Here is a 248370-nt window from a genome sequence, read left to right as displayed (position 1 = left end):
ACTGCAGCTTCAACTTCCCAGGCTCAAGCGATCCTCCCACTACGGCCTCCTGAGTAGTTGGGACTACAGATGTGTGCCACCATGCCTGGCTAATTTTTGTTTTTTGTTTGTTTGTTTGTTTTGGTTCAGAGGTGAGGTTTCTCCACATTGCCCAGGCTTTAAAGCTTATTTTCTATGTCAAGTACTCGGAAGTCAGAACATCTTGATCCACAGGAACCAGGCAACAGCCTGTATGGCTCGACCTGTAGGGCAGCCGCAATAGCCACCCACCACACAGGACAACAGCAGCAGCACCCCAGAGCCACGGGTACAAAATAATGCACCTGGAGTCCCAATCTGGGGTTCTCATTTTCTGCCCCAGCAGCAGGAGTGAGGAGAACTGGAGGCGCCAGGTGACTGGCAGATCTGTGAGACAGAAGTGGAGTTGAGACCCCCAGACAGGACTGGCTGTCTTCCCATCTGCTCTGCCCACAGGCTGACCAGTTGGCCTCTAAGCCACCTGTCATTCCATCCTGTGTCTCTCCCTTCTGGCCTCTGAGCCCAACACAATGAGGCTCGAGAATGTATTTCCAAGGGTTTTCCCAGCTAGAAAAGAGAGAGAAAAAAAGCAGAAGGAAAAGGTCTATCCATGGTACTCAGGGCAGATGAGTCAATCCCCACAGAAATTACAAGGTTCCCTAAGCTTCCCCACCTGTCTCCACCAGCCACCTAGACAAGCCCCAAATTAGCTGTAGGTAATGAGTTTTTCAACCACTGAGGACCTGCCGAGCACAGAGTGGCCCTCTAAGGCTAGATGAGAACAAAGACCTCTGAGCACTATGCCAAAATCCAATCCAGCACAATCCAGAAATGTCACTGTGTGACCGACCATACAAACTCCGCACAAGACATAGGGTGGGGCATTTGCACAAGACAGAGGGTATGTGCATTAGTGACAAACAGGAGAACGAAACCCAGTCTCTTTCAGGGTGCAAACCTCTCACTAGCATTTCAGATGGGAAGCTCCCAGGGCACACCAGCCTACCCACCAGATTATAGCTATGCCCCTTTCTCCTTTGGACACAGGGCACCTCAGGCCATACCCCAGGAGTGCAGGTTAGGATGGGCTGCTGACTTCTAGGTACTGGGTGCTTGGTGAGCCTTTTGTTTCTACTGAGTGAGAAGAAATACAAAGAATAACATTACAGACAGTCTTATTCCAGTACACCCCAAATTAATTATTATCATTATATCATATTTGCTTCAATTTTCCTAAAGAAAAAAAAAAACAAGGACTAGAGCTAAAAGTACAGTTCCCCAACATCCTCAGGCCCAGCCCTACCCCTGTCTTCCACTCTGCATCCCCTGCAATGATCAGGGCCCTGATGGACATGCTTAGTCCATTTTAAATATTTTTCCAGGCATGAATATGAACCCAAGAACAATATAAGGATTGTTTTTGTGCCTTTAAAATTTAGAAAAAATACATACATTTTATACGTTCTGCAATTTTGTTTTTCTTTTTTGAGACAAGGTCTTTCTCTGTTGCCCAGAGAGGAACAGAGTAAGAGAGAGAGAGTGGTACAATCACAGTTTACTGCAGCCTCAACGTCCTGGGCTCAAGTGATCCTCCTGCCTCAGTATCCCGAGTAGCTGGGACTACAGGCTTGTGCCACCACATCCAGCTAAATGTTTTAATCTTTATGTTTCATAGACAGAGATCTCACTATGTTGTCCAGGCTTGTCTCAAATTCCTGGGCTCAAGCAATGCTTCTGCCTCGGCCCCCCAAAGTATTGGGTTTACGAGCATGAAGCACCGTGCCCGGCCTGTGTTCTGCAGTTTTGCTTGGATTGTCTCTGAGACTTGTCTAGTTAATTTCCTTTAATGCTATTGTGTTATTCAATTATAATGAAATGATTATATAAATATAGATGTTAAATGAAATGCTGTGTTTTACTTCTGAACTGCTCATGTGCAGGTTTCTCTCAGGCACGAACTGCCAAGGGAAATCTTGGGATCCTGGATGCCTTCTGTCCCAGGATTTGCCATGGGACCTCAGTGCTTGTTCCAGTCCAAACACACCAGCAGCAGCCAGGATTGTCCTACCACCTGGTCTCTGCCACCTGTTGACTTAGAAAGACTAGTCACTTTTTGCCAAGCTTAGGGTAAAATGGTATTTCATTTTTGTTTTAATCCAGCAATATAAATTTTGAATGCTTAACATATTTTCCTGATAAAAAGTTTACCACATACAATCTTTTCATGTTGGGAAGAAACACTAATATTTCTATTACAAAATGTTATGTTATGACATGGCCTAGATACCCATTCACTAGAAATAATATTGTTTAAACTGTAAACTGTACTGCAAAGCCTTTTCAAATAAACTATATAACAAAATATTTTCAAATACAATGTTATGAATAGGGAATTCCTTTCTGGCAAGCAAATTAGTTAAGAATATATTTGGTCTGCCAGGTGCAGTGGCTCATGCCTGTAATCCCAGCACTTTGAGAGGCCAAGGTGGGCAGATCACGAGGTCAGGGGATCGAGACCATCCTGGCTAACACGGTGAAACTCCATCTCTACTAAAAATACAAAAAATTAGCCGGGCATGATGGTGGGTGTCTGTAGTCACAGTCACTCAGGAGGCTGAGGTAGGAGGATGGCATGAACCCAGGAGGCAGAGCTTGCAGTGAGCTGAGATCATGCCACTGCACTCCAGCCTGGGCAAAAGAGTGAGACTCCATCTCAAAAAAAAAAAAAAAAAAAAAAAAAAGAATATATTTGGTCTAAATTGCTACAATTCATTGACAGAAAAAAGGATTCTAACAATATTACATTCACATTTTTATACATATTAATGATGTGTCTAATCACACACCATTAATATATATACATTTTAAGATATATTTTAAATTATGAAAGCATAACGTCTAGGGTTGTCTCAAAAGTAATTTTAACTAAACATGTTTACATTTTCAACACCTAATGTTTCAAGAATTATTATTTTGCCCATCGTGCTAGAAATATTTTGTTTGTTAATATGACTAAAAGAATCACTAGAATGTAACCATGTTGCAAACCTGTGCCTTTACAGTTCTGCCCTGCAGGTGGCATTGGTGGACACTAGAACAGCTAAAACAGAACTTCTCGGGTTCCAAGATGGCCGAATAGGAACAGCTCCAGTCTACAGCTCCCAGCGTGAGCGACACAGAAGACTGGTGATTTCTGCATTTCCAACTGAGATACCAGGTTCATCTCACTGGGGCGTGTCAGATAGTGGTTGCAGGACAGTGAGTACAGCCCACCGAGCAAGAGCTGAAGCAGGGCGAGGCATTGCCTCACCTGGGAAGTGTAAGGGGTAAGGGAATTCCCTTTCCTAGCCAAGGGAAACTGTGACACACAGCACCTGGAAAATCGGGTCAATCCCACCCTAATATGGTGCTTTTCCAAGGGTCTTAGCAAACGGCACACTGGGAGATTATATCCCACACCTGGTTCCGAGGGTCCCAAGCCCACAGAGCCTCCCTCATTGCTAGCACAGCAGTCTGAGATCTAACTGCAAGGTGGCAGCGAGGCTGGGGAAGGGGTGCTTGCCATGGCTGAGGCTTTAGTAGGTAAACAAAGAGGCCAGGAAGCTGGAACTGGGTGGAGTCCACCGCAGCTCAAGGAGGCCTGCCTGCCTCTGTAGACTCTACCTCTGGGGACAGAGCATAGCCAAACAAAAGGCAGCAGAAACCTCTGCAGATGTAAATGTCCCTGTCTGACAGCTTTGAAGAGAGTAGTGCTTCTCCTAGCACGGAGTTTGAGATCTGAGAATGGACAGACTGACTCCTCAAGTGGGTCCCTGACCCCCGAGTAGCCTAATTGGGAGGCATCCCCCAGTAGGGGCAGACTGACACCTCCCACTGCCAGGTACCCCTCTGAGACGAAGCTTCCAGAGGAATGATCAGGCAGCAACATTTGCTGTTCAGCAATATTCACTCTTCTGCAGCCTCCGCTGCTGATACCCAGGCAAACAGGATCTGGAGTGGACCTCCAGCAAACTCCAACAGACCTGCAGCTGAGGGTCCTGACTGTTAGAAGGAAAACTAACAAACAGAAAGGACATCCACACCAAAACCCCATCTGAACGTCACCATCAACAAACCACAAAGATGGGGAAAAAATCAGATAGAAAAGCTGAAAATTCTAAAAATCAGAGCACCTCTCCCCCTCCAAAGGAACGCAGCTCCTCACCAGCAATGGAACAAAGCTGGACGGAGAATGACTTTGACAAGTTGACAGAAGAAGGCTTCAGATGATCAAACTTCTCTGAGCTAAAGGAGGAAGTTGGAACCCATTGCAAAGAAGCTAAAAATATTGAAAAAAGATTAGACGAATGGATAACTAGAATAACCAGTGTAGAGAAGTCCTTAAATGACCTGGTAGAGCTGAAAACCATGTCACAAGAACTACGTGACAAATGCACAAGCTTCAGTAACCAATTCGATCAACAGGAAGAAAGGGTATCAGTGATTGAAGATCAAATTAATGAAATGAAGCCAGAAGAGAAGTTTAGAGAAAAAAGGGTGAAAAGAAACAAACAAAGCCTCAAAGAAATATGGGACTGTGTGAAAAGACCAAATCTACATCTGATTGGTGTACCTGAAAGTGATGGGAAGAATGGAACCAAATTGGAAAACATTCTGCAGAATATTATCCAGGAGAACTTCCCCAACCTAGCATGGCAGGTCAACATTCAAATTCAGGAAATACAGAGAATGCCACAAAGATACTCCTTGAGAAGAGCAACTCCAAGACACATAATTGTCAGATTCACCAAAGTTGAAATGAAGGAAAAAATGGTAAGGGCAGCCAGAGAGAAAGGTCAGGTTATCCACAAAGGGAAACCCATCAGATTAACAGCAGATCTCTTGGCAGAAACCCTACAAACCAGAAAAGAGTGAAGGCCAATATTCAACATTCTTAAAGAAAAGAAGTTTCAAACCAGAATTTCACATCCAGCCAAACTAAGTTTCATAAGTGAAGGAGAAATAAAATCCTTTACAGACAAGCAAATGCTGAGAGATTTTGTCACCACCAGACCTGCCCTACAAGAGCTCCTGAAGAAAGCACTAAACATGGAAAGGAATAACCAGTACCAGCCACTGCAAAAACATGCCAAAATGTAAAGACCATCGATGGTAGGAAGAAACTGCATCAACTAACAAGCAAAATAACCAGCTAACATCATAATGACAGGATTGAATTCACACATAACAATATTAACCTTACATGTAAATGGGCTAAATGCTCCAATTAAAAGACACAGACTGGCAAATTGGATAAAGAGTCAAGACCCATCAGTGTGCTGTATTCAGGAGACCCATCTCACATGCAGAGACACACATAGGCTCAAAATAAAGGGATGGAGGAAGATCTACCAAGCAAATGGAAAACAAAAAAAGGCAGGGGTTGCAATCCTAGTCTCTGATAAAACAGACTTTAAACCAACAAAGATCAAAAGAGACAAAGAAGGCCATTACATGGTAAAGGGATCAATTCAACAAGAAGAGCTAACTATCCTAAATATATATGCACCCAATACAGGAGCACCCAGGTTCATAAAGCAAGTCCTTAGAGACTTACAAAGAGAGTTAGACTCCATACAATAATAATGGGAGACTTTAACACCCCACTGTCAACATTAGACAGATCAACGAGACAGAAAGTTAACAAGGATATCCAGGAATTGAGCTTAGCTCTGCACCAAATGGACCTAATAGATATCTACAGAACTCTCCACCCCAAATCAACAGAATATACATTCTTCTCAGCACCACATTGCACTTATTCCAAAATTGACCACATAGTTGGAAGTAAAGCACTCCTCAGCAAATGTAAAAGAACAGAAATTATAACAAACTGTCTCTCAGACCACAGTGCAAGCAAACTAGAACTCAGGATTAAGAAACTCACTCAAAACTGCTCAGCTACATGGAAACTGAACAACCTGCTCCTGAATGACTACTGGGTAAATAACGAAATGAAAACAGAAATAAAGATGTTCTTTGAAACCAATGAGAACAAAGATACAACATACCAGAATCTCTGGGACACATTTAAAGCAGTGTGTAGAGGGAAATTTATAGCATTAAATGCCCACAAGAGAAAGCAGGAAAGATCTAAACTTGACACCCTAACATCACAATTAAAAGAACTAGAGAAGTAAGAGCAAACACATTCAAAAGTTAGCAGAAGGCAAGAAATAACTAAGATCAGAGCAGAACTGAAGAAGATAGAGATACAAAAAAACCCTTCAAAAAAATCAGTGAATCCAGGAGCTGGTTTTTGAAAAGATCAACAAAATTGATAGACCACTAGCAAGACTAATAAAGAAGAAAAGAGAGAAGAATCAAATAGATGCAATAAAAAATGATAAAGGGGATATCACCACCGACCCCACAGAAATACAAACTACCATCAGAGAATACTATAAACACCTCTATGCAAATAAACTAGAAAACCTAGAAGAAATGGATAAATTCCTGGACACATACATTCTCCCAAGACTAAACCAGGAAGAAGTTGAATCCCTGAATAGACCAATAACAGGCTCTGAAATTGAGGCAATAATTAATAGCCTACCAACCAAAAAAAGTCCAGGACCAGACGAATTCACAGCTGAATTCTACCAGAGGTACAAGGAGGAACTGGTACCATTCCTTCTGAAACTATTCCAATCAATAGAAAAAGTGGGAATCCTCTCTAACTCATTTGATAAGGCTAACATCATCCTGATTCCAAAGCCTGGCAGAGACACAACAAAAAAAGATAATTTCAGACCAATATCCCTGATGAACATCAATGCAAAAATCCTCAATAAAATACTGGCAAACCAAATCCGGCAGCACATCAAAAAGCTTATCCACCATGATCAAGTGGGCTTCATCCCTGGGATGCAAGGCTGGTTCAACATACACAAATCAATAAATGTAATCCAGCATATAAACAGAACCAAAGACAAAAACCACATGATTATCTCAATAGATGCAGAAAAGGCTTTTGACAAAATTCAGCAGCCCTTCATGCTAAAAACTCTCAATAATTCGGTGTTGATGGAATGTATCTCAAAACAATAAGAACTATTTATGACAAACCCACAGCCAATATCACACTGAATGGGCAAAAACTGGAAGCATCCCCTTTGAAAACTGGCACAAGACAGGGATGCCCTCTCTCACCATTCCTATTCCACATAGTGTTGGAAGTTCTGGCCTGGGCAATCAGGCAGGAGACGGAAATAAAGTGTATTGAATTAGGAAAAGAGGAAGTCAAATTGTCCCTGTTTGCAGATGACATGATTATATATTTAGAAAACCCCATCTTCTCAGCCCAAAATCTCCTTAAGCTGATAAGCAACTTCAGCAAAGTCTCAGGATACAAAATCAATGTGCAAAACTCACAAGCATTCTTATACACCAATAACAGAAAAACAGAGAACCAAATCAGGAGTGAACTCCCATTCACAATTGCTTCAAATAGAACAAAATACCTAGGAATCCAACTTACAAGGGATGTGAAGGACCTCTTCAAGGACAACTACAAACCACTGCTCAGTGAAATAAAAGAGGGCACAAACAAATGGAAGAACATTCCATGCTCATGGATAGGAAGAATAAATATTGTGAAAATGGCCATACTGCCCAAGGTAATTTATAGATTCAATGCCATCCCAATTAAGCTACCAATGACTTTCTTCAAAGAATTAGAAAAAACTGCTTTAAAGCTCATATGGAACCAAAAAAGAGCCCACATTGCCAAGACAATCCTAAGACAAAAGAACAAAACTGGAGGCATCATGCTACCTGACTTCAAACTATACTACAAGGCTACAGTAACCAAAACAGCACAGTACTGGCACCAAAACAGAGATATAGACCAATGGAACAGAACAGAGCCCTCAGAAATAATACCACACATCTACAACCATCTGATCTTTGACAAACCTGAGAGAAACAAGAAATGGGGAAATAATTCCCTATTTAATAAATGGTGCTGGGAAAACTGGCTAGCCATATGAAGAAAGCTGAAACTGGATCCCTTCCTTATTCCTTATACAAAATTAATTCAAGATGGATTAGAGACTTAAATGTTAGACCTAAAACCATAAAATCCCTAGAAGAAAACCTAGGCAATACCATTCAGGACATAGGCATGGGCAAGGACTTCATGTCTAAAATACCAAAAGCAATGGCAACAAAAGCCAAAATTGACAAATGGGATCTAACTAAACTAAAGAGCTTCTGTGCAGCAAAAGAAACTACCATCAGAGTGAACAGGCAACCTACAGAATGGGAGAAAATTTTTGCAATCTACTCATCTGACAAAGGGCTAATATCTAGAACCTACAAAGAACTCAAACAAATTTACAAGAAAAAAACAACCCCATCAAAAAGTGGGCAAAGTATATGGACAGACACTTCTCTAAAGAAGACATTTATGCAGCTAACAGACACATGAAAAAATGCTCATCATCACTTGCCATCAGATAAGCGCAAATCAAAACCACAATGAGACACCATCTCACACCAGTTAGAATGGCGATCATTAAAAAGTCAGGAAACAACAGGTGCTGAAGAGAATGTGGAGAAATAGGAACAATTTTACACTGTTGGTGGGACTGGAAACTAGTTCAACCATTGGTGAAGACAGTGTGGTGATTCCTCAAGGATCTAGAACTAGAAATACCATTTGACCCAACCATCCCATTACTGGGTATATACCCAAAGGATTATAAGTCATGCTGCTATAAAGACGCAGGCACACCTATGTTTATTGAGGCACTATTCACAATAGCAAAGACTTGGAACCAACCCAAATGTCCACCAGTAACAGACTGGATTAAGAAAATGTGGCACATGTACACCATGATATACTATGCAGCCATAAAAAAGGACGAGTTCATGTCCTTTGTAGGGACATGGATGCAGCTGGAAACCATCATTCTCAGCAAACTATCACAAGGACAGAAAACCAAACACCACATGTTCTCACTCATAGGTGGGAATTGAACAATGAGAACACTTGGACACAGGAAGGGGAGCATCACACACCGGAGCCTGTTGTGGGGTGGGGGGAGAGGGGAGGATAGCATTAGGAGATACCCCTAATATAAATGATGAGTTAATGGGTGCAGCACACCAACATGGCACATGTACACATATGTAACAAACCTGCACATTGTGCACATGTACCCTAGAACTTAAAGTATAATAATAAAAAAAAAAGGCAGTACAGAACCCCCCCCCAAAAGAATAAATAAATAAAATAAAAACAAATCAAGTTTTAAAATTAAAAAAAAAAAAAAAAAAAAAAGAACTTCTCAGTTCTCAGCACTGAGGAAGAATCTCCTGCCTGAGCTGTCATGGCAAAAATGCTTGCCTGACACAGACAAGCTCTCCAACCCGCTCTCGCTAAACACCATGTCTATTAGTCTAGGTTCTCTAGAGGGACAGAACTAATAGACAGATATATAAAGGGTAGTTTATTAAGTAGTATTAACTCACACAATCACAAGGTCCCACAATAGGCCATCTGCAAGCTGAGGAGCAAGGAAGCCAGTCCAAGCCCCAAAGCTAAAGAACTTGGAGTCTGATGTTCAAGGGCAGGAAACATCCAGCACAGGAGAAACATATAAGCTGGGAGGCTAAACCAGTCTAGCCTTTTCATGTTTTTCTGCCTACTTTATATTCTGACCATGCCAGCAGCTGTAATCAGCTGGGTACCCACCCAGATTAAGGGTGAGTCTGCTGTTCCCAGCCCACTGACTCAAATGTTAATCTCCGTTGGCAGCACCCTTACAGACATACCCAGGATCAGTATTTTGCATTATTTAATCCAATCAAGTTGACAGTATTAATCATCACCCTATGTTACAACCCAATGGGTTCTTCTTGCCCCCATCCTGAAAAAACCAATACACTGAGAACCACAGGTGTTGCAGAAAAAAAAAAAAAAAAAGAAAAGAAAAGTTTAATTATCGCAGAGTCAGCCAAGAAGGACAGGAGAATTTGGGAGCTAGGTTTTTAAAGGTACTTTGGTGGACAGGAGGCTAGGGAACTGAAACAATGGACTGGCTGGGGATGAAATCACAGGGGTATCAAAATTGTCTTTCTGCAGCTGACTCAGTTCCCAGGAGGGGGACTCAGGACCAGGTGATATCTCTTGGTCTGCCAAAATGCTAAATCTGAAAAACATCTCAAAACTGGCTCTTCTTTTCATTTTATTATTTCATCAGAAAAAAAAAAAATGAGACAGCCCATTGTCCAGGCTGGAGTACAGTGGCACAGTCTTGGCTCACTGCAACCTCCACCTCCTGGGCTCAAGTGATCCTCCCACCTCAGCCTCCCGAGTAGCTGGGACTACAGGCAAGGACCACCACAGCCAGCTAATTTTTGTATTTTTTATAGAGACAGATGTATTAGTCCTTTTTCATACTGCTATGAAGAAATACCCAAGACTGAGTAATTTATAAAGAAAAAGAGGTTTAATTGATTGATATGGTTTGGCTGTGTCCCCACCCAAATCTCATCTCAAATTGTAACTCCCACAATTCCCACATGTCCTGGGAGGAACCTGGGGGGAGGTAATTGAATCATGAGGGCAGGTCTTTCCCATGCTGCTCTTGTGATAGTGAATAAGTCTCATGAGATCTGATGCTTTTAAAAATGGGAGTTTCTCTGCACAAGCTCTCTCTTTGCCTGCTGCCATCCATGTAAAATGTGACTTGCTCCTCCTTGCCTTCCACCATGATTGTGAGGCCTTCCCAACCGTGTGGAACTGTGAGTCCAGTAAACCTCTCTCTTGTAAATTGCCCAGTCTCAGGTATGTCTTTATCAGCAGCATGAAAATGAATACAGTAAATTGGTACCAGTAGAGTGGGGCATTACTGTAAAGATACCCAAAAATGTGGAAGCAACTTTGGAACTGGGTAACAGGAAGAGATGGGAACAGTTTGGAGGACTCAGAAGAAGACAGGAAAATGTGGGACAGTTTGAAACTTTCTAGAGACTTGTTGAATGGCTTTGCCCAAAACGCTGATAGTGATATGGACAATAAAGTACAGGCTGAGGTGGTCTCAGATGGCAATGAGGAACTTGTTGGGAACTGGAGTAAAGGTGACTCTTGTTTTAGGAAAGAGACTGGTGGCATTTTGCCCCTGCCCTAGAGATTTGTCGACCTTTGAATTTGAGAGAGATGATTTAGGGTATCTGGCAGAAGAAATTTCTAAGCAGTAAAGCATTCAAGAGGTGACTTGGGTGCTGTTAAAGGCATTCAGTTTTGAAAGGGAAACAAATCATAAAAGTTAAGAAAACTTGCAGCCTGACAATGTGATAGAAAAGAAAATCCCATTTTCTGAGGAGAAATTCAAGCTGGCTGCAGAAATTTACATAAGTAATAAAGAGCTGAATGTTAATATCCAAGACAACGGGGAAAATGTCTCCAAGACATGTCAGAGGTCTTGATAGGCCCAGAGGTTTAGGAGAAACAAAATGGTTTTGTGGGCCAGGCCCAGGGTCCCTTTGCTGTGTACAATCTAGGGACTTGGTGCCCTGCATCCCAGCTGCTCCAGCTGACAAAAAGGGGCCAAGGTATGGCTCAGGCTGTTGCTTTCAAGGGTGGAAGTCCAAGCCTTGGCAGCTTCCATGTGGTGTTGAGCCTGCAGGTGCACAGAAGTCAAGAATTGAGGTTTGGGAACCTCTGCCTAAATTTCAGAGGATATATGGAAACACCTGGATGCCCAGGAGCAGGGCTCTCATGGAGAACCTCTGCTAGGGCAGTGCAGAAGGGAAATGCGCGGTGGGAACCCCCACACAGAGTCCCTACTGGGCCACTGCCTAGTACAGCTGTGAGAAGAGGTCCACCATCCTCCAGACCCTAGAATGGTAGATCCATTAACGGCTTGCACCGTGCACCTGGAAAAGTCATAGACACTCAATGCCAGCCCATGAAAGCAGCCAGAAGGGGCTGTACCCTGCAAAGCCACAGAAGTGTAGTTGCCCAAGACTATGGGAACCCACCTCTTGCATCAGTGTGACCTGGATGTGAGACATGGAGTCAAAGGAGATCATTTTGGAGCTTTAAGACTTGACTGCCCCACTGGATTTCAGACTTGCATGGGGCCTGTAGCTCCTTTGTTTTGGCCCATTTCTCCCATTTGGAATGGCTGTATTTGCCCAGTGCCTATACCCCCATTGTATCTAGAAAGTAACTAACTTGCTTTTGATTTTACATGCTTATAGGCGGAAGGGACTTGCCTTGTCTCCGATGAGTCTTTGGACTGTGGACTTTTGAGTTAATGCCAAAATAAGTTGAGACTTTGGGGGACTGTTGGGAGGGCATTATCAGTTTTGAAATGTGAAGACATGAGATTTGGGAGGGCCCAGGGGCAGAATGATATGGTTTGACTGTGTCCCCACCCAAATCTAATCTCGAATTGTAACTCCCACAATTCCCACATGTCCTGGGAGGAACCTAGTGGGAGGTAATTGAATCATGGGGGTAGATCTTTCCTGTGCTGTTCTTGTGATAGTGAATAAGTCTCATGAGATCTGATACTTTTAAAAATGGCAGTTTCTCTGCACAAGCTCTCTCTTTGCCTATTTCCATCCATATAAGACATGACTTCCTCCTCTTCGCCTTCCACCATGATTGTGAGGCCTCCCCAGCCACGTGGAACTGTAAGTCCAATAAACCTCTTTCTTTTTTAAATTACCCAGTCTCGTGTATGTCTTTATCAGCATGAAAACAGACTAATGCATTGACTCACAGTTCCACATGGCTGGGGAGGCCTCACAATTACAGTGGAAAGCAAAGGAGAAGCAAAGGCATATCTTACATGGCAGCAGGCAAGTAAGCATGTACAGGGGAGTTCTCCTTTATAAAACCATTAGATCTCAGGAGACTTATTCACTATCATGAGGAAAACACAAGGAAAACCCACCCTCATGATTCAATTACCTGTCGCTGGGTCCCTCCCATGACACATGGGAGCTACAATTCAAGATGAGATTTGAGTGGGGACGAGTATTAACCATATCAATGGGGTTTTGCTATGTTGCCCAGGCTGGTCTCAAACTCTTGGCCTCAAGTGATCCTCCTACCTCAGCCTCCCAAAGTGCTGGGATCACAGGCATAAGCCACTGTGCCTGGCCCTAGTTCTTTAGGTTTCACAATAGCAATGTTGTCTACAGGAGTAATTGGGGGTTATAAATCTTGTGACTGCTTACTTGACTCAGGGCAGTAAGCAACTTATAGAAAAGTAAGTGAAGCCATGGCAGGTTATTGTTTATGCCTATATTTTAGTGAAGTTCGAGCCCCTCCCATAATTCTAACCTTGTGACCTTCTGTTAGTCTTTACAAATATGGTTTCAATTTTTGAACAAGGAAGGGATCCATTCAAGGAAAGAACTAGTATGGCCTCTGTGCAAGAATGAGCAAAAGCAATTTAGCCTGCTAGCAGCAAGATGGAGTCAGTTATGTCAGATTTACCTTACTACTATAGTTTTTGCAAAGGTGATTTCAGCTGCTTAGACTTACGAAAAAATGGGCTTCACAGATAATTCTCAATTGAATTCAAGCTGAGGCAATCATGATCTAATAGCTGTCCCCTGGCAGCATCAGAATTCAACTGCATAAACCATATCTCCACTATGCCCAGGTGCAGCTGGGCTCCACTGGTAGGCTATCCTCCTGAGAACCTCCATGTGCTTATCCAAGTTCACAGCACATCTCGGGCCACTTCCACAAACCTCTGCAGGTGAACTCTGCAGAGCTCTGTTTGCAGCCCTTTACCTCCTTGGAACAGCATTTCATCAAAGAGTCATCATGTCATGCCTAGGAACAAGGTTTACAGCTACATAAATGTCATTACTCAGCTAAAAACTACACTGAATTTTTAAAAGATTTAAGGTTAAAAACAGAAGGATAGGAAGAGAGAAAAAGTTAATGGCCACACCTGAAAGTTCCCTAGGTGGTTAGCCACTTGAAGGGGTCAACCAAAAGTTATGCCCCTTCCTCCTGCAACAGGGGTGCCTCTTCCTAACTGTTGCAGAAAGGCCAGATTGAATTCACCCACAATCCATGAGGTGTGTGTTTTGTTTTGTTCATTTTTTTGAGACAGGGTCTTGTTCTGTCACCCAGGCTGGAGTGCAGTGGTGCAATCACAGCTCACCGCAGGCTCAAACTCCTGGTTAAAACTCAACCTCAGCCTCCTGAGTAGCTGGGAGTGTCAGATTTCCCTTGCTATGATAGTTTTTGCAAAGGCAATTTCAGCTGCTCGGAAAAAGATGTCCAAAAACAAAAGGTAGCAAATAGCATCATACAGCCATTAGGAGACTTAGGAGAAAAGGACTTCATAGGTAATTCTCAATCAAATTCAGGTGCACGCCACTTTGCCTGGCTAATTTTTTGAAAAATTTTGTGTAGTGATGATGTCTCACTATGTTGCCCAGGCTGTGTGTGTATATGTGTGTTTGGGAGGGTGCAGTTCACAAGGAGCAGTTACCACATGTCAAGAATTATGTAAACAACACTAAGTTTTCTATGATACATCATTGCTAAATTTTCCTCTCTTTTTCCTTAGAATCCTATTCTGAAGGTGAAGCAGAAGGAAAATAAAAACATAACAAAGGAGGATGCTCTTTCATAAGTTAGATGAGAATGACATAGGAAACGATTCTGGGTTAAATCAATAGCGCATGGAGAAAATAAAATCAAGTGCCCACATGTGCAGGGCCCTCCTAGAGTTAGTGGAGAACCGCAGAATGGACCCAAGCTCTGCCCTCTAGCAGACTGGGCAACCCACACTACACAACTCACAACCCCCGGCCTGGGTGCCTTAGAGCTTTCCGGGAAAAAGACAGATTTATATTAATAATCAACCAAGAGAAATTAGAGATCTACAGACACATGTCAAATAACAAAAGGTAGTAAATAACATCATATAGCCATTAAAAACTAGGACAGGAAGGACCCCAACGACTGGAAAACTGAAGTCACCATACATTAGGGAAGTGGTTATTGCATGTCACAAGCACATTACACGTACACGCACTTATGTTAGAAAAAAGTTCACCAAAATACTGAATTCACATTAAAATAAGTGTCCATACTTCTTTTTTGTTTGTTTGTTTGTTTTGTTTTTTTTTCTTGAGACGGAGTCTTGCTCTGTCGCCCAGGCTGGAGTGCAGTGGTGCGATCTCGGCTCACTGCAAGCTCCGCCACCTGAGTTTACGCCATTCTCCTGCCTCAGCCTTCTGAGTAGCTGGGACTACAGGCGCCCGCCACCTCGCCCGGCTAGTTTTTTGTGTTTTTAGTAGAGACGGGGTTTCACCGTGTTAGCCAGGATGGTCTCGATCTCCTGACCTTGTGATCCGCCCGCCTCAGCCTCCCAAAGTGCTGGGATTACAGGCTTGAGCCACCGCGCCCGGCCGTGTCCATACTTCTATTTGTATTCTTAGGTACAGTTCGGATTGTTTTTCAGCGAGCATGTATTATTTTTAAGTATCATTAAGTGCTGACAGAGAGATACCACTGAGATCAGAGAAAGATGAGCACACTTCCAGCTGTGGTCTCCAAGGCTGGTGTCCTTGGGGACATGGGGCCAAGGGATAGGAAGGAATAGACCTATCAGGAAGGATGGGAGAGCACTCTGAGCAGGTAGGAGAAGGTAGCATGGGACAAGGAGATCACCCTGGAATGGGGGATGTGGGAGTGGGCCAGGCAGGAACTTCAATGATAGGCAAAGCAATCTGCACAGAATCCTATCAATACTGCAGGGCCACAGAAGTTATATGAGTAAGAGAAAGGGAACAATTGAGGCACAGAAAGGAAGAAAATCTAAAAAACTGACAATACCAAGCATTGGTGAAAATGTGGAGCAACTAGAACTCTCATATGTTGCTGGATAGGAATGTGAAATTGTACAGCCACTGATGTTGGCTGTATGACCCGGCAATTCCAAACCTAAGTATCTGCCCCAAAGCAACAAACAAACATGCCCACACACAAATGTGTATGTAAATATTTATACCAGCATTTTATACTAGTAAAAAAAAAAATCAGAAGCAATCCAAATGACTACCACAACTAAAATGACCCATGGGGAAATTTACTGTCTAAAACTCTACATCATGGGCTCTTGTCCCTGGGGTGTCTGTGGATGCGAAATATTAGGTTTGGTGCATTTTTCTGGGGAACAAGGAGCTTTTTGAGTCTCAAAGTATATGGTGGTCAGTTTTATGTGTCAATTTGATGAGGCTCTATTACCTAATTATTCAACTAAACATTAGTCTTGGAGTGGCTACGGAGCTCTTTTGTAGATGAGGTTAATACCTATAGTTAGCTGACTTTAAGTAAGTAAAGGAGATTACTCTTGATAGTGAGTGAGCCTCATCTAACCAGCTGAAGACTCTAAGAGCAAAAACTGATGTTTCCTGATAAAGGAATTCTGCTTCAAGACTTCAGCATCAATTCCTACCTGTTTCCAGCCTGTCCTACAGATTTCAGACTTGCCAGCTTTCACAATCATGTAGGCCAATTACTTGAAATGAATCTCTTTGACAAGCATTACATATCTCCCACTGGCTCTGCTTCTCTGGAGAACTCTGACGGATACAGTGAAATCTGGAAATGGACTATCCACAGTAGCAGGAGGAGAAGGAGGAGGAGAAGGTGAAACAAGTGGCCCAGAGCCATCTGCAGTGCTGGGAGGCATGAGGTGGAACAGAATTAGGAGGATCAGGACCAGGACCCTGATGGGGCAACAGCAGCCCAGGCTCATGGCAGGAGCACAGGAAGACCGAATTTCACAGGAACGCTAGAGGACGGATGAGGTGGGAATCCAATCCTGGGCCTGGCTTAGTCTCAGGAGCAATGCAGAGCATCGTCTCAGACAGAGGCAGCAACATGCCCGTCATTCTGGTTACTCATGCACTGAACCCACCAGGGAGGGCACGACGGGGAGAGGTGGTGATACAGCTTGCAGGGGGGATATGGCCAGGAGAGTTATGGTGGCGGTTAGGGGGTAACATACCAAAAGTTAAGGCCAGGAGGTTAATTCCAGATGAGTAAAATCAGGTGAATGTGACCAGGTGGAGAAAAACATGAAGTTAAGACTGAGGTCAGGAGATTAAGGCCAGCTGAATAAAGCTAGGTAGTCAACATCAGGTGAGTAAGGTCAAAAGGTTAAGGCTAGGTGAGTAAGACCAGCTGGATAAGCTAATTGGGTAAGGACAAATGAGTAAGGCCAGAAGGTTACAGCCAGTGTGATAAGGCCTGGTGAATAAAGCCACATAGATAACATTGGGTGGGTGAACCCAAGAGGTTCAGGCCAAGAGTTTAATAAGTCCAGGTAAGTAAAGCCAAGGAATTAAGGCCAGGTGGGTAAACCAGGTTGGTAATGCCAGGATATTAAAAACAGAAGTTTAATGCCAGATGAGTGAGGCCAGGTAGGTAAGGCCTACTTGATATTTGCCCCTTAGTCATCCTCTCCTCACTGAACTGACATCTGTAGCCCTTTGGAGACTGGAAGTGATGGAGTGTGGCTTCTGAAGCTAGGATAGTTGCTGTTCTCTTGGATCACTCACTCCATGGAAAGCTGGCAGCCATGTTGTGAGGACACTCAAGCAGCCCTGTGGAGAGGCCCTGATAGTGAGAAACAGAAGCCTCCTGACCACGGCCACGTGGGTGAGTCGTCTTGGAAGCAGACCCTCCAGCCCCCTTCAAGCTTTCTGATGACTGCAGATCTGGGCGACATCCTGACTGCAACCACATGAGACATCCTGGGACAGACATACCCAAACCAAGCCACTTCCAAATTCCTGAGCCATGGAAACTGTGTGGGATAATATACATGTTTACTGTCATTGTAAGCCACTAAGTTTTGAGGTTGTTTAATTCATAGCAATAGATAGCTAATACAGTAGTTAGAATTTTTTCTAGAACATTAAAATAATTGCCTCTTTTCATGAACCAGGTTAGTCATGAATATGTTTTTGAAGGGATCATGAATCCTACATAAACTAATTTAGTTCCATATGGAAAGATCATTGGCATTGTCACCTATGATCCTACCCTCCACCCCTAAAACAGTGCCCCTCCAGCCTCCTTGTAACTGTGCTCACTTTCCTAAAATTCTCCCCACCTCCTGGAAGCTAATCCTAAAGGACAATTAAATACTTTAATAAATACCTCACTGGCTTACAATGGTGAAGTACAGCAAGAACCAACTAAGTTAGCAGGAAGTTATTTTAGTCTTCCTTGAAAAAGAAAATCACTATGTTGCTGAGTTAATTTCAATTTGTGGTCAACCGTAACACCCCACTGAAGTTCTGTACAATCACAGTGTAGTTTAGTCAGCCTTGCCCCAATTTAAAAGCTAGCATTTGCTTGTCATTCCGTGCTTGCTGCTGTCCACCTTTGAAAAGAACCACTAACTGCTCCACCTCCTTCCCAGGGTGGAGCCCAAGCAGAGCAGTACCATGGAGACCCTAGGCTTCCATTGCCGCCTGAAGAATGGGATAGCACACTAGCCCCCGCCCTGTGAAATTAAGGTGCAATATTTGAACATTTAAAACCCTGTACATGGGGTGACCAACCATCTGAGTCGGGTCTTCTGGGGACAAAGAAGGGCTCCTAGGTTGCTAAAATTCCAGGGCTCAAATCAGGCAAGTCCCAGGCCACCTGTAAAGTGCAGGTTGGTCAATGGGAGCTGTTAATAGTAACACCATCCAGGATCTGTCTGCTAATGCAAGCGTCAGTGTCAACACTGTGTACAAGGGGTGCATATTGGCCCGCTGGGAACCACCTCCTACCTGTGTTCAAGCTTCCTGCAGCAAAGCCTCAGGATCCAAGTCTCTGCTCTTCCAGGCAGAGGGCCAACATGCCAGTCTTCACTCGAGGGACCTTGCTAGTTCTCATCTCAAAAACCACCCCGTCTGTATCCTCTCCCACATCCTGGGTCTCCTCTAACACTTAAGACGTTAAGGCAGTCCAAGGTCATGCAACAAATTACATCATCAAACACAATTATCTGTACAATAGTGTACAAAAACAGATTCAGTTATAACCTCTAAAAATCTTGTGTTTTTTAATATAAAGACATTCTTAAAGGTTAATATTTAGTGAATAGTATAAAACCTCAGCCAGGCACAGTGGCTCACGCCTATAATCCCAGCACCTTGAGAGGCTGAGGCTGGGAGAATCACTTGAGGCCAAGAGTTCAAGACCAGCCTGGGCAACATAGTGAGACCTTGTCTATGCTAAAAGAATTAAAAAAAAAAATTAGCCAGGCATGGTGGCACATGCTTGGTCCCAGCTACCTGGAAGGCTGAGGTAAGCAGATTTCTTGGGCCTGGGAGGTCAAGGCTGCAATAAGCCATGATCATGCCACTGCACTCCAGCCTGGGTAACAGAGCGAGACCCTGTCTCAAAAACAAACACAAAACCTCAATCATACAAACACAAATATTGACTTGAAAAAATTCTTACAGTTATACCGCCTGAAACACGCCATTCACGAGTCTTTCTTTTTTATATTTCATAACATGTAGACTCTAACCTAGAGGAACCTGATGACAAGCATTAAAATGCAAACTGCTTTATTTTTTCAAATGTATTAATTACTGAAGTTGCTATTAATTTTAAAATAAGTGCACTGGACTTATTTACCTGTGAAGTCTTTATACTCAAGATAGAAACTTACCTCCCAGTAAGGAAATGTCAAATTGCTAAGTACATTGACATATAAACCAATAGCAAACGTACTCCTTGCTACAGCTAAACTTAATTTTTCTTGGAAAAACTATATCCAACCATTTGGCTTTCTAGTTAATGGAAACAAAAGTTGATTATTCTTTTCCATCTCATATTAGATAAAACTGTACTATTAGTAGCAGCAATAACAGTAAAACATGTTTCCAAAACACATCGTGCTGCTAGAGAAAGCTGAACTAATTAAAAATGAGGACTATAAAATTGAACAGAATGATATTACTTCATTTAGCAATTCTTACTAGTGCTCACCATGTACCAGGTTTTACAAATACAACTGATTTAAGTTCCATAACAGCTCTAAGAGGGGTCCTATTACTGCCATCTTTTTTTTTTTCTTTTTTAGACAAGGTCTTGCTGTGTCAGCCAGGCTGGAGTGCAGTGGCAGGATCATAGCTCACTGCAGCCTCAACTTCCTGGACTCAAGCAATCCTCCCAAGCAGCTAGGACTACAGGTGCATGCCACCACGCTTGGCTATTTTGTTTGTTTGTTTAGAGATAGGGTTTCACTATGTTGCCCAGGATGATCTTGGACTCCTGGGCTCAAGTGATCCTCCCCCCTTCCCCCCTCAGCCTCCCAAAGTGCTGGCATTACAGGTGTGAGCCACCACATCCAGCCCATCATTTTTTAAAATGCACAAGTGACCACGATTCTCAGGATTCTGCAGTTGTCTGCATCACCCAAGGATCAAGTGCCAACTCCTAGACTAGACAGAGATGGTTCAGGAAGGAGACATCACCCCCTGGCCCACCTCACACCACTTTCCTTCCAGCTTCCCGTCCCAGCCCCTCAACACCCCCAGTCACACAGCCCTGTCCCACCTCCAGCTGCACCTCCTAGGACTCAGTCCAGGTTGACTCTTCACCTGGAGCCCCCGGGGTAATAGGGACCAAGTCAGGTACCAGCTCTGGCTAGGGAGACAAAGGAAGGAGGGGCGCAGAGAGTCCAGTCCCCCGTAAGGAAGGGATAGGGACCAGCATACAGGAGGAGGAGCCGCCAGGCTGGGCACAAACCCAGAGGAACCTCAGTGAGACCTGTACACCCTCCTGCCTCCTCTCAGCCCTCCTTGCTGGACTCTTCTCTCCCCACTTCTCATTTACTGTACAGTTTACTAACTTGTTTTCCATTGTCTTTCTCTCCCCACTAGAGTGCACACCCTGTAAGGGCAAGAATTTTGCCTGTTAAGAAAACTGCTGAAGCAAGGGTCCTGCCGTTGAGATTGAACAGGTTAACAGGCCAGGCCCAGAAGAGAGGGGGCAGGGGGGCAGTCAAAGAGAAGAATGCAGGGGCCCACCCAGTACATACTTCAGGCTTAAGGGTCATCCAGTCTGTCACAATTACTCAACTCTGCCACTGGAGCAAGAAAGCAGCCACAGATGATCTGTAACCAAATGATCGGGCCTATATCCCAGAACAACTTTATTACAAAAGCAAGCAGTGGATGGGATTTGGCCCAAAGGCAATTGTTTGCCCACTGAAATGCGGGTGACATTCAAGTAGAAAAGTAAGAAAACACCAGGAGATGGGGCCGAATAAAAGGATGGAGGAGTAGAGACTTTTTAAAGTACACACAAAAACCTGAAAACGATGCCACAGAATAAGAAAACTACAATCCATCTCCCTTGTGGATATTTAACAGACATGCAAAAATAGTTCACATTGGCCAATAGGAGACAAGGCCACAGTGTAAACCTTAGAAATCTGCATGTACAACTGACCTCAGTGCCTCAGGACCACACTTAATGAAGTCAACATCCACTTCAACTGAACAAGAGACACACACACATGCATCTCAGCTCTATAACCAGCATCGTGACTATGAGTTAAAGGCCGGATGCACTCTGCGGACCAGACAGGGGTGCTGAAGAGTGTTAATGCTAGCGGATGGGACCTGCATTAGACAAGGTAACAAAAAGACATAAATTCATTCTTATTTGCCTTCATGAAAATTATTAGAAAAACTATTATGATATCAAATAGCTTCCCTTTATATCAATAACTGGACAGAAAAGATAAAAACTAAGTCCCTTTCACAGGAGCCATAGAAACATAAAATACCCAGGAACAATCTTAATCTAAAAAGTATGTAGAGCCAAGAAGAAAGTGACCTAACTTCACAGAGGGATACATATGATGACTGGAATAAATGCATGCCATGTTATGGGGCAGAAACAATTAACACTGCAAATTAAACTGCATCATAAATGCAATTTTAATCAGTCACAAGTTTTGGTCATGATCTTTAGGAGCTGAAAAACAAGAGCATTTTGAAGAGGCCTGGGGAAGAAAGAGACCAGTCCTACAAACAACAGCCCTGACCGATAGGAACCTGGTGGAAATGGCTGGGTTGTTTCTGCATGTCCGGAACCCATGGCCCGCCTGGCAATGAGATTCTCCTTCTGAGAACTCTCCTTACTTGTTCCATCCTCTCGGCTTCTGGATAGCCCTCCCTCAGACTCCAGGATGGGTGAGGACCACAGGCTACTGGCAGCTTCCTCCCACCTGGCCACAGGATGAGCACTGAACCTAAGCTGACCCAGTGAGAGGTACCTTGGGACAGAGTTGCTGTGGGTGCTGGGCTGTGCGGCCCCAGCCTGGAGTTGCCAGTTGCCCTCTTGGCACCTCAAGAGAGCATGCTTGAAAACAAGGCCAGCCTCCAGAGGTAAGGTGGGCCGACCTCCAAAATGGCCCCAAGCATCCCACCTTCAGGAGCTCATGGCCTTGCCTGACCCCTCCTTGTGCCCTACTGACTTGTGACTAACCACCAGAGTCTGCTAAAGGTGAGATTAAGTCATGAGACTGTGACTTCTATTTTCCTCTCTCTCTCTCTCACCCCCACCCCCGACCCCTGGTTCTCACAAGCTGCCCTTGCAGCGAGGGCCTGGGGCAGCTCCAGCCAACAGCCCATGAGAGACCAAATACCCCCAGGAACCAGGCCAGTGAGAAAAAGGGGCCCTGCCTGGTGGTATCTGGGGTGACCACATGACAGCTGACACCCTCCCTGCAGCCTGACAGGCTCCTGGCTGGGGACCCAGCCTTCTAACCCACAGAATCTGAAGTGACAAATATTGTTTCAAATCACTAAATTGTAGGGTAGAGAGATGCTGGGTGACCTGCCAGCCCAGCCCTTCTCAGGGACAAGCTCCAACACAGCCCCCACTTTAAGGAAGAGTCCACGTGCTATTATGAAGCAATAAGATATGGCTGGACTGTGCAAAAACGTCATGCCTGAAGAGGGCTTGAAGTAGAGCAAAGATTCATCACATAAACATATTCCAAGTGGATAAAAGAATAAAGTGGAAAAAATATGGCTAGCAATGCCATGTCTGGCAATGGTAGACCAGTGAGCTTTAGATAAAGGCTGCTGCTGAAAACAATTACAAAATAAATTAATAAATATATATATACAGTAAATCTGCACTTAACATTGTCAATAGGTTCTTGGAAACTACAACTGTCCACTGTATAACAAAACCAATTTTGCTATAGGCTAATGGTTGTAAACTACAGTTAAGTTCCTGTGGCCTATTTCTGGTCACAAAAACATCACCAAACTTCTAAATAAAGACCAAAACACTTCGAATATTAAACACTGAAATAAATGGGAGCTACACATCCATTTAAGAGAGATTAATAAAAACAAATAAGAGAATTGTTGACCACTTGTTTCAGTTCAGGGCCTCAGGCAGCGAGCCCAGCAGGTATGATTTGGCTATGTTTTGCCCCCACCAAGTCTCATGTTAGAATTTGATCCCCAGTGCTGGAGGTGGGGCCTGGTGGGAGGTGTCTGGTCATGGTGGTAGATCCCTCATGAATGGCTTCGTGCTGTCCTCACGGTAATGAGTGAATTCTCACTCTATTAGTTCCCACAATAATTCCACCCCCCACCCGCACCACCACCAAAAGCTGGTTGTTAAAAAGAGCCTGGCGCCTCCCCTACTTGCTTTCTCTCCACGTAATCTGCACACACCAGCTCCCGTTCTGCCATAAGTGAAAGCCGCCTGAAGCCCTCACTAGAAGCAGAAGCTGGTATCACCACACTTCTTGTACAGTTTGCAGAACCATGCGCCAATTAACCCTTTCTTTATAAATTATCCAGCCTCAGGCATTTCTTTATAGCAACACGGACTAAGACACCATCCCAGCCGCTCAGGGTGCAAGATGAGAACCAGCCCTGGACCAGATACCAACCCATCACAGGGCACACTCGCCCACACCCCCACACTCACTCAGGCGGGGACCATGTGGACATGTCCATCTTTGGGATGTGAGAAGAAGCTGATGTATGCAGAGAAAACCCACACAGACAAGGGGAACATGCAAACTCCACACAGACAGTGGCCCCCATCAGAAATCAATTAGTTTTTTCTCATCAATGTTATAGCAAGACGATGTTATTCAAGTATCTGCTGTACATTTAAATCTGTGTAAGGGGATCAGGGCACTCCTAAGGTAGGGAGAAGTAAAAGGCCAAGACCCACTTCTAGTAAGGAACGGAGGCTTGTGAGCTTGTCTGCTCTTCCACCCCCAGAGGTCACCAACTCCAAACCAGCAGCTGAGGGGCTGATAAACAGAGATTAGACTCTCTGGGCTGGGAAAACCAGACCTCCAATGGCTGAAAAATGCCTGACAGTTCTCACAGGGGCCCAGGCCTGTGATGAGCTCCCTCTTTTTTTTTTTTTTTTTTTTTTTTTTGGCAGAGTCTTGCTCTGTTACCCAGGCTGATCTCAACTCTCTGTGACCTCCACCTCCCAAGTTCAAGCAATTCTCCTGACTCAGCCTCCTGAGTAGCTGGGATTACAGGCACGGGCCACCATGCCTGGCTAATCTGTGTGTTTTTACTAGAGATGGGGTTTGGCCATGTTGGCCAGGCTGGTCTCGAACTCCTAGCTTCAAGTGATCCACCTGCCTTGGCTTCCCAGAGTGCTAGGATTACAGGCGTGAGCCATCGCACCTGGCCGCAATTTCTTCAAAGTCCTCTATTTCACTCTTCTGAATCCAACGAAGTTTAGCCAGGGATAAGGCCAAGCATCTAAGGCAATACTTCCTTTAACCTTTACTACCCCATGCAGAAGGTAGTCTTGTTACCCTCACTTTACAGATGAGTAACTGAGTCACAGAAGTCTTTGCCTAAGGTCATAGCCCTGGGACATGGCAGAGCTGAGACTTAAACCTGGGCCCTGAAATACTACTTGGAATCCCATGCCCAATGCAGCCTCCTCCTCCACAAACAAGCTGTGTTTCTACTAATATGAAAATCGTTCTTCCAGGAAAATGGCACACGCTGCCCCAGTGGCATGAAGGAGGAGCCCAGGCCTAGGGATATTGGAGAAAAACTGTCCCCATAAGGAGGGGAGAAGATAATATTACTTTTAATATTGCAGAAGATGTACACCCCCCTTATGATATTTTTCCTAATATCTGGGGGAAGGGGGAAGAGGATGATATCACCCCTAATACTGCAGTGGGTGTACACCCCTTCTGTGATATTGTTTCAAATATCCAAGCACAGGGAAGGTGACATTACTCCCAATATCACAGGGAGTGAAAGGATGATATTACTCCTAATATCGCAGTGGGGGTTCACCCACCCTATGATATTGTTCCTAATATCCGGGAATGACAGGATGATATTACTCCCAATATCATAGGGGCTGTATACCCCTCCTGTGAAATTGTTCCTAATATCCATGGGGGGAGAGGATGATATTACTACCAATAGTGCAGAGGATGTACACCCCTGCTGTGATATTGTTCCTAATATTGAGAGAGGGAGAGGATGATAGTACTCTCAATATCACTGAAGGTGTACACCTCCCCTGTGACATTGTTCCTAATATCCAGAGGGAAGAGGATGATATCACTCCCAATATCGTAGGAGCTGTACAACCCCCTGTGATATTGTTTTAAAATCCAGGGGGTGAGAAGATGATGTTACTCCCAATATTGCAGGGGGTGTACACCCCCACTGTGATATTGTTCCTAATATCCAGGGGGGAGAGGATGATTTTGTTCCCAATATCACAGGGGGTGTAACCCCTACGGTGATACTGTTTCTAATATCCAGGTGAATAGGATGATATTACTCCCAGTATCACGGGATATTTACACTCCCACTGTGATATTGTTCCTAATTTCTTCTTTTTTTAATTGTTCCTAATTTCAAGGCGGGGAGAGGATGATATTACTCCCACTACTGCAGCAGGAGTACATCCGCCATATATATTGCTTCTAAATCCGGGGGGTGAGAAGATGATATTACTCCCAGTATTGCACAGGGTGTACACCCCCACCATGATATTGTTCCTAATATTTAGTGAGGGAAAGGATGATATTACTCCCAATATCGCATGAGGTGTGTACATCCACTGTGGTATTGTTCCTAACATCCAGGTGGAAAGAGGATCATATTGCTCCCAATATTGCAGAGGGTGTACAACCCCTGGTGATATTGTTTCTAATATCCAGAAGGGGAAAGGATGATATTACTTTCAATATTGGATGGGGTGTACACTCCATGCCCGTATTATTCTTCCTGATATCCAGGTACAAAAAGCATGATATTACTTGCACTGTTGTAGGGGCTGTACACCCCCCCTGTGATATTTTTCCTTATATCCAAAAAGGGAGAGGCTGATATTACTCCCAATATGGCAGGGGGTGTGCACCCCCGTGTGATATTGTTGCTAATATCCAAAAAAGGGAGAGGATGGTATTACTCCCAATATAGAAGGGTGTGTACGTACCCCATATAATATTGTTCATAATATCCAGGGGGAAAGAGGATAATATTGCTCCGAATATCGCAGTTGGTGTACATCCTCCCTGTGATATTGTTCCCAATATCCAGGGAGAGGGAAGAATATATTACTTCCAGTATCGCTGGGAGTATACACTTTCTCTGTAATATTGTTCCTAGTATTCAGGGGGAGAAAAGGATATTACCCCAATATTGCAAGGGGTGTATACTCACCCTATGATATTGTTGCTAATATCCAGGAGGCAAAAGGATGATATTACTCCCAATACCGCAGGACGTGTACACCCATCCTGTGATATTGTTTCTAATATCCAGGTGAAGAGAAGATGATATTACTGTCAATATTGCAGGGGGTTTACACCTTACCTGTGATATTGTTCCTAATATCCAGGGGAAGAAAGGACGACATTACTTTCAATATTGCAAGAAGTGTACACCCTAACTCTGATTTGTTTTTGTATCCAGGGAAGGAGAGGATAATATTACTCCCAATATCGCAGAGTGTGTACACCCCCCCGTTATATTGTTCCTAATATCAAGGGAGGGAGAGGATGATATTACTCTCAATATCCCAGTGTACACGCCCCTCTGTGTACACCCCCTGTGATACTGTGATAAGTGTACACCCCCCATGATATTGTTTTTAATATCCAGAAGAAGAGAGGTTGATATTACTTCCAGTATCACAGTGAGTGTATACCTACCCTGTGATATTATTCCTAATATCCAGAAGGGGAGAGGATGATGTTACTCCCAATATCGTGGGAAGTGTACATTCCCCTGTGATATTGTTCCTAATATCCAGTGGAAGAGAGGATAATATTACTCCCAAAATCGCAGGGGGTGTACACTCCCTCTGTGATATTGTTATTAATATCAAGGGGGCAAAAGGATGATATTACTCCCAATATCACAAGGAATGTACACCTCCCCTGTGATATTGTTGCTAATATCAAGTTGGGGAGAGGATGATATAAAAGCAATATTACAGGAGGTGTACACCCCCCATGTGATATTATTTCTAATATCTAGAAGCAAAGAGCATATTACTCCCAAAATCGCAGGGGGTGTACACACCACGTGTAATATTGTTCTTGATATCATAAGGTGGACAGGATGTTATACTTCCAATATCATAAAAGATGTACACGCCCCCTCTAATAATGTTTTTATTATACAGAGAGGGAGAGGATGATATTACTCCCAAAATCACAGAAGGTGTACACCCCCTTGTGATATTGTTTGTAATATCCAGGAAGGGAGATAATATTACTCCCAATAGAGTGAATACACTGTATGTACACGCCCCTGTGATATGGTTCATAATATAATATCCAAGGGGGGAGAAGATGATGTTACTCCTCATATGGCAGGGGGTGTACAACCTCCTGTGATTTGGCTTATAATATCCAGGGAGGGAGAGGGTGACATTACTCCCCATATCGCGGGGGGTGTACATCCCCCTGTGATACGGTTTGTAATATCCGGAGGGGAGAGGGTGATATTACGAACCATATCACAGGGGGGTGTACACTTCCTGCGGTATGGTTCATAATATCCAGGAGGGGAGAGGGTGATATTACTTCTCCATGGTACCCCCCGATATGGGGAGTAAAACAGGGTGTACAATCCCTTGTAATATGTACCTTGGAATTAGGTGTAACATTTTCCTAGAATATTTCGAATAATTTCACAGGGTGTACGCCTATTGTGACATTAGGAATAACATCTCCCTACGATAATTCGAATAATATCACAAGGTGTACACCCACTGTGATATTAGGAGTAACATCTCAGTAGGATAGTATGAATAATATCACTGGTTGTACACCCACTGTGACATTAGGAGTAACATCTCAATAGGATATAACGAATAATATAATTGGTAGTATACCCCTTGTGATATTAGGAGTAACATCTCCCTTAAATATTATTAATTATATCAATTAATAATTATTATAACAATTATTAATTGTTATACATAATAATTATCATAATTCTTAATATGAAATCATTTGTAATATCCTAGAAGGATGTTTTTCCTAATGTCACAGTGTATGTACACCATACATTTACACCCTGTGGTATTTTTCATAGTATCCTGGAAAAATGTTCCTCCTAATGTCACAGTGGGTGTAATCATGTGTGTACACTCTGTGATGTTATTCATAATATCCTAGGAGGATGTTCCAGGGGAGTACACTCTGTAATATTATCTGTAATATCCTAGGGGATGTTACTCTTAATGTCACATGGGGTGTACATGATGTTTGTACATCCTGTGTTATTATTCATAATATCATAGGGGGATGTTATTCCTAGTGGCACAGTGAGTGTACACAACATGTGGGCACTCCCAGTGATACTAATCGTAATATCCTGGGGGGTTGTTACTTCTTCTTCTTCTTTTTTTTTTTTTTTTTTTGAGCAGCAGCAAGATTGATTGCAGAAAAGAGCAAAAGAACAAAGCTTCCACAGTATGGAAGGGGACCAGAGCAGGTTGCCCGGGGATGTTACTTCTAATGTCACAGTGGGTGTACACCATGTACGTACATCCTCTGATATTAGTCATAATATTCTAGGAGGATGGTACTCCTCACATCGTATAAGTGTACACTATGTGTGTATGCCCTGTGATATTAATCGTAATATTCTAGGGGGATGTTAGTTCTAACATGACAGTGGGTGTACACCATGTGTGTACATCCTGTGATACTATTCGTATTATCATGGGGGGATATTACTTCTAATGTCACAATGGGTTTACTCCCTGTGATATTATTTGTAATATCCTGGGGAGATATTGCCCCTAATATCACCATGGGTGTACACACTGTGTCTACACCCTGAAATATTATTAATAATATCTTAGGCAGATATTACTCCTAATGTAACAGTGGGCGTCAACCCTGGGATATTATTTGTAATATACTGTGGAGACATTACTCTTAACATTACAGTGAGTGTTAACCTTGGGATATTATTTGTAATATCTTGTGGAGAAATTACTACTGATATCACAGTGAATGTACACCCTGGGATATTATTTGTAATATACTGTGGAGACATTACTCTTAACATTACAGTGAGTGTTAACCTTGGGATATTATTCATAATATCTTGTGGAGAAATTACTACTGATATCACAGTGAATGTACACCCTGGGATATTATTTGTAATATCCTGGGGAGATATTACTCCTTATATCACAGTGGGTGTACACCATGTGGGTACACCCTGGGGTATTATTTCTAATATCCGGGGGAGATATTATTCTCCTAATATAACAGTAAATGTACATGGTGTGTGTAAACCCTGGGATATCATTTGTAATATCCTGGGGAGATATTATTCTCTTAATATTACATTGGATGTACACCATGTGCGGACACCTTGGATATTATTGTAATATCCTGGGGAGATATTACTTTCCTAATACCACAGTGGATGTACAACATTTGTGTACAACCTGGGATATTATTCATAATATCCTGCAGAGATGTTACTCTCCTAATATCATAGAGGGTGTACACCATGTGTGTACACCCTGGGATATTCTTTGTAATATTTTCAGAGATATTACTCTTCTAATATCACAGTGCATTTACACCTTTTTTGTACATCCTGGGATATTATTCGTAATACCCTGGGGAGATATTACTCTCCTAACGTCACAGCAGCTGTTCACCATGTTTGTACACCCTGGAATATTATTCATCATATGCTGGGGAGATGTTACTCTCCTAACATCACAGTGGGTTCACACCATGTGTGTACACTCTGGGATATTATTCGTAATATCCGGGAAGATATTACTCCTAATATCACAGTGGATGTACATCCAAATATATTATTGGTAATATCCTGGGGATATATTACTTCTAATACCACAGTGGGTGCACACCCTGGGATATTGTTCCTAACATCCAAGGGTTGAGAGGATGACATTATTAACAATATCACAGTGAATGCACACCTTTTCTGTGATATTGTTCCTAATATCCAGGGGGACAGAGGATGATATTTACTCCCAATATTGCAGGGTTTTACACCTCCCCTGGGATATTGTTCCTAATATCCACTGAGGGAGAGGATGGTATTACATTCAATATCATAGCGGGTGTACACCCCTGCTGTGATATTGTTCCTAATATCCAAGGGGGAGAGAATAATATTACTCCCAATATCACAGGGGGTGTACATTCTCCAGTGATGTAGTTCCTAATATCCAGGGAACAAGAGGATGATATTACTCCCAATATTGCAGCAGGTGTACATCCCCTGTAATTTTTTTTTAATATCCAAGGAGGGAGATGATGATGTTACTCCCAATATGGCTAAGTATGTGCACCCCCTCTGTCACATTGTTCCTAATATTCAGAATGCAAGAGGATGATATTACTCCCAATATCGCAGGGGGTGCACACCTTCCTGAGATATTGTTCCTAATACGCAGAGGGGGAAAAGATTTTGTTACATCCAATATAGGAGGGGGTGGACACCCCACCTGTGATATCATTCCTAATATCCAGTGGGGTACAGGATGACATTACTCCCAATATCGCAGGGACTGTACACCCCACCTGGTATATTGGTTCTTATATCCAGGAAGGGAGAGAATGATATTACTTCCAATATCTCAGGGGGTGTACACCCCTCCTGTGAGATTGTTCTGAATATTCATGAGGGAGAGGATGATGTTACTCCCAATATCGCAGGTGGTGTACAGTTTTTCTGTGATATTTTTTCTAATGTTCAGGGGATGGGGAGAGGATAATAACACTTTCAAAATCACAGGGATTTACACACCCCTGTGATATCGTTCCTAATATCCAAAAGGGTCAGGCTGATATTACTCCCAATATTGGAGAAGGTGCACACCAATCCTGTGATATTGTTCCTAATAACTAGCGAGGGAGGGGATGATATTAATCCCAATATTACAGGGAGTGTACACCCTTCCTGTGATATTGTTTCTAATATTCAGGCAGGGAGAGGATATTACTTCAAATATCTTAGGGTTGTACATGTCCTGTGTAATATTGTTTCTAATATCCAGAAGTGGAGAGGATGATATTACTCCCAATATCGAAGTGGGTGTACACCCACACAGTAATATTGTTTTTAATATCCAGGGGTGGAAAAGATGATATTACTCCCAATACCACAGGGGGTCTACACCCCCTTTGTGATATTGGTCCTAATATCCAACTGGGAAGAGGATGATATTGATCCCAATATCTCAAGGAGTGTACACCTTCCCTGTGATATTGTTGGTAATATCCGGCAGGGGGAGGTATAGTACTCCCAATGTCGCAGGGATGTACATCCTGCCCCATAATATTGCTCCTAATATCCAGGTGGAGTAAAGATAATATTACTCCCAAATTCGCAGGGAGTGTACACACCACCCCGTAAGATTGTTTTTAATATCCTGGTAGATAGAGGATTATATTACTTCAAATATCTCAGGAGGGGTACACCACCCCCTGTGATGTTGCTCCTAATTTACAGGGGAAAAGAGAATGACATTACTCCCAATATTGCAGGGGGTGTAAACCCAGACCATGATATTGTTTCTTACATCCAGGTGGGGAGAGGATGATATTGCTGATATTGTTCCTAATATCCTGGGGGGAGAGGATGATATCACAGGGGGTGTACACCCACCTTGTGATATTGTTCCTAATATCCAGGGGAGGACAGAAATACATTACCCCAATATTTCAGGGGGTGTACACCTCCCCTGTGATATTGTTCCTAATATCCAAAAGGGAGAGGATGATATTACTCTCAATATCGCAGGGGGTGTATACCCGCTCTGTGATATTGTTCCTAATATTTAGGGGGAGGAGATGATGATATTACTCCCAATGTCACAAAAGGTGTACAGCCCCCCGCCACCGTGTTATTGTTCCTGATATCCAGGGAGGAGAGGGTGGTATTATTCCCAAAATCACGGGGGATGTACACACCCTCTGTGATATTTTTCCTAATATCCGGGGGGAAGAAGATGATATTACTCCCAATATTGCAGAGGGTGTAGACCTCCCCTGTGACATTGTTTCTAATACCCAAGGAGGACAAGGATAATATTACTCCCAATATCCCAGAAAGTGTACACCCCCCCAAATGTTGTTTTTAATATTCAGAATAAGATAGGATATTACCTCAAATATCTCAGGGGTGTACATTCCCCCTGTATATTGTTCCTAATATCCTGGGAATGATATTACTTGCAATATCCCAGGGGGTGTACATCCCCCTGTGATATTGTTCCTAATATTCAGTGGAGAAGAGGATGATATTACTCTCAATATCACAGGAAGTGTACACCCCTTCTGTGATATTGTTCCTAATATTTAGGGGAGGAGAGTGTAACATAATTCCCATTATTGCAGAGGGTGTTCACCTCCCATGTGATATTGTTCCTAATAACCAGTGGTGGAGGGGAGAATAATATTACTCCCAATATCACAGGGCACCACCAACCCTTCAGAGGTAGAGACAGTCTCTATTCATCTACCCTATTTATTAGCTAACTTAAAAAATAACAATATAGTAATCTAATGTCTCTTTCAATAAAGTTGTTACTGGATAGGATGCTTTTTTTCCTTTTTAGAAATAATTTGAATTTCCACTTTAACAAAAACCAAGTGATCCAAGGATGGGCACTTTGACAGAATGACCAAGCAGTGCTCCTCCAAAACCCTCCTCCAGGGGCCTCCTGAAGCTAGGTGGTCTGGGGCCAGTGCAGAACAGCAATCCTGGCCAGGTGTGGGTGGTGTCCGGTGAACCATGGGAACTCGGGTGGGCTGCAGAGATACAGTGAGCTCTTGGCAGTGGACTCTGTAGTGGGACCTTACGACAATCTAAGATGATGTGCCATGTGGAAGCTTAGGAAAGGACAATGTGAAGGAATGAACAATATCCTCCCCATTCACCTTTCAGACTGAACAGTGCACAAAAACAGGGGCCCAAGGGAAGGAATGCTCAAATGATACAGACAAAGTAGAGTTTCTAGGATTGTGGCCCACATATGATCAATGTCACTCAAATGATCTATAAGTCTGGGAAAACAGAACTGCCACCACCATATATGAGCTAACGATGCTAAACACAGAGGTTGAAGATACAGACTGGTATCATTCTGCGGGTTAAAAACATCAAACTCTACTCTAATGCTTCCTTATCTCTTTCTTTCCACTCCCCAAAATAAGATTTGATCTTGCAGCTTCAATGGGAGCCACATTTTCATTTGTTAACAAAAGAAAAGGTCACATCCATGTGAAGTTATCCCAGGTGGACTCCACTGCCAGCCTGCAAGAGCTCTGCTACCACTGTAAGTCTACAGACCAGGATTTCAAAGCTCTCTGGAGTTGCAAAACTCTGTGAGATTGTTTAATTTTGCAATTTCCCTTCTACCCAAGCTGTGTGTATGTTGGGGGAAGATGGAACATCCAAGATATCACAAAACAAGGTTGAATCCATAATCCATAGCCATCTTAATTCTTAGGCTACTTACTTGGACAATGTTAAGGCAAACATTTGCGTTTTATGTTACACAGTGTTTCAAGCAAGGAGTGTAAATTTTTTTAATGACAGAGTTTCAAAAGAAGCTGTAAAATAATAACCTCCAAGAGCAAATAACTGGATTAATAAATATTTGAAATAATCTAAAAGTACACTAGACAAAGACATGTATCACTTTATAACTGATCCCCAAATTCAGCCATGAAGACAAATTTAGAGGTTAAACTCTCACCATAAATATCTCACTCTTCATCCTTCTTTCTTGCAAAATACGATTTAGGGTCTATTAATAGACGTGACATAAGACATTTAAATTCAACCCTCATTTTTCCAAAAGGCAAAAGAAACAGCAGAGTGTGAAAATAAGACCCATAGAAGGTGCTCCAAGTCATTAACGCTTTTAAACAGAGGAAGTAAACTATTATACAATCGCTGAAAAGATCTGATGGGTTATACCTTATGCTATGCTGTAATCATTTACCCAGGAACTTCCAAGAATATACAAACTACTATTGTGAACTTGTATATCATACTAATTTACCAAATGAAGATAAAAAACACTCAAACTATCTAAAAAGTATCTGTATTTAATGTTAAAATTCAAGGTATGTTTTCTGTAGGCTTATATTTAAATGAGCTTATATTTCCAACCCTTGCTGAATGACAGAAGTAAACATAATGTTACCATTTTGCTGTAAATGATGGAGAAAGGTTTAATATCCTTAATTTATAAAGAGTGGATACAAATCAACAAGAAACAGACAAACATCTGAACCGAAAAATGAGCACAGTATATGTTCATCAATTCATGAAGAAAGATAATGTTGTAAATGGAAAATATTCATATCTAATTTAAAAATGCAAACCAAAACAAGACGCAATTTAAAATTTCACTTATCACACTGAACAAGTTTTGTGGGTTTTTAAATCATATTATAGAACTCAATGCTGAAAAGGGAGCATTAAAATGGCACTTTCCTACAATCTGATGGCAATAAGTATAAACTGGCACAATCTTTTGGGAACGTAATCTGACAATATGTCTCAAAGACATAACATGTGTGTGCATGCACATTTATGCACATACAAGCACCATTACACCTCCAGGGATTCATCCCAAGATCATCATGGATTTGCACAAAATTGAGAAGACTTAACTGGAAGCCACCGGAATCCCCAACCACAAGGGACTATGTAATGACTTATTTCACATCCATTAAGTGGAAAGGGCAGATGCTCTCCCAGCCCCACTAAATGAATTAACCGACATTCTCCACTCTCCCATGAAACACTAGTAACTGACACGACTCTTTTGGACAATCTGCATATTTGTTCTCTGAAAAGTTCAGCAGCATATCTGAGCTTTGTCTGCCCAAGACTTAGATACATTCATTCCAAGCATCTATTTATGCCAGTTGTATTTGTTAGCAAGAGCCTGGAAAACTTTGCAAACAATCTAGGAGGTTGCATTGAGTGTCTTTAAATATTTTGTACATTCTCCATCCATTCTACAGAGATCAAAACTGGATATTATGGATATGGTTTATGTAAGAAACTTGAATCTGTGAACCTACCCACCAAGAAAGGGCTTTCAGTCTATAGCCAAAGAACTGGGGAATGGATGTACCTTTGAGTTTAAAATGAAGCATGTAAGTATGTGTCATTTTTATTATTTCCCATATTAACTCACTTTTTCAATAACTGATCATTTACAATCCCCCTTGTCAAATAAACATACAGCTGCTAGAAACACGCTAGAAAAAAATGACCGATATGAGGAAATACTGACAGTACGCCGAAATGAAAAGAAAGATTTGAAATGGAATGTACACCTATAATCCCAGCATTTTGGGAGGCAAAGGTGGGAGTATTGCTCGAGCCCAGGAGTTTGAGACCAGCCCTGGCAACGTAGTGAGACTCTGTCTCTACAAAACAAACAAATAAACAAAAAAGGAGCCAGGTGCGGTGGTGCACGCCTGTAGACCTAGCTTCTTGGGAGGCTGAGGTGGGAGGATCCCTTGAACCTGGGAGGTCGTGGCTTCAGTGAGCCATGGTTGTGCCACTGCATGCCAACCTGGGTGAGAGTGAGACCTTGTCTCAGAAAAAAAAAATAATAATAATAGTAGAAAAGAAAAAAGAGGCTGGGCACGGTGGCTCACGCCTGTAATCATAGCACTTTGGGAGGCTGAGGCGGGCAGATCACCTGAAGTCAGGAGTTCCAGACCAGCCTGGTCAACATGGTGAAACCCCATCTCTACTAAAAATACAAAAATTAGCTGGACGTGGTGGCAAGCACCTGTAATCCCAGCTACTCGGGAGGCTGAGGTAGGAGAATTGCTTGAACTCAGGAGGTGGAGGTTGCAGTGAGCCGAGATCGTGCCATTGCACTTTAGCCTAGGTGACAGAGCAAGACACTGTCTCAAAAAAAAAAAAAAAAGAAAGAAAAAGAAAAAAGAAATGGCAGGTACAGTATATTCCCTTCTTTGTAAAGTGTGTCTTTATTATTTGTGATTAAAGAGGAAGTCAACAAAATTACACTACAAAGTCCTAACAATTTCTTTCACATATGAATTAATAGATGATTTTATTTTCTTCCTTTTGCTTCCCTAGAATTTTCTAAATTTTCTACAAATGATTACTTTTATAATCAGAAGAAATATTACTTGAATTGTTTTTAATACTTCAAACTATTTTCTTGTGAAAATTCTACTAAATGGGGCCTGACCCAGTGGCTCACACCTGTAATCCCAACACTTTGGGAGGCCAAGGCGGGTGGATCACCTGAGATCGGGAGTTCGAGACCAGCCTGAACAACATGGAGAAACCCCGTCTCTACTAAAAATACAGAACTAGCTGGGCATGGTGGCTCATGCCTATAATCCCAGCTACTCAGGAGGCTGAGGAAGGAGAACTGCTTGAACCTGGGAGGCAGAGGCTGCAGTGAGCCGAGATCGTACCACTGCACTCCAGCCTGGGTGACAGAGCCAGACTCCGTCTCCAAAAAAAAAAAGAATAAAATTCTACTAAATGGTTAATCAGAAAGTGATTGTGACAGAAAAGCCTGGTGGAGTAACAGACCAGCATATGGAGACCATTCAAAAAGACAAAAACAGGCTGGGTGCAGTGGCAAACACCTGTAATACCAGCACTTTGGTAGGCCAGGGCAGGCAGATCACTTAAAGTCGGGAGTTCAAGACCAGCGTGACCAACATAGTGAAACCCCGTCTCTACACAAAATACAAAAATTAGCCAGGTGTGATGGCGCGCGCCTGTAATCCCAGCTACTTGGGAGGCTGAGTGAGTACAATCACTTGAATCCCAGAGGCAGAAGTTGCAGTGAGCTGACATCACACCACTGCACTCCAGTGGGCTGGGGCAACAGAGAAAGACTATCTCAAAAAAAAAAAAAAAAAAAAAAGGTGAAAACAGTTTTCACTGAGAATAGACTGCAGGCCCACAGAGTAAACCTGGGAGTGACTGAATTTCCTCTGCAGGACAAACCATGGAGGAGTGCACAGCACGCCTGTCACCTAGGTGGGAGAGACACCCAGACACACATCAAGAGCGGAAGGCAGGCAGGGCAGAGCTCGGAGGAAGGTCTGGAAACATCTCTGGGGTTTCCCTGTTTGAGTTTCTAGCTACCTTCCTGTTCATCCTCTAGCAGGGCTGCTCACATGACCTCTTCTAAGACCCCAGGTGATATAATGTTATTTATTCATTATTTATTTATTTCCAACTTTTATTTTAAGTTCAGGAGTCCATGTATAGGATGTGCAGGTTTGTTACACTGGTAACTGTGTGTCATGCTGGTTTGCTGCACAGATCATCCCATCACCCAGATATTAAGCCCAATGATATTTAAAGGGAGACAAGGGTGCAGAGTGCAAGCACCTGTGTGAAAAGCTGCTGTGTCTCAGATCTTACAACCACAGGGGACACACAGTGGTTTCATCCCATCAAACCAGAATTCCCCTTGAAACTGGATCACATAAAAACAGGATTTTGATGAACAGAGTTCTTTTTGTGTGTGTGTGGGGGGAGTTTTTTGTTTTTTTTGAGACAGAGTTTCGCTCATTACCCAGGCTGGAATGCAATGGTGCGATCTCTGCTCACCGCAACCTCCGCCTCCCAGGTTCAAGCAATTGTCCTGCCTCAGCCTCCCACGTAGCTGGGATTACAGGCATGTGCCACCATGCCTGGCTAATCTTGTATTTTTAAGTAGACACGGGGTTTCTTCATATTGGTCAGGCTGGTCTCGGACTCCCAACGTCAGGTGATCCACCCGCCTTGGCCTCCCAAAGTGCTGGGATTACAGGCGTGAGCTACCACTCCCGGCCAGAACAGAGTTCTGAGTTCCAATAATAGACTGTCACGGAAAGAAGTAGATACAACTCTTTATGCTGGAGGCTCAACATTTTCTGTAGCACATCTGAGTGGAGTCTGTGAACTGTGCAACAACCAGAAAGCCATTCTGAGCATCAGCACACGAACCCTAAAGCAGAGTCAGGATTCTGCAGGAATCTCAGCCAGTCAGTGCAGATTTACCAAAGGCTGACGCTTTTCCAGGCCCTATGCTGGGTACATAGATACAGAATCAGTGGTAGTTTATGGCCAATACCTTAGTAATTATAATCATTTGAGTAGAAGGTGCCTGGGGGTGAGGGGTCATCTAACCCAACCTCTAATCCAGCCAGTACCAACCTCTTCACCTTATTCTGAACCATCTCCACGTGCAATCTAAGCCATTGTTGCCCATTCTCTGAGCAAAACTTGAGAAATCTAGATCCTTATAACAAACACCATCAAACTATGCTGCAAGTCAAGCTAAGTATCAATTCCAAATATGAATTTTCTAACTGTTCTACAATGAAAAATAATATAATTTTTTAAATACCCAGAGTGAGGAGTTTTAAAAACAGTGATTTATGTGAGAAAAGGCTCAGCTGAAGAGCATCTAGCAGTCACATTGCAAGTTAAGCTGCACATCAACACCAAAGGTGAAGTTTCTAAATGTTTTACAGTAGGGATCATTTTTTCAAATACCAAAAGTATTTGAGCTAAAAAGCTAAAAAACAGCTGATTATGAGAGAAAAAAAGTATTTTTTAATCTTTTGCATTTTATACTAGATGCCCATATCATATTTCTTTTAAAGCAAGAAGTTGTAGGGGTAAACACTTAATTAAGCTGTAATTTTCTGATTTTTAAGATCATCTCAGAGATTCTCCAATTTCATCCCATGTAGAAAAAAAATTCATTCTGAAATATAAAGAGCCTATTGCATAAGCAAGTATGCCATCATATATTTTCAATATTGAAACCTGAGTGGACTAAATTTAGTACCCTCTTAATCTCAAACGTAAAACTGTGTCTTTTTGAGGACAAGCAATAGAAAAGCCTGCACCAAATCCCCAAATTAGTATTTGTTCCCAAAACTCACTTCTTCAAAGCCTGAAGGAAAATGCAGGTTATTGCTATACCAGGTTTATTTCTTCAGCCCTGAGTTTCATCACCTAGGTCTGTAAAATGATATTTGGAGCATATATATACACACACACACACACACACACACACACATATATATATATATTTTTTTAAGACAGAGTCTCACTCTGTTACCTAGGCTGGAGTGCAATGGTGCAATCTCAGCTCACTGCAACCTCTGCCTCCCAGTTTCAAGCCATTCTCCTGCCTCAGCCTCCCACATAGCTGGGATTACAGGCGCCTGCCACCATGCCCAGCTAATTTTTGTACTTTTAGTAGAGATGGGATTTCACCAACTTGACCAAGCTGGTTTCGAACTCCTGACCTCAAGTGATCTGCCCGCCTTGGCCTCCCAAAGTGCTGGGATTACAGGCGTGAGTCACCGCGCCCAGCCTGGTGCATATACTTTTAGATAAACTTGTTAGTCTCCTATTGGTGTTAAACTCAGCTTCATTGTAGTATCATTCAAAAGGTTAGATGACGAGATACACTTCTCTTTGTTCTCCAGCTTTCAATAATACAATTTAGGGATTTTTCCATGAATTCACAGGACACAAATTGGCATCATGAAACAGCTTTCAAAACCAAGGAAGATGAATGCTGAGCAAACTTACAAAGCATGTGTCCCTGCACAGTCCAGGAGCATGCTCAGATGTGCTGTGTCTGTCTCCCATGCACAGCACAAGGAGCCTGGAGCGGTGGGGCAGGACCCCAGGAATAGCCCTCACAGTGGGCTACACCCCAACATCTCTCCGCAGAAGCATCCCCGCAACCTTCTATGAATTCACTATCTACCTCCCTTTCTACTTACAAACCTTTATGATATTGGACAAGCATGAGGACAGGATCCTCCAAAGGGGACAGAAGGGAAGAGATGCTACCATGCCTGACCACACCAGGCTCACTTGTTCCTGGACAGTGGGGAACTCCAGCTGGAAGTTGGAGACATGGGTGCCAGGCCATACTCTTTCACCCAAGGCTCCTTCCAGCCCCAGCTCTAGAAGAACTCGGTTTGCTGCAGTGGGAGTGACACGGTACCTTTGACCTCTTAGACTTTCTTTACAGTAATTGTTGATAAACATTTCAAGATGTATGTCTAAGCATGGACCCTGAGCCCCAGCTGTATCAGCAGTGGGCAGCCAGCAGGCTCTGTAAGTCACAGCCGCCCTGTTGATGAACATAGAAGACATCCTCTGTGGACACTGGCAGGAAGACCCCTTAGAAAGTTTCAGTGACAGTTTGGAAACTCCACCAGGCTATACAGAGCACCCCTGACAAAAGTGTCTGCAAACGTCAGGAGGGGGCTGCATCCCAGGTTGTCCTAGACAGCCTGGGGAAGGAGGCACCACTGTCACTATGTCAGGATGGGCTAAGCATGAAGATAGACAGTCCCCACAGCAAGAAAATTCTTGCTCAAAATATGAATCTCAGGGGGTAATTCTCTTATATTAAATTTCTGGAAGTAACCCCAAAACTGCTGCTGATGGTCACTGTGGGGTGTAATCAGGCATGGGGTCTCCACAACTTTGGCTGTATGGGCTTCTGAGTTGGTTGACTCTTGCTCTTTCTCTCTTCCCCTCCACACAGCATATGAATAGGGATATTGCATTTGGATTTTTTTTTTTTACCTTGAGCATTTACCAATTAAATTCAAATAAACCTCTTTCAACTCAAAGTTAAGAACTCTTCCCAACTCTTCTGCAATTGCCCTTGGAGAGGGTGTGGAGAAATTGGAACCCTTGCTGTTGCTGGTGGGAATGTAAAATGGTGCAGCAGCTGTGGAAAAGTCTGGCAGTTCCCCAAGAAGCTAAATATAGAATTACCATACGATCCAGCAATTCCATTCCTAGGTATATACCCAAAGGAATTGGAAGCAGGGACTTGAACAGATACTTGTATGCCTATGTTCACAATTGCAGCATTATTCACAATCGTCGGAAGATGGAAACAGCCCAAGAAGATGCATGCATGAACAAAAGGTGGTAGATACATAAGTGTGGAATATCCCTCTGACTTAAAAAGGAGTGAAATTCTGAAACATAGCTGAACCTGAAAAACATTCAGCTAAGTGAAATACGGTGTGATTCCACTCATACGCAGTACCTCAAATAGGCAGGTTCATAGAAACAGAAAGTAGAATAGAGGTTATCAGGGTTTGGAGGTGGGGATGAGTTATTGCTGAATGGGTGCAGAATTTCAATTTGTGATGACGGGAAAGGTTCTGGAGATGGATAGTGGTGTTGGTTACACACCATTGTGAATATATGTAATGCCACTGAAATACACCTAAAAATTGTTAAAATGGTAAGTTTTACGTTATGTGCATTTTACACAATAAAAAGGTTTTTTTCTTTTTAATTACAAACTGTTTTCTTATCTTTTAAACTGGTTGTTGGGTGAGAATTGGGTCAAAATGGAGCACTGATGGAGAAACTAATTTCCTCTTAGGGGAAATCCATCATCTCTCTCTGTCTCTACGGATGTCCTTAAAGAAGTCCGGCTTCCTCCTCAAACCCCGACACATCTTCTCTCTGGAAGCCTGCTTGGAAGTGTAGAACAGGGAAGTCATCCCACTTCAAATTTCAACCCACTTTTAAGCAAGTGGCTCACCCACCACCCAGAGAGCCTATAACGAGGGGGAAGGGGGGACAGAATGTTTCCTTGTCCCTTCCCTAATTCTTTCTTCCTCTTCTGTCAGCCAGTGAAGTTGCTGCTAAGTGAGTCTAAAGTACTTTGTAAGAGCATTTTTTTTTTAGCCAGAAAAATAAAACTCTTGAATAATCTTAATTTTTGAACATCAATCTAAGGTAGTGTTTTCAAGCCTGGGTTTCCCCTCTCCCTTCTATTGCCCTTTGCTATACCAATGATCACTTTATAGTATTTTTATGTATCTGATTTCAGCTCCTAGCTTGGAATCTTCCTGAAGCACGGAAACTGCATTTCATTATATTTATATTATCAGGTACTAGTGAGGTAGGTGCTAAAAAAAAAAAAGTTTGTTGAGACTGGGTGCTGTGTGGCTCACGCCTGTAATCCCAGCACTTTGGGAGGCTGAGGCAGGTGGATCCCACAAGGTCCGGAGTTCAAGACCAGCCTGGACAATATGGTAAACCCTGTCTCTATCAAAAATACAAAAATTAGCCAGGCATGGTGGCACGCGCCTATAGTCCGAGCTACCTGGGAGGCTGACGCAGAAGAATCATTTGAACCCGGAAGGCGGAGGTTGCAATGAGCCGAGATTGCGCCACTGCATCCTAGCCTGGGCAACAGGGCGATACTCTGTCTCAAAAAAAAAAAAAAAAAAGTTTGTTGAATAAATGAAGAGACAAGTGAATGGGTGGTTAAGCAACCTAGTTGTCTTTAGAGTGCTCTCATTCTCTCATTAACATCCTACCTTGTATAATTGGTCAAAACAAATGCCTATGGCTTCAGCTTCAAACTCAGTTGATAGGAGTTCCTGATATGAATATGAAATTCATAATCTATGTTTGTTAATATGGTCAGTGTGAGAATTTTCAACCTGATAATATGCATGATCCTAGGAAAAGCAGTTTTGCAAGCACTTCTTACACATCTCTAAAGACAGCTACTCTCACTGCAACTGACCTGCAGAGCTAAAACCTGACTAATCTGTAAAAGTCCCTTTCTGAGGTCACCACCTCCAGAAAGCCTTCCCCAACCACCGGCTGCTCGGAGCCTGCACTCTTCTTGTTCTTCCTTACCACACATACTGGCCCTAAAAGCCTCCTGAGCTGTGTACTTCGCTAATTGCTTTATAGATGTAAATTCTCTGTCCTCAACAAAACTGTCCCTACCAGAAGAAGGTAGTTTGGTGGAACCAGCTGGCTGGCTCCTGCTACCCACGCTTCCTGTGGGACCTTAGAATGCTTCTAAGTCTCAGAGTAAAAAATGCGGATAGCAGCACCTTCCCCAGTGAGCTGGGAAAAGTGACTCACACTCTCCTCTCCAGGTGCTCCTTAAATAACACCGTTCAAAGCATACATGACCTTCTAAGCTTTTTTTTATATCCAGGAGAGGACTGAATCCCTATTATGAGTCCACAAATATTTGTTGAATTGAATCTTCCTCTATCACATTTTTATTGTGATATAATTCACATAAAATTCACCATTAAAAAATGTACAGTTCAGTGGTTTGTAGTATATCCACAAGGCTGCATAACCATCACCACTATGTAATTCCAGAACATTTTTATCATCTCATCTCCATTACATTTTTTAAAGATTTATTTGGCTTTTTTTTTTGAGAAGAAGTCTTGCTCTGTCGCCCAGGCTGGAGTGCGTGGCACGATCTCGGCTCACTGCAAGCTCCCCAAACCGGGTTCAAACGATTCTCCTGCCTCAGCCTCCTGAGTAGCTGGGATTACAGGCGCCCGCCACCACGCCCGGCTAATTTTTGTATTTTTAGTAGAGACGGGGTTTCACCATGTTGACCACGCTGGTCTCAAGCTCCTGACCTCAGGTGATCCACTGCCTGGGCCTCCCAAAGTGCTGGGATTATAGGCATGAGCCACCGCGCCCGGCCTATTTGGCTTTTAATGAATCAAAGTACACTTGACTACATCCCACTAAATATAATTATTCTGTTTTATAAACACTAATAGTATTAACTTTGTGTCAGACACTGTTCTGAGTACTTTATAAATTACAAACCCCACGTAGAAAGTCTTAGCAGCAGCACAGCTTCATGTTATTGATGAAGAAACTGAGACATGGCAAAGACAAGAATCTTGCCCAAGACTACACAGCTAGATGTGGCAGAGCTGGGATTTGAACCCAAGACGTCTGAGTCCACACTCCTCACCACTCTCTGCTACCTCTTGAGCAGAGAATTAAAATGTAACAACCAAACAACAGAAACAAACAAAAACACACAAACTTTAAGTACGAGTATGAAATGTCCCATTTTCTTCATTCTTTATTTATCAGTCCCTCTCCCCTCGGCTGTGTGTGTGTGTCTTTTTTTTTCCCAGACAGAGTCCTGCTCTGTCACCCAGGCTGGAGTGCAATGGTGCAATCTCGGCTCACTGCAACCTCCTCCTCCTGGGTTCAAGCAATTCTTCTGCCTCAGCCTCCTAAGTAGCTGGGATTACAGGCACATGCTGCCACACCCAGCTAATTTTTGTATTTTTAGTAGAGACAGGGTCTCACCATGTTGGTCAGGCTGATGTTGAACTCCTGACCTCAGGTGATCCACCGCCTTGGCCTCCCAAAGTGCTGAGATTACAAGCGTGAGCCACCACGCCTGGCCTAGCTGTGATTTTTTTTCTAAACATGAATGAACTGCTTACCACCAGCCTGGACTAGGCTCATGTTGGTAACATAGAAGTAAAGAAGGCATGATCTTTGCCCCCAGGAAGTGAAGAGTATAAGGCATTAATACAAGGGAGAGAAGGTGATGCACAAACATGGACATCCAGACATGGGAGGGTCTGTCTGGCCAATGGGGATCGTAGGCAGCTGTGACTTATTCCAAAAAGAAACATTAATAATGATACCATTCTAGGGAGATCAAAGAAATTGTTTTCGTTCTTTAAGATGAAAAATAGATTTCTTTGCAAAGACTGAATTTGGTTGTGAATTGGGAAAACGTTCTCTCACTTTACGCTCTTTCTTTTCTTGATTTCATTCTCAGCTCACTAAAGACCCATTGATCCCTGTTTACTTAATAATGCGACCTCCCACATTTGAATGAACTATACACCGGCATTTATAGTGGGCTGTTTTTAGATGGTAACAGCACACTTTATTTGCTAGAAATGGTGACTCTGAAGAATAGTATGCAGATTCGATTTTGGTAATTGAAGTTTTTTTAAAATGTACAATACTATGGAGTTTGCTATGGAAGAAATTCTGAAGACAATCTTTTAGTAAAGCAAGAAATTTTCAAAAAACATGAGTATAATTTGCTTATTTTTTCCCCTAAGTTCTCATATGTATGTCAGATGATCTTGATTTAAGGCACACCTGCATTTTGGCTACTTCATAGTCTATTCTTTGCAGCTCTTTGCAAAATAAATTTCACTAGCTATGTTTGAGGCCTGGACTTAGCCAATATCTCAGGGAGACTTTGACCCTCATGAAAACCTGGGCACTTAGAAATGTCTCTTATATCGGCTTGCTGCCCTCATATGAGGTCCCAAGACATTTTTATAAGCATAGCTTTCATCACTGGAAAATCCTAGGTTTATTTAAGGATCTGAAGAACACTCCAGACTGGCCTCGGCTATCTGTTCCTAAGACATTTAAAATACTATCTTTTTTCCCCTACTAATCATATAATTTAGGAGAAATTCATTTTGGAAAATAATGTACTGCTGGTAATACTTTTGTTGAGTTGTGATGGGAATTTTTGGTTGGTGGGCTATATTTGGGGAGGGTGGTTAGATAGCACAGTATACTATACACTACTGTAGTTTGAGAAGAAATGGAGCAAACATACAAAAAAATTTTAGTTGAATAAACTAGGCAGCAGCTCCCTCTTGTGTTGAACAGTAAGTACTACAGACACTTAATTAAAGTATGGGAAAGCATCCCTTCATGCACATAACACTCCGCAACCGAGAATTTTCCCAGTAGTTTTAAGTCCAAGAAAAGCATAGTGATCAGTAACTCTTTTTTATTTTATTTTATTTTATTTTATTTTATTTTATTTTATTTTATTTTATTTTATTTTATTTTATTTTATTTTATTTTATTTTATTTTATGTTAATCTTTTTGAGACAAGGTCTTGTTCTGTCGCCCAGGCTGGAGTGCCTTGGCGTGATCACGGCTCACTCCAGCCTCAACCTCCTGGGCTCAAGCAGATCCTCCCACCTCAGCCTCCTGAGTAGCTGGGGCTACAAGTATGCGCCACCATGCCTGGTTAATTTTTGTATTTTTTGTAGAGACAGGGTCTCCCTAGGTTGCCCAGGCTGGTCTTGAACTCCTCAGCTGAAGGGGTCCGCATTCCTCAGCCCTGCAATGTGTGGAATTCCAGGTGTGAGCCACTGCACTCGGCCAATTCTTGATTCTAATAGCACATCCACTGCCATAAATTTTTATTTAATTAAGTTTTCCAACATTTGTTGAGCATTCACTGGCTGCTAGGAACTAGGGACATTAGGGTGATGACACAGCTATATGCCCCAAATTGCTCACACGGTCTGGTCCATCTAATGCCACCTTCTCTCATAATGCTGGTCCCCTGTCAACAGTGACCTGTGCCTCCTCGAACTGCCCCCTTCCTCTTCTCACCTCCCACCCCCACCCTACAACTGAGTCCAGCTCAGGCTTGTTCCCCATGTCTCCCCTTGGTTGCAGCCAGTTGTTTTCTTGTCTTGTAACCCTTCCTGGATAATAACTCCTTTGAGGGCAGCAGCCCAGGGTCATCCAGTGTCAGTTTCCCTGCAGCCCCTCGTTCAGCATTAGTCCAGTTTGTATTCAAATGCATATTTATTCCATTTAATTTAATTCAAACAAATAAAAAAGCAACAGATTCCCTCAGCTATTAATAGCTTAAAAAGGATTCTAATGAAGAACTGTATTTGACCTCTTTGTACACATAACCATCAAAAGTGGAGTATGTAGCTATTGTTTTGTTTCTGCTGTGAACCCAAAATATCTGAGACAGGACTCAACCAATTTAGAAAGTTTATTTGGCCAAGGTTAAGGATGCACCCGTGACACAGCCTCAGGGGTCCTGATGATATGTGCCCAAGGTGGTTGGGTACAGCTTGCTTTTATACATTTTAGGGAGACGTGAGACATCAATCAATATGTGTAAGATGTATATTGGTTCAGTCCAGTAAAGCAGGACAACTAGAAGGAGGGGCAGGCTGGGGTGGGAGCGGTGTCTTCCAGGTCATAGGTAGATAAGAGACAAAAGGTTGCATTCTTTTGAGTCCTTGATCACCTTTCACTGAGTCTGGCTCAGTGAATCTGCATTTTTACATAGACATCAGGACAGAGGAAGCAATCAGATATGCATTTGCCTCCGGTAAGCGGAGGGATGACTTTCCGTCTAGCAGCTGTGAAGATGAGCTATTATATTAGTCTACATCACCGGGGTGAAATTCAACAGAACTCTTAGAAGGTAAAAATCTTGAGGCCCACATGGAATTTCCTCGTGGGCAAATTGTGAGGGAGGTAGGTAGTTCTTTAATCTCGGTAGCTATCTTATTTAGAAATTAAAATGGGAGGCAGGTTTGTTTGACATAGTTTCCAGCTTGACTTTTCCCTTAGCTTAGTGATTTTGGGGTCCCAAGATTTATTTTCCTTTCACATCACCAAAATGCATGTTGAATTTTTCTCATGCATTTCAGTGATAACATAATGACCTCAATGGAAGGTTAAGATTTATTTTGTCCTAGAAACCATGGTGTTGGAGAAATCCTGCCTGTCATAAAAGGATGCTGGATTCCAAAGGTGGATGCCATGCCAGGCATCAGAATGCGAATGTGTACTCTGGCCGAGCCACTGTCCCACACATTCCACATCTGGGATGGTCAAGCTTCTCATCAGTGATTCCCAGACATGGAGATTTTATGTAAAATATTTAAAATAATTTTTTCAGGTACAAACATGAGGTTTCCAATGTCTTACTTTGCTAAGTATTAACAGTTTCTTAAATCATCATTTATTACGATCATCGTTTTAAGGAAAAACTGAAATTTTAATACCGAAAAGTAGAAAGAACATAATATCTAATAAAAAAGTTCTTTTGATTGAATGCATGTTAACTAATCTTAGATCACTTATAGAATCTCAGAGATTTTTCCAAATCAGACCCCTCATTTTGCAGAAGAGAGACTGGGGCTGAAACGTGTAAACCAAGGCAATCTAATTATCTCTGCAGGTAGGTAAGTGGCTTGTCCTGAATCATTCTAACAACCAACCAGAGCACAGCCAAGAACCCCAGCAAGCACCTGTAGCCTCTTGCCTACCACTGCCCACAGTCAGGCCACACGCAGAGCCTCTTTGGGCATGGTAATGCACCTCCTCCCCTTAGAAGAAAACAGTAACTGGCCTTACTGGACTTCCCTGTCTATCTGAGGGCAAGCTTTACTTTTACAGGATTCTGTGTAGGTCCTGGCTCAGCAAAGATGATATATATTCGGCATTGTGAATACATGTCACAGAATTCTGAATAACCAAGCACAAAATTCTGTGCTTGGTTAGGGGAATGAGCAAAACACTAGAAAATAACGCTGCTTAGAGATCAACTGGGAGATGTTAGAGCCTTTTGGAGCCATCATTGAGCTTCAAAGTCCGCTGTGACCAACCCCTAGACCAGAGGTCCTCCACTCGGAGCGATTTGGTTGTCACAACCTAATGGGGGCTGGGAGTGTTACTGACATCTAGTGGGCAGAGGCCAGGGATGCTGCTAAACATCCTACAATGCACAGGACAGAGCCACAACCAAGCATTGTCCTGCCCAAAATATTAAAATGCCCTTGAACAAGTAATTTTTTTTTTTTTTTTTGCCTTGTAGTATGTGAGAATGATCAAGAAATCAGGTCCCCGGGGTCAGGGGCCAGAGTGGAAACTGGCTGATGCCCAAACCTGTGGGAGGGAATTATGGGGTGAAAAGAAACTCTAGCATCCAGCAGAGGGAAAAGGTAGACAGAAGAGAGGTGTCCGGTGCGTGCCTCATGGCCACCATCCTTTACTCTCTTTCTCCCACTTCTGGACCCAGCCACGTGGCTTGGTTGTTTGGGGAGTAGGGGAGTTTGTGGCATTGGCCTTGTGGTGTTCAAGGGAGGAAGAGGAAAGAGGGATCAGGGAATGGACCCTCCTTGCTGGGAGCAGCACTTCTCTTCTCTCCTGGCCACAAGGTGGACAGCACAGAACAAGAGCTTGCAGTTGTCTCATGATTGACTTTTTCCAAAGGCTTTCCAACTGCCTCTTTCACATAGTCATCTCCATACAACCAAGCCCTCTGATTTCCAGAAGAGGCCAAGGTTGTAATTTGCTTCCTCCTGCTCCAGGACTAATATTAGAAAGGATATGAGTCCTCCTTTGCCTATAAGGGTTTGGGCCCTGTCCTCCGTGGTACCCAAGTTCTAGACCCAGGGAGTTCTTGCAGCTGTCAGTCAGGCAGCAAGAGGCATTGAGTCTCTGTGGAGCAGGGACTCACTCGGCTCACAGCGTGGACTCTGCTCAACACAGCCTACTGATGAGGCTAAAATGTGCTGTGAGCACAGCCTTGGCCTGACCCTTTGCGGCACATTTCACTCCACGCTTCAGCATCCCCAGGGTATAGCCATTGTTCCAGTTTTAACAGATGAGAAATTAAGGCTTGGAACAGTAAGGTATCTGTGCAGGTCGCACAGCCACACCTTGCTGCAGGTGAGGGATCCAGGGTGTGAACTCGGCAGTCTGGCTCCTGCTGAACTATGGCCCCAAGGTGTGAGGCTGTGAGGGGCCCACAGTGGCCCAAGCCTGGGCTGGAGAGCACAGATAGCAAGGGCTGAATAGTACTTACCACCCAAGGCACTTAAGCACGCCATGACCCTAACAAGGTAAGGGTTTATAGATGACAAAATAAGCATAAGGAGTGACAAAGTGCCCGGAGTGACAAAGTGCCCAAAGTGACACAGTTAGTAATGCCAGAGATGTCAGTGCTTTTTCATCAGCGTTTCTTGACCTTTAATGTGCATGCGTGTGATCACCTAGGGATCTTGTTAAAATGCAGATCTAGGCTCAGCCAGTCTGGGGTATCGCCCAAGACCCTGCATTTCCAGCAAGCTTCCCTGTGATGCCGATGCTGCTGGCCTGTGGGCCATGAGTCAAGCAGCCAGGCTTTGTGCTATCTTTGCCTCTTGATAGTTCAGCTGCCTTTTTGTAATCAATTAGGCTTTCCCAAATAGCTCCATGTGTTAGCAGGAATAATTTTAGCTAATATCTATTGAGTGCTTACTGAATATCAGGCCCTGTATTAAGAGCTTTATATGGATTATCTCTTTGATTAAATGAGGTAGGATACAGTTATTGTCTCCATTTTATTTTTTCCCATTTTTCATTTACTAAAAATGTTGGTTATAGAACAGCAGCATTGCAGTTAGTCATGATATCAAGTAGTCAGCTTATTTAATATAGCAGTATGATATTATCCTAAGACTAGCTATTACTCAGTGAATACTGGTATTGTCTCCATTTTGCACTTGAAGAAACTGAGGCTTAGAGAATTCACAGAAATTGCTCAAGGTCACGAAGCCAACAAGTGGCAGAATGGATCCCATTTGTCTTTGCAGGGAATAGGGCAATGATAGCTCATTGTGTATATGGATAATAACTAGGTGGAGAGATTATTCAATGTTTAAAAGCAAGGCCTAGAATCCATCTGGTTCTCAAAACACAAAACCTTTTCTATCTCTCCCTCCCTAACCATTAGCTAATGATTCCAGTAAGAGATGTCTTCCCAAGCTACCAGTCTCAGACAGATCTGACAGAGTCCTTAGCCAGTCCATCATCATCCCCAGGGACTTGAACTAACTTTCTTAGCAAAGCTGTCGCCCTTTTCAAAGTCCATTATGCTGGTTAGAATCCCTGGAGGCCTGCAGCATCTCAGCGACGTAATCAGAAGACTGCCCTGCTCCTAGAAAGATGCCTCTATTGCAGACAGGGAGTGCATCTCCCCAGAGATACTTATCACTAACTTAATCAGTGGCAGTAGTGCCAGGTACGTCAAGTCCGAGACCTGATTTGAACTCTCAGTAATTCTATGCAAAAATCCACAAGGCATGACTTGTTTTCCTGTCCCCAGCCCCTTATTCCTCTCTTCCCCCCAACTCCTCTCAGGTACTGTGCCACTCCCTCTTTATCGCAGGCTCTTCTCTTAATTTCTCAAACCTGCTTTCCAGAAAGGATCTCTTGTATACTAAGCCCAAGCAAGAGCATCAATTAACAAGAGCTTCAGTTAACAAGAACATCAGTTAAGCCAGGTACTCTGAATGGGATTGGATGACTCAGTCTAAAAAATTTCTGGCCTTGGAGAGTTTATGGTTTAGTGGGGGTAATAGATGTGGAAAGAATTTCAGTAGAAGGAGGTAGCTTCTCAGGTGTAGGCACATCAGTAGTACTACGGGAGCCCAGAGGGCTTCTCAGAAGAGATGACGTCACTGGTGAATTCTCAAGACTAGGTCAGAGGCAGCCAGTAGGAAAGGCATTCCAAGCAGAAGGAACAGCATGAGCAAAAGCACAGAGGCATGAAAACAGCTTTGGATGTGTGGAAGCAGTTCTATACTTGGAGGCGTAAGTATAGTTCTATACTTGGCTGAGGACAAGCTGAGAGAACAAAATACGGTCAAGGAAGGCTGTGAATGCCACGTCAAGGAACATGGGCTTGCTTCTCCAGGCAGTTGTTCTCAAACCATGCCTCAGGGTCCACTGTGGAAGGCCAGGCATTTGAGCTTCTATCTCCAGCCCACCCTGCCCAGCTCTGCCTTCATCTGCTTTAGGTATTCGGTGCTCTACATCATATTGTGTTAACAAAGTTTCCTGTGGCCAAAAGACATGTGGAACCACTGTTGTACCTGATGGGACACCATGTCAAAGGAACTCAGGATTTCAGGGATCAGGCAGAGTTTGCATTGGCGGTTTTTCTCCCTCTAGGTGGGTACCATGTGAAGCTTTCTCTCTCTACAGGCCCAGAAGTGGCCGTTTAATTTCCCAGTTCCAGTCTGTGATGAGTGAGAAGGCAGGAACCGCTTCCTTCCTCCCAGGAAGTCAGTCCCTCTGGCCCACCTGGTCCCTCCAGCCCCTCTGGGTCCATTCTCTCCAGTTTAGCCCTCAGGTCTTATCACTCCGGTGATCCTTAACAAGAACCTGGGCTTATAGGTACCGACAGCCCACACTGCGCTGTAGAACTGACCTTGCTGTTGACATCTATTGTTTTAAAGCTTGCTGGGCTTTCCCATTTGCCCACCACTCCTTACCTCATTTACTAATTGCCTGTTTAAGCCATTCTTTTCTTCCTCTCCTGCAAGAGGACCTTGCTCCCAGCATTCCACACCTGCCTCCCTGGCCTGCCTGTCACTTGATCAAGTCACGAAATGTCCAGTTCATATAAGCCCTCCACAGAAACCAAGTCCCTCAGCCCCCATTCATCAGGATGCTGCTCTGCCCAACCCCTTCCTCTCACGCCACCTGACTGGTGCTGCCCGGGTCCAGGGAGGCAGCCTCAGTAACTATTCCTCCAGCACCACCTTCCAAGGGCACTCATCACTACAACGCCTGGAATCACCAAGCCATAGGAAGTATACTTTTTTTTCCTCCATAGGAAAGCACCAGTTCAGAGAGCTCCAAACATTTTGAATGTGCATAGTATCACCGTGGAGGGCTGTGCTTGGCTCTTACTACTGGCCCAGATCCCACGCCTGCCAGGGGCAAGCCAGGTGCGGAGCAGCGAGGGGGATGTGCATGAGCAAGTGCAGGATCCAGCTACTGCAGTGGGGCAGGCAGCTCCAGGTGCTGGCATGGGCACTGTCTCCCTGCAAGGCTGTGGCTGGACGAGGCGTCCTGCAAGTGGCTTCCACTGCGGGCACCAGGGAATGCAGTGCTGCCTGGAAGCTTGGAGATGCCAGGACCTGCTGAGCCCCAAAGAGGGCATCACAACCCTGGCTCGGGTAGCTCCTAGGTCTGGGCTCCCTGAAGGGCTGCAGCTCTTCTCTCCTTCTATCTTCTCTCCTTCTCATTGTCTGCAACGTGGTGAGGGAGGGTCATGTTTTAGCCCTGTTTGTGTTACAGCTCTTTCAGTTCCACCATTTGGCAGGTCCCAAGTTCTTGTCCCACATCCAGGAAGAATGAGGTAAGTGGACAACTGAGGGTGAGCAAGATGAAGACTTGCTTTATGGAGTTAAGTTCCACAAGAATGGAACCCATTTTGCCTGCCACCATGCAGATGAGCACTCTCCAACAAGTTAATGACAGAGCTGGGTTCCACCCAGAGTGGCTGGCACTCTCCTCACACTGCTTTGCAATGGCTCTGCTATGGAGAAGGATGCTTTGTGTGAGGAGAGTGCCAGAACGGGTGGAACTCAGTTCTGTCATTAGCTTGTTGGGGAGTGCTCATCTGCATGGTGGCTGGCAAAATGGGTTCCATTCTTGTGGAAACAGCATCTCTGATTTCCTTTGGTACTCCTTCTGCCCCCACCTCAATGCATATGTTTTCAGTGGGGCAGACACTCCCCCATAGTTCTAGGGGGCACATGACTGAGCTGGCCAGTCAGCCTATTGCATTCTTCCTGGCTCGGGGATGAGTTCTGGAATGGACATAAGGTCCAGTGTGACTCAGTCCAGGACTGGGGCCAGGAAAGAGAAGCTCTCTCTACTGAGACAACAGGATAATGTAAGTCTGAGTTGCTGAGGCCCCCACAAGGAAAGGGCCTGTCTGACAGTGGGGCCCATTCAGAGACAAGCATAATGGAGAATGGGGACCAGTGAGCTGGAGTGAGCAAATCCTGATGAGGCCACATAAGCGAGGGGTCCAGCCCCATCTGACCTTTGCCTCTGGACTCTTCATGTACTTGAGCCAATACTTGCCACCTTTTGCTTAAGCTGATTTGAAATCCGCGGCCCACTCCCTCAGGGCCTCAGTTTCTTCATCTGGCAAGTGAGAGGAGAAAAGCAGATGGCACCCACAAGTTTTTTCTAGTTCCTTCCTATTTGAGGCTCAAGTGTATACTTTCTTCCTTCTTACTTGGTCTTTGAAGACCATCTTCTGTCCATACTTATTTCCATCTCTGTATTGTTTATATTTTTAATTTTCTGTACATTATGATGCTTTGACATCTTAAAAACCTTTCTGGCTGAGGACAGCCTGCTCCTCCTCCTGCGGATAGCCAAATCTTACAGATAGCAAAAGCGCTTAGCTAGGAACAACCCTGCGATATGCAAACTAACTAATCCAGAACAATGCCTCTTCTATCTGGCCATATATGCAAAAGGCAATATTCCTCTGCCTTTGTCATCCCAGGGACAGGTACCTGGCAAGGAGGAACCATCCCTATAGCTCGGAGCCCTTGGAAATTATTCAAACTAGCCAGGCTTAAACTGTTTCCCCTGCCCTGTCTTGCCTTTCCCACCAAACTCCAAAAAAGGTCATAGCCTAGGCTCTCCCACCCCTCCAGTCCCTTCTGCCCCTGACCCATGCTGGTGTTTCCCACATAGCCCTGCTGTGCCTCCTGTTTCTAGGATGTGAGATCATGGTAAACTTTTCCCCTGAACCTCTTCTGATCTCCTCTTGTGGCCACACCTGACTGACCATTACCTAAAAGAACACAAAATGGTCTCCTTCTTAGGCTTTCCCGGGGCTGGTGCAGTGGGCAATTTGCCCTAAAAATGAGAAAAGGAAGTTACCAGAAGGAAGAAGCAGGACAAGGGGCTTTCTGTCGTTGGACTATTGAGTGTTAACTGCAACAAAAATAAACCAATACTGTTTGCTTCTTAAGAGGTGCTAGTCCTGTGCGTGCATTTGCATTGCAACAAGTAATTTTTAACAGAGGATTTGTCCTGTGTTTCTTTACTGATGGATTTTAATTTTTTATCTTCTAAACATCCACCATAAGGGATCTATTAATATTTATGTTGAGAATCTTCCTCAGGATGAGTTCATCTAAGTCAATGTTAATTGATAGTCTTCTTTGTGTGTGTGTGTATATCTTTTATCCTATTCCATTCCCCATCCCTCAATTTCCTATTATCCCTGGCTCTTCAAAATACTCTTGGAATGTTTTAATTAGTGCCCCCATTACCTTTTAAAGAGTTGTCTCACCAGCCGGGCATGGTGGCTCATGCCTGTAATCCCAAAACTTTGGGAGGCCAAGGCGGGCGGATCACCTGAGGTCAGGACTTCAAGACCAGCCTGGCCAACATGTTAAAAGCTCATCTCTACTAAAAATACAAAAATTAGCTGGACGCAGTGGCGCACGCCTGTAGTCCCAGCTACTCAGGAGGCTGACGCTAGAGGTTCTCTTGAACCTGGGAGGTAGAGGTTGCAGTAAGCCGAGATCATGCCGCTGCACTCCAGCCTGGGCAACAGAGTGAGATTCCATTTCAAAAAAAAAAAAGAGTTGTCCCCAGATCACTCATATTTTAACTACATCTTCACACAGCATTTAAAAAGATCAATATCCATTAGCACAGTAAAGTAAATGCAACCTTTCCTGACCTCTCCCATGTCTTCCCCTCCAGCAGGGTTAAAGCATGAAAGCAACTGCTCAAAAACATTCCAATTTGCACACGGAGTCCCTGCGAATGTAGCCATCAGGAGGGAAAGGCCCGCCTCGAGCCCACTGGGTTCACCCATTTATTGGCTATTGTACTGTTTCCACTTCTCCTTGGGCTCTCCAGCTACACTGCATTCTCTCCCGAAGTGAGGCTCCTGGATCCTTGTTATGGGTGGAGAACGACCTCTGGAAAACCTTGTGCCTTCGCAGCCCCTCAGGTCTTCAGCGGGCGCCTTCATCCATACCTGAGCAGTGAGCAATGACAGGCGTCAGAAGACAGGAGCAAAGCAGACACCTTCAAGTCGTTAAGTCCATTCTCCAGGTAAAATAAAACCTGCAGCCCACATGGGCTTCCTGACACACCTACCCTGGATCTGCCAGTTATGAGTTTAAACCCCTGTACCTTTCTCACTGGCCCAAAGGTAAGGAGGACCAAGAACCAACAATTGGATCAATCACCTCTGGAGGCAGGCTTCCTGCCACCACTCCTCCCTGCCCACAATCCTGGAAACTCAGGATTAACTGCCTTTCAGTTCCTCTTTTATATGAAGGAACCATGGTGTCCTGTTCCTAGGAAAGCCCCATTAGGGAGAAGCTGTGCCTGCCCATGCCAGATGTTTTCCATTCACCCCTCCAGGCCACTGTCATCATTCTCCACCTGTTCCAGGCCAGGGAGGCTGATCTGCATGGACAGCATTGTGGGTTTCCTGTCCTCTGGCTTCTGAGTGAGCTCACATGATGGGTGAGCTGGCCAGGAGAGGAGTAAAGTCAGGGTATTTACCTCTTTTTAACTCGTCCCACTGGGTCACCATGACTTGTCATCATTCTTGCATCATCTAGGGTTGCAATTCCTAGAGCTGAAGCCACCCTCCCCAGGTTCTGGTTCACATCCCCTCCTCTTCAGGCCCAGGGTGGCAATGGCCCCCTGCTGTTCTAGCTCTGCAGCATGGCACCATCCCTTGTTCCTTTCCCTAAACTCCGTTGTAAACAATTCTTTTACTAAGCTTTCCTATAGCACCTCATTTGAGAAGCTGTTTCCTGATGGGCACTGTCTGCTAAACAATCCAAACAGTAGCTTTAGTTAGCCACTTTTTGGTTCCTAATGTGATGCTAACAGGAAAATGGGTGAGAGTACTGGACAATGATGATGATAGTGACAGTAGCAACAAAAACAATGAACTTTTCTTGAGTCCTTATTAAAGTCAGACACTATTTATATTATTTGACGTGCATTAACTTACTTTAAGCCCATGATCACTTAGTGAAGAGCAAGGAAGGAAGCCTCTAAGATGACCTCAATGACCAGGGCCAGCTGATATTCATATTCATGTGCCACACTCTTACCTTAAGTGTGGGTTGTATTTAGAGACTTGCTTCTAATGAGCAGAATACAGTACAGTGATGTGATGTCACTTTCAAGTTAGGTTACAAAAAGACTGTGGCTTCCATCTCACGTGTCCCCTCTTGCTCAGTCACTCTGAGGGAAAACAGTTGCCATGTTGTGAGCTGCCTCAGGGAGACACCCACATGGCAAGGAACTGCTGTCTCCAGCCAACAGCCAGTGAAGACCTGAATCTTGAAACAGCCATGCAAGTGAACTGGAAAGTAGCTCGTCCTCCAGTCAAGCCTTGAGACTCGGCTGGCACCTTGACTGCAGCCTTGTGCGAGAGCCTGAACCAAAAACACCCAGCTTAGTTACCAGATTCCTAACCCACAGACACTAGGAGACAATAAGTGTGTAAGTCACAAGTTTTAGAGTATTTTGTTACACAGCAACAAAAAATGATTACAAAAGGGGTGCCATTATTATTGTCATCATTTTACAGATATAGAAACTAAGGCTTAGATACCTGCCCGAGGTCACACTGGAAATCAAAAAGGCAAGATTGGTAGCCAAACAACCTCACTGAGCGCTGATGCACTTACCCATTGCACATGAAACAGTCTATGAGGGAGTTTCTTTATAAGAATTAGCTACTTCCGTTTTTATATATTGTCATTGGAAGTACAGACTGATACCAACGTTTTGGAGAGCAATTTAGTATTATCCATCAAAAAGTGCAAACACTTCCATCTTGCAATTCCAACTAGCTAATGGAAGTTACTTTTGTGAGTCAGGATACTAAGAAGAATGTAGATGCATGAGCATTTAAGAGCATGAATATTTATTACGCATTTTTAAAAGGCAAATAACTGGAATTAACAGAAATATCCACTAAGAGGGGCTTTGGTTGAATTATGACACATTATACAGTAAAAGACTATGTAGTTCTTAAAAAAGAATGAGGTTGATTTATATTTAGAGAAATGGAAAGACAACCCTTGTTACCTATGGTAGGCAGAATTCTAAGATTTTCATCCCCTGGTGTACACACACTTTCTCTCACCTGTTCAATCAAACACTGATCTAGATGCCGCTGTAAAGGGATTTTGTAGATGTGATTAGGGCTGCATTTAAGACAGCGAGATTGTCCTCAATGGGCCTAGCGTGATCACCTGAGACCTTAAAAGGGACTAGGCTCTTCCAGGCAAAAGAGACTAGAAGTGTGAGAGGGATTCAACATGAGGGAGATTCTCTGTTGCTGGCTTTGAAGAAGAAAGCCACGTTGCAAGGAATGCAGGTGGCTTCCAGGAGCTGAGAGCAGTCCCACAGGTGACAGCCAACAAGGTAACAAGGTCCTCAGTCCCACTACCATAAGGAATTGAATTCACAGGGGCCAGTGACCTGAATGAGCTTGGAAGTGGATTATTTTCTCCAGCACCTCCACATAAGAACTCAGGCCACCTGTGCTACCTGTGAACCGAATCACACCATGTCCTGACTTCTACAGAGCCATGAAATAATAAATGGCTGTTGTCTTGAGCTGCTAAATTTATGGTAATTTGTTACACAGCAACAGGAAATGAATGTGGATTATTTAGTGGAAAAAGAAAAATAAATTAGAAGAAGAAGATTTACAATATGATCCCATTCACCTGGCTTTCATTAAATATTTGTTGATTAAGAAAAACAAAAATACATAGAAAAAAAGACACAGGGAATAATATATATCCTACTATTAGTGGCTATCTCTGGTGAATGGGATTGCAGGAGACTCACTTTCTATATTTTATGCTTATGGAATATTTGAATTGTTTAGAATAAGAACTATTTTTAGTAAGGAAAGAAAATAATAAAGTCAAAATATGTACTAAATTTGCTATCTCAGACTAAAGCTTAAATTTCATCTTGTTCAACTCTTACTGTCTTAAGTCTTTTTTGGAATAAGGTATAGTGTAAATAGGTAAAATATTTAGCTCTCAAGAGCTCAGTCCTTTCAGTTTTGGATGTATCTATTAAATATATGCTGAGCATTTTTTAGGTGCAAAGCAGCTTCCTTCCTTCCTTCCTCCCCAACACATCCTGATTCTTCACAGTATCCCTGGCCTAGCATGGTGCTGTCGTCCCTCGTAGCATTCCGTTTCCTCCCTGCATTGATGCAGAAGAGAAAACTGAAGCTAGTAAACAGCCTTTAGCTAGATCTACCTGAATCTCAACAATTCTTTCCAACAATAGAAACAGTATTTTCTTATTTTGCTATTTGGCACCAAGGAATTTGGATGCCAGTCAATTCAGGTCATTCACACCAGCAAAAGCTCAAAAGAGGCAACAAAAAAAGGAAGTAAAGCCAAGAGACGGTATTAAATAGTGGTTAAAACAAGGGTGTTAGCATCAAAATAATCTGGATTTGGAAGGCCGCAAGCTAAGTGGTCTTGGGCAGGTTACCTAAGCTCTCTGAGTCACAGTTTTCTCATCGGTAAAATGAGGACAAATATCTAAATCACAAAGTTACTGTAAGAATTCAGTGAGGTACTCTGTAAAAGCATCTCACTTATTTATCAAGTGGTAATGAATACTGAGAATGTGCTGGTGCTGGGAAGACTGTGGTGAGCCAGGCAGGCAGGTCCCTTTGCCTACTCTCTCCCCCTAGACTGGGGCTACTATCTACTGGGGAAGAAGTAATTAGAATAAACAAACGCTTGTTATAAGAGGGGAAGTTCTAAGGCACTACTAAGCTAATTTAGAGGTCAAAGTAAGTCCCCAGATGGTAGTTATGAAATGGTAAGCAAATATATGTATTTAATGATATTGTGCCCTGCTTAGTTTGTCCTAGTTTTGCATCTCAACATCCTTCTATCTACCTCACTTCTCCCTTTTTCCCAAGATCACTGTAACATTTCTAGCCTAGCTTAGTCTTCAAGCAGCATCCAAGTCATTTTTTCTTATTAACTCATTCATATCAAAGTGTACATGACCACAAAGGTTTAGCATAATACCTTTGCATGCTACTAACTTCAATGTCTTCATTTTAAGCCGAAAGTTGGCATCACCTAAGGGAACAAGGTGTCTGTTGAAGAATTTTAGGGTTTGATATTTTTTATCTTTAATTTTTTAACTTTTTAAAATAATTTCAGACTTACAATTAAGTTGCAAAAACAGTAAAAATGTTTCCATATACACTTCACCCAGCTTCCTCAAATATTGACATCTTGCATAACCATAGGCAACTTATTGAAACTGTCAGAGGCATGTGAACCAGAGCAACTCCACCTCAAATAGGAGCTGGGTAAAATGAGGCTGAGACCTACTGGGCTGCATTCCCAGACAGTTAAGGCATTCTAACTCACAGAATGCGATAGGAGTTCAGCACAAGATACAGGTCATAAAGACCTTGTTAATAAAACAGGTTGCAGTAAAGAAACCAGCTAAAACCCACCAAAACCAAGATGGCCACCTCTGGTGGTCCTCACTGCTACACTCCCACCATCACCATGACAGTTTACAAATGCCATGGCAACATCAGGAGGTTACCCTATATGGCCTAAAAAGGGGAGGCATGAATAATCCACTCCTTGTCTAGCATATAATCACGAAATAACCATAAAAATGGACAACCAGCAGCCCTCAGTGCTGCTCTGTCTATGAAGTAGCCATTCTTTTATTCCTTTACCCTCTTAATAAACTTGCTTTCACTTTACCCTATGAACCTGCCCTGAATTCTTTCTTGCGGGAGATCCAAGAAACCTCTCTTAGAGTCTGGATTGGATCCCTTTTCCTGTAACAAAACCAGAAAACTACCACTGATAAAGTACTATTTAGGTTTTGATCTAATTGAGAGAAGTGTTAAAAATTTGAAGAGAGAGAACCAGGGCCATTTTGGACAACTGATTACTGGCCTTATGAGTGATTTAAAACAATGGACAATTCAGAACACAATTTATTTTTGGCTTTCAGTGATGAAATGAAGGGGGAGGTATTTTAACTTCCCAATTTTCTTTGTATATATCAATGTTGAAATTCCCACAGATTCCTGAGAAACATAAACTCAAGGGTCCTTATCTCAACAAACATTTAATCAATTCCATACAAGATACTAGGAGCTCTACTGAACACTAGGGAACCAAAGGTAAGATTTCCTATTCACTTGTGTGCCACTACTCTGCTCATCTTTAGGGAAATTATCCCGTTTAATCCTTACAACAATCCCAGGAGGTAGGAAATATTGTTATCCCTATTTTACTGGAGCAAAAAATTGAGGTTTGGAGAACCCTTATTAGTTCCCTCCAAACCCAGGGACGAGGCAGCTCCTGGGTTTAATTTCCTTGCTACACTGTGGTTAGTGCTACTGATATGTTTTCAAGTCTGGAGCAATATATTTATATGTTAAACTGCTTGTCTTCATTTTATATAAAACATAATATATGCGTATTACCATAGAAAAGGTTTAAAAAGAAAGGCAAATAGTTAATGGACCTTAAAAAGATGGATGCATTTAGACAAAAATTTGCCAATGGGAAGAGTTTCCCATGTTACTAAATGTCTTTCCCAGAGGGGTCATTGTATCTGTTAAAAGCATATCAAGATACACGTGTGCACACTGGAGTGGTACAGAAGCAGAGAAAGCCAGGAGTTAAGGTCCCTCAGCACGGTGTAACAATTCCGAAGTCCACCTATTTGTAACCGCCCAATGGGTTCATCTTGCCCACTGCCTAGACAGAGCCGATTTATCAGGACTGGGAAATTGCAATGGAGAAAGACGGGTTTACAGGTTTACGCAGAGCCAGCTCTGCGGGACACCAGAGTTTTATTATTACTAAAATCAGTCTCCCCGAGCACTCAGGGATGAGTTTTTAAGGATAATTTGGCAGATAGGGGGCTTGAGAAGTGGGGAGTGCTGATTGGCCAGGTTGGAGATGGAATCACAGGGAGTCAAAGTGAGTTTTTCTTGCTCTTTTCTGTTCCTGGGTAGAATGGGAGAACTGGTTAATCCAGATTACCCGTCTGGGTGGTGTCGTAGTGTGATCCACTGAGTTCAGGGTCTGCAAAATATCTCAACCACAGATCCTAGGTTTTACAATAGTAATGTTATCCCCAGGAGCAATTTGGGGGAGGTTCAGACTCTTGGAGCCAGAGGCAGCATGACCCCTAAACTGTAATTTCTAATCTTAAAGGTAATTTGTTAGTCCTGCAAAGGCAGACTACTGGTCCCCAGGCAAGAAACGGATCTTTTCGGGAAAGGGCTATTATCAATTTTGTTTCAGAGTCAAACCAAAAACTGAATTCTTTTCCAACGGCTACGCCCAGGAGTGAACAAGGACACTTTAAAGGTTAGAAGGAAGATAGAGCCGGTTGTACATATGATTTCTTTCACTGTCACAATTTCCTCAGTTATAATTTTGCAAAGGTAGCTTTATATTCTCACCTTTCTTTTATTCAAAGGGATACACAGCCTTTATATTTTAACAATATGATCCAATGGTTATTACATTGAGCAGAACTTTTTGTTGTTATTCCTTTCAAATGCACACTCTCGGTAGCTATATCGTCTTAGTGAGTGAATGTTAACTTTTCTTTGGGGCCTGGAGGTGGCAGCTCTCAGAGCTGGTCAGAACCCCCTGATGAGCAGGAGTTAGCTTGGGCAATGGAGTAGAGCTTCAGTTTTCTCCACGTTTGCTGTGGATCCTACCGTATTTAAGGATGTGGGTGGCTGATGATAAATCCATCCCCACTGGCAGCAAAACAATTCAATTCCACCCGACTGGTGAGGAGAGGCAGCATCTTTCCCAGCACGTTGTTCCCACACAGTGGGCAGGAGTCAGATGCGTGTGGACCTTGGGCCTCTGTGGGGTTCACCCAAATTTGAAATCCATTTTTAAAAATGAATTTGAATTTCAGATATATGAAAGTTTGGACCCTCTTTATTTGAGAGCAGACGGGAAAGCGTGGGAAAAGGCGTTCCTTCCGGCTCGGAGAGAGGGGACGCCCCCACCCGATCCCCCTGCCAGGAGCCGCAAGAAGGTGGAGAGGATTCAAGAGTTGGGGGAAAAGGCCCTGGGCTAGACTCCCCTTCCAGTTCCCGCTCCTCTGCAAACTCCTGTCCCGGGCGCCCTGGCCTCGGTCCCCTCGCCGCGCAGGGGAGCGGGACGGAGGAAACTGTGAACTCCAGCCCCGACCATCCGCCCCGCCGCGCTCCTCCGCGGGAAACTGCGGGCGCGGAGCCCCATTGCCGGCGGGGCAGGCGGGCGCGCGGAGGGCAGGGCGCGGGCCGGCGGGGCCTCGCGGCGCGTCCACATGTGGCGGGGCGGCGGGGGGGCCGCGGCGCCGAGGGGGAGGGCCCACATCTCGGCGAAGTTCCCGGATGGTCGCAGCCTCCGGGCGCTGAGCGCTTTTCCTGCCCGCGCGGCTCAGCCCTGCGGACCCCGGGAGAAGTTTCCCAGAAAAAATGCCCAGCGCGGCGCGGGGCTGTGGAGTCGTCCGGAGCCGCTGCGCGGTAAGGGACGCGTCGCCTCTGGCGCGACCCGGGTTCCAGGCTCCCGGGCGGGGGCGGGGGGGAACGCCGGGAGGGGCTGGGCTCGACGGCGGGGCTTGGAAGCGCCGCTTGGCACCGGTGACGCGGGTGGGGCGACTGGGGACGTCGAGGCCGCGTCCCCTGCGAACGGTGGGCGCGGGCGCGCGGAGGCCTGCGGCCCGCGCGTCCTGCTCCCCGCTGATGGCCCGGGGAGGAAGCGGCGGTGGACGGCCGGGGGTCCCGCGCCTAGGGCTGGGCTCACCGCTGGGCTCCGCGGACCCGGGCCGCCCCGTGGGGCTTGGGACCCACTATCTCCGTAGGTCTCGAGCAAGGGCTTCGCGGCGATGCCTTGGGGCCGCACCTACACCCCAGCTAGGACGGAGGAGGACGCTCGGGCATCCCCCGGGGCCGGCTCAAGCTCTGGCACCGCCCGCCTGCCTCTGTGGGAACCGTGCCCCTCCCGCGCTCCAGCCCGCCTCCCTCCGGGCACTCCCGGGCGGCCAGCTCGCTCCAGGTCGGCGTAGACCTTGGAGACACTTCCAGTCCCCGTCAGTGCTTTTCGCCCGGAGTGGGAACGGGGGTTGGGGGGGTGCTTCCCTCGAACTCTCCAGACAGCTTCACTTCAGTCTCGCGTCCCCTACCTTTTTCTACTATACACACTTTTCTTTTTAAAGAAAGAACTGTTAGCGTTGCGAGTGTAAGGGAAAGCAGCTGACCCAGTCGCTGTGAGCCTTTGTTAATCGCAGAGAGCTCTAACTCAGACCACTGGTGGGTGGTTAGACTTTGAGCTCTTCGCGATTAACAAAGGGTGTGGCTGTGTGAGGAACTGAGCCTGGCGAGGTCTTCTGGTCCTGCTTAAATCCCGATGGAATATTCCTTCTTCAGCCACGGTCTCCTGGCCTTATTGAGTTCTCTGGGAAACTCTCAAGTTGGCTTAGTGACCAAGTGGACTTGGTCCATTTTACTGAAAAGCGGGTGTCCGTCCTGCCCCCTGGCTCGTCTCTGGACCCCACCCTACTCCCATTCCTCCATCCCTGGCTGCGTGTAGCCCCAGACTCCAGTCTGGTGCAGCCGCAGAGCCCGTGAACAGATTCCACGCTGGGTGGGTTTTCTTTTGCCAGCTTCCCAAAGCAATGTCAAAACAATACTGTAGCTTGATCTTGAGTCGTTGGTAGATTTTTCCATCTTCAAAAATGCTAATTTTTGTAATGGATAAAATAACTCCAAGAAATGTTCTACTACAGTTTGTAAATCACCTTTTAAGTTCTTGAGGTGAGAAAACCCTTGATAGGCTATCAGCACTCTGCCTATTAATCCCTTTCCACTGCACACAACACTGCCTTCTACTGTGACTATGTATGTCTACCTGCCTGTCATCCCCACAAGGCTGAGTTTCTCAGGGACCTGGAGGTGCTATAGTCTGCATATCCCCAGCCACCCGTGAGAGCCCATTACCTGTTGAATGGAAATATTCAAACTAAACTCTGCAGATGTTATGAAACCAGTTCAGAAATATTGTCTTCCTCCCTGGGACTTACCCAACCCCTGCCATAACTTTGGCTCCATGAAAACACGTCAACTCTTTTAGGTTGTGTGAGGTAGTGCAAAGAGATTTGTAAGCAAGATAAGATCAAATTCTGGGATATTTAAAGAGAATGAGATTATTTCCACCTGGGGGGATTCATGCCTCCTTCTATTTGTTCATTTTACAGATTGTGGTGTATTCAGCCACTTTCTGGTGCCCTTAGGCATATCATTGCAGTTTGGGCCTCACTTGTCTCATCCAAGAAATGGGCTTGATGATCTTTGCTCTATGTCCACTACAGGGTATGAGGATCAAGTAGGATAATGGGGTGTGAAGGAAGCAGCAAAAAGCAGTATGATACAAGGGCCATCCAGATACCATGCGGTGTGTAGCACTAAGACATGAAATCTATAATGAGCAGAAGGGTGGGTGGTGAAGAGAGGGTAGTATGCCCTGACCTTGTACATTTACTGTCTCAGGTGCTATGACCAGACATGAGACCCTTTTAGGAGACAGTATTCATCACTGGGTCTGTATCATTGTCTTTGCTATTTCAAGGTGTTCCTAACTATGGTTGTAATTTTAGGAACATAGGTGATTTCCACAACACATACTGAGAGAATAAATGAAACAAAAGTGCCTTTTATTTGTTGCTGTAACCCCTTTACTTTTAAGCATCTGATATTTGGCATTTTACCTCCCAGGGCTGTGGTCTTCCTGAAGCCTTCCCTTCAGTGTGGTCTACTGAATTCTTAATGGTTTCCACACAGAGCTCTCTCTGCTGCTGTTTCCCAGCAATCCACAATTATACCATGGTTCTTGAAGGCTTGGTAGGCTTATTTATCCTTTGTGGCTAGCAGGGACCCACATCGAATCAGGTCACAGTTGGAATCAAGCCAGATACTCATTGAGCATTGTGGTTCCCTGCTAGAGGTGGTAGTTATACTCTATGCTAGGTAAGGGTAGAAAGGAATATGTAGCTCAGAAAGAGACGAAGTCTGCGCCTGAATGCTTACTTTCTGGTAGATATGAGACACGGTTTCAAACAGCAGGTATGCAGGCAGAATTTGGTAAATAAGGTGGAAAAGGTACAGACCAAATACAGGGAATTCAGAGGAGTCTAGCTGGATGGAGGCAGTCCTTCATTTGTTTGTCCACTTAACAAATATTTGTTTACTGTGTGTTTACTGTGTGCCAGGCATCGGAAGATTAATAAGCACATTCACGTAATGTCCCACCATCTCTGCTCCAATTGAGGAACAGTTTAGGCTTCATCTCCCTGTGACAGATGAGTACTTCTTCACTCAGCTCTAACTTTTGTTTGCTAGGGCAGACATTTGTCATTTGTTCCTCACTCTGTAGGTATTATGGTCAGGTCAAAATGACTTAAGTCTGTCCCTTGTATAGTTTTGAGTAATGAAAACTCTAGGTGTACCAAAGCCCCCAGAATATCTTCAGTTAGTTGAGTGATGCTATTCTGCTTAATACACTTTAACTAGTGTGCTAATCCTTAGCCATGGGTATGACAAGAAGCTTATAAAGGTGTGATTCTATAAGTCTGTGATACATGTTCTCACTCATAGGTGGGAATTGAACAATGAGAACACTTGGACACAGGTTGGGGAACATCACACACTGGGGACTGTCGTGGGGTGTGGGAAGGGGGAAGGGATAGCATTAGGAGATATACTTAATGTAAATGACAAGTTAATGGGTGCAGCATACCAACATGGCAGATGTATACATATGTAACAAACCTGCATGTTGTGCACATGTACCCTAGAACTTAAAGTATAATAATAAAAGAAAAAGAAAAAAAAAAAAGAACCTAGTAAAATCACACACACATCACACACACGCGCACACACACAAATAAGTCTGCGGTAAGGCCCAGGAATCCGTTTTTTGAAAGCTTCCCCAGGTGATATTGACGTGCTACTGGAGGGCAGAGTTTCCTAATGGGTAAAGCATGGGCCAGTCCCAACACTGTCTTTTACAAATTCTATCTTCACTTTTTTTTTTTTTTTTTTGGAGACAAATTCTTGCTCTGTCGCCCAGGCTGGAGTGCAGTGGCGTGATCTTGGCTCACAGCAACCTTTTCCTTCCAGGTTCAAGTGATTCTTCTGCTTCAGCCTCCTGAGTAGCCGGGATTACAGGAGTGCGCCACCACCCCCAGCTGATTTTTGTATTTTTAGTAGAGATGGTGTTTCACCATGTTGGTCAGGCTGGTCTCAAACTCCAGACCTCATGATCGGCCCACCTTGGCCTCCCAAAGTGCTGGGATTACAGCCATGAGCCACCACGCCTGGCCCTGTATCTTCAATTTTGAATTGAGAGTAACAACGCTTCTGTAAAAGGATTGTTCTAAGGGTCAGATGAGGTGATGCATGTGAATTACTTAGCAGATTGTCTGGGACAGTGTCGCTGCTCAGTATTTGTGGGCTATTGTTATTATTAGCATTAGCATTACTTTTATCAGTGTTAGCCTGAACAAAATACTGTTGGTATTCCTTTCTCCATAGGTAAATACCAAAAAACCCTAAACACAGGAACTGCTTTTGGTGTAAATTAACATAGAACAATAACCCCTTAGCTGTCTGTAGTTTACCAAGTGTTTCATGTCAGCCATCTCATATAAAACGAACCCCCAAGGAGAGATCTCACTGAAAAGAATCTTAGTATTGAGGGAGTGCCAGCCTGCAGTATCTGCTTACCCAGTAAAACCTACTCTGTTGAGGTTGTCCGGACAGATAAAGGATGAGGAAGCAAAAACAGGACGTCACTTTCCTGGCCCTTTGACACTGGGAAATACCAGGTTAACGTGTTGTGGCAGTCACACAGTGGCCATCATCAGTGTAGATATGACAGTGGATTAGATTGCATGAGATGCCTGATGTAAAACACCTAATAACACTTGGCCCCAGGCCAAGCTGCTTTGGTCACAATTGCAGCACCTAAGCCATGGGGTGAGGGTACCACTGCTGCTTCTTGTGGCTGGGGATCAGAAACTTTTGAGTCCTAGGAAGCATGCTCAGCATTACAGAGACTGCAGGTCACAAATACTGGTTGAGAAGTAAAAAATAATAGACTATGCTAATAGTCAATAAAATAAAAATTTAGCTAAACGGGAGATACAATTAGCTACAATTTTTGGTAAACAGGGTTCACATTGAAGGAACATGTTGCTATGTAACATTTTAGCATCGCTTACTATGGGTATATGTATTTTTCTTCTAATAATAATCCATCTTTCCAGCATAACTAAATTTCTTCTTTTAATTTCCTTTTCTGTCTCTATTATATTAAGTGAGGGAAATTCTTCAAAACTTTCTATGATCTGGCCCAAACATTTAAAAATATCTTTCTTTCCTTTCTTTCTTCCTTTTATTCTCTCTCCCTCTTTCCCTTTCTTTAATATTATCACTTACTATATATTATTTGAGTCATTTGATGTTCACTTACCCTGAGAGGTAAGTTCTGTTTGTTTATGTGGAACCTGAGACTTAGAGAAGTTAGGTAATTTGCCCAAGGTCCCACAGTTAGTGACAGAGCTATTATTCAAACGTGGAATAGTCTGATTCCAAGCATCGCACCTTTAACCTTGAATTTCACCATCAGCCTTATTATGCACTACTTTTCATGTACTGGGGGTTCCAGCTAAACTGCACTTTCCTGTCATATGCTGTTGCATTGCCCCTTCTCTTCATTTGTATGTTGAAGCCTATAAGAATCTTCAGATTGGTCATGATTACTTGCTGAAAAGTCGAAATAATAGACTTTGCTAATAGTCAGTAAAAGAAGAATGTTGCTAAAATTAACGGGAGACACAATTACCTACAAATTTCACTAGTTTAGGAGCTTCGATAAGCGTGGTTCACGTTGTAAGAACATGCTTCTTGACAAGAGCCAAAATATTCTCTTCTCCATTTGCTGATTCTGCCTTCTCTTAGTTTCCGTCGCCATTGTTCTGGGCTTCACCTGTGGCTTGAAATTCACCCTATCTTGTATTGCAGTCACTTGCAGGCATCTCCCTTGTTGGATTGTAAGCTCTTTCAAGACAATCACTTTTTTAAAAATCCTTTTTGTATTTTCTCAAAACAGTAGATTCTTGTATAGTAGGTTGTCAATGTTTGTTAAAGGATGGTTTATTGCTTCCATTCTGTAAGATTTGAGTGGATTTTTCATGAAAGCCAAACAGATCTTTGTTTTGCAGAAGGGTATCTGGTTTCTGAAGATGCTAGGAAACAAATTTGATCCTAAGAGTGTCCTTCACGGTAAGTGATGTATATAAGATGAATTCCTTTTTTTTTTGAGACAGGTTCTCACTCTGTCACCTAGTCTGGAGTACAGTGGTGCCATCCGTTTGCTGCAGCTTTGACTTCCCAGGCCCAAATGATCCTCTTATGTTAGCCTCCCAAGTAAGCTGGGATTACAGTGTGCACCACCATGCCTTGTTTTGTTTTGTTTTTTGTGGAGATGGGGTCTCCCTTTGGTCTCAAATTCCTGGACTCAAGCGATCCTCTCGCCTCGCCTCCCAAAGGGCTGAGATTACAGGTGTGAACCATCATGCCTGGCCACAATGTGACATTTTAAAATTCATACACATAATTAGCTTTTTATGTCTTCAAAATTAAAAAAAAATGATTCTTATAATTAAGAAGTGGGAGGTTTTGTTCTTGTGGGGAAAGTAGAAGTTATTATTGTAGAACCTAAGAAGTGTTATTTCCTGGTCTAATACCTCCATCTGGTTCACTTCCACATAAATGAAGTTGGAACTCTTTTGCCCAGTAGTTTTGCATCCCTTGCTTTGGCTGAGAAGAGGATAAAACCTAGAAAGAAGTCTAAGCAAGACCGGGTGTGGTGGCTCACTCCTGTAACCCCAGCACTTTGGGAGGCCAAGGTGAGAGGATGGCTTGAGCCCAGGAGTTCAAGAACAGCCTGGGCAGTATAAAAACCCTGTCCGTACACAAAATACAAAAAGTAGCTGGACGTCGTGGTGCACGCTTGTAGTCCCAGCTACTCTGGAGACTGAGGTGGATCCCTCAAGCCTAGGGAAGTAGAACTGTGATTACACCACTGCACTCCATCCTGGGCAACAGAGTGAGACCCTGTCAAAAGAAAAGAGAAAGGAAAAGGAAGGGGAACAAGGAAAGGAAGAAAGGGAGGGAGGGAGGAAGGGAAATACCAAACTGTATCCCATAAATATGTACAATTATTGTATGTTCCTTAAAAATAATAAAAGCAGCTAGGTGCTATGGCTCATGACTCATGCCTATAATCCCAGCACTTCAGAAGGCTGAGAATTGCTTGAGCCCAGGAGTTTGAGACTAGCCTGGGCAACATAGTGGGACCCAATCTCTATAAAAAATACCAAAAAAAAAAAAAAAAAAAAAAAGCCAGGCATTGTGGTATGTGCCTGTAGCCCAGCTACTCAGGAGGCTGAGGTGGGAGGATTGCTTGTGCCTGGGAGGTTGAGGCTACAAGTGAGCCATGATCATGATACTGCACTCCAGCCTGGGTGATAGAGTGAGACTCTGTCTCTAAAATAAAAGAAAATAAAAGCAAACAAAAACAAGAAAAAAAGAGAAAGAAATTAGGTAACATCTCTTCCCCACGCCTTCATGCCCTTCCTCCCAAGTCTTAAGGCCCACCCTCGCACTCCTCCCCTCACATCCCCACTTCCCCCACATACAGAGGAAACAAACAAAAACAACATATTGTCTCTTAGAACCTGGAAAAGGTTTTTGTTAACCACAAGTCCAGGTGCTCAGTATGTGTAATTTGTAGTCATTTCTTCTATGTTTTTGCTGAAAATGTGACTCGTTATCACTCTTTAAAAATTACATTGTACTGTTGACCAAGCACGGTGGCTCACACCTGTAATCCCAGCACTTTGAGAAGCTGAGGCAGAAGGATCACTTGAACCCAGGAGGTCAAGACCAGCTTGGGCAACATAGCAGACTCTGTCTCTACGAAAAACAAAAGTTAGAAAATTAGCCAGGCATGGTAGCATATGCCTGTAGTCCTTGCTACTTGGGAAGCTGAGGCGGGAGAATCACTTGAGCCCTGGAGTTTAAGATTACAGTAAGCTATGATCATGCCACTGCACTCCAGCATGGATGACAGAGCGAGACCTGTCTCTAAAAAAAAAAGTAGATAAAAATAAAAATTATATTGTAGTTGTAAATTTGTTCAGATTACAAAAGTATATGTACTTGCTATAAAGAAGACAAGCAAAATGGAAATATATAAAGATAAGTCAATAAATTTTCTATCTCCCTTAAATTCTAACCCTTTGAAGTGATCAATATTATCAATTCCTGAACTTTCTCCTTGCTTATATAACTATGTATAAGTATATATGCACATATATAGCTTTTTCTCCTAAAAATAGAATTATATTACATATTAATACATTATGCCACAATTGTGTTTAATATAATAAAGCATCATAGACATTCTCTCCAGAATAAAAAACTCACTTATGGCATGGCTGCTTAATATTCCACAATTTTAACTTTCATATTGTTTCAAGTTTTCTTCTACTACAACAGTTCTTGGAACATCCGTGTGTGTGTGTGTGTGTGTGTGTGTGTGTGTGTGTGTGTATTTGAACCTGCCAACTTACAGAAGCTTTTTTATTTCTGTCTGTCAGAGTCTCTAAAGTAGTATTACTTTCCAAAAGCTGTAGTAATTCACAGTCTCACTGACACTATTTGAAAATATCTGTTTCCCCGTATCTTTGCCAGCATAATTCATTTTAGAAGTATAACTTATAATCCTTTTTTTGATGTTTTGTTTCAAGTTTTCTTTAGGGAGCATTTGTCACTATCTCTACATTTTAAAAATTCACTTATTTGAATTATTCATGCCTGTCTTTTCCTTAATTTTCTAATTTCTTAATCATAATACATATGATTTGTCTTCTAGAACTGAAAAAGAAAAGTTCATGGCTAGACTTACAGAGCTTAATTGTTCTGTGGTGAAATAAAACAAAACACTTGATTTCTGTTTATAGTAAAGTAAATGTATACCTTTCAGTTCCAATTTTCCTCTTCTAAAAGTGCATTATTTAAGAAATTGTCTCAGGAAATATAAATGTTTTAATGGGAAAAACAGAAACTTACAAAATACAAAGATGGGAAATTTTAAAGGAGTTTTAAGACTGCAAAGCTGAGTTTCTCTCTTGAATCCAAAAATCTGAAGACAAAGTTTCTTTGAGACCATTAGTTATAAGTTGTGCTGAATTACATAAAGAGGAAAAAGTGAATCATAGCAGATAGGAATTTAAACCTGGACTGTTGTTGAAAGTCCTTGCGCTCATTGCTCCTGCTTGTTTTTCTGGGAGGTGAGTTTAGATTCTGCTTCTCATGTCCTTGCCGTTGCTGAGCTCATTATAAAATTATTTGTATATAACTCCAGCAGTACATTGGTTAATCAGAAACAGCTGTACAACTGGATTCATTTATAGGAACGGAATAACTAAATCAATCAGCAAAATTTCTTGTATTTGGGTAGGTTGGGCCAACATTGTGCAGCCCAGAATAATAGTGCTTTGTAACTAACCTGACACAGATGTCAGAAAGATTGCATTTGGGCAACAGAAGTTGGAACTGAAAATTAAGAAACCCTGTGAATCCTTGATGTCTGCCGTAATAAAGTGTTACTCTTTTTTGTTGTTGTTGTTAGTGTTTTCAAACTTAGGAAGATTCACAGAAGGAAGTCCTGTTTTAAAAAGAACGTATCAGAGTTTTACCCTCCAAGGGCTGGGTCCTTTGAATGAGGGTGAATTGTCCAGATCAGTGTCCCCTGAAGGATAAAGTGTGTACGTTCTGCCAAACATCCAGGATCGAAACAAGCCGAGGGCCCCATGCCGGGAAGAGCGCCACAGACCAGGCAGGCAAATGGATGTCTCTGACTAGAGGGCGCCGTGCTGAATCAGGGAGAAGACAGAAGTTCCCAAGCAAGACTGAGGCTGAAGTTCTGACACAGCATGGTCAGAGGAGTTCCTTGAGATAATGCGTCCTTATGCAGAACCCAGAGGTCCATGGGAGCTGAATGAGTTTACGGAATGAAGCCATGTGTGTATAGCTCTAAGCAGGCAGTGTTATGGAGACTTTGGTATGATGCGACAGGAGGTCTGATGAGAAAAGGAAAATCTCTAAACCCTGAGTCCCCATATGGGACCCAATCCTAAGGGACCCTGAGCTCTCCACCACTTGAAAATATAGGTGGATTACCTTCAAGGCCAGAAATCTGCCTGCCTCAACTAGCAGGTCCAAGTGCCTGGCTTGCTGTGAAGTGGAGCTAACCTTGGTAGGGAGCTGCATTACGTTTTAGCCAGTGAGGGGCATAGAGAGGAACCAGGGCCAGTTGGCACCTTTTCTTTTGCTGCATACCATGGTTTTGGCACTGGAATTTGTAAGAACTTGCATCTTTTTGAGGCCCCCGTATGCTGATGCGTGAAGGCTGATGTCCTCTTGCCCACCTTCACACTGTCCCTAGTTTGGGATGTCCATCAATCCTAAGAGACAGTGAAACCATCTTAAAAAATTAAGTTACTTTCAGGTTAAGACCTGATACTGACCAGCTCATTTACTGGATTTCTTGTGCATTGCGTCCCCTGTTAAGGCAGAAAGGTAACATGAAAAGGGCAGTAAACGAGGAGTTCACCAGTTGTAGTCTAAACCCAGCTTCGTTGCCGAGTAGTCAGATGGTCTTGACAACAACACTATGCAGAAGTAGAGTAGAGAATCTACAGGAACAGGGAGAAGATGGAGACCAGCATGTCTGTGATGCCTCTGATGGGACACACCATTAACATCTCCACATAAAGTCCATCCTAACAATGCAGTCAACGTTGTAACTTGTCATTCAGAGGTCTGAAGAGCTGGAGCCTGATATTTTACTATGCCTGTTTTTGACTAAGTATTTAATAAGGGAAAGACATATATATCCATCACATTTCTCATTTAGCTAAAATACTGTATGTGTAATATATAAAGATCAATTTATATTTTAGTGAACTCATGGAGTTCTTCGTTTAAACTTGAATCTCATTGTACACTTGCTAAAGAAGGAATATTAGCTGAAACACTGAATTCTTTCTTTGCACCAAGGTTGTTTTGTGTAACTGTATTTGTGGAAATGGGATTTGAGCCAGATGCTGTCCAGGTACACTGGGTAGATTTTATTTACTCCAATAAAAATCACACTACCTCACTATATGTAAGCACACATTTATAGTCATCGTTATTCTGTATTAGTGCATAACCTGGCAACCAGCTGTCCTCACCATCTATCACACACAGTTGCATCTGCACACATGTACACATATCTCATTGACTTACCCCTTTTAAGGAGCACTTCGGATATAACCAGGAAGCACCAATTCCAGACTTCCTTGGAAAAGTCAATATATTGCTGTCCATTTTATGTGTCAGTATGTGTCAGCCTTTGTAGCTTCATAGAAGGCAGAGGTCATCACTCACTAATGAATTCTGTGTACAGTCTCAGACAAAATACCCTATGCCTAACCAGGTGACTGTAAGTGCGTTGGAGGGCATTCACTATGATGGCAGTGATTCCTAAGAGTGGGTACAAATACTTAATGTGGGGCATTGCCATTGAGAATTCTGACCTGACTGTTAGTTGGTGGCTGTGGCCATTGCTGGTTGAGCCTCCTGTTTGTAATTCTTAGCCCTGGTCTAAGGAACAACGCATTGCTGTTTTGGCTCAGCAGCAGACCATGCTAGATGGCAGCCAGCCAGCACTGCTCTTGCTCCTCAAGATTAGTGCTAACATTACAGGCCTCTATTTATGCATGGCAAGATCCTGGACCAGCACACTGGTCAATGGTTCCGCTGTGGACTTTCTTCCTTGCAGAGAGGTTAAACCAACTTGTCTACTTGGGAAGCTGAACCTTAGGACAAGTGCCGTGGACAACCCAGTTACCCTTTGTAGATAGGGTTGTGACAAGGGTTTTCTGAATTCTAACTTAGATGCCCAACAGAGCATAGCAGAATCCTAATAGAAACTTTCCCTGTGCTCTCTGTCAGCTCTGGTCCTAGGAACACAGACAGGGAGAGGAAAAGGGAGGAGGTTCCTGGTGATGGGGGAGCGTGCAGAGGCCAGCAGTGAAATAAGAAAAAGAATCTGGTGGTTCTGAGCTGCTGGGAGAGACCCCATCAGTGGGATGGGGGGGCAGGGAGTGAAGAGCCAGGGATCCTAATCTTCCTCTGTGAGGCTGCTGGGTTGGACTCCTGGCGGTGCCAGGAACTCAGTGAGCTGGACTAAGCTGGGGTCTGCCTTTAGGAAAACCCGTTAGGAAACAGAGATTAGAGGAGGTCCATCTCAGGCTTACTCTTGCAAGAGTGCCCTCCCCTCCTCACCCTGAAAACTCCTTATCATGTCTTACATCTTAGTTCATGTCACCTTTTTTGAAACCCTTCCACGCTCCTCTCCAGCATAACAGTTCATTTCTTTTTAAAATTATTTTTAAATCGTACTTGTTTTTGAAGTAGTGTTTCATGCTGTCACGCAGGCTGGAGTGCAGGGGCACAACCATAACTCATTGTAGCCTCAAACTCTTGGGCTCAAATGATTTTCCTGCCTCAGCTTCCTGAGTAGCTGGGACTGCAGGCACTCACCACCATGCTTGGCTAACATTTTTTCACTTTTGTAGAGACGGAGTATTGCTATGTTGGCCAGGCTGGTCATGAACACCTGGCCTCAAGCAGTCCTCAGCCTCCCAAGTAGCTGGGACTACAGGTGTGCGCCCCTGCATCCAGCTCCGACAGTTAATTTCTTTAATGGTGTGTTGAGTATCTATCTCCCCATTAAATTGTGAACTGCTTGATAGCAGAGAATTGCAGCAGTTTACCCTCTTTATTGCCAGTGACAAGTATAATGTGTGGCATATACCTGGTGCCTAATAAATACCAGCTGAATGAAATCTTGTGTCCTTCTAGAGCAGTTATCTCAGTTTAGTGTTAATGGTTTATTAACTAAGAATTCTGGAACACTGAAATGTTAGAAACTATTGACCACAATTAAACAGGTCTAGAAATAGAGCACTTCTTCACTTATATTGGAGGCCAATTTGGTAAATTAATTATGAAATTAATTTATCAAAATTTTACTTATTTCTCAGGAATGCATGGAAACATAAGGCGTCTTCATCTGGATTCACTGTCTGGGTGCTGTTTCCTAATTTCTTGCCTGCATGGGTACCACTCAGCAGTACTTTGCCATGGCCACAGAAGTCAGGGATGAATTATTCCTATTTAGATTGCCAGTAATCATTTTTGGAGAAGTAATGATAAAATAACATTGTTTACTATTTACCAGGTAAAATTCTAAATGCTCTGAATGAACTGATTGAACCCATGTAACCACCCTCTAAGGCGGGCACCATTATTGTTTCCATTTACAGGTGAGGAAGTTGAGGGTAATCGGCTGGCCTAGTTTCACACAGCTAACCTGGCAAGGTCAAGATTCAGTCAAGGCAGTGTGGCTTCAGCCCACTCTGAACCATGAGGCCCTCCTGCCTCTTTGGTCAAGGATGTTAAGGTAAAAGGACCTAGGTGGCCCCAGCTTTGTTCCGGCAGCTGATTGACCACTGACCCAGTGTTGTTCATGTCCCTCTGTTGCATACGTGCTTCTGGATTAGGGCCACCAACCCGCTGTGGAAAGGGCAGCAAGAAGCAGTAAAGGCAGACTGCTGGTCCACCCCTCAGCTCTTTGTGTGGTGTTTTGGGTCCAGCATTAACTTTGCTCTGAATCATCCACACTGCCCTGATACTCATCATAGACATACATTCTAAATGTCCCCTAAGACTTCAGTGGTCTTTAATGTGCAGGAAAATCTTCCTAGAGTGTCACAAATGCTGCCTAAAACTGGTGGCACCGACTAGTGTCACATTATGTTATCAAGAATAATAAGTTACATTCACCTGGTAGAGAAGGAATATAATACTCAACTGAAAAATGCACACCCTTTTTTCTTTTAACTAAAAAAAAAAAAAAAAAAGTAACATCCCAGAGCGTTAGAGAAGGGAAGCAAAGTGAAGATCATTTTGCCCAACCTTGCCTTTCGCAGGTAAAGAGACAGAGCCCCCGAGAAGTCAGGTGGCTTGCCCAAGGCTAATGGCCAGTTGGTAGCAGAGATGAGATAAGAATGCAGGCCAGCTGGGTTCCAGTTCGGTTCTCTTCCCCCACCTGAGATTGCATAAAATGTTCCATAGATGATTTTCTTATTAAATTACAGGCAAAACATAGAACAATTTGTTTCTTTACTGGGCAGGACCAACGTTAACAGTGCCTTAAAGAGGTGAGAGATGCAGCTGGAAACCTTCAGGTACAAAATGCAACAAGACGGAGAGCTGGGGAGGGTGCTTTGCAAGGTGGTATTCAAAGGGCAGCTGTCCTGTAGGGTTTGCACTGCACAGCCCCTGCCTTCTGAACAGTCCCAGGTAAAAAAGCAGATACCTGTCTCCAGTAACTTCTGGCTTAAATAGTTTTGGGGGTGAGAGAATCAAACTAGCTGAGTTTATAGCAGAGTTCAGCAGGAGGAGGGCAGGAAGAGGAGGGAAATGGCTACTTCCTTTCCATAAAGAAAAATGTATCTCAAAACCTGCTGCGGAGAGCAATTGTGGGGCAACTTAGCCTCAGCCTGGAGGCCGGCAAGCTGCAGGGCTCTTGCTAGGCTGCTGGGAGGAAGAGCTTTAAGCCTCTCCCAGAAAGGCTGAGGCAGCCTGCAGAGGCCTCTCCTCCTGGTGCTCTGCATCACCAGCAACCTGGGCAGGATTTGCTGCTCCTGGGATCAGAGCCACAGGTTGACCACAGGTTACCTTTGTACCTGCAAAACAATGACCAGGGATCCTCACAGGCAAGATAGGTCAGCTCTTTATCAGATAGCGACAGAAACCTAGGACTGGAAGGGGTCCAGAGCTGTGTTCCCACCTCTGAGTTAGATGCTTCAAAACAGCCCAGGAACGGGGGTGGAGGTGGGAAGGGTTGTAAAGTGTCATTGGCCTGGGACTGATTTCAGCCCTGATCTTGCATGATCCCACCCACAGGAAGAGCGTTTGGGAGAATTGAAACTGTAAGGTCAGAGAAAAAACTTGAGGGGAATTCTTTACAACTCCTGCAGAGACCGCGACCAGTCCCAGAAAGAGTGTGCCATACTTGGTAGACTATTCGAGGGTGGGAAATGCTTTATTCCTTCCCTCCCTTCGGGCCTCGCTCACTGTCAGCTCCAGTGGTGAGCTCTGTGCTGGTCTTCTTTTCAAGTCCAGAGAAGGACAAAATAAAAAGCTTAGAGGAGCAGAAGCTAAAACAAAACCAACTGCATTCTTAAACCCGATCTGATACAGCAAGGTTTTCAGGGAGTGCAGCTGCTCACAAGCCCATGGGGCCCTTCCATCCTCAAATCCATGGGACTTTGTTCTTGGTCAGAGGGCAAAGGGATCTCTTTGTGTTTTTCTGATGTGAGCCTGGACCCTTCTAGAATTAAACAAGAAACTAGAGGCAGAGCTAGGATTCAAATTGAGAAGTTTCTGATTCCCATGTCTGTGGTCTCCCTGCCTTGTCCTTGATTAAAATGGCAGTTTTAGAGGCACATCCCACCATTGAGCATTCTGTGTCAGCAATAGCCAGCTTCCTGCAAAGCCAGGCCCCTGGGCATGTGCAGGCTATTGCCTTAAACCTGGATGGTGCAGAAAGTGGCTTGCAGCTCTCCTTCTTAGTGGTCAAGGAATGTGGAGGGGCCTGTGGCAGGTAGGCCAGGCACTGAGCTGGGTACAGAATGGGCTTTACCTTCTGAACTTACTGTCCCAGCTCCAGGGTAAACTAATGAACTCTCATGAAACCAGTAATGGCTTGCTTGCTTGAGGAACTAGAGGGCAGGGTGTGCTGTAATTGACCCTGGTTGCATAAGACAGCCCAATGAGTTCCTCCTTTTTTACCCCCTGAGGTATATCAAAAGGGCCCAAGACAGAAAAACTGTAGGAATAGACTCAGTCCTAATTTGGAGGCCACAGGCAAAGAACCTTACATTGTATAGATTCCTGGGGCTGGTAAAACAGACAGTGGTGGATACCTTCAACTCTTGCCAGAGTAAATTTTTGTTTGTTTGTTTTGAGATGAGATGTCACTGTATCACCCAGGCTGGAGTGCAGTGGCACAACCATGGCTCACTTGCAGCCAAGGAATCCTCCTGCCTCAGCTTCCCAAGTAGCTGGGACTACAGGCACATGCCACCATGCCCGGCTAAGTTTTTAAGTTTTGTAGAGATGAGGTCTCACTGTGTTGCCCAGGCTGGTCTCATAAACTCGTGAGTTCAAGTGATCCTCTTGCCTCAGCCTCCCAAAGTGCTGGGATTCAGGCATGAGCCACCGCACCTGGCCCAAAATATTTTTAAGAGAGAAAATTTAAGAGATTTAAAAGGCTACAAGTGGTATGGGGTAGAGTTTAAACAACAACAAAAAGAAGCATGCTCAGAGTAGAGCCCCATTCCTCCACTCGAATGACAGACATGAAGGGGGATGGTGTCTGCATGTAGTATCTACAAATGAGCCTCTCTGAGCAGAGTCTGTTGTAGAAAGACACATTGTCTAAACCAGGGTTCTGAAACCTTTTTTGGTCATGACCTACAGTAAGAAATACATTTTTCATTGAGACCCACTGCATACAAGATAGATAAACAGAAACAAAAACTAAAGTTTTATAAAACAATTTCCATGTTTACCAAATGCAGCACATTTTCTTTTCTATTAAAAAAGAAAAAGCTGGTTGCAACCCACTAAAGTGATTTGATGGCCAAAGAATGGGTAGCAATTTGCATTTTGAAAAATACTTATTTAAATAGAAATTTGTCAGGCATGTAGAAACCAGTCACATTGTAACTCTGGCAGGTTGCTGCAGGAGATCCAGTGACACAGGTTTCATGGTCCTAGAAATGGTTTTCCTTACTCTTTCAGTCTCTCACAGTTGATGAGGTGGTGATGGTGATGAAGGCCAAGGAAGAGAGTGGAGAAGATGGTGATGGAGGAATTAGGAGGCCGAGTCTTAATTCTGCTCAGGCAGAAAACAGTTGAGTGTTTGTGATGCATTGTCCAGACATGAATGAGACACAGACCCTGGTCTATGACTGCTTATAGTCAAGGTGTTTGCTTCATAGTAAAATAGAAGCAAAAAACCAAAAAGAGCCCGCATCTCCAAGACAATCCTAAGTCAAAAGAACAAAGCTGGAGGCATCGCGCTACCTGACTTCAAACTATACTACAAGGCTACAGTAACCAAAACAGCATGGTACTGGTACCAAAACAGAGATATAGACCAATGGAACAGAACAGAGTCCTCAGAAATAATACCACACATCTACAGCCATCTGATCTTTGACAAACCTGAGAGAAACAAGAAATGGGGAAAGGATTCCCTATTTAATAAATGGTGCTGGGAAAATTGGCTAGCCATAAGTAGAAAGCTGAAACTGGATCCTTTCCTTACTCCTTATACAAAAATTAATTCAAGATGGATTAGAGACTTAAATGTTAGACCTAATACCATAAAAATCCTAGAGGAAAACCTAGGTAGAACCATTCAGGACATAGGCATGGGCAAAGACTTCATGTCTAAAACACCAAAAGCAACAGCAGCAAAAGCCAAAATTGACAAATGGGATCTAACTAAACTAAAGAGCTTCTGCACAGCAAAAGAAACTACCATCAGAGTGAACAGGCAACCTACAGAATGGGAGAAAATTTTTGCAATCTACTTATCTGACAAAGGGCTAATATCCAGAACCTACAAAGAACTCAAACAAATTTACAAGAAAAAAACAACCCCATCAAAAAGTGGGCAAAGGATATGAACAAACATTTCTCAAAAGAAGACATTCATACAGCCAACAGACACATGAAAAAATGCTCATCATCACTGGCCATCAGAGAAATGCAAATCAAAACCACAATGAGATACCATCTCACACCAGTTAGAATGGCGATCATTAAAAAGTCAGGAAACAACAGGTGCTGGAGAGGATGTGGAGAAATAGGAACACTTTTACACTGTTGGTGGGATTGTAAACTAGTTCAACCATTATGGAAAACAGTATGGCGATTCCTCAAGGATCTAGAACTAGATGTACCATATGACCCAGCCATCCCATTACTGGGTATATACCCAAAGGATTATAAATTATGCTGCTATAAAGACACATGCACACGTATGTTTATTGCGGCACTATTCACAATAGCAAAGACTTGGAATCAACCCAAATGTCCATCAGTGACAGATTGGATTAAGAAAATGTGGCACATATACACCATGGAATACTATGCAGCCATAAAAAAGGATGTGTTTGTGTCCTTTGTAGGGACCTGGATGCAGCTGGAAACCATCATTCTTAGCAAACTATCACAAGAACAGAAAACCAAACACCGCATGTTCTCACTCATAGGTGGGAACTGAACAATGAGATCACTTGGACTCAGGAAGGGGAACATCACACACCGGGGCCTATCATGGGGAGGGGGGAGGGGGGAGGGGGGAGGGATTGCATTGGGAGTTATACCTGATGTAAATGACGAGTTGATGGGTGCAGCTCACCAACAAGGCACAAGTATACATATGTAACAAACCTGCACGTTATGCACATGTACCCTACAACTTAAAGTATAATAATAATAAATAAATTAAAAAAAATAAATAAAAATAAAAATAAGCAGAATAGATATAGCTTTTTGTATCATAATGTTAGCCACTATGATAGATACTTTACAAATGTTATTAATTCAACTCTTGCTTGAGAAGATAATTTTGTGCAATAAATGATTAGTGAGATAAGTAATAAAGGACTGGTTGGATTTGAAAAAAAAAAAAAAAAAAAAAAAAACCAGAATGATACAGGGAACCTGAGGCCCCTTCATTCTGAGTTTTCTTTTCTTTTTCTTTTTCTTTTCTTTTTTTTTTGGAGGCGGAGTCTTGCTCTTGCCCAGGCTGGAGTGCAGTGGCACGATCTCGGCTCACTGCAAGCTATGCCTCCTGGGTTCATGCCATTCTCCTGCCTCAGCCTCCCGAGTAGCTGGGACCACAGGTGCCCGCCACCACGCCTGGCTAATTTTTTTGTGTGTGTGTATTTTTAGTAGAGATGGGGTTTCACCGTGTTAGCCAGAATGGTCTCCATCTCCTGACCTCGTGATCTGCCCACCTCAGCCTCCCAAAGTGCTGGGATTACCAGCGTGAGCCACTGTGCCCAGCCTCATTCTGAGTTTTCTAAAAGGAGAAACCATATTATAGGGATGTATGCAGTGTTATATGCTAGGTCTGTCTCTCCTCTGTAAAAAGTATTCAGTGAATCTGTATTGAAAGACAGTGTTACCTGAGAATACTCATACTTGCAACTAGACTGGTAATAATCCAATTATCTATAGTGGTATTGTTAATAAAATATTATTAATGTTAATAAAACATTAATGTAATGTGGGATAGGACGGGATAGATAAGAAAGATCCAGGCCTGGCGTGGTGGCTCATGCCTGTAATCCCAGCACTTTGGGAGGCTGAGGCGAAAGGATCACTTGAGCCCAGGAGTTTGAGACCAGCCTGGGCAACATAGCAAGACCTTGTCTCTATTTAAAAATTAAAAATGAGAAAAAGGAAGACCCAGAAGAGTTCAGGTTATGCAGCAGAACTGCAGACCCCCTCTAGGTTTCAGGTCTTCCTAGAGCAAGCTTTTAAAGGTTGAGATTTGTCTGGTTTGAGTTGTAAGTGGGCCCTGGGACAGCTCGCACTGGCTCTTGGCCTAGAAACAAGAAGTCAAAGTGGTGTGGGCCGAGCCGGACACTGGCCACCATGGAACACAAGAGAGGGCATTCTGGCTTTCCCCTACTGCTCATTTGAAACTGCACTGAGTTTTCCCACTTGGGTCAGCAGTTCAAGATGGTGTGATTCAGGCTTAAATCACCCCAAGTTTCTGTATGGTAGGTTTCTGTAGAGATGATGGTGCTGGCAGACCACTCTCTGTTGGATCCTAAATGGAGTCTTTGTTTCAAGTCCTGGACCAACCCAGCACTAAGGGGGCATTGAGGCTGAGGAGTGGTCTTGGGGCCCTGGAGACCCTGGCACAGGTCCCAGTGCAGAGAGTGGATGAGCTCCTCCACACCCCCTGAGCTGACTTTCGCAAAAGCAAGCTCTGTTCTGATTGCCCTGCCCCAAGGCCTGGCGCTTCAGACCCAGACCAGTTGTACTGCTACACTAAATTAGATTGAGGCCCTTCACTGAAGCAGTTGGGGTGTGTGTGTGTGTGTGTGTGTGTGTGTGTGTGTGAGAGAGAGAGAGAGAGAGAGACAGAGGGACAGAGAGGAGAGAACAGTGTGCTGGCTGGCGAGGGAGGCAGGGATTTGCAGGGAGGAGAGGGAGACAGTACCTGACTTAGGGATAGAGCCAGAGAGCCCCAGTTTCTACCGCCAGCTCTGTCGCTGTCTGTGTGACCTTGGGCCTCAGTTTCCTCATCCATAAATTGGGGAGGTTAGAGCTGCTTCCTCTGATCTCCTTTGGCTCCAACGCCCTGTGGCTCTCAGGCCTGAGCAACTTTTCTGGCAGGAAAGAGAGGCTGCCCAGAGCTTCCTTCTCAGGCAGTCAGTGCACACATTCTTTCCTGTGCCCGCATATGGAAGTAATTTCTAGATTATCCAAGACACTTGTGTTGCTGAGCTCACCCGAAACAGAAGAGCTGGGTGGTGGTAAATGGAAAAAGATTTTAAAAACCTGCATGCGTGTTCCTCTGTTTTCCTCCCACGGTGACTTTCATATGTGGAATCCCTCATGCAATTTGCTTTTCCATGCTATGTCAGGGGCGTGTCAGTGGGTTTGGGGAACTTCACAGAAAAGTCCTGATAAAAGCAAAGTGAACTGCTTCTCTCCTGAGGCCAAAGGCCACTTTGCCATTTTCCCCAGGAAACTTCAGGCCTGAGGAAACTTGTGGTGTAGGGGAAGGGAGGTACGTGGAGGGGACCATAATGTTCCCACATTTATTGTAATCTTTCTCTCTGGTCTGTTAAAATGAAAGCTATTAATGGCTGGCTGAAACGTCAGCCAAGAGCTTTGAAGGGGAAAATGTTTTATTCATTCCTTCTCTGCCAAGTGAAACCTTTACCTGTGTTTCTCCTCTGCACCCCTTGGAGGTCTGGGTCTCAAGTTATCTGGTAACTTGTAAACTGGAGGCATGGGGCATTTACTCCTAAATTCAGGTCAGGAAAGTGACTTTTTCTAGAGCACGACCTTGCTCACAAAGCCTCAGCTGTGGCCCTGATCCCCATAGATGGTCTTCCGGACCTTATTTTCTCCCACCCTCTCTTCACTCCTGACCTTAATTATTGGCAAAGGAGATTATTGAAAAGGGCATGTTTATAGAGAAGTGGTTTTTGTTCCCCTTTCAGTCTGTCTCTAACTTCTCTACTGCCTAATCTCCCACTGATGTTAAAATTTAAACATTAATTTTGTAAAGTGGAGGTATTTTTCGTAGAAATGAAATCTGAGTAATTAGAAATCCGTAAATGTTTTACCAACACTTGTTAAAGGTGTTGCATTCGTGTTCTCATATAGACCCAGGATATCCCTTCCGAATATTTCCGGAAAAATCTCTCAAGACAGTAGGCTGATGGATGCCAAAAGACTCTTAGCAGGGACCACATTCTTTATTTGTTTTGCTTCTGGGTCTCCTGTGCAGAAGCTTCTGGTCCAAGCAGCCCTCTTATTCCCTTTGGAGAGAGCATGTTTACGACTCTGGTTTGACTCATCTGGGGTTGCTGCCGCGATGGGCTGGAAATCAAACATGATGTGAAGATAGAAACACTTACTAGAAACTCATGTGTCTGGCTATCCTATTTCAGGGTGCTCAGATTAGCTCTACTTGGTTGTAATTCTGTATATAGTAAACTAAACTGTGTATATGATTAGGACTAGGACTCTGCTAGATTCTCTTCAGCACTAATCAGAGGTCCAGCTGACCTGTATCCTGTCCTTTAGAGGCTGTCTAGACCACCAATCCAGGGGAAGAGTTACAAATTCAGGCCACACTGATGTATGGGGGACAGTTGACCCTCTACATCCACAGTCCAACCAAGCGAGGATAGAAAATGTCATTATGCCTGTGATGGTTGCCTGTACTGAACATGTATGGACATTCTCTAGTCATTATTCCCTAAACAATACAGTATAACAACCATTTACATAGCATTTACATTAGGTGTTATAAGTAATCTAGCAATGATTTAAAATATACTGAAGGTTATGCATAGGTTTTATGCAAATACTGTACCATTTCATGTAAGGGACTTGAACATCCAAGGATTTTGATATCTGCAGGGGTCCTGGAACCAACCCCACATATGTATGGAGGGATGACTCTCAACTTGGGGCAAGGGTAGGTGCTCTGCAACCATGGAAATACAGTCCTCTGCTGTCCCAAGAGGACGAAGGAAGAGTCATTTCATCTGTTCTTTTCTTCCAGGGATTTTCCTCTTCAGGGTAAGCACCACGTCCTGCCTCTGGTCTTTAAGGCAGCCACACCCACCCAGACACCGCACACCCAGTGACCCATGGAGTTGAACCCACCTCTCCAAGGTGGTCACCCTTGCTCCTCCTCACTCCTCTGCAGCCTGGTTTTGCTTGATCTATTCATTCGTCAAACACTTATTAGGTGCTCACTGTTGAGGTGTGCTTAAGGCAAGGTCCCTGTCTCAGTGGAGTTTATATTCTGCAAGGGAAAAACACGCAGGAAACAAACAGATGCTTACACAGGTAAATTAAGATAGTGATGAGGGCTGTGAAAAAAGCAGACAGACTGATGGAATGAAGAATGACAGGGATACGCTCAAGACATGGCGGTCAAGGGAGGGCAGTGCTTCTAGAGTTGAGATGTGAAGGACAAGGAGACAGATGCGTGATACCTGGGGAAGTGCACGTCAGGCCGAGGGCATGTCTGATGCAAAGGCCATGAGAAGAGTACACTGGACAAGTCCAGAAAAGAGAGAGGGGGTGTGTGGCTGTGGGGAGAGGGGTGGGGGCCACGCCAGAGGTGTAGGCAAGGGCAGGTGCTCCTGAGGTCTCTGAGGACCTTAATGTAATAGGCTTTTTGCCAGTGGGGTGATAGAATGTAATTTATGTTTTTAATAAAATCACCATTGCCTCAATCCCATCTCCACCCAGCTCTGAGCTCATGGACTCACACTGTAAGTCACACCTGCCTGCCCCGTCAGGCTGCCCCTCAGGCAGGTCTGCCTGCTGCACGCTGGCCTCCCTGTTGCAGCTGTCCTAGTTCAGGTCACTTCTGCAGCCCCAGGACCAACTGATCAGCTATGCCTTGGGATTCAAAGAATGGATGAATCAGTCTGCTGTGAGCCAGACTGCAGTGCAATGCAGGGAAAACAGTGAGATGCCTTCTAGGCTGTGAGGCCCTGGACATGCCCCTCGTCCCTCTTGACTTCAGTTCCAGCCTCCGTCAGGTGCTTTCCAGCCCCAGCCCTAGGCATCAGTGGTTGTTGCGTGATTATAGTAACAGTATTTATCATGCACTTGTTCTGTCCCAGGTTTTATATGTATTGCACTCAGTCCTCTTGACAATGCTGTGAGAGTGTGACTGCTGGTAACCTTCTTTTAGAGTGGGGGAAATTTAGGCACAGAGTGAGTAAGCAACTCCAGTCCATAGCTAGAACGTGGTTGAGCCAAGATTCAAGTCAGACGGTCTGATCCAGTCCACCCTCATACACTTACATCAACCACTGTACTGCCATCAGTGCAGTGGGAATGGCTTTCCTGTCCCATCCCGGACAGTCATGAACTAGATTCCTTTTTCTGATTGCTCAGCCAGCCTGCTGCCCTCACCAGGAACATCAGACCCTCCCTGCTGACACACTGTGCCTCAAGCAGTGAGCAGACAGGGTGGAACTGTTTGCCCCCAGACCCAACACATTCTCCATTAGGCTGGTGTCTCCAGCACCAGCTGAGCCAGTGCTCCCCGTTCCCCCGCCCCTAGGGTGAACCCAGCTCTCCTGTGCTGGTGCAGATGTGAAAATCTCCACCCTGGAGATTGACTACCTGCCAAATAAGAGTCAGTAATAATAGTAGCAGCAAATGTTTACAGAGCACCTACTATGTATCTTGCTGCCTTTTATTATTATTATTATTTTACAGATGGAGAAACTGAAGCACAAAAAGTTTAGGCAACCTGCTTAGGGTCACGAAGCTAGTAAATGGCAGGACCAGGGTTTGGACTCAGGCAGTCTGGCCCTGTAGACTGTTTAGAATACACTTCTTTATAGTGAAGAAGAATTCCACCCACTATGGTTTCCACATGGTAGTCTGTGTTTTAATCCTGTTAGCCACAGAACGGCCTAATTTTACTAACATAGGATAGACCTGTAAATATTTGAAGACAGTTATCACATCTCTCCTGGTTCCAAACCACCTTGCCAAGCTCTCAGGGAGCAGTTCTACCCTGGATCTCTCTGTTTCTCCCAGAAAAGCACAAAGAGTAGTTTATAAATTACCATCCACATCCAGGTACTTGTGAGAGGCAAGGGTGCACTGTTAATAATTACACTGGAGCAACAAGCATAAATGAGGACTGTCCTGGGCAAACCAGGATGTACTTGACCCTACCCCCAGGCCACGGTGGAAAGGCACTGCTTGGAATGCCTTCTGAAGATATGTTCAAGTGGAATATGGGAAAGTTGAGCTTACTATACGCAGATACATTGTGGATGGGAAATCGTTAGGTTTTAGGAGTCTGTCTGCTTTTAGTCAGCCTTAGTGCAGTGGAAAGGTGCTCAATGAACGATTGAGTTCTACAATCACTGATGTGATCCTGGATGAGTCACCTCCCACCCCAAGTTCTCAGTTTCCTCATCAGCAAAGTAGTGTTGATAATCTGGAGTCCCTTTCCAGTCCTGAAACTCTGATCCTCTGTCAGCCTTCCCTACACAAGCAGTGGTCTGCATCCTCATCTGGAAGCCACCAACATGGAACTTGGAGTTTTTGATCTGTTTCCTGTGTGAGTTGAGCACTCATATACCATTACTCGCTAAACCCTAGAGGTAGATTTTTAGAGTCCCACCTGAATCCCCCCATCTAGCTTGCTTTTGGAGTGTCGATGAAATTGTCCATGCACTGTATTCTTTAAATAATGCTTTTCCTTGAGACACCCATGGACTTTGTTAATACACAAACAGGAAACAGAAAACTAAGCCTCCGTTGAAAGTAACTGTTGAGAGCTGAGTGTGGTGGCTCATGTCTGTAGTCCTTGCTGCTCACACTCAGGAGGCTGAGGCAGGAGGATTGCTTGAGACCAGGAATTCAAGACCAGCCTAAGCAACATAGCAAGACCTCATCTATGAAAAAGAGAAACTACCTGTTGACTTACTGAGGAATGTCTTTATTAAAAGATTTACATTTTATATTTCCTAAAACCTGAATCTGCAAATAATTTCAGTGTCTTACATAATTTATCTCATTAGATCCTCAGAATGGCTGTGTATAGTAGTAGTATCTCCATTTTCCAGGTATTGAAACAGAGACTCAGGGGCTGAAATGACTTGTCTAAGGACATCTGCTAGGTGGTGGTGGGACTGCAGTTCACATTCATGTCTGCAGGATCCTTATAAGTCATCTTTCTACTATTCCCACAGTTTTCATTTTGTGTGTGTTTTTTTGTAAGTGTAGAATTCATTTTTTTCAAACAGAAACAGGGCTTTGCTGGATGCTGTGGGGTGTACCTGCCTTCTGTGGGGGGCTCCTTCAGACCATCCTGCTATAGAACATGGTTTGAACAACCCTGCACTTTTTCTAAGCTGCCTCACACTGTTTTACCCATTTCAAGGAAATGGGATGCTCATGGGATTCTGCACAATTTCATTCTACGTGAGCTTGTTGCATTTAATTAACTTCAACATGATTCCAAGTCACGTGGGCAAATCATCACAGGGCTTGGGGCAGTGGCATGAACTCAGTCTTTCATGAGTTCAAGAAAGGAAACCTTGTTTCCCTTCTCCCTAAGGCTCAGCCATGACCCTCTCCATCCTGTTTCTCACCTTGCCCTGCTGAATCCCAGACCCACCTCTATCAGTAACGGACTTGTGTCTTCTCTAGACGTTACTGGCTCACTTTTATCATTCATCTACTCACCCAATTAAATATCTACTAAATAAAATTATGTGAAAGGGCTCAGCCTAGTGGCTGGCGTATAAGGAGAATAAGTGTTCATCTGTACTACAGACAAAGCATAGCTCTCTTTTTTTGTGTGTGTATGAGGTTATTGGGGTGTCCATGATAATCTCTCAGGTTCCTTCTGTTGCAAAAACCCACTGCTCCTATGCCAGCTTCTTCTCTGTCCTAGAAGGTGAGAATTGGGTGCTTGGCTCATTTTCCCTGCCTGTGCATCCTATCCTCTCCCACAGCCTAATTCCTCCACCAGAAGTTACTCCATAGAAGAAGAAAAGTTAAAGAATAAGTTTTTCATTCTCTAGGGTTTCTGGGTCCCAGGGAACATCCGAGGGGGCATCTGTTCAAAGAGCACTCTTATCTAGGGAGAAAAAAAGAATAGGAAATATTTCTCTCTCTCCCTTTTTTTTTTTTTTTTTTTTTTTTTTTTGAGACAGAGTTTCTCTCTTGCTCCCCAGGCTGTAGTGCAATGGCAAAATCTTGGCTCACTGCAACCTCCACCTCCAAGGTTCAGGCAATTCTCCTGCCCCAGCCTCCGGAGTAGCTGGGATTACAGGCATGCGCCACCATGCTGGGCTAATTTTGTATTTTTTTGTATTTTTTATTTTTTTTAGTAGAGATGGGGTTTCACCATGTTGGTCAGGCTGGTGTCAAATTCCCGACCTCAGGTGATCCACCTGCCTTGGCCTTCCAAAGTGCTGGGATTACAGGTGTGAGCCACTGCCCTCGGCCTTCTGATTTTTTAAGTCTAGCTTTTATTCTCAGCCATGTTTGAAAGGAGTTCATGTTCAGTTTCACTAGTGGACAGAACATCGACATTTATGCTGTAGGCCCTTTTTCCCTCAATTAGTGTCTGGACCTTTGAAAACCCTGGGAATTGATTTTTCCCTTCCCAAGCATGCAGCATTCAAACTGCTGGCTTGTTCCTGAATTCACTTCTTTACTTTAAATATCTATCACATAAAATTTATTAATTAGAAGTAGTTTTAAGAGGCATGCTATTCTAAAAATACATTGATAATTTTACCTACTAAATGTCATTCAGAAATTTCAAAGCACTAGTCCAGTATAATATGTTAGAAAATATTCTTGGCATTTTGTTTTATGGTTTTTTACAAAAGACAGATACTTCGCTTAGGCCATATTTCTTACATAATGATTTTTTTCTTTCCGGAAGAAAAGCAATTATTAGAAGTAGCAATCCAAGATTCCATCAAGCCAGTATAAATCTAACAGTCTTTCTCCTCATTCTGAGATGTGCATGCTAATGTTGATAGCTAATATTTAGGATTCAAAATAATAGTCTAGCCAGAAAATATTCTGGATTATGTAACAGTGTGTATCAGCTGTCTCTAGGGGGTGTATGTGAATATCTATATAGTGTAACTGATTGGATGCCTGGGTTAAAGGCACTGAGCAGCTGTCTATTTTATTTTTAGTAGTTCACTGACAAGTCATTAACTGTCTGTATAAAAATTAGCCATTCTGATCTTTGGATGCTGATGGATTTTTCACACTGAACTGAACATTTGGTGCCCAGTTAAGCCAGGAGTCTCCATAGTTTTCCAGTTCCCCCTGAGCACAACAGCCTCTGCACCCTTATCCACAGCTGTAGATCTGCTCTGCTGGCAAGTAAGAGGAAATGGAATAGCAGGGATAGGTTGGCCATGGGATTCTAAGCAGTTTCCATTTGTGTGTTAATGTTCACATCCCCTCCTTGGTTGGACTTCTTAACTTTAATGTCAAACCTAGAATCTCTTTTTCACAAAAGAGTAGGAATATCTTTTCATTGGAGAATATCTTAAAACCAAAGAAAATGACAGAGGAAAAATGTGATGTAATGTAAATGGAAGCTGGTGGTATGAGTTCCTCTATTTCCTTTTAGTTCTGTTACTATTTTCTTGACTCCGCGATTTCTTAGAAATGTTTCTGAGAGACATTGATATGTCTTTGCATGAAACTTATTCTGTGAAGTAATTCTTTATTCCCTTTTATTCATTTATTTAGTTTATCACAGTTACATATTGCTATGTAAGAACCACCCTAGAATTTTAGTGGCTTACAACCTTAGTCATTTTACTTGCTTGAAATTCTGCAATCTTAGATGGGCTCAGCTGGGCAGCTCTTCTGCTGTTGTTGCCTGTGGTCAGTCTTGTGGCAAGTTATCTGGTCAGGACTCCGCTGGGAAACAGGGATGGCTGGGCTTCTCTCTCCATGTAGAGTCAGGACCCCTTCAAGTGGCCACTCCATGTGGTCTCTTCAGGGTCCCAGCAAGGTCACAGGGCTTCTTACTGGTGGCTAGGATCACAAAAGCACAAGTGACAGAGTGTCACTTCTGCAGCATTCTACTGGTTAAAGCCCAAGTTTAATGGAGGAGACCACACAAGATATAAATACCAGAAGACATGTTTCATTGGAGGCACCAATGGAACAGATTACCACGTAGTCGTTCTTCAATCAACTAATATTTGCCAGGTACTGAGCATATAGTAGTGAACAAGCAAACTGTGGCCCCTGCCCTCATGGAGCTTATAGTCTGTGGGGAGCACAACTGAGTGATCAGGAAATTACCACACAGCGTGGTGAGTCTGGGCTGGAAGAACTGTTGGGTGTCTGGGGTGCACTTTGGGATGGGTACATAACCCAGGCCTGGACTTTTCATGGAAGGATAGAGGAGTCATCCTGTGGAGATGGTTGAAGGTTGCTGGCAGAAGAACAGCGTGCTCCTAGGCCAAGAGACAAGAAAAACATGGCCCTTTCATGGAACTGAAAGAAGTTTTGTGGTGGTAGAGAGTAGATGTAGAAAGTACTGCTGTCGGGATAGGAGCTGTCATACCTAGGGTTTGCAAAATAAAAGGCATGGGACTTAATGAGAATTAAGCAGGGGCCTCATCACGTTATGAGATGGGTAAGCCATGTCAAGAACATTGGACTTGATCCCAGTCGTGATGGGAAGAGGATTTTAAGCAGATCTACCTCTCAGAGTGGTCATAATATTAGCTAGAGCAGACTGAGAATGGAGGGAGGTGGGCCTGGGACCCCAAGGAAAATGCTGCAGAACGCAGGGCAAGGGAGGGAGGTGGATGGCCAATGGTATGGATCTCAGGGCATGGATTCCAGAGATACTGAGGAGTAGATCTACAAGTGTTGGGGATTATGGGGATGAATACGAGGGAAGGGGCAAGAGTGATCCTCAGATTTCTGGCTTGGGCAGCCAGTGATGGGCTCATCCTGCAGTAGGGAACCCTGGAAGTGGAACAGGGTTGGACCCCATGGAAATGGGCTGGAATATGGAGGAGAGCCAACGTGGACATACCGAGTTAGATGCCTTTGAATTCAGTGGTCTGCCACAAACCTTTTTCAGGACTAACATGTTGTGAGCCCCTTAGGTGCTTCTTAGCTCTGCTTAGCTTCCATGCCTCTCACATACTTTGCTCCTTTTTGCGTCTCCCCTGTCCTCTGGCAGAGAAGAGTACAATGACCAGGTCTGTGGCAGTGGGTTAGAGACCCTGGTGATGCACAGTTCAGGATTGGGGTTGGTGGGTTGCAGAGAACAGTTCAGGACACAGGGTTGAGAAGTGCAAAGGTCAGAGGAATTGGGGAGCAACTGGAAGATAGAGAAGGGAAAAAACCAAACTAGTCAGAAGAGAGTTGAGAACTGACTGCAGACATAATAAGGGCAAGGAAAGCATGAATCATCTGAGGAGAAAAAAAAAAAAAAGAAATAAAGTAGAAAAGGCAAAGAGAAAGGGTTGATTCCACAAGCTATGGCTTGTATCACAGAAGACTCTAGAATCTTGTTATTTTGTGCCTCCTTTTTACAATTGCATTCAAAAATTAGAAAAGTAAAATAAGGCTTTTTTCTGAAAGCTTTAATGAATAGAAAAGGGGCCTTCAGATAAGCTTTCTCCTTATATAAAAAAGAAACTGAGCAGTTAATACACAAAGATAAACTCTAGTTTTTTGTGGAAGAAAAGGACTCCTAAGAAAAGAAAGGGATATACAAACAGTTAAAGTGAATGAAGAAGAAGTTCAGTAGAATAGTTTGTTGTCTATTCCCAAGTGATTTGACAAAGAAATATCTGTAGCCTCAGAGAATGGAGAGAGAGCATGTCTCCATTATCAATTTTTAATAAACATAAATGGTACAATAAATTATGCATGGAGGAATGATATAAAGCATTAAACAATAAAGGATAAATAATTCAAATGATTAAAAACTGCTTCTGTCATATGTTTGATGTATGAGAGCTCTATTTGAATTTTCTCTTCAGGGAAGCAGAGGAGGATTTTTACAGGGGCTTTTTAAAAATAGATTTACCAGGGGGAGAATCTGTGGTGGTCTACCAGGAGAGGTTGTTGAGTACAGAAATGCCTGACAACTCCATGACTTGTGCTTTCTCTGATAAATATGTGAGTAGCACCTTGCTGGTGGATGGTTTTATGTCAGGTGATCAATGGCAAAGCACTGCCCATCTTCTAGAGGACTGAGACCTGAACTTTCAGGTATCCAGAGAAACTTTGTCAGGGGTCAGAAGTACGGTGAACTCTGTTTCTTTTTTTTCTTTCTTTCTTTCTTTTTTTTCTTTCTTTCTTTCTTTTTTTTTTTTTTTTTTTTGAGATGTAGTCTTGCTGTGTTGCCCAGGCTGGAGTGCAGTAGCGCGATCTTGGCTCACTGCAAGCTCCGCCTCCCGGGTTCACGCCATTCTTCTGCCTCAGCCTCCTGAATAGGTGGGACTACAGGCACACGCCACCACAGCCGGCTAATTTTTTTTTTTTTTTAGTATTTTTAGTAGAGATGGGGGTTTCACCGTGTTGGCCAGGATGGTGTCTCAATCTCCTGACCTCGTGATCCGCCCGCCCTGGCCTCCCAAAGTGCTGGGATTACAGGCATGAGCCACTGCGCCCGGTCTGAACTCTGTTTCTTATGCAGTCTTAGACTTCCAGGACAGGATTCCTAGGTAAAAGGTACTATCCCCGTATATTCACTGACGCAGGTAAACTCCATTTCTATCCCAAAATTAGAGTAGCTGGGTGGGTTACACCCGAAGAAGTGTCAGCAAAGATAGGCCCCCTGCTTGTTGGCCACTCACCTTAGGGGAGCCACATTCATCCAAAGCACCGTATTCTAACATGGAGTGGTTAACAGCATAGGTGCTGGGGGCAAACATAGCTCAGTATGAACCTAATCTCTGCCACTTACTAGCTTTAGGACCTTTTTCAGGTTAATTTAACCTTCCTGAAGCCCAGTTTCCTTATTTCTAAAATGGACCCAGTAATACCCACCCCAAAGGACTACTGGTCATTAAATAAAATACTTAGCTCAACACTTGGACATAGTACATTCTCATTATATGTTTGTTATTAGCTGCAGAATTATATATTGAATTTTATTTTCTCTTAGAGATGTGGAAAACAGACCAATCTCATAGAGGAGTGGAAAACAGACCAATAGAAGCAGGGCAAAGAACCATAAATCTAGGAAATACCCACCACCTAATCTAAATTAAGGATCATAAGCTGTGATTCAAAGGCCAGTTTTGGAAAATGAAGTTTTGTTTTTTTTTTTAATGGAATTTACATACCTTAAGGCAAAGTCATGTGTTTCCAGTGAACTTCAGTCCCCAGTACTTCCACTAACTTACCCCAGCCACACTTACTCCTCTACCAGCCTGGTTGTGGTAGGAGTTTGAGTTTGCCACCTCAAGCCTAATGGTTAGCTCTATAAATTTAAATTATTTCCGCCTAAGGTTCCTAGCTCCTTAAATGCTTTAATTTAACCTCGGGCATCTGATTGCTATATAGCCTTAATGGAGATGGGAAAAATCACCAAAGGAAAAAACTAAAGTTTGGCCAAAGATAGACAACAGATTTTCCACCAGTTGTATCCTTTGTTGTTATTCCAAATTAATATTTATGTAACGCCCATGTAGGCATTATATTGCCTGGGACTGTGGCCTCCCACAATTCAGAAGCTGATTTTCTGGAAATATAATCGCAGACACTTAATGGCTCATATTCTGTAAGCACACAGGCTTATCATTAAAAATTTCAAGTTCAAAATGTTAGTGCACCAGACAACAAGAGGCTGAAGATTTACTGTAGGTATTTTAAAACATGATTGTAAATACGTTGACTCTCCTCACAATGAGAGGTGGGCCTGTGGCCCTTCCCGTTGAATCTGATGGGGGAGAGGTTGTGACTACTTTGACCAATGGAGTATGGCAGAGATGACCCTGTGTCACTTCCAAGGCTAAGATGTAAAAAGCCATACTTCTGCCTTGTTCATTGGAAACACTTGCATTTTAAGACTTGAGCCACCACGTAAGAAGTTCAGCTACATGCCATAAAGGCTTCATGTAAATGCTCTGGATGACAGTCTTGGTTGAGTCTATCCCTTATCCTTCCTAGCCTTATACCAGGCATATACATAAGAAGCCTTCTTGGAAGTGGATTATTCAGCCCCAGTGTTCTAGCCCCCAGTTCATCAAGTGATCCCAGCTAAGACCACAGATGTTATGGAACAGAGAATAGCAGTCTCCACTGTGCCATTTCAGAATTCCTGAGCCAGGAATCCATGAGGATAATGAAATGGTAGTGGTTTTATCTAGCTGAGTTTTGGGGTCATTTGGTTATGCAGCAATAGATAACTGGAGCACTCATCCAACAAAGTTGTTTGGCTTTATAGCTTGGGTCGTTACCATATAACACATCATTGTGTTTGTAAGATCTTGATTGTGAGAACCACTTGGTTGCATCAAAGTGTGCTCTATTACTGCTAGTTTTTTTCCATACAAGATAAACACTGGGGAGTTCGCTGATCAGTTAACAGATATTTATTGAACTGGGACCCAGAGTGAAAGGCAACAAAACCAAGCTCTGCTGCAATTTTATATCGTGCTTGAAAAGGTATGTTACTATTGTTTTTCATGTAGTGGTAACTCAGTGTTATCATTCTGAAGCAGAAACAACTTTTCTCAGTGATGATGAATTAGTGCATTAAAAAGTACTTTTTTTTTTTAAAAAAAGATAATAGTGTTGATTCATGTAAATACTTAAGGTAATAATTATCTTAGGTTGATGGATAATGCTAGTAGTTTGTGCTACAAAGAGCATTTGCAAAGTAGTCTGAGCATATACAGGAAGATGAGACTCTTGGGGTCTTAGGTAGCTGGTGCTTAAGAAGCAGCTGACCTGAAATGACAGTCTTAGTACTTCCACTTGGAATCAGTTGAACGGTCTCCACAGATGATTGAGTTAGAAGTTTGAACGTCAGGACATTGCAGATCACAGGGCAGATCTCTTCCGAGAAGTTGCATGGAGAAAACTTTTTATTCTTTCCGTTCACTGGTTTAAAAGCCCAACAAGCAATGTGGAAGCCAATTCCCTGTGAATCAAAAGTTGTGTTCCTAGATTAGGGGTGGCAAATCCACAGCACATGTGATGCCAGTCTTTAGGGCTGTCTCTGTAGACATAAGTTCACCATGGTATTGGTCTCATCCAAGCTATGCAGTGATCACATGCAGGTTCTCATGGCAGGCACCTGCCTGGGCATTCCTCACTGCCCAGCCTTCTGAAAGAGCTCATGTGCACATTGAATCAGAGCAAGGGTCCGTAGCATAGGGATGAAGAAATATAGATGGGATGCTTTCTGTTTGTCAAATACTTTCTATCTTGTTTAGATACCTGTTTTTCTGTTTAAAATATTGTCGGAGATGTACTGTTTAATACTAAAAAGAAAACTGAAAAGCTAAAGAGAGTCCATCATCATGAAGAGGAACAGTCAGGATGGTCTTAAGATTCAGTGAAAGTAGAAGGTCCAGGAAACAACTCCATATACAGGAGCTTATAGGAGGAGTAACAAAGGTGGCTTCATATCCCAGTGTTTGCCTTATAACTGTAAATTACCAAACAGGTTAATTTAGACTGAATCAGCATTTTAAAATTTTGAAGCTCTTACATGTTGTGTGTACACAGAGTGAACTGATCATTTATAAAACTGGTGAACTAAACTGCAGATTTTGAGAATGAGGGATTCCTCTGTTCTCAGTTGCTGGGAGGCAGTCATCTTTCATTCATTCAGGAAACACCTGCAAGGTGCCAGACCATTTTCCCCACCCAGAATGAGACAGACATGTAGAGGAGGATGTCTAGTGGACCATACTGGCACAGTGGTAGAGTAAGGGGGCACAGCTCTACCTGGGAGGGTCTAGGAGGAGGAGGTCCCCTGAACCAAGGCCAAGGGACAGAACACCTCTTTCTGAGGTGCTCACTGCCATAAGTGCTAACAAAACCCCAAATACTCACCTTTACTTCATCAGTTTGGCATAAGGAGGACTGACACATTGGAAGGGCTACTCAGAAAGAAGGATGATTTAGAACTTACTTAGCCTTAAGATCACTGCAACAGCACAGGTTCTGGTCTGTTATTGTCAGGACTGGAGGAACCATGTGGAGATAAAGTCTTACTTCATCTAGTTCAGTGAAGTTAAGGTTTACAGTCATGCATAAAGTAGAAATTACATCTATACAGAATTATTCTTGATTACTATTTCCTTGGTTGACTTTCAGATAGTTCTATATTCTTTTTTGTGATGGTCAGTCAGGAGTAGCCCTGGGAAAAGACACAGGAGAGGCTCAGGAAAACAACTTTTATTGTACTTACGAGTCCTACATATAAAGGCACAGCACATCACGTAGGGCCACATGGGAAAGACACCAGGGTGGTCAGGAGACAAAAAATGGGAACAAGGGGAACATTTAGGCCAGAGCTTTTATTGGGGTTTCCTTGGGAAAGGCAAGGCAGGGCAGGATGAAAACAGTTTAAGGTTGGCTAGTTTGAATAACTTCAGCAGGCTCTAAACTATAGGGATGACACCTAGCCCTGGGATTACCAAGGCAGAGGAATATTGTCTCCTGGGGTATATGGGCCAGATAGGGGAGAGCTGACTCTGGATTGATTAGTTTGCATATCAAAAGCATTTTCCTGACTGAGCCCTTGTTATTTCTGAGAGTTGACTAGCCCCAGAAGGAGCAATCTCTCCCCAGCCAGAAAGGTTTTAAAGTTGTCTCAAACATAATAAAACACAGGAAATGTATATGTGTGTGTACCCAATAGACAGATGAAGTAGTTAGCTGCCATTTATGAGCTCAGTATGTGAAACACATGTATTTTTAAAGGCTGGAATCACCCCTAGTATGGCCTGATGATGACACTGAGAGTCTTGAAGAAGAACCTGCAGATTCATGTCTGTCATCTCAGGATACTCTGGGACACAGTCACTGTGAGGAGTGGTGGGGGAAATGGCCATCACTGTTTAAATTACTTTCTTTCTCCTTCTCCCTCAAGCATTAAAAGTTGGATTTATGTAAGTTAAATGTGCCTGTTATGCAAGCTGCACAAATGTGAAATGTAATCTTGACATTGGTTGGGAATTCCTAACCAAATTCATTTTTAATAATTTGGATAGCCCAAGGCAGTTTGTCATTAATGACAAGGGGGGAGGGTTTGCTTTGCTTTGTTTGTTTTTGTTTTTATAACCCTAACTCCTTGTTTTTAATCAGGCTAGATGCATTTTTTAAAAGCCAAATTCTTGCATCTAATTGTACATTCCATAGCACACTGGACTTGGTCACAACCTATTTTCCCCCTGTATATTCTTTGTTGCTTTGGGAGAGTTTCATGCCTATAAAACCTAGTTACTAGAAATCTCAGCATGCTTTGATGAATATTACGGTTCATGTTGCTAATTTGTCAATAATAAAAGAAGTAGTTTATTAAAAACCATTATCAACTCACTGCAATATTCCATTAACTCCTATTCTCCCTCCACTTACGTCAGTGTTATTAATGCTCCACAGTACACCAAAGGTTAAAATGCAGTTTACACAAAATGTTCAGGAGACATATTTCAGTAAACACACTTATGTTATTAAGACACAGAGATGGCTCATCATTTCTGTATGCAGATTTGTCTTTGGAAGTTAATTGGTGGATATTATGTTACCTTGCTTATATCATTAAGAAGTATGCGATAGTAATTTAGTAAATAGCACCCTTGTTCTACTTTAGGCACCACCCAGAGCACCAACCTTATTTCTGGAAGTTGATTGAAGGCAAAGAAAATAATAGATATTGCTATACAACATATAATGTTCCCCATTCATTAGGACTGTCACTAATTAATAAAATCTCGAGAGAGGTTTCTGTTTTGTAAGTCTGCTTCCTTCACAGAATCATGTAAGTCAGCCTGTCTGCGGCCATTTCAAAATCCGAATCATAATCCAGAAACAATGTGACTAACACATGGTTAGATTTGATGTTGCTTAGCTGGATGTAACCCACCCTCTAATTGTAACCTGAATGAATCCTGAGACCCCACATGGTCCAGATTCTGCCTGGACCAGATTCTGCCTGGAGTCTCTTTCAAACAAAACATATCCCAATCCCAGAAGTATTGAAGAATAACCTATCTCTTTAGGTTTTTCTGAAAGGCATGGCTTAAGGGTTTTATGCTTTATGCTACATAAACAGTTTCTCCAAAATTCTTTGTAGCCACCTTTTCCTCTACCTACCTTCATGGCTTCTGCTGAAACCTCTCTTTATCTCTCTTATCTACATATTTTCTCATTAGCCATAAGGCTTTCCTCATTTTTTTTTTTAATTTTGGAGATGTAATTCACATGCTGTTTTCCTGCCTTTTTTGTGTTTTTTTTTAGATGGGGTCCATTTTGGGAGGCCAAGGCGGGTGGATAATGAGGTCAGGAGTTTGAGACCAGTCTGACCAACATGGTGAAACCCCGTCTCTACTAAAAATACAAAAATTAGCTGGGCGTGGTAGTGCTCGCCTGTAATCCCAGCTACTCAGGAGGCTGAAGCAGGAGAATCACTTGATACGGGAGGCCGAGGTTGCCATGAGCTGAGATCGCGCCATTGTATTCCAGCCTAGGTGACAGAGCGAGACTCAGTCTCAAAAAAAAAAAAAAAAAAAAAAAAAAGACAGTGTCTCACTCTGTCACCCAGGCTGGAGTGCAGTGGTGCAATCATAGCTCACTGCAGCCTCGGACTCCTGGCCTGAAGGGTCCAGCCTCAGCCTCCCAGATAGCTAGGACTACAAGTGTGTGCTACTGTGTACGGCTAATTTATTAAAGAAATGTTTTGGAGACAACATGTTGCTATGTTGCCCAGGCCAGTCTGAACTCCTGGTTTCAAGCAATCCTCCCGCCTCAGCTTTCCTCCTTATTTTTGATCAGACACAAATATTCTCACTCTTCCAAATTTAAGAAAGTATGTGCTTTACCAAATTTAGGAAAGTATGTACTCCAGGCTCAAAGTACCCTTAATGGATTTCCAATCCTGCTTTCTGACTACACTGTACCTCTCTGGGATAATCTGCAGCTTTGTTCCATTTGATTCCTGAATATCCTTTATTTCCTACATGCAAAACACCCTCAGAAATAAAGTTCATGGCTCGGTGTGGTGGCTCACGCCTGTAGTTTCAGCACTTTGGGAGGCCGAGGTGGGCAGACTGCTTGAGCCCAGGAGTTCAAGACCCGCCTGGGCAACATGACAAAACCCCGTCTCTACTAAAAATACAAAAAATTAGCTGGGTACCGTGGTGGGCGCCTGTGGTCCCAGCTACTCAGGAGGCTGAGGTGGGAGGATTGCTTGAGCCTGGGAGATGGAGGTTGCAATGAGCCGAGATAGCACCATTGCACTCCAGCCTGGGCGACAGAATGAGACTCCATCTCAAAAAAAAAAAAAAAAGAAAGAAAAAAAGTTATTTGTTTGACTCTGGTTGTCTTTCTTGTGGGAAATTCCAATATAGATTTCCGGAGAATAAAATTTTCTACCTACAATAGTAACAGTACCCACTGTTTATGCACTGCAGTGGCTAAACTCTTTGCAGCATCACTTTTAATACTCACATTGAATACACATTGAATAATTCTAAAGTTATCTCCATATTATAGATGAGAAAACTGTGACCTAGAAGAATCACATCACAACGGTATGAACAATGTACCAGTGTATAGTCTACCAGCAAGAGAACTTTCTTTCAACTTCAACTTCCTTTAGCTGTTCCAAGGGTCAGAAACAGTGTTTGCTGGCTTTTTGCATGATTGTTAATGAGGAGAGGCTTCGCATGACATAATACTCCAAAAATCCCCCAGGGTCATTTTAGAAACAATTGCCCTGGGGTCTGGCTAGACCATTTGACGTACATTGTAAAGCACAGACCATGCCTTGCCACAATTACCTGCTGCACAACTCACATGTGGTGTGCATGGGTTTAAATTTTTCTCAGAGATAGGACAACAAGAAGGCAGTTATGGTATGTACTGGAAATGACACTTGACTTATAGTCAGAAACGGGTTCAAATTCCAGTTATATCACTTGTTTACTTACTTGAGCAAATCTCTTCGATTCTTGGAACCTTAATCTCCCCATTTGTAATATAATGATGATTACATATAATAGTTAACTCAAAGGGTTGTTTAGGCTAAATTGATTTCTTTAAAAATGTACTGTTAAACAGAAACACTCTTTTAAGGTATTTTACCACATTTTCTCGTGGTCCAAACCAAGATTTCATTTCAGTAAATCGAGTGATTGACAGGTCTTACTTGCTATACCTTTATCTCTATTCCTTCCCCTCTCTACTCTAGGCTTCTCTATGAAAAATCAAATAAGGAATTTTAATGTTAACTTTCATTCAAACACATACACATATAAAAAACCACACAAACAATACTTGTATTTTATGGCCAAAATTTCCCTATTTCCCTCATGCCCTTCCAGCGATATCAAAGCTTTAAAAATTGAAAACTACTTCATTTTTTAAAAGAGGAGAAAAAAAGATTGTGAATTCTCATTTATTACTGTGCCTTCTGAATTAGACATTAGGAAACTCAGAATTCTAGCCATTCTGAGGCTAGCAACTCAGGTCTAGCAACATTATTTTCTCAATTGAGTTCCTCAACTCTTTAGCAATAATGTTTACATTTTTTGTGACATCACCTAATCTAGAACAGATTCCTTAGTTATGATGGCTTTTAGTGACCGGAAATGAGGTGGTAGGAAACCCACCCTGACAGGCTGTCTTCTACAGATACCTCTGTAGATCCACAGATTGCCTGCATGTCTCAGAGTCCAAAATTTTCTGAAACAGTCCCCAGGATGTTTTTGGTTACGTCACAGCCAGTGGGTTTCTTGCTGCCTCTACCCCACACTTACCCACATTATTTGTGAAAGCTGTAGCTAGTCCTCCATATAGGGAGGGGGTGGGGAGTGTATATGGATACCTGACAGCGTACCCTTTTAGAAAGATTTCTGATGCCTATGTAATATTAAACGCCCTTATATAATTATTGTTATTAACATGAACCTACCACTACATTTCCCCAAACAACAGAATGACTTTACCTATTAATAGAGTCCTACTGTGTAGTTCTCTGATGTTTATGAAGAAGGATCACATGTATTTGATCTCTTTAAAAAAGTATTAAATAGGATTTCTAAACCATTACATATTAAAACACATACACAGCTGGGGTGGAGGGTACTATACTAATTAAGAGCATGATCAGTCAGAAGAAGTCAAGAAAAGAGGGGAAAGACCGGAAGAAAATAATATAACCAAACACATGATAAAATTGGAGGAATAAGGTAAACAAAAATAAATGTGACTAGGTTAAATTCTAATAAAAATCAGTAACTCTCAGATTATTTAAAAAAATAATCTAGCTATATACCGTATTTAGGAGCCATATGTATAGCAAAATAACACAGAAAGGATGAAAAGAGGGGATAGATTAGTGAATGCTAACAAAACAAAAATCAGGACAGTAATGTTAATATTTATAAATGTAGGATAGAATGTAAAAAAAAATACTAAATGAGACATAGAATAAGAAATACAAATCCAACAAGAGGATTTAACATTAATGAACCTTTATGCACTGAGTATCCTAGCACTGAAAAATCTGTTAAAAATACAAATAAAAATACAGGCCAGGCATGATGGCTCACGCCTGTAATCCCAGCATTTTGGGAGGCCAAGGTGGGTGGATCACTTGAGGTCAGAAGTTCGAGACCAGCATAGCCAACATGCAAAACCCGACTCTACTAAAAATACAAAAATTAGCCAGGCTTGGTGTTGCGTGCCTTTAATTCCAGCTACTTGGGAGGCTGAGGCTCAAGAATCGCCTGAACCCAGGAGGCGGAGGTTGCAGTGAGCTGAGATTGCACCACTGCGTTCCACCTTAGGTAATGGAGTGAGACTGTGTGTCACACACACAAAATACATATAAATAAAATAAAATAAAATAAAATAAAAAAGTTTAAAATACAAATGAAGTTTTTCATCATGATCGTGGGAGACTAACAAAATGTTTTCAGTATTTCATCAAGTAGACAAAATAAATAGGAACAGAATGTTTGAATAGCATCATTATCATTATTGACTTAACCCAACAACTAGAACATCCACACAATTTTTTTAAAAGACCATGGAGCATTTACAAAAATTGATTAAATACTCAACTACAAAGAAGATGTTCAGTTAACAAAAAATAGACGTGTATTGGCCACATATAATAGTATAGTAGCCTTGAAAATTAACACAAGATGGTTACTGCTCCCACCTCCATCTAATCACTTAGAAATTAAGATATGATCCTTCTAAATAATCCTTGGGTCAAGAAAACCAATACTAAAACTATGGACTATTTAAAAATTAACAATGAGAATATAATGCATCAAAATGTGTGGAATAGGACTAAAAATACACTTAATTAAAGCTAAGGCTTTTATTTAAAAGGACTGGAAAAAATAAGATGGTGACTTAAGAAGCTAGTAAAATAAAATAAAGCAAAACAAAGTGAGAAGAAGGAAATAATAAACGTGGAGGAGGTGCCAGGTGCAGTGGCTCACACCTATAATCCCAGTGCTTTGGGAGGCTGAGGTAGGAGGATTATTTGAGGGCAGGAGTTCAAGGTTTCCACAAGATATGATCATGTTTCTGCACTCCAGCCTGGGTGACAGAGGGAGACCCAGTCTCAACAACAACAACAACAAAAAGGCCGGGCACGGTGGTTCACGCCTGTAATCCCAGTACTTTGGGAGGCCGAGATGGGCAGATCACGAGGTCAGGAGATCGAGACCATCCTGGCTAACACAGTGAAACCCTGTCTCTACTAAAAATACAAAAAATTAGCCGGGCGTGGTGGTGGGTGCCTGTAGTCCCAGCTACTCGGGAGGCTGAGGCAGGAGAATGGCGTGAACCCAGAAGACGGAGCTTGCAGTGAGCCGAGATGGCACCACTGCACTCCAGCCTGGACGACAGAGCAAGACTCCATCTCAAAAAAATAAAAAGTGAAGGAGGGAAATAATGAAGATAAAGCAGAAGAAAATTAGAGTTGACAGTAAAGCAAGAATGCAGGGTCCCCAGGAGAGCTGCTGCAGTGAGAATGGAAAGCTGAGATAACGGGGTATTAGACACTATCCTTGCCCTCCTTGCATCTTAGGTTTGGTTGAGGTGAAAGGCATGTGCAGAAAATAGAGAATAGGACTGTATTCAATAAAGTGGTCATTTATGAGTATAGCAGTTAGTATTCTATCTATAGCATGGTAAATCTCTCTATAGCAAAGAGTAGCAGTTAGGCTCTGAGTCTCTGCACAGATAGAACTGAACCTGTATGTTGGCTTCAGACTTATCAAGAGACCCCGGAGAGGTTAGTTAACCACATAAAGCTTGATTACTCTGTCTGTAAAGGGGAGATCACAATACCTACCTCACAAGATTATAATGAGAGTTAAATGAAAATATGTATATAAAGCACTTAGCTCAATGTCAAAGCATGGGATACAGGCTTGGTAAATGGTTGCTGAAAAAAGTCAGTGCAGCATTTCTTCCAGTCCTTTCTGGGTACTGGTGAGATGATTAAGGCACTATCAGTTTTTGGTACACTTTATACAGGAGTGGGACAGTAAATAGTATTTAGAGTAGCCAAGTTCTGCCTTCCTGGATGAAAAGATTGGGCATTTTGTCTGTGACCATTTGTAAGATATGCCAGTGGGAAATGGTTGAATTAGTCTCTGTCCTTTAAAAGAAAAAAAAATCTATAAAACATCATGCTCCCAAAATAACAGTGGTTCATTAGCTGGAGAGAAAATCCTGGCCACAGCGAGGGGACTCCTGGCCAGTCCTACCACTGTGCACTTACTTGTCTGTCTCAGTAGGAAAACAGAAGCAAGGAGAGCTTTGGATCTGCCTGCTGACCAGTCAGCACATTTGCTCCTCATCAGCCATACTGAAACTCCATCTCGCAACCCCTCAGCATCAATATTAGGTTGCTCAGGCATGATAATGGACTCATGAGATCTTGGAAAAGTAATAAACACAAAAGGAGTCAGTAAACCCAGAAAAGAATTGAACACCTTCCTTCTTCCTTCTGCATATGGATATCCAATGTTCCCAGCACCATTTATTGAAGAGAGTTTCTCTTTCCCAGTATGTGTTCTTGGCACTTTTGTTGAATGGCAGTTGAGTGTAAGTGCATGAATTTATTTCTGGGCTCTATTCTGTTCCATTGGTCTATGTGTCTGTTTTTATTCTAGTACATGCAGTTGGATATGTCCAACAAATAAAACGTGGTGTATATATACATGCAGGCATAAAAATGAATAAAGTCCTGTCATTTGTGACAACATGGATGAACCTGAAGACATCATATTAAGTGAAATAAGCCAGACACAGAAAGACAAATACCACATGCTCTCACCCATATATGGAATCTTAAAAAAAAAAAAAAAGTTGATATCACAGAAGCAGAGAATAGAACAGATGGTTACCAGAGACTGGGGAGGGAGGGGAAGATGGGGTCAACAGGTACAAAGTTACAATTAGATAGGAGGAGTGAATTCTGGTGCACTCTTGCACAGTAGGGAGACTATGGTTAATGGTAAAATATTGTATTTTATAAAATAGCCAGGAGAGAGGTGTTTGAATATTCTCATCATAAATAAATGATAAATGCATGAGTTAATGGATATGCTAACTACCCTGATTGGATCATTATACAATATACATATGTATCAAAGTATCATATTATACTCCATAAATATGTACAGTTACAATGTCAATTTTAAAAATGAAATTAAATAGACTCCCCCGTTTTAATTTATATCAATATCTGTATTTTATCTATATTTAGGACTTGATGAGAATTTGTAGCTTGAGGTAAAGTTAGAATGTGTTTGTAGTAGAATGTACCTTGGAATTTTTTAATGTCTCCACATGCTATACATCAAACTACTTTAGTCAAAATATTTGTTCAGTGGGAAAAAACTCAGTGAAAATAAATTATATATCTTAGTCCAAACAAAAAGTAATTGACTGATCTATTTCCTCCATTCTCAGAACACCATCAACTATAAGGTGTAACATCAATTAATAACAGGTAAGGAGGAAAAAAAGACATGACATTAAACGCACACTTCGATTCCAGGAATGTTAAAATATGTGGGGAAAAAACAGTACCAGCACAGCCATGTATCTTGGGATTAAGCCAGTGCAGAATTCCACTCACTTGGTATTATGGTGTTTTGCAGCTGGTAGACACGGCCAGGTAGGACTAATTTTATGAAAGTAATTAAACAAAATTTTTTATTAGTACACATGAGCAGAACTAATTAAAATTGAAGACATGTTTTTTCAGGCCCATCAGTTTATTTTTGTATTCTTTTATCAAAACAAAACAAAAAAAGAAACCAAAATCATGAACAGTTAGGGAGGTACTGTACACGGTGAGCCTGGAGCATCTTGTAGTGCTGGAAAGTGAGGAAGTACTTAAAAACAAAACAGAAAAAAATATTGATAGGAGTATGTCAAAGGAGCACAGAAACCAATGGTTAGAGCTCCCAGTGGCCAAAGCTGGAACAGTTTGAGCAACAGAATAAAGTACTGTTGAATTAAAATGCAAAGCATAAAATAAATACCTGTGCAGCCGTACTGGTATAAATAAATGATTGAATACATTAATAAATGTGTATAAGAGACAAATCTTCCATGCAGAAGGATCCCAAATAATTTATATAGACACTCTACCCCGAAGGACTTTCTTCCAAAGAGTATGATATGGAAAGGTGGGGAGAAGCAACGAGCAACTTTACAGTGGAGAAACCCGACATGCACTGCCTCAGCCAGGTGATCAAGGCCAACACCAGCAGTATTAAATCATGTGGATAGTACATATAACTGATGCGATGTGACTAAAATGACACTTTACCTCCTCCAAATAACCCATAGCCCCAGTCTTATCAAGAGAAAAAACAAATCGCAATTGTGGCACATTCTACAAAATACCAGAGCAGTATTTCTCAAAACTGTGATGGTTGTCAAAAACAAGGAAAGCCTGAAAAGTGGAGCATAAGAAGACACGATGACTAAATGTAATGTGGAGTCCTGGATGGGATCCTGGAACAGATAAAGGACAGTAGGTAAGAACTAAGGATATCTGAATAAACCGTGGACTTTAGTTAATAATTATGTATCACTATTGGTTTATTAATTGGTACTTAGGTATCATACTAAATTTAAGAAGTTAATAATACGGGAGACTGGGCGTAGGATATATGGGAACTCTGTACTGTCTTCTCAGTTTTTCTATAAATCTGTAACTGTTCTGAAATATAAAGTGTATTAAAAATTTTAAATGCCTAACCAGGAAAAAAAAAAAAAAAAAACATGGACAGAAAGCCAGGTTAGGGATTTTAATGGAAAATTATAAAGCATTTTATTAAGGCCTTTAAAAATTCCACACAGAACACGGCTTAAGCAGAACATATGCGGCTGCTTAGTTGAAAAATGGAACTGGCAGCTTAACCCAGAATGTGAGACTTCTAAATACATTCAAATTGAGTCATCATCATTTTTCATCTATGTAGTATTTTGTTTTTCCAAAGTTCTTGCAATTTCTGACTCCAAGATGGCAAAATTTTACCATTATTCCTGTTTTAAAGCTAATGCCATGTCTATAGCTCGGACAGCCATTTTGACTCAATTGTCTAATCTAAATGTCAATTCAATCAGAAAACCAGCCATCAGCTGTCAAAATGGTAAAAACAGATATGTGTGTTTTCAAAGCCAGAAGTGCAATCATGTGGTGAGACTTCAGGGTTTTACTGTTGTCCACAGTTCTGAGTCCCAGGACTGGTTTCCTTACTCAGTATTCTCCCATGGAAAACTTCATCAGGGAATTGTAGGGTAATATTTTCAAGACTTGGAGTATGTCTACAGTTACCTTTCTAAAAAACAAAAAAGATCCCTTTAAAAACATTTTTTAAAAAACAATCATGCCAAGGTAGCCAAATAGAAACAACTTTGGGGTTTTTGCAGTCAAGTCTTACAAATTGTGGAATATTCCCCTTGGTCCAGGAGATCATTTGACTGCCACACACAACTTCCTATATCCACAAATTCCAGTATGTTTGGACCCTCCTGATGGCTAGGGGAATCACAAAAAGAAACAGAAGGCACCAGTGAGCAGAACAAGAAATGGTGCCCTTGGGCTTGTTGCTTAGTCCCTGCGCCAGCTCTCCTCCAGCCTCTCCAGCTGTACAGGGCAGAGAGGGTCACAGCTGGCACTCTCCTGGTGCTCTTGTCAGGCCAACATCAGAGCCCCCATGGCCAGGACTCACACACTGCCAGGAACCCAGCTCCATTCCGGAGGAAGATGATACCCCGCTCTTTCAAGGGAAACCAAAAGGCTGGTGTATTTTGGAGGTCAGCAAGAGGGAAATGTCTCCCAGTTATTTAGCCCTGGAAGGCTGAGAATACATTGGTTTTGTTTTCTGAACCAACAGTTGGGGCACACTGTCTGACAGCATGACCACATGTGAACTTGAGAGAGTCCCAGGAAATTCAGGGTGTGTAGCCATGGTTGATGCAGGATCCAGAAATATGAACCAAGGCCTGAGTGTGCTCCCTTGATGGTGGTGCCCTCCAGAGAGGAGTGTGGGGACATCCTGGGTGCAGCACCATCAAGGGCCCTTCCTCAGCTGCCCTGAGGGTGGCATTCCCATGGGCTGACCTAATGACAGCAGAGCACCCAAGCCCCAGGCTCCTCTGTGAGCGCTCTGCCCCTTCTCAGCTGCTCAACTCCAGCCTCAAGAGCCCTTGAGCCCTGGGGCTCAAGACTATCTCTCCCTTCCCCCTTCACTTTCCTCTGGAGTCAGGAGTGCCTGGAGTCCAGGCATGACTTCCCCCTGGCTTATCTCCTCTTTACCTGTGTCCTGGGAACACTCAAAACAAGCTGGGGGAGACAATCATTTCCGCAGACACAGGGTTACCCCCATGTGAAGCAAGCAGCAAATTGATCTTATCACATGCCTCTGACCAGTTAGGGAGGCGAGTCAAAGAAGGTGCAGTGAGGAAGTATAATGTCACATGCAACATTTACAGGAAACTGGCTAGAAGACAGAAGGGGAACTTGAGAACTTGGTTGTTTTCAGCAGATTAAAACAACACAGGTTAGTGCTTTTTCCCCCCTGGAAAACTTTTCATAGCCACTCTAAAATACCTAATTCTCTTTCCTTGAACTGTCTTTAATGATTTCTCTAATGTGAAGAACTTGCTTTTTGGCTTTGAATGTAAGAGCCAGCGCACAGCTGTTAACTGCACATTGTTAGAGGAACAAACATTGAGCCATTATGGTGAAAATGAAATTCTCAGAATCTCTTGCTTCCGTGTTTTAGAACTTCTCTGCTTCTGAAAGAACAAAACTTCAGATGTTCTTTAAATAACTTATTTCGTGGAATTCAGCTAGGCCTCTTGTCATTTTTACCTGTTAGTGTAAATGTGCAATGGGACAGATCAGCCTGTGTTTGCAGACGTGTGGTGCATTCAAAGGGTGTTAGAAAATACAGAAAAACTGTGCATAAAAACGTGCTTGCAAGGTTATATGCAAAAGTTTGTTGTTTTGTGGAATTTTCATCTCATAAAACTCATCTTTTGGCTTGTATTTAATGTTAATATAATATCTCATGTCATTATAAACTCTTAAGTTTCCTTTTTTTATTTTTTCTACTGTCCTCCTTCCCCCTTTTCTTTCCTTCCTTCTTTTACTAACACAAAACAGGAGTAGAGAAGCAGCAGTAGGGACAGCTTAAACATGAGACGAGGAAATCCTTTGCCCGGCACCAGAGTTTAAGAAGCAGGCACAGCCCAGAGCAAAAGCTAAGCAGGCCCTGAAGAGGCCGTGAGGTGTGATGGTTGCGAGAGCTTTATGTCTTCAGCCTTGTGCTTCCTAGAGAAGAGTCTGCAAAAGAGCCAGAAAGATGGCTAGTGGGTTGGGAAGCAGCAGTCCAGAAACAGAAAGGGCCCAAGATTATTCCTCCTGAGGCCAGTGAGGGATAGTTTCATTACGCAGTGGCCTGCTGCTTTCAGACCTGTATGTGGAAAAAGAAAACGTCTCAAATCCGAGTTAAGAAAAGGAGGTTCCTACATTATTGGACTGCTGTGCGGCTCTAGGACGGGTTAGCCAGAGAGGCTGCGGAGCTCTTTCTGGGTGTTTTTGGGAAACATACTAGACGGCTTCTTTGATTGTGTTAATGTGTTAACTGAGACAGGGAGGATAAGGAGGAGAGGACAGCAAGATCAGGAACTTCCTGTTTCATGTCTTCATTCCAGCCCAAAGTGTTGTAAAATGTATCTGTATGATAAACAACGAAGGAGTGAGGGGCTCCTGGACTCACTTGTTTATATTCCAGTAATGCCAAATAACTAGAACAGCGATGAAAGAGAAAAATCATGGTTGATTCTGTCTTCCAATTGCCACATTTTTTTCACATTTTACTACCAAGTTGTGCAAGAAAATGGAGAGGAAGCTGACAGAGAATAAGGGAAGATTCTAAGCTAGACATATCAGCCCTAGTGTTTTCAGAAACCCTGTGCTAGCTCTGACAGAGCCAGCCCACATTGTCGACGGGTGTGGGGGGATGGAGGGAAGATTAGATTTATCGCTGGTTGGAGCACTTTGCACAAGTGCTTGTAAGAGACATGCACATGGGAACTGCAGTAGGAAGGCCTCTTGTACCTGGTACTGCCCTTGAGTACCAGGAAGAGGCTTACAACTTCGCAGTGGCTGGACATTCCTCAAAGGAACTCTTCTTTCAGTTTTGTTTTGCTTTGTTAGTTGGCTGTACAGCCTTGCTGTTCCAGAAGTCTTATGTTCTGAAAATCTGCTGCTCAGAGTGGAAAGGGACTTTTTATCTTTTTATTTTGTTAGAATACTTTCCAGATGGGCCTGATGACTTTTTTTTTTTTTTTTTTTTTTTGAGACAGAGTTTTGCTCTTGTCGCCTAGGCTGGAGTGCAATGGCACCATCTCACCTCACTGCAACCCCTGCCTCCCCAGTTCAAGCGATTCTCCTGCCTCAGCCTCCCAAGCAGCTGGGATTACAGGCATGCATCACCACACGTGGCTAGTATTGTATTTTTAGTAGAGATGGAGTTTCACCATGTTGGTCAGGCTGGTCTCAAACTCCTGACCTCAGGTGATCCACCCGCCTCATCCTCCCAAAGTGCTGGGATTATAGGCGTGAGCCACTGCACCCAGCTGCCTGATGTCATTTTTGTAAATGCATCCTTCCAAAAGCTGTTTGTATTTCTTCTGTGGGTCCTTATTCTTTCCTATTTCTCAGCCCCTTCCCCATCTTTCCACTTTCTCTGCACTGTGTTCCTTTGTGTTTGAGATGCAAAAAATGGTTTATAAAGTGCCATCATTATATAAAACCTCTGATCCCCAGGTTCTGACAGAACGAGTGGAGACCCAGAATGGCAGAAGGTAACAGATCCTGTTGGGTGGTAGAGAGCACCTGGAGTATTAATCTTTTGTGTAATTTTTAGATAGGAATGACTGCCAAGTTGAATACTGAGTTGAGTTTAAACGTCAAAGTGGAAAGAGGTGAAGTCACCTTTAATCTGGAGAAAAAATCGTGAATTTTGTAGGGAGGAACAGTATGGACACATTCCTTAACTCTCTAAGTAGAAGATGAATGAGGCTGACTTCACAAATCTCTCTTTTTCCTCAACATAGGCAGGCCTCTCCTCCCTGAATCCCAGATAATACCAGAGTGGCACTGCGGGTCGACATCCACAGACAGATGTCTGGGTGACCCTGGTTTCAGAGGGATAAATGGTGATATATACCAAACATTCATGCTAGTGGGGAAAAGAAAGTTAAACTCTGATAAGTACAACTTTTACAACTGAACTCATCCTTGGTATCGTTTTGAGTTGGCATGAACAAACCTGGAGGCCCAGCTCTCTGGATTTCTCTGAAAGAAGTTCCCGGGCATTTGTAAGGTATTATTGTTATCACCATCATATTGGGAAATACTAAGAACTATAGGTTTTTTTTTTTGGGGGGGGGGTTAATTGTGATAAAGGACACATAACAAAATTTACCATCTTAACCATTAAGTGTACAGTTCAGTAGCGTTAAGTATATTCATATTGTGCAACCAATCTCCAGAACGCTTTATTTTGCAAAACTGAAACTTACACCCATTAAACAATAATTCCCCATTCCCTTTCCCCCAGCTCTTGGTAGCCACCATTCTACTTTCTGTGTTTATGAATTTGACTTCTCTAGGTACCTCATATAAGTAGAATTATACAGTATTTGTCTTTCTGTTTCTGCTTTATTTCACTTAGCATAATGTCCTTAAGGTCTATCCATGTTGTTAGCACGTGTCAAACATTCCTTCCTTTTTAAGGCCAAACATATTTGTATGTATATATCAAATTTTTGTATCCCTTCATTCATCAGTGGACAGTTAGGCTGCTTCTCCTTTTTCGCTGTTGTGACTAGTGCTGCTGTGAAGATGGGTTTGCACATATCTCTTTGAGGTCCTGCATTCAGTTCCATTGGTATGTCCCCAGAAGTGGAATTGCTGGATCATAGGTAATTCTATGTTTGGCTTCTGAGAATTATCCAGCAATTGTGTCTTCTTATACCACTCTCCCTCCCAAAACACAAACTTGGAGATACCTCATATTACAAGATTATCATCCTTTTTCTTCAAGAATGCCTCAAACAAAATGTTCATGTCTTGCTTCTGAGCAGTAAGGATGCAGAGGGGACTTGGGCTGTTGTCCCAGGAAAAGGAGCAAGACCAGTGGGGCCATTCTGGAGAGGTGGCCATGGTAGGTGTTTGGATTACAGATTCTATGCAAGGAAGTGGTAGGAAAGATGTGATAGACAGCCTGACACAGTGTTGTGTGGTGATTCTTTTGCTGGAGATTTTGTCTCCTAACTAAAATATCATGAATACTAATGTATACTCTGTAACATTACCAGGGAAGGGATTGCCTATATGCCTGATTTTTTACTCTCCCATTTCAATTTCCCTCTATTTCTTCATCAGTCAGAAGGTTGGTGCTGTTTAAATTTTTAAAAAAAGCTCTAAGTGTCCCTTTCTCCCAAAAAAAGGAACTAGAAAATGACAAGAAGAGTTGCATTTGTTTATGCAAGTGCATAGAAAGCTTTTCCTGGAAAAGAATAAACTGGGAAAAGATGAGTCATTAAAGTAGAACCCTGTCATAGTGCAACAAACTGAATTTAAGAGGCATCTGTTCCCAGCTTATACAACATCCAGTACCAGTTCCACAGTAGGTATTCACATACCACTCAGATTGTTATTTCTCAATGCTAATGAGAAGCTACTGCTTTGAGACTGTCTAACTAGCTAGATACTTACCAGACTTTGTTTTGATATTTTCTGGTATGAATTAGGCTTCCTTTCTAGTTGTGTTCATGCCCAGATTTTAATATGACATAGTTTAAGTTAACTCATTGTATTGTTTTGTAACCTAGTGTGGCTTTAAAACAGTCGTTTATTATGTAGGATATATGTTTGCACATACAAATATACATGTGTGTATGTGTGTGTGTATAATGGGAGGAATTCTCTAGGGCATATGTTTCCTAAATTAGAAGTCACTAAGTGATATCTTGGAGCCTACAATTATGTGGAATACTGCTATCTTCAGACTAGGAGGTTAAGCATGTATTAAACATAGAGATTCATTTGGGGGGTTTGCTAGTAAACTGTAATTCTTTCAGTAAGTCACTGCTTTATTGAATGGTGATGATTTGGAGTATCTTCTTTGATTTCCAGGCCAACAATGGAAAGATTTGGTTTTCCTTGAAGCCTTTAGAGACCTGTAGAATGTACTTAACTTCTGAAAACTGGGTGTGGGGCCAATAGAGGGGCTGCTCAATACCTCACCAGCCTGCTATGCGGAAGGCTGGATGGAGGGGCTGCTAAAGGAAGAGAACTGCAGTTCCAACTCCCTCTCCTCCCTGCAGTGTGGCTTCTTAGGCAAGTTTCAGTTTAGAAGTCATCTAACTAAGTGAACATTCTTGAACTGCCACCAGGCCTCCCCTAAAATTCTTTTTTCTAAGCGAACAATATATGCTTTCAGTCTTTTTCTTCTTCCCTCTGCTTTTCCTCTTCTCTCCACTCGCCACTTTAACCTCTACCATTTCATGCCCATCACCTTCTGAAAGCTCAGGGCAGAATTTACCTACATGGACAGCATGCTTCCTTCCCTGGCCCTGGCTCTGAGCTTTTTATTCCTCTTCCCCAGAGCATTTAGTAACCTTACCTGCAAAACAGAGGAAAGTCAAGGCTGATAAGCATAGTTATCAGAATAAAACTGTTTAAGAGGTTTTATGTAAGAAAAATAATTTGGAAAATAACAATGTTTTTTATAAGATCCTGATGAATCAGGAAGGATAGTTTACTTTTTTTTGATAGAGACTCACTATGTTGCCCAACTCCAGTTGGAGTGCAGTTGATATTCACAGATACAATCATGGCACACTACAGTCTTGAACCCCTGGGCTCAAGCGATTCTCCTGCCTCAGCCTCTCTCTGTTTTAAAGACTTCTTTTGAGGGTCCATAAGGAGGTAGCTGTAAGGGAAGGGGAACTAAAAAGGCCAGAGGATAATTTCCTCTAAAAGGCAAAAATGTTAGATTATTCAAAAACTATTTTTTTCCTCTACTTCAGTGCCAGGAACATCTGGCCTCAGGAAAAGTTTAGGAAAGATGCTGTTGTCATCATTTAAAACTTAAAGAGGTAGGTAAAAAATAATCTTGGATTTTTTCGAACTAGAAGGGACCTTAGAGAGTTATATCCTTTTATTTTTAGATTTGGAAACTAAGGCCCAGAGAGGTTAGGTGATTTGTCTGTGGTCACCGTAGCTCGTTAATGATGGTAGAGGGTGTGGAACAAGGCCCCTGGCTACACACTGGTGACATAAGGGGGAAATGTTGAAGGGCCCCAAGGACTTTGGAATCTGAAAGTAGGTGCCCCTCTGGGATCTACAGAGGCCCTATCTTTGCCTAATGGGGGTGGAGTAACAGATTGAAGATTTGAGGAACTTCCAGAACTCCAGCAAAGTGAACTCTATGTAATTCCTGGAAGACAGCACAGCCATATGGCTGGAATTTTGTGGGTAGAAAGCTAATCCATCCTACCTGGAGAAAGGTTGTGGGCAATGAACTGGTCCTCATGGAGCAGAAAGGAAAATTTCCAATGGTTACCCAGTATTGGCTAGGAAAAGAGGTCCTGAATCTTGTGGACATGAATGTGGATGGTAAGTATGGATGAAGATCTTTGTGAAGTATCTATTGGGATGCATTATCAGGGCTCACCATGACATGGATTAAGCAGTCCTCAGAAGGGTTAACCATCCTTAGCACTGATTCTATCACCCCTGAACCACATTCTGAATGCTAAGTCAACTGCCTGGGTACCATTATCTCAGAAAGGTATATTCTGGACAATGGACATGGTCACTGGAAAGAAATGCCGGTTTTTGTAGATTCTGGGGTGTCCAGCAGCCTCTTGTGAATTTTTACTCAGCCATTCTGAGTCTGATGCCTCTGGCTCCCAGATAAAAGGGAGATTTGGGGACCTCTATGATAGCGCTCTGTGCTTGATGTAGTGTTCTGTAGTGTTCTACCCGTCCCCAAGAATGCCAATCGTAGGGGTCTTTTCAGGGTAAACAGCGGCATCTCCTAAGTGTCAGGCCTACTTCGTTGTTGTTCCTCTTCAAAATGCCACAAACAGTATTAAAATTAAAAAATGAGATATAATACATGGGTCCTGCTATTAGAAATCACAAGGTGGCCAGGTGTGGTGTCTCATGTGTGTAATCCCAGGACGCCTTGAGGATTGCTTGAGCCAGGAGTTCAAGACCAGCCTGGACAACATAGGAAGACCCCATCTCTACAAAAGATTAAAAATTAGCCAGGTTTGGTGGCATTCACCTGTGGTTCCAGCTGCTCAGGAGGCTGAGGCAGGGGGATCACTTGAGCCCAGCAGGTCAAGGTCAAGGCTGCAGTGAGCCATGATCACACCACTGCACTCCAGACTGGGTAACGGAGCAAGACCCTGTCTCAAAAAAAAAAAAAAAGAAAAGAAAGAAAGAGAAATAAAGAGAGGGAGGAAAGGAGGGAGGGAAAGAGGGAGGGAGGGAAAAAGAAAGAGAAAGGAAGGAAGAAAAGAGGAAAAAAAGGAAGGAAGGAAGGAGAAAAAAGAAAATCATAAGGCCTTTTTTTGGACACTGGATGTTTTCAGAGTTTTTTCTCTGTTTTTCTTGTTTGGCATTTTCCCTTAATTCAGATCTATTTATTAAGTATCTTCCATGTGGATCTTATATTCAAGTTAAGGGATGTGGACAAAAAACAATAAACCTAAAAAATATTAGGTGATGTGTATTAGGAATTTAGAAGGGATACGTGCTGTGGAGAAAGTCTAGTGGAGTAAGGAGGAGCAGAGCACAGTGGTGGAGGATAGGTGTAGGTGAGCTGGTAAGGGCAGCTGTCATAGAGAAAATGGTGAGAGAATTCACCATGCAGAGACTGGGGAAAGCCTGAGGACGCAGAAGCAGAACATACCTGGCGTATTCAAGGAGTAACAAGGAGCCAGTAATTTAGAGGTGAGATCCTGGAGGGCCATGTTGGTCATGGTAGGACTCTGGCTTTCCCCCCAGAGTCTGGGAGGGAGGGGAGGACTTTGATCCAAAAAGAGACAATGATCTGACTTTAAATTTAACAGCTCCCTCTGGCCACTGTAGTGAGAGTAGACTGTGGGAGCACAAGAGTGGAAGAGAGGGACCAGTTAGGAGGCTATTGCAATACTCCAGTGAGACATGCTGGTGCCATGGACGAGGGTTAGCAGTAAAGATGGTGAGGAGTAATTAGAGTCTGGCTATTTTCAAGGTAGAACCAGCAAGACTGGCAGTTGGATTGAAAAATAGCAGAAGAGAGGAGTTAAGGAAGATAGGAAGTGCAGGAAGTGGCCTAAGTGCAGTAAGAATAGAAATGCCATCAGACTGAGATGGGGAGGGCTGTGAGTACAGCATTTTGGTGTGGAGGGGAGATACTAGGACTTTTGTTTGGGATGTAGTGAGTTTGAAATGTCTGTGAGACAGACAGCCACATGGAGATGTCAAGTGGGCAGTTGGATATACGTGTCTGAATATAGGAGTTAGAATCCTAGAAAAAAGTCATCTTTCTTAATGGTCTTGGTTTATATCACTCCTGAATTCATCTGTAGCCTCTAAAACTTCCATTAAAAACATGGAATGTGACTCTGCGTAGTGATACGTTCAGTGGTTGATTTCTGGGACTGAAATCTCAGAGAGAATGTTCGTTTGGGTAAACAGAAATGGAAGAATCAGGATTCTTGTTTCAAACTTTGTTTCTTATTGCTTAAAACCTAGTGATTCCATAATTCTTATTTTAAGAAAAGAAGACCTTTTTTTAAACAAAATGGGCAAAAGCAATACCTTAACAAATCAAGCTTTCTTCTGCTTTTATGTCAAGGTAGTTGAGAGTATTGTGAGATGGTTATAATTTTTATGTTTATGTAAATGTCATCTTAAATGTAATTGAAATTGCTTTTTGTCATTGAAACAGACATTATATAGTTTTACAAATTTTAATGAATTAATCTATGCCGTCTTCCTGTGGAAAAGCAGATACTGCTGGCCCTCCATATTCACAAGCTCTGCATCTGTGGGTTCAGCCAACTATGGATCGAAATATGCAACTTCATATTATCTTCATTCAGGAGGGAGAACCCTGAGTTCTTATGGGTTGGATCTAAGCATGCAAGACTATTGAGTTACATTTGACTCTGAAGTCACTTTTTTGTCTTCACTTTTTAGTCAGCTTGTGAAAGCAAAAAGCGTCTTATTTTTAAACCTATGTTAGTACCCTGGAATAACACTGGCATTTCCTAGCCCAAACTGAGACTAAAAGTTTTGAATTAATCTTTCCCTCAACTTAGAAGAAAACAGTTATCAAATTTGTCTTTAAATTATCTCATTAGACCCTCCACCAGCCTATAAGGCAGGCACTCCCATGAGCCCCACTGACAAAGGTGGAAATTGCCTCAGACAGGTGAAGTGAAGTGGTGATGCATTCCGCAGAGCGGGAATTCAGACCCAGATCTGTGTGCGTCCAGAGCCCCCCTAGCCTGCTTTCCAGAAGCATGGAGCAAAGTAAAACAAACCTGGGCATTTCAGTGAAATAATGCAGACCAAGAGGTCATGCAGAATGATCTCCTTTGTGATAAGCCCTTGAGGTCTCATTCAGAAAGCTCAGGAAGTTGCTAAACCAATCCTTGAAGTGGGAGGATTCATGAACCAAGTCTTTTCTTCGGCCTGTATCCTGTACAGTGGTGAGGCTACTCGGGTGCTGTGACCCCTGTGGACTGAGAACATGCCCTCCATCAAACCCACAAGGAAACTTCCACTCAACCCTCAGTTGCACAGAAGTCCATTGGTGCCAGCCGGCAGCAGCTGTCCCTGGCTGCTCCCAGAAGGCGCCTGGTAACTGGGAGACTGCCAACCAGCCGCCCCGAGGAGACCTGAGTGAGGGGTTCTGCAAGCCTTGGAAGTAGTCCAGGACCTTAAGGCTCTGGCCTGAGCTCAGGGCTCAGAAAAATGGGCAGGGCTCTGTCCCCATAGTGCCAGTTGTCAGAACGCTGTAGGGCAATGGGGTCAGCTTCCACACCAGTAGCCTTCCATGGGGGCCCTTGGGAGGAGCAGCCCCAACCCCCCTCCACAGTGAATATTCAATCTTATGTGCACTGGTGCAGATATCCTGGTTATTAAAATAATGAGATGCCTAAAAACCAGTTGGCGAATTGTCATCACCCTCAGCCCCCTGAGCACACCCCCAGAACCCCTACGACTTCTCCCATAATTCAACAACTAAAGGATGAATGCCAGCACAGTGCAGGGTGCCCCTGGACCCTGCTCCAGCATCTTATATTGTCCTAATCGGTTAGTGCCTGTGCCTCATTGGTTGTTAAATATTTTGAATATCACCCCATTTCCACTCAAGTAAGATGAAACACGGAAGGCATTTCTGTGAACAGGTGATGACAAATTTAGATTGGGGTCTACGAGGGGAAAATTGAAACCTATAATTGTGTCCCTAGTTCACTGATTCTCTGATAGGGGCATGTGGATAGCATCCCAGGCTGTTTTTCACTAGTGAGAAGAAAAATACCTGCAGTGGTTATGACTGGAAAGGTAATAAGCAGAGGTCAGCCCAGCCCCTAGAAACACAATTTTGATTAATGTTTTCAGAGGGCCCCAAGTTTAAGAAGATTTGAATTTTGCAGGAAGACTTCTCCTGCACTCACTTTCCGCTCTAGTCCTACTTGTCGTTAGAAATGTGGTTATTACATCTAACCATGACTTGTTTGCTCCCATAGTTCAGTTGGTGACCACCTGCCCAGAGGAGATGAAAGGTTCATTATTAGTCGAGCTCCACTAATCCTGATTTATTAGTGCCAAACACTTGCCTTTTGCAGCTGTGAGGGAAGTTTTCAAAGTTGGTCTATTTCAGAGCTGCACTAGCAGTACCACATTTTTTTGTTTGTTTGTTTTGTTTTGTTTTTAAGAATCTTTCAGTAACACAGTAAATGCCCACAGATGGTAGATTCCAGGGGTATGTGAGGAAACCCTGTGCCCATCCACAAAGCACCAGGCTGACTTTTAGATGGCGCAAGATAGACTGCATCCTTTAACACAGGGGTTTTTTCACCTGAAGTCTATGAACTAGATGGGAAAAATAGTACCTCTTTTTCACTAACCTCTAGCTAAAATTTTGCATTTCTTTGATTATGAATGTAGCCAGCGAACTGCAGTAGCATTAACAGCACTGTGACACCATCACCAATAGAGCTCATAGATATTTTATTTCATTTTGTGGCAGGCAGCTTGTAAGATGGTCCCCAATGATCCCCACCTCCTGAAATTCATGCCTTGGCATAAGTCCCTCCTCCTGAATATATAATCACTTTTGGTGGATGAAATGTGGCAGAGAGGATGGGATGTCACTTCTGAATTTGGTTATAAAAAGACGGTGGCTTCTTTCTTGGGAGTTTTCTTTCACTCTATTCCTCACTCTTAGGGAAGCCAGCAACCATGTTAAGAGCTGCCTTATAGAGAGATGCATGTGCAGAGAACTGAGGAAACCTGTAACTAACAGTCAGTGAGGAAATGAATCCTGCCAACATGTGAGTGAACTTGGAAGCAGGTTCTCCCCCAAAACTTTCAGATGGGAACACAGCCCCAGCTGACACCTTGAGTGCAGTCTTGTGATAGACCTTGAATCAGAGGTACCCAGCCAAGCTGTGCCCAAATCTCTGACCCACAGAAACTGTGATAAAGTAAATGTTTATTGGTTTCAGCTACTTAGTTCTGGGGTAATTTGTTACACAACAGTAGACTAATACACACTACAATTTCAGATATCTTTAAATATTGTTTATATGCATTACCATTTGAAAATATAGTAATTATTAGACTAGCCACTAGATCTTGTTATTTAATACACTAAGAAGCACTTAGGTAATATATAACACATTTGTTTTAAACAATTTTGGTACTGTGCATCCCCATCATTGAAATTTACCAGTTCTTATTTCTCAAAGTCTTTGGGCTTTAAGATAATTCATAATTGGAAATCATTCTGTTAACAACAAGAGATAGAACACCTCTTAGGAGGGCGCTGTGTTAGGTGTTGTAGTTGCCTCTGCCTTGTGATGTTTATAGTTAAAAGCTCAAATCCCAGACTTGCTAGCTGTGTAACCTCTGGAAAATCAAAACAAAGACCATATACCCACAAAAGTTAAAAACAAAAATAAAAATTGTTAAGAATTTCCTTATAGTTAATACAGGTTGCCATATAAAAGGTCTGACCTTGGGCAGACACAAGTGGTAATCAGCCAGAATAAATGCCTGAAAGACAACCGGTGGGTAGCAGTGACCACCAGCCCGCGCATAGGAGAGTGGGGATTCGGTGAGTTAGGATGGGCGCACCCCACTGAGCACTGTCGGCATGGAGAGGGGATCCTATAGTGTTACTTTCCTTTCCTTTCCTTTCCTTTCGCCAAGGACAGTGTTTTCAAAGTTTGATAATCATACCACAGGAGGTTTGTGAGATGATTTTAGGAGACATGGATAAATGTTCTTTATTTAAATATTTATTTGTTTTAATGTGTATCAGAAAAAATGTACAGCAACATATGAAATTCATGATTTCATGGATATAGTTACTTAGGATGACACTAAATATGTCTTTAGATTTTTTTAGGTTAGTTGAGTTAAATAAAAATATTAAACAAATCATATAGTTTTGGTGGTATGCAGGCATGACAAAATTATGAAGTTAGTTTGCAAATATTTGAAGTTTAAGAACAGCACCTCAGGAAATTTATCAGGAGACCAGCTATATATCCACATTGAGAGATAACAAATTCATGGCTGTAAATTCAGTCAAGTTGTTGTCAGGGTATTTAATAACCTAAAGGGCAATGTTTAGAGGAAATGATTTTCTATGCTTCATGTCTCCCAAACTTCAAACAGCGTGTAACACTGCCGCTTTGCACTCCTTCCCAGAGCATGAGGAAGGAGGGTGGGGTGGGCAGTGATCTGGAGGGCCCAGCAGGCTTCCCCATTGTTCTCTCATCAGTAAAATTAAATTCCATTTACTTTAATTCCACAAATTTCAAGGGCTAAAGAAGTTCGTGTTGGTGCCTAATCACCCTTGTAAGTTACTGTGTAGTCCTGCACAGTCCAAAGCAGGGGCCATTTGAAATGTGGCTAGTCCAAATTGAGATGGCCTGGGTCATGAGTGGAAAATTCACACTGGATTTTAAACAATTAGTATGAAAGGACAATATAAACTATCTCATTAGTAATTTTTATATTAATGTTGAAATTATATTGTAAATACATTAGGTTAAATAAAATATATTCTTAAAATTAATCTCACCTGTTTTCCACATCACTTTTTTAATGTGGCTATTAGAGAATTGCAAAATATGCATGGGGCTTGCATTGTATTTTTAGTGGACAGGGCTGCTATACCTATATACAGACAAGAGGAAGTACCCAAGTGTGTGGGTGATGCGGGTGGGAGGGAGGGGGAGATTGGGAGGAGAGTTGTAACTGTATACTAATTATTCAGATCTATGACTCTGCTTATACCTCCCCTGATCTCCAGAGTTGTATTTTCATTCACTTTCTGGATATTTCATTCACTTTCTACTGGATCTCAAGCTCAATGTGTACAAATCCCTTTCATCCAAAACCTGGCCTTCCTCCTTCCTTGCCTATCTCATTAATGACACCCACACATCTAATTAGTCTCTATGTCTTATTATTTCTTTCTAATATATATTACTCAAACTCATCTCCTCTTTCATATTTCTTCTGCCTCTCTCTGATTTAAGCCTGCAACCTGGTTGTCTGTACCAACATAGATAAAGCTCTTGCCTTCAGAGTCTCCAGTCCTTCCCCGTACTGCCATTAGAATGAGCTTGGTAATGCACCACTTTGACCATGACATCGCTACTTAAACAGCTTACATGAGTCCTAACACCTCTAGGCGAAGTCCAAACTCCTGAACACTGTCTGACCCCAGACCACCTTTCCAGCCTCATCTCCCACCAGCACTCATTTTCCCAGGCCACTGTGTTTAGCCACGTGTGACAGCAGCCTTCTACAGTGGGCCCTGCCCCTCCACTCTGGGGCTGCTCTTCTTCCCCTGCTTAGAGGCTGCTTTCAAGCATGGGCACAGCTCACGTGCCCCCTCCTCTGTGAAGCCTTCCATGTTCATTGCTCTGGCACCCCTATGTCATCGTGTGCACCCCGTTACTGCCCAGTCACACTCACTGTGATAATTTGCTTACGTATCCCCAAAATGAATCCCTCATTTCTTACCTTGGTACTCTTCCCCCTTTTACTCCAGCATCTAGCACAGGGTCTGGCCATAATACAGACCTAGTAAATGTTGGCTGGATGAGAGGATAATGGGTACGTGCTGAATATTTTAATGATCACAGGAAAAAATTTATTTTAGATTTTAGCAGGGATCTTGAGAATAAAGTAGTAACTAGGTGTGAATGTTTACTTTTGCCTGTAAAATAACTTTTTCTAACTTGGTACTATGAAGATAAAATAGAGTTTAGAACAACTGTAGTTTCTTTTTTAAATATATTCTTGTGCAGTTTTTTTCCTTATACTTTCACCCTGGTAACAATGGCTTGTTGCTTCCATTAGGTTAATGAAGGAATCTGTTCTAAAGACATGAATCACAGGGCAAGACACCTAGATTCTAGTTGCAAGTCAAATATATTACCCAGGTCACTGAACTTCTCTGAGCTTTGGTTACCTTATATATTCACTGAGGCTGTTTACTTAGTGATCTCTGATTTCTATTTCTGAAATTCTAAAGCATTTTAAGGCTTCAGTGGTCTTAACATTGGAGACTGTAGGTCATAGGCTTGTTTTGCTCTTAATAAATATGCAAATGGCCCTTTGAAATTTTACTAAGGAGCATAGAGTTTAAATGTATGCATTATTCTGACCCATTCAAGAAACCAAATTAAGATAAAGATTTTCTAAACTGCAGCATTCAGTGTTGTCAAGGGTATGGTGAATGGAGCTTTCTTTTTTTTTTTTTCCCCTTGAGACAGAGTCTTGCCCCATGGCCCAGGCTGGAGTGTAGTGGCACAGTCATGGCTTCCTACAGCCTCGACCTCATGGGCTCAAGCGGTCCTCCTGCCTCAGCTTCCCAAGTAACTGGGACTACAGGTGGACACCACTACACCTGGCTAATTATTTAATTTATTGTAGAGACAGGGTCTTACTGTACTGTCAGGCTGGTCTCAAGCTCCTGAGCTCAAGTGATCCTCTCACCTTGGCCACGCAAAGTGCTGGGATTATAGCTGTGAGCTGCCATGCCCAGACCCTGGAGCTTTTATGTAGCCAAAGGGAGTCTAGGCCTTCCCTGAAGGCCATTTACACTGTGTTTGAAGTAAACTTAAATTGTTCAAACTCTTTGATCCGATACTTCTGTTTCTATAATGTATTCTATAGCATAATCCTACCTGTGCACAAGGATTTGTATATAAGGATATTGGCATTAGCACAATTATAAAAGCAAAGTAAGAGATAGCTAGATGACTATTTTTGAGAAAGGGTCTCACTGTGACACACGGGCTGGCGTGCAGTGGTGCAATCACTGCAACCTCGACCTCCTGGACTCAAGTGATCACTTAATGTTAAGTGTTAAATAAATAAGTTATTAAGTAAGCATTTTTAAAAAATGAATGTACTGCAGTCATTAAAAGTCATGTTTTCAAAGAATACTTAGTGGCATGAAAGGATAGCAAAAACTGGATTCAAAACTACATTCATGCTTTGGAGGCTGAGGTGGGAGGATTGCTTGAGCCCAAGAGTCGGAGACCAGCCTGGGCAACATAGTGTGACCCCGTATCTAAAAAAAAAAAAACAGCTGGGCATGGTGGCACGCGTCTGTGGTCCCAGCTACTCAGGAGGCTGAGGTAGGAAGATCACTTGAGTCCAGGAGGTCAAGGTTGCAGTGATTCTACCACTGCCCACCAGCCTGTGTGTCACAGTGAGACCCTTTCTCAAAAACTGTGTGTATGTGTGTATGTGTGTATGTGTGTGTGTGTGTGTGTGTGTGTGTGTCAGTTAATAAGATTCATAATGAGTGGAGCCAAAGAAAATGCTAATCGTGAGACAATGAAAGAGTAAAAGACCCTCTGCAGGGCCTCTTTAATAGGAGGGACTTTATTGTAAAGATGGGCAATAAAGGAGACAGGAAACTCAGGACTAGCCCCACAGGGAGGCACAGACTGAGCAGAAGCATGAAGCCAGACCACTTGAGCTCAAATTATGTCTCTGCCACTTGTAAGTTCAGTGGGCTTGGTTAAGTAACTTAACTTATATGTTTCATCAGCATCAGCAGCACCCAGATGTATCTTACAGGGTTGTGAGAATTGAATGAGTTGATAATACTTATAAAAGCACCTAGAACCCTCCTTAGCACATAATAACAGCTCAATACATGTTCATTGTTACTGTTATTATTGTTAGTACTAATATTATTAGAATTATTGGGACTAGGATGTGGTTCAGGTACCTGAAAAGCCATGCTGCACCCTCAGTCCCAGGAGATGGCAGATCTCCCCTCTTCCTCTCTTAAGTCCACTGATTGACTGGCTCGGCTGTCCGTTTTTGCCTGCTCTTGTTTCCCTGGTGCTAACTGCCTGCCCCTCCTTGATCCTCAGTTCATACTTCTGAGACAAGGAGCGACCTGAGTTGCCTCGTGCATTACCTTTTCCTTGCCTGTGCCGAGCTTTTCAGGACAGACCAGCCCACAGCATGCTCTCCAGCCTGAGGCCTAGCTGGCCTGGTCCAGTTGACCATGGTTGGGGTGAGCCCAGCTCTAGTTGATCTCAGAAGGGGAATGTGGGCACAAAGGAAGGTCTTTTAATTATGGGATTTTCAATTATTCTGGAAAGAGGACTTGAAGAGTATAAAAGAAAAGTTAAAATAATAACCCTACTGAAGTGGCAAGATGACCTTTGGCATTTCACACCTAGCATACCAAGTCGATTCCTTTTCAAAGCCTTATTAGTTACCGTTAAAATCCACAAAGGAAATTGTGTGACTAAGAACTGTGGAAATGAAAGGAAACCTCGAAGGCCTTTATTGAACCTCTGCCTTTCCAGGCCACGCCCTTTCCACCTCTGCATCAGGTCACACTGCAATTTGTCTACTTTCTGATATCTTTATTCACTTCTTTCCATTCATGGACTGGCCAAGAAAATACAATACGATATTTAAACTACACAGAGAGATGCTGAGGGCCTCCGAATAATTTCCTACGGCTGGGTGAGACCTTTGGGAAACGCTAGTGGGGAACATCACCACCACAGGGTGCGCCCCCAACCAACCGCACTTCCTTCTTTCTCTGATGCTGCCATGGACTCAACTTTTCACCACTCCCTGTGTCCACAAGGTGATCAGAACAATAACACTTCACTCCCTGGAAGTCAACCCATTGCTACTTGAAGACCACACCGGCTCTAGTCATGACTGATAGAAATTACCATTTGCTCCAATGCCTATAGCTCAGTATGAAGCAGACAGCAGGTAGATGAATGTGTACAAGGAGCCTGTGCTCACAGGCTTTGTAACACCATCATTCTTTCTGGGCTGTCTCTCTTTTCCAGATGCCTATGATTTGGTATTTCTCCTGGCCAGAGAGTAGCACTGGAAACATTGAACACAAAGTATTCTAACCCTTATTGCTCAATGTGTTTTTCCAGAGCAGCCCAAAAGGTTATGCTGGGTTTCTTGGGCTGCAGAGGATAACTGGTGCCACCTAGAAAGACAAACAGCAGAAACTGCAGAGCTTGGACTGAGCTCAGACAAAAATCTCTGCTTCTTGTACCCAGCTTGAATATTATGGTCAACACTTGAAGAAGAGAAAGCATCACTTAAAACATTTTAATTATCCCCACATGTGATATGGGCCCTAAAAGTTCTGAAATGAAAACGTCACCATCTAGTTGAAGGTCAGTGACACAAGTTTCAGTTATTAAAGGTTTATCACTCTTTCCTGTCTTCCTCTTAAAAAAAAGAAAAAAAAAAGTCAAATAAGTCATCAGTTGTGAGACGAACTTCCTTGATGACCAAAACCAGAAGACTCTTTGGGCTTCCTTAACCCAGTTAGCAAGAAACACCTCAAAATAGCAATACAAAGCCAGGACTGAAAAGAATTTAAAGACCATTGCTGACAAAGTTCTTGTCAAATAAAAGTTATTTGAAAATAAAAATAAGGATCTTTTTGAAATTTTGGTAGCAGTTGCCACCTGTTCTCTTAGAAAAGTAACTGCTTTTACAGAAAACTAAATGATTTTTAAAACCTAGTAAAACATGGTCTTTATTGCTTATGTATTCCCTTAATTTGAAGAATATTTTTAAATGCTTAAAAATGGAAAATTCAGTATTGGTCACCTTAAAGATTCTAGATGTATTTCAGCCCAAGCTTGACAAACAAGTGCTTTAGGTATCCGCTCAGCTCCTTAAGGACAACACTGTGGAAGAAAGACTGTGGAAAGGCCTCAGCAGGGGAGAAACCATGTGGTGGAGGCTCAGAGTGAGCTTCTGATCTAGTAGTGGCTTCAGGAATGGACGCCAGACTTGCCATTCCAGCAGGGGTCAAGGCCCCCTGTCTCATGAAGAGGAAGGTGTGAAATCCTCTTATAGACACATGACTCTCTTTCAGTGTATTTTCTTTATTCCATCTTGACCTCAGGATGGATAACTCATCATCCCTTTTGGCACAGATCAAAACCCCTGGATAAATGCCAACCTTCAGTTTGCCTGCATGTGTGCAACCATGGCCAAGGTAAACTGGTCTTTTGGGTTTCTTTTGAGTTGAAATGAGCTGAGCTGTTTGTTCCTCTGAGCCATATACAGATGCTTTTTGAACTATCTTTGTGTTTGAGGGAATTTTTTTTTCATGGTATCAGCACACCACTTCCTCCAAGTCATTACTTTGAAACAGTTTTGTAGAGGGAGATATTCCTGCTGGCCACCAGCCTAGCCAAGCAAAGTGATGACTGAGGGATGGCAGTAAAGCTTTATTAGTGCATTTCATGTTTTTGGATGAATTCATGAAATGATTTCTCATCCACTAATTTTGGCAAATAGGGGGTGGGCTGTCATCTGAGCTCAGCAGTAGAAAACAGCACTTTGTTAATACCAAGCATTGGCTCCCCTGTTTGAATGATACTCAGAATTTCAGCTAAAATAACGTCCTCCGATGACCTTTGCCTGCTCTTCTCTTTATGAGAATTCCACAGAACTCTTTTGAATATGGATTTCCACTTAATCTTTGATACTTCCAGGCTTTTGGGTCCTGATAAATTTTAGAAACTACAAGTTTGAGTGAAGCCATTTTTAACTTCCCTTTTATTTTGCTTTAAATATTTTTAGCAATGAATGACCTTTGAATACTTTTAAATGTTGCTATACAAACATAAAGTGCTTTTACTAACATTTTATAAATATTCCCTTTTCCATAAATTCATAAATTCATAAATTGCTTTTGTCATGAAAATAGTAATATTTTATAGTATTTTAAGAGTAAATTCTAAGCCTTTAAGAACTTTTATGCCTACACTAAGGAAAATAGAACTAGAGATTTAAAATATATAACCATACTACATTTATAGTGATTTTTAGGTTCTCTGATTCATGCATTAAAAACCGATGTGATTCCATAAAATTCTGACTATATTTTTAATGTAATTGCTTATTTTGTGTAGGAAGTGGGAGGAGTTATCCTTGAGGCAAATCATCACTGAATTGACCCAATCCTTTTATCAACTTTATTTTTTTTAAACCCAAATTCTAGCAAAGCGATAACAGGTATCAATTTCTTCCCTAAGTAATATATTGTACACTGTCTTTATTATGGTTTGGGGGCATTTTAGAATAAAGTCATAACTTTAAAACTTGTTTAAAGCTGCACTTTTAAGACTGATTATGTACATGTCACAGAATCCAGAGTAGGATGAATATATATTGCTATTCTTCTCCATTGCTTGAACTTCTCCATGTTACTTATGCTATAAATATTTTTGAGATACTCTCATCTTTGTGTATCTTAGCACTTCTGAGAAACTCTCATCTATATTCTCAAGATACGGGGCAGAGGAAGCAATAGGAGAAAACTCTATCTCAACATTGGTGCAAATAGAGGTTGGAAAGCATTGCAGTGAACAATGCTAGTGAAGAGTAAGATGTGCCTCCACAAGGTGTTTTGCAGCAGGTTAAGAGTATAGCTTGGATAGTAGGAAGTTCTGTATACAGAAGCCTTTGTACTTTGGAAAATAAGATTTCACATTGATCTTCATACTTGTTTTCCATGAATGCCCTGCCAGTGAGAATTGGATACTCTGTTTTCTGTGTGGTGTTCAGTTTTGCCAAAGCTTTATTTGACTTTTGGCACTAGTACCTTTCACGTCAGAGTGCCATCAGCTTGTGGTGGCAGAACTTGGGAATAATGATAGGAATTGTGGCATGTTTTTTTTTTTTCTCACTTGCGTAGTTAAATCAGATCTTGCCTCAAGGCCTATTTTCTCCCTGTTTGTTAGGTGTCACCTCTGAAAACATTCCCAGACATTTACTGTTCTCTTTGTTTACTCCTCAACCACTAGAATAAAGCAGCCTTGAAAATAAGCAGTCTTCCATTCCCTGGTTGTTTGAGACTATCTGAAAAGCCTTTGAACATTTTCTTAGTGAAATGAAGAGGAGTCCTGTTCTCTGCAGTGGAGGATTTGGGGACAAGTGGCTCCACATTCTGCTCTTGGAACTTTAACTTAACTACTGATTAGCAATGGTGCTCTCCAGGTGAAATGAAAACAAGTCAGTGAACATAAAACCAACTTATTCATCCCCGTTTCTTAACTTTTAGGAGCAACTGTGTTTTTAGGAAATTTGTAGGGCATTTTTTTTTTTGTTCTGAATTTGTGTTCATTGAGTCTAGTGATGTTTGGAATTACACAAAAATACAGAGGCATTAGTGAATGAGAATGGCCAGCACAAATTGAATGGATCAACGTCAGCTTTTTGAAATAGGGCTAAGTATATTTGAAAATGAGTTTTAAATAAATGACATAAATGGAGACTCAAGTGATTAGCACCTACTTTTTTCAAATATCAAATAGAGTAAATTATTCTTTTTTGTTTAATATAAATTTTTTAAAATAACTCATAACTCAGCATTATAAAAGTCTTCATTCTTACATTGCATTGAATTATCCCTCTGTAAACAAAAGGAGACACTTTCCCAGCTGTGTTCCCACCTTTGCCGTCTTAGTTGTCAATCTTTTCCTCCCTGCCCAACCTACCCTTGTTTCCTCTTTTACCAAGTAGCACGAACTGGGGAGAAGTTCTGCTCACTTATTAATCGTAATAATAGCTAATATTGTTGAGTATTTAGTATGTGCCAGGCACTTCACCTCAAAGCATCTGCTTGTCTAATTTAGAAGTATCAAATATCTCCTAAGTGCAGGATGAAGAACTGTGCAAAGTGAGGAACATCCTGTCACAAGTCTTCACTTGGGAAGAGCCAAGTGGAAAGGAGATCAGTTGTCCTTCTAGCCCAGGACAGCTGGAAATTCCACCCCACCAAGTAGATTGCTAGAGTTGCTTTGAAGGACCTATGCTCAAAAGAGGTTTTTATCATCAAGTTTGCAGTCATAAAAAAATTCTAAACTAGATTTTACCTTTTGTAAAATATTTGCATAATAGCTAATGAAGATGGTAAAAATGAGGGAAGCTTGAGTATTCATTAGGTCAGCCTAAATTACTCCTTGGTTTCTGGGAAGTTTGGTCTTGTGAACACTAAAATAAGGTGACTCAGGGTCACAACTGCTGTTTTCTGTACCTTAGACTTTAGAAGTTTACACATGTCTGCATGTGCATAACATAAACCAAGGCATTCCTACTTTTGCCTTTGAGGCAGGAAGAGCTATGGTAAGATGTGCCTAGAGGTCTTCCCCTCTCCTCCCAACATGGGATAGAAACATTTCTTAGAGTGCTGAAAATTCTCATAGACTGCACAAAATTAGTCACAGCTAATAAAATAAAGGTAGTCCTTGGTTTATGAACATTTGTTTTATAAACACACAGAAATGGTCACTGCCTTCCACCCAGTCTACAAATGGTTAGAATATTTTATTTTGTTTATGAAGAATCATGGAGTTTTTAGGTGATCTGTAGGTTCAAATAGGAGGAAATAAGAGTAGAGTCACACACTATCTAGGGTTAACTTCCTTAAGTTTCTCTAAAAAAATACAAAAAATTAGCCGGGCGTGGTGGTGGGCGCCTGTAGTCCCAGCTACTTGGGAGGCTGAGGCAGGAGAATGGCGTGAACCCCGGGGGCGGAGCTTGCAGTGAGCCGAGATTGCGCCACGGCACTCCAGCCTGGGGCACAGAGCAAGACTCTGTCTCAAAAAAAAAAAAAAAAAAAAAAAAAAAGGAAAGAAAATAGGTCCCACCTTCTTTCTTCTGCTTCTGCCTTACCTGTTCCTCAAAGTGATGTCTCTTCATGGTTCCCATTCAATGTAATATTTCTTCAGTTCTCGAGCTAATCTTGACTAGGGCAGAAAGTTAATAATTCCTTGAGCCTACTATTCCTTAAGCTCCAGAGAAGGACAACTCTTCCTCCTCCTCCTCCTCCTCCTCCTCCTCCTGATACCACCTTTAAGTCTTTCCTTTGAGGACTCAGAACTGAAGTTTTAGTTTAGTGACATTATGAACTAAATATACTTTTGGGGACTGGCCTAGCAGTATATCATCAAGTTTGTTTTTTATGGAAATGGTCCTTGGATTGAAATGACTAACCCCTAAAGGACTTTGGAGCCCTGCACATTTGCATCCTAGTTTGCCTGGATTAGCCCTGCTCTGACAGTGATCTTGGTGAGGCTTCACTTCGTAAGATAATATGAGCTGTGCCGAAATGAACACCTGCACCGCACAAAACAGAGGGTAAATTTCCTTCCACACATCATCAACACAGATAGGAGTGTAAGCTCCATGAGGGTGGACAATTTTGTCTGTTTAATCTTTGTATTATCCCCTAAAGCAACCTTGGAACGTGAAGATACTGAGTATTTGTCGAATGACTGCTGTGCATGGAGCCCTAGCACAGCTGCTCGCTAGTTAACATTAGAGAGGCACAGATAGGGTGAGCGGATACAAAGCAGATACAAAGATTATAAAACACTTCTATTTCTAGAAAGTAATTTACAGTTTTATGCATTTTTCTTTTGGTTGGAGAAGAGGGCGGGGAGGTTGAGTGTGGGGCCAGATCTAGGGGAAAAAGTCAGTGACTGCAGGGACCTAGAGGTTGGAGAAGCTCATCTGGAAGGAGGAAGTGCTGGTGACAGAGAGAAGCCATGGTCAGGAGCTGGGTGGGCAGTTGACCAAGGCAGAGGTTATGTCGGGCTATTCTGACACGTTGACCTTAGCCACAGTGCCCAGACCACTACTTATTTGCCTTGCCAGGACACAACTGCCATCCAAAGCCAGCAGTAGCACTCAGCTTGATTTTTGTTTAATCATTGTTTCATTTTATTTTTGTGTGTTTTTTGTTTTTATTTAATGGTGGTGGGGTTGAGGCAGGGAGAGACCATGTAGATTTTTTTTTTCTACTGTGTCCATTTATATTCCTGAGGGTGTCCTACAAAACATAAACCACATGTGGTTTTTATACCCCAAATTTTTGTGGTTTGTTATTCCCACACTAGTCAATATTTAAATGTAGTCATGGAGCTGCTTTTTACATAAGCCACCAACTGATCATTTTGTCGGAATGGATCTGAAACAGAGTGAAATGGTCCAAGTCTTTGGATTAAGCAGCTTCCGTGTTGTGGGGAAATGAGTCAATACGAAACAGAAAAAAATAAAACCCACTCAAAATGGTGGGGAGCTGGTCACTTTCTGATCACACCTTTTCTGATCCTACCATCACCCCTGCATACATATTTGGAGTTAAAGGAACAACATATGTGCACATGCTCCAGCAGGAAGCACTTTCCTTTGTCTTTCCTGTGGCCTGATAGGGTATTGACCCCATTGAGACAACCTGAAAGTGTTTTTCCAACAATCTGTTTCCCCAGTCAGTCATTTGGAGAATCCAGAGAAGCTAAATGAGAGGAGGGAAGTTCTTGAAGGGAAGCTGGGTTCATTCTAGTAGAACAAATTCTGTTCTGGCCAAGCCACTGAGAAAAGCAGGATCTGCTGAGAAACAGGAGAAAGAATCACCCATGCCTCTGTGATATGTTTGGTAACAAAATGTGAAGCCCCTTCCCAGGATCAGAGGTGAGCAGCTGTGGTGGTCTCCACTGCCCAGGCTGGATGAGCAGAATCATCTGATTGGCCTTTCATGACTTTAAACGGAGCTCAGGCACATGTAGACATCCCAGGACCACCAGAAGCAGTAGCTTCCAGCCTCAAGTGACCCCATGCCCACTTGTAATAAGAGTATTTTCTAATGCCCTCTTCACAATCTTCAGTGAACCTTCACAAATAAAATAATCTGACTTCACACACAGTTTCCTCCCAAATCAATGTAGTCTTAATTTAAAAGAGAAATAAATGGAAAGTAATTTATTATAAATAACTTCAGTTTGTAAGTAATCAGGTGAAACTCATCAGAAAACGAAAGTACGTGGTCAGGTGTTTGCATGCATGGTAGGATCACAGTGGGTGTGGCAGCTGCCATTGCAGGCTCTCTTGAGTTAAAGACTTCAATAACACCATTGACACTGTACTTGGGCTCATGATTTTCCAAAGGGGCAACCAACTCTTGGTAAATATCTGAACAAAACAAAGTATTTCATTTGTATGACATTTGCATTACTGGAAAATACAGGGAATAAATGCAACAGTGCCATAACTACTTTGAGTTTATATATAAATTAGAATTAAGGTCTAGGCTCAGATAACTAGAAATAGCTTTTTTCAACCACATCAATGTCTAACAGGACCTTTGAAGGGCATGTGGGACAGTTCTTTACTGAGTGAGATAGTGTGGTACATTGCAGATCATCTGAATCCCAGGAAGGCCCCCCATTCTCATGGCACTCACAAATGCCCACTGTTTCCTGTCCACCTGTGGAGTAGTTGGGTCTGCCTCTCCCAGGCAGCTGCACTAGCCAGGCCTGGCTTATGTGCAGTTAGAGGGCCCCTAGGGGAGTCTTAGGTCACTGAGCCCTTCCCACAGTGTTCAGATGGGTGATGTCAGGCCCAGAGGTGCAGAGCTGTTTACCCTTGTTTCCTGAGAATCCAAGGGAGGGGCCTTTAGGGTCCATATAGTTCTGTCCTCCAGCAGGTGACACCAAGTAGCCATTTAGCTATAGAGAAGTCTGAATAAGGAACAATATGGCTACTTTCACCAGCCCAGAAGTAATTGTAAAGGCCCATCCTGGCCTTTATACCTAATGATTAGCAACCAAAAGGAATGCACAGCTATCTTCATGCTGGTAGCTTCTGTCAGTGTGTGTGCACAAGTATGTACCTGGCAGGATGTGAAAATGGGGCTTTCCACCAGTTTGTCTCTTGGGTTGTAAGAAGCCTCTTTCTATAATTCACATGGGTTTTCCCCTTGGGGCCACTTGTATTGGATGTTGGTAACTGGGAAATGTTTGCATTTTAATTAAATTACCTAAGACAAGATAGTGCTTAGAAAAAAAAAAAACATGAATGGTCTTTCCACATGTGAAATCGTTTTCTCTTCAAAGAAATAAGGCAAGTGATGTTCCAACCTCAGCATTTGTATTTGTTTGCTTTTTGTTTCTTGGTTTTTGCTGAGCACAAAACTGCCAAACTCAGCGTGGAGAGGTGAACTTCCGCGCTGTGCCCTCAGCATCTAGGGTACTGGATCAGGCACACAGGAGGCATAGAATACAGATTTGTTGGATACGAGTATGTGAAGCCGTTATGGGAATGTCCTTTCTAGATAGTCCTGGACCTCTTTTTTCCCACCCTAGTTTGGTTCTCCTGCCTCTTTCCAAGTCAGTCATCTCGCTATTTTCTAACTCATTCTCTCCCTGACACTGGCAAACAGCCCTGCTTTAGAAAGAGTTGTTAAATCTGTTGGCAGGGCCCCCATATTGTCTTTTTAAATGGCTGTCTTGTGTCCACCTGTTGGGAGAAGCAAAAGCCTCCCCAGGTCTTTTTGGAGGAGCAAATCTAACACATTTCCACTTTATCCTGGTACCTTCTTGCCTAGAGCCAAACATGGAGCAGCATAATCACAGCCCCAGGTTAAGTGAAAGTTAAAACTAAACTTAGAACTGAAAGCTTATAAAATTCACTTACAAACATTTTCAAGCACCTGCATTATGCCAGATACTGTTCTAAGTTGTTGGGGCAGCAGCAGTGAGCAAGACTGCCCTCGTGGAGCTGCGTCTCTGGTGGGAAGAGCAGATCAGGCACAAATACTGCAGAACATAAGTGGAGTGAGGGGAGCAGCCAAGAGAACAGTCCTCAGAAGAGGGGACAGCAAGCACAAAAGCCCTAAGGCAAAGAGATGTGGGGAGGAGGTAGGGAAAGAGGTCAAGGAAGGAGAGGAGAAGTGGGGGAGTGTCAAATCCTTGAGGACCTTGCTAGTCATGGCAAGGACTTTAGATTTTACTTGGTATAAAATGGAAAGCCAGTGAAGTTTTTGAGTCCGTGAATGCTGTGGTTTGTATGTGTCCCCTGAAGTTCATTTGTCAGAAGCTTCATCCTGAATGCAACCATGTTGAGAGGTGGGTTCTTTAAGAGATGATTAGGTCCTGAGTGCTCTGCCCTTATAAATGAATTAATGTCCTTATTATGGGAATAGGTTATCGCAAGAGTGGATTCCTGATAAAAGGATGAGTTCTGTTTCCTTCTTTCCCTGCCTCTCATTGTGCATGCTCTCTTGCCTTCAGCCATGGTAATGACACAGCAAGAAGGCCCTCACCAGAGGTGGCCCCTCCACCTTGGACTTCCCAGCATCCAGAACCATATCTGGCCTTTTCATAAATTACTCAGTCACCAGTATTCAGTTACAGCAGCACAAAACAGACTAAGGCAATGAATTTTTTCTGAGCCCTCCATTTAAAACCATTCTATACTGCAGTATCTCTTCATATGTGGTACTAGAAGTGTTAGCACTAAGACTCCGGGAAAGAGAAGCCAATTTAGCTCTTCTACTGGCCACAAATCCAACAATACCTAGTCAATTCCCTGTTTTAAGAGATGGCTTCAAGCAGAATAAACTCTTCCTAAGAATTTACAACTGTAAAACCTAGAGTTGGCTCTAGGTGGACCAAGACTTTTCCGGGACTGACATTGATTGAACATCTGTTAAGTGCCATTCAGGCATCCTGCCAGCATAAAAGATGAGTAAGATGGGACCTGCGTGTCAGGCCCTCACTGTCTAGAGTTGTGTTACCTGGTGTGGTAGTGACTGTGGAGCACTTGGAGTTCTGCCGGTAGTAAAGTACACACCAGTTTCTGAAGACTTCATGTGCAAAAAAGAGTGTAAAATACCTAATTCATAATTCTTTTAAAATGTTTAGTACATATTATAATGATACTATTTTGGGGGATTTTTATTGGTTTTTTTTTGATACTATTTTTGAAGTAGTGTGTTAAAATATATTATTACAATCTCGCCTATTTCTTTTTAACTATTTCTAATATAGCTAGTAGAAAATATAAAATTGCACACATGGCTCAAATTATATTTCTACTGAACAGTGCTAATCTAGAAAACAGGATCTGTTCTTTTGTAGGTTGGACTTTTTATTTTTGCTTTTTTGTTGCCACTAATAATGGTGTTCAGGTTTTGAGAGTTTACTCCTTTTCTGGGAAGAACCACTTGTTCTTTGACCATTGTAGGGGAGCCCTCATTCTATCCAGTTTCATCCAAGAGCAAAAGAAATTATTTTGAGAAGTAAAAGGTAACTTCTGTAACTCTATAACCTCTACAAGTCTGAGCATTTTTACACTAGATTAAACAAACCTCTTTAACAGCCTCTAGTGGATGAGGAAGGGAATGAGCCACAAGTCTTTTTTTTAAAATGCATTTTGTTATGGAAACATTTTAAATATGTATGAAAAGAAGACAGAACTGTGTAACAAACTGCTGTGTACTCCGCACCCAGCTTCAAGAATGGCTATTTCCTGATCAATTTTGTTTCATTTGTACCCCTACCCACTTTCCCTCCTTTTCCACATTACTTTGGAAACAAACCCAGGCATCATGTTTCATCCACAAATATGTCAGTATATATCTCTAAAAATTAGGGATTCTTTCTTTGTAAAATACAACATAACCGAAGTAACATTGTCACACCTAACAATTATCAATATGTTAATATCATTAAATATCTGAACAATATCCAAATTTCCAATTGCCTTTTTTTTTTAGTTTTTTTTTTGACTTAGGATCCAAGAGTAACATCTACACGTTGCTTTTTTTTTTTTTTTTTGAGAGTCTTTGCTGTGTCACCCAGGCTGGAATGCAGTGGTGTAATCTCGGCTCATTGCAACTTCCGCCTCCCGGGTTCAAGCGATTCTCTTGCCTTAGCCTCCTGAGTAGCTGGGATTACAGGTGCACGCCACCACGCCCAGCTAATTTTTGTATTTTTAATAGAGACAGGGTTTTACCATGTTGGTCAGGTTGGTCTTGAACTCCTGTCATCGTGATCCGCCTGCCTCAGTCTCCCAAAGTGCTGGGATTACAGGTGCGAGCCCCCATGCCGGCCCACACGTTGCTTTTAATTGCTGTACCTCTCGAGTCTCAGGCTCCCCTCGCTCTTACTGCATTGGCTTCATGCTCAGTCTCCATGTCTATGATGTGGATATAATACTGCCATTCCAGCCCCACACCTCTAATGTGGATAAAATACTACCAATTCAGCCCCACATGCCATAGAATAAGTCTCACTGCATCTCCTTGGTTCAAGAGTAGTCACATGGGCATCTCTGAACCAGTCACTGCAGCCAGGGAACCCCAAGGCTCTAATTAGCCAGGGCTGGTCACTTTCCATTCCTGGAGTCAGAGTAGAGTTACTCCAGATCTGGATCATAATCCCAAAAGACACAGTCTAGAACACTATAATCCTGAATGTTGAAATTTCCAAAGATGAAAATTCCTAAAGTATAAATCTCTGAAGTCTAAAATCCCTAACATCTAAAATCCCCAAAATCACAGTCACGGAATAGCTGCATCATGTTAGGCCAGCTTTTTGGACTATCTCCGTGCAATTGCCCGTAATCTATCCCCATAATACCCTTTTCATATGTCGAATTTTCTTTTTAGTTCTTTTTCTTATTTTAGTTTTTTTTCCACTATTTTAAATTTTCAGCATGATTTTTTATGTATTTCATCTTTTCATCATTTCCAATACTGGACATACACATTGTGTAGAGACTTTTGGAAAATTCTGATTCATTAAATGCATTTTTTGCAAATTTAACTCCATAAAAATGCATCAGCACAGCATTGACTTTGTGTGTAAGCCTTGCACATATACATAAAAATGTTGAAACATCCTCAATAAATGAAGAGATGGCCTTTTATACAAATCTGAGTTTATGAAAGAAAATTTCTTGAGATAACAGCTCTTTGGGCAACTGCCTATATGGTAACTGCATGTCACAGTTTTTGATCTCATCAAAAGATTATTTGTTACAGTATTTCAGATGACCAAATTTATAAAGCTGAGCACACACAATACCAACTGTAGTGATATGCCTTTATACACTTCCCTTCTTGCCCTATTTCTTTGTGAATACAGATGTCTGCTTATAACTTCTATACCTGTGCTGCTGTTGTTAGAGTACCTGAGTGTTTATGCTTGCAAAAATATATGTGTTATTATTGTCTATTTTATTGTGTAAAATGGCCTATGAAGTGTTGTCATGTTTTTATATGTTTCTTAAATAAATTCTCCTTTAAAAATGTAAATAAATGTCTTTCAAAGAATTCTCTATTATTTCTTCCAGAATTATATTTTCAGGATTTTGATATTTTGGGATTTCAATATTCAGGATTCTGGTGTTTGGAATTGTGTCTCTCCGGATTATGACTGAGTCCCTCCCCACTCTATCTAATGTTAGCATGCCGTAGAGAATTTGGGTTTTCCAACCCACAAGTCTCCAAATTATTTGACTCTCACCCATCTTGGTTGCAGATCACAGCCAAAAAAAGGCCTCTCTTAACAAAGCTGTATTTTTTCCCTCTGTGCCTCTAGTCAGTTTTCAGCCTACATTTATCTCTCTCCTGTGGATCTTAGTAAAGGACACAAGAAACAGCCAACACACTGCACCATTCTAAATGTTTTTCTAGTGAATCCTTTAATGGTGTACCATGAGTAGGCCCCTGTCTTAGACCGAGGAGTCAATAGGTGGCAGCATAACTAGCTATTTTGTTGTCAGTTAACAAGGACTGCCAACTTTCCAGTCCAGGCCAGCCTGTGCTAGCCTTCCCCAACCTTCAATCAGCCAGTTGCACATTTTAGACTTAGTCACATTCAACACTCACTTCTAGTACCAATTCCTATATCACTTAAGAGTCTTTATATTGCTAATAATAGAAAACGTGACCATACCAGCTTAAATAAAACAGAATTTATTTGCTAACATAAATTAAAGGTCTAGAAAAAGGCCATCTTCAGTTATAGATAGATTCAGGGCTCAACCAACAACACCAGCACTTGGTTTTTCTCCGTCTTCTAATTCCCATTTTGTTGGTCTTGGTTTTAGACCCCATGTGGTCAAAGGATGAGTGCAACAGGCCTATTCCCTACATCCTCACAGATCTGGTTCCAGCCTCATCCCTCAGGGATAGAGCTCGCCTCAGGCTACAAGTTTCCTTGATTCTGATGATCACAAGCCATCACCAGAAGTCTCTAGGGCCAAATGAATGCAAGGCTCTGATGAGCCAGTCTTGAATCACATGCTTTTCCTCTGTCTGGAGTGGGAGTGAATGCCTGTGGATGCACATGTTTTGAGAGTGAGCGGGGGATGATTCTCCACACAAACAAATGGACATGATTATAAGTAGGGGGAATGGTTGCTGAGCTGCCGAAACACAACGGAATACACTGCAGACTTTTCCCCAAGTAAAATTATGTCAATTTATATTAACAGGGCACAGAATACTAAAAGGTTTGTTTTTAATTTCTCTATGTTTCTGAGATGATTTTTAAATGATCAACCCTCTGCGTAGCTATACTGATAATTATATGGTGGAGAGGATTATTCCTTTGTTTCTGCTCTTTTAAATCAAATAATTCCCATATTTTAACATTTTGAAAATAGATTCTTACAGCTAATGCATATCTTTAATCTGGTAGTGTTTCTTTATCACCCTAAAAATCTATTAAGGTGTCATTCTGCAGTCTAAGAAGGAATAATGTAAGTTTTAGAACTGAGGAATGCAGTATTATAAAACAGCTTTCCACTACTGGGGCAAATACTGCACCATAACAGGTAGTCATGGAAACGCAACTTGAAAAACCAGAATTATTAAAAACTTATGTTGTCATATTTTACACACGCCACTGTTGCACTGATTCAGTCCATGATTGGGGGCCACCGCAGGAGAGTTGTTGGCTGTGATTCTTCAGCACTTTTTCCACACTGGTGAGACCTACATTATTGTTTTATAATCTTCTGCCTGCTCTTGACTTTTTATTTCTATAGATTAATATGGAGGATTCTTTATGTGATTGGTCTGCAAGCCTATTGGTTATTGTTTTACTCTGTCATTAAGCTCAAACTGATGTATATTAAATGAGAAAGAGATATGCATTTAGAATTCTCTTTAAGTCCAGAATTGTGATTGTCCTTATTCATCCAGGCTTTCAATCTACTTATCTCAGGCCTTTGGTTATAGTATAACAACCTCTCCCATCCACATCACAGACTTTCTTTCCACTCTCTTCCTTCTGCCTCTTCTTATACTTACAGAAAGGAGGTAGGTGGTATCACCTGAACCTGAAATGAGGCTGAAGACATTAATGGCACTGGACAGTGGAGTGGAGCCCAGGCTTTGGCCACTGCTCTGCTGCTGCTAGCTGTGTGACATGGGCAGGATGCCTAACTTCTCTGTAACCCTGTTTCTTCCTCTGTAAGTGGTGATGTAGACTTTGATCTCTACAAGTCTCCTGCAGCCTTAAAGTTCTTTTCTTTTTAAAGAATGTGACTGCTGGAAAAGCTGGCACTGATCTGAGAACTCCACTTCACTGAGGAAGACCAGACAGCACTGTTACACCCAGCACCTGTGGGTCATCCACTGGAGAAGTGGTTTCCAAAGCCTCTGAGGTCAGCAGTGTGGTTAGAGCTCTCCCCTACCCACCACATGATCTCTCCCCATCTCCAGCTTTTCTTGCCTTATTTCCTTTACCTTTTTATTTCCTCCCCTTCCTTTCTGATTGGTTGTTCTATTTGTTTTCAATTTTCTTAATACATTTTTCTCTTCGCATTGCCCAATGGCATAAGCCACCTGCACTGCATAAGACTCTGCCTGCATTGCCAAGCCCACTGATGGGCCAAGGGTTTTACCTACTGACCCTTTCTCTGGAAATTTTCCCTTTAACAGCTTCTCCCAAGAAGGCTTAAGTCTAGTCTTGGCATTTGTTTTTTACCATTTCAGGGGGAACAGTCTTAAGCTTTTAAAGGAATATTATGCTGGGCAGCGTGGTGGTTCACGCCTATAATCCCATTACTTTGGGAGGCTGAAGTGGATGGATCACTTGAGGCCAGGAGTTCAAGACCAGCCTGGCCAACATGGCGAAACCCTGTCTCTACTAAAAATACAAAAAGATTAGCCAGGTGTGGTGGTGCACACCTGTAGTCCCAGCTAGAGAGGCCAAGACATGAGAATCACTTGAACCTGGGAGGTGAAGATTGCAGTGAACCAAGGTCATGCCACTGAACTCCAGCCTAGGCAACAGAGTAAGACTCTGTCTCAAAAAAAAAAAAAAAAAAAAAAAAAAGGAACATTATGCTATAGTAGAATTTGTAAGAAACATTGATTTTCTTTTTCATTCAACAAACACTTATTTTCAAACACCTACCAGGTGTGAGGTGCAGCATTAGATGCTAAAGCAACAGCAGAAACAAGATAGGACAAGGTCCCTGCTCTCATAGACAAGGTCCCTGCTCTCATAGAGCTTGGATTCTAGTAGGGAGAGACATACAAGTAAATAAACATAAATAAGACAGTGTCAAGTGGTGATGTGTGCTATGCATAAAAGAAAACGGGAGCAGAAATGGGTCATGAGGGAGAGCATTTTTGCTGACATTTGAAGAGTAAAAAGGAACCAAAAGATGAGTGTACCAGGGGAGAGTACCAGGCTTGCAAGTAAAAGGCCCCAAGATGCAAATGAGCTTGGTGCATTTAAGGAACAGAAAGGTGTGGAAGGTAAATTAGCAAGGCAGAGTATTACTTGAGATGAAGGCAGAGAGTTAAGGAGGGGCCAGATCTTGTGGGTCCCTGTGGACCTAAGGGTTTGGACTTTTTAAATGAAATGAGAAGTCATTGGAGGGTTTTAAGTAGGGGAGGAACATTATCTAATTTATGTCCTATTGTGCATAGTAGACACCTGATAAATGTGTCCAAAGTTGATTGTAGGAATAGACTCAAACTACACAACTACTCCCTTGCGTGTCTTGGGAACTGCAGCCTTCTAGGTGACATACTCCCTTCTAAGTGAGCTTTTCCTAAGGCAGGGGTCCCCAACCAGTCTATGGCCCATTAGGAACCAGGCCACACAGCAGGAAGTGAGCAGCTGGTGAGCCAGCGTTCCCTCCTGAGCTCCGCCTCCTGTCAGATCAGCTGCGGCGTTAGATTCTCAGAGGAGCAAGAACCCTAAAGTGAACTGTGCATGCGAGCTCCTTCTGAGAATCTAACGCCTGATGATCTGAGGTGGAGCAGTTTCATCCCAAAACCGTCCCCACCCCCTGCCTCCACTCCGTGGAAAAATTGTCTTCCACAAAACCGGTCCCTGGTGCCAAAAAGGTTAGGGACCACTCCCCTAAGGGATGGAAATAGCCATGAATGGTATGTGTACTGAGAGAGAGAGAGAGATAGATAGCTAGAGAGAGAGTGTGTGTGTGTGTGTGTGTGTGTGTGTGTGTGTGTGTGTGTGTGTTTGGGGTGTCTTACTTAGAGAACTTCAAAATAATTCTGTAAATATATAGAGAAATTGTCATATTGCCTGTGTTCTCTTTTTAGACCCGACTATAATTAGACTTCTTCAAAGATTCACTCAGGCGTTTACTTAATAGTTGATCAAGTTTTCTGTTTGCCTGAGGGTTTGTATCAGGGGAAGTGCTGATTGCTGCAGGCCTCCACCTCTGTCCAGTCCCATGCCTGCAGGTATTTATTCGTGTGTTAAGTCACAGGTGGACACCAGGCCAGAGTTAGACAAGAGGCAGTCTCTGCCTTCAAGGGGCTCCAGGCAAAGCAGAGGACTCTCAGTCACTTATTCTTGGAGATACCACTCCAGGAACTGTGCCCACAGCCTGGCATCATGAATCTGCTCATGCAGTTAGACTCCTATCTCAGGGAATTTTGAGTTTAAAAGATCCTTAGACATCATCTATCCCAGTACTCTCCAGTAGGAGCACTTCTGGTATTTTGGGTGGGACTGTCATAAGGACCATAGGAAATTTCACATTCCGGGCCCCACCCACTGAGTGCTACAGACCCCTGCCCCCACCATTCCCACTCACTGCTCTCCACCCCCAACAGCTACCTGAGTTGAAAATTACTCATCTAGCCCAGTTCTATCACTTTACAGGTAAGGCAGTGTTAGACAATGTGTGTTCTTTTCATGCCTCTGGCCTCTGATCCCAGCAGAATCAGGACCCAACATTCAGATTTTACAGTGAAGCTAGTTTCTGAAATATGCCTCTCTTTTTAATTCTTCCACTGTTACTGTTTTTTCAGAGTTATATGCTACGTGTTGCAAATGTAAGTCTGAACCTTTAAGATGGGTTAAGAAAAAATTATGAGCATTTTCAGATCGTTCTATACATAACTGAAGGTTTCGATAAAATGATTTCTACATGTATTCCATTGCCATTCACCTCTTGAGTTCTTTAATAATGAGAAATCTGACTTTCTTCCTTCTGCCCTCTTTATCTCTATGCTTTTGTCAAGCATCTTCTAGGAGAGTTACTGTTACCCCATTAAGTGTGGGGGACAGAAACATTTTGGCATAGAAAGCTATGGATCTGCAGCTGAATTAAGCTGTATATTATTTACCCTGACTTGGGCACCAAAATCACGTTTCAAAACTCATTTGCTGCCAGGTATGGTAGCTCAAGCCTGTAATCCCAGCAATTTGGGAAGCTAAGATGGAAGGATCACTTTGAAGCTAGGAGTGTAAGACCAGGTTGGGCAACAAAGCAAGATCCCATCTCTACCAAATATAAAAATAAAATAAATTAGCCAGGTGCAGTAGCATATGCCTGTAGTGTCAACTACTCAGGAGGCTGAGGCTGGAGGATCACTTGAACCCAGGAGGGGCCACAGGGAGCTATGATTATGCCACTGCACTCCAGCCTAAGTGACAGCAAGACTCTGTCTCTAAAAAAAAAAAGAAAGAAAGAAAGAAATAAAACAAAACCAAAAAAAGAACCTCATTTGCCTTCATACACCTGACCTGCTCTCTTCACCTGCATTTGTAACTTTCTCCCCACACACTTGAATGCCCTGTAAATGAGAGAAGCCCTTAGCCTAATTAACAGATAAGGTAAGGTAGGTAAGAGCTTTTCTTTCTTGAGTGACTCTTTTCCCTATTACTTAATGGAATAGTCAGTATTTACAGTGATACTTTCAAATATAATTTTCCTCAAGTTCCTGAACAGTTATTTTTGTGGGAATATCTGGAATACAGTTGGACTCTCTACGGAGTGGAGGTGCTCATCCCCTCTTGTCACTGTACCAATAGCTGTGTATTACACCTTGTGGGGAGGAGAAACATTTAATTTTTTTAAATTTAGGGTTTTTTTCTTGCTTGCTTCTTAAGCAAAACCAATCTAGTTTCTTTTTCTGCAGCAAAGGAGGAAGGAACAAACAACAAATTAATCAGACAGGAAGCGAATAACCGCAGAAGGACGTCTGCCTCTGACTCAGTATGTCACATTTAACAAGAGGCCAGAGCTTGTCCAAAATGGCTGTCCAAAAATGACCTCACACTTGCGTTAGAAGATGATACCTTTTTCAGGGACAGTATTCTCTCTTGGCTTCTGTCCTGCTGGCCCTCTGTCTGCCTGTGTCCCTGACCATGGCTCCCTGCAGTACCCTTTAACGGTAAGAAAAATTATATTCAAACTAAGTTTATTTCCTTTATCAGCTACAGGGAAGAACTAAATGGCTTTTAATGGACCATAGTATGTCAAGATAAAGTTGTTTAATTTTTCTGTGGAACACCATGTGAGCTATTCCTGTTGCTCAGAATGCTAGTTTCACCACTATGGTGATTGTGAATGATTCATAACTTATGCTTTGAGCCAAAATGTAAGCAAGATTTTCAATAGAATTTTTCTTGACCACTGGACAAGTTTGGATCCACAGGAATTTATTTTCCCATTTAAATTGGGGACTTATGTCAGTAAATATATCCTTTTGGTATATGATACAGTTGTCCACACAACTGCCTTTGAATCTTTGGTGTGGCCAGTAACAATAAGTGCTTTAAAGTTCAAGGAGCCATTGGAAGCTTCAAACGAAAATACCATAGAACTAAGCTGTTGGCAGTTCTCTTGCTGCCGATGTGCTATTTAAGTTCAAAACTCAAACTAAACCATTTCTTAGCAGAGTCTTTTAGAATATGATTTGTCTTTTAGAATAAGTCTATTCCTGTTATAACAGTGCGTGTACAATTACTATCGCAAATCAAATTCTATAGCATTAATTATAACTTTATGTTAAATATGATTAATGTTTTGGCATAAAATATTGTGATTTTTAAAATTTCAAGCCATATACTCAGAGACTTACAGAGCGGAACTAAGGAAACTTTTTAGGTTAAAAAAACTTTTTTTCTAGAATATGTAGGAAAAAACAACTTGACTTATGTTCCTTTCTCCCCGTGGAGAAATATAAAATAAAGCTTTGCAAAACTCAGAAGGCACATACAACTTTAGTCACTAAGTACAAGGTTTTTGGTTTTTTTGTTTTGTATTTTTAGTAGAGACGGGGTTTCACCATGTTGGTCAGGCTGGTCTCGAACTCCTGACCTCAAGTGATCCGCCCACCTCAGCCTCCCAAAGTGATGGGATTACAAGCATACAAGTTCTTTTAAATAATTTAATGGCATACCTAGTATATGTAGTAGAGAATGGAGAGGTGGTAAATGAAAAGGCTCCTGAAAGATTCTTACTAAGCAAACTAAGACAACTTGGTAGAGAGAAAGTTGAAAGACTGGGGAAAGAATAGGACAGGATAGTGAGAGAGGAAGATGAGAAACTGGGGAAAGGTTTTGAGGTTGATCTGTGTAGAAATCATACTCTTACAATTCACTTGGACTACAGTGCTATGTGTTAACTTTATCAAGCTTTGTTGCTTCTGAACTGGAATATCATCATGTCAAAACTCTTCCTTTTATAGGTCTAAGGTCGTTAAATGACTTACCTAAAAGTCATTTTTCACGAAGTCAGGTTTTCTATTGCTCTTTGAAAAGTTTATTCATGGGCTATTTGCTCATAGCGCTTCAACTACTCTAATATCTAACCTTTTAAGGGTTACACATACTCTGGGTGGACTGAAATATTCAGAGAACTCCCTGTGGTGAAAATTAGTTCCTGGGGTCAAGCAGCAACTTCAGATCTGATCAGATTCTAAATCTGGCCTGTAGGCTGGAAGTTCCCCAACCTACCTAAAATGTAAGATGAAGTGATACCGAATTCCTGGACCCTTTAAGTTTTATGACCTTTTGAAGCCTTCTTAACATTTTATGAACACACATCATTTACTTTGGAAGTTTCTGGCTATTTAAATTGTGATACATTTCTGCTTTAAGGTTTGACTCATTTTGTTCAAATTGTTAAACATGTGCTTGTTGTTGAAAAAAGCATTTCTCCTGGACTGCCATAAATACCTCTGTCTGTCCTGAAAATTAAAACTGTAAAAAAATACTAGAATAAGGAATGCCTTAATCAGTATGCTTTTCTGAGAAATTTGAAATGCACTTTATACACATCTTCCTTCACCATTCACTTGTAATACAGAAGTTTGCATGGGTGTACACACGTAGGCTGATTTAAATCACTCACGGTTTCTCTTTCTCGTGGTTAAATAGGGGGAAAGACTGTAATATTTACTGACCACTTGTTCTGTGTTAGGTTCTTCACCTTTGCTTATTTTGTTTTTTGAAAATGGCTAATACTTATTAAGCACTCCCTCATTTAACTCTTGAATAACCCTATTAAATAAGTGCTATTATTTTGAAAACCGGACTTAGATAAGCTAAGTAATTTATCCAAGGCCACCTAACAACTAAATGTGGAGGAAGTTATCTGAATTGTAAGAGCTTTTTTTCGCAAGTGCAGCTTGGAAGCAACATTATAAATAATTGTATGATTTTTCTTTTCTGGTTTTTTTTTTTTTTTTTTTTTGAGACAGGGTTTTACTCTGTCATCCACACTGGAGTGCAATGGCATAATCAGAGCTCACTGCACCCTCAAACTCCTGGACTCAAGTAGTCCTCCCACCTCAGCCTCCCAAGTAGCTGGAACTAAGATGTGTACCACCATGCCCAGTTAATTTTAGATTTGTTTTTTTTGTAGAGATGAGGGTCCCAGTATGTTTGCCCAGGGTGGTCTCAAACTCTTAGGCTCAAGCGATCTTCCTACCCTGGCCTCCCAAAGTGCTGGGATTCTAGGCATTAGCTACAACACCCAGCCAGTATGATTTCTTGAGGTGCTTTTCCGGCCTTGGGAATCTGAGAGTACAAATGTTTTGCTTTAAATGTCACAGCAACAGTAAATATCTTTGAAACTAATAATCTCAAGTAAGATATTTTCCTTTCTAAGTCTTTTCACTTCTTCAGAGGTAAACTTGGTGACACTTCTGCTTGTATCATAAAGCTGTACTATGATAAAATGAATACACTATATCAAGTGTGCTAACATATATGCCATGTGTATATGTGTGTGAGAGAGAAAGAGAAACAGTGGCACATCTTAATCCTCTGGTAGAACTAAATGTGGTAATAGCAATTTAGGAAGACTTTAGCTTGGAGATTTGAACCCCTTAAAGAGATGGGAAGTATGGGAGAAAACCTGCTACTCTTTAATTATATGGATAAAGTAAAAAAGTTTCCTTTCCCTTTCCTTCAGTTAAATAATGACAGGTAGGCAGGTCATTCAGCTTACCTTCATTTTCTCACTATTAAAAGGGTCTTGGATGTCTATGAATTTGTATTAATTTTAAAATTAAATGTGCATAATAGTGGATTAAAAAATAATTTTATTTCATAGCAACCTTTATTTCCCTAGCAGTACTCTTGCAGTAAAAATTGTGTCCAAGCTCCTAGCCAGTCTTAATGACGTTAGAGATGCTTCAAAATGTCTTCTTTGAAAAGCACCTTTCCTACTCCCTGCCAAAATAAATCACCTCCTTATCTAAAATAACTATAAAAGAAACATTTCTAGGTTCAGCAGAGACTTAAACTGACATTTACCATTAAGAAGACAACCTAATCAGACGTCGCTGAAGTAAATTGTTTTCAATGATGATTGAGAAAAGAGCAGTACATTCTGAGAAATGAGGGATTCTGTATATGGCAAGCGTGTGCTCTACATTCAGCGCAAATGGAGACTAACAATGCATAAGAACCAACTGGGTGAGGCTGCTGATTTGCTAATCAAGCTGTTTTCCTCTTCTCTGCCTTTTGCTTCCTCTGGAGTCCAGCTGCCTTTTCTGTTTCCCCTCTTGTATCCATGGCCTCATTGCTCTGAGTGAGGCCCTTCAGCTTGGAGAGAGGAAGAGTAGCAATAATAGAAACGAACCTTTCTGCAAAGGTATTGAAAGTTTCTAAAATGGCCAGACCACATGGTGGGGGGAAGGGACGGTAGAGCTGTTGCACAGTGACTCGCGACATAAAATAGAAACTCCAGGCAACTGCAGCTGTGAAAAGATTGTGTTAAAGAAACAGGATGACTGTGGTTTACTGTGAACATCAATTTTCCTGTTGAGCATTTTTTACAGGAAGTTGAAGAACAAAGCCAAATTCATCTTAATTAGTTCTAATGGTTTTCAGATCTTAAATACATCCAGCTAAGTTTGCATCATGGAGGAGTCTCTAAAGAATAGAATCAAGAATAGTTGAGTAGGAATCCCAAAACGACATGCTTTTTAAAATTCACCATCTTAGCAGCAATTTGAGTTTGCTCGATGATTTTATTTTTGCAGGGTGACTTGGAGTGGATTCACTGTCTTTGTAATGAATGCCCTTGCAGTTATTTTTTATGGTTGTAATAACTCAATATGAATTTAAAAACCTTTTCTCAGGAAAACACTTTTGCGTTACATGTATTATCAATTTTGTTCTGTTAATATTTTTTGGTCAAACAATTGTGTGTATATGTATATGTGTGACACAGAGAGAGAAAGGGAAGGGGAGAGAGAGCTGTACATGTACTTATAAGCTGGAAGGACATGTATCAAAATAACAAAGAGTTACCTCTGGTTATGACCCCCAACCCTTTTTCACCTAAAAATTAATTATTATTCAGTGCTTCCTTTAGTGGTTAAATACAACTTCAGTACTTTTTTTTCATCTTTGTATATTTTTGTATTCTCTACAATACAAAAGGAGAAAAAGAAATCTTGAAGAAAACAACAACAAACAAAAAACTAACCTGAAGAAGCCAAAAGCACTCAAGAAATACATAGATGAAAATGAGTTAAGAGCATTATATATAAAGTAAAATATAAATGAATCCAGGCATGGTGGCTCATGCCTGTTATCATAACACTTTGGGAGGCTGATGTGGGTGGATCACTTGAGGCCAGGAGTTCCAGACCAGCCTGGCCAACATGGTGAAACCCCATCTCTACCAAAAATTAGCCAAGTGTGGTGGCACAAGCCTGTAGTCCCAGCTACTTGGGAGGCTGAGGCAGGAGAATTGTTGGAACCCAGGAGGTGGAGGTTGCAGTGAGCCAAGACCGCACCACTGCACTCCAGCCTGGGCAACAGAGCCAGATTCTGTCTCAAAAAATAAATAAATAAATAAATAAATAAATAAATAAATAAATGTAAATAAAAATAGAAAATAATGAGGGCAAGAGAGCAGTTGGATTTTTTAATCTGTCCAGTTATATTATTTCTGATACCCTCCCCCACCCCCAGCAAATAAAATATTCCTCTATCGATTCAATCTTTTGGGAGAAAAAAGCTTAATTTTCCACCATTCATTTTAGGTATGATAGTATTTAAGGGTTACTTTTAGCAACATTTATAGAGCAAAATGCTTTATATTTTTGAATAGTCCAAATTAATGATAAACGTAATTGGATAAAGCTGCTTCTCATCTTCTCTAATGGAACCCCTGCCCACGTGGGATTAGAGACCAGCCTTTGGAGGACTGTCAACTGTGTTCACTGCGGGACTATTAGGAATCACTCCCTACCTCATGTCATTCTGTAGTGTGGGCCCTAGGCAGTGCAATCTAGAATGAATTTTAAGTTGGCTATGAAACTAAGAAACAGTTTATTTAAATAACTACCCCATTTTCTTGATCCCAAGGAAGGCAATTATTTTACATTCAGGGATGATTCTGCTTTCCTAGATGAGCACATTGAAGAAGAAACCATGAGTTTCCTGGGGCACATCTGGACTGAACTGTGAGCTGTGGTTGACCTCTAGTTGGCCATGCCATTGGGGAGAATGTGTCCCCTGTACTGGTGGGGAGTGGGCCAAGCAGTTCTCTTTCTCTCACAGTGCTCCTTGCATGTTTAACAAGTGGGTCCAGGCTGCAAGATGCCCTGGCTGATCTGGGATCAGTGAATGTTGTCTAAATGTGAGTGTTAAATATTAATTTGCTAGGACTGCCATAATAAAATACCACAGCTTCAGTAGATCAAATAACAGAAATTTGTTTTCTCCCAGCTCTGGAAGCTGGAAGTCCAAGATCAAGATGTAGGCAGGTATGGTGTCTTCAGAAGCCTCTCTCCTTGGTTTGCAGATGGCCACCTTCTCACTGCGTCTTTACTTGAAGACTTTCCTCTGTGTGAGCACATGCCTGATGTCTTTTCCTCTTTGTATGAGGACACCAGTCAAACTGGATTAAGATCTCACCCGTTTTAGCCTAATCACCTCTTTAAAGACCCTATCTCCAAATACAGTTGCCTTCTGAGGTCCTGAGGGTTGGAAATTCAGCATATCAGTTTGCAGGGGACATAGTTCAGACCATAATACTGTATGTGAAAACAAAAGCCTTTTCTATCCTTTGGGTTTTCTTTGTGTACGTAGGAGTCAACACACCAAGTAAAGATTTTAGAAAGTCTGGCTTTTCTCTCTATCATGAAAGTTACTTAAACATTGAAATTATTCTTAAAAAGAAATTAATTGTGAAAAGTGTGTCTTCTTTAAAGTTCATTGCCTGGGTTGGGTTGGGAGGGCAAGGCCCAGCAAGTGGGGAGGCATGTGATCCGACACTGCCGAGACTCCAACTAGTTTGGGAAGCCGGACACGGGCACAGCAGATTCTGATGCAGGAGATGACTGACCACACTGGGGAAACTGCTGCTGAGTCCTTTCCCTTCTTCTCAGGCCTCTCCTGCACCCGAGTCAGCTGCCTTTCCTGCCATGCTCCCATCTCCAAGGGAAGAACCAAATGCTGGGAAGCCCAGTCATCAGTCGGCCTCATTCCCACCCAGGCAGATCCACCCACAGCCACTGAGCAAAGCTGCGGCCCCTCAGACTAGCCTCCAGGTCCATCCCTCCTCTGCCAGGCACTCAGCAGCTTGTACCAGCAGGACCCATCCTCACCCTCCAAAAGACAGATCTCAGCCCTGTCCACTGACAGCTTTGCTCCCCCAGGCCACGCTGAAAGCCTTGCACACACCATTTCATTTAATCTGCTCAGCAACTTCCCATTTAACAGATGAGAAAAACGGATTCCCATCTGAATCTGCCAGGTGGCAGAGCAAGGATTCAGAATCAAATTTGCCTGACTAAGGTCTCATGTTCTCCCTTTTTCATTCTATAAACCCACTGGTGAAGCCCAAAAGACTCCTTTTTTAAATTTAATTAAATTTATTTAATTTAATTTAATTTTAGAGATAAAGGGCTCGTTTTGTAGCCCAAGCTGGTCTTAAACTCCTGGGCTGAAGCAGTCCTTCCACCTTGACCTCCCAAAGTGTTGGGATTACAGGTATAAGTCACCACTCACAGTCCCAAAGGGCCCCTTTTGTGTCTGTGTTTAAATGCATAAAATAAAATACAGAGAATTACAAAGGAAACTACTTTATTAAAATATGTACTTCTTTATTAATGGTTTAAACAACAAGATATAGCAACAGATTTAAACGTTGCCAGAATGTTGAAAATTCTTGATGTGTAGTTGTAATATGATGTGAAAATATCATGTGAAAACTATTGGTGAAAGAATATCAGATACTGTGGTTTGTGGCCTACATTCATAATCAAAGGAAATGCTACATTTCAGTTAGTGCTTAGTAGAAATAATATGTGCTTTTTTTTCATCCAAGTTTATGAACCCTTGAATTCTATCTACAGACTCTGGGTGTGAGGATCCAGGCAGGAATGCCTGGTCTGTTAAGATCCGTGCTCTAGGGCCAAGGCCTTCAGTAAGATCTGGCTCTGGCTCTGATGTGGGCTGTCAAGTCCATGAGAGGAGGGAAGCCCTCCTATCCCAACGCCTTGGGGTTCTACTTCTCTGGGGAAGTTGGAGGCTGCCAGGAAAGTAAGTCCCAGTATGTAACACTAGCAAGCCCCTCTGAAATAGTGCTGACTCTTTTACCTGGATCTCACAGTGCACTGGGGTGATGCTGGGAGCCCTTCCAGTGGCAAGCACTCAGCTTGTGTGATACACAGTTCTTTCACTGCATATATATTTAGTAAGAACCCTACTTTGTGCCAGGTATTGGCAAGACCCCGTGAAGTCCATAGGCTGGTGGAAAGACAGCCAAGAAGTGGGCCTGGCGTGGCCGGTGGGCCCAGTGTTGGGGCACATGAGCTTAGTCTTCTTTGATCTAGGGGCTGAGTGAGGTGGCAGTACTGGAGTCGGGTTTCTCACACACTTCCCTTGAGGCCCCAGCCTGGAGAAGTCCAGACCATGCCCAGCAGATGTTCAGCTAAAAAGGAGGAGAGAGGACATGGCAGCCTCCCTCTTCTGTGTTACCACTGAGATTGGAAAGGGACAGTTAATCTGGAGGGGACTGAGAGATGGGGCCAGGGAAAGAAGCCATGCAAACAGAAGTCTACAGAGGAGAAGAAAGAGCACTTAGTTCTGCACCACCCTCTAAAAAGTGAGAGCGCTCACTCATAGACCCTCTCCCCACTGTCCGTCTGAAGTGGCCAGGAAGGAAAGACTGCAATACCCCAGACCCTTTAATAGCATCTTGCTCCCTGAACCTTGGTTTTGCCGCTAATTTCTGCAGTCTGGCCTTGGCCCTGGCCCCAGCCATGACTGTTGCTGTTTCTCCCACACCAGCCCTCTGGACCATGAAGTTAGCACAGCCCTCCCTGAAGTTGTCATCCAGAAGTTAATATACAAGTCAGTTAGTGCACAGACATTACTAAAACAGCAGCAACAGAGAATTGTAAAATAATTAAGGAGGTCTTTCAGGGTGGCAGCCCCTGAAAGGGTCCCCCATTCCAGTCTGGCCCCTAAGCTGTGCAGGACAGAAGTTCAATTTGATCTCTGCTATGAGAGCCGAACTCATGACAACCACACCCCTAAGAGGTTCCTGTTAGTTGACCAGAATATCCACTCCTTCCTAGATAGTAGGATCACAGGATGACGGAAAGTTAGTTAGTGAACATGGAATCAGACAAAATAGGCTTGAGGGATTTTTCATCGACCAAGCACATGGATGCACTGTTCCCAGAGCCCATCTCTTGGGCCCACCAGGCAGACCAGGCTATCCCCCTTCCTTGGTAAGCCTTTCCCAGCTCTGGTTATACCATTGATTTGGCTCCAGCTTTTTTTGCAGTAGTCAGGCCTAAATTCAGTTTCAGATCCCCGTCATTCCTCCTGGAGGAGACGTCTGACTCCAAGGCCTCTGAATGTGCCGCTGGAGATGCCCCTTGACAGAGGACGCCCTAACACAGGCACCCAGTCCTGCTCACAGTGCCCATGTGGCCCTATGGGTGACTAATTGGTGTCATGCCAGAAAGAGCAATTTAAGAAACATACTTTAAAAGAATCCTTGCCTGAGACAGTCTCTTACTGAAAACAGATTCCAGCCTAGTTAACAGGTGAGCTGTGGCACTAATTTGCCCGCCTGAAAGTGCTTATTAGATCATTAAAATGGCAGTGAGTGAGGCAGTGTTATCCAGCAGAAGAGCAGGAACCAAAAGGACATGACTGAATGAATTGCTTCAGGGTATTTTAGGGAGTGACTTAATTTCTCTGAGTCTATCAAATGAGCACAGCTATGCTGGCTTCTGGTGTCTTAGGAGTCAGAGACCATGCAAGGATAGAGCCCTGGATCCAGCGGATTCTCCATATATGACAGCTGCTGTTGCTGCTGTGGAATTTAAAATTTTCATTTTCTAGACAGCCCACTTTGAATGGGACTTTTGCGAACTGTCTTAATTCTTGTTTCCCGGCGGCTGTGACAAGTCCAGCAGTGTCTGTTTTAGCTTCTCCAGTCCATTTCTGTTCGCAGAAAGCAAGCCATCTAGCATTATCTCAATAGAAAGTATTTGTTTAGGTTTCAGTTTTCCACATTAACTTGTAGTGGTGGAACTAAATGAATATTTTAAATTCTAAGAAATTGTTTTCTGCAATTAAGAGACTATTGAGAGTTTAAAAAGCCTGGCACAGTGGCTCACACCTGTAATCCCAGCACTATGGGAAGCTAAGGCAAGAGGATCGCATGAGGCCAGGAGTTCAAGACTAGCCTGAGCAACATAGCAAGACCCCATCACAACAGAAATAAAAGATAAAAATAAATACTGGGCACGGTGGCATATGCCTGCAGTCCTAGCTAAGCTACTCAGGAGGTTGAGGCAGGAGGATTGCTTAGGCCCATCAGTTTGAGGCATAGTAAGCTATGATTTTGCCACTGCACTCCAGCCTGGGTGACAGAGCAAGACCTCATCTCAAAAAAATAAGTAAATAAAATTTAAAAATTTTTAAAAAGAAACATAATTCTGCAGTTTAAAATTTGGGACACATGTCCTGTGGAAATAATGTTATTCAGGTGGCTGGTGTCCCAGACTGCCCACTGGTTTCAGGCTCGAACTCTACAGTTGGGCTTTAGTGCATATGAATCACCCAGGGATCTTGTTAAAATGCTGAAACGAATTCAGTTGGGGGCAAAAGGGACTGGGAATTGACATTTCTAACAGCTCCTGGGTGATGCCCACGATGCCCATCCAGGACCAGTTTGTGTAGCAAGGATGGAGCGGGAGAAGCTGGCATTACTTAGGGATGAGAACAGTGAGTGAGGCGTTGTCCTAGACAGGGCAGAGGGAGCAGGGGTTCTAGTGAGGTGAAGGAACAGGACTGGAAGGATTGGAGGAAATGGGGAGAGGGTTCCTGACTGGTGTAACTTCCCAGGCACTTCCTGGCCATCGTCTCTCCTGGCCCTGGTGTTTGCCAGGCTGCCCTCTCCTCCCTGCCCCCTAACCCACCTGGGGTCCCTAAACTCTCCTACCCAGCTGCGGAATCTGGCCTTCCCTTTGTTCTCAGAGCAAGCACACTCTGCAGAAAGGCTCTTCTTTCTTATTTTCTTTGTATATAATTTTTTTACCCAAACAAAGGTAAGACAGTCTCTTGTAAATGAAGTGCATTTCTAGTAAACGGCCTGGGAGTCCTAGGTCTGACTTCTCGTTCCCCCTGTTTGTGCTTAGATCCTCTGAGGAAATGCTAAGGAGCACAGAGATAGGGATGGCTGGTCTTTGAGTGCTCCAAACATAAGGTTGACCCCCACACGTCCACCCCGATTTACCTGCTGCTCCCCGCTTTCCACTTTACATTCTCCGTGTCCTCTCCCTGGAGGACTAGGAACTTTGAGGGCAGGACTAGAAGTAGATTCATCTTCATATTCCTGCAGTACACACACAGACTTGGGCGAATGTCAGGAAGAATGGGAGGAGAAAGCCAGAGGGGTGGGAGAGCAAGAAAGGATTGTCATGGAAATTAGCGAGCAGGAGAAGCCACTTGAAGTGAATTTGTTTTCAGTCAAACTTGGCCAGGATATATCCACATCCGAGCAGTTGTGTGAGACTTTCCTGCTTAACCAGGCCCACCTGGGTGGGTCATGGCCTGCTGTGGTGGGTGGGGGAATGGAGCCAAGTAAGGCACTGGATGTGGCCTCCATTCTCTCCGAGCACCTCGGCTCGGAAGCCCCTCTGCCGGGATCCTTCCAGAACAGTAACGTTTTAGCAGTGAGGTGTAAAGGTAAGCCCATCTCTTTTAAGAGTTGAGCTAGGTGGAGCTGTCACTTTGGTGGGAAAGTGAAGGCAGATTAGGACAGTATTACTAAGATTACATCTAATACATGATCGCATTCTTGTTTTTCCAGATTTATCAGCAAGACTGTTGAACGCATAACTGCCCAAGATGCCCGTCCCTCCCCCTCCAGCACCCCCGCCGCCCCCGACGTTTGCACTGGTGAGTGTCTCCTCGCTTTCTATGCAATCACTTTCTATGCATAAAGCAAGCCAAATGAAGCCAAAACCTGGCACGCATGTGTTTGTATTAAATGTGTTTGCATTCTGGCTTACATGTGATACAACAGGCTTTCCTTGTGCCCAGAGTAAGCCAAACCCTGAAACCCAGCAAATACAAACAACACGAAGGGTTTTGTTTGTTTAAGGTCTCATGTGATGGATAGTACAAGGGTGGAATGTGGCTGATTAGGTGTTTTCTGCCGCATCTGTGCAGGGAAATGTGCTGGCCTGAGATAGGGTTTGCAGGAGCAATTCTGAGTGTGCACTGTTCTCATTCAGATGAACTCAATGTCTGGCCTTTAACTTCTGGGCTGGACAGTCTAGAAACCCAGGTCTCTGCCTGCGGTGCATTCCATTAAAGTGTCTTCCAGTCTCACTCCTTTCTTTTTTTCTGCCTTTTCCCCTCTTTTTCCCAATCTGTTTTTGACAAATATCTCACCCCACCACCTCTCCCACACACATTCACATCCTCCTTTAAATCTATACTTGCATTTAGGCATTTAGATGTTTATTTCCCGAAAGAATTTCTTCACTGGATTAATCCTGGTCTTTTTTTTTTTTTTTTTTTTTTTTTGAGTCTCGCTCTTTCGCCCAGGCTGGAGTGCAGTGGCATGATCTCGGCTCACCGCAACCTCCACCTCCCATTCAAGTGATTCTCCTGCCTCAGCTTCCCAAGTAGCTGGGACTACAGGCACGCACCACCATGCCCAGCCAATTTTTGTATTTTTAGTGTAGACAGGGTTTCACCATGTTGGCCAGGCTTGTCTTGAACTCCTGACCTCAGTTGATCCACCTACCTCAGCCTCCCAAAGTGCTGGGATTACAGGTGTGAGCCACTGTGCCTGGCTCATCCTGCTCCTTTGATAGACCTCTTTGGGGAAGTTAGTGTGCCCTCTTCCAGGAATTTGGCAACCCTCCACTTGGTCATATGGAAAGGCCCCAAGATAAACTCTGTTACAAAGCCCTCTCCAGCTTGTGAAGCCTTCACTGAGGAGGAGCCTCACACTGATGGTTCCTTCATTTTCACCATTTTCACATGGGGAAACTGAGGCTTGGAGAGAAAGTTTCTTGCCCCAGGTTTCCATGAGACGCATTTATATAACTCATCTGAGGATGATACCTACTGAGAAGAACTGCCCATTAATTAGCTTATTGTTACTCAGAGTGTGGCCTTCCAACTACTTTTTAAGAGTCCCCAAAGTGATGAGGACAAAAATTGAAAGTAAGCATTTAGAAGCATTTCTAGCAATTTGACAGTAGTTTTCTGTCTGTTTCTAAGATTGGATGTTGTGTGTCTTTTTTAAAAAACTAATTCGTTTTTCTAATAATTCATTGTTATTTTACAAAAGTGTCAGTTGCTGATGAAAATATTTTTCAAAAGACTGGTCCTCGGCCAGGCGTGCACTGTGGAAGGATAACTTGAGCCCAGGAGTTCGAAACCAGCCTGGGCAACATGGCAAGACCCCCATATCTACAAAAAAAAATTTTTTTAATTAGCCAGCCAGACATTGTGGTGCATGCTTGTAGTCCCAGCTACGCTGGAGGCAGAGATGGGAGGATTGTTTGAGCCCAGGAGGTCAAGACTGCAGTGAGCTGTCATTGCACTACTGTACTCCAGCCTGGGTGATAGAGCAAGACTGTGTCTCAAAAACAAAACAAAACAAAAACAAAACACTGGTCCTTCACATGGATAAGTTTGAGAACCTCTAATCTGGCTAACATAGCAGGATTCATTTATCCATATTTCCCCAAAAGTATGGGTTATAGTGAACTGACTTAATAAAAAATATTAAATAAATAACACAGGTGGTATGAGAAGATGACAAAAATCATGAATCTTATACCAGAATGCTTGAAGTTTGGAAAACCTTGTTTATCTTATCAACTCATTTCTATCTGTTATTACCTAATTCAAAGCAAGACTGTGGATAAATAGAATATAGAGATGAAGAAAGGGAAAAGGTGGGTTGGTGGCCATCATAGACCACTGCCTTTGTGAAACAACATAATTAAGGGCCCTGAACACGAGAGAAGTTAGCACCCAGGGAGGTCAGCTGTCAAAATAAATTTTAAGGCAGAACAGGAGGCTACTGAAGGTTGCTAACCCAAAACTGTTCAGAGATCCACTGTGACACATCACTTAACCTCTCTAGGCCTCAGAGTTTTTTCATCCTTAAAATGAAGACAGCAGGTAATGTTAAGAGCTCTTTCCAGGACATCCAAAGTATGTTAAGTTGAAAACAAACAAGTTTCAGAACAATAGAGGAGAATCCCATTAGCAAAAGCAAACTGTGTTTGCAGAGAGCATTTCTGGAAGGACAGCAGAGAAACTTTTGACAGGCTTGCTTCAGCGGTATGTTGGGGCTGATGGGGATGAGCTTTTTGGAGCCCATATTTACCCTTCTGTCAGCTTGTAGGGAAGGCTCTTGACTGCCAGGGTTTAAATCCCAGCTCCTCCTCAACTAACTAGGTGACCGGGGCAAATGATTTAAACTCCCTGTACTTCAGTTTCCTTGTCTGTAAAATTGAAATAACTCACAGGGTTGATAAGGGCTAAATGAAGTAATACACATAAGGTGCTGAAAACAGTGCCTGGCACAGAGTAAAAGCTATATATGTTAATGATTATTATCATAAGCAAGTAATACTTTATCATTTAGTTATTTCAGGATGCTTCCAACTTTACCGTATTTTACAGTAATTCTGTTTACACAGTATAATTCCAGTTACACAGTAATTCTGGTTAGCCCACTTCAGGGTTTTTCTGAGTTCTTCCTTTGCCTCTAACTCTGCTAATAAAAGGCTGAGTTAGACCAGGAGCAGTAGCACGCGCCTGTAATCCCAACTACTCAGGAGGCTGAGGCAGGAGGATCACTTGAGCCCAAGAGTTTGAGGCTGTAGTGCATGATGATCACACCTGTGAATAGCCACTGCACTCCAGCCTAGGCAACATAATGAGATTCTGTTTCTTAAAAAAAAAAATTGTTTTTTAAAGGCTGGGTAAGGTATTGAGCCATACATTTCCCCAGCTTTTCCTCCTGTGGCCCTCACTGGCAAATCTGAAATCATATCCCCATCAGAAGGGCTGGGGCCAGCCTAGAAAGGACCTGTGGGTTTGGGGCAGCCAGACTCTCCCTGGGACAGACAAGACGTAGCCAGTTTCCAAATGTGAAAGACACAGGCACACAGGCAGGTGCCTACATCTAAGTCCTTTTGCTGGACACTCCCTGAAGGAGCAGGATCCCAATTTCATAGTAGGTGGGGATTTTTCATAGGAATTCTGGAAATACAAGAAAATAATCAAACATGTTAAAGTAGCACTTGTATCCATTCTGCAATTTCCATGAGCTAAGCTTTCATCAGAATTAAACATCAGAAACACCTCATGCCAACGGGACATGAGGGAACTTTTGAAGTAATGAAAATATTCTATATCTTGATTGTGATGGTGGTTTCACAACTGTATATATTTGTCAAAACTCACAGAACTGTAACTAAAAAGGGTAATTTCACTATATGTAAATTACACCTTAATAAATCTGACTTAAAAAGAAAAAAAGCATCTTTGGCAATATACACAGTGGGAATTATTTTCTAGAACTTTAGTGGGTTTAAAAAACATACAGCTGACTCTTTTTGCTAGAGACAGTTTTTCCCTTGCACTGGGTTAGTTCTAAAAGATGGGAAAAGGAAGTTATTCTTCAGGGTACCCTCTAGTGAATGAAGCCTGGTAATGTCCTGCAGAATCCTCCCAGACTTAAACTTCTTTTCTCGTGTCTAGTCATCTCACTCTAACCTGGCCCTGTTAGTTTCAGTCAGATTGTGGTCTGAATTTTCAGAGACTTTAATCAAGGACTGACTCTTCCTCCCTTAAAAATGAACATAATTTATTGCTGCATCTGCTTCCAAATGTCTGGATCTTAAAAAGAATGATATGGGTTCTAAAACTTGTTGAGAATTTACAACCTGTCACCAAGAACCTTAATAACAAGCTTCCCGTACCCAACCTTTCCCAGCCAAGTGTTACAATACATGATTTTAACCCAAGAGATGACTACTTGTTTGTATGGCTTCCTTTCAGGCCAATACAGAGAAGCCTACCTTGAATAAGACAGAGCAGGCTGGGAGAAATGCTCTCCTTTCTGATATCAGCAAAGGGAAGAAACTAAAGAAGACAGTCACCAATGACAGAAGTGCACCAATATTGGACAGTAAGTAAAAAAAGCTATTTTCCCTGAAGAGGAACAGTTTACGGCCTAATAATCAACCCTACCCTCACCCCTCAATTTTTTTTTTTTTTTTTTTTTTTGGTTAACAACAGCTGCAAAGCTAGCAAAATAAGGGACTGTATCACTCCCTGTAGGCCGCAGCTTTGGCTTGGGTTCCCTTTTAATACTGCAAGAAGCTAGTATAATAATTCTTTGTCCAAGACATACACAGCAGCAATTCTCTGCATTATTCACAACACTTTCTGGAGATTAACCCATTGCTCCTGGCACCGCAGATGAGGAGGCAGCATAAAATATGGAAAGAGCCCTAGCCTTGGAATCAAAAGCTGTGGGTTCAAGACCTGGCACATCCATCCTGTACCATCTCCAAGCCTTGTTGTCTTCATTTTAAAGTGGAGATGATAATACATGTTCTATTGACCTCACAAGTTTGTCATGAGCTTCAAATGAGATAATGCCTGTAAAATGTTTTGTTGTCTGGAAAGTGTAATTCAAGTGTAAGATACAATTATTAGGAGCTTAGAGAGAAAGGAAAAGAGGTCACAACTTCGCTTATCTACCCACCTAAGTCTGAGGTACTTTCTGGAACAAGGCTACTTATTAACATTTACAACAAGACAAAAAATAATCCATGACTGGAATTCTACTGGCAATTAATAAGTAGATCTTAAGGCTGTCTCCTCACATTTCTAGACCCTTCCTTTGCCTGCCAGATGTCCCCAAGATTCATCCTAGACTACAGATCCCATTTGGACGCAACAGGAAATAGACTGACCTTCCAAAATCACCAGATGGAGCTTTGTCAACAAGTGAATAATGAGGCAGAATATTTGCAAAGTAGAGGATTAGAAGTGCTTCAGGGAACTTCCTGGGAGAAATCCCTAATGAGTAGAGAAGGAAGAAGAAGGATCAGAGTTAGGTGGACTACTGGTTTGGGAGGAAAAAGGAAAAGTGAAAGACCTAGATAAGGCCTTTGAATGTTGTTCTGTTACTGGGCAAAGTGGTGCGAGTGAGAATGCACTGCTTTCAAAAAGGAACTATGGCCGGGCACAGTGGCTCACACCTGTAATTCCAGCACTTTTAGAGGCTGAGGCAGGTGGATCACTTGAGGCCAGGAGTTCAAGACCAGCCTGGACAACATGGTAAAAACCTGTCTTTACAAAAAATACAAAAATTAGCCGTGTTTGGTGGCACATGCCTGTAGTCCCAGCTACTTGGGAGGCTGAGGCACAAAAATCACTTGAACCCAGGAGGTGGAGGTTACAGGGAGCTGAGATTGTGCCACTGCACTCCAGCCTGGACAACAGAGCAAGACGCTGTCTCCAAAAAAAAAAAAGGATCTAAGGTATTTAACTCTTGACACAGTCTGACTTGTAAGTCAAAATGCCCACAAAAAGAATGTGGTTATAATATAATCCCTCTAATCAGCCCTCCAATAGCCATCTGAATCATGGTCCCTGGTATGAGGCCAGAGGAGCTGCTGGCCTCTAAGACAGAGGCCTGTGGTTCTCCTCACTACAAGAGGGAGCCTAGGGCTCTGTTGAAGGAGACTGGACAGTCTAGACCTATTCCTGAATCCACTAGTGGAAACCTTGAAGAATCGTATTCTCCAATGTTCACTTCTCTCATTTAATGGAAATAGTGTTAGTCCTTCTCTCTTCCATGATGTTTAATAATGTGCTTTCCTTGATGGAAGGAAGATACAGTCCAGTGCAGGCCCTTGTTCATGCACGTAACTGGACACCTATACTGCTGTCACAAGCTCTTTGCAAGCAACAGTATTTATCCATGGTTTTGTATCTGTTTGCATGTGAAACTTCCCTGGGCTGTATGTCAAAATGTTGACCGTGGTTATGTGTGATAGCTCCCAAACTCAGCCTGTCCTACAGTTTAATTAGTGAAAAAATAATCTGGAAGCAGTTAACTATCCTCAGCTTTAGCTTCTCTTTCTGTAAGATGGACAGATGTTGCAGGTTAAGAACACTAATGAGCCGGGAGCAGTGGCTCACACCTGTAATCCCAGCACTCTGGTAGACCGAGGCAAGCCAATCACCTGAGGCTGGGAGTTCAAGACCAGCCTGACCAACATGGAGAAACCCCATCTCTATTAAAAATACAAAATTAGCCGGGCGTGGTGGCACATGCCTGTAATCCCAGCTATTTGGAAGGCTGAGGCGGAGAATCGCTTGAACCCAGGAGGCAGAGGTTGTGGTGAGCCAAGATCGTGCCATTGTACTCCAGCCTGCGCGACAAGAGCGAAACTCCATCTCAAAAAAAAAAAAAAAGGAACACTAATGGATGATGTCTGATACTGCAGGAGTCCCTCTAAAGTTTCAATACCATGTAAATATGTCCTGTGAAGTGCAGTATTCCAAAATGTGTCATTCATCAATGAATAGTGTTTGAATGACAAGGGCAATGTTAATATTATTACCAAAATTTTAAAATTGTATATGGAAACAATTTTGCATACACTTCTAGAAATTGTTAGTCTTATATGTTTTATCCTGTTAGGTGAAGTAATTCTTGTCAGTTATTATCAGATTATTTCTTCCATAGCAGAGCTACCATAAGCATCCCAGAAAGCGCTGCATCTAGAAAAGATACAGAGCTAAAACAAATTTATGATAAACCTAATCCAGAAAAAAAGGAAATAAAAATGAATAAAAGTGGAACTCAGAAAGCAGATAAAATAAGAGATTCAAAGCATATTTTCTAAAATTAAAGTAGTACGATAAAGTTATCTGCTAAAATGTTTTAAGATATTAAAGAAAGTACTTTTCTAAGAAAAGCATACATTTATTCAAGAAACCTCAGTGAGCAAGGGAAAAGATAAAAACTTTATTAAATTACTTTCTCTCCAAAAAGCTTTGGAGCCAGATTGTTTTATTAGCAAATTCTTTCAGATTTTAAGAAAAGCTAATCCAAATGCTGTATAAATCATTCCCCAACATGTTAGAGATGGAAATCTATCTAATAATTATAATGAAATTGGCATGATCCTAATGTCAAAACTTGACAAAGGCAGTACATACAAAAAAGAGAGCTATACATTAGTGGTTTTCAACTGAGGGTGATTTTTGCATTCCAGGGGATATGTGGCAATGTCTGAAGACATTTTTAGTCATTACTTTGGGGGTCAGGGAGGGCTGCTACTGACATCTAGTGGGTAGACACCAGGGATGCTGTAAACATTCTGTAAAGAACAGGACAGGACAGCCACCCACAACAAAGAATTATCTGAACCAAAATGTTTATAATTAAGAAACCCTATTATGGACCACTTACCATCATAGATAAGAGAACACTAAAATACCAAAAAACAAATCTAAATCAATCAGATGTTACAAGAACAATTTACCAACACCAGGGTTTATCCCCCCCTTTTTTTTTTTTCGGAGACAGGGTCTTGTCTTGTCACCCAGGCTGGAGTAACGGTATGAACACAGCTCACTGCATCCTTGACCTCCCAAGCTGAAGGGATCCTCCTACCTCAGACTTCTAACTAGCTGGGACCACAGGCATGCACCACCACATCTGGCTCATTTTTTGTAGAGATGGAAATCTCACCATATTGCTCAGGCTGGTCCTGAACTCGAGCTCAAGCAATCCACCCACCTTGGCCTCCCAAAGTGTTGGGATTACAGGCGTGAGCCATTGCACCTGGCCTATCCCATTTTAATGTTAGAAAGTCATCATATCAAACTAAAAAGACCATAAAAAGTCTCAGTAGATCTTGAATAGGCATTTGATAAAATTTCATGCTATAAGAAATTCTTGTAAACCTAAAATAGAAGGATCCATCAACTGAATATTTAGAAAGGGACAAAACCTATTTCAAACCAGTAATTCATATTAACTTTGAAACATCAGAGGGATTCTCATTAATATCAGAACATGATTGCCTTTAGAAACGTTAATAATTTACATTGTTATGGAAATTTACCCATCAAAGTAATTACTTATATAAAACAGAAATAAGACATACAATTCTTAGAGAAGAGGAGGCTTTAAACCATTATTATTTGAAGACCACAAGCATACTAGAAAATGCAAGATAATAAATTTTTAGGAAATTTTAATTTAGAAAATATAGCAAAGTGGCTTATTAGGTATTAAATACAATTTGCTGGTGCCAAAAATAACCAATTACAAAATATAACAGGAAAAACATCCCTTTCACAATTTCAGCAAACAAAAATACATTTGAAGTAACCCCAACAAAAAGCATGTGTAATGTAAATCATGAAAACTAAAAAACTTTGCCAAAAAATCCAGAAGACATGAATAAACGAGAAAATATACCACATCTCCAAATGGAAAGTCTAAATATCGTAAAAGTATCAGTTCTCCCAGATTAGTTTGTAGATTTCATATACTATTTATCAAAGACTCAACATAGTTTTTTGGGAAGAGGACTTTAAATAATGTTTAAGCTCTTAAATACAAACATGCATACATACATAAATTAAGAGATAATTTTTTTAAAGAGGGTATAAGCATGGCTTAAACACAACTAATTTGCACTTCTTTGGACAAATACCATTGCATTAGTATCAGTTTTCTATACCTTTCAGAGTGATAAAATCCTGTGGCTTAAAGACAATGGGAAGTAACCCGGAAAACTAGATGGAATACTCAGTAATCTTTCTGTTTGTTTATTTGCCTCCCATCAAAATCTTTCACAATTTTTTGCAGATAAATTCAAAATAAAACAAGATCTTTATGCCCTCTCAAATTGCAAAGAATGTTTAAATTACTAAAGCCTACAATTGGGCTTCATGATACTAAAAAATTAATAGCAATCTAAAAGGCCATCAAATGAGTAGTTAAATAAATTTTAATGTAATACATTCATGTTCTGCAATACAATACAATCCTTTAAACTCATGTTTTCAAAGAGTATGACACAAGAAGTGCTAACAAAGTGTTAAGTGAAAAAAGCAGGCTTAATACTGCATAGTGAATTTGTTCTTAATTTTAAGAAAAAACACATAAAATGAAAAATACTGCCAGGAAAAAGTATAACTCAATAATGGATATTTGCTTAGTGTTTTTTGTTTGTTTATTTGCTGGAGTGCAGTGGTGCAGTCATAGTTCACTGCAGCCTCGGTGGGTTCAAGTGATCCTCACACCTCAGCCTCTTAAGTAGCTGGGACTACAGGTGTGCACCACCATGCCTGGCGACATTTTGTTGTTGTTGTTTATTTTCATAGAGATGAGGTCTCACTTTGTTGCCCAGGGTGGTCTCAAACTCCTGGGGCCCAAGCTGTCCTCCAGTCTCAGCCTCCCAAAGTGCTGGTATTATAGGTGTGAGCCACTGTGCCCAGCCTGGATATTTGTATATTTGTGAAATTATGAGATATTTTATTTTCTTGTCTTTTTAACTCTTTCATTTCTTCTCACCTTTTATGGCATCTCCTCCTCCCTTGGGACCCTCTTTCTTTGAAGATCCTTTTTATTGAGACAGGGTCTCACTCTGTTGCCCAGGCTGGAGTACAGTGGCACAGTCTTGGCTCCCTACAGCCTTGACCTCCCTGGCACAAACAATCCTCCCACCTCAACCTCCCAAAGTGCTGAGATTACAGGTGTGAGCCACTGCAACCAGCCTGAAGATTTTTCTATTTGCCAAACCTTAGGATACGGAACAAATAGATATTGACCCATGTGGCAGCCAGTCAAGTGGGGAGTGTGGGAACAAATCATCCTTTATTTTCGTTTCTTCCACCACTGGGCCTGGGACTGCCTGGAGCAGGCAGTTCTGACTGAGCTGAGGGAACTCTTAAAATCCTGCATTTTAATGAAGAAATCCCAGTTGTCCACTGGCGGCCCAGAGCCGGCCAGCTCCCTGTTGTACTGTTGTTTTATGGTTTACCTGGGCCAGACCAGGGGGCATACTCTGGCGGGTGTTTCTTCTTCTGCAGAACCTAAAGGAGCTGGTGCTGGAAGTGGTGGTGGTGGCTTTGGTGGAGGCGGCGGATTTGGCGGAGGAGGTGGTGGCGGAGGCGCTGGAAGCTTTGGAGGGGGCGGACCTCCAGGTCTGGGAGGACTGTTCCAGGCTGGAATGCCAAAGCTGAGATCCACGGCCAACAGGGATAATGGTAAGGAGAGTTTCCCTGTCTCTGAGTAACTGAAGACAAGACAGAGTTTGGCAGTTTGGAGGCTGGTCATAGCCCCTAAGGCTCTTCGCCCTTACTAAAATATTGTACATTGTTTGAAATATTACCACTGTTTTATAAGAGACTCAATTTAGGCTTTATTATTATTATTAACCAGGATCAGACAGCTGCACGGAACTATGAAATTTTCACCCAGTGTCTTTGGGGGTAACCTGTACTTTTTTTTTTACTTTTCTAAAGGGTTAGCTGGAGTGGGAAGAAAAGGGAGGAGCAAATAGAACTTGCTGGCCCTGGAAATCTGCCTGGTGACCTGACAGATTCAGCTTTCTTTGTGAGGTAGCCCAGCTGTCTAGTAGAGTAAATACTTGTGAGCCGCTTTTCAAACACGATGGAGCACGTCTTGTGGAATATGATTACAAATCTCACTAAATCTGAAAAAGTGTTTTGCATGACAGACATTTGGTATTTCAGTGCCAGTGGTTCTCAGGAGTCTCTGCAGGAAGCATGGACATGAGTCCTTCATGATTGTCTATGAACCTGTTGGTAGAGAAAAGCTGAACTTGCTCATGAATGCCTAAATAAAAAACTTCGCAGAGGCATGAGGCTCTCTCCCGACTACTACAGAAACTCAAGAAATTTTACCATAAAACTGCTTTTGTAATGTTGATCATGTTACAGTAATTTTCTTTTTAAGACCTTTTATAAGATGTCGTCTGGGAAGGAATGAAATTCTCACATTTACACGAATGTGGAATCACTGAATCTTCAGGGTTAGCCTACTATTTTATCACTGAATGGTCCAAATCTAGAGAGAAACTCAATTACATGAGAGGTTCTATCTTGCCAGACCACCATTTAAATTTGAATTTAAATTTATTTAAAACTCACCAAAAGGATTTAAGGCAGCTGATAAATGTATACGTTTAGTACTTTAACAACAGGTGAAGAAATTAAGGCAAAAGACAAAGAAAAATAAAATAATAAAATGGGCCAGGCATGGTGGCTCGCACCTATAATCCCAGCACTTTGGGAGGTTGAGGCGGGCAGATGGCTGAAGCCCAAAAATTCAAGAACAGCCTGGGGAACATGGCAAAATCCTGTCTCTACTAAAAAACACAAAAAATTAGTGGGCATGGTGGCTCTTGCCTGTAGTCCCAGCTACCCAGGAGGCTGAGGTGGGAGGATTGCCTGAACCCAGGAAGTTGAAGCTGCAGTGAGCCATGATTGCACCACTGCACTCCAGCCTGGGCAACAGAGGAGACCCTGTCTCAAAAAAGAAAGAAAAAGTTCTCTCTTAAGTTCATGATACTCCACTGTATACATCTGTCCAAATGCTTTTTTCCTATGCCTTAGACAAAATCGGAACCCCTTCTGTCCTGCAGGGCTCCTTGTGACTCACCCCTGTTGGCCATTCAGGCTCCGCTTCCCATGGATCTCTCCCATTCTCACTCTGCCTGGGGCACACGGGCCAGTTTTTGAACTTAAAGCTCTTTCCCACCTCAGGGCCTCTGCACCTGCTGGCCTCCTGCCTGAAGTGCTGGTCTTCCTCATCTTTCCATGGCCGGCTCCTTCTTGTCAGGCCTCAGCTCACATGTCACATTCTCAGAAGAGCTGTCCCCAGCCACTCCACGTACCCTGGCCTCTCCAAGCACTCTTGATCTCATCAGCCTATTTTAGTGTCTTTTTAGTACATATAATTATCTGAAAGTATTTATTTCCTGGTTTATTGTTTATCTCCCCCACAAGAATGTAAACTACAGGAATGCAGAATCTTGTCTATTCTGTTTACTCCTCTGTCTCTGGTCTCTAGATTAATGGCAGGTGTATAGCAAGAGCTCAAAATTATTTGGTATGTTTATGAAAACTCATAATTGAAGGGGAGATTTTTTTTTTTCCAGAATTACCTTGATTTCCAAGAGATTCTGGGATGGTGGTTTGAAATTTTCCATCTCTTTGGTTCCCCTTTAGTTTCTCTCTTGTTGAACCAGAGCAGTTATAGGATTGTTCTGTCCTGCCAATATTGAAGCAGAGGTTGACGTGGTAAGAAAAAAAAAAAAGTTGTGTAGTTGCCTGCTTCTTTGTAGATGAATTCCATCCACTGGTGTCAACTCTTCCAATTAAACTCTATATGATGGTTTCTTTTTCCTTTCTTAGTTTTTTCTTATTGCAGTCATAACTCTTTCCTTATATTTTTCCCCTTATATTTTTCCACGTTTTCTTGGGCATTTCTCTTCAAAGGTACTAGATAAGCCCTCACATATAGAGATTTACATTGGGATAATTAATTTTTTCACCTAAAACATCTGACTTATTTTCAAAACTGAGAGGTACAAGGGCTGGGGGACAGAGATGGTGATGGGGAAAAATGAAAATCATGATTCTACCAATGCCATCTTGTTCTTGTCCTCTCATAACGAATAGGCATCTCACCAGAACTCTACCCCGCTTCATCCTGGCTCTTATCTATACATAATACTTTACATAGATCTTTCCAGACTCCTTTTGAAAGCTGATGGGCTGTAGAACTTGGGACTCGCAGGTAAATAGAGCTACGGTCGATTTTCTGCTCCCAGGAAGGACCACAGACACAAAACCCAATTTATATAAATGATAGTTTCCTGTATTTTATAGCCCTCTGAGGAAGGGACTTCAAGTCACTGGGAACAGACTGTAGCTCTCTGATTTCTTTAGGGTTCCTGATTTCCTAACTGGATGTTTGTTTTCCTGTTTTTCAGATTCTGGAGGAAGCCGACCACCCATGTTGCCACCGGGAGGAAGATCCACATCTGCCAAACCCTTTTCACCCCCAAGTGGCCCAGGGAGGTTTCCTGTGCCTTCTCCAGGCCACAGAAGTGGTCCCCCAGAGCCTCAGAGGAACCGAATGCCGCCCCCAAGGCCCGACCTGGGCTCAAAGCCTGATAGCATTCCCCCTCCAGTACCTAGTACTCCAAGACCCATTCAATCAAGTCTGCACAACCGGGGGTCCCCACCAGTGCCCGGAGGCCCGAGGCAGCCCGGCCCCGGGCCCACTCCTCCCCCTTTCCCTGGAAACCGCGGCGCTGCTTTGGGAGGAGGCTCAATACGTCAGTCTCCCTTGAGCTCCTCCTCGCCCTTCTCCAACCGGCCTCCCCTGCCGCCTACGCCCAGCAGGGCCTTGGATGACAAACCCCCTCCACCACCTCCTCCAGTAGGCAACAGGCCCTCCATCCACAGGGAAGCGGTTCCCCCTCCTCCTCCTCAGAACAACAAGCCTCCAGTGCCTTCCACTCCGCGGCCTTCCTCCTCCTCACAGCCCCCACCTCCGCCGCCACCTCCCAGCAGGCCCGGGCCGCCTCCCCTGCCTCCAAGTTCCAGCGGCAATGACGAAACCCCAAGACTCCCACAGCGGAATCTGTCCCTCACTTCGTCCACGCCCCCCTTACCTTCGCCAGGACGTTCAGGTCCTCTTCCTCCCCCGCCCAGCGAGAGACCCCCACCTCCAGTGAGGGACCCGCCAGGCCGATCAGGTATGACAAGATGTGGGGTGAGTCGCTTCCAAAACCCAGCCTGCCCAAATGTACCAATAATGCTGTCAGTCAAGATAGTCTTAACAAGAACAGGCATAAGTAAACTCTAAGACTGCTTTGTGCTTTTAAGTGGCACGCGACACATGTGATCGTGACCTCGTGTAAATCCCTGAGGAAAGTGGGACCAATATTTCTGTTGGTGTTTTAGCGATGAGGACACTGAGTAGCCAATGAAGTTAAATGGTCACGAGCTAGTTAATAAAGAAGAGGCAAGAACTTTCGTCTTCCATCTGTAAAGTGTACTTGCCAGCCCACTACCCTGCCTCCCTAGAGAGAATTCCAGTGGTCTTACTTGGGAAAATAAGTCCCCACCTCCTGCAGGAGGGCTCCATTACTCCAACAACAGGGGAAGATTTTCAAGAGCTAATGAACTTCTGTACTTCTCTATTCATTAGCCAGGCTTTGAGGCCATTTCCCTGTTCATTAAAGACAAATGTTTAAAAAGTCCATTTTGCTCTTTGTTAACATCTCTGGTACATAAATCCCTTGGAGAATCAAAGGTATAGACTATCTTTACAAAAATACTCAGGCATAAACTCAAAATCTGCATGCTGTCACATGGCTTGAAGAGCCTGCTGAAGCCCATCTGAGACCTTTCCAATGCGGTTGGAAAGGTTGAGAAACCTTGATCTGAGGGACAAACTTTCAGAGTATGAAAGAAAACGCAAGGATTGCCTAGAGTTTGCCCTCTCCGAATTATAATAGGCATTTTTAGTAGAGTACACTCACTTGATGCGTTTTACAGTGGTTATGGATGAACTCGGTAGAACCACCCACTTTTCAAATTTAATCTCATCATACAGACCTTATGTCTGGAAATGGGGCATTTTTTTCCTTTACGCAGAGATAAGAGACCTTTGACCCTGTGACCTCAGGAACCTCATAATCACCATTCTTTAAACTTGCTCACATACTGGAATCATCTACGGAGCTTTAAAAACCACGAATGCCTGGGTCCCTTCCCAGAGTCTCTGGTATAATTGGTCTGGGGTGCAGACTGGGAATCGGGATATTTAAAAGCTCCCTGGTGATTATAGTGTGCAGCAGAATGTGAGAACCACACCTTGAAACCATTGTGCCGTGGCCCTACCAAATGGATGAGTCAGCAGATTAAATCTTCCCCAAAATATGACAAGCATTGACATACAACATTTATTGTTTCTTTTGATTACGTAAGTCATACTTGTTTATTATTGAAATACTGAAAAATATAAAGAAAATTAAAATTATCTGTAATCCTTCTACCACCACCATCCAGAAATAGTCATTGATAACATTTTTTTATTGTGTCCTTTCAGTCTTTTTAAAATGCATATGTTTTTACAAACTTGGTATCACACTACATATATTGTTTGCTAATTTGCTTTTTATTTACTAGTATCTCATTAATGTTTAGTGATACGATTATTCTTCTACAGCCTGACTTTTAACAGCTACCTAATATTAAATCCTACAGATGTACCTTGATTTATTTAACCAATCCCCTCACCTGGTCATATGGGCCATCTCTAGATTTTTCCTGGTGCAGATAATGCAGTGATACATTTTTGTAGCAAAATATGTGTACACATCTCTGTATTTCCTTTGGATGAATTCCTATAAGTGGAATATCTAGGTTAGTGAGTGTGCATAGTAAACTACGGATTTCATAGGTACTGGCAAATTGCCTTCCAGAAATTTCCTACCAATTTACATTCCCACAAGGAGCATATGAGAGTTCATCAAAGGCCCTGTGTATTCTGAGTCATTTGGCTTCAGTGTTACGGGAGTGGGCCTTGGAATCTGACAGATTTGGAGTCAGATCCTGGCTCCTCCACTCAGTCTTCTGATGAGCTTTTTAAGCTTCCAAAACCTCTGAGGCCTTGTCTCCTGTCCCTGTACCTCTCAGAGTTGTAAGAATTAAACGAGACAAGCATGGATAGTGGTTATCTTATTTCCTGGCATGTAGTTATATTCAATAAATGATCATTTCTGTTATTCTGCCAGTGGGAAATAGAAATCTGTTTTCTTTTCTATTGTGCCTGTCAGGATTTGGAGCAGGGAGCCATGAGGTTGGAGAGTTAGGAACATGAACAGGACCATTTACTTTAAAAAGAAAAAGAGATGAAGTTATATAGTACAGGGCCCCATAATATTGAAAGTCGAGTTTGCATGTAGTGACAGTTGTGTGGTGGTATCACCAATGAAGTCAAACCCACAGCAAATGAGACATTTTTCCTCAATAAATCAACTCTTGCTGCCTGGGACTCCAGCAATGACAAGCAGATAGGGTAATAAATAACCACTCCCAGGTGAGGCACTGAAGACTCCTTGAGAGACCAATCAGGGCTGGACAGTGCCTCCCACCGCCATAAAATGTTGGAGCCAAGACTTTCTGTCAGGGATATCTGCAGTGGGCAGGTTGTTCAGGTTAAGGTTCCTAATTGGATTCTGAATCTATAGCTAATAAGATATTTATTTATAGCACCGTCAGATATTGTATTCACATAAAATGTCAGCATCTTACAAGTGGAACCCACTGCTGAAGATCAGGAATAATTACTAAGGCCATTTTGATTTACATTGGAAAATGCTCAAGTTTTTAGTTTTGTTTTTTTAGTTTACTTACTACTCAAATAGCCCCTGCATTTGGAGGATAGGAAAAGCAAGGTTTTCTTTTGTATTATCAAAAATAATTTACTTTGAATTTTTCTTTAGAAACTTAAAAACTTATGGTTATACCATACTGCTACATTTTTTAAAAATGGTTTCAAGTACTTACATAGTATTTTTTATTTGCATTTTCACTAGTTTTTCCTGGCAGCAGTGCTGTGAGACAGGTGACCATGTGGCACTCTTTTACAACTAGGAAACCAAGTTCCATAGGGTACCAGCTTGCTCAAGGTCAAGATTCACATTAGCATTTATAGCCATGGATGTTGATTAGCTGTTTGTCACTCCCTGTGTTCATCTGCCTCCCCAAAGAGGAAGAACCAAGAAGAAACTCCTACTGCTCTCAAGATGACTGGTATTTGGTTTCCTGATGCCACTTCTGCCTGGAAACAGATCATATGCATCACAGAAACGTGCTTCTGTAATTAACAACAAAACTGCATTTAAAGAACCTCATCTCAAGACCTAAAATAATTTCATAACTATCTTATTCTTTTTTAAAAAATTATTTCATCATGTCACAGTAATTAGTTCAATAGCTCTTTAAAGGATTGTAAAATTTTTTTTAATTATATGGTTGTCAGTATAAACAGATTTTCACCTGTTTTCAGTTTCACTGTGCCATCTCCAATCTCAGTGCTAATTCAAAGCCAAAACACCCATTTAGCTATCAGTATGCACTTGTTTTGCATATACATGTGTACACATGCATTTTTTGTGTTTTTGTGTGTTTACTCATTTCTCAGCCAAATACCCTAGAAAATCTCCACCCTAATTAAAGGGCATGTGTCCAGCAGGTCCCCATCAGCTGTACACTAATGGTGACTACGGTGATGGAATATGGATATAAGGTTCTGCACTACGTGTCTTTTTTTGCTCCAGGCCCCCTCCCACCACCTCCTCCAATAAGCAGAAACGGCAGCACGTCTCGGGCCCTGCCTGCCACCCCTCAGTTGCCGTCCAGGAGTGGAGTAGACAGTCCAAGGAGTGGACCCAGGCCTCCCCTTCCTCCTGACAGGCCCAGTGCTGGGGCACCTCCCCCACCTCCACCATCAACATCTATTAGAAATGGCTTCCAAGACTCTCCATGTGAAGGTGAGGTATGGTCCGACTCCCTGGGCTATAGGGCAGCAACTAAATGGTAAATCTGTTTGTATATGTGGTTTGCTTGTTTGCGTTTAATTTCTTGTTCCATCATTATCACACTCCATTGCACTGATCTAACTAACCATTCTAAGGCCCACAGTGATTTCAAATTAAAATTAGTAATCCCCCTTCCCCACTTCCCAAAAAGGCAGATCATTTTTCCCTGATCTGTTCTTTGTTTGGGTCTCATTTTAGTTAACTTTCCAGAGATTCCAGGATTCTGAAAAGAATCTTTTAATAGCTTCTTCTTATGTACATTTCTAAACAGTTCACTGTAGGTAAGAGGCCCGATGGCCTGCACATGTTGAACTGCCTATCTCTGCCATTGTTATCAATGGGGAAAAAGGTGTCCTGTACCTTAGCCGCCAGCTCCTAAGAGGGACTGGCTGGATCCTAATCACTCTCATTAAAACCACTTTGCTTTGATTTGCAGGTCTGTATATACGTCAGTGTACTAATTCGTGACCTTTGCAGCACTTCCAGCTTTTCTGTAAACTTCTAGGCATAAAAACTAGCACTGATGTCTGTGGTTCTCTCTCTGTTTCATTCTGTGCCTTTCGTTACGTAAGTCTTCATAGCAGATTGTCTGTCACTGAAGATACTGCTTGTTTCTCTTCCCAGATGAGTGGGAAAGCAGATTCTACTTCCATCCAATTTCCGATTTGCCACCTCCAGAGCCATATGTACAAACGACCAAAAGTTATCCCAGCAAATTGGCAAGAAACGAAAGCCGGAGTGAGTATTTCTGCCAAGGTTTTTGAAGATTCATGCTTGAATAGCCTGAGTGACACTCGGGCTGTATAGAAAGTCCAGGCCTCTTGCCTGGAGTGGGGTAGAGAACCTTTTGGAGCCATCTACATTCTAGTAAATTCCCCTTCCACAGGCAGTGAGGAAATTGCAGATGCCCAGAATGCATATGAGAAACAGTTATTTTAATGTGTCATTACAAACTCAAAATACCGTGGTTTGCTAGTATTAAATTTTATTATTTTGCTTCTTTGGACGATCGTCCTCCGTTTTCATCTTCCTGAGACAGTACAAGTAGAGCCATCTTCTATTCCTTCTAGTTTGAAATTGGCATAATGTCTGATTAATTATAACAAAAACTCCCTGTAACTGCCTTGATCTTTCAAACATATGATAATCATAGCTTTACAGAGCATTACATGAAAATGTAAATATATCCAAAATCTCTCTACATAATAGATATTTTCATTTTACCAGATTCTCATCCAATTTTTTTATCCATATAATTCTGATTTTTTATGTAGTTATAAAGACAGTGTATAGTTTTGTGGCGGGGTTTACATAACATTGCTTAGTAAATAGTGCCCATGTTATCACATGGTTTTTATTTCAGCATATAGTAATTTACCATTACCATGGACATTTAAATTATTTCTGTTGTTCTGGTAATGTAGGTCATGCTACCATAAGGAAGTAAATTGCTTTTCCTCCATTGAAAAAGGGTGTCAACAAGAAGGGAAAATAGACAAACTGGAATTTTATAACATTAAATGTATAGGAAGTATTACAGCTCTTTCAGAATTTGTCTAGCAGGCTTTTCAGGGTTTTGCTGGAAAGCCTCTTAAATTTACTTTTAAAAAAACACAATAGCCAGGCACGGTGGCTCACGCTTGTAATACCAGCACTTTGGGAGGCTGAGGCAGGCAGATCATGAGGTCAGGAGTTCGAGACCAGCCTGACCAACATGGCGAAACCCCATCTCTACTAAAAATACAAAAATTAGCCGGGCATGGTGGCGTGCGCCTGTAATCCCAGCTACTCAGTTGCTGAGGCAGGAGAATCGCTTGAACCCGGGAGGTAGAGGTTGCAGTGAGCCGAGATCGCACCATTGCACTCCAGCCTGGGCAACAGAGCAAGACTTCGTCTCAAAAAAAAAACAACAGCAGCAACAATAAATATATACAATGAAGAAAGAATTAGCATGAAATATGCGTATGTCACCCATGAGGCTGAGGTTCGTGGCAGCCTTAGCCTCAGAGCCAAATTCTCAAACCAGAAATAGAGAAAATATAACCTAATAAGTCAAATACGTCACAACACCCCTAGCCATGGCCTCACTCCCTAGCAGAGCTTCTTATACCTACTCAGAGCCTACTGATTGTTTTCTAACACAGTTTAAAGTAATTTTTGGTTGGTTGGTTCCAAACCTTATAGGAGATTAGTAACAGCTAAAGTTAAGACTAGTGAGAAGCAAAATCACTGACATGGGAGAGAAGTGACAGATGGCAGTCCCAGGTCAGAGGAGGAGACAGGAACATGGCTGTGCTGTGTGTTACAGCGCAGGACAACACCAGATGTTTCTGTTGGGTTAAATTTCTATTGGGTTAAATGGGATTAAATTAATTGAGTTAACCTGTGCTTTGTGCCTCTGTAGAAAAATTTAAAGAGTTAGAAAATATAGGAAATTTTCCATGGACAAATGCTAGAAGAAAACAGAATACTACTGCTTAAAAGGAAAACTTTAATTCCTGGAAAAATTTGTTTATGTGGAAGACTGCATTCATAGACAATACCTAATGAAGAGGTATAGCTGTAATAAAATCATTATACAAGAGTTGATGATTGAAATTTTTAGTGAAGACCAGGCACAGTGGCTCACGCCTGTAATCCCAGCACTTTGGGAGGCCAAGGTGGGTGGATCACTTGAGGTCCGGAGTTCGAGACCAGCTTAACCAACATGGAGAAAACCTGTATCTACTAAAAATACAAAATTATCTGGGCATAGCGGCACATGCCTGTAATCCTAGCTACTCAGGAGGCTGAGGCAGGAGAATTCCTTGAACCCAGGAGGCGGAGGTTGCAGTGAGCAGAATTCACACCATTGCACTCCAGCCTGGGCAAGAAGAGCAAAACTCCATCTCAAAAAAAAAAAAAAAAGAAAAGAAAAATGTTTAGTGGAAAGTAAGTTTTCACATGGGACAGGTATCTTTGAATGCTGTGTGTGTGTGTGTGTGTGTACGTGTTCACCAGAAGAAGGGCTTCTGTTTGATAAGAGTACAACCCTTCTTCCTTCTTGGGCACCAATAAACGAATTGACTTTAAGGAGTTGTTCATATAGACTCTAAATATTTTTTCTGACTTACTATTTTCCTCTTATTCTAAATATTATTTGTGTTTTTAAATTGGTAACAGACCATCTTCCCTGTACCCTCTAGATTTTTAATGTAATAGCTAAGCATATTTCTTCTCCCATCCTCCTTTAAGACTCAAGTAGGCAATGTAAGGACTAGAACTGTGTCCTGCTCACTGTTGCATCTTCCTTGAGGGGCACAGAGCCTGAAACATAAAGGGCATTTTCAAGCATTTCTTTTTAAAAATGTTCTTATAGAGACAGGATATCTCTGTGTCGCCCAGGCTGGTCTTGAACTTCTGGCCTCAAGTAGTCCCCTGCCTTAACCTCCCAAAGCACTGGATTATAGGCATGAGCTACCACACCTAGCCTAAAAGTAGTTTTTAAATTGGTGAATTAATTTCCGCCGTCTACCAAAATTTTTTTGTACATTTGCCTTAAATATTTCCAGCATTAGGCATGTTTAATATTTTATAATGATAATGTATCATCTAACAAAAATAAATAAGGCACTGTCGAGTACCAAGTTTTCCTCTGCTCTGCAGCAACCTCAGCCTCCCAGCCCACAGCCTGAGAGCACACCCAGACAGCCCTGAGCAGTACCGAATGCACTTGGAGTGTACTCTAATTACAGCTTTGGACTAGGCCAGCCCTCATTCTACTAACCACTTGTGGCGGGTCAGTTGATGGTCAGGGCTCCATGATAGGTGTCTGGTTTACATCCAGATGAGTCTTTTCTCAGATGCCTGCCCAAGAAAATATTTGGTTGGGATGGTGAGAGGAAGAGGCGCCTCTTTCAGTGTTTTCTCCTAACTCCTTTCCTTGCTCAGAAATTTGGTTCTTTCTCAGAAATCCCTAAGTGGACTAGTAGGGTCCCTATCAAGATCCCTACTGAGGAATCTGCCAGTTCCAGCCCACTGAGTCTCAAGAGTAGTGGTTAGAGCAGACCTACCTGATTGACACGTGCACCGGGTAGACCTGTTCACAGCATCTGAGCACCTAACCTCATGCCGAACACCTGTTAAATTCTCAACAAGGCTGGGTGCGGTGGCTCAAGCCTGTAATCCCAGCCCTTTGGGAGGCCGAGACGGGTGGATCACAAGGTCAGGAGATCGAGACCATCCTGGCTAACACAATGAAACCCCGACTCTACTAAAAAATACAAAAAAAAAACTAGCCGGGCGAGGTGGTGGGCGCCTGTAGTCCCAGCTACTTGGGAGGCTGAGGCAGGAGAATGGCGTGAATCCGGGAGGCGAAGCTTGCAGTGAGCTGAGATCCGGCCCCTGCACTCCAGCCTGGGTGACAGAGCAAGATTCCGTCTCAAAAAAAAAAAAAAAAAAAAACATTTCTCAACAAATGTTTGTGTAGTAAATGAATTTTTTTTATGTGAATGGGTTTTAAGCCTAGTTACAGTGGACTGATAGCCCATGAATAGCTTGGTTTTTGGTTTCGTTTTGTTTTTGAGACAGGGTCTCACTCTGTCACCCAGGCTGGAGTGCAGCGGCACAATCTTGGCTCATTGCAGCCTTGACCTCCCAGGTTCAAGTGATCCTCCCACCACAGCCTCCTGGGTAGCTGGGACTATGGGAGAGGCACGCACCAACCTGCCTGGCTAATTTTTTGGAGATGGGGTTTTGCTATGTTGCCCAGGCTGGTCTCGAACTCCTGAGCTCAAACCATCCTCCCTCCTCAGCCTCCCCAAAGTGCTGGGGATACAGGTGTGAGCCACCGCAACAGGGCCATAAATAACTTTTAAAAGAACACATTGATAGAGCACTTGAAAAGATGCTCAACATCACTGATTTTTAGGGAACTGCAAATAAAACTATAGTGAGATACAACTTTACACCCATTAGGATGGCTACTGTCAGAAAAGCTTTCTCATTTTTAATTAGAAGATACCTAAATGCCCAACAAAAGGGAATTGACTAGGTAGACTGTAGTGTACTCATATTTTGGAATACAGTCTGTCATTAATAATCTTTGCAAAGAGTAATGCCTTTGAAAGATGTTCAAACTGATTACATGATCTTATTTCTGGAAGAAAACGGGGAACTGTTCCTAAATAAAAAATATACACGTAATTGGTTATCTCTGGGTGCTGGAGGAATGGGTGAGTTCTTTGTTTTTACTCATCCATATTTTCTAAATCTATAATAAACACACACTGTGATAAGAAGAAAATGATTTTTTTAACTTTGTACAAGTACTTGGGAGCCAGTGGTGGATCATCCACCATGATGTTTATTCAGAACATTACTTGCTTCTTTTCACCTCTCACTTCTCATCCACAACATATGCTAGTTAGCTGACAGCCCTGGTCATAGGGATGAGGTAGTTGGTACCCGTGCAACCATCCCCGAGTTTCCACAATGAGAACATCAGCTTTCTAACCAAAATTATATTTTGTCTGTTTTTTCACCAAGGTGGATCCAACCGAAGAGAAAGGGGTGCCCCACCACTCCCTCCCATCCCGAGGTGATCTTTGCCTGCTCTTCTCTACCCAAGCTCAAGAGCTGCTTCTGTTGCTAAGAACTGCACACCCTCCTCCCCGCTTCTTCCCTTGTGCCCCATGTATGGGCAGGAGGAAAGATGGGAGGGTGAGTGGGAATATGCGTGTGTGCGTGGGAATCGGTAAGAAATGCACCTAGCTTTTCATATTGTTTATTCTCCAGGCTATTGCTTGCTTCAGCTGCAACCGGGGTCGATAGGCTTTTGTGGTAATAGGCAGAGATGAATTGCATCCCAGCTTTCCACCAACCAAATCCAAACATTCACTGCTTATTTGCCACAGACTGTAATTATTAAAGTCCCTGAGAGCTGTTTTCTCCCATTCCTTTTTCGCATGCTTGGCCTCCTGTCTGTTTCCATGAACCACAGACCACCTAAGCAAGCTGCTGAGTAAGGGCTCACAGGAAACTTTTGCAGTCACAGGATGTCCAATCTTTGGCAGTCCGAGCTCAGCTCCAGGACAGAGCTGTCCAATAGAAATATAACGTGAGCCCCATATACAACTTCAACATTTCTAGTATATTTTCAACAAGTGAAGTTAATATGCATCCAAAGTATTTCAACCTGTAATCAACATAAACTTTTAATGAGATATTTTATATTATCTTTTGGTACTGAATCTTCAGAATCCAGAGTGTATTTTACATTTACTGGTAGCACATCTCCATTTGGACTAGTCACATTTTTAAGTGCTCAGTGGCCACATGTGGCTGGTGGCTACTGGATTAGACAGCATAAGTCTGGAAGATGGAAGCTAGTGCAGAAACCTCGTTTAAAAAACAAAAAAGGCAAGATGGGCTTGAGCGATTCAAGAGGCAACTAAAAATAAAATTAGGACCCAGTACCTTGTTTGACACAGTTTGACCTTCGATTTTGCTCTCTTATCTTCCCTCTTCCCTTAATATCTGTATACAAGTGTTGCTTCAAAGTACCAAGGTCAGAAATTAATTGAGTACGATTTACTAAAGTCATGTGGAATAAAGCCACTGAAAAGAAACGGAGAGCCTGTCGGGACTTCCGGGCTCAGAACCAGCTGGCGCACGCCCTCACTTGTCAGTTGGACTTCTGCCTTGTGAAATGGAAGCAGCCTTTGTTCCTCTCTGGCTGAGCAAGTTCCTGAGGCTGGGAGACACTAGGAAGGCTTGGTAGGAGGGGAAGAAAGTCAGGGAAAGGTGTCAAATCAGAAACATGGAAGAAGAAGGGAACAGATTTGAGTTGGTGGGTAAAACTCTAAAAATCTAAATCTGATTCTTATGTAAGGGTTGAGCGAATTAGGGAGATTGCTAGTGGAAATTGGAGGGAATTTGTTTTGCATCATTTGTCTAGGATCTATGCAAATACAGCTCCACTAAAGGACCATAGGGAAGAGCCAGCCTTGCCTTTTCTTACATGATTTTGTTTACAAAATTTTACTGGGACTTTTAAATCTAGCTATAGAGTTGGGAAAAAATATTTCCACTTAGATATTTTATATGGTTTTGTTTAAAATGACCATTACTTGTTTTTTAAAAACACATGACCACATATGTATATGTATATCTACCTAAACATTGTATCATGGTTTCAGTATGTTATTCATGTATTACTGGGAGATGCTAACAAGAACCCAACCCAAAGAAAATTCTGAAAAATACATTTCTATTTATAGAATAAATGTTTCATTTATATAAAAGCAAAAGAACTTAGAGTTCTAATAAATGGGATGTCTAATAAATTATGAAGTTACTGATTTGAATATATTATATTTTTATAACTTCCTTGCCAAAGTCCTGATGTAGTACATTAGAGAACCTGTGTTTCCTCTCTCATTGACCATTCATCTGTCTTCCATACAGTCATTTGGGCTTTTTACTCAAAGAGAATCAAGAAATAATAAGGTATAACAAGCCTGGCAAAGTGTTGGTTTTTTAAAAAAATTTGTTAATCTCTAGCAGTTTGGTAATTTAGCAGCATCATTTATTTGGGATTCTTTTATCTGATTTCAACAGTGAAAAGCATCCCTGTGATAAAGCCTAATGACCCATTTCACAAAAGATGGAGTTTCCCCTTCCTAGAAAATATGACAGAGAAAAGTCTGACTCAAAGAAAGTGGGTCTGAATTTTATAAGGGGTAGTAACAATTGGACAATTCCTTTGCATATCTGAACTTGGCAGGTACCATTCTAAATTTGAAACAGGGTCATAGCTCAAAGTTGCCATTCATCCAGAATAGAGATCCTTTAGAATGTAGTGTTTTAAGTGAGTGTTTCATTAATACACCTACACCCTTTCTTTGAAAGTTTGCAACCTAATTGCATCTAAAACTTTGAGTAAGTTCTGTGGTAAAATCTTAAACTATGGAAAATTACAAAAATGAATATTTTCTTCCCTGAAATCAGAGCTTACATGTGTTTTTTTCATAAAATTTTCAGATAAATGTATTCAACATGTAATACAGTATTTTAACATTCACCTCTTATTTTATATTGAAATGTATTACAGTATTAAAACTCAGTGTTCAGTATTTATTTCACTATGCATATTATTTAGTAAAAGCCAGGAGAAATGTTTAATCCAATGGTGCCTTACTTTGTGATTTAAAAGAAGTCAACTTTTTTTATGTCTAAGTAGCAGATTATTTGCATATTTGTAAAAACTGTTAGGTCTTTATATTTTAAATTGTAATACCAGTTTTGTTATTTTAGTAGCAGAAATGGGATGATTGTTAAAGTTCCCAAAAAATGTTGGCGTGAAATTAATTTTTTCCTCCTTATAGTCAAGGACCGTAGAGGAAGAAAAACATTTTTTTCATGCCATGCACTATGTAAACAGACACATTTTGGTATCTGTGTCATCAGGATAGTGTAAATGGTAGGGTAGAGACTCCCCTAGACATCTGCATCTTTGTAAGTTAGCCAGACAATAAAGAAAAGCAGAATGATATGGTGTCAACTGGTGGTTTTTCTTTTAAGTATTGTTTATGTAAATATAAACAAAAAACAAGGGTCTGTTTTCTGTTTTCAACTGTGGAAAAGAAAGACAAAAAAAGGTTTGTATAAGTAAGTATTCATTGCATCTACTTGCTAATCCAATCTTCGCTTTTTCTGAGAATCTGCATCTTAGTCAAAATCTGTTTACTTGAGGCAGATGTTTCTACGAGGAGGTAAAGATGGATGGCTGAAGCAATGGATGATGAAATGACAAAGACTGGCATGGATACTGATAAATACAGGGAAGGCCAATGGGAATTTAGGAGCCTGATAACTTTCTTAATTATCTGCTGTATGTGTATATACAGATCTCAATATAGAAGAATGGCTAAGAGCTTAAGACCTGGCTCTTACTTGCAAGTCACTTCACTAAACCTGTTTCCTTATCTATAAGGTGAGGAACTATCTTATAGCATTAATATATGCATAAATGAGATAATGCACTCAGCATTTAGCCTTAGTGTAAGCACTCAATAAGGAGCAGCCACTATTAGTGTGAAGTCGGAAACAAATATTTATATAATGATCCCAAATTAACTGAAGCCAAATACACTAGAAGGGGATGTACTAGTGTACTTTGAAAGGAAAGGAGCACTAGCTCCTAGATTGAAAAAACATCCATATCAGAAATGCAAAGCAACCTCTACATAAGTAAGGGCCACCTCACCTACTGTCCTCCCTGTACCTCCAGGCCTGGAAAATGAAATTTTATCGTGCTTCAGTCATCAAAGAAATATTATTGGGTTCAGTATGAAATAACAGAAAGTAAGGGCCAGAAAGAACCTCACAGATAGGGCGACCTTAGAATTTATGATCCACAATGGAACATGTTTGAGAGTGGAAGCGGTGCTAATAGTTGCAGTGGCAAAACAGGTGTAAGTCTGGGTTGCCTTGGAAAATTGGGCCATGTGGTCACCCCACTCAGAGGTCATCCAGTCCAACCGTCTGGGCTCACAGATGGGCAATTTAAGGCCCTAAATGATGTACTGATGACGGACAATGTGACTTCTCACTGTACTGTCCCATCTTCATAGTCCTTCCTGCCTCTCTCTGTCACTGTTTCATGTGTCTTTCGCATTGGCTGGAAAGAAAAGGCCAAATGAGAGGTTACAGCGTCACAGCAAAAGCCTTGCACCCACAAACCTGCGTTTGGATTCTGGCTCTGCCACTTGCTCCCTGTGAGGCCATAGACAAGTTATTTAAGTCTGAGTTCTAGCTTCCTTGATTGCAAAATGGTTACAAAGCTTAAATAATACACATCCAGAAGCTTTGTAGGTGGTTTATTGAAAAATAAATAAATAAATTTTAAAATAAATAAGTAAATATGCAAAACTCAAGCAAGATACCTGGCACATGTTAGGCACTCAATGAAAATTAACTCCATTTCATTTCTTAATCATTTTGCCATCAAACCTCGGCCGTATTCATGACGGAATTCTCAAACACAGTCAAAGAAGTCTTGACAAAATTCAGTTACAGAATCTTTAGGAATAAAAACCACTTTAAGTCTGGCCTCATTTGTTCAAAGTGGAAGTATTTATTTGATTCATCCATTTAGTAAGTTTTTATTGAGCTCTTACTGTTTACCAGCTTCACCATAAATGACCTATTAATAACTGGTATCCCCACCATGACTGTAGTGGTCAAGCGATCTCTGAGTGGCAGTTAAGGAGGCCAGCAACCATTCCAAACAGGCATGGGGGCAACTTTAGTCACCCAAGCCACAGAGGGCTTGCATACTAGTGGAGAAGACACATTAAAATAGTTCTTGCCGCCTTAAGTAATTCATTTGCTTTCTTTTTTTCTAATCTCAATGTCACAGTAAATTCCACTAGTTTTTTAAAAAATTGTTAAACCTACAGGAACCTTGAAAAAAACAGTATTTAGAAGGATTTTTGATGACCAATAAGTTACCTCTTTTGGGTTTTGATTAATTTGGAAGGTAAATTCAAGGATTCCGAGTTCTCTAAACATTCCAACTAATTGAAGGCTCCCTGGGTACCTAATAGTCACCAGTTCCCTTCTCCCTTGTCTTCCCCCAGCCTCACTTCCCTCCAGCCTGAAAACTTGGTATTTAATGTCTATGTCTGGAGTTACATTTAGCATGTACGTGTTTCTCTTACTGGTAAATGTTTAGAAATGTCCCACTCATCAACATTATAGCACAAATACCTTTGTCTTAAAATGTTGCTTCCATTATTACATAGGTGCATTTATAAGAAGCTAATTAAGCTCGAGCTTTGGGATCCCCCACTTGCAAGAGGGGGGTTCCTAACTATTTATTATTATTTTTATTTTAAAGGGTCTCATTCTGTCACCCAGGCTGGAGTGCAGTGGCATGATCATAGCTCACTGCAGCCTCAGATTCCTAAGTTCAAGCAATCCTCCTGCCTCAGCCTCCTGAGTCACTGAGACTGACAACAGGTGCGCAACCATGCCTGGCTAATTTTTTAATTTTTTTTTTTTTTGTAAAGAGGGGTGGTCTCGCCATATTGCCCAGGCTAGTCTCAAATTCCTGGCCTCAAGCGAGTCTCCCACCTCAGCCTCCTAAAGTGCAAGGATTACAGGTGTGAGAGACTGTGCCTGGCTGGGGCTTCAAGTTAAATTCTCATTTTCATATCTAGTGTTTTATTTGTGATTTTATATTATTTTTCTTAAATAGGACATCTTATATTGTCTAAAGCTTCAGACCTCACAAAACCTGGACCTGCCCTTGCAATTCTGCCTTGCTCAACTTCTGGTGGAGAACTCAACCAAAGTGAATGTCTTAAAAACTTTAAGCCACCAGCTTCCCGTGAGTGACAGGTATAAGAGAACCAAAGTGTTTGCCTCCTTGATACTCCCTGAGTGACCGGTCAATGTCTCTGAAATAACGTGGTCATTGCATTGCCCACATTGCATTAGAGTCAAAAGCCCCAGAACGTGACCTATCTAAGAAAATACGTTTGACCTTTGAGGTCCCTGGAAAACAAGTCCAGCTGTTATTAGACGTTGAGCTCAAATTCAGCTTAAGTTTTGGCCAGGAAGATGCCTGCCAGAACACCTGGAATATCCATCATGGACTTAATACGTTTTAGTCATAGGGACTCCCACCGTTTTCCTGTTTTCTGTCTGCCTTGGTAAGTTAAAGTTCACCCATCAAAATGCTATCTATCTCAGATCAGTTCCAGAAACAAAGAGCAGCAAATAATTGGAAAAACCCACATGATTTAATGGAGCTGTTGTACTCCCTGATATTTATTTGTACATTTACTTACTCAAATCATCAACAAAAGTTGAGGAACTATAATTTATTAAGCACTAGGAATATAAAGACATACATGATATAATAGGAAGTTTTTAAATACTAGTCCCAGAACCAAGTGTGAGTTTAAATGCTAGATCTAACAAAAACTTCAGCCAGTAGGTACAACCCAACCCCATCCTACAACTGGTTCTGGAATGCATCTCATCACAGACATAGGGCTGTTTGGTTGGCTGTGAGCATGCAAGGAAAATTCCCACTCATGCTTGCTCCTTCGAGATTTACTCTTGGAGCAAAAGCGTGGACAGTCCCAAGGGAGGCCACCATGGGAAAATGAAAAAACATCTAACACAGTAATGAACAGTAATTTTATACCATCAAGACACACTACCATGGTCAGGCACAGTGGCTCACACCCATATTCCTAAGACTTTGGGAGGCTGAGGTGGGAGGATTGCTTGAGTCCAGGAATTCAAGACCAGCCTGGACAACATAGCAAGACCCTGTCTCAAATAAATTTTTAAAATTAGCCGGGCATGGTGGCATATGCCTATACTCCTAGCTACTCAGGAGGCTGGGGCAGGAGGATCACTTGAGCCCAGGAGTTTAAGGTTGCAATGAGCTATGATCCTTCCACTGCACTCCAGCCTGAGTGCCACAGACCCCATCTCTTAAAACAATAAAAAAAATTTTAAAAAGAAGACACTCTGCTTAATTTATGTATCTAAATAACAACACAAATATTGTCTTTCTTTTTCATATAACCACCACCAATACTACAATTTGATCTAGGCTCTTTACAAATATTGCCAATCTTTGTATCGTTACACATAGAGAAATCAAAGCCTGAGTGGATTAGAAATTTGCCTCAAGCCGCTTGCCTTAAGTGGATGAGAATTCAAACTCAAAGCTGCCTGATCAAGTTTGAATAAGGAGTAATATCATTGTTAACTTTTCATTTGTCAGTTTAAAAAAACAAGGCTATTTCCTATCAGTAAGAACCTATAATGAGCCAAGACAATGGAAGACCTCATTTGAGAATGAGATAGTTGGCTCAACTGAATAAACATAGCTTCCTGGAAAGCTCCTCCATTGTTCTCACTTTCCTCATTGGACTGTGGACTGGCTCTGCATTTACCACCTGGGGCACATTGCTTCTTGGATGTGATCCAACTTCTTTTGGTTCTTTGCAGTTTAGGGGGTGGTTATAATCCCTGCCTTGAAGTTTTAAAAAGGATATTATATAAATTTGCTTTTCAGCTCATCTTATCAGATACCTGCTACCTTTTAAGGTGATCTCAGAGAAGCCAATAAAGTTCAGATGTCATTTCATTAAGCAGTTACAGGTTACGGGAAATCCCCATGTCAGAATCAAACTGCAGTGTGCCTAGTTAATTTGCTTTCCTGTGAATCTCCCTTCCCTTGTACTGTTCATTATTTATATTTCTACTGTTCCTATCATAAATTTATAGTATTAAATTTCTTTTTCACTCTCCTTGGAGTTGGAAAATCCATGTGGCTCTTTTAAATACCAAATAATAGGATTTGCTTTTCGGTAATAGCCAGAAGTAAACCTTGTGTTCTTTGCCTCCTCATACTACCTAACACTCCGTAGAGCAAAAAGACAGTCATATTCAACACAACTGAAAAGAGTGGCTCCACAGTTTTCAGGCATTTTTACATACCTTATGTCATCTGTACCCCACAGCAGCCCTCGGAGGAAGGAGGAAGAAACTGAGCCCCATGTCACAGGTGCAGGGCTAAGGCCTGAGAGAGGAAGTAACTTAAGGCCTCACAGCTGTTAGGCTTACAGGCCAAGACTAAACCCCTCTGACTCTTTCAGTCACATTCTTTTCACTGCATTTCTGTCCTTATTGTCTTCATTCATTTGACAAATATTATTGTGCATCTTCTCACAACAGAGAGAGCGTGAAGTAAGCCCTGCTGAGGATATGCAGGTCAGTACCACAAAATGCCTGTATCTCAGGAAGCCTATGGTCTTTGGGCGGGGCTGAGGCAAGGACGTGAGGAACTCTAGAACTAGGCGGAGTACCTTAATGGTTATTCAAAGTCCAGATACAATGCATCAGGAGGATCCAAAGAAGCTACAACAGCTGTGAAAGGGGTTGAGCCTCACTGCTTCACCCTCACAGGCCCTGCTCTACCCCGCTTAGACTTGCAGTGTCTCTCAGAAGGAAAGGATCACCGGAGTGCTTGTTAAATGCAGATTCCTGGGCTCCACCTCAGACCCCAAAATAAGAATCTCCTGGAACCCAGGGAATTTGTATTTTTAACAAATTTCAAGGTCATTCTGATTCACATTCAGATTTCAGAAGCACCACTCTAAAGATTTTGCCCTTGCACTGGGCCTCTAAAACAATGTAATCATAAAGCCAGAACCTGGACTAAAACATGACACAAACAAAAAAAGTATTAAAATATATAGGATATATGAAATAATGTGGATGACTCCATCTCCATAGACGACAGAGCCCGCATCCATTTATTTTAATTTATTTATTTATTATTTATTTATTTATTTATTTTTGAGACAAAGTCTCTCTCTGTCACCCAGACTGGAGTGCAGTGATGCAATCTGGGTTCACTGCAACCTCCGCCTCCCAGGTTCAAGCGATTCTCCTGCTTCATCCTCCCAAGTAGCTGAGCTTACAGGTACATGCCACCACACCTGGCTAATTTTTGTATTTTTAGCATGGTGAAGCAGGTTTCACCATGTTGGGCAGGCTGGGCTCAAACTCCTGACCTCAAATGATCCACCCGCCTTGGTCTCTCAAAGTGCTGGGATTACAGGCATGAACCACCAAACCCAGCCAAGCCTGCCTAAATTAAAATAAAAAAGAATATATGAAATAATACGAAAATTAAATCACCAAGATGGCGTTCACTTTTTGTCATACTGATTCACTTCATTTAACACTGTCCCATGTGTGCTGACTCATTAGAATGCTATTGTCTCGAATATGCATTCCTTCAAAACTTTTTCTATTAGGTAAACCTTGAGGATATTATGCTAAGTGAAATAAGCCATTCAAGAAAGGACAAATACCAAGTGATTTCTTCTTTTTTTTTTTTTTAATAACAGAGATGGGATCTCACTGTGTTACCCAGCTGGTCTCAAACTCCTGGGCTCAAGCAATCTCCTGCCTCGGCCTCCCAAAGAGCTAGGATTACAGGTGTGAGCCACTGCACCTGCCTGGATGATTTCATTTTTATGAGCTATCTAAAGTAATTGAATTCATAGAAACAGAAAGTAGAATGGTGGTTGCCAGGGGCTAAGGGTAGGGGGGAAGTGAGAGTTGTTTAAAAGGTATAGAGTGTCAGTTTTACAAGATTAAAAAGTTTGGAGATCTGTTTCACAACAGTGCGAATATACTTAACAGTATTCACCATACACTTACAAATATTTAAGATGGTGAATTATGTTATGTTTTTACCACAATAAAAATTATCTCTATATCTACCTATCTATCATCTATCTGTCTATCTATCACCAAATTCTGATGACACTTTTCCCTCATGCTACCTGCTACCCTATCCTCTTTGCCAAAGAAAACTCCTACAGCGACAGCACTGTGCAGTCCTGGCCAGGGAGCATCAGCGCTCTGTACTGAGTGGGTGTTCTACTGCGTTTCTTTCAGCGTGTTGGCATGTGTGGCCCCTCTCCATGCCACTTTCTGGTGAGTTCTGGTAAACAATTTTGGTCCATTGTGCTGTCAAAAGGTAAATAGTGTGGCTTCTGCCATAAAGAAAAATAGAAGAGTATCATGGTGGATGTTAAAAATGTTTAAGCACACTTTGGGAGGCTGAAGTGGGCAGATCACGAGGTCAGGAGTTCAAGCCCAGCCTGGCCGACATGGTGAAACCCTGTCTCTACTAAAAATACAAAAATTAGCCGGGTGTGATGACACGCACCTGTAATCCCAGCTACTCGGGAGGTTGAGGCAGGAGAATTCCTTGAACCCTGGAGGCAGAGGTTGCAGTGAGCTGAGATCGTGCCACTGCACTCCAGCCTGGGCAACACAGCAAGACTCCATCTGGAAAAAAAAAATGTTTAAGCAGCTCAAGATGATGTCAAGGAAATGAAGTCTCAGTGATAGAGGGGGAAGCACCAACAAGGATTCAGGGTGGTGGAAGTCCTCACATGATGAGGAGCATCATAAACATCCCTCCTACCAGGGAGGTTAAACGAACAATTATGACTGGTAATGGGAAGAAACCATGGCCTGGGGCACACTGTGACCTCAGGAGATTTAAAGAGAAGAGAAAACCCACTGGAGAGGAACCTGGACTCAAGAGACTTGGCCAAAACAGCCTGTTCGCTTGGGCCCCCTTTCCGGGAACACATGCCCCCTCCAGCTAACAACGAACACCTACAGCGTTGCTGGGATTGCAGCCTCCACGTTTATCAGTGTTTCACTTTAGGGAGGGGAGAATGAGTTACAAGATGCTGGAGCAGTGATTCTCACACCTCATCGCACCTCCTGGAAGGCTTGTTAACACAGAGTCCCGAGTGCCTATGCCCACGGCTAGAGATTCTGATTCAAGAGATCTGGGGTAACGCCTGAGAATATGCATTTCCAACAGGTTTTAGAGAAATGCTTGATGTTGCTGGTTCTCAGACCACACTTGGAATAGCTCTGGTGCACAATCACAATGAAACAGTTTTCTTTGTATTAAATTACTCTGTATGTATAGCATCTAACCTAAATACATTGTCCGTAATTTGCATTATAGTTGAAGACACTTAGCAGAGAAAAGGAGAAAAACAGTATGGTATTTTATTACCAAGAACATAATTATGACTTATAATTACCTAATACTCTCTCTTTGACCATTAATCATATCTATGGATCTTTTCTGTTGTTGTTTTTCCCTTGCCCACACATCATGGAGGTTGGGGTAGAATCCAAATGTTAATAAATGTTAATTATGGATTTTTAAAAATCAAAACAGCAAAAATCATGAAAAAAGTAAGCTGACAAGCTTCCACCTTAATCATCTCAAGGTTAAATAATGATCAGAATTATTTTAGTTGAAGCACTTACGTTGCATCTTGATGTTTGACTATCATATAAATATAACTGTGCTATTAGGCTCTATTTTTCATTGCAGATGAAACTGATGCATCTTTGTGTGGTGCAAATCTGACATAGTAAAATTGTTACTTGCTAGGTTGGATATTCATAAAAATGTAATTATCGTCATCAGAACGGTCTTTAAACTCCTAAGCAGAGACAGCCAGATTCATTATTGCCAGTTCTCAATCACTTCCCATATAATAAAGAAACTTCTTAAAGCAGCCTTGGAAATCATTAATGTCTTACAGAGGGAATCTATTCTAATCAAACAACAAAAGGTGCTGGGAGATGGTGATGAGAACTCAAGTTGGCCTCCTCTGCCTGACTTTGGACAGGATTGGACAGAGATTTAACATATTTCATTCGGTTTGCTCACCAACAAGTTTTACTTTGTTTTCTTGTGTGTGTGTTTTAATTTTAATTTAATTTAATTTAATTTTATTTTTGAGACAGATTCTTGCTCTGTCTCCCAGGCTGGAATATAGTGGCGCGATCTCAGCTCACTGCAACCTCCACCTCCCAGGTTCAAGCAATTCTCTGCCTCAGCCTCCTGAGTAGCTGGGATTACAGATTACAGGTGCTCATCACCATGCCTGGCTAATTTTTGTATTTTTGTATTTTTAGTAGAGAAGGTGTTTCACCATCTTGGCCAGGCTGGTCTTGAACGCCTAACCTCAGGTGATCCACCCGCCTCAGCATCCCAAAGTGCTGGGATTACAGGCGTGAGCCACCACACCCAGCCGATTTTATTCTTAAACAATATGTATCACCAGCAGGTTTTAATAGTAGTGCTGTTTGCTGGAAGAGTGCTTTGAGAAGAGATCATAGCAAGACCACCTTGAGTGTAAATCAGAAATGGTTACTGACTGTAATACATTTATCATTGTTGTTCTTCTTTTCTTTATTTTGAACCAAAACTAAAAGGCAGCAGCCTGGTGCCCCTGGGTTCTCCTCTCATTTTACTTCTTGAGTTCATAACCTGCTGGAGGAACAGCCCTGTAGTTGCTTCCCAGGCACCGTGCCACCTGAACAAAACAGCGAGTGCAGTCAGCAGGATTCAGCCCCTGGTTAGTTGGAGTGTCCAGTGTTCTTAAAGTACCAAACGCTGGTTTAGTAGTATGCTTGATAAACTTAGGGATACCAGAAGCAATCACATTACAGTGGGTTAGAGCAATAAAAGGGAAAACATGAAATCAACAAATTTTTAGATTTGAAGAAGAAAACAATATATTCAAATGAGAAAGCAACCTTGTTTTTGATTCCTGCTGTCCTTTTCAGATCACTCAATAGGGGAAAGTTCTTCCCTTGCCCCAGAATGAAAATCTCCATAATCTTACAACTTGTTTTTATCACCCTTAAGTAACAAAAAGTCCTATAGTCACTCTAAGTCTCCAACAGTCTCAACTGAGAAGTTAGAATATCTAGTTTTGTATCATAATGAATTTTTTTTTTTTTTTTTTTTTTTTTTGAGACCAACTCTCGCTCTGTCGCCCAGGCTGGAGTGCAGTGGCGCCATCTCGGCTCACTGCAACCTCCACCTCCCGGGTTCGAGCAATTCTCCTGCCTCAACCTCCCGAGTAGCTGGGACTACAGGCGCCCACCACCACGCCCGGCTAATTTTTTGTATTTTTAGTAGAGACGGGGTTTCACCATGTTGGCCAGGATGGTCTCGATTTCCTGACCTCGTGATCCGCCCGCCTCGGCCTCCCAAAGTGCTGGAATTACAGGCGTGAGCCACCGCACCCGGCCCATAATCAATTCTTAAAACCAGATTTCCAGTTGAAGCTTCTCCCTTCACCTGTGTGGGGCCTTCTGCAGCCAGGAAGCCAGGTAAAGGGGGGCGGGAGGCGTCTTTTCTTGTCCTCCACCTACTGTTACCAGCTTTCTGCCTCCATTTTACTACCATGATTTGTTCCAGGCTCAAAGCAGGAAGAGGGAGGAGGAAACAGAGAGGGAGAAAAGCTCTTAATTAATTGATCGTCTCATAAGGCAGATTCTTTCTTTCTGGCTTAGCTTGTGATATTTAAAGTTACCTCTCCCTTGTCTGATGCTCTCATGGGGTCTTCAGAGACACCACCGCCTCCATGGCTGGGATTGTTTGTTGAGGTTCCCTTGATCAGCTCTGCCTCAAAACTCTGCTTCTCCCCGCTCAAGCCTGAGAGTCCCTCTAGGTGGCCCTGTTGGACAGGAGCTAAGCCTTCTGTCTTTCTCTATCCCTCTCTTTTCTAGGCCCATCTCTTTTCTAGGAGGGAGCCAAACACCAGTCGCCAGCACCGGGCAGGGACGGGGCAAGGCTCTGAAGGAAGCCCCGTCGACGGAGGGTGGAGGGCTGGGAGGGGCTTTCAGCCGGTCCTGACTTTTTGTTATGGAGAATGGCTCTTCCCTGCTCTGGAGGGCTCGGTCACCCTACAGAGTCCTGCATCAGCTCTTAACACTCCAGGCTTTTCCTTGGCCGCCGAGAGAGCTGGGCCCGCCCTCCCCTCTGAGCTCCTCTCGGCTCCTTGTCCCTGGGGTCCTGCCCTCAGGCCCGTTCAGAAGGTCCGCCTAAACCAGGACTGGAGGGCAGCTCCTGCCCTCCAGCTTGGCACCTCCGTCATGAAGGTGGCATTTGAGTCCATCTGCTACGTTTTATTTTTTTCAATTTATGCAGGACCTGGAGGGGGAAGACGGGTGTTATTTACTGGGCCCCTCAGAACGCCAACATCGTCTTACCTCGAAAGTAGGCAGAGAAGAGTGATGTCATGTCGCCACTTTTGGGATTACCCCTTTGAAGATTTCTTTTCTTTTTATGGCACCTGTCTTTGGCTTGTCATATATATTTTGCCTTGGTGTCTTGGTGAGAGCTTCTTATGTAATATTCTGAAATGTGTCATATGGGAAATAAAGCTTTTAGAGTCGACTTGAGAAGTAACTGATTATAGCAACTACATGAGAACATATATTTAACAGTGAAACGAAGATATTTTAGTTAAAATATTTCAGTGGAAAAATGACTTTTAAGAGGCTCAAATTTTTTTCTTGGCTTTGCACAGACTAGTAAATCACCCCATTTTGCTCAACCCTAATTTTGTCATTTATAAAATGAAAGGTTTAGCCTAAATAATCTCTCAAGTCCCTTTCCAACTTACTGTACCATGAATCTGAGAGAACTGGAAAGGAAGTGGGAGAACATTTCTGTTGTGAAGAAGGCAAGGCTAGTGATGTGGGCGTGAAGGTTAAAGATGCCGGCCCCTCATGACATTGGCGAATGTGGCCCTTCCTCCACCTGCTCGCCAGAAATGCTACTGAGTGCAGATGTTTTTATACTAAGAGGTATTTGGGTGCATACGATTTAATCCTTGGCCTGATGAACTTGTAAGTATGAAGGAGAAGCTAGACTGTTCACAAATTGCTAAAACAAAATATGGTGCTACATTTAACCAACAAACCTACGATTCTGTGTACAAAACATTGCAGTAGTATCACTGGAATTGTGTGTGGGCTGCTGTGAGTTCAGCATCCTCTCAGAGCACCATGGTTCCAAGTGGAGGACAGACTTTAAAGGGTTCCATAATCAGGACAGGTTGAAAAAATAGTGAATGCCACACAAATGCCCCCATACCCTTGGCCCCATGCCCCATGCCACCAAAGGCAAAACCAAAAGACATTTCAATTGGGAAAATCATGGTGATGCTTGTCTCTTATTTTCTTTATTTTATGACTATTATTTTAAGACACAATTATCAGTCAAGATTCATGCTGTTTACAGTTTGACTACTTCATAGAAAAATGTGTCTATAAAACACCTGGTAGTTGTAAAAAGGCTTGGGTAGGGCCCAGAGAGCCAGATACACGTATGCTATTTATTCAGCTGCCCCGAGCCATTCCCAGTCTCCATACACCCAAGAACTGTCTGTCCTCTCCTAAATTTTATTTCTAATATTCTTGCTACATAGTCAGGTTAAAAAAAATTAAACACAAAAAAAATCAGGAAAATCAAAGCCCTGCCTCCCTGAAAAATTATGCTCAAATACAAACATTCTTTGTGGCATTTCAGGCATGTTTTGACACTGTGGACCAGAAAGATGGTTGCAAATGTTTCCATCTGATGTGGCACACACATTAGATCTACGTGAAAGTTATCTGTAAAAGCAAGTCTACAAGCATCCCCTCAGCACCTCTGGTGTATCTGACTCACGGGGCTAAGTACCATAGAAGATACCCAAGATTCTGACATGTTCTGTGCCCTGGTCACCCAAGCCACAGTGTCAGAGAGAACAGTAAGCCCACTGCCTGCCCCACCACTGGTGACAGCAAGCCTGCCCCCAGGAAGTTTTGAAGTTGCTCTTTGCTCTTATCTAATCTCAAAAGCTGAACCCTAACCCTGCCTTCCACCCTCCAGTGACTTTTCCAAGACAAGTAATATTCACCTGTTTGAATGCATCACTTCATGCATCTTTAAACGCTTTGAACTTTATTGTGATAATGGACGTTTAAATCAGTTGGAATACTGATTAGGTAGGTAGCTTTTCAAAGGGAGCTAAGCTCCTGCCATACTTTGTCTAATTTCAACGTATTGACGAAATGGAATTTCACCTAGGCATGATCCCTGAAGAGAGGGTATTTCCACTGTAGGCGGATGGGGAAATTTTGCTTCTTGCAGAAGAGAAGGGCCACAATGTAAAGTGATACCCAAAACAATGAAATGAGTGGGGAAAGCCTCCAAGTGGGTGGAGAAGTTGGGAGGCGCTGTGCTATGGTGACAGTGATCATACTTTCCTAATCAGACACCAGGGCAATGGGCTGACCCATGGTCTGATCATAGGACAGGTTATTTGAAATCTGGGGTGTCTGATCGCCTTCTTCATAGTGAATGAAGCCAGCAAGCGCCAGCAGCTGTTCAGAGTGAAAGTCCTTAACAATGAGTCTCTGTGAGTTGAGGGACCCAGCGGAGTGGGTGGGAAATCTGCTGAGGTCGCTTATGAGCCACAGCTTCCTCACACAACACAAAGAAGAGTTGTTACCAGGGGCTTCCTGGAACCAGTTGCTGTCACCACCTTGTTGTCTGCAAGGAGAAAGGTGCAATCTACTGACCAGTAAAACAATGATGTTTTGCTTCCATACAACACAATGTGGGAATGCAAAACACAAGAAGTAGGAGCAAGAACAGGGCAGATCATCAGCTATCCTCTGCTTTCCCAAGCTCTACAGCTCCTTCTTAAATCGATTTTGAGCATCATATTTTTTTATTTTTCTTTCTTTCTTTTTTTTTTTTTTGAGACAGGGTCTTGCTCTGTTGTCCAGGCTAGAGTGCAGTGGCACCATCACAGCTCACTGCAGCCTTGACCTTCCAGACTCAGGCAATCCTCCCACTTCAGCCTCTCAAGTCCCTAGGACTACAGTCCCTAGGACTACAGGTGCACGCCACCAAACCCGGCGAATTTTTGTATTTGTTGTAGAGATGGGTTCTTGCTTTGTTGCCCAGGCTGGTCTTGAACTCCTAGACTCAAGTCATCCTCTAGCCTCGGCCTCCCAAAGTGCTAGGATTACAGGTGCAAGCCACCGCACCCAGTCCATACTTTTTTTCTTAAATCTTCATCACTCTACCTGCTAATCTTGTACTTTCAATTTGAAACTGGGGAGCTGTTTCATTGCAAAGGAGGAGATTCAGAAATTCGAATTCTCCTACTTACTTTAATAACAATATTATGTCCAGCATATCATAATAGGAGAAAAGTCTTCCTTTATTGCCAACACTCAAAGTCAACTCTCAGTTATGTGCTTTGAGAATAATGCTTGGAAAACATTTTAATTCCACCTCTTCTCACCAACATAGAAGTTTCTAAGCCTCCATCTCCCCTTTTTTTTTTTTTTTTTTTTTTTTTTTTGAGACGGAGTCTCGCTCTGCCGCCCAGGCTGGAGTGCAGTGGCCGGATCTCAGCTCACTGCAAGCTCCACCTCCTGGGTTCACGCCATTCTCCTGCCTCAGCCTCCCGAGTAGCTGGGACTACAGGCGCCCACAACCGCGCCCGGCTAATTTTTTGTATTTTTAGTAGAGACGGGGTTTCACCGTGGTCTCGATCTCCTGACCTTGTGATCCGCCCGCCTCGGCCTCCCAAAGTGCTGGGATTACAGGCGTGAGCCACCGCGCCCGGCTCATCTCCACTTTTAAGTTGCTGTGTGCTTTTTCAACTTATATCCTACCAAAAGCTAAATGTATTTAATATATGACATCATCATACGTTACTTTTCATGATTCAATGCTTTGTGCAATCTCAATCATAGTTTTACCTCTATTAGGGTCATTAAGGAAGAGTTCAGTTTTATGGAAAACTCAAGGTCAAGTTCCATTGGCTTTTTCTCTCCATCAAAGATTTAAATATATAGTAAAGAGAAACATAGAATAGATTTATGTGTATATAATCAGTGTGTCTGCTTGGTTGTTTGTAGCTACAAGTAATCAACTAAAGTAGATTAAATTCATAATCCCCTAGAATAAGAAGTGTGGAGGTAGGGCATTTGGAGGTTGGCTCTGCCTGCTAAGCTTGTACATTCAACCTGAAACTCGGGGACTGTTTTGTTGCAAGGGAGGAAATTCACAAATCCCAATTACCCTACTTAATAATTATTAAGTAGTCTGGCTTACTGAGGACCTAGACTCTTTCCACATTTCAACCCATCATCCTGGGCACGTCGGTTTTAATCCTAAAGCTTGCCCCTATGGTCAGAAGAGGGCCACTGCAGCTCCAATAACCTCCTAACACATCACCTGAAGGCCAAAGGATGAGAGTGTCCTCATTATGAGGAGGAGAAAGAGCTTCCCAGAAAACACCAGTGAGTGGCTGATCAGCCTCTAAAGTGGGAGGGGGCCCACCAGCACTTAACACAGGACACAGCCAAAAATATCCACTCTAGGTGGGAACTTAGAAAAGTCTATGTACATACACTAAAGGTTAATGAGCATTCTGATTATTTCCCATGGAGATTGTATCTGTGAAATGAACTCAGAACCAAGTACCCATTTTCTTTTTCTTTTCTTTACTTTTTTTTTTTTTGAGATGGAGATTCACTCTTGTTGCCTAGGCTGGAGTGCAGTGGCGCGATCTCAGCTCACTGCAACCTCCACCTCCCAGGTTCAAGCAATTCTCCTGCTTCAGCCTCCATAGCTGGGATTACAGAGGCACCTGCCACCACACCAGGCTACTTTTTGTATTTTTTTTTTTTTTGAGATGGAGTCTTGCTGTGTTGCCCAGGCTGGAGTGCAGTGGCCGGATCTCAGCTCACTGCAAGCTCCGCCTCCCGGGTTTAGGCCATTCTCCTGCCTCAGCCTCCCGAGTAGCTGGGACTACAGGCGCCTGCCACCTCGCCTGGCTAGTTTTTTGTATTTTTTAGTAGAGATACTTTTTGTATTTTTAATGAAGACAGGGTTTCACCATACTGACCAGGCTGGTCTCAAATTCCTGACCTCAGGTGATCCACCCACTTCGGCCTCCCAAAGTGCTGGAATTACAGGCGTGAGCCACCACACCCAGCCTCAAGTAACCATTTTCTAGTCAGTTAAAACAGTTCAAAGGAGAGAGTGAATGTGAGGAGAGGGTCTGAAGGGGTGTATAGCTTGATGGTTGGGTTGAGGGGTGATAAAAAATGAAGAAAATATTCTAGACAGTGATAATTAATTGCTGCTAACATCACAAAAAAAGAGATAAGCAAACCTTATGTGCCTTCCTACAGAAATACACAATGCCACCTATAAAGTGTTCTTGCCGAAAAAACAAATCAAATCCGATTAAACCTCTAGATCTAACACCCAGCCTACAGGAAGTACAGGGAAGAAAGCAACTTACTAAACACAACCATGGGGTTGTAGTTAGCAAAAACCAGAACAAATGACCTGGCTTAGTGAATGAAAGAAAAGGAGACTGGGCGTGGTGGCTCACGCCTGTAATCCCAGCACTTTGGGAGGCTGAGGTGGGCAGATCACGAGGTCAGGAGTTCGAGATCAGCCTGACCAACACAGTGAAACCCTGCCTCTACTAAAAATACAAACATTAGCCAGGCGTGGTGGCGTGTGCCTGTAATCCCAGCTACTCAGGAGGGTGAGGCAGGATAATTGCTTGAACCTGGGAGGCGGAGGTTGCAGTGAGCCGAGATTGTGCCCCTGCATTCGGCCTGAGCAACAGAGCAAGACTCTGTCTCAAAAAAAAAAAAAAGAAAAGGAGAGGGAGCATCTTAGATTCAAATGTACTTAAGGGAAAGAGCATTTATAGGTTAAAATGTTTAATGTTTGGACCGCATTTGGATCCTGATTCAAACACAGCAATTGTAAAAAGACACGTATAAAATGATTGAGGAAATTTAAACCTGACTGGATATCTGATGACATTAAGGACTTATTGTCAATATTTTTAGAAATGATAAAGGCATAAAACCACAATTGGTTATGTCTTCTAAACGAGTTCACATTTTTTAGAGGCACATGCTGACATATTTATAGCAGAAATATGACATCTGAGATTTACCTCAAATGTCTCCAAAAAGTCTAGTAGAAATAAGGGAGTGAGGGTAGGAACGTCTGGCTGTAACAGCTGGGAAGCTGGGTAATGTGTATCTGGGGGTTCCTTACACAATTCTCTCTGTTTTTATTTATTTTGAAATAACAATTTTTATATATTTGGGTTTTTGTTTTGTTTTAGAGAAAGGGTCTCACTCTGTCACCCAGGTCGGAGTGCAATGACGCAATCATGGATCACTGCAGCCGCGGATGCCTGGGCTCACGTCATCCTCCTGTCTCAGCCTCCCGAGTAGCTGGGACTACAGGAACATGCCACAATACTTGGCTAATTTTTAAAGTTATTGTACAGACAACGTCTCACTGTGTTACCAAGGCTGCTCTTGAACTCCTGGACTCAAACAATCCTCCTGCCTTGGCCTCCCAAAGTATATTTCATTTTTTTACACAAGAGATGAGAAAAGAATAAAAATAAGAGGGAAAGTCAGGTAAACAATCCTGTGTGACTCAGTCACCAATTTGGGCCAATGGACTTCAGTTTGGAATTTCATGGCCCAGGGCAGAAACTGACAGTGATGTGCACCTCAGGCTCCTGGAAATAGGCCATCTGCTTCCTCCAGTCAAGGACGTCTCAAGGGAGTACTTACAGCAGCAGGCTGGAAGTGAGAACTGCTGGTATCACCATCGTTATTATAAGAAAATGCAGAAAAGTCTTCCTGACTATCCTATACTAAGTACCCCCAAATAAACTTAACCCCATTGAAATTAGTGTTGTATAGAATGTCAATTCTATCGAATGAGGTCCTAAGCATATCTTTTTTCTGTTTTTTTGTTTTTTTTCTTTTTGGTGAGACGGAGATTTACTCTTGTTGCCCAGTCTGGAGTGCAATGGCACGATCTCGGCTCACCGCATCCTCTGCCTCCCAGGTTCAAGCGATTCTCCTGCCTCAGCCACCTGAGTAGCTGGGATTACAGGCATGTGCCACCATGCCCAGCTAATTTTGTATTTTTAGTAGAGACGGGGTTTCACCGTGTTGCCCAGGCTGATCTCGAACTCCTGACCTCAGGTGATCCACCGGCCTCTGCCTCACAAAGTGCTGGGATTATAGGTGTGAGCCACCGCACCCGGCCTAAGCATAACTTTTTAGACAAAAATAAAAAATCTAGTAATATTTTACTACATGGTGCTGTTAAAGTTGGTGTCTGAAGCCCTGCAATCATTTATTCACTTTTAGTACAGCCTCTGTTCATTTTGAAAAGGTGTAAGTCGGTACACTTAGAATCAGGAAACTTAATTTTTAGATTTTGTTTGCCTGCTATAAATGACAGCAAACTCAAAAACCAAACGTCTTAACAGTAGTGAGCCGTTTTGTTTCAACATGACTTCAGTATCCCAGCCCTATTAAAAAATGCAAAATGCACACACACACCCCAAACAGCATAGACAGACATTATTGAAACGTTTTTAAAAATGGAATGAAGATGTCCTCCAAGCTCCAGAATGCCTGCGAAAGATCCCTGAGCACGGCCCCACTAAGGCATCTCAACAAAGGCTCAAAGCTGTAGAGACATTTGGGCATTTTACTGACTACATCCAAGCATTTCCTAGACTTCCACTTTGGTCATTTTGAAACTAGCTCAAGAAACTAGCTTGATTCTCACTTCTACCAGTATGAGAGAGAGACAAGAGCTGAGGGAAATGTGGGATGGGAATAGGCTGGCAAGAACCATAAGGGGCTGAGGGAAATAATTATTATTTTTGGAAGTTTTCTACCTCCGTGATCTTCTTACTCTCTGGCCCTTCCCTCTTCCTCCCCACCTAGGCTCACGTTGTTCTCCTGTCCTCTGGCCTCCCTGAGCCTTTCTCATTTCTGTGCTCTCTCTAAATGTTAAATGCTTCCCAATTCTCTTGTTTGATTTCCCAAACTCTCTTCCACCAAAACTCTAATTCTCATTTTCTCAGTGTGCTGATCTAATCTAGTAGTTAGGAAATAAATCTGATTAAACGGCTACTAACAGACCCTCTCAGCAGCCAGTTCACAGTCCTCAGGCCTATTATCCTCATATTTTCTCTCATCAGAATGCTCAGAGAGGCTGGGCAAGGTGGCTCACACCTGTAACCCCAGCACTTTGGGAGGCTGAGGCAGGCAAATCACTTGAGCTCAAGAGTTCAAGACCAGCCTGGCCAATATGGTGAAAACCTGTCTCTACTAAAAATACAAGAAATTAGCCAGGCTTGGTGGCTCCTTCCTCTAGTCCCAGCTACTTAGGGGACTAAGGGAGGAGAATTGCTTGAACCTGAGAGGCGCAGGTTGCAGTGAGTTGAGATCGTGCCACTGCACTCCAGCCTGGGCAACAGAGCGACTCCGTCTCAAAAAAACAAACAAACGAACAAACAAAAAACCCAGAATGCTCAGAGGTTGCATCTTAGAGAGGTAGGTGTTCACATGCTTTCAATAACTGGAACTAAAGAGAGAATATAGAGAAGAAAAAAAGGTTTCAAGTGTTTCTGGTCATTATGATTTACTTTCACATAAAAAGAAATTCCCAATTAAAGGTCTACCTCAGGCTGGGAACAGTGGCTCACGCCTGTAATCCCAGCACTTTGGGAGGCCAAGGTGGGCGGATCACCTGAGGTCAGGAGTTCGAGACCAGCCTTGCCAACATTGCAAAATCCTGTCTCTACTAAAAAATACAAAAATTAGCCAGGCGTGGTGGCACGTGCCTGTAGTCCCAGCTACTCGGGAGGCTAAGGCAGGAGAATCACTGGAACCCGGGAGGCGGAGGTTGCAGAGAGCTGAGATTGCACGATTGCACTCCAGCCTGGGCGACAGAGTGAGACTCCATCTCAAAAAAAAAAAAAAAAAAAAAAAACACAAAAGTAAGGTCTGCCTCATTAAAGCGTTTAGGAATGAGACTGGCTGATTTCTTGAGCAAGGCACTTGGTAGGTTTTGATCTTCTCCACCTTGATGAAAATTTTCTCACAGAAAAGAAATCAAGACTCAGGCTTTACGAAGTATGTCACAAGGTCCATGTGGTTTTGATAGTTGCACAGAAGTATCTTCCTTTCTGGGAAGTCAAGGCGGCTCATGACTTCCCTGCACTACTCTTCATGCACCTCACTGAGATAATATGGACACATTTTTCACTATCGGACTTTCAGGCAGGAGTATGCTTTAGAATACTGTATATTTTATATATTTTAGAATAATAGACCACACCTCACTGGTCATCAGAATCACGTGGGGACTTTTAAAAAATAAGCATTTTCATTCATCTTACCCAGCCCTACTGAATCAGATTCTTAGCCAGAGTGAGAGAAAGAAAGGGCTATAAGGAGCTGGGGTAGGAATGTTTTAAAATTCTCCCTGTGATTTTAGTGATCAGTCAGGTTTGGAGCCACAGTTGAAGATACAAAGGGGCCTCCCAGTACATAAGACACCTGCTCAGAACCATAAACAGAAGGGGAGACAAGCCTTTGGGAGCCCCACCCCACTCCTTCCCCACCTGCTCTCCCCTTCCCCCACCTCACCTCCCCAGCACAATGTTCTTTATGTCTCTGTTCTCAGACCCCTGTAACCTGAGCCACCCAATTCAGATATTGTAATTCCACGAAAGCAGGCAATTCCTCTTACAAAGAAAATATACTTATTAGGACACTAAGTATTGAGCTTCACAAATAGCTAATTTCATTTCCTAGTCACGAAGTCTTTGTAAAGTTAGTATCAGCACCGTTTGTAATTGAAGAAACTGGGGCTGAGAGGACTGTAGGGTAATTTTTCTAGGCTCTCTAACTTAGTCCCAGAGGGATTTGGAATCCAGTGGGGCAGGGTAGATTATCGATGTGGTAATTTGTGCCCTGTTCTTATTTCTATTGGAGACCTGTTTGATAGAAGAAGAGGGTGCTTTCCCCCTTCTCTTCCTCTCTGTAAAGAAACCTAGCCTTTTGCTCTGAGGTTTGAGACTCTCGGATGCTCAAGTGAACGAGCTCTCAGAGCTTCTGTGTGTTTTAAGTTGTCCTGGAAAAAGTTCAACTAGGACTTTTGAAAGTTCTTGGCTTGGCCGGGCGCAATGGCTCACGCCTGTAATCCCAGCACTTTGGGAGGCTGAGGTGGGCGGATCACGAGGTCAGGAGTTCAAGACCAGCCTGACCAATATGGTGAAACTCTGTCTCTACCAAAAATACAAAAATTAGCCAGGCATGGTGGCATTCGCCTGCAGTACCAGCTCCTCAGGAGCCTGAAGCAGGAGAATTGCTTGAGCCCGGGAGGTGGAGGTTGCAGTGAGCCAAGATCCAAGCTACTGCACTCCAGCCTGGGTGACAGAGTGAGACTCCATCTCAAGAAAAAAAAAAAGAAAGAAAGTTAGTTCTTGGCTCTTCAAGAAAGAAAGTTCTTGGCTCTTCAAGAAAGAAATGGAATTATCCAGAAAGGAAGGCGATGGAAGTCACTGTTTCACAGGAGAGGCAGATATGCTGCTCCTCAAAGAAAAGGGGATCCCAGAGGCAGGAAAAAGGGGTACACATCTCTTGCACCCAAGCATGTGGGGCATTTCAGAGTTTTCTGCTCCACCAAAGCTGCAAAAGGGAGAGGAATGTGCCACCCTCAGTCAAACCTCAGCAGTTGTCCCATCTTCAAACCTGACTCACAGGGAACCACGCAGCAAGAGAAAAGGAACTGACATTCACTGCACACCTGTAAGATTCCAAGAACGCTTTCCCCTGGGGCCCAGGGCATGCTGAGAGCCCTCCCAGTGGTGTGTCAGAGCAGATGGCAGCCCTACCCAGTCTGGTTTTTCTCCTCATTTCCATCCCCCACTGCTGGCTGTACCAAGGTTTACATCTGTGTACAAGGCCCTGGGGGACCATGCTGGGAGATCTTAGCTATCTGCTCTTGGTGGCCATCTGCTCACCAGCTCCTGGCCTGTAATGCATCTTGTTTTATCAAAATAACAAACAGAATGAGTAAAAGAAACCAAACATGAAAGAGCACAAACTGTATGTTCCATTTACATGAAATTCAAAAACAGACTACACTCGCCTGTAGTAATAGAGGTTCATACACTAGTTACCTTTGGCAGCATCTTCTATGAGACTGGAAACTCTCTCTTTCTTGATCTACATGGTGTATACATGTGGTGTATACATCCACAGGTGTATACATATGTAAGAATTCTTTCAGCTGCATACTTAATATTTGTGCCGTTACTATTATGTGAATGTTACCTCCACAAAAATAAATACATCATAAAAGCAAACAAGCCAATAAACAAACACAGACACAATAACCTATAATGACTTGCTAGCTGCAGCTTGCCTATTACTGAGGCCACTTATCCCAACGTGCTGACTCAATCCCATCCCAATTCATAAAATGAATTTGGCTCCCTACCTCCAAAACTGCACAGGAAATTTAAAGAGCTAGAGAATAGCATTCAGCCCAATAGTCCTTGCCCATGGGGAGCTCTGTGGCATGGTGTTTATATGAAGAGATGACAGAGCCCGGCTGCCTAGGTTCAAATCCCTGTTCTGCCACTTAATGGTTATAACCTTAAGCAGCTTACTTAAATTCTCTATTCCTCAGTTTCCTGATCTGTGTAATAGGCTTAATGATCAGGATTATACCAGATTAATCCATGTAAATCTACTCAGGAAATATCCAATAGTATTACACGCCAAGCCTATCGTAAGAACTTTATCAATATTATCTCCTTAATCCTTGCAGCAACGCTCTGACAGATGGTGTTATCCTGATTTTGCAAGTGAAGAAACGGAAGCTCAAAGAGACTAAACTTGCCAAAGTTTACACAGTTGGCAAGGGTCAAAATCAGGATTTGAAATGAGGTCTGTCTTTTCTCTTTCTGTTAAAGGGCTTCTTTGATACCAACCCAGACCCTCCCAACCTCTGCCTCCTCCTGGACTGGTGTGGTGCTAACCCACCATCCTTCTGCATGTCTCCCACCGCCTGCTATTGCACCAGGACCACATGGCCCACTCTTCTGAGAATGTTCCAGTCCTTTGCATTCTGTCTGAGTGCCAGGTACAGAACCAGTCTAAATAATGAGCAGTGATTGGCTTAAGATGGTAAGCTGAGCTCATAGGATCCTATCTCCTACTACCCAGTCTTTTTTTTTTTTTTTTTTTTATAATAACAAGGGGGAGTGTGCTGTTTTTAAAGATGAGATTCACCCAGCACTGGAAAATAGGAAAGGGTGCCCGTTATCAGAACATTTTTGAAATATCAGGTAGATAGAAGTTAAATAAAATCAACATTGACAAGAGTGGGAAAAAAAACCTCACGCATCCAAAATTGGCTGCATGTTCTGTGCTCCCAGGGATTTGGGGGGGGCGGGGGGGAAGAACAAAATTGGCTGCAAAAAATGAACCAAATAAAAAATTAAAATAATGGAAAGATAACAAATCCAGAGAGATTCCAAACTCAGAAGGACATTTACAATAATCAAGAATCCAGAAGAAGGTTCTGAACCAACCAACAGTATAATTTATTAAAGAGCTGTAGCCAGAACATGGGGCCCATGGCCTTCCCCCACCCCCAAACTGGCCGAAAGAAAACATCAGTAGTGTCTGGCCTGGGGAGTGTTGGTGGGGTGCCGACTGGGGCATGGGAGGCGCATGCGCAGGAGGAAGTGTTAGGAGGTGGCCAAGCAGCCCTACAAGAAAAAAATGCGCAGGGTCCGCCACCACTGTGAAACCTGCCTTACTTCAGCATCATGGCAGGGAAGTCCTGCCCTTGTGTGGCGTATTGATTTTCTATCACCGCCATAACAAATTACCACAAACTTGGTGGCTTAAAACAACACAGATTTGCTATTTTATTGTTCTGTAGGTCAGAAGTCTGCCATAGGTCCCTCAGGACTACAACCAAGGTGTCCGCAGGCCGCAGGGCACATCCCGTCCTGGAGACTCCAGGGGAGGCTTTTCTGGCTACTAGTGTCCACCCACTTTTCTTAGCTCCTGGCCTTCTTCCTCCACCTTCAAAGTCAGCAGTGTTGCACCTCTCTGACCCTTCTTTCACAGTCATGTCTTCCTCTGGCCATAGCTGGGTAAGAGTCTCTATTTTTAAGGAATCATAGGAGTGGGCCCACCTGGATAATTTAGGATCATCTCTTCATCTTAAATGCCTTAATTTAATCACATTTGTAAAGTCCCTTTTGCCACATAAGGGAACATGTGCACAGGTTCCAGGGATTCAGGGCCATTATTCTGCCCCCACATGTGGTCACTGGCTGCCTGGCAGATGACCTGCACCATGGTTTGGCAGCTGGAGCACAGGCTGCTCCCCTCAGGACCTGAGTCTGAGGTGCTATCAGCCAAGGCAACAATGATTGACCAGACTGTGGCCTCCTTGGTTCCTGCTGGTTTCCAATCCTGATTCTCAGTCTTCTGGTTAATTTTGTGAGCTACCTAAAGCCTGCCAATAAATTATTTCTTGCATAAATCACCCAGAGCCAGTATCTGTTATTTATAATCAAGAATGTTGACTGAGAGGCTGGGCATGTGGCTTATGTCTGTAATCCCAGCACTTTGAGAGGCTGAGGTGGGAGGATCACTTGAGCCCAGGAGTTCCAGACCAGACTTGGCAATATAGTGACACCCTATATCTACAAAAAATTTTTTAAAAATTATCCAGGTGTGGAGGAGCATGCTAGGAACTCACTAAATATTTGTTGAATGAATGAAAGATCAGTGAAACCTATACAATGGAAAATAAAATTAGTGATCTGAAAAATAAAGGTAAGAAACTTTCAAAATTGAAATTAGGCCAGGCACGGTGGCTCACGCCTGTAATCCCAACATTTTGAGAGGCCAAGGTGTATTTTTATATTTTGTAAAAATAAAAAAAAATTAGCTGGGCGTAGTGGCAGGCACCTGTAATCCCAGCTACTAGGGAGACTGAGGCAGGAGAATCGCTTGAACCTGGGAAGTGGAGGTTGCAGTGACCCGAGATCACACCATTGCACTCCAGCCTGGGCAACAAGAATGAAACTCCATCTCAAAAAAAAAAAAAAAAAAAAGAAAAAGAAAAAGAAAAAGAAATTAAAAGGACAAAGTAAATGGGAGATACAAGAAAGAACTTGAGCGGTATGCGGAATTAATCCAGGTGATTGAAAATCCATCTAACAGGAGTTGCAGAATGAAAGTAAAGAATCAATGGAGAGTGAAATCATCAAGGAAAAAGTTAAATAAAACTTTCCAGAGCTGAAGAAAGCACACTTTTAGATGAAGGGGGCCCACTGACAAGTACTAGTAACATTTAAGAAATCCACAGATAAATAAAATCCTTCTGAAAAATTCCACATAAATAAACAACGAGCAGATTGGCATCAGACTTTCTCACCAACAATCCTGGCTGCTGAAGACACCAGAACATTATCTTCACAATTCTGAGAGGAAAACAGTTTTTGACTTGGAAGTCCCCCTATACGGAGGTAAACTTAACAATCAAATGTGAAACATGTTTGAACATACAGGGACTCAGAAGTTTTGCCACAAACACACTGTCTCCAAAATAATTACAAAATGTGCTATAACAAAACAATAATGACAAAAAGTACTCCAAAGAAAAATATAGTGTGGGATACAAGTAAAAGGGTAAGCGCCCCCTGCCCCACCCTGCCCCCCCAAATAAAAACAAACTGTAAAACTTATACTGAACTAAGAATAAAACTAATCTGGTAAAAGTGCTTACCCTGTAGAGACAGCAGTGGAGGAAGGAGGAAATCAGAGAGTGTAAATTTCTTGTTTAATAGGAAAATATTGAAGTGTGGCAGAATACACCATGCAAAAAGAAAATGCCACTTTGGCCTAAGGATTATTTTTAAGTTAAAGGCACTTGAAAAATAGCAGATGAAAAATGCACATTCTCATCTTCCCTTTTTCTTCCTGGAAACAGGAGGTAAAAACTCCCATATGAAAGATGTCCTCCTTGTACCAGGAGAAAAACATTCTTCAACAGGAAGTCATAGCCAAGAGAATCCTGTACAAACAGGCTTTGTCAAAATAGTTTTTATCTTCTTGTAGCCTCCCCACATAACTTGGTTACTTTTTTTTTTTTTTTTGAGACGGAGTCTCGCACTGTCGCCCAGGCTGGAGTGCAATGGTGCAATCTCGGCTCACTGCAAGCTCCAACTCCCGGGTTCACGCCATTCTCCTGCCTCAGCGTCCTGAGTAGCTGGGATTACAGGTGTGTGCCATGACGCCCAGCTAATTTTTTGTATTTTTAGTAGAGGCAGGGTTTCACCATGTTAGGCAGGCTGGTGTCAAACTCCTGACCTCAGGTGATCCGCCCACCTGGGCCTCCCAAAGTGCTAGTGAGAGGTGACAATGTGCTAGCAGCCCTCACTCTCCACACCTCCTCGGCCTCGGCATCCACTCTGGCGGCACTTGAGGAGCCCTTCAGCCTGCCACTGCACTGTGGGAGCCCCTCTCTGGACTGGCCGAGGCGGGAGCCGGCTCCCTCCGCTTGCGGGGAGGTGTGGAGGGAGAGGCGCAGGCAGGAACCCGGGCCGTGCGCGTCCAGGCACCCGGGCCGTGCGTGTCCAGGCCAGCCCGAGTTCCCGCGGGCGCTGGCGCAGGCTCAGTGGGCCCCACACTCGGAGCAGCCGGCGGGCTCCGCTGGCCCAGGGCAGTGAGGGGCTTAGCACCCGCGCCAGCAGTTGTGGTGTGTGCATCGGGTCCCCCAAGCAGTGCCGAGGGCCGGCACTACGCTCGAGTTCTCGCCGGGCCTCAGTTGCCTCCTCGCGGGGCAGGGCTCAGGACCTGCAGCCCGCCATGCCCAAGCCCCACCTCTGCCGGGGGCTCCCGCGCAGCCCAAACCTCCCCGACGGGCGCCGCCCCCTGCTCAGTGACGCTCAGTCCCATCGACCGCCCAGGGGCTGAGGAGTGCGGGTGCACAGCACTGGACTGGCAGGCAGCTCCGCCCGCAGCCCGGTGAGGGATCCACTGGGTGAAGCCGGCTGGGCTCCTGAGTCTGGTGGGGACTTGGAAAGCTTTTATGTCTGGCTGAGGGATTGTAGATACACAAATCAGCACCCTGTGTCTAGCCCAGGGTTTGTAAATACACCAATCAGTACTCTGGGTCTAGCTCAAGGTTTGTAAATACACCAATTGGTACTCTGTATCTAGCTAACCTAGTGGGGACTTGGAGAACTTTTCCCTCTAGCACTCTGTGTCTAGCTCAAGGATTGTAAATGGACCAATCAGCACTCTGTCAAAACGGACTAGTCAGCGCTCTGTAAAATAGACCAATCAGCTCTCTGTAAAATGGACCAATCAGCAGGATATGGGTGGGGTCAGATAAGGGAATAAAAGCAGGCTGCCCGAGGAAGCGGTGGCAACCCACTTGGGTCTGCTGGTGGAAGTGTTCATTTGCTCTTTGAACTAAATCTTGGTGCTGCTGAGGTTTTTGGGTCCACGCTGCATTTATGAGCTCTAACACTCACTGGGAGGGTCCACGGCTTCATTCTTGAAGTCAGCAAGACCAAGAACCCACGAATTGTGAACTCACTGGGATTACAGGCCGTGAGCCTCCATGCCGGCCAACTTGGTTACTTTTCTACAATTGCTTCTGTAGTATGTAAGTGTACCACTTCTTTGGTCCTTTGTTTCCATGGAGGTCCTCATGTCATGTAAAATTCATATAAATTTGTATACTTTTCCCTTGTTAATCTGTTCTATGTCAATTTAATTTTCAGGCCCAACTGAAAATTGGCTGCATGGTCTGTGCTCCTTTATGTAAAAATTTAGTCCTGATTTGGGTTACAAAGACTGCATTTACAGTAGGCCCTTTTATCTGCAGCAGTTCTGCATTTTCAGTTACCCATAGTCAACCGTGGTCCAAAAATATTAAATGGAAAATTTGGAAATAAACAAGTCTTAAGTTTTCAGTTGTGAGCTGTTCTGAGTAGCATGATGAAATCCCACAGTGCCCTGCTCAGCCCTGCCTGGGGCATGAACCTCCCTTCTGTCCCAGCATATCCATGCTGGAGACACTAGCCGTCCTTTAGTCACTTGACCTTCTCAGTTATCGGGTTGACTGTCATGGTATCATAAGGCTTGTGTCCAAGTAACCCTTACTTTAAAAGACTAGTCATGCTGGTAATTTGGATATGCCAAAGAGAAGCTGTAAAGTGCTTCCTTTAAGTGAAAAGGTGAAAGTTCTCGACTTAAGGAAAGAAAAAAAAATCATATGCTGAGGTTAAGATCTGCGTTAAGAATGAATTTTCTATTCCTGAAATTAAGAAAGAAAAAGAAATTCATGCTAATTTTGCTGGCGCACCTCAAACTGCAAAAGTCTCAGCCACAGTGTATGCTAAGTGTTTAGTTAAGATGGAAATGGCATTAAGTTTGTGGGTGGAAGACAAGGAGAGAAATGTGTTCTGATCAGTGGCAACTGGGTTTGGTGCTACCCAAGGCTTCAGCATCCACTGGAGGGCTTGGAACTATTCCCCCCCGTTAAGTGAAATGGCATTAAGTTTATGGGTGGAAGACAAGGCAATAAATGTGTTCTGATTGGTGGCAATCGGGTTTGTACTACCCGAGGCTTCAGCATCTACTGGGAGACCTTGAAACTATTCCCCTCTGCTAAGTGGGGACTACTGTGTATGCTGTTTACAAAACAGATACCTAAAATATTAACAAAAAGGAAGACTATTTCCAAATGATAAAAGTCACAATTCACTAAGAAGACGTGAGAGTCAAGAACTTCTATTCACTCAATATAGAACTTCAAAATTCAGAAAACAAAGATGTTAAAAATTCAAGAAGAAATTAAAATCAATCTATAATGATGGGGGAAAACTGTGATACATCTGTTTGAGAAATTGATAGACAAAGTCATCAAGCATATTTGAGCAGTACATTTAACCACCTTGAACAACTTTGTAAAGACGGCAGGAACCTTAATCACACAAAATCCAACTATGTTCACCTTACTCCACCTCCAGGAAGCAGTGGACACATTTGGCACTGTGCTCTGGAGATTCCATGCTCTCCTAACTTTTATGCTACTTTATGGGTCCAACGTGGCCAGTCTGCTTTGCTGATGCCTCCTCCTGTTTGTGACCTCCTAGTGTTGAGATAGCCCAGGACGCAGTCTTCCCTTTCTCTTCTCTCACTACACTGCCTTCCTAGGGGATCTCACTATTCCTGAGTCTTTTTGTTGTTGTTGTTACAGAGTCTCACTCTGTCACCCAGGCTGGAGTGCAGTGGCACAATCTTGGCTCACTGCAACCTCTGCCTCCCGAGTTCAAGTTATTCTCTTGTCTCAGCCTCCTGAGTAGCTGGGGCTGTAGGCACGCACCACTACGCCCATCTAATTTTTGTATTTTTATTAGAGACAGGGTTTCACCATATTGGCCAGGCTGGTCTCGAACTCCTGACCTCGTGATCTGCCTGCCTTCCTCGGCCTCCCAAAGTGCTGGGATTACAGTCATGAGCCACCGTGCCCAGCCAGTCCTCAGTCTTTAAGTGCCATCCCCATGTTGATGACTCCCAGATTTATTTCTCCAGTCTTGAACTCACCCAAGCTTCAGATTGCTTTATCCAAATCCACATGAATATCTGATAAGCCTCTCAAATTTAATATATCTTAAACTAAACTCTCAGCTTCACTACATACATCCTAAAGTTTTTGGTTGTCTCAGATTCTTTTTTATTATGGTAAAATACATGGAACAGAACATTGACCATTGTAACCATTTTAAAGTGTACAATTCCATGGCGTTTGTACATTCACAGGGCTGTTCAGCCAGCTCCACTGTATAGCTCCAGGACTTTTTCATTACCCCAAATGGGAACTCTGTATTTATTAGTCAGTCATTCCCAGTTACTCTTTCACTGACCTGAACCCCTGGCTTTTTTTTATCTCTACAGATTTGCCTATTTTGGATATTTCATATAAATGGAATCATACAACATGGGGTGTTTTGTGTGTGGTTTTTCTCACTTAGCATGATGCTTTCAAGGTTCATTCATGTGGTAGCATGTATCAGTATGTCATTCCTTTTCATAGATGAATAATATTCCACTGTATGGATATACCACATTTTGTTTATCCATTCATCTATTGATGGACACACTGGGTTGTTTCCGTCAAAACATACCAAAGTTTTTCTTCCCATTGCACCCCAGCCCCAACTGTCCTCCTCCCCAGTTATCTCTCTCTCAGCTGGAGGCACTACCACTGACCCAGGTACTAGGCTCAAAACCTAGGAGTCACCTTTGATTTCTCTTTCCCTTGGCCCCACCCCACTTCTGACATCCAATCAGTACGTCTTGTTATATCACCCAGATACATCCTAAGTTTGGTCACATTTTACCACTTCCCCAGCTACCACCTAGTCCATGCTACTGTCACTCTGGCCACAATTCAGTCTTTCTGCTTCTTTTTTTCCCTTCCAATTCATTTCCCCACAGCACAAAATTATCTCTTAAAAGCATGAATCCAGATCATGCCACACCAGGACTGAGGAGCCTCAGATGCCTTCCCATTACACTGAAATAAAGCCTAAACACCAGGCTGTGGTCAGTAAGTCCAGTGTGATATGGCCCCTGCCTACCTACCTCTCTGAGCATCCCCTACACTCTCCAGCCACACTGGCTTCCCTCTGACCCTTTCCCACATACTCCTTGAGCTTCTGCCTGGGACACATGCCTTCCCCTCAGACCACGTGGCTCCCTCCTCCTCAACATGCAGAGAAGCCTTCCCTGATCTGAAATAGAGCCCTCACCCCAGACTCCCTTTATCCTCTTAAACTGATGGGTTTTTCCCTCGCACAACTTACACAACTATATGAAACTATATATTTTTTTCTCTTATTATCTGTCTTCCCCTACAAGAATGTAAGCTCCAAGAAAGTAGGTTACTTTGCCTTCGGCCAAATCCCTGGGGCCTAGAACAGTACCTAGCATGTACAAGGCATTCAATAAACCTTTGTTGCTTGAATAATGAATACAATGCATTATACACACACATAGAAAGAGGACTTTGTGCTTAATAAACAAAATATCCATTCTTTGCAAACATCTTTGAACATTTACATGAATAGACCACAGAGCACTTTTCAATCAAGTTGGTGAGACTATAAATTAGTATAAGCTTTCTAATGAATAATTTGATAAGATTTATCCAATTTTCAAATGCAAATATCCTTTGAACCAACACCACTTACTGAAAAGCCCTTCCTTTCCACATCGAATTTCATTGACACCTTTGTGATAAATTAAGTGGTCCTCTGTGTGCGGGTCTATGCCTGGACTCTATTCCATTCTGTCTATCTAATGTCTATTAGATCACTTTCAATGATGATATAAGGTTCATATAGACCTGAAAAAAGTTTCTTTCCACAGCATTATTTTTTTCTGCTAGTCTATGTTGTGGAGCTAGTTACTCTATACAACAATACGTTTAGTAAAGATTTAATACCACAGTAATATAGAAAATGTTTTTGGTTTTGCTAAGAAGATTTTTTACCATATTTCGCAGCATTTTCTGGGACATCATCCTCTTGGACCTTGGTGTATGTGTGTGGATGAGGAAGAGAGGTGTAAATTTTTTTAAATTGAAGGAACTTCCACTTTGCCATTTTTTTTTTTTTTTGAAACGGAGTCTTGCTCTGTCACCCGGGCTGGAGTGCAGTGGCATGATCTCGGCTCGCTATAACTTCTGCCTCCTGGGTTCAAGCGATTCTCCTGCCTCAGCCTCCTGAGTAGCTGGGATTACAGGTGCCCACCACCACACCCTGCTAATTTTTGTATTTTTAGTAGAGATGGCATTTCACCATGTTGGTAAGGCCGATCTCGAACTCCTGACCTCATGACCCACCTGCCTCCAGCCTCCCAAAGTGCTGGGATTACAGGTGTGAGCCACCATGCCTGGCCCCATTTCGCCTTTTTACATTGATATCAAATATTCCTTCCCCCTTCCAAAGTTTCCTAAGGACATCCAAACGACACATCTTGCAAATAATACTGAAAAGGTACCATGTTGTGAATAGTGCTCAGGTATCCTAAATAAAACACCTTGTAAAACCAACACTTAGTTTGAGAAGTCACAGTGCTGAAGCAACTGGTATCTCTGTGGAGATGTAACGAGGACAAGACTTTAAACTTTTTTTTATGTTGAAGACTCTAGTTTATTTGTCCATTATGCAAATAGGAAAAGGAGAGAAAGCCAATCCTCTTTTTGATTTGACTGAGAAACGCTGTTAATGTTTATATAACTAGGGACGTAGGTGTCAACTACATTAGCACCAGGGCAACAAACCAACAAGTAAGACTATGAGCCAGAATTACTAATGTTGTTGAAGGTCATGCTTACGCTATATGGCAACAATTTCTAAAATTTCTAGCACCTACAAGACTTCTTTGTTCAAACAATAATTTCAATGATAAATTTACTTAAAGAAAACAGAAAAAGCTAGTAGAAGTTGGGAATATTTGTGCAAGACTTTATATCACCCTGGAAATAAGACTGATGTGAGAGTTCACATTTAACATCTTACCTCATCAGAGTCTTTTACAAAGTTTTAAGCTGTGAAACGATCTCTTTCTCTCCCTCTCTCTCGTTGCTATGGAGAAGAAACATCTTTTTCACCTTTTTATTAGACATTTTTTTAAAATTATGAAGTTCTGTATTTTCAGAGCCAGACTCTGATATGTCATTAGTTAACACTAAAAGCAGAGTGCGACCTGTGAGTCTCAATTTTAGAAATGGGAAATGGGTTGTTAGGATTTGACTTGACAGTACTGCAATAGGAACAATTTATCTTCCACATTACAAAGAACAAGAGTCAGACTGACGCTGGACTTCTCATCAGCAACGCTATGCCATGGTTTGAATGTGTCCCCTCCAAAATTCAGATGTTAGATTAAACCTTGTTGGTCAATGTGATACTATTAAGAGGTGGGGCTTTTAAGAGGTGGTTAGGCCATGAGGGCTCCTCCCTCACAAGTGGGATGAAGGCCCTTATAAAAGAGGCTTCAGGCAGCTTTCAGTTCTCTTGCCCTTCTGCCTTCTGCCATGAGAGGACACAGCGTTCCTTCCCTCTGGAGGATGCAGCAATAAGGGTCATCTTGGAAGCAGAGGACAGCCCTCACCAGACAACTGAACCTGCCGTGCTGTGGACTTCCAGTCTTCAGAACTGTAAGAAAGTACATTTCTGTTATTTATAAATTACCCAGTTTATGATATTTTGTTACAGCAGCACAATTGAACTAAAACACAAAGGTACTAAAACACAATAAGGAAATAGTTACTGTTATTGGTAACATGATTATAAACTGGAATAGTGTGGCCAGGCAAGCACAATTAAGTGTGAAGGTGGAATAAAGACATTTTTCACACGTCTTTATTCCTCCAATTACCTCCCATTTGCCCATTTTTGGGAAGTTGCTTAAAAATATTCTGCGGCAAAATAAGGAGAAAATGAAGAAAGGGGAAGACCAGTGATTCAAGAAACAGTGAAACAAACCCAAAAAGCAGGAAAGAGAAGTTGCAATGTGACTTGCTATGAGGCAAGATGAAAGAGTAACCAGTAGAGATTGGAGGAGAAGGTGATGCCACAGGAGGAAAGTCACCAGTGGAAAAAAAGTGTACGTGGATGGAGAGAATGGTTGTAAGTAATAAAATGAAGTAACTGAAAAAAGGTTGAAAATAATATAAAGGCAAATGACACAAGAGACCAAAAAAAAAAAAAAAAAAAGGCAACTAGAAATACCACAAAACAAAAAACAAACAAACAAAAAACCATCGGCCAGACGTGGTAGCTTCCGTCTATAATCCCAGCACTTTGGGAGGCCAAGGTGGGCAGATCACTTGAGGTCAGGAGTTTGAAACCAGCCTGGCCAACATGGCGAAACCCCCATCTCTACTAAAAAAATACAAAAATTAGCTGGGCGTGACGGTGGGCACCTGTGGTCCCAGCTACTCGGGAGCCTGAGGTGGTGGAATTGCTTCAACCCATGAGGTGGAGGTTGTAGAGAGCTGAGATTGTGCCACTGCACTTCAGCCTGGGCAACAGAGGGAGACTCCATCTCAGGAGAAAAGAAAAAACACACCCAAAAAAAAAACGTAATTTTTTTAAAGGAAATGAAAGCATAATGTGCCCCCTTGCTTCCAATGTAAAGAGAGACCTGCACTCTAGGAGTGAAAATTTAGTGTTGTAGTGTAATGGCTCATCGAATTGAATAGTCTGTGTAGATTAGTAAAGGTCTTCAAAACTAGGCTCTGAGATGCGTACCCATGGTCTGAGAAGCACCAGAGAACCACAACTTGTTCTTAAGGAAGAGAATGAAAAGTTAAAGGCAGCATTTTAGGCAAGGTAGCCTGGCAGTAGGAGAGGAAGGAGGCCAAGTAGTACGTCTGTTGCCATTTTCCAGGCATGAGGTAGAGGAGTAAACCCACAATAGGGAAGGAAAAAACAAATCAGGAAGGCATTCCAAAGGAGGACACTATAGGATCCAAGTACCAGGACTGGGTAGAGGAGAGGGGATGGTTCCAAAGTTTTCTGGTCTGTGAACTGGGAAAATGGTGAAAGCTTTTATCTAGTGTTGCTGTTTGATCATTGCACACATACTTCTCAGCCTCGTTGTCCTCCTCCTCCTTCCTTTTCTCTTCCTCCTCCCAGGTTAATTTTTTTTTTTTTTTTTGAGACGGAGTCTCGCTCTGTCGCCCAGGCTGGAGTGCAGGGGCTGGATCTCAGCTCACTGCAAGCTCCGCCTCACGGGTTTACGCCATTCTCCTGCCTCAGCCTCCCGAGTAGCTGGGACTACAGGCGCCCGCCACCTCACCCGGCTAGTTTTTTGTATTTTTTAGTAGAGACGGGGTTTCACCGTGTTAGCCAGGATGGTCTCGATCTCCTGACCTCGTGATCCACCCGTCTCGGCCTCCCAAAGTGCTTGGATTACAGGCTTGAGCCACCGCGCCCGGTCCTCCCAGGTTAATTTTAAGCTCCTTGAGGGCAGAGTCTAAAGCTTGAGTGTGTTTTGTTGACAACCAGCTCTGAGGCCTACCACCATAGGCACTGAGCTGATGTGTGTGGTTGATGGTGGTGGTGGTGATGATAATGTTGCAGTGCTTTGTAGATGGGGAAAAGGGGGAAGAGGAGTGATTTGGGGCATAAAATAATGATGATGGGGCTGTGCGCTGTGGCTCATGCCTGTAATCCCAGCACTTTGGGAGGCTGAGGCAGGTGGATCACCTGAGATCAAGACCAGCCTGGCTAACATGGTGAAACCCTGTCCCTATAAAAATACAAAAATTAGCCGGGCATGGTGGCAGGCGCCTGTAATCCCAGCTACTCAGGAGGCTGAGGCGGGAGAATTGCTTGAACCCGGGAGGTGGAGGTTGCAGTGAGCTGAGATTGTGCCATTGCACTCCAGCCTGGGTGACAGAGCAAGACTCAGTCTCAAAAAATAATAATAATGATGATGATGGAAATTAAACTTAGTGAGATGCCAGCTCCTACTGGGAGATGGAAGAAAATACTTTTTGAAATAATTACTGCTACTTCTTGTTTACTGGAATTCCTTATTTTATGTTTCCTTTCTTTAGCATCCTTTACTTAATGCCTTGTCTACCTATGTAGAATTAAAACCAAGCATTATTGGGAGGTCTGAGCGCAGTCAAGGAAATTCACTTCGAAATTCTTCTTTCAAAATATGTTTTGGCTGAAAACAAATGCACTCATTTTTAGGAAGCAGAACTACTTAAGCAAGATCCAGCCTACGAGCATAGGTGTTCTACATCTTGTTTTGTTCTTATTTCTGAAGACCAAAAAAAAAAAAAAAAAAAAAAGCGTTATTTCCAAAGGAAGCACTAGGTGGCACTTGTGATGTATTCGATAGTTGCCTCAGATCTTTTTGGAAAAGGTTTGAGAGAAAAAAATGCAATAAATATTAAAATGGGAAAATCGTCATTACAATAATGAAGATCAGTATGATTGTGTTTACTATGTTACTATGTATGAGAATATCTTTATGCAGTATTTGCATTTAAAATCTGGGCTTCGCTTTCTTGATAAAAACTGCAAGAAGGGAACTGACATTTCTATAATATATGAAACCCCATATGACTAAAATAATAAATACAAATGTAATGCCTGCTTTGCAAAAAGATTGACTGTAAATCTTCTTTTAAATAGTTTCTGTCTTCCATTTAGAGTGTTTGAATTTGTAAAAACAGATACCGGAATAAATTTTTCAAGGTCCATCTATTGTGTAAAGCAAAATTTTAAAAATCGTAACTTGATATAAGGCACTACAGCTTCAAGGTTTTGACTAATACTAACCAAAAAAGAACAAAAGAAAGAGAAAGAAAGAGAGAGGAAGATTAAAGCAGATGTCTCAGGGTTTTTACCTTTTTTAAAGTAATAACATAAAGACTTTAAGCAAATGTATTCTTTTCTGTGATTCAGTTAGTTCCCATTTGGCAACTGCTTAATTCTCTCATGGTCCCATTTTAATGTTGAGAGATTGCAAGCTTTTAACAGAAATTTGGGTTGAGAAGGAACTATGAAAAATAGAAAATATTGTTGCCAAATACCATGGCAACAACTGTAGCCTGCAGACCTTTTCACGATACTGCATCTTTCCCCTACCTATTGTCTAGCCTTGGCAGTAACCATTTTATGGATTAGGTTCTCTTGTGGCTTCGTCTCACTTTTCTACCTCTTATTCTTCCTTTGTCTCATTTTTCTTCCTTATTTTAAATGTATTTTTTCTTGTCGTACCTCTGTAGGATAATTTAACACAATGAAATCCTTTTGGAACAAGCTGGGTTATAAATAAATTAATAATAATGCTAATATACCGTCTTGTAATTGCACTAATGTGTGGGTTTGGATGAAATTGACATTTTGAAGGTAGTATCTCATATAGTAGTAAACTCAGCATGTCAGAACTCAGAGCTAAATATGCAAAACAGCGACAGTGCTGAAAAAAATCTTGGATCTCGGTGTAATAGTTGAATGTCTTTGGATGCAAATGATAGAAATGGATTCTGATTAATTGAAGCGAAAAGAGACTTTAACAGGGTGCTAGCTAGGAACTCAGAGGATAGGTGGGAGGCTGGAGAGCCAAATCAGGACACAAGCCAGGAATGAAGGCAATTCCTGGAGTCCAGGCAGCATGAACAACTGAAGGATCTTGTCTGGGTGCTGCTCCTCCAGTGTATGTGTTCCAATATTTTCTCATTCCTTACGCACCTCCACTCAAGATGAAAAGTTCCAAGAGTCCAGACTGCTTGATGTTTTCTGGGCATTCACAGATTTATAGTACTAAAAATATGTGAGACCAGGTACAGTGGCTCACGCCTGTAACCCCAGCAATTTGGGAGGCCAAGGCAAGAGAATCACTTGAGCCAAGGAATTTGAGACCAGCCTGGGCAACATAGTGAGACAGTGTCTCTACAGATAAATAAATAAATAACTTAGCCAGGCATGGTGGTGCACATCTGTAGTACCAGCTACTTGGGAGGCTGAGGTGGGAGGATTGCTTGAGCCCGGGAGTTCAAAGCTGCATACGATGAGTGGTGATCACACCACTGTACTCCAGCCTGGGTGATTGATAGAGAGCCTCTCTCTCTCTAAAAAAAAAAGGAAATTTAGTATAGAATGAAAGCTCTCTTGAAAGGTTGCCAAAACATAAAATAGCATAAATTTGGAAGAAGAAGTCATCCCAGGAGTCCAGTTGTCTTACTTTGGGTCACATGTAGCTCCTTGGTTGCAGAGAGGGGATGAGAAATACTGAGTTGCATTCCAATCAAGACTGTCCTCCAACTGGAAGATGCAATAGGAAATTGGGGTGCTCCTAGGAAGGGTGATCCTGGTCACTGGCCATCCAAAAAACAACGTATGTGCATTACATTACAGCAAGAGTAGATTGTAAGTTTCAGTGTTGTATTCTAAAGCTCTAGCGTGGGGCAAATAGTGTCTCTGAAAAGTGCATATCCATGCAGAACCTCAGAATGCGACTTTGTATAGAAATAGAGTTACTGCTGATGTTATTAGTTAAGGATCAAGACGAGACCTCACTGGATTAGAGTGGACCCTAAATCTAATGATTGTCTTTATAAGAGTCAAAACAGCACACACAGAGACACACGGAGAAGAAAGTGATGTGAAGATGGAGGCAGAGATTGGAGCCATGCACCCACCAGGCAAGGAACACCAAGGATTGCCAGGATCGCCAGAAGCTAAGAAAGAGGCATGCGGAGGTTTCTCCCTCAGAGCCTCCAGGAGCCACTAAGCTTACCCACACTTTGATTTGGGACTTCTGGCCTCCTGAATGGTGACAGAATACATTTCTGTTGTTTTAAGCTAGTCATTTTGTGCCACTTGGCTATGGCAGCCATTGGAACCTAATGCAACCCATAAGAGCAGATTTTTTGGCAAAACCCTAAGAAGTAAAACCATGAGAATAGGCACATGGTAAGTGCATTTTTGTGATAGTGAATACAAATGCATTTTTGTGACAGTGAACGTAATGCAATCCCTAAGAGCAGATTCTTTGGCAAAACCCTAAAAAGTAAAACCATGAGAATAGGCACATGGTAAATGCATTTTGTGACAGTGAATACATTTTGTGACAGTGTATTCCTTTTTATTTCAAAAGAGAATAAATCTGTGAATGGTTTAGTTCATTTATGCCACAAAGAGCTGTTGAGTCCCTCTTATGTGCTGGGACATTCTAGGACCTGGAAATACAGGTGTGAACCAATGGGACAGAATCACTAATCTCAGGGGGCTTGTACTCAGAGGGTTAACAGTAAACAAAACAAACTGGGGTTGAGATCAGGGCCAGGAGGAGAGCAAAGCTGGATGATGTGATCTAATGGGATGGGCAGGAAGTGGGGAGCCCATTCAGATTGGTGGTCAGGCAAGAAGAGAGCCAAGATCCAATCACGAGGAGTCAGACATTCTTGAGCTAAGGGAAGGGCATTCCACACAGAGGGAGCAGAGAGACACTGGAGCAGAGGGACCACTGACAAGCGGAAGGAGATGAACTAGACAATGTAGGCAGAGACAGTTCATGACTTATTTTCTAAGATACATCATAGAAGTGGAGAATCTTATTTTTCCTTTTTTGAAACAAAGTCTTGCTCTTGTCCCCCAGGCTGGAGTGCAATGGCGCCATCTTGGCTCACTGCAACCTCCGCCTCCTGGGTTCAAGTGAGTCTCCTGCCTCGGCCTCCCAAGTAGCTGAGACTACAGGCGTGTGCCGCCACACCTGGCTAATTTTTGTATTTTTAGTAGAGACGGAGTTTCGCCATGTTGGCCAGGCTGGTCTCAAACTCCTGACCTCAGATGATCCGCCCGCCTCAGTGTCCCAAAGTGCTGGGATTACAGGCGTGAGCCACTGCACCCGGCAGAGAATCTTAAGTAGGAAAGTAACACCTACTGATTTAAACATTTGGTCGGTCCACCTGCTGTTTGGGAAAAAAACTGCAGTGGGGCAAAGGGTGCAGGGGGCACGTGGGAAGCTAGCACAGGCCAGATGAGAGTAAATGGGGCTCAGAATCAAGTAGTTAGTGAGCCGGAGAGAAGTGGGCTAATTGTGGATATGTGTGAGGTAGAGTTTGACAGGACTAGTAATTATTAGTTAAGTGCCTTCTCTTGGCCCACCGTTACTTGAAATTCTATAAGGGATACCTTATAGAAACTATTATATCACCAAGACTAATATTCAGGAGGCTTATATTAAATTGAACAAAAAAGATGGTATACATATGACATATTTATAAAATGTATACAGACTCAGACTGCCTCAGTGTGTGATTGATAGAGGCAATAAAGGTAGAAAGAAGGCCTCTGTGCCAACAAAGGTAACAGGGAAGGTTCCACGGACTCGAGATGGGCCTTTGAAGATACATGAGACAGAAGGAGAGCATTCCAGGGTGGATTAGGCATGAACGAAAGAAAAGAGAAAAGTGGACAATGATTGTACAATATTTAGGGTGGATGAATAAACTGATTTGATTGGATTAGAGAGCTTAAATACAGTAAATAATGCCAATAAAATTAGGTCAGTAAAGTGAGGGTAGATGATAGAGGACTGATATCCAGGAGGAGTTTAGATTTAATCTTTTAAGCTGGGGGCAAGCTCACGCCTGTAATCCCAGCACTTTGGGAGGCTGAGGCAGGGGGATCACTTGATGTCAGGAATTCAAGACCAGCCTGGCCAACATGGTGAAACCTCAACTCTACTAAAAATACAAAAATTAGCTGGGCGTGGTGGCAGGTGCCTATAATCCCAGCTGCTCGGGAGGGTAAGGCACGAGAATCGCTTGAACCTAGGAGGCAGAGGTTTCAGTGAGCCAAGATCGCACCACTGCATTCCAGCCTGGGCAACAGAGCAACATGCTGTCTCAAAAATAAATACATAAATAAAACAAAATAAATTTACTCTTTTAGACCAGGGATCTGTAAGCTTTTTCTGAAAAGGGCCAGGTGGTAAATATTTTTCATTTGGCAGACCATGCAATCTTCATCTCAACTCTCAAATTTTTAATTGTAGTGTGAAGGCAGCCATACACAAAACTTTGAAAATGAGCATGGCTGTTTCAATAAAGCTGCTAATGAAAACAGGTGGGCTGGGCATGGTGGCTCACACCTGTAATTCCAGCACTTTGGGAGGCTGAGGCAGGCAGATCACAAGGTCAGGAGATCGAGACCAGCCTGGCTAACCTGGTAAAACCCCCATCTCTAGTAAAAATACAAAAAATTAGCCAGGTGCAGTGGCACACGCCTGTAGTCCCAGCTACTGGGGAGGCTGAGGCAGGAGAATTGCTTGAACCCGGGAGGTGGAGCTTGCAGTGAGCCGAGATCGTGACACTGCACTCTAGCCTGGGCAACAGAGTGAGACTTCATCTCAAGGAAAAAAAAAAAAAAAAGATAGGAAAGGAAAGAAAACAGGTGGCCGTGGGGCGTGGTGGCTCGTGCCTGTAGTCCCAATGACTCAGGAGGCTGAGGTGGGAGGATCCCTTGTGGCCAGGAGTTTGAGATTGTGGTGAGCTACGATCACACAACTGCACTCCAGCCTGGGTGGCAGGAGAACCCATCTCGAAAAATAAAAAAATTAAACAACAACAACAACAACAAACAGTGGCAGATTGGACTTGGTCTTTGGGCTAGAGCAGTAGAGCAATAAAATAAAAATGGTGTTTTATTAGGATTTTTGAAATAACCACGTACAAATGTAGTGGGCATTTTTAGCTACTTAGCATCCATTTTCCCTGTCCTTGGTCCGCACCCTGTCCAGGTTTTCCATCAGATGCCTACTTCTCTCACATGTTTAAGGAGAATGTGATTGCACTCTCAGCTGTGTGAGTTGAAGTCCATCAGGTTATCCTATTTCTTTCCACAGTATTGGTTCATACAACCCAGACCTAAGCCAACTAGTGCATGCTCTTTCTCAGGCATAGATGGTGGTTCAGGAAGGGCATCTGGCAAATGTTGTCCAGTAACATGCAAAGGATGTTCACTGGGGCTTCTAGAAAGACACTTTCTCACTTCTCTGAGAGCCACCACAGAGGACACTCTCTCCCTCTCTGGGCAGGATGGTATAGGGATATGAAACCTGAATCTCTAGATTCATTTTGCCGTCCTGAGAGAAGCAAGATCTAGAATGAAGTTGACAAGACTGAAGACAGAGAAGACAAAGGTAAAGAAGGAGGTCTTTAACATGGCTGAACAACTAAATTAAACCTACCCTGAAGCCTATCCTACCTTGGACTTTTTATAAATCACTTCCATTGCTTCCATTTGTCTGAGTTATCTATCCCTTGAAATTGAAAGTATTTCATTGTCACAGCAAAATCACATGAAATGGGGAAATGCTGAAGGGAACTGGAGCAGACAGGAGACTAGGCACAAAGTAATAAGACATGAAATGGCAGTGAGAAGAAGAGGGACAGCCTGAGTCACTGCAAGGGGAGAATTCATTTGGAAGTCTAATCTATATCAATGTGACCAGAATGTCCTTGTTAAATAAGAGACAGAGAAAAATTTAAGAAATATAGCTTCCTTTGCCCACCACACCTCACCACCTCAACACTAAAAGCCTGTTTATAGCACTTCCTTATACCCAATACACCATGTTTGGCTATCACGAAAAAATTACAAGGCATAATAAAAGGCAAAAAACACAGTTTGAAGAAACAGGCGCTGCAGGAATGTTGAAGTTACCAGAGCAGGAATTTCAAATAACAATAATTCATATGCTAAGGGCTACACTGAATAAAGCAGGCAGTGTGCAAGAACAGATGGACAATGTAAGCAAGACAGAAATCCTAAAATAAACAAAAACAGGCCAGGCGCAGTGGTTCATACCTGTAATCCCAGCTCTTTGGGAGGCCAAGGCGGGCAGATCACCTGAGGTCAGGAGTTCAAGACCAGCCAGGTATGGTGACACATGCCTATAATCCCAGCTACTCGGGAGGCTGAGGCATAGAATCACTTGAACCTGGGAGGTGGAGACTCTAGTGAGCAGGGATTGCACCACTGCCCTCCAGCCTGGATGACAGAGCAAGACTCCATCTCAAAAAAAAAAAATACTTTTTTCTTTCCTTCCTTTCTTCCTTGCTTCCTTCCTTCCTTCCTTTTTCTTTCTTTCCTTTCTTTCTTTCTTTCTTTTCTTTCTTTCTTTACTTCTTTCTTTTTTTTTTTTGGTTTTTTTTTTTTTTGGATGGAGTTTTGCTCTTGTTGCCCAGGCTGGAGTGCAATGGTGCAATCTCAGCTCACCACAATCCCTGCCTCCCCGATTCCCAGGAGAATTGCCTCAGTCTCCCAAGTAGCTGGGATTACAGGCACCCGCCACCATGCCCAGCTAATTTTGTATTTTTAGTAAAGACGGGGTTTCTCCATGTTGGTCAGGCTGGTCTCAAACTCCCAACCTCAGGTCATCTGCCTGCCTCAGCCTCCCAAAGTGCTGGGATTACAGGCATGAGCCACCACACCTGGCCAACTTATATTTTTCTTGTTCTTAATTGAACTAACAGTAACAGTTGGTTCAAGATAATAACAGAAATGATGCATTCAATTGTGTATGCTTATGTGTATGTTTTATATATTAGACATATATGCACGTTATGTATTACATATATATCATAGTCTATATATGCTTATATATGCGAAATAAATGACAGTAATGATATAAAGATCAGGAGGAAGGAATTAGGATTATTTTGCTCTTATATGGTACTCACTTTACCTGTGAAATGGTATAGTGTTATTTGGAAGTTGACTTGGATTAGTTGTAAAAGTATACTGTAAACTCTAGAGCAATCACTATAAAGAAGTGACAAGAAGTATAGCCAAAAACTAAGAGAAAATGGAATAACATAAAAGGTTTATTTAAAACAGTAAAAGGCAGAAAAAGAATGAAAGACAAAAAATAGATCCCCGCTGGCAAGGGGCATGGAAAAGAAAGACGAAAAGGAATAAGCTTAACAAATAGAAAACAGTAACAAATATGATAGATGTCAATCAAACTATATCAATGATCACTTTAACATCAATAGCTTAAATGTACCAATCAAAAGACAGTGATTGTCAAGGTGGATCAAAAAAGACTTATCAACATGTTGTCTACAAGAAACCCACTTTGAATATAAAGACACATACATATTAAAAGTAACAGATGGAGAAAGACATACCATGTTAATACTAACAAAAAAATTTGGAACACTGACAGCACCAAATGCTGGTGAGTATGTTCAGCAACAGGATCTATCCATTCATTGCTAGTAGAAATGCAAAATGATACAGCTACTTTGGAGGAAGTTTTAGTCATTTTCTACAAAGCTAAGCATCCTATTACCAAACAATCCAGCAGTTGTGCTCCTTGGTATTCACCTAAAGGAGATGAAAACTTTTGTGCTTACAGAAATCTGCACATTGATGTTTACAGCAGGTTTATTTATAGTTGCTAAATCTTGGAAGCAACCGTGACGTCCTTCAGTAAGTGATTGAGTAAGTAAAGTGTGGAACATCTAGACAATTTTGCTGTGAACCTAAAACTGGCTCTAAAAAGTAGTCTATTTTTTTAAAAAGAGTTTTAGGAGGGGAAATCATCATCAGATTAATAAAGAACAAAAATGGGTGTAGAAGAACAGTTAACTGCAATGGTACAGGTGAGAGATGGTGCTAGTTTGGTCTCAGGTGGCAGCAAAGGAGAAAATGAAAAGATGATAGCCCTAGAGGGGAAATAAGATTCACAGACGTGTCTCTCTGGAAGTCAATGAACTATTTGCCCTTAGTTTCCTTATCTGCTAAAAGAGAGAGAGGAGTATGGGGGTTGACCAGAGGTCTTCATGATTTAGGGATAACCTATCACTGAACCAAACGTAAGGCAAACAGAATCAACTGAATGCTTGAGTCAGACATGTTTTCCTTTGTAATGGCAGCTCTATATTAAACAAGAGCAATATGAGGCAGATGATGGTTTTTATGAGAGAATTTTGAAAACATAACTTCCTGAACACTCTTTAAATAAAACAACCCATTTCTTTATTATCCTAACTGTGCTAATAGTGGCTATTAAACATGATAATGTAATCAAATATGAAAAGAGCCATTAAGAGACACAGACAATATGTGGAGAGGTTCCAAACTACTTCAAACAGGAGTCCCAGAAGTAAACAAAGGAAATGGAAGAGAAGTGCTATTTGAAGAGATAATAGCTAATACACTGATAGACTTTGAGAAAGTCAGAATCCCTCAGATTAAAAGTAACAGGAGGTACAGAGCAGGAAAAGTGAAAGTAAACTTACACCTACACATTACGATGGAACAGTAGAAAACCAAAGCTGAAGAGGAAAACTCTTAAAGCTCCCAGAGAGAAAGTACAGATTTCTTAAAAGGAATGACGATTAGATGGACAGCAGACTTTTCATCAGCAAAAACAAGTGCCAGAGAACAACAGGTAATAATGGTAGTTAGTGCTGATGATAAATAACCATCAACATAAAAATCTATACTCACATAAACTATCATTTAAAAGCACCTGAGAAATGTAACTGCACGATCATTGATGAAAAGGACATAGTATAGAAGAATAATAACAGCAAACATTTATTGAATACTTACTATGTGCAAAGATAGTGTTCAAAGCCCAAAAGTTATTTAATTCTCACATCAATCTTGAGGGAGCTAGTATAATTACCCTGATTTTACACAAAAGAAAACTGAAGCACAGAGAAGCACAGAAAGGTTGAGTTACTTATCCAAGATCACACAGCCATAAAGTGGCAGAGCCAAGGCTCTACACCAGGCAGCCTGGTTTTGAAGCCTGTGTATGTTCTCACCACTCCCAGAGACTGGGGGAAGGAGTCAGACTCAGGCAAAGAGCAGCAGGCACAGAAATGAGTAATAATATGAGGGTACTATGTTTTTAAAAATTGAGAGAATTGAATTCTTACGTGTTCTTTTAAGAAACAAAATTAAAATTCTTGGCAATACTGACAAGGCAGATGGAAGAAAAGTGGGAGTGAGCTTTGTTCTCTAGTAAGTGTGGAAAGTCCAGGAAGTGATCAGAGATAAATATTGGACTTTGGGCTTTTTGAGTTGCTTTGTAGGTTTAGTTAAATGCAGAAGTTAACAGTTAAAGGGTAAAAACACTAAAAAACATATGTAAAGACAATACGAGACCTTATTATGAGGAAGAACGTGGAATTTACCTTTATTCCCACTGATAGAATTAATTAAATGGGCCAGGTGCAGTGGCTTACGCCTATAATCCCAGCACTTTGGGAGGCTGAGGTGGGTAGATCACCTGAGGTCAGGAGTTTGAGACCAGCCTGGCCAACATGGTGAAACCCCATCTCTACTACAAAAAAAAAAAAAAATTAGCTGGACATGGTGGTGGGCACCTGTAATTTCAGTTACATGAGAGGCTGAGGCAGGAGAATCACTTGAACTCAGGAGGCGGAGGTTGCAGTGAGCCAAGATCACGTCACTGCACTCCAGTCTGGGCAACAAGAGTAAAACTTCATCTGAAAACAAACAAACAAACAAAAAAAGAATGAATTAAATGAACCGTGGCCAATGGCCAGTGGCCAGTGTTCCTTCTCTGCAGATAAACCTTAGGAGTTTACAGCACACAGACCAGATCAGTCAGGAGTGGCCATCACACCATGGGGCACCCTCAGTGGCCTTCTGCATTTTTTGCCAGAAGTTAGCATGTGCCTGTGATCTAAGCCTCACCTGTAAGCCCAAGACAGAGCTGTGAACTGTAAGTAGAATGTCACGTGGCCCTTACAGAGCAACTCTAACTCAGCGGTTAGTTGAGTGGAGGTCATAAACCAAAATAAAATTGTAAGCCCCCCAGTTGGCTAAACAGGCCTCTCTCTTGGCCAACAGGATCCCAAAGAAACCTGAGAAACTACTTCATGCCATGATGGAAAAGGCAATGTTGGACATGCCTCCTTTTACCCTGGTAAATGGTAAAATGACTGGTTATTTTAAAAAGAGGAATGCTTAGGACAAAACAAAGTCCAAGCATGTCATAAATGGTCTGTGTAAATCACGTTCAGGTTCCTAAAAGAACTTATGAAAGAAATTGTATATGTGATTAAGGTGTCTATAATTAAAAGGAAATTGTAATCATCTTTCTAGAGATTGGGCTTTGATGTTAAAAACACATTAAGGCACTAAATAATTGATTAGAACAACAGATTTTCTTTCTTTTTTTTTTTTTTCCTGAGATGGAGTCACGCTCTGTCACCCAGGCTGGAGTGCAGTGGTGTGATCTCAGCTCACTGCAATCTCTGCCTCCTGGTTCAAGCAATTCCCCTGCCTTGGCCTCCTGAGTAGCTGGGACTACAGGCATGCACCACCATGCCTGGCTAATTAGAGATGGGGTTTCACCGTGTTGGCCAGGCTGGTCTCAAACTCCTGACCTCAAGTGATCCACCTGCCTGGGCCTCCCAAAATGCTGGGATTACAGGCGTGAGCCACTGTGCCCAGCCCAAGATTTTTTTAAAGTGTTGATTTACTCTTAATAAAATTGAATTATAAGAAGTCTTAAACGTTGCATTCTCCTTCAGCACCGTCTAACTATGTCATGCCACTCTCTCCTGCCCTGTGAGGTTTCCACTGAGAAGTCTGCCGCAAAGATACTGGAGCTCCTTTGTATGTTTCTTTTCTTTTGCTGCTTTTTGGATCCTCTCTTTATCCTTGACCTTTGGGAGTTTGATTATTAATTGCCTTGAGGCAATCTTGTTTGGATTAAATCTGCTTGGTGCTCTATAACCTTCTTGTATTTGAATATTGATATCTTTCTCTACGTTTGGGAAGCTCTCTTATTATCCCTTTGAATAAACTTTCTACCCCAATCTCTCTTTTTACCTTCTCTTTAAGGCCAATAGCTTAGATTTGCCCTTTTGAGGCTATTTTCTGAATCTCATAGGTATGCTTCATTCTACTTTATTCATTTTTCTTTTGTCTCCTCAAACTGTGTATTTTCAAATAGCCTGTCTTTGAGCTCACTAATTCTTTCTTCTCTTGATCAGTTCTGCTGTCAAGAGATTGTGATGTTGGCCAGGCATGGTGGCTCACACCTGTGATCCCAGCACTTTGGGAAGCCAAGGTGGACAGATCACCTCAGGTAAGGAGTTCAAGACCAGCCTGGTCAACGTGGTGAAATCCTGTCTCTGCTAAAAATACAAAATTAGCTGGGTGTGGCGGTGCTCACCTGTAATCCCAGCTACTCAGGAGGCTGAGGCAGGAGAATCACTTGAACCTGGGAGGCAGAGGTTGCAGTGAGCTGAGATCATGCCACACCACTTAAAAAAAAAACAGAGATTGTGATGAATTCTTCAGTATGTCAATTGCATTTTTCAGCTCCAGGATTTCTGCTTGATTTTTTTTTTTTAAGATAGAGTCTCATTCTGTTGCCCAGACTAGAATGCAGTGGCATGATCACAGCTCACTGCAGCCTTGACCTCCTAGGCTCAATAGATCCTCCTGCCTCAGCCTCCCAAGTAACTAGGACTACAGGTGCGCACCACCGCATCCTGCTAATTTTTGTATTTTTTGTAGAGGCAGGGTTTTGCCATGTTGCCCAGGCCGGTCTTGAACTCCTGGGCTCATGTGATCTACACACCTCGGCCTCCCAAAATTCTGAGATTACAGACATGAGTCACTGCATCCAGTCTGACTCTTTTTTAATTATTTCAATCTCTTTGTTAAGTTTATCTGATAGGATTCTAAATTCCTTCTCTGTGTTATCTTGAATTTTGTTAAATGTTACAAAACAGCTATTTTGAATTATTTCTCTGAAAGGTCACATATCTCTGTCTCTCTGGGATTGGTCTCTGGTGACTTATTTACTTCGTTTGGTGAGGTCATGTTTTCTTGTATGGTCTTGACGCTTGTAGATGTTTGTCAGTGTCTGGGCGTTGAAGAGTGAGGTATTTATTATAGCCTTTGCAGTCTGGGCTTGTGTGTACTCATCCTTCTCAGGAGGGGTTTCCAGGTTTTCAAAGGGACTTGAAAGTTGTGATCTAAGCCTTTGGTCACTGCAGCCACATCTGCTTTAGGAGGCACTTAAAGCCTAGTAATGTTTGGCTCTTGCAAACTCATAGAGGTACCACCTTGGTAGTCTTGGGTAAGATCCAGGAGAGTTCCCTGGATTAGTAGGCAGAGACTCTTCCTCTCTTCCCTTGCTTTCCCCCAAACAAATGAAGTCTCTCTCTCGGCCGACTGCTTAGAACTGGGGGAAGATTGACACAAGCACCCCTGTGGTCACCACCACTAGGACAGTGCTGGGTCAGACCTGAAGCCAGCACAGCCCTACTCTCACCCAAGGCCTGTAGTGACCACTGCCTGGCTACTGCCTGTGTTTACTCAAGCACCAAGGGCCGTACAATCATCGGGTGGCAAAGCCAACTAGGCTTATGTTCTTCCCTAAAGGGCAGTGAGTTTCCCTTGGTCCCAGTGGGTCCAGAGATGCTGTCTGGGAGCCAGGGTTTTGAGTTGGGAACCTTAGAAATCTACCTTGTGCTCTACTCTACTGTGGCTGAGCTGGCACCCAAGCCACAGGACAAAGTCCTTTCCACATCTCTCTCCCCTTACTTCAAGAAGAGGAGCCTCTCGCCATGGCCACCATGGCCCACTCACTCCCAGGCCCATGGTAAGCACTGCCAGGCTATCACCATGTTCACTCAAGGCCCAAGGGCTCTTCAGTCAGCTTGTGGTGAATTCTGCCAGTCCTTAGTCTCTGCCTTCAAAGGGACAGTGTGCTCCCTTCTGGCCTAGGGCAGGTCCAGAAATGCTGTCCAAGAGCCAAGGCCTAGAATCAGGGACCCTAGGAGTCCACTTGGTGCTCTACCCAACTGTAGCTGAGCTGGTACTCATGCTGTAAGACAAAATCCTCTTTACTCTTCCCTCTCCTTTCCTCAAGCAGAAGGGATCTCTCTGCATAACCACCATAGCTGGGAATGTGCTGGGTCACACCTGAAGTCAGCACAGCTCTGAGTCTCACCCAAGGCCTGCAGAGAGTACTACCTGGTTACTGCTGCTGCTTATTCAGGGTCCAGGGACTCTTTAGTCAGCAGGTGATGAATCCTGCCAGGACTGGGTCCTTCCTTTCTAGGCAGTAGTTTCCTTCTGGCCCAGGGTGTGTTTAGAAATGTTGTCTGGGAGCTAGGGACTGGAATGCAGGCTTCAGGACTCTGCCTGTTGCCCTACTGTGGCTGAGCTGGTATCCAAGCTACAAGACAAAGTCCTCTATACTCTCCCTTCTTCTCTCCTCAAGCAATGGGAAGGAGTCTCTGTTGGAACTGCGAGCTGCGCTGCCTGGGGTTGGGGGAGTGGTGATGCAAACACTCCATTGGCTGCCCCAACTGGTATCTAACTGGGTTGTGTGTCTCCTAAGTCCATTGGCTCTGAGCCCAGCACAACACCTGGGTAAGATTCAGGAGAGTTCCCTGGATTACTAGGCAGAGATTTTCCTCTCTTCCCTTACTTTCCCCCAAACAAATAAAGTCTCTCTCAGCTGACTGCTTAGAGCTGGGGGAGGGTTGACACAAGCACCCCTGTGGTCATCACCACTGGGACAATGCTGGGTCAGACCTGAAGCCAGCATAGCCCAAGCCTTGCCTGGAAATTGAGGTCCTGTGACCTAAACTGCCTTTCATATTTATTTAGGACCCCAGCGCATTTTAGCTCATAATGGCAGGGCTTGCCAGAACTCAGGTTCCCAACACTAGTTGGGATGATTTGCCTGTGGCTAGGGCTAGTCTAAATGCTCCGTTTGTGGGTGCCAGCTGAGTTCTGCCCCATGTTGCTTTCCACTATGACAGGGCAGCACTGAGTTCCAATGCAAAGCCCCTGACACTCACTGTGCTCTCTCTCTTCCAAGTGCACAGAGTCTCTCTATGCACTGCCAGGGGATGAAGTAAGGGTGATGTAGGTGATTCAAGGCTGTTTTTCCTACCCTCTTCAGTGCTTCTTTCTTTAATATGGTGTTAAAACCAGGTACTGTAATTACTCACCTGATTTTTGGTTCTTATAAAGGTGTTCTTGTGTGGATAGTTGTTCAATTTGTTGTTCCTGAGGGGATTGTGAGAGAGACAATCGTTGGATGCTTCTATTTGGCCATCTTGCTCCACTTCCCTAATCTGTTTCTTTTTAAAAATTTCTCAGATTGATATCTCAGAAGTTCAACTTCTGCCGTACTCTGCTGCTTTCAGCTTTTTATCCCTTTGGAAAGGCCTGGGATGCTCTCCTTCAAATTTTGTTGGCTTCTGTGACTTTTTTTTTCTTTTTCCTCCAGTTCTAAATCTGTTTTTATGGCCTGATATAAAATGTTTTATCCTGAAAGTTTTTAAAGAAGGCAATATTTTGGGCATAGTGGTTCACATCTGTAAACCCAGCCACTCTGGGAGGCCGAGGCAGGAGGAATGCTTTAGCCCAGGAGTTCAAGGCCAGCAAAGGCAATATAGTGACACTGTATCTCTACAGAAATTTTTTTAAAAAATTAGCCAGGCCTGGTGACATATGCCTGTAGTCCCAGCTACTCAAGAGGCTGAGGTGGGAGGATTGCTTGAGCCCGTGAAGTCAAGAATGCAGTGAGCCAAGATCACGCCACTGCACTCCAGCCTAGGTGATGGAGCAAGATCCTGTCTCAAAAAAATTAAAAATTAAAAATTAATAATTAAAAAAAGAAGGCCATATTTTCCTCCAGAATAACATAATTCTGTACTCTTGGCTTTTTCTAACATATTTAGGGGCCAGGAGCCCTCCAAAGGTTTGCTGAAAAAAATCAACTCACAAAAAACAGATTGGTTGAAAAGAAAGCATATAGATTTGTTTGGTATATATATGTGAGAATTTTCAGAGTAAAGACCCAAGATACAGGGAAAATTGTTCATTTTTATGCTTAGGTTCAACAAAGTATGAACAGCCACGTAAAAAACTAAAGATGTAATTGAATGCTAGTAGACAGTGTGGGGAAAGGAGCAAGGCCTGTCTGTCTAAATTCTTCTTCACCTCCCTGAGTATGCATCTCCTTCCTTCTGGGTATAGGGGTCTTATAACCTATAGTCCAGCAAGGAAGTTCAGAGAATTTCTTCATGGCCAGAGAAAAGTGGAGAAAAATTAGAGGAATATTTTTAAGTTTTATGGCTGGATTTGAGAAAAAGGGGCTCTGGTTTCTGGGACTCACCTTGGGGAAGAGAGATTCTAGTTTTTATAGCCAGCCTAAAGGGAAAATGGCACTGAGAAACAGGAGGGCAGGAGAAGGCCAAACAGAAACTTTTACTTCTGAGGCTGCTCCTTTGGTTATGTGAAAGGAAGATACCATGGCCCCACACAATCATTAAGGCAAACTCAAGCTGGAAACTGCTTAGGGCAAACCTGCTTCCCATTCTATTCAAAGTCATCCCTCTGCTCACTGACATAGATGCGTATCTGACTACCTCTTTTGGAAAGGCTAATCAGAAACTCAAAAGAATGCAACCATTTGTGTCTCACCAGTCTGTGACCTGGAAGCTCCCCCCCAACTTCCAGTCTTCCTGCCTTTGCTTCAAGTTGCCTTTCCAGGCAACTTCTTACTTCTTACTTATGTTGATTGATGTCTCATGTCTCCCTAAAATGTATAAAACCAAGCTGTGCCCCGACCACCTTGGGCACATGTCAGGACTTCCTGAGGCTGCGTCATGGGCAGGTCCTCAACCTTGGCAAAATAAACTTTCTAAATTAACTGAGACCTGTCTCAGATTTTCTGGGTTCATAGTTATCACTCTGGGGTATTGTTTTCTGAACCCCAAGGTATGTCTAAAGTGGTCAACATAACCAGACAACTTCCCATGCTGTAGCTAAGAGTCACATATGTCCCTCCTCAAGGCCTCTATAATATGGTGGTCACTCAATCCAGGACACACTCTTTCTGTGTGTCTGATTAATTTATCTTTTTAGCAAGTCTGACATTCAGGTTATCCAAATGGGCTTCCCATAAGGAAAAACTGTAGCAGAACGAGCTGCAGACAAACCTCCTCAGACACCAAGTTAAAGAAGGAAGTGGTTTATTCGGCTGGGAGGATCGGCAAGACTCCTATCTCAAGAGCCAAGCTCCCCGAGTGAGCAATTCCTGTCCCTTTTAAGGGCTCACAACTCTAAGGGAGTCCTTGTGAGAGGGTTGCAATCGATTTGAGCAAGCAGAGGGTACGTGTCTGGGGGTGCTGCATGCACTGGTAATCAGAACGAAACAGAACAGGACAGGGATTTTTACAAAGCCTTTCCGTACAATGTCTGGAATCTATAGATAACATAACCGGTTAGGTCAGTGGTCCATCTTCAACTACCAGGCTTAGGTCAGACAGCCCCAGGCCTGGTTTTGGGTCTGGTTCCTTGGTTTCAGGTCTGGTTCCCAGGCACCGGGCTACCTGCCTTTAATTTTGCTTCTCTTTCTTTTTCGGAGTATAAAACAATATAAAACAATATGAGAGGGTCTGTCTCTCTTCTCTCAAAACAGTCACTGTAGAAGAGTTTTTTTCCTCCTTTTTAGCAACTAGTCTAAGAAACAAAAATTTTAAGATAATTCCTATGTTGTTTTTATTAGGTTTTTTAAAAATTACTTTTAAAAACCAAACATTAAAAGAGTTAAGGTTTTTACATCCATATAACTTTCTATACAGCTTTTAAAGTCTTTTGGCCAGCATGGTGGCTCACGCCTGTAATCCCAGCACTTTGGGAGGTCAAGATGTGTGGATCACTTGGGGCCAGGAGTTTGAGACCAGCCTGGGGAACATAGTGAAACCCTATCTCTACTAAAAATACAAAAATAAGCCGGGCATGGTGGCTTGCACCTGTAAACCCACCTACTCAGGAGGTTGAGGCAGAAGGATCCCTTGAACCAGGGAGACAGATGTTGCAGTGAGCCAATATCAGGCCACTGCACTCCAGCCTGGGCAACAGAGTAAGACTGTCTCAAAAATAATAACAATAAAAATCAAGTCTTTTTATTATCACTCTGGTTAAGTGAATAACTATTATTTTATAATGACCCGCGGTTCTGTTTCAAAAATGTTTTGAGTCTTTTAACATTTTTTGGCAAACAGTCTCAAAAGTCAAATCCTAACTTAAGCCTCTGACTTAGATTTATTGCTGGAGGCTTATCAGAACTATAAAAATTAATCACCCCAAGGTTATAGAATCTTTCTATAGCTTCCAATTAAGATAAACTTTAGTATCATCACCTCCAGCCTGATGGTTAGACATCAGTTGAGAGACTCCCTCCATTCCCATTAAATAGGGTCTTTATCAAATATGTTAACTAGCTCTTGTTCTGTTAAGTTGAAGGGGATTGACTCCTGGGTACTCCTATCTCATCTCAAAGGAGCACTGACTCCTAGTAAATCTTAAATGTCAATACTGTTATCTGGCAGCAAACTTAAGTTAACCAAAACCTCATCCTCAGAACTGAGAGATGATAACAGCCAAAATACACTGCTTTCATGCTACACTTGTTAAATCAAGTTTAGCCTAAAGCTGCCTCCTTACGTATTTTAAGTTTGGCCTAAAGGTTTCTCCGTATATTGTGAACAAATGGAGGTATAGACTGTAGCCTGCACTTGTGCCAATCACCGAGCTTTGGCCAACCAGATGTAGCCAACTGTTCAAATAAGGCAAATGCCAACCTGTAACCAACCCAGATTTTTCTCTACCTCACTTGTATTTTCTGTGCATCACCTTCCTTTTTCTGTCCACAAATCTTCTTCCACCACTTGACTGTGCTGGAGTCTCAGAGCCCATCCTGGCTCATGAGGTTGCCTGATTCGTGAATCATTCATTGCTCAATTAAACTTTTAAATTTAATTTGGCTAAAAATTTTTTTTAATCACACTGGACAAGACCTATATTCAAAAGCATAAATACTAATTTAATAATTTTTCCTCAGCCAGGTGCAGTGGCTCACGCCTGTAATCCCAACACTTTGGGAGGCCAAGGCAGGCGGATCATGAGGTCAGGAGATCAAGACCATCCTGGCCAACATGTGAAATGCCGTCTCTACTAAAAATACAAAAATTAACCAGGTGTGGTGGCACGTGCCTGTAATCCTATCTACTCGGGTGGCTGAGGCAGGACAATCACTTGAACCTGGGAGGCAGAGATTGCAGTGAGCCGAGATTGCGCCACTGCACTCCAGCCTGGCAACAGTCCTCTATCCAAATTAAAATCATTGTTCTGTGCCTTAATACTACACAATTTAAATGTTTACTTCTTATTTGTCAGTTTCCCTTTCCTGTCATTGTCAGAGCCAGGCAGGGTTTATGTCCTTTTGTTTTGTTTTCCACAGTTGAAAAAACAGACAAACAAAAACCCCTTTTTCTTTTCTTATCTTTCTTTTTTTTTTTTTTTACCATTTCGGTTTTTATTAATAAAATAGAAACCTAAACTCAGACAACTGCTTTATTCTTGCATCTAATCTGACCATATATTGGAGTAGCAATTCTTTTTAAAAGGGCTTAGGTGAGAACCGTCAATATATCAGTTTCATCAAAAACTCTAGGTTGGAATACCTTAAAAAGAGCAAATTAAATATCAGAAAGCACAGAAATCTCTCCCTCAAACAAGAGGGGCTTCGTTTAATAGTCTTTAATATAGCTCATTTGCAATCACATGAAACTCCATCAAGATCAATCATGTTGCACAATCCCTAAAGGATAAAACTGAGGAAACTCATGAATAATTTTCACCGCTTCATTGTAAAGTCCAAGATCAAAAGGATGGTTATCTTCTTTTTTTTTTTTTTTTTTTTTGTTGTTGTTGAGACGGAGTCTCGCTCTGTCGCCCGGGCTGGAGTGCAGTGGCCGGATCTCAGCTCACTGCAAGCTCCGCCTCCCGGGTTTACGCCATTCTCCTGCCTCAGCCTCCCGTGTAGCTGGGACTACAGGCGCCCGCCACCTCGCCCGGCTAATTTTTTGTATTTTTAGTAGAGACGGGGTTTCACCGTGTTAGCCAGGATGGTCTTGATCTCCTGACCTCGTGATCCGCCCGTCTCGGCCTCCCAAAGTGCTAGGATTACAGGCTTGAGCCACCGCGCCCGGCCGGTTATCTTCTTTAAACTGGACATAAGATGTACATGTGATGGTGGCCTTGGCAGTCACTCTTCCAACCACTTCCATAATTCCGGAGATTTCTTCATCAAAGGGTTCCATCAATTCAATGGTTCCATTTTTTTCCTTCTCCATCTGAAAGAATAAAAATTTTTCCAGTGGGATGAATCTTTTCCAGCCTCCCTATGAAGCAGACAGGTTTGTCGATGAACTGAGCTAGCATTCCGGCGTTGATACGCAACCTGGGCAACTCCATCGTGTTCACCATGATTATGGTCCAACGCTGCGGCAGGCGGGAAACCCACGAAAAACCCCTTTTTCTTTTTGAGCTATTTATAGCATACAAAATTGGGTAAAGCAACAAATACTCCCTTTCTCTGTACCTGAAAGCTCCAAAATTTAAAACTTATTTAGAATCCCACAGGGCTGAATCTCCTTTCATTGCTAATGTCCCACTGCTAAAACTTACCTCTAGGGGAAATACAAGCACCTTTCCTCTAGGCCCAGGGATTACTGCGGAAGCAGTGGACATGTGGGATTGTAAGTATGGATTCTGAGGGCTCAGGGATTACTGCGGAAGCAGCGGACATGTGGGATTGTAAGTATGGATTCTGAGGGATAGAATTAGTGCAGACCCTCCACATCAAGGGCGGGTATTCAGATGCCTAAACAGCTGACAAAATGAGAGACTTTTCCTCCTGGGTCATTATGTGGCCCCTTTCCATCTACCCCAACTATAAAGAATTTCCTGCTTCCTATAGAGTTAAAAGAAAATTGCCCAGAGGATATCAAGTGACAAAGCTTCCTGAGTATAGTACTCCCAGTTATGAGATTTATGAAGATAGATAGATACAATGATGCATAGTTTTTATGCCTGGGGAGATCTTATTATTTTTTATTAGTCATCTTAGAACAAATTACTAAAAAGACTGCAAAAAGCATTGCAATACAACAAAAGTCTCTAAACTCCCTAGTTTAAATGGTTTTAACAAAATGCTTATGTTCTGCACAGCTAATTGCTACAAGTCTGTAACTAAAACCAAGACTGCAGTCGCTCAACGCATAAAATTTATAGATAAATCAGTTCTGTAAACTTGCCTTTTGACTTTTTGGCTCTTATACTACTTAGAAGATTTTAAAGGTTTGATGAATGCCTGCACACTTCCACTCCTGCCTGGCCTAGAATGCTTAAATTGACTATGAGTCTTTTGGATCTAAGTGTCTTGGCTATGGGGGTCCCAGCAAGGGACAGGATGGATGCAGGCCAGGTAGCTACACCACTGCAGCAACAATACACAACAAAATAAAAGTTTGGCCATTGATGTTGCTTCTGGCAAATCTTGACCAGAAAGGGGAGAATGGAAACCAAAAATAAAATTCTAAGCATCCCAGTTGGCTAAATAGACCCTTCTCTTGGCCAACAGGATCCCAGAGAAACCTGAAAAACTACTTCATGCCATGATGGGAAAGGCAAAGTTGAATACACCTCCTTTTACCCTCCTGCCTTTTGAGTTTAGGCACAACTGACCAGCACTAACTCAAAAGACTGACAACAGACTCTGTAGCAGTAAGATACCAAATTCCAGCTTGACTGTGGTATAGCATCCCATGGCAGATCGCAGGCCCTGAAGGAAATCAAAGTATTTCACCCCAAAATATATTTCTTTGACATATTTCGTAATGGCCCTGCAAAGCTGTCTCTTATGGGAAATGTGTCCTCTATAGAGAATCCCCTTCCATAACTAGATCTTTTCCAGAGATTGATGCCTTTAAGGTCCCATAAGAGACGTTTACCATCTATTCTCTCTGAAGCGTGCTACCTGGAGGCTTCATCTACATGATCAGAACCTTGGCTTCCACAACTCCCCTTGTCTTAACTCGATAATTTCTTTATGCTGACTTCAAATTCTTAAGGGGCAAAGCTTAACTTTTCAACCAGTTGCCAATCAGGAAATCTTGGACTCCACCTATAACCTGGAAGCCACCTCATTCAAGATGCTCTGCCTTTCCAGGCCAAACAAGTATATACCTTCCATGTATTGATTTATGTTTTTAACTTGTAACTTCTGTCTCCCTAAAATGCATAAAACTGAGCGGTAACCAGACCACCTTGGGCACATGTTCTCAGGACCTCCTGAGGCTGTGTCACACACCATGGCCCTTAACATTTGCAAAACAAGCCTCTAAACTGATTGAGACCTCTCTGAGATACTTGTTGGTTTACAAGGTTTATCTTCAGAGAAGAAATACCAGGAGTGTTAGTAGTCTACTGGGGCTTGAGGAAGCAGGAGGAGAGTCCTCTAGATCTATAATTCTTGAAGCGAAGCTTCGATGGCTTTTATGGTGGCCAGGGCCCTATGCTGCTCTAGGGACTCTTGTGACAGGTCAGATCTATGGCCTGAGATTTCCCCAGGCACAAACTTTGCTTCCATGTAGAATGCTAACCACTGGGGAGTTCGCAGCATCGTGCAAAGGAGAGCCCACAGGCTATGATTTTAGGGGATCCAAGATGTCAGACTGTTTGAGATTCCTGGGCTATTCCAGGGCAGAGAGAATTTGGAAGTGGCAGAAAGGAAAGCATGTTAGGCAGTGCCTTTTTATTGAGGAGGTAAACTTTGGGGAAAAGTATACAAAATAGTGAGGGAGGGAAGGGCCATCTGCCCTGCCAGCAGAGGCAGCTGAGCCAACGCTGTCAGTTCACTCCCACGTCCAGAAGCCCAGGCAGTCCTGGGCAGGGTTGCAGTGACAGAAGCAACATTTCTTTTTTTTTTTTTTTTTTTTTTTTTTTTGAGAGGGGGGTCTTGCTCTGTCACTCAGGCTGTAGTACAGTGGCATGATCTCGGCTCACTGCAACTTCCACCCACCGGGTTCAGGCGACTCTTCTGCCTCAGCCTCCCCAGTAGCTGGGATTATAGGCGCCCACCACCTAGCCCGGTTAATTTTTGTATTTTTAGTGGAGACCGGGTTTCATCACATTGGCCAGACTGCTCCCAAACTCTTGACCTCAGATGATCCACCCGCCTCGGCCTCCCAAAGTGCTAGGATTACAGGCGTGAGCCACTGCACCCAGCCAGAAGTAACACTTCTTATAGTGGACAGCAGGGAAGTTGGCTGCTGGTGAGGAGGGGAATCATCCCTTGAACCCACCAAACTATCAGAGTCACTTGGTGGGAGGAAAATAGGTCTTCCCACAAAGGATGGGCCTACTCAGCCCAGGGTAGCCTAACACAGGTCACGCCTTTGAAAACAGATGATTTCATATCTATGGAAATGCCTCCTTTGCTAGAGGACTGTCAAATGGACCTTAAGATACATTTGAGTATGTGGAGCCCTCATAACAGTTTGGCTTTACCAGTACAAGCAATAGTCTCCATCAGGTAACAGCAGGTCAGGTAAGGCTAGAAGCTTACTCGTATCAGCTTGAGGTGATACTAGGGATCATGAAGGCCCTTTGATTCTGAGTGTACAAGTGAGCCAAGTCAGTAATAGAGCAGCACCACTGGGGCAGGTAGAAGACAGGAGCTGATAGATGTTCACAGAGCGGCACAAGGGTTGGAGCCCAAAGTACAACAACCAGTTCCAAAGTTGAGCCAAGGACCTGAGGGAGCAGGTGGACATGGGAGGCCAGAGCCATAGCAGGGTTCAGCTGTGTGGGACACTTTCTAGGAACTGTATCCAAGGATTTCTTTCTTATATTATTTTTAATTATTTTTAATTTAATTTTTTTGGAGACAGACCGTCACTCTGTCACCCAGGCTGGAGTGCAGTGGTGCAATCATAGCTCACTGCAACCTCGAACTGCTGGGCTCAAGTGATCCTCCCACCTCAGCCTCCTGAGTAGCTAGCACTACAGGAGTGTGCCACCAAAGAGTTCTGTCCTTGAGATGACTTTGTTTTTTGATTTTTGTTTTTTTAGAGACAGGGCTTCACTCTGTCACCCATGCTGATCTTGAATGCCTGGCCTCAAATGATCCTCCTGCCTCAGCCTCTTGAGTTACTGGGATTACAGGCATGAAGCACCTCACCTGACACCTGACTCTGAGTGGCTGGTTACTTATTAGCCATGACATGAGACTGTGAAGTGACTTTTCTTCAAGGGTATCTTCAAGGCCCTGCTAGACATTTGACAAATATATGATAAGCATATCTCTGCTAGACATTTGACAAATATATGATAAGCATATCTCTGCTAGACATTTGACAAACATGCAATAAGTTTATCCACAACTTTATCCACAACTTGGCTAGTGGCCATTAGACCACATATACTGCATTTGCTCACTCTTCTCAAGGCGTAATGCCTCATCTTTCAGTATCTCTGGAGGATTGGCTTTAAGATAATTTATATTTCCATTAGCTGATACTGCCCTTACTGCTTTGCTATCTTTTCTTTTTTTGAGACAGAGTCTCGCTCTGTCACCCAGGCTGGAGCACAGTGGTGTGGTCTTGGCTCACTGCAACCTCCACCTCCTGGGTTCAAGTGATTCTTCTGTCTCAGCCTCCCGAGTAGCTGGGATCATAGGCATGTGCTACCATGCGCAGCTAATTTTTGTATTTTTAGTAGAGATAGGGTTTCACCATGTTGGCCAGGCTGGTCTTGAACTCCTGACCTCAAGTAATCCACTTGCTTTGGCCTTCCAAAGTGAGTTACAGGTATGAGCCACCGCACCTGGTACGCCCCCACACTTTTTTCCTTAAATAAATAGAGACAGGGTCTCAGTGTGTTGCCAAGGCTGGTCTCAAACTCCTGGGCTCAAGCAATCCTCCCACCTTGGCCTCCAAAGTGCTGGGATTGCAGGTGTAAGCCACCACGCCCAGCCATCTGCTATCTTCTTTTACTACATTTTATAAATTTTAAAGTCTCTTTGAATACTCCTATTTTACTTTATTCTACATTGAGAGTTTTTTGATCCAGACTCTAGCAGGAGCTGTAGAAGTATTATTCTCTGTGTGGGACAGAAACTTTCTACATTCTGGATCTAGAGTGGGGCTCTAATAACGGATGAGAATTGAAAACTGGTACAAAGAAAAACAATTTTACAAAACATTTAGCTTTCAGAAGAAATCATAGGTAAATATAATTACGACCTTGATGCAAGGAAGGATTTCTTTAAAAATATACCAAATGCACAAACTATAAAGGAAAAGATTATTAAAAAGTCAAATTTTAGAAAATAACATATCTGAAGAAAGATAAGAGGAATTATAATTGTTTCTCAAAAACCAAAGCTTTAAGAGATTGTGAAAAGACTGCACTGGGGTTTTACTACATAATCGACAACACATTCAGTGTATTGGCTTAGTTACTGAATGTGTCAGAAAATTACCTTACCCAGTTTTACCTATAATACGAACTTTCTGACTGGGATTTGGAAATGACGTCATAGGGAAGACACGGTGTATATGTACAAGGAACAAAGACAGCCAACTGTTTTGTTTTGTTTTTCTCCACAAAGAGCAAATCAAAAGAAATGGGTTTCACCTGAGGAACGATGTCATAGGAAAATAGTTACTGAAATGGATTTCTAATGGAAAATGCCAGACCCAATGTGCCCTTTTTAAATAATGAAAACTTTGTATCTCTCCCAGTGAGCAGTGAGCCGGTAGAAAAATTTTTTTGCCCTCCTCTAAGATAAATATTCCTGCTTACTCTTAAAACAGACTAACAGGCTGGCCATGGTGGGTTACACCTATAATCGCAACACTTTGGGAGTCCAAGGCAAGAGGACTCCTTGCAGCCAGGAGTTTAAGACCAGTCTGGTCAACATAGCCAGACACTGTCTCTACAAAAAAAAATTAGCTGCGTGTGGTGGTGCACACCTAGCTACTCCGAGGCTGAGGCAAGAGCCCAGGAATTCGTAGCTGCAGTGAGCTGTGATCACACTACTGCACTCCAGCCTGGGTGACAGAGCAAGCCCTCGTCTCTTAAAAGAAGAAAAAAAAGACATAATTTCTAGTTTAGTCCCTAAATGAGAATTTCTTAACTAGGAATTTGCAATAGAATAATCTGCAGAATCTGGTGGAAAAAAATACAGGCCTTGGACCTGATTCCTGTGACACTGATTGAGTAAAGTCTGGCTGGGCCCTGGCATCCATGTTTTAAAAATTATATTCCCCCGGTGATTCTGGTATGAAGCTCCAGTTGAGAACTACTGTGACAGAACTTTTGGATTCTTCACTGTGATTAAGCTTTCTGCAGAATGCTCTGTAATAGCCCTCAATCCTTATGACTGTCCCCACCCCCTTGTTCTTCCATCTGTTTGCTCACTTGACCTTCCTAGGTTCTTGACGAGTAACCCATACATGCAAATCATGTTGAACAAATAATGTGTGGGGCAAGCAGGTAGCCTGGTAGCACCAAGTCACTAGCATGTAGTAACAATGAAATGAGAAGACTGAGAAGGTGAGAAAATGCTGAGAAAGAGAAAGAATGATGGAGAACCTGGAAGCATATCAACCCTAAAAGAGGAAAAAAGGAATGGGAGCAAATGCATAAACCTATACCCTCCTCCCCTCATCCTGCCTGTAGTAATCCCTGCACCAGCTGTCTCCTTAGCAACCGCTTCCCATTGGTCACCAGCCTCAATGGGACTGATATAAACCTTCTGTTATTTCCCTTTCCGAGAGCTGAGGAGACAACTGCCTCTTCTTCAGTTCATTTGCTATTACTCTTGCTGATGTTCTACGCTGTTTGGAATGTCTAGCTATTCCCACGAGGGCTTTTTCCTTTCTAACCTTCACACAGGCTAAGTTCTCTGTAACGGAGCTCATGCTCCTTCCCTGTTTACCACCTTCAGAAGTTAACAGAGGGAATCTGGACAAATTTGTTTTGGACAAACATTACCTACAGACTCTAATTTTTGACACTGATGGCTGGATGGGTGAGATTAAAGTGGTTGTGAGGACAGATTCAGACAGGGACTTCTGAATCTCACTGCGATGTCTGCTTGTGGTTTGAAGATTTCTAAAAACTGCTTCAAGTGCCCTCAGATTTGATCTTCTTTTGCCTGTAAGATAAATGATTTATTCACTATGGCAAACGTTGGGCTGAAATTTTCAACACCAGTTCTTGGTTTGACAAAGACTATTGGGTTAAAACAACAACACAAGAAAAATTCTTGACCAGTCACTGAGACAATATATGAAATGAAATTTTTAAGAATCTTCTAGGAATTTTGTCTTTTTTTTTTTTTTTTTTTTTTTGGAGACAAGGTTGCACTCTGTCACTCAGGCTGGAGTGCAGTGATGTGATTAGAGCTCACTGCAGCTCAAACTCCTGGGCTCAAGCAATCCTCCTGCCTCAGCCTCTCGAGTAGCTGGGACTACATAGGCATGCACTCCCATATCTGCCTAATTATTTTATTTTTTGTGGAGTCAGGGGCTCACTTTGTTGCCCAGGCTGGTCTTGAATTCCCGGGCTCAAGCAATCCTCCTGCCTTGGCCTCCCAAAGTGCTGGCATTACAGGTGTCAGCTACTGTGCCTGGCCTCAAGTTTTAACATTACTATAAACATCTTGTTGTCTCCAAAATATATGAGTACAATAAACCTATGGGACAGTGTTTGGTTTAGGCCATTTGGACTAATAATAGGTCAGTCTTGATATAGTTAATTATGCTATTAGCTATAGACTATAGAGACTGAGACCCCAATTCACACTGCACTGAGAAGCATAGTTTCATCAATGTTATTCTCCAAGAGTAACAATCTCCAATCTAGTGTCCAGACCTCTTTGTGAGTAGGCCTGGTGAATGTTTTTATGGTTCAGAAGTCTTAAGTTTCCTTTCCTGTCTCAACTTTTTGGGAAGGTCTAGGGAAAGCTTGCATAAGAGTTAAGGTAAAGAAAAGTCTAAATAATGTTTGGAGTTCTGAGACCATTTAAATATTTGTAGAATTAATTAATGGAACACTATCATATTTAGTCTATGTAATACCAATGATGATTCCCCATGATTTATTCTGTTTCAGCCACTGTCATTTATAAAAATTGTCTAGTTTCTCTGCTGCCATGTAGACACTTGAGTGTTGATACTTTTTCTCTATCAGTTACTTTTGTTAATATCAGAAAGAAGCAGTCTAAGAAAGAGCAGGGACCCGGCGTGGTGGCTCCCGCCTATAATCCCAGCACTTTGGGCGACTGAAGTGGGAGAATCACTTGAGCACAAGAGTTTCATACCAGCCTGGCCAACAATGACGAAACCCCATCTCTACAAAAACAAATACAAAAAGTAGCCAGGTGTGGTGGCGCATCCTGTGGTCCCAGCTACTCAGGAGGCTGAGGTGGGAGGATCGCTTGAGCCTGGGAGGCTGAGGCTGCAGTGAGCTATGATCGTGCCACTGCACTCCAGCCTGAGCGACAGAGCAAGACCCTGTCTCGAGGAAAAAAAACAGAACAGGTGTTTCTGTTTTGAGTGATTCTCTAAATACAAAAATGTCACCAACTTATTTAGCTCTATTGTAAGAGTTAGTAGGGCAACAAAAGTTGATCAAGTTTCTACTTTCTATTCTACCACATACTGTTCTGACACTGAGGAGACTATAGAAATCAGCACAGATAGAGGACCTGCCCCTTCAAGGAGGACAAGAGACTGGAACCCCTAAAACATTTCCTCTACTAGAAGAATGCATCTGAGGTATGTGCTTCACTGCTGTGCTGAGGATGTGATAGCCTTTTTTTGAGCTAGCTATTTACTCAAAAATGTTTTAACTAGAATCAGCTAAAAACATTCTTAACCTAAAGTCAAGGTTAAAATCTGAGATTTCTTCACTTCCTATTTGTATTTTACAATGTTGGTTAGTTTTAGTTTTTCACCTTAGGCATTATTCAAATTAGAAAATGCTCTGCACAGTTAAAAGATTATTTCTTTAAAGGCTGCCTATTAAATAAATTTGTTAGTGAGCCCACTTTTAAATGAACAATTTAGAAGTAGGAACAAGTGCCAGGCGTGGTGGCTCAAGCCTGTAATCCCAGGACTTTGGGAGGCCGAGAGGGGCGGATCACGAGTTCAGGAGATCGAGACCATCCTGGCTAACACGGTTGAAACCCCGTCTCTATTAAAAATACAAAAAATTAACCGGGCGAGGTGGCGGGCGCCTGTACTCGGGAGGCTGAGGCAGGAGAATGGCGTAAACCCGGGAGGCGGAGCTTGCAGTGAACCGAGATCGCGCCACTGCACTCCAGCCTGGGCGACAGAGCGAGACTCTGTGTAAAAAAAAAAAAAAAAAAAAAAAAAACAGGAACAAGTGTATTTTTTTTGTTTTTCATTTTCATGTTCCTGTTCTCTCACTCCTTTCAAAAAATAAAAAAAAGTAGTCAAAACAAAACCACAAATATCAAGAAGCTAAGTCCTGAAACAGACTGGTGGGGCCCCCAAAGTTACCATGCTTCTATTGTGATTTCTGCAGCCTATCTTATGTAAGTCACCGATT

At 42.6% G+C, this 248370-nt stretch overlaps 1 protein-coding gene, 1 non-coding gene and 1 pseudogene across 8 annotated transcripts; 2 read left to right on the top strand and 1 right to left on the bottom strand.

Moving 5' to 3' along the window:
• The first annotated feature begins 63474 nt into the window (after positions 1-63474).
• On the top strand, positions 63475-183486 carry WIPF1 (WAS/WASL interacting protein family member 1). 7 transcript variants are annotated; one of them, XM_077957222.1, is made up of 9 exons: positions 63475-63617; positions 141559-141684; positions 157099-157187; positions 161328-161457; positions 167400-167576; positions 170330-171100; positions 174695-174907; positions 175580-175693; positions 180482-183486. In XM_077957222.1, the coding sequence occupies exons 3-9, from the start codon at positions 157137-157139 to the stop codon at positions 180535-180537; spliced, it is 1512 nt and encodes a 503-aa protein (XP_077813348.1). In that variant the 5' UTR covers positions 63475-63617; positions 141559-141684; positions 157099-157136; the 3' UTR covers positions 180538-183486. The 7 variants fall into 7 exon arrangements, with proteins under 7 accessions (XP_077813348.1, XP_014965883.3, XP_014965882.3 ...); XM_015110396.3 differs by lacking the exons at positions 63475-63617; positions 141559-141684 and adding exons at positions 109828-109915; positions 145430-145684; XM_077957220.1 differs by lacking the exon at positions 63475-63617 and adding an exon at positions 109828-109915.
• Positions 176485-176547, top strand: LOC114671590 (U7 small nuclear RNA). Its single transcript, XR_003721625.1, has one exon. It is a non-coding gene; the product is annotated as a U7 small nuclear RNA (small nuclear RNA).
• A 55037-nt stretch (positions 183487-238523) lies between the features above and the next one.
• Positions 238524-239211, bottom strand: LOC100426779 (replication protein A 14 kDa subunit-like; annotated as a pseudogene).
• Positions 239212-248370: the final 9159 nt, after the last annotated feature.

The sequence above is a fragment of the Macaca mulatta genome, chromosome 12 (assembly GCF_049350105.2).
Source record: "Macaca mulatta isolate MMU2019108-1 chromosome 12, T2T-MMU8v2.0, whole genome shotgun sequence".
Lineage (NCBI taxonomy): Eukaryota > Metazoa > Chordata > Mammalia > Primates > Cercopithecidae > Macaca > Macaca mulatta.
Note: the sequence above shows the minus strand (reverse complement) of the source record. Positions and strands in the feature narration are given on the sequence as shown.

What these genes read in the sequence shown, in the direction of transcription:
- WIPF1 (XM_015110397.3), top strand. Translation starts at nt 157,137, where the DNA reads ATGCCCGTCCCTCCCCCTCCAGCACCCCCGCCGCCCCCGACGTTTGCA. An exon ending in AAGTGCACCAATATTGGACA is followed by an intron (nt 161,458 to 167,399) that starts GTAAGTAAAAAA and finishes CTTCTTCTGCAG; the next exon opens with AACCTAAAGGAGCTGGTGCT. An exon ending in GGACCCGCCAGGCCGATCAG is followed by an intron (nt 171,101 to 174,694) that starts GTATGACAAGAT and finishes TTTTTGCTCCAG; the next exon opens with GCCCCCTCCCACCACCTCCT.